The sequence below is a fragment of the Amphibalanus amphitrite genome, unplaced genomic scaffold, assembly GCF_019059575.1.
Source record: "Amphibalanus amphitrite isolate SeventyFive unplaced genomic scaffold, NRLGWU_Aamphi_draft 000068F_arrow, whole genome shotgun sequence".
Taxonomy (NCBI): Eukaryota; Metazoa; Arthropoda; class Thecostraca; order Balanomorpha; family Balanidae; genus Amphibalanus; species Amphibalanus amphitrite.
The window spans coordinates 13476-292427 of NW_024881564.1; the positions used below are offsets into that span (position 1 = coordinate 13476).

The 278952-nt window shown below is 48.4% G+C and overlaps 12 protein-coding genes across 22 annotated transcripts; 9 read left to right on the forward strand and 3 right to left on the reverse strand.

Annotated features, from left to right (window-relative positions):
- Positions 1-11427: 11427 nt before the first annotated feature.
- Positions 11428-15240, reverse strand: LOC122378950. The gene is made up of 2 exons (XM_043360669.1): positions 12461-15240; positions 11428-11822 (listed from the first exon to the last, which is right to left on the reverse strand). The coding sequence occupies exons 1-2, from the start codon at positions 14294-14296 to the stop codon at positions 11814-11816; spliced, it is 1845 nt and encodes a 614-aa protein (XP_043216604.1). The 5' UTR covers positions 14297-15240; the 3' UTR covers positions 11428-11813.
- A 4567-nt stretch (positions 15241-19807) lies between these two features.
- Positions 19808-22030, forward strand: LOC122378912 (C-type Lectin CRL-like). Its single transcript, XM_043360558.1, has 2 exons — positions 19808-20088; positions 21634-22030. The coding sequence occupies exons 1-2, from the start codon at positions 19808-19810 to the stop codon at positions 22028-22030; spliced, it is 678 nt and encodes a 225-aa protein (XP_043216493.1).
- A 3150-nt stretch (positions 22031-25180) lies between these two features.
- On the forward strand, positions 25181-43107 carry LOC122378951. Of its 2 annotated transcripts, XR_006256104.1 has the most exons (12): positions 25694-25834; positions 27558-27731; positions 29408-29556; positions 32772-32834; positions 37667-37720; positions 38168-38339; positions 39174-39464; positions 39840-39937; positions 40296-40445; positions 40723-41323; positions 41561-41830; positions 42737-43107. XR_006256104.1 is itself a non-coding variant. In XM_043360671.1 (11 exons), the coding sequence occupies exons 1-11, from the start codon at positions 25786-25788 to the stop codon at positions 41578-41580; spliced, it is 1821 nt and encodes a 606-aa protein (XP_043216606.1). In that variant the 5' UTR covers positions 25181-25785; the 3' UTR covers positions 41581-43107. The 2 variants fall into 2 exon arrangements, 1 of the variants encoding a protein (XP_043216606.1); XM_043360671.1 differs by having other exon boundaries at positions 25181-25834; positions 41561-43107.
- A 7640-nt stretch (positions 43108-50747) lies between these two features.
- Positions 50748-61265, reverse strand: LOC122378966. Of its 2 annotated transcripts, none has more exons than XM_043360694.1 (9): positions 61196-61265; positions 57091-59267; positions 56698-56835; positions 56182-56375; positions 55883-56028; positions 55595-55732; positions 55189-55285; positions 52377-52468; positions 50748-51800 (listed from the first exon to the last, which is right to left on the reverse strand). In XM_043360694.1, the coding sequence occupies exons 2-9, from the start codon at positions 59154-59156 to the stop codon at positions 51594-51596; spliced, it is 3078 nt and encodes a 1025-aa protein (XP_043216629.1). In that variant the 5' UTR covers positions 59157-59267; positions 61196-61265; the 3' UTR covers positions 50748-51593. The 2 variants fall into 2 exon arrangements, with proteins under 2 accessions (XP_043216629.1, XP_043216628.1); XM_043360693.1 differs by having other exon boundaries at positions 57091-58953; positions 61196-61225.
- Positions 61266-61541: 276 nt separating this feature from the next.
- On the forward strand, positions 61542-64636 carry LOC122378923 (post-GPI attachment to proteins factor 3-like). Of its 3 annotated transcripts, none has more exons than XM_043360589.1 (7): positions 61542-61775; positions 62211-62320; positions 62539-62691; positions 62926-63050; positions 63248-63384; positions 63779-63983; positions 64123-64636. In XM_043360589.1, exons 1-7 carry the CDS (start codon positions 61646-61648, stop codon positions 64181-64183), a joined length of 921 nt encoding a protein of 306 aa, XP_043216524.1. In that variant the 5' UTR covers positions 61542-61645; the 3' UTR covers positions 64184-64636. The 3 variants fall into 3 exon arrangements, with proteins under 3 accessions (XP_043216524.1, XP_043216527.1, XP_043216525.1); XM_043360592.1 differs by having other exon boundaries at positions 61616-61642; XM_043360590.1 differs by lacking the exon at positions 61542-61775 and having other exon boundaries at positions 62211-62315.
- A 3562-nt stretch (positions 64637-68198) lies between these two features.
- Positions 68199-100969, forward strand: LOC122378924 (signaling mucin HKR1-like). 6 transcript variants are annotated; one of them, XM_043360594.1, is made up of 12 exons: positions 68199-68330; positions 69388-69429; positions 69792-69904; positions 70047-70223; positions 71185-71328; positions 71618-71711; positions 73479-73643; positions 74074-74505; positions 74812-74877; positions 95189-95328; positions 96520-99424; positions 99761-100969. In XM_043360594.1, the coding sequence occupies exons 2-12, from the start codon at positions 69408-69410 to the stop codon at positions 100117-100119; spliced, it is 4617 nt and encodes a 1538-aa protein (XP_043216529.1). In that variant the 5' UTR covers positions 68199-68330; positions 69388-69407; the 3' UTR covers positions 100120-100969. The 6 variants fall into 6 exon arrangements, with proteins under 6 accessions (XP_043216529.1, XP_043216531.1, XP_043216530.1 ...); XM_043360595.1 differs by having other exon boundaries at positions 68320-68369; XM_043360593.1 differs by having other exon boundaries at positions 68327-68463.
- A 2853-nt stretch (positions 100970-103822) lies between these two features.
- On the forward strand, positions 103823-107272 carry LOC122378925 (tubulin alpha-1 chain-like). Its single transcript, XM_043360599.1, has 6 exons — positions 103823-103940; positions 104429-104648; positions 105021-105125; positions 105350-105546; positions 105705-106232; positions 106446-107272. Exons 1-6 carry the CDS (start codon positions 103938-103940, stop codon positions 106737-106739), a joined length of 1347 nt encoding a protein of 448 aa, XP_043216534.1. The 5' UTR covers positions 103823-103937; the 3' UTR covers positions 106740-107272.
- A 5126-nt stretch (positions 107273-112398) lies between these two features.
- On the forward strand, positions 112399-131425 carry LOC122378911 (caveolin-3-like). 2 transcript variants are annotated; one of them, XM_043360556.1, is made up of 4 exons: positions 112399-112480; positions 127893-127999; positions 129350-129529; positions 130112-131425. In XM_043360556.1, exons 2-4 carry the CDS (start codon positions 127925-127927, stop codon positions 130307-130309), a joined length of 453 nt encoding a protein of 150 aa, XP_043216491.1. In that variant the 5' UTR covers positions 112399-112480; positions 127893-127924; the 3' UTR covers positions 130310-131425. The 2 variants fall into 2 exon arrangements, with proteins under 2 accessions (XP_043216491.1, XP_043216490.1); XM_043360555.1 differs by lacking the exon at positions 112399-112480 and adding an exon at positions 116993-117494.
- A 31203-nt stretch (positions 131426-162628) lies between these two features.
- On the forward strand, positions 162629-166727 carry LOC122378967 (cytochrome P450 307a1-like). The gene is made up of 4 exons (XM_043360695.1): positions 162629-163122; positions 164168-164658; positions 164873-164986; positions 165199-166727. Exons 1-4 carry the CDS (start codon positions 162675-162677, stop codon positions 165739-165741), a joined length of 1596 nt encoding a protein of 531 aa, XP_043216630.1. The 5' UTR covers positions 162629-162674; the 3' UTR covers positions 165742-166727.
- A 28519-nt stretch (positions 166728-195246) lies between these two features.
- Positions 195247-198891, forward strand: LOC122378910. The gene has a single exon (XM_043360554.1). The coding sequence runs from the start codon at positions 196160-196162 to the stop codon at positions 198302-198304; it is 2145 nt and encodes a 714-aa protein (XP_043216489.1). The 5' UTR covers positions 195247-196159; the 3' UTR covers positions 198305-198891.
- Positions 198892-209556: 10665 nt separating this feature from the next.
- Positions 209557-213435, forward strand: LOC122378952 (scoloptoxin SSD976-like). Its single transcript, XM_043360672.1, has 5 exons — positions 209557-209933; positions 210210-210297; positions 210701-210842; positions 211261-211369; positions 213050-213435. Exons 1-5 carry the CDS (start codon positions 209646-209648, stop codon positions 213191-213193), a joined length of 771 nt encoding a protein of 256 aa, XP_043216607.1. The 5' UTR covers positions 209557-209645; the 3' UTR covers positions 213194-213435.
- Positions 213436-221131: 7696 nt separating this feature from the next.
- Positions 221132-261838, reverse strand: LOC122378959 (prolyl endopeptidase FAP-like). Its single transcript, XM_043360677.1, has 12 exons — positions 261705-261838; positions 261204-261286; positions 260832-260923; positions 260062-260136; positions 259592-259644; positions 258984-259207; positions 257157-257317; positions 256701-256804; positions 256374-256497; positions 255853-255981; positions 222540-222622; positions 221132-221935 (listed from the first exon to the last, which is right to left on the reverse strand). Exons 3-12 carry the CDS (start codon positions 260832-260834, stop codon positions 221176-221178), a joined length of 1716 nt encoding a protein of 571 aa, XP_043216612.1. The 5' UTR covers positions 260835-260923; positions 261204-261286; positions 261705-261838; the 3' UTR covers positions 221132-221175.
- Between the last annotated feature and the right edge of the window lie 17114 nt (positions 261839-278952).

Consider the following 278952-nt stretch of genomic DNA (forward strand, 5'->3'; position numbering starts at 1 on the left):
CGTCAGAGTGACGTCATGTTCTGCCGTTTTCGACCCAAAAAAGGGTTTCGCGGGAAGAGCTGTCAGGCCTATAGCTTTGCAAATACAGAAAAATGATAAAACATAAAAGCTGTAGAATCAACAGGGCTACAAAACTGCTATCTCGGATTTTTGAAATTTTTGGATTTGGACCCCCAAAAATCAAAAAATAATTTTTTTGATATAATAATCGAAAAATCCAAAAAGTTTTTTGAATTTCGCAAAAACCGGGATATATGTGATAGTCCTTACCGCCTTCCATCCACATACCAAATTTGATATTGATACCTCTTTTTTGGCGAAGTTATAGCGAAAAAACTGTTCAAAATTGATGACGTCAAATTTTCAAGCTCAATTTTTAGCAATTCTAGACCCCGTAGCGCAAAACAAAGACCACCATTAGACTCCCCGTGACGAGCTGCATCGAATCAATACCCATTTTATGCAAAACTATCAACTTTAAAATTTGACCTTTTTTGGCCTGACCTTGACCTGACCTTGACCTGAACTTCACCAGAAAGTGACCTAAGCCGTACCTGATAGTCTTATAACCAACACCATTGAGTTGGAAATGAAAAATTGGCCATAAAACATGCATCACACAACCTTAGTAAAGTTGGGCTCATGTGACCTGACCTGTGACCCTTGGTGACCTGACCTGGTATTGTCAGTGACCTCTAATAGCAACATATCTACTAGGCAACTGACGCCCTATCGCTGATTATCGACAAAATGCGTTTTCCTCGGTGTTATAGCGCATTCCCTAGCAGACCCGTGAACGGTGAAACATTTCATCTTTGACCTGACCTGTGACGTCATCGGTGACCCTGAGGTCAATGAAATTTGGTTTCCTTCGACAAATTTGACAGGCCTTTCGAACGCCGCTTGAATTTTGCGGATCCGTCCAGTAGTTTCGGAGATACGAGGGGGGGGGCAAAAAATAGCCCCCCCACCAGGTCGCGTTATAAACAGACCCCACCAGGGCGCGGGATAACGCACAACACAATGCTATATGTGGGTAGGATCGTATACCTACTTAGTGATCAGCATAAAAAGACTCCTAAAAGTAATTCCTGATATGAAAGCCTTTCATATGAAACCATTAGTTTGCGAAGAAGATGCTTTTGTGAATGTTTTATCAAAGACTATAAGCCAGCACCAAATATAGCTCCATTAATATGAAACAGCCGTGTTAATGCGAAAAAGTTCGCAGCGCATCTGCATTGGTCCAATCTAAGAAAACACGACCGAGACATTAATCCGCAGATGCAACAGCCTAAGCCAACCGGGTCTGCTTATATTTACAGATCAGCAGAGTGACGACTTTCGCCCCCGCAGTGTTTGACATTTGGAGTGTTTGAGTTATGCATTCCACGCCACGGCTTTAGAAACAACTCGGTTGAGAACTTGGCACCGTATAGGATGCCTTAGCCTTATTCTAATCTTCATGCATCTGCCGTCCCTGTGGCATTTTTGCCAATGCACAAAAACTGGGCATCGCTGAATTGGTTGTAACTGCCGTGGAATAAATCACATTTGTCTGTGCTTTTCCCGGCTGATCAGATGCACTGATTTTAAGGGCAACTCTAAGGTCCGTAGCTATTTCATGGCTTTTTCAACTTGCAAAAAAACTACGGATATAGTTTTACTAATTATACTTGCTGAATGCTCAGATCAATGACTTCCTTTTTTGCATTTTTCAACACTAATTCCACAAAATACGTTGCTTGATAGAGCACCATCAGAACGAAATGAAGGCTTCAGAGTCACAGGGTCTGCGCCAACAGTTTACGTTAGGACAACGGAAGTTTGTCGGGTTTCTTAATTTCCTCCCGCCAGCCGTTCTGGGAGAGAAAAATAAAGCTTTTCAGACTCAGAGATGGTGGTATTATGAGGAACTAACCGAAGAAGTGGCCGGTGTCTAAGCAGGGTTAAAGGAATGCAAGCTAGGACATAATAAAATGATAATGGATCGAAGCATTAGTTATGTATATCGGTAGAAGCTATGTAGATAACTATGCCTAATTTAATTTATGTGTATCTTTCTAGTAGAGGTTTAATTGCCATTGGGTATACAGTGCAGGGATATAGAGGATTCTTCATGGCTCCGAGTGGAAGATATCCTTTTCATACACACCGAATCGAAAGATCCATTGGCCAAAGACACGAGGATAAATCGTAATGAGCCATTCGTGGCAAGAACAGTTGATCTTTCCCCGCCCGAGAAAAGATCACTTGACCTTTTCTCGGCCGGGACAAGATCATCCGTTTTTGAGTTTATAGAATTAAAGAATTAAAAAATATATATACTTAGCAACTAATAGTGCGTAAGAAATACAATTATGCATAGGTCTGCCGGGAAGATGAAAAATTATCAGCACTCGAGCCATCTTTTCACGAGGGACGGAAGGTCCCGAGTGAAAAGATTACCACGCTATAGGTACTCTGTTCTATAGACACTGTTCCATATCAAGCTTGCGGTCGGATTTCCATCAGCATTTTACACTGGCACACGGCATTGGTACACGGTTAGGGATCAGTTAGTTAGGGTGCCGTGCACGAGTCAGTTGGGACCCATTTTACACGTGCGCACGTGCAGGGTGCCGCTCCCAGATCTCGAGAACGGCTGGGCCGATTGTGCTCGAATTTGGCACATCGCTAAAGACCGGTTAGTAGGATGCCGTGCACAAGTCAGTTTGAGGTCCCCCCTCGAAATTTTGCACGTGCAAGGCCCACCCTCTCGCTCGCTCCGTTAGTCGCCCCAAAAGGCGTTTTACTGGTTATATAATATATATCTTCCACTCGGAGCATTGCAGAGTCCTCTATATCATTAGGTAGGTACTAGTGAGTGGTGGTCGGTGAAAATATGTTCAGCTTCCAAAATTGTAACTGTCGCCGGCATGGCTTACATAAGCGCCCCAACCAAACCTGCAGCATGTCTCCCCTCAGTAGCGATGTCAATCGGATACCAACTTTTTGGTATACCGATACCAAACCGATACCAACTTGGTATTTGGTATTTCAATCGTAATGTGTTTGGTATTTTGTTGGTATCATAAACCCTCACTAATGGCGTGCTAATGGTTAAGAGGCTAAGAAATCGGTAAAAAGTTGGTATTTCCCTCATTTTCCCAAGTTGGTTTGGTTTCGGTATTTTCCCGTGGTTTTGGTTGGTATTTGGTTTGGTATTGGTATTCCGATTTTCCGTAATTGACATCACTACCCCTCAGTCATTGATTCTGGTCGCAACCGGAAGGGAGGCTTGTCTGAGAGGCGTCAGAGCTCTCCACGCAGCCATTTAGCGGCTGTGTTGGACCAGACATATGAGCTAGTACACGCCAGCATTATGCTAGCTTTCATCGGTTACATCAATAACGCGGGGAAACAATCAACACTGCTAGTGTTGGAGGGTTTCGCTGCCAACAGCGATATAAAGTAAAGTAATCTTGAACAGCGACAGGAATTATAAAGTAAAGTAATCTTGACAGGAATGATCTTCAGCACAATGGGTGTGGGAAACCTATTGCAGCTTTTAGCTGTTTAAGTACTTAGGTGAGTAAACACTGAACAGTTTTCCAAGTGGGCGTCTTATTTTCTGCCGGTAGGCATAACAAATATCAACAAAACTATTGCTTCCGGTTTTCTAATAATTTAATTTTCGCTACATAAACGGATAAGACGCATCTGCAAAAGACCGTGGGTTCATCGAGTTCAGCGTAATGATTTGATAACGACATCGACGACAATCCATCTCATCCAGTCGACAATCGACGCGACTGGTCTGGACTTCTGCAATGTACTGCTTTGTTGAGAAATGGACGAGATTTTCGGCTTTCGCAATGCCTATCAATTGGTTTAGCAATGAAGAATGAACAAAACGCTTCGTAAAAGCCAACAGCATGATCGTTGAGCTTTCTTTAGACGGCTCAGAGCATTCGCTGGGAGACAGGACCCACCTGTTCCGGTACAGTGGCCTGTCCCATGGTGCGAGGACTGGCCATTCCTCCCTGCGACCTGTTGGCGTCCGCCACCTGGGTTCTGCCTGCCGCCGTCTTCTCCTCCGCGCCCGACGTCACCACATACACCAACGAGCCGACCAGCACCACACTGGACAACAGCAGCGCCAGTGTCAGTCCGATCAGAAAGCGCTCCATGCCGGTCCGGTGGCCGCGCGGTCGGCCGGTCGTCGCCGGCGTCTCCTGTAGGTCCATGGCGGTCAGCTCGGTCGCCACCTTCACGGACTAGGGTACCCTCACCTCAACAAACTATCAAAACCGTCGACACCTCCATGGGGAAACCACCGCCCTGCCACCGCTCCGTCGCCCGCCATGCACCGACGGCGACTGACGCATGTGCCCGCCCCGCTCCGCCAATAGCCGCCGCCTCCGCCGTCCAGAGTCGACGGACCGACGCGGCCACCGTCGGTCTCGACGCAGGCGGCCGTCGGTCTCGACGCAGGCGGCAATGGTGCAGGATCCTTCTGCTGCAGCGAATGACGCCCGTGTCAGTGGCAGAATCGTCCAGTTTACAGCTCACCGCACAAAGTCCATTTGTCATTGGACAAAACATTCGTCCTCCGTAGGCTGTAGCTACCACACTGATTGGATTCGGTGTACTGTCGTGGGATATGCTTTCATCTAAGAGCAGGCAAATTTTCGTGTTAGTGTCGCCTTTCTGCACTTGTCTTTTACGCCGCTGCCTATTGTGTTGTTTTCAGCCAGTATCTGCAGACATCCTGCTGCCAAGCGAGGGAAGTCCAGGCATAGGTACTACCGAAAAGTTCGCCCCCTGATGGGGTCTGCCGAGCAACGCGGTCTGATGGGCGGGGGGCATTTTGCCCCCTTAAGATCTCGAGAACCACGCAACTTAGCGACAAGCGGCAAACAGCGTTAGATAGCCCCAACGGAAAACTACCTTGTGACCCAATTTCATTGACCTCGGTCTAACCGATGACATCACAGGTCAGGTCAAATGTCGAATTTTCACCATTTACAGGCATTTTAAGAAATGCATTGTAAAATCGAGTAAAATGCATGTCATTGAAAATCATCGACGGGGAATTGTCCATAAAACACATATTGTGCTACTTGAGGTCACTGATACCAGGTCAGGTCACAGAGGTCAGGTCACTGAGGGTCAAAATATGAAAATATCATGTGATGCATGTTTTATGGTCCATTTTACAAGACAAATGCGATTATGTGGGTCAGGCAGCCTTTAAGGCCAGTTTAGGTTATGGTCTAGTGAAGGTCAGGTCAAGGTCAGGTCAAAAAAGGTCAAATTTCCAAATTGATATCTTTGCATAAAATGGATATCTGTTCGATGCAGCTCGTCACGGGGAGTCAAATCATGGTCTTTCTTTTGCGATACGTGGTCTAGAGTTGCTAAAAATTGAGTTTAAAAAAAATTGTCGTCATCAATTTTGATTTTTTTTTTCACTATAACTTGGCCAAAAAAGGAGTTATTGATCTAAAATTTGGTATGTAGATAGAAGAGCGCAGGGACTATCATATGTATCTTCCGTTGTTTTCGAGCTTCGAAAAAAAAATTGGGAATTTTTTGAGTTTTTCTACAATTTTTTTTAAATTTTTGGGAGTCAACATCCCCAAATTTTGAGATTTCGAGATTGCAGTTTTGTAGCGCCATTTTTTTCTACATGACCACCAGGGGCGCCGCCACCACTACGTACAGTACGTACACTGTACGTAGTGCAATTTTTGACTTGGAAATCCACTACGTACAGTACGTACTGCTCAAAATGTGGAAAATAGTTAATTTATTTAAAAAAAAGTTTTCAATTACGTTTTTTTCTAAGTTTTTTAATTGGAAAAAAATCCCCAAACTTTAGTTTGTTTTGACCAGTTTTGACATACCAAAATTACATTTCATTTTGTTCTGCTAAAAAAATAAGGTATGCTCTTGTTGCCGTAACAACTAGGAAGCTTGGCGGCTTGGCTCAACCATGGGAATGCACCGCGCCGAGCAAGCGCCGAGCGTGGTGTACCCGGGCCCCGGGAGAACGGGGCCCGGGTCCAATCCAACCGGGGGCCCGGGCCCCGTCCACCCGGGGGCCCGGGCCCCGTCCACCCGGGGGCCCGGGCCCCGGGGCTCCATCCACCCGGGGCCCGGGCTCGTTCTCCCGGGCCCGGGCCCATCCACCGGGGGTCCGGGCTCCGTCCACCCGGGGCCCGGGCCCCGTTCTCCCGGGGGCCCGGGCCCTGTTCTTCCGGGGGCCCGGGTCCAATCCACCCGGGGGCCCGGGCCCCGGGGCTTCATCCACCCGGGGCCCGGGCTCCGTCCACCCGGGGCCCGGGCTCAATCCATCCGGGGCCCGGGCTCCGTCCACCCGGGGCCCGGGCTCAATCCACCCGGGGCCCGGGCTCCGTCCACCCCGGATGGATTGAGCCCGGGCCCCGTTCTCCCGGGGGCCGGGCTCCATCTACCCGGGGCCCGGGCCCATCCACCGGGGCCCGGGCTCCATCCACCCGTGGGCCCAGGCCCCATCTACCCGGGGCTCGGGCTCCATCTACCTGGGGCCCATGGACCCTCACCCGTGGTGTCCCAGTAGGCATTTCTCGAAGCGGGCTCGTCCGATTAGATTAGGACCTCTCTCCTCCCTCCCTCTCCCTCTCTCTCTCTCTCTCTCTCCCACTCTCACTCTCACTCTCTCTCACTCTCTCTCTCTCTCTCTCTCTCTCTCTCTCTCTCTCTCTCTCTCTCTCTCTCTCTCTCTCTCTCTCTCTCTCTCTCTTCGCTATCCCAGAGCGGGCCCCTGACAGAAATTTCGGGGGGGGGGGGTCAGCTGACCCTCTGACCCCCCTGGCTGCGCCACTGGTGTAAGTGCAACTGTAACTACATACATCATTCTGCAGACTGCAATCGGTTCGAAGCCAAGGGAGGGACGGCAGGGACAGCCGTCTTTCCCTTGATCAGCTGGGTGTTTATTAGATCATTCGTTTTACTCATTGGCCGTTTTCACGACGGAATAGCAGGCATCTATTTGATACCAATATAATCCTTTGGTTCCTCAGGAATTTTAGTAGTTCTTTTTAGTAGGTTTACCAGCTTTCGAATGAATGGCGCGTTAGTTTGCTATTTTTCTATTAAATATCACATCGATTTACTTATCTAAGGATTTATCACTAACATCAACATAAAGCGTAAGCACAATTATAAAATTATGAAATTATTAAATACTAGTACAATAGTTAAAAAAAGATACTGAGTTGCCACACTACAAAAGATATATTCATTTATGGCGCACGACAGACATTTAGAAAGCAGCGCCCTGTTTTATTGCACGCTGCTAGCCGCTTCCATTGGGTTTTGCAGGCCGACGTCATTGGTTGTTACACGTATGATGTCACGCGACTTGTGGCCTATCACGGCTCTTTAATGATCTCCACTAAATGAATGCAACAATGGCCTTTTAAGTTGATATCTGTGGCCATCTGTCTATGGAGCGACCAATATGAAAGTTAGATGAATTTACCGGGGTTACATGACTATGAGCAAGCAAATGTGTATCAGGAATGGATTCAGGTGGAGAATTGCGCTGGACCATGAGTGCTCGAGCGCTCCCAATTCCACGCCGGTTTGGCTTTGGAGCCGAGACAGACGATGCGGGTCAAGGTCACCGCTGGGGTAACGCTGGATTGGCTGCGCCCGAGCACCCGTAACGCGGCACAATTCTCCATCTATAGATTTTCCTATTCGCTCAGCATTGTGATACCTAGGTGTTCGTAATAGCAATTACTCTGCTTATGTACTTATCCCCGGTTATTTAAAAGAAGTTTTTGTGAGGGGATATCACGGCTATAGGTAGGTTCTCAGTTGCCCTATTCACGACTTTCAAAGAATGCTCCGATATCTAAATACCGCACAGACCTACTGCATTGGTGAATCTGACAAAAGGTCTGTGGAATTACATTCCCCCTCACCACACCCCTAAAAACTCATCCAGTGTCCAAAACCACTTTTATCGACTCGCCAAAAAAAAAAAAAAAACACACACACACACTCACACAAAGCATGGGGCATGTCAGCTCTCAGTTCATTTATCATTGTCTTTACCATGGTTCAATTGCATTGCGCGATTCAAAGCACGTGAGTGCCTATATAGTATATATGTAGAAAATAATACCTACAGCAAAACATCAAAAATTACAAAGGCTACAATGCTTAAAAAGTAGGTTCATCAAGGAAGCCCATTTTAGCTTGCGTGGTGTTGCCAACCATGCGATTCCAACGCGGGCTATTCACAACGTCTGCAAAGGCACGTTAACAACTGACAAGCCGCCACCGCTGCCACTTATTCATACATAGATGGTTGATATCGCAGCTTGAGCGTCAGCAGCGCGGCCCACAACGCGTCGGCGCCAGCGCACGCAGCTGTTGGCACTCGGCAGCCGGTGTTGCGACCAGTGTTCGCCACGGGCCGGGCCAGCCCAACGGGCCACGGGCCGGGCTGGGCTACGGGCTGGGCCGGGCCCCCAAATATCATTAGTTAACGGGCTATGGATGGGCCGGGCCAAGAACTTTGTGCACTATGGGTTTTGCGACTAATGTCAATTTAAGAAAATTTGGAAACTGATGCAAACAAAACCCACTGGGAAAATACAAAAACTAAACCAAATTTAAGCAATGTGAAAGAAAACCTACTTGATATTGAATTTTGGGAATCTTGAGAATTATCCAATATCACATCATGTCACACATAGGAGGGTTTTCATAAAAATTCCGCAACCAAAAAGATCAGAGAATCTCTAGCATCATTAGTTTGTTAATAAAAGTTAAAATGTAGTCATCAGAACAACTTACTTAGCACTACAACTCCAAAAACTAAGAAGCCACTCAACAATGATGGGCTACAGGGCTACATTAAGTTAACACTTATATATGGCGATAGTGAGACAATTCCAACACAGTCTTTTTTCCTTCACCGACGGCTTTTTAACGAACAGAACCTTAAAAGGATACTCACAAAACACACTGTAAGTAACGAGGAACTCTACAGAGTATTTCGCGATGAAAGCTTCTTTAAATGTCCATAAATTTGTCAAAATAAATCACAACAAACCAGCCCCTTCTCAACAAAATGTGCAATCATGGCGGCGGCGCTATGTTTATGTGGCGGCATCTAGGTAGTATACACAACAGTATATCAAATAAATACGTTTTTTAAGTGAGTATCAAGGTGAAAACAAAATTAAACCAATGAAAAATAAAACCAAAATCACGAAGTCTGAAAACTCGAACGAAAAACAAAACAAAAACTTGATCATATATGTTTTATTATACAATTCGTCAGAATCGCTACCTGCCGCAGCTGCGACAATCAAGAAGTGTTCGCTCATTTTCGATTGATGATGATGATGCGTACAAGTCGCAAAAGTACCCAATGACATTTCAAGCTTACCATGTTTTCTGCTTACGCTGCTAGCGATATCCATATCTTGAAAAGAGCCTAACATAAAATAGCAAGGAAAGTAGCAGATAGTTGTCCACAGAGATTCGGTTGACACGTGGGCATGAATTGAAAATAGATTAAATCAGTTTTGCTGATAAATGGATGGATTTTCTCTTTTTTTGGAAGACAGTGCTAAAGTTAGTGTCACCTATTTTGTATGCTTTCTCAGGCTTTTGATATTGCAGCATCTATGGAGTGAATTTAACAGCAAGGTCAATCCCAGACAGATTCATCAATTCCCATAAGTCAAGCTTTTTTTCTGCTGGTAAGTGCTGGGAAGTATAGAGTATGTTGCAAATACTTCCTTCAAGTATGCATTAGAGTCACCAATTATTAATGATAATGTTCACACACATCAGCTTGCAAGATAACTTTACTCATAGAATGTAGTTAATATAATCATGTAAACTTTTTATAGGTGTGTAATCATGACCTAATTGACTGAGGTGCTTGCTGTTACTGTTAAAATTTGTGCCATAGGTGCTTGAAATGATTATATTCATTGAAAAGAAGGGAGTCATGATTGCCATGTTAATATTCATGCAATTTGAATTGTTCTCAAAATAGTGTAATCAATCATGCTTATTATAGCCATAGACTAAGACAATAACTAGATTGCTATTTTTGACGGGCCGGGCCGGGCTGGGCTTGGAATATTTGCCAAGAGCGGGCTACGGGCTGGGCCGGGCTCTGAACCCATGGGCCCGGGCCGGGCTGGGCTGGGGATTTTGGGGCCCGTGGCGAACACTGGTTGCGACTTAACGGCCGGCCGGCCCCATGAAGGAGAAGCTCTTGCTGAAGTTTTGTGATCGCCTCATAGCCGCCTTGGATGTCATCTTTCTTGGCAGATCCATCCGTTCAGATGGTACGGTGCAGTCTGGATAAAGGACGAAGTCCAACGCCGCTAACCCCGCGACGGCCACCCCAGAACGTGGCCGCAGATCGAACGGGCGTGAGGGCCGTAAGGGCCACCCCGCCATCCGGTAGGTGGCTGAGCAGCCGGGCGCAGCGGCGCCTGGGCGGCGGCCGCGCTGAGATGAAGTCCCAAACCGCCATGTCGCCATCACCGCCATCACCATTGCTGCAGCTGTTCCCAACCGCCTCCATTGCCGCCGTTGTCAGGTATTGCCAGCAGCCGCGCCGCGGGATGTCAGAAGCCGCGCCTCCAGCGCCCCTCTCCGCACGTGTGCAGGTGCTCTGCGGCCGCCGGGTCCGACGTCCAGGCAGAACATGATATTTCCATGCTGCTCCGACGGTGGGCTGGTCTTGTTTGGGTGTTCCTCCACTGTGACGTCGGTCACGCCTACCCCGGCCAGGGCGCAGAGGCCGACGTCTCACCATCCGGTTGCGGTCCTCAGTCGGGTCGCAACGTGTGCCTCTACCGCAGCGTGGAGCGCGCTCCCGCTGGGCAGCGATACAGCCAAACGTAACATGCGGGCGGCCAGCGCTGCGCCGGACAGCGGACCCATGCAGGGGGTATGCCGGTCTCGGCCATTAGCGGGGTCGTCGGGGCCGAGGCTGTACATACAGCTGGTGACCGCGTGAGCCGCCAATCGAAGCTCACGGCTTATAAGCTCGACGCGGGCATCACACGTTGTCCCGATGGGAGCTCCACGACGCCGCCGCGAACTCCAGCAGCGCGGCTCGCAGCGCGAAGACCGGTACGGACGGCCGGGGCGCAAACGGCGTGCGGGAGTCGCAGGCGACGGAAGACGTTCTGCGGACAGAAAGGGTTGGGCATAAGCTGGTCGGCAGGACACTCTTGAGCCGAGCCTTTGATGTAATTACAGATGATCCAGAGGCATGCACAAAAATTCATGACACACTATTCCCATTTATGTATTTGCTACATATGATATGATATACCAGCTCATGATCAGTGACGCATTCTGGGCAATATGTTCTAAAATGAAATAACTGAAGTTACAATTGACAGCTTAAAAAAACACACACACGCACACTAGGGTGGCACTTAAAAATTGATTTTTGATTTTTTTTTGCGTGCGGGCGGTTTTCTAGTTCCATACCCGGAAAAAATAAAGTATGCAAATTTTTTTTTGAAAAATATGTATATTTAGAGGTCGCGAATCGATGGCAAAGTTGAGATTTTGGTGGCAATTTCCATAGTTCTGAAATTCCTTTCAAACGCTATTGCTACACTACTTTTGGATTATTTAAATGCATTTCATAGTCATTTTTATTGTTTATTGACACTTCAGTCAGCTTTGGTCACACCGCAACACTGATGCTCACGAGCCCCGTCTTCTCAGAGCATTAGCTCCTCACCAGGGGGTTGGAGGTATCATGGGCACACCCATCTCATACTTTATGTGGCCTGCCCAAGGCCCTATATACCAGGTAGGGTCGTCCGGCGATTCTACCTTTTCGTGACGTCAGCTCGTGACGTCATTTGGAGTCAAGTCTCGAAGCCCCGTTCAATCCCCATGTAAATGAGCGATTTTCGAAGCACTGTAGAATGAAGTCTGCACAAGATATATCAAACCTAAGTATCTTATCTGAAAGAGCAGACAATTTTCTGCAAGTTATCTATTACGTGTTTTTCGCTAAATCTTTTGCTTTTTTCACAAAAGCGTAAAATGTCCCCCCATGTCTCCGCAGCCTCCCTGCCGCCGGCCGCCGCGCGGTCGCGGTAGTGTAGTGGTTAGCGTGCCCGCGCAGTATTCCAAAGGTCCCGAGTTCGAATCTATGCGGTGCGGAACTTTAATTGCAATTCCAAGCTGAATATACGCACATCCATAATAAATTATTATTCGTATAGCTAAACTGTCACCAAGCTATCCATATAAATTGACTTCACCCAAAATATCGGCAAGATTCTATTAAAATATAAATTCAAATATGGCGGCTTGGACTGCCGCGTGCGTTAGGCTCCGCCCATAGCTCCGCCCACATGCGTGACGTCATTCGTGTTAGTGGACACGCAGAGAGATAGGGGACGACATGGGCCTGGGCCTGCCTGGCAGTCGCAGTCGACTTGCAGGCGTCGGGGTAGCGTTTTCTGTGGTCCTCAACGACCTGCAGGAGGAACTGACGCTGATCCTCGTCTTTCGTGAGGGCCAGGTTATAGGCCTGCATCAACGCCACTCCGCGCTCGGCGAAGTCATTCACGACTTGCAGCTCTCGGACCACACGAGCTGCGGCTTGGTAGCTGCTGTCCTCCTCCCAGTGGGCAGGATCCTGCTTGAAGAACCCTGTTTCCAGGTCGAGGATCTTGAAGAGCTGCTTGGATGACGGGGTGACGAAGCTCGCTACCGTCTTGGTCGCGAGAGTGGCGCTGTTGATGTCCACTGTGGATTTGCGGGGCGGGTCCTCGTCCTCCTCCTCCTCCTCCTGTAAGTCCATGGCCCGCACCATGTCTCGCTTGACCCCGAGAGGAAGGTCGGGGTCGAAGAGTGCCAGAGCTACCAGCCGTTCGCTCAAGTACCACAGGTGGCGGCCGAAGACAGGGACTGTTGCCTTCGACAGCTCCTTGTCGGGGTTGGCGTGGAGAGCGTTCATGAAGGCCAGGTCCAGCGCCGGCGCAGCAGCGGCGAATGGAGTCCGAAAACAAGCGGCGGCGTACGTGCGGACGACGAACAGCGCACAGCGCCTGATGCCCCGGGCCTCGGCAGCGGTCAACCGAAACTGCTCCCTAAAGAGGAAGGTCTTCACAGCGTAGATGCCTTTTGCCATCCACCTGGCCCGGTGGAGCGCTCCGGGGCGAGAAAAACGGACGCCGCGCTTCGGAACTCCGCCGAGAGCAATTACGCAGAGCTCCAGAAGCTCCCGGTAGTCGTCCCGGGGCTGGGCGTGGTCTAGGAAGCGACGAAAGCTGACCAACAGCTCGTCCCGCTCCGGAACGTCATCGGCGGTGAATGGCTCCGGCGTAGTCCTGTCGATGAGCCTCCATCGGCCTTGGAACCTCTTGAACAGCTGGATGTCAGGGCCGCTCGAGATGCTAAGGCAAGTGGAGAAGGCCTTCTCCAGGATCAGTTCGTACACGTGGTGCCGGCAGGCTAGGTGGAGGACGGGCCGATCCAGCTTTTGCTCGATGAGGGTACAAGCCCCGTTCACTAGCCCGCTGTTCACCGCCGTGGTGTCGAAGCAGAGGCCGCGGACCCGCTTCTCAAGTCCCCAGTCCTCCAGCGCAGTGAACACGGCCTGGGCGCAGTCCTGTGCTCGGCCGGATGGGAGTTTGGGGACGGCGAGGAGCTTGGCCACTCCACCCCCCGACACCAGGACCGGGAGCCGGTCGACGCTCCCTCCTCCTCCATCGCTCTCGGGGACGATCTTTCCGTCCCAGTGGACGATGAGAACGACGTCGGGGTTGAACGCGGCCTTGATCTCTTTTGAAGCCTCCTCGCGGAACCTCATCCGAGCGCGCCTGAAAGATTCGCGGTTCAGTACCAGCTCGGCGGGGTCATGTCCAAAGTTCCGTGCTGCAGCTGACAACAGGTGAACCGCATTGCGGTTGGACAGCTTGGTCCGGTCGAGCGCGGCGCCCAGTTCACTGCTGAGGACGGTATTTCGCCTGCTCGCCCGCATGCGCTTCGGAGTATGTGCCGACGTTGAGGGCCTCTCATTGTTGCCATCGTCGGAGACGTTTCCTTCGAGTGTGCGCCGCAACGGTCGGGTAGGACTATTGCCAGCACTAGCAATGGAGTCGCCAGAACTGCCCGCGGAAGAACTGTCCGAAAGCACAACAGATCGGTCCAGCTCAAGGCGCACTTTCGCCTCCGCTTCCGTCCTTCGGCGATTCGTAGACTCTAACTTCTCATTGGCTTTCTTCTCTTTGACAGCAAGGGACATGTCTCTAGAACCGAGAGAACCGCGGGGCTCATCCTCTCTTTGGGCCAGCAGGAAGGACCGGTCTTCTTCCTCTGTGAGGAGTGTAAGCGCGTCTTGATGCGCGATGTCAAAGAGGCGACGCAGGGATACGACGAATGCATCCTCCCTCGCCACCTGAGTCGGCCCGCGCTTTGACTTGCTCTTCTTCAAGGAGACCCACTCATCGTAGAGTCGGATGAGTTTGTCGCACGCCCGGTGGGCTGCCTGGACCGGAATACGTGCTCGGGTCCAGAATGCGAGTACCTCATCGATCACCCTGGCTGCCGCGGGCTTCTTCTCGTGCTTTAGTTCCAAATGAAGGTGCAAGAAGAGACGGAGAACTTGTCCTCGCGTTGGGAGTCGGCTTCCCGTAAGTTCGTTCAGTGTACTACGAACAAGGTACACAGCTGTGTTTGACCTTGTCGTCGCAATCGTATCTCAACCCACGGTTGACGGTGGTTAGACGAAAAAAGGTCGACACTCGACAGCCACCAAGTGTAGCGTGCACACTGCAGTCACGTAGTTCACTGGTCGGGCACTGTCGGGGCCGCGGCACAGCCGCCCGGTCCACCGAGCCGGGTCATGTTCTGGGGGCGAAGGGCAGCTGCCGGCGGCCAGTCTCTGGATGCGCGCAGGGGCGGTCACGCGCGTGCATTGAGGTGAGGCCCGGGTGTGACCGTCACAATACGCTGAAAATGCAATTTAAGGATGGAAAATGTTGCTCGGAATATGTTTCAAGTAAATTTGCAGAAGTTCATTTTAAAAAAAATGTCAACTTTGACCTCAATTCGCGACCTCTAAACCTTAATATTTTTCAAAATCCTTCCGCACATATTATTTTCTACGGGAATGGAACCAGAAAACCACCCGCACGCCTAAAAATCTGATAATTTTTTTTTCCACCCTATTGTTAAGTGCCACCCTAACGCACACACATTCGATAGCTTATGAGAATAACATGCCTTGTCTGTTTAATGCAGGAAAATATTTTTCACTTTTTTAGAAACAGCAAAACCGTTGTCAACATGCCATGTCAACTATCTAAACAATTTTTATGGAAACTGCTCTAGCTAGCTTAAAGTTCCACAACGTTTCCGGAGCACTGCACCCAAACTCAGTTCATGTTGCAAGAAAAAACAGTAATAATGCCTCCTAATTTTGAATGAAATATAGGCATGGATGATATAACACTGGATTGGTGTCTCGTGGAAATTAACATTGGGATCCGCGACATTGGGATCAGGCCTGCCATCTAGCGAGAGAATTATCGTAAGTTAGGAGCAAGCCGAGTGAACGCTATCTCTCAGCATTATGACACACGTGGGTGTGGTGTGTTGGTTGGCTCGAAGTGCATATTCCCACGAGTTGGAGGTAATCTAACTGGACCTGAGACGACAAAAAATGTCTTAAATGCTTGAAAGCCAAAAACGTCAAGCAGCCTTTAGGTAATAACGAAAATAAAATGCGTAAGACGGTGTGCATTGAAACGCCCAGTCCCATTGGCTTGTACGAGCTTTTATATGGCCATTTACTCACAATGGTACAGCAGTTTGACAATATGTCATACATATTTGGTAGGCTTATTCCTTCTTCTCCGAATTTCGCCCGATTTTCTTCATCTTAGTTAATGTTACGGCACGTGCCACGTGCCAACTTAGGGGTGTCGAAATTGTTCCACATGAAGTATAACTCCGCAATGGCTGGGCCGATTACAGTAAAATTTCGTCAATAGTTAGACACCCAGGGCCAGTGGCCAATGCATTTCCATGTGTCACTATGGGGGTGCTACTGCACGTGCGCACGTGCGGGCTGCCGCTTCCATATCTCAAGAAGGGCTGGGCGGATAACACTCAAACTTGGTACACAAATGTCACATCGATGCTCGCACTGCATTGATCAGTGCTTACATTGGAGTCGTTAGGAAAACGATGAAATGAGATGCGTGGTGTTTATGCCTTTCTGTTCCAGCAGCTGATTGATCCGCAACAGGAGATCCTTGTTTGTGAAGGTTTCGTCTCCCTTTTCCACTCCTTGTTTAAAATAACATTAACAATGTACGAAGAAGATCACACATCAAAGTTGTTTTAGGCGGCTATCTTGGGCCAGGACTGCGGAGTTGTAGTCAGAGCCAGCGGTTCTGTTCCGACTCGGAATCGGTTGACTTTTAAAAGCTGTAGTCGGAGTATGAGTCGAACGTCACCGAAAAGTCATCGACTCCACAGACTTACCAGGGCTGCAGAGTCGGAGTCTGTGCGAATCGACAGTTCTGCCCGAAGGAGTCGGAGTCGATATTTGGATACCGGAATCGGAGTTTGAGCCAAAGTCACTGAAATTTCATCGACTACGCAGCACTGGTTGGGTCCTTTTCATAGAGCGTCTTGAATGGCATATTGAGCGGCAATGACGTTAGCAATTCCGTTTAACTTTTTCATTAGACTTATAGATAGTACTTACGTTCGTTTTGTTCTTTGATCGGACAATTTGTTTGATTTAGGCCAAGTAAAGACTCATGTGAAAAATAGCGAAAACGACACGTGCTGGCGAAGTCTCCAATAGCTCCCTGTTTCACGATTTAATGAGGAAATAACATGGAACTGCTTATCTTATTACTGACCCTGCACATAAATCTATTAATTTCTTCGCTTTTTCTGACAAATAAAGGCATAACCTTTTGAAAAATTGCACAACAAGCCTGCTACTACACCACACTCCCGTGTGTCACAATGCTAATCAGCGGCGTTCACTCGGCTTGCTCCTAACTTACGACAATTCTCCCGCTAGATGGCAGGCCTGAGCTCAATGTCGCCAAAAACAGCGAAGACACCAATCCATTATTATCTCATCCATGATATAGGTATGAGTAATTTGATTTGGAAATTGGAAAGCAACAAATTTCCGCACATCATTTTAGCAAAATTACTATTTTCTTCAGCCACCAGGTTTTGCACAAAACTATAGTAAACTTTATGATCTAGTTTACACCAAACCAAAGCCCCTTTTAACAAATGTTGAATAAATTTTAATAATTTTAAAAAATGTATCGTGGAAAAAATGAAAAGTGTAGATTTGTAAAGCCGGGATATTTCACGGATTAGGCACTTAAAGAAATATCTTCACCTTTCTTTGAGCCACCAGCCTTCACCAAGTTTTACACGAATGTAGTGAACCAGACAATGTGGCAACTCAAAATTGTGATGGTTTCAGATAATTATAACGGTAAAAGAAAAAGCAACACAAGGTTCCTTACCCTCGCTTTTTTCACTAGTCCAGATGAGGCTTCAACTGTTGCCGACCTGAGGAGCTATAGGGACTTGAGCTTTCCAAAACTCAATTTCTAAGGGCACTGAGCAGTGTTTGGGTTTCACACGTATGCGATCGTAAGTTATATTAAGTTGACAAAGCAAGCAAAGCAAAGCATGATGCCCCGCGCGTCCACCCGCGACCACGTCCCGCGTCCGACTCCCGACCGCCGCGTGACCCGAGGCTCCCGGCGGTCACGTGACCTACCGGCCGGGACTGCAAACGGCCTTCAACACCATTCTTGTATGACGTCATATCCTACTGAGGTGCTGATTGGTTATTTCCACCGTAGTTATTTTTGTTTCATTGTTTTGCGTGTTTTTCTTATGTGAAATGTAATTAAAAAATTTGCCATATTTTAATCACCATTAAAACATAACTCAATAGGCATAAAAGAAAGCTCGATATATACTTTCCTTGTTTTTAAGAATTCCGGAATTAGATACCCGAGGGAGTAAAGTTGCCACGCTGATTTGATACCTCATAGTCGAAAGGTGGGCTACTAGAACCAAAAATTGCTGTGTTTGTAAATAAATAAGTGATTTGAGGGCAAAAAATGCCCGGATTTAAACTTCTAAAATTATTTTGAACATAAAATATTTCAGTTTGAGGGATGTTAAGGCCTCAAAGGGTAGGTACTTTTTAGGTATTAAATAAGTTCCTCTGCGAAAGTTCCGTCGTGAAAACGGCCATTTTGTATTATTTTTTATGAAAATGTTGACTTCTCGACAATCAGTGGGACGAATCCGGAGAGTTTTCAGGTTTCGGTGATGTTATAAATAGGCACCTTGGAACTTGGGAAAATTTTCATCCCACCCTGAGCATGTCGTGCCTGAGCCTACCAGCATGCGGGTGTACGTAGTGCTCATAAAAGCGTGGCGGCGCCGCTGATGACCACATACCTAAAGAACTTTGAAATTGCTTGTTAACTGTAGATTTTGTGAGCGTTTCAAGATGTCATGTTTTTTGCTAATTTTTGCTCAAACATGACCTCGGTTTTTAGCTCAATAACTCCTGACCTAAGGTGGCCTGTGACTTGAAATTTTGTGTGAAGGTGTCAAATTGATGCCCGGGAAGGTACTGAAAATTTGGCGGCGCTGCGCGTTGCCATTTTCTCGCTATTCAAGAAAAACCACAGGGAGGGGGCAAAAGGGCCCCACCAGGGCGCGGGTTATTATCAATAATATCGATATTATTACGAGCGAGCGAGCGCAGCGAGCGAAGCGAAGTCTTTTCAATATAACGGAAAAATCTCAGTATGAGCGGCCCGGCCCGGCCCAGCCCAGCCCGGCCTGTAACGCTTTTGAGAGGCTTATATCTCAGCAACCGCTGGACCGATTAGCCTGCGGTCTTTTTTGCTGGGTAGCCCCATCCCTTCTACCCCGTAATTGACTACTTTTGATACATCTCAGTGACCGACGTGGCACGTGCCACGTGAAAAGTCAAGGGTGTTCAAGCTGTTTTGCAAAACTAGTGATTTTGAGAGGCTCATATCTTAGCAGTCGCTTGGGCGATTGTCTTGCGGTAATTTTTGTAGGGTAGCTGCATCCCTTCTACCAAAGGTCGGATACTCTTGATCTGTGTGAGTGACCCCCACTGCACGTGCAAAATAGATGCTCTCTGATAATATTACAAAGCAGACATATATATAAGCAATTAGCACAACCCTAGCTGATAGCTACTAAGAGACACACTGGACCTAATTTGACCAAATCTGCACCTAATCTGCACCAGATGTGAACCAAATGTGTACCAGATGGCCGTCGTGAAAGCGGCTATTTCCACCTAGTCTTCATTTCAACAAATATCTTTTATCATTGATTTATTACGTCCCGGCTGATATTGCTGTCATCTCGTAAAGTTTTCGAGAAACTCGACTTGCCTGGACTATCCCATGCCGTCCGAAACATGCCCACTTTACCCTTACGCATGCGACCCCTTACTACCCTTACATGCTTGAATCTGCAATTCATACTTATAATGTGTATCGCACCCAGCTCATGCCTGTCGTTAGTTAGCATGAATGCAAACAAAACGAGCACACCTTGACATTTCGAATGGGCGCTTGAAAGGCCATGCACATATCAACAATCGTCACTTTGAGCTGGACCATATGGCCAGCAGAGGTGGCCTTAAACCTTGCAAAAGTCCATTCCCTGGCAGAGGCATTGACGCCACCATTGTGGTCTGACCATGCAGCTCACGCCGCTACTATGCCTGTGCGCCGCGGGTGTGACCCTGCTGGAGAGGACGGCGTCCGCTGCTCCGGACTCAGCCGCCAGTCAGCCCGCAGCTGCCCACATCGTCAGGGACGTCTCGGAGGCGTGTGCCGAGGCTGCGCGCGGTGAGATTGAGCGGCAGCTGATCGCAGCGCGAAACCAGAGCCTGGCAGACACGAGCTCAGCGCAGCAGCAGACCGTGCAGGAGACCCTCGCTGCTCTCCAGAGAATCCTGCAGGAGATCTGGAGCAGCCGGTGCTGCGCGCAGGAGTCGCCTGCCGCCGCCAGGACTAGAGGTGGAAATGAATATTAGTCATTAGTCAAAAATTAGTCGACTAACGTTAGTCAAGCGCTTTTTTAGTCAGTCAAAAGTCAGTCAACCAAAATGTTTGTTAGTCATTAGTCAGTCATTAGTCAATGATTTTGGTGCATATTAGTCGACTAATTTGTCGTGTTTCGTGAGGTGACCTAACCCTCGCATGTGTAGGGGGGGGTCGGATGGACCCCCCCCATGGTTTTTCGCGAATAACTCGAGCAAAAAGCGGCCGATCGGGACAAAACTTTCAGTACCCTCGAGTTGATCAATTTTACACCTACTCTTAAACTTTCACGACCCCGACCCAAATGACCTTTGATCTGTGAACAGATTCTCGAGACCATGTTCGGCCGGAATCGCGATTTGGCGTATGTCAGCTCACATTATCCGCGCGTTTCCAGTCTTTTTGTGATTATAAACGTCCAAACATCTGAAATGATGTTCGTCCCACGCATTACGGTGGGTGTCAAGGTCACCTGAAGGTCAGGTCAGGTCATTGACCTTGGATGACCTCGGTTCACTTTTTCGAATTTTACATGTTTCTAGGGTAGTTTTCGGGCTGATTTCGAATTTGGCATCCATTTCAACATTTACGAAGTAGTTTTAGTGGCTTTGTAACATGTTACGACGCCGTCAGTGGTAGTTGACACCTACTATGGATAGCCGGCAGGACGCCTACTGGTCGACCTGACCTGACCTGACCCGACCTGGCCTAAATGCATGCAGACATCATCTGTGATCAAAACTAACATGAAGTTCGTGATCAGCACCCCGAAAAACCCCATAACAGCTTCACTTTACGACGAAACTCTAGCAGGTCCCGATTTTCCCGACGTTTGGGTCATTGACCTGACCTGGAAGGTCAACCAATGATCTAGGACCTTAAAATTGGGTATCATCGGCTTCCTCTCGTCACGGGCAGCACGCTCGTTTTTTTCCCGCGAAGCTCTAGCTTGATCAGGGGCCGAACAGCAGAGGGGGGGGGGGGGTTCAGTCGACCCCCCCCCCCTACACATTAGACGCTGGCAAACGCCGCACACATGCGAGTGTTAACCCGCGCCCCACTGGGGTCGCCGGCCGAACGCGCTCGGCTGGAGGGGGTAAATTTTACCCCCTCCCCCTGTTATCTCCCGAACCAGGCGTCGTAGTGGCCGACAAGATATCTTGCGCTCGCTTCGCATCGCGGTGGCCATGAAATAATAAGGGATAAAACTTGGGATCGATTGGTGTTCTTCCAGTGTCGATCAGACGTCTAGAAGTTTAGATATTCGCGAAAAAAAAATTTGCTTTGCTTGTAAATTCCGAAATTTAGTCAAATATTAGTCAAAATCGAGAAAAATGGCGTTAGTCATTCATTAGTCAGTCAAGCTTTTTGAGACGACAGATTAGTCAGTCAAAAGTCAGTCAACCAAAATCGTCATTAGTCATTAGTCAGTCATTAGTCAAGATTTTGGAAAACGTTAGTCATTTCCACCTTTAGCCAGGACGCCGGAAGACGGCGAGTGTCCGTTCGGCTGGAGTCGTCATCAGAACAGGTGCTACTTCGTCACCCTGCAGAAGACCACCTGGTACCTGGCGCACCGCTCTTGCGCCAGTCTGCAGCGGCGGGCCCGGCTGGCGTCGGTGCACCTCGAGTCCAGTGAGTTCATCGACGCTCTGCTTCAGGACGCGCCTGACGTGTGGGTGGGCCTGGTTCGTCTGAACGATGACGGGGAGTTCGTGTGGAGCGACAACTCAGCCCTGGACTACACCAACTGGTTAGAGGATCAGCCCAACAACTACGACGGAGAACAGGACTGTGTCCTTCTGGAAGGGAGCGGGCATAAGTGGAATGATAGGAAGTGTGATTTGCAGCAGTATGCCTTGTGCCAGCTTGATTAATTTTAAATTTTAAGTACTTATTTGCAGTAAATCTATGCATCGCAAAAAATTACGAAATGTGCACTGTGCACATTGATAGGTCAGTTGAACGGTTTTTGGCATTAGTCAGTACCTACTTCATTGCTGCGGTGACTTTGCAGCGCCTTTGCCCTTTGTCCTCGAAGCAAAGCGATGATCGCCTATCTTCGTCTTATAACCTACGGACAGAGTAGGTCACTCATATACACACAAGACAGGCTCGTGAGCGTGCCCCCATTGTCGAGCTCGAGACTCCAGAAAACGAGTCCCACCGGTTCAGAGCTAACGTGCTCCGATTGAGGTACCGAGAGACTTGCTCAACCGACCCGGAAATTAGCGGGCAAACCCGCGACAAAGAATTAAAACCGGTAATGTCACTGGACAAGAGATAGACGTGCGTGATAATGAGTACAAGACACGTGTGTTTACAGTTGGTTCCGGCAATGTGTTTTAGATCTGAAGTGGGCTGCCAAAATGGGCTGCCGAACTGGGCTCGGGCAACACGTGCGATCCGAAAGTCTATCGGGCCTCCTTGGTGGTCATGTAAGTACGGCAAGATATAGGTAGGATCGTGCAAGAGTTTAGTAATTACAAGAATTTACTACGGTAGTTAATTCTTGGTGGGCGCGGTAGGTACTCGGTCTGATGCAGTGTTTTGAGTCAACGACATTGGGCTCTCAAATTAAATACGCTTTTATCTCTAAATAAACTTGTTATGCTTATAGAATAAATAGGGTGTGCATTAGTTTGTTTTGCATTTCTTTTCCTTCTTCACGTCATTTTTAAGTGTGGAAGAATTATTGCATTATGCAAGGAACATAACTCAGCACATTTGTGGTTCAACACCACGATCATGTCAGTCGGTAACGCAATAACAAGCTTGGGTCGTAGCAGCATTGTATCAAAACTTGCTTACCTACATTGTATAGGTACCTAACACCACAGAACATATTCAATTATCCTTAGCCAAGTCAAAAATATTTGGACCAAGTAATATATCATAGGTAGGTTATAGATAGGTATAAGTATTTAATACCAATTCAGGGGAAGCCACTGGAACTATCTAGTGATTCAAGATGAATGTTTTTCCGGAGAGCGGGCGAAAGTCGACGGAAGTGCGCCACATCCGTCACCGCTCCGGTTAGGCCAGTCTGTTCAGCGTTAGGCTTGCGGCAGTGATCCGACCTATCCAAGTGAAAACAAGCCGCTGCGCTCGTATGCATGATGTGCAGCTAGCCGATAATTGAAAGCCTCTCGAACATTCAGCAGTTACATAAGCGGTGCCATAAAATCGCCGCAAATTGAGTTAAAGAAGTTAACTTCGGCAGTCTTTAGTATCATTTCTTTACTTATGATAGACTAATGCTTTGTGGGATAATGTGTGTTAAAAACGCAGCCCTCTCGAGTCACTTTTCTACATTTCATCGAGTTAAATAACGGAGTGCTTATGCTTTTAGTTTTTTGAGACATTAGGTAGGTACCTAAGATATTGAAATCCTTCAGCCGCGGTTTAATAAAACTCCTTATGTGAAGCATACAAGCGTGCCGCATCTTTTAAAATTGTAACCCGCTAATATTTTCATTTCACTGTTAAAGGGACTATCCCACCTTTAACATGGGGTTTGAGTTGAGATAGCCAAGTTTGCGGCGAGGTTCAGAAACCACTATCTATCTAGGTTGCAACCCCCGCGGCCTCTTGGTGTTGAAGAAACCCGTTCCCTTCATTTGAAAATAGGCCTTGCGCAAGGCCCTATCTTCAACATGGAGCGACCGTTAGTGTGACGTCACCTCGTTTAGTCATTATTATTTAAATGGGTTTGTTTGTTGAAAAATCGCTTAAAACTTGGTCTGAACTTTGTTGTGGTGCCTACAGAGTAAAAAGAATCAGTTTTATGACAGTAATGTGGCCTGGGGAAGGAGGTAATTTTGGGCTGTGACGTCACATGTTTGAAAGTTTGTGTTTGGAATATGGGAAGCCTAAGATGTTTAATGAAAAATAAATGCCAGAACCGTGTTCCTGGTCATCCAATCTGTAAAGTCGGGCACAATTTATCTGGTTTTAACAACATTTTAGAAGGTGGGATAGTTCCTTTAACAACTCAATTCTCAATATGCAATAAAACGGTAGGGCTCGCGATAATGCTGTGGTCATCGAAGTGCGCTATATGCAAGCTCTTGTGTCATCTCAAACAAGATATTCGCACAAGTGCCACGATTGACGTTTTTTCAGCCATTTATTCATTAAACATCATTCATCGATCCACCGACAGATCACCATCATTAATGTTTTGTTTGGCTATGAGATACCATGCATGGTCACATTTGTACAGCCTTTCTATCCAATAAATTTTCATGGTTTTTATAAACCCAAATAGGAATGTCATATTCAGCCCGTCAAACTCTTGCGATTGGCGTTGTGCGACATCCAAGGTCGCAACAGCAAAAATGCTTACTTGCTTGCTTAAACAGTAGGCAGGTACCCGTGCGCGGTCGCCTAGGGGAACTTATTCGGCAGCATCTGACTCACGTTCCTCTCGCCCAAAGTCGCTGTTAATCCACTGTTGATTCTCCAGTTCTTTCCGAAAATCTCCGCACACCTCAGCCGCAGCGCGATGACCAATCGGCCGCAGAACTGGAATGGTCACGTGACAGGCAGGTTCCGGTCACGTGACCGTCAGCGGGTGACCTGACCGGCCGGTGTCGTCGACCTCTGTCACCGATGAGCGCCGCGCCGGCTCTGGCCGGTGATTCAGCCGCCCGGCACCGCCACTCGTGTATCGAGTCCGGCCGTCCAGCAACTGTCCGCTCAGAGTCGGGACCGAGCTGACTGGGAAGACCGGAACACGAGTGCCCCCGGCGCTCAGGACTTGCTCTGCTGGTTCGGTGGCAGTCGCGTAGCCCAGGATGTGTCAGGGATTGAGCGTTGACATGACACTCCCGTGAAGTGTGATCGCATTATGTCAGGATATCTATCGCATCAGATATATTTAGAATGAAGCTAACTGCTAACACATGTTTTAGACCAGATGGCCGGGTCACTGGCCAAAAATATGACAGTCATGGTGACAGGGCCTGGATCCGACTGGTCATTTTTAGTAAATTGACCAACTGTCTTATGATAATGGCTGTCAGCAAGACATCATGACACCATAAACACACCCCATACAACTCAGGACAAGCGTGTTTCATATGGACTTCATGGGTTACTCCCTGGAAGTTCGGAATTGCTCTACTTCATGGAGACGATCCAAACCAGAGCACTACGGTAAATCAACAATCAATGGGACGGTGGGATCCAGAACGTACAAACGAGAGCTTTGATGTCTATCAATATAGGTAACGCTCTTTCATTCGTCAATCGTCACTCAAAAACTTCAGTTCTCATCCACACTGTACCGTTTCAGTACATCATTTCGACTTAACTTTCCACCCTCTTCACATTCCAGCCTAAATTCTTAGGGCCAATATCCATCATAACATGATGCGCACTTCTAGCAGTTTCTTCAGCCCACGAACACATCCAGGAATCCGCGCCATTTTCACTCCTCCGAAAAACACCCGACCCCTCTCTCCCCGCGCCCTCCCCGCCCACCGTCTCGATGATTCGGTGACGCCCTCCCGTCCCATCCCGTCCCGTGCCGTGGCGGTCGGGTAGGTCTCACCTGTCCGTACCCGGTGGTGAGGAGGTCGCTCCGTGCGCCAGCCGCCGCCAGTCATCCACCAGACGCCGAGCCGACATGAGGTGCCTACTGCCGCTGATCGTTCTTCTGGGCGCCGTCCAGGCAGGTTAGTGCTCACTTGCGGTGATTTTAAATACAATTAGGATTTAGATGCACTGTATTTGTAATTTGATATTTACTATAGGTACTCACAAATTAATTATAAATGCCATGCTAAAGCAACTTTAACATACACCATCTTTTTGATAACGCTTTCGAGAGCTCTGATTTTTTTTTACAAATAAAGTTTTGTAGTGAAAAAGTTCTATTTTTTATTCTTTAGCCAATGATTACCTACCTATCCATTATCTTTACAAATTTGTGAAAATTAAAAGCTTGCGAAACTTTTAAAATACGCTGGCGACGGTACCTGCGTAACGCTTATCTTTTGCATTGAGCATCATAAAACGTAGCGCTCAATAGAACATGGAGCAAAGCAGTTTGTTCGACGACTTAGTTTCTTTCTTATCCTTTTTATATCGTCATTTGCATACGTAGTCGAACTTTGGTGAAGCAAGCCGTATTTTCCTACACATTTCAAACACGTAACATCCCGGAAATGTAGTATTATGATATATGCCTGGCATATACGTCATCAAGATATGGTTACCATCGGCACCTTTATGTTGGTATGTGTTGGTATGTTGGTATAGGATAGGCTGACGTCAGTTCACCTCACAGTACTAGTCATGGATGGTACAGTGGAAAAACTCGCCGGCTGCCGGCTTCTTCATTCGCCCGGTCCGTGAGTGAAAACATTGGTGAAAGCGGCTCCTGGATGAAGCCCTGGTCACCGCGGCGGCCAGTCTGCCTGGCAGCCGCACATATTGGGGGCAGCTGGATCAAGTTCTTATGCATAGAGCGCAGTCGAGTCGAACATGGCGGCTATCCAAAAGACGAAAGCAAAAAACCGCCGCTGGCCATCGTGATGTATGCTGATGAGGGTTCCCAGTAAAACCTATCCACTTCAGGCTCGGACGAAAGCTCTAAAAGCCGTTTAAAAGAGTTCGAAGCTTATTTCTTTCTAAACTTTTTTTTCGTGCAATGAAAAAACTGTTTATAACAAGTATTGATTTTGTATTCATAGGTTTTCCCATACTTTAAAAAATAAATCGCATTCAAAGTAATGCGTAGGGAGGCTTATAGCCTTCAATCCTCATCATGTCCTTCCAAGCTATGATGGATGCCTTCGGTGAGCTGCATACTTAGCGATCGAACGACAGATATCAGCAATAACCTTCGACGCTGCTTGATAGCGGATAGATAACGAGTATGGAACACTGGAGCCATGGAAAAAACGGGTGCCTATTTCATCGCTGAATTATTCATCGCTGGTCTTTGAAACCGCTCGTCAGCGTACTGGTATATCCAGATGAATTTGGCCTGGCCTGCTTTCTAAACCAGTTCCACGCAGGCGAAACAGAAGAGGTGACTGACTTTTGTACCTAACATACTGTAGCAGTTCCGGTTGCATTTGCTAATCTGCTGCAGAAAAGATGGAACTGAAGTAAGAGTATGGACTGTTCATTTGGATTGTCTGAGTGTAGACACAATAGCAAGATGTCTAAAATTCAAAGTTAAAGTTTTGAACAGAAGTTAATTACGGCACAGTTCTGCTAGCGTAAAAGAGTCAATCATGCAAGGCAGACACTTCAGGACGGTTAGATATCTGCAGATATAGCAGCTTCCGCATACAAAAACGCATTCAAACGGAAAAATCACAGCACTCACACAATATTCACATGTGCGCTCCCTGGGCTATCTAACCGCTGCAACCCTCTGCATTTCAGTGCCGTTCTTCAAGTTCCGTTTCGGTCCGGAACACCGCAGTGATGAGCTGGGTCCCAAGCTGCCGCCGGAGCCGTTCCCGCAGCGCGTGCCGGACGAGTCGGCGGCCGTGTTCGCCCTCCAGCTGCCAAAGCTCGACCTCTCCGACCTCTTCAGGCCGCTGCGGGTGTTCGCAGGTGAGTGACCGAGACGGTGCTGGATTAGTTGTCAGGAGTCGAGGTGGCCGATGCAGCGCAGAAAAGAGTTATCTGGTGACTATCATGCAGCTCTCATCGGGGTTGGACGGCAAATAGAGAACAGCATGGTGGTGGAAAGAGCCAGAGCGAGTGTAATCAAATACAGCGAGGGGCAGTCTAATTACGGATTCGTATTAGCTGTTGAACAGCTTCGAGAGCGGGCATCACAATCACTCGCCTCACTAAACCTCCATTGGCGCGGTGGATACAAACGAAGTTGTCATCTCGTTAGTCGTACAACATCGTTCAGTCATCTAGAGAGTTTCTTCACCAGGAGTATACCTACGCCTGCTGGTACTCAGCAACTAACAAAAACATAGAAGTCGGCATTCATTATCTCCATAAACTCTGAGAACAGGCCCGGTGTTTTCTCTCTGAAGCCGAATTTCTGTCAAGCAGACTACCATTTCTTGTAGACGATGACTGTGAATGTGTACCGTATCGCGGGTGCGTGACTAAGCTCCAATTACCTGCCGTCTGGCCGAGTTGAACGACCCAGCTCTGGGGCCGGTCTCTATTTGAGCTGGATGGGCCGCGGACCGTCGCGGGGAGCGCCAGTCAGCTGACCTGGAAGGAGGACGAGGTGCCGGTGTGTGCCGCGACCGGCAGTTCGCCGAACCGCCGCTGTGTGCCCAGCCGGTCACGATTGGAGCTATCGGTGTTTGAAGAAAGGACTGGGAATTAAGGTCAGCTACCGGGTGTAGCGTGGAAAAATTTAGTGGCTCGACTGATGCAAGAGCTGAGCATTTTTGTCAATTAATCGATGCAAGACTTCAGAAGGGATATACAGCTGATAACTATGTCGTCACCCGCTGTTGATGCAGTGCACTGGTAACAGCAGCATCCAACTAACACAAGCCATCCTCTAGATGTTTATAAATGAAATACCAGCCCCTCAATTTGGCCAACCCAGTGGAGTGCCTATCCGTGCATCTCCCCATTTCAGCACCTCTCCGTGACCCAGTTCCTGAAATCAGTCCATTGCACGCCACACCACGCTCGCTCATGTCAGATCCACACCACTTTACCACGCCATACCACGCTCCCTTCAGCTCGGTGCCTCAGCGGCTGCCCTTTACCTCTCATGACTATTACATAAGCCGCCCAAACCGGCACCCGTGTTTGGACGATCCAGAGACCTGGTGCTACAGATGCTCTGCCGATAAACACGCAGTAGCTTTTGGTAATCCTCTCCTTCCCTGAAAACAACCTTCAGAGGAGATTAAAAACATCGGCTAAGAGGATTGGGAGGCCATCACTGAGCTGTAATGATTGGTCAGAGGTGCGTTTTAGACGAAAAATTTGCAATCTGTGGGTAATGGAGGAGCGGCGTGTGAGGTACCCGAAGAGCAAGGAGCTTAGAAATCTGTTCAGTTTTGCGTTGCTTCGTGTCAGCGGTGGAAAAGAAATAATTTGACCATGACTATTCAAGACAGAAGACGCAAAGGTACAAATATCCCCATATTGAGGGTTTCAGCTAAGAATAAATTCAAGTTTTTTTTTTCAACACAGGATTTGCTAGAGCTGTGTGCAATGTCAGTAAAAGATTAATAATAAAAAAAATCGAAGTAGCAAGTCCGTTCACCATCGTTCTCTTCCCCCTCTTCTTTGGACAGGTGTGAACGTGGACCATCCGTCTGGTATCGCCGTGCGGGAGGAGGAGCCCAACTGCGACCTGGGCAAGTTCGACCTCGCCGACGACGAGTTCGACATCGTCATGGACTGTCAGAAGGCCTCCGGCGGCGACGACGTGGAGCTCAAAGAGGTGAGTGATCGCCAGAGGACTGAGAGGGTTCCTGGTCGAACACGTCTGTCGTTGGCCATTTGGAATGCCACTTGGAAAGCTGACAGGCGCAGGGAGCTTCGCGGCTGGGCCTGTGTAGATTACGGAGACCACGGCATACAAGTTAATTGTAAATTATTTACAAAAAGATCAAGGAACAGCGAGAGACAAGTGGCGTAAAAGACCTGCGAACCATTTCTATCGCGTGTCTCGCATGCAGGAAGTAAGGCACCATAGCGCTTCCCATAGCCCATGTTTGGTAACATATCCGATTCCGAGCAGTCACGTCCTAACGCGGAGCCCACTAAACACTAAACAGTAACAGGTGTGGCCGGTTATTTGGCCATTGTGACAGATGCGGTAACAACTGTAGCAATTGTTGTTACTTGTTTACCTGTTATCAATGACTTTCAAAGAATGGTTCATTGTTTATACCGATGTTACCTGAATGCTGGTATCGGAGCAGGCGGCATCGGCCCTCTTGAACTCTCAAACCATGTCAAACATGTGAAAACTGCTGGTCTTTCCAGACTTGTATTTACCCAAAATATGCCGACTACTTTATGACATGCCATGACATCCGAAATAAGAATAAGCTGTCATGCAGCGTACAGCAATGAGCAATGTAAGGTTTCCTCGCGATTAAGGAATAGGCAAAGCCTCACAAGACAGTCATGGAATCCTGCGAAAAAATATGGGGTCCTGTTCAAATGCTGTTCAAATATTCAGTTCCGTCTCTAAGCCCTCCGTATCAAAACGCACAGAGCCAATGAACATTTTGACTGTCGGTCCTTCGCAGTCGGACTAACCGAAAAAGCTACTCCGACATGTTATTTTGCCATTTATGGCGGACGCCGAGTAGAGAATGAGATGCTCCAAAACACCTAGTCCTCTCCTTATTAGGACCATCAATCATCAGCCAACCAGGCAAAACTGCAGTATCATCCTGATGACTCAATGACCTCTGATGACCTCTGCTGCGAGTCCTGTGACGCTCTCCCGCAGGTCCCGCGAGGTAGCAGAGGAGGGAGTTACCCAAGGTCTCCCTCGATTCGGTAATCGGTGCTTACATAAGGAGTAGGCTCATCTTGGAGGCGGTGCAGCACGCCCGCTCATCTATAATGTATGAAATCTGACCTTGGAGAGCGTAATAGGACACCGCAGGGGAGCTAGCACCCGGGTTTGCATGGACAGGTGGCTTACAAAGACGACGGATCCCGCTCAACCGCTGGATACTGCGGCGATTAATTTTTCCTCAGCCTGCTTGGCATAACATGCTTGTCAGCAAAGCATTTCTCAAGCCAGCATAAATATTATGAGCACTTCAGTTTACATCTGAGCTCAAAAACCGATTCCCTAGTTTACCTTCTATGATTTCATCTGAGTCGTATGTAGGTATAAGCCTGTGGATTTCTGTTCAGTCAACACGGATGACAAGGCGTCTATGCCATATAACTCCACCGGTGTGTACAGAGGGAGAGCGGCACAGCCTGGTACCGGCTCTGGAAACAGTCTGCTGACCTTAGTCTGACATTGACTCTCCGGCGGCGGTCACCTGGGTGACGTCACTATAAGTGGTGGTGAGTCATCCGTGACGTCTCACACTCTCAGCTGATTTAGGACCGGTTGTGCTCATCACCAGGTGGTTAAGGTAGCTGTGACTGGAGCCTTGGAGTCCAGAGCCCGGGCCCAGGAGAGTCAGTGAAGGCCGGAGATTTGAGGAAACTTGGAAGTGTGATGAATATCAAGCATGAAAAAGCAGCCGACCTTTGTTTAAAAGTGCATGCTTGTCAAACAGTCCATTTTAGTACAGCTGAAACAATGAAAGCTATTACAGAGACCAGTGTACTCAGGTAACATTGCAAGTGTATGATTTCGCTGCTTCGTCAAACAACAACCACAATGTGCTTTATAACAAAGACAAATCGTAGCCGACATGTAGGAAACGTTTATCATTTCCAGCGAAATGAAGACAATGCTGAACATCCTGGACCGTTCAGCCAGGATCATACGTAGCGCCGTTAGTTATGGATCGTCCTGTCACCAAATGTCGACATGCACTCGTCTTCTGAAAAATATGATGCCGCATGTATCATATAATCATGACAGAACTTCTGTCATTGTTGAGTGCAATCACATTTGCCGATACTAGCCAGGGTTTCCTGCACAGAAGGAGTCTTTTACAGAAGCTACGAGCCCTTTAAATTCTGCCGTGTTCCACCATGATAAAACACCGCACCGCGTTGGCCCGTCCGGCAGTGCACCAGTCACGCGACCAAAAACCAGGCGCCGCCGTACTCTCACCAATCTATGGGAGCCGGCTGGCACGGCGAAAAAGCAGATGGTTCAGTTTTTCTATGCAAGTCATTCTTAGGAGCGCGCTGCTGTCTCCTGTCAGTGAAAGGAGACCGTCTCTTGTCTGCCGCCCGCTGTCCAGTGTCCACTGCCAAACCCTTCGTCGCGGCAGCCGCCGTCTATCCGCGGCGAAGCCTCCAGGCTCCACCTACCCGGCCGGCGAAGGGTTGACGAGAATGCCAGTGTCCATGAGTTGGCCTGCCGCCGTCTCGGAGCCATGGAAGGGTTCGGCGTCCGATCGCACCGGGCCGACCGACCTAACAGATCCCGTTACCTTATGACGTCACAGTGACGTCATCGATGGCCCGAGGCAGGCGTGTCCGATGAACCGGGTACTCTTACCGATATGGTGGGCACTGGGCACCCGTTCGTGTTTGGACTCCGTGCTGTAGAATGGAGGTCTCGAGTTCAGTTGCAGGGCACGATCTTTTACCGCATGACCCTCATCAGCTCGCTGATGAGGGTCAATGGGGCTTGTGTGATGGTTTTGGAACATTCCGGCTCCTTTGCGAGATGGATGGCAGTTTTTTCATGGCTCAGCCGTTAAGTTCGTGACCGGGGTTTGGACAATGGGTATCATAAACAGGCATGCTATGTTACTTTGCATTAGTTTGCAGTGTTTGTTTGTCTCTGCCGTTTTAGCAACAACGCTTGCCGCTTACCAATCCACGCAAAACATGTTGAGTGACATGCATTGCATTACTATCAGCACATTAACAAGCATAATTTTCCCATAGTGACACGAAAGCTGTCAAATGAACTGCAAAGCAGGCCCATATAAGACGGACAAGCAGCCAGCGACCTTGTTCATGCCACTAACCGATCACGTTTCTTTGTTTCAGTGCATCCTGACCAAGCTGCCCAAGACCGCTGTTGAGCTGAGGGACTTCCTTGACAGGGAAGAGGTAAGAACACTGCAGATGCTGCTGCTCGACTTACTTAGTTTCATCACACAGCTCAGGATTGGAGTCTATTTACAGAAATGCTTGCACTTTGCAGTAGAAAATCAAAAGAGTGCATTTGGATGGCGAGGCTAAAGATGTATCGCTGGTTCTCCCACACATTTAGTACGTTTTTTACTGAGCAGAACTAACGCCAGGTCAGTGACAGAGAGCGGACCCGGGAACCCGACTCGGTCACGGTCACGGAACTGACTCGGACCGCGCGGTCGATAGTCCCGTCACGGACCGTTCGGCACCGTCACCTCACGGTCACACGTGTGTGTTTTACCACAGTTCACGGTCACATCGGTCAGTTACCATGGAAGACTGTGGTCAGTGACCAGCCAGTCTTCCCACGAACGGAGGCGCCGATTTCAAAGATCCACCAGAGGTCTTTCTATGTTCCTGAAATATTTTTCTTCGAATCTTTCTTACCTTACTCGTAGTTGGTTCCAAGTGCCACGAGAAGGACATCGACGAAGTCCCAATAATAGGTATTTTATTTCTTACATCATCAACTGAGACAAGCACAATACTGAAACACAGAAAATGAAAGGCAGCGGTTTCAAAGTGACGGCTTCGATTCATATTTCCATTCGAAGCTCACAAGTTTCTGAACTTTGGCATCGCTGAGCGGCTTCGGTACCTATCCAAGATTACGTGGCAACACTTCCGCACGGATATGACGTGTTGACATAAGGCCAACACGCGAGGCAGTGGCGGATCCAAGGGGGGGTCACATGGGTCATGACCCCCTCCTTGGGGCTCGGGGGCACCACAGGCCCGCCAGGGGCACCACAGGCCTAGCAGGGGCACCACGGACCTGTCAGGGGCACCACAGACCTGTCAGGAGCACCATCGGCCTAGCAAAAGCACCACAGGTCTGCCAGGGCCACCACAGACCTGCCAGGGGCACCAGAGGCCTGCCAGGGGCACCGCCGGCCTCGCAGGGGCACCTTGGGCCTGTGGGGGCACTTCAGGCTTGTCAGGGGCACCACAGTCCTGTCAGGGCCCAGGGGCAGCAGTGGCTTAGCAGGGGCACCACAGGCCCGCCAGGGGCACCACAGGCCTGTCAGGGGCACCAAAGGCCTAGCAAGGGCACCACGGGCCTGTCGGGGGCACCAAAGGCCTGGCAGGGACACGTCAGGCTTGTCAGGACCCAGGGGCACCACAGTCTTTCCAGGGGCACCACAGGCCTGTCAGGGACACCAGAGGCCTTGCAGGGGCACCACAGGCCTGGCAGGGGCACCACAGGCCTGCCAGGGGCACCACCGGCCTCGCAGGGGCACCTTGAGCCTGTCAGGGGCACCACAGGTCTGCCAGGGGCACCACAGGCCTAGCAAGGGCATCACGAGCCTGTCAGGGGCACCTCAGGCTTATCAGGGCCCAGGGGCACCACAGTCCTTCCAGAGGCACCACAAGCCTGTCAGGGGCACCAAAGACCTAACAGGGGCACCACAGGCCTGTCAGGGGCACCACCGGCCTCGCAGGGGCACCTTTGGCCCGTCAGGGGCACCACGTGCCTGTCGGGGACATTTCAGGCTTATCAGTGGCACCACAGTCCTGTCAGAGCCCAGGGGCACCGGCGGCCTATCACGGTAGGGTGACCGGTTTTGCAAGAAGTTTCGAAAAGTTTTGCTCCCCAGGTCTAATCTAACGTATTTGGGGGTGCTGATCACGAATCCGGCGGAAAAAATATAAAATTCGAATTTTTTTTTGACCGCCCCGGCTCTTTGAATATTTCCGGTTTTCTCAATTTTTGCATGTTTTTGAATAATATGATGAATGTAATGAAAAAATATGAACAATGTATCGCTAAATGCATGTACCAGTCGATTCGGCATACAGCGACGTCGAAATCGGCACGCCGCCTGCTTCACCGGCCTCGCAGGAAAGCATAAGGCTCGGAAGGTTTGCGTTAGTTACCCGATTCTCTCCATAGATGGCGCTGGCGTAGCCGCCCGCCGGCCGGTCGTTGCCGTGCCGTTTACAGCCCCGGCGGTCACTTGCGACCGTCGTGGTCGTTATGCTACGTCTATCAAAGCACGACAGAAATGTTCACTTCATTTTTATGTTACTTCAGACATATTTTAGACCTAATGTTGAATTGGATAAATGACTATCGTGAATTGGCGAAATAATGGAGTGCGCTCGGGAGCCATTTACAATAGCGAGGAACGTAGGTGGATTGATCTGAGTAACATATGACACTGCGTTCACTGTTGATATGAAGTTTATTCACACTATGTAGTCGGGTGACATGAGAACAAAGTGACATAACATACCTTGTGTACGACACATGGATGAAGCTAATGCTACTTTTTCATTTTGTTTCGGTAGGCCCGTTTGTTCAGAGCGTAGCCGTCCTGTCGGTCTGCGCCTGTTACAGCTGTGACTGATTCGGTGGTCAGCTTTACAGCCCTTTCGGTGGATTGGGTATGGCAGGGGACCCCCGTTTTAAGGAGAGTCTGTAGAAAGTCGCGCAACTCATCCTCGCTCATGTGTCGTACACAAGGGGGCTCAATGTCTCGGCCCTCGTCAACCGCTCGCTGCACGTTAACCAGTTCCATAGGTATAGTTGTTCGCTTGAACGTTAATTTCCGGCAGCCGGAAGTGCCGAATGGGCTGCTGCTGTGGCGGTGGGGGTGGCAGCTTTGGCGGCGGTCGTGGCGGCGGTGCCGGCGGCGGCGGTGGTGGTGGTGGTGGTGGTGGTGATGGCCGCCGCCGTTTCAGACGCCGCTGCTTCTGCTGTGGCGGCGGCGGCGGCGGCGGTGGTGGTGGTGGCGATGGCCGCCGCCTCTGTCGCCCCTGCTTCTGCTGTGGCGCGGGCATGGCATTAGGGCAGATGCAGTCCGCATAATCCAGAGCATTCGTCAAAAAAGGCAGCGACAGGAGCAGCCGCCGTTCCCGCCCCCGCCACAGCAGAAGCAGCGGCGACAGAGGCGGCGGCCATCGCCACCACCACCACCGCCACCGCCGCCGCCGCCGACGCCACAACAGCAGCAGCGGCGTCTGAAACGGCGGCGGCCATCACCACCACCACCACCACCACCGCCGCCGGCACCGCCGCCACGACCGCCGCCAAAGCTGCCACCCCCACCGCCACAGCAGCAGCCCATTCGGCACTTCCGGCTGCCGGAAATTAACGTTCAAGCGAACAACTATACCTACGGAACTGGTTAACGTGCAGCGAGCGGTTGACGAAGGCCGAGACATTGAGCCCCCTTGTGTACGACACATGAGCGAGGATGAGTTGCGCGACTTTCTACAGACTCCCCTTAAAACGGGGGCCCCCTGCCATACCCAATCCACCGAAAGGGCTGTAAAGCTGACCACCGAATCAGTCACAGCTGTAACAGGCGCAGACCGACAGGACGGCTACGCTCTGAACAAACGGGCCTACCGAAACAAAATGAAAAAGTAGCATTACTTAGCTTCATCCATGTGTCGTACACAAGGTATGTTAGTCACTTTGTTCTCATGTCACCCGACTACATAGTGTGAATAAACTTCATATCAACAGTGAACGAAGTGTCATATGTTACTCAGATCAATCCACCTACGTTCCTCGCTATTGTAAATGGCTCCCGAGCGCACTCCATTATTTCGCCAATTCACGATAGTCATTTATCCAATTCAACATTAGGTCTAAAATATGTCTGAAGTAACATAAAAATGAAGTGAACATTTCTGTCGTGCTTTGATAGACGTAGCATAACGACCACGACGGTCGCAAGTGACCGCCGGGGCTGTAAACGGCACGGCAACGACCGGCCGGCGGGCGGCTACGCCAGCGCCATCTATGGAGAGAATCGGGTAACTAACGCAAACCTTCCGAGCCTTATGCTTTCCTGCGAGGCCGGTGAAGCAGGCGGCGTGCCGATTTCGACGTCGCTGTATGCCGAATCGACTGGTACATGCATTTAGCGATACATTGTTCATATTTTTTCATTACATTCATCATATTATGCAAAAACATGCAAAAATTGAGAAAACCGGAAATATTCAAAGAGCCGGGGCGGTCAAAAAAAATTCGAATTTTATATTTTTTTCCGCCGGATTCGTGATCAGCACCCCCAAATACGTTAGATTAGACCTGGGGAGCAAAACTTTTCGAAACTTCTTGCAAAACCGGTCACCCTACTATCACGGGTACCGGCCTGCCAGGGGCACCACCGGCCTCGCAGGGGCACCATGGGCCTGTCAGATGCACCACTGGCCTGTCGTTGGCACTTGAGGCTTGTCAGTGGGCACCACAGTCCTTCCAGGGGCGCCACAAACCTGTCAGGGGCACCTGCGGCCTAGCAGGGGCACCACAGGCCCGCCACGAGCAACACACACAAAATAAAATTTATAAAAAAACGAAAATAGGGCACCACCAAAATGAAGTGGACGAAATCCGATGAGTTTTTTAATTTTGGGCATAGGTAGGGGCACCACTTCGATTCATGACCCTCCCCTTGGAGTTTTCCTGGATCCACCCCTGACGCGAGGGGACTTTGCGTTTGAAACAACGCTCTACGCTCGCATGCGATATCACGCCACGTTTGTGCAGGTCCTTACTCACAAGTGCTCGTTTATTTAGGTATATCCGGCAAACAGTGCTTGGCGTGTTAACGCAGACGTTAAAACGTATTCGTCATCTTTTTGATACCGTCACTTACACAGCACTAGGGGGCAGCGTATGATAATGGCTCGTGGACTGAGATCGATGAAAGAAGGGGTGTGTGTAAGTATACCTGTGATTGTCATTGAACGTTTCCATCGAGCAAGCTAACACATTTTATTTGTTTCAGTTCGGTGTTGCTGGTCTCAGCTCTTCTTTCCATCTGTCTCTGCTGAACGGAGAGGTAAGAACTGAGAACATGAAACAAATCACCAGTGGACAGTGGTTCGTACTTCGTTATGAACACCTTTCCACCCGACACCTAACTGTATACCGTAAACCAGTTCCACACTTGAAATGCTAGCATATACTCATTAGGAACAATGGAATAGTTAGCGGGAACTATTTCTTATATGCGTTATTTTGGTTTTCCCTTGCCACTGGCCTCCAGTCAAGGATTTAGTGGTCAGCTGTGTTGTACAGTCCACGCTTGCTAAATGACACTGTTTATTGGACCGCATCTTGGACTGCGTCTCAACTAACCACACCCTGAAATCTTATCATGGCCACTGCTATTTCAAATCGCGTAAGTCTGATTGAGAAACGAAGTGAGTTCTAATCTGTTACGCTTCATTACATCTATGACATGCACCAACTGATGTTTTATCCGCACTTTCCGCCGCTGTTTCAGTTCACCCAGAAGAGGAGCGTCCAGTTCCGACTGTGTCCGCGGGACGAGGTGAACAGTATCGACGGACCCGTGGTGCCCGTCGTGGAACAGGTGGTGCCCGTTGTGGAAGAAGTGGTGCCCATGGTGGAGGAGATGGTGCCCATTGAGGCTCTCAGCCCGGACCGCATCGATGGTAAGGAACGACCGCTGCCATGTTTTGCTTCATGTTTGGATGGAATGGAGAGAGGGTTTCAAATGACCATTTGTGTCTATTGTCACTTTGCGTCGAGGCATCATTAAAGCACAGCGTATTTATCGGACCACAAACCACGCATCACATAAGGCTTTAAATGACATCATTGGACTGATAATAAATAGAAGTTTGAGCCTATAACCGAAAAGCGGACATGAGCAGCAAACCGTCACCAACATTCCCATCCACCTACCCACTCCTCTATCAGCGCCTTTCCCACTGGTTTCCAATCTCTTTGACCGAGCGTCAGGCCACTTCCACTACACTAGCCCGGACAAGCTGTCGCCGTTCGTCCTTTCACCACGGATCCAGCTGACAAGAGGTGAACGGACTGAGCCGGTTCGCTCGGCTGGCCACCCGTGACCGAAGCACGCCCGCCGCGCTTCTCACACGGCTAATGAACACTCACGAACCACCAGTGCGCGGTCACGAACTGCGTCGGATCGTGAGGCTTCACGGCCATGGGCTGGAGACATTCAGGATGTGTGTTAGACGGTGTGTGTTCCGAATTATCGGTTTCTTACAGAAATCGCCATGTCATGCAGGATAGTGAGCAAGCCCTTCTATTAGTTGGCTCAAGCACTGAGATGATCGATTTGAGTGGCAAAAATCGGCACGTAACCATGGTATAAGCTTAAGTAAGCTGTCTGTTATTTTTGTCCATCTGACCATTCCCAATGTGACCAGGTAGTAGGTAGCAGAGCGACCAACTAGCACAGATCAGGTGGCAGCACAGCACAGGCCCGGCACTAACTCCCCCGTCTCGTCCCACAGAATCAGCGCCGTCCGCGCCGGGAGCCGTTCTTCCTCCACAGCGGCCGCTCTTCCAGTTCCCTGAGCTGAAGCTGCCCAACTTCGGCCAGATCTTCACCGAGGCGTTCGCGCCGGTGTTCGGTCCGCGTCCCGGCACTGAGGAGGAGGACGCCGGCCTGGGTCTGTTCGGCTCGCACCTAAACCCATTCGCGGTGCGCCACCCGCCGGCCGTCACCGGTCCGCAGCACGGGTTCTTTGCCTCGCTGTTCCCGGCGCTGGCCGCCACGCCGCCGCCGCAGGGACCGCCCGACGGTGAGCAGGGGAAGGGAGAGAGAGAGAGAGAGAGAGAGAGAGGGAGAGAGGGAGAGAGGGAGAGGGGGGGAGGGAGAGAGGGAGAGGGAGAGAGGGGGGAGGGAGAGAGGGGGGGAGGGAGAGAGGGAGAGGGAGAGAGGGAGAGGGAGAGGGAGAGGGAGAGGGAGAGGGAGAGGGAGAGGGAGAGGGAGAGAGAGGGAAACCTGCCACCGCGACCGTTTCCGTTGGCAAGACGGCACGATCGTATTGAGCACGACTGTTGAGAAGTTAACCAGATCGTCTTTCCTTTTATAAAGCTAAATCGTTGACAGAAGTGTGTCATATTAGACGATGCGATGAACTCGACATTACCATGACCCAACTGCTGCTTCACAGGCATTGACATGGACAACTGCGACAGCCAGAAGTTTGACGTGTCCCGCTTTGTCTTCAACGTCGCCAACCGTTGTCAGTACGCTAACGACTACAGGAAGGTGAGACTTCCAATTAGCTTTATTAGCAGCAATCTTTTAAGATGTGTTGCCCGCTGGTAATTGGCAAGGGATATGATCATTTGTGACACATCACCATTAAACTAAGTCGTAACAAAGACACGTCACCTGCTGATACCTACATAGCTTAAGCTGGCACATTATAACCTGGCCAGGACGCGCCTATACAGGGTCTTGATCAGGACGTAACGATATGACCGTTTCACATATGCAAGGCGGCCCAAAGTGCTGGTTTTCAGTTCTCACATTTCTGGCTACGTTTGGGGTTCCCCATGCTTGACCGTCGACCTCTCTCAGAATGCATTCCCACGACGGCTGACGACCGGCCGATCCCTTGCAGTGCCTCCGCCTGGATTTGGCCGGCGACAAGAGCGCCCAGGAGCTGCTGGACTTCGCCACCGACACCGACTACAGCGTGGTCGCCTCCAGCTTCTCTTCGTTCCAGACCACCTTCGACCTGGAGTCGCTCCACGACGGAAAGGGTCTGCTGGTGAGTGGCACTTCTGCTCTTCTCCAAGGGTCACTGGTGGGCAATGCAATGCCACGGAAACTACTTTGCTTTTTTGTACCAATTTCTGCAGGTATAACGATGTTACCTGGGTATCATGGTTTCATTCGGTCCTAGCACTAAACTTTTGGTCGAAATGCTACTTTTTTGATGCTTTGTACATAAGCAAGAATATTGCAAACGTCATCCGTGATGGGTTACATATCAAACGTATATGGGACCTGTAAGTTTTCTAATGGCCCTTGTCTCGTTTCGTCAGGACCTGAAGCGGAAGAACCAGATCGACCTGCGCCGCTGCGCTAACATCGTGAAGGAGGTGACCACCGAGGTTCCCATCGAGGAGGCCACCACTGAGGCTGAACCCGTCGCCGAGGAGGTCACTCCTGAGGTTGTCACTGAGGTCATCGAAGAGCTCGTCCCTGACGTCGCGGAGGTCATCCCGGAGGGCACCCTTGACATTGTATCCGAGGAGATCCCCGTTGTCATCGAGGAGTATCCTTCGGAGCTGGCTCCCGGTGTCGAGGTTACCCCTGAGGTAGCTCCGGAAGAGCCTCAGGCGACCACCGAGGTCTTCGAGACGGTCCCGGAGGTTGTCGAGGCCGTGGACGCTGAGAAGGAGGCTGTAGAGGCCAAGAAGGCTGCCGAACCTGAAGAGCCGGTGGTTGTGGCTGAGAAGCCAGTAGAGTCTGAGAAGCCTGTGGAGACTGAGAAGCCTCAGGAAGCTGAGCCTGTGACTGAGGTGGCTGTGGAGACCGAGAAGGTGGCTGTGGAGACCGAGAAGGCCCCTGACAGCGTGGAGACGCCAGTCGAGGTGTCCCAGCCGGTGGAGTTCGAGGGAAACGTCGAGGCCGGCCCTAAATGTGAGTACAAGTCATAGTACATGACTATTTACTTTGCATTGAGTGTGAGATAGTTGAGTAAAGCCGTCGTCACTAAAGCTCTAGCAATAAAAAATTCTTTTCGCCAACAATGCCGCCTCCTACAATTCTTTGACGACGAACACTCGAGTGGTTTGACATTAGGACGTTTATAACTTTATGGTCCTGCACGGCACTTGCATTTTGTGTTGACTGCAATAACATTGATGCCATTTTCAGATGATCTTGCCGAGCCATAAACACTTCGACGTTCGTGCTTGGATGGTCTGAAGATTGACGTCAGGAAACCACTGAGTCGGCTTTATACAAGTTCCGTCCATTCTTGTCTGTATATTTTCGTGGCATCTAAACTCTAAAGGATAAAGTTTTGATGCATTCTTTTTACCCACTTGAGGCTTTTACAGTTGGCTATATGTGATGCATTTTGATGTTTGGATCACATCATGTTCAAATGCATTTCAGATCGTAGATATGTAGTAAATGTACTATTTATCCCTCGCCCGCACATGGGGGGGGTGGTTGCCACCCCCCCCCCCCAGGTAGTCTTTCTGCTCTGCACTCAACATTTTTAGAGCTAGAAAGCTGATTTTTCGTATAGCTGCTCCTCTATCCTTTCTTGATGTCCACTGAAAATTTCAAGTTTCTGTGATTTTCGGTTTCGGAGATATGACCTTGTTTTTCAGGTCATGTCATGACCCAAATGGCCAATTCTCAACATCTTGCGCTGGCTATGGGCCTTGTGAGCTTTTGACACCTTGATTTCGGCCTTTTTTGCCAGTCTTACCTCCCAACTATCATGGAACATGTTGTTCGACGATGTACAGATGTCAAGGTCAAGGTCAAGGTCAACCTAGGTCATCTAAGATAATTGCGTTTTAGGTAAGCGGAAATTACTTTTTGTCAAGTTTTTTGACTACATTTTTTGTAAAAGCTTCTCAGATCATGATTTCATGCAATATGGACACAAAAACAATCGGTGCACACATAAGTATACACACAGACACACACAGACATACAAACACGTATTATTGACCTTGACCTAACTTGACCTGACATGACCTCAGCAGCAAAAAATCTGGTCGGGTAGTGTGACAAGGAGGTTCTAGCTGGCTTGGCACCAGAAAACAGCATCGTCATCGGTATATGGTAAGCAGCGCACTTGATATCCAAAGTTGACCCAAAATAGCAACATTTTTTAGTTTGACCTGACCTGGAAGGTCAATGACTGACCTGAGAAGGTAAAACTGGGTATCATTGGATTCGTCTCTTCCCAAAGAATCTTTTTGGTCTTTACCGCTAAGCTCTATCTCCAACAGGAACGAAATGGCGCGGGGGGGGTGGCAACCCCCCCCCATGTGCGTTCTAGGATGGGAAAATGGCATGTGCGGGCGAGGGTTATCGGAGTGGAAGAGGCCTTGTTATTCGTTATTGGCTGGTTTTGAGCGCTGTTAGTAGGCTGCAAGGAAGGAACGCCTTAGCGTCACATAGGTACAGGTGACTTTAATCGAGCATTTGGCGCTAATTGCTTGCGATGAGCTGTCACTACGTATTGCAGATTGAACTTTCATTTCATTGGCGATCACGTTCCGACTGAAATCGCATCCTACAATGTGTAATGTTTTATGTTACGCTGGTGTTCATAGTACGCTATTTATCTTCATTGTATCTCAGTATGGTTAGATGTGAGACGTTTTTTTAGAAATGTGCATTGGAGTACACGTATTTTGCAGCTGTGAAATACTTTTGAATACAATCCGATGTTTAGTATTTGGTGTTTGGATCGACTTTCAATTGTTAAATATAAATTGCACTAAACCAATATAAGTGAACAAGTCGCCCCCCCTAGAAAACACCAGTCCCGTTGCGTAGTGATTCGGGCAGAGGGGAAAATCTTGCGTAAAACAGGAGTTTGTAACATGAAGAATGCCTTCGAATGTCTATAGGCCTGCATTGTAAATACATTCAGCAACACAAACACATCACCGAATATTTCAGTGCACAGCATGCGGGATCGAACATGTCGACAAGAAAGACGATCGATTTGCCAAGCGACGGGAAATTTAATAACATACCCCTGCTATTTATTTTCACTGTATAGTGTATAGTAAAAGAAAAGTTGGCTTCTGGTGTCTGTTCTGGCAAGCAAAGTGTCTCAGTTTAACTTCAACTCTCAAACTTAGTTAACCTAATAGAAATGAGTAATGACTTTGTCTAATTATGCACCACTAAAGGTCAGGCTTTGCGAAATTACCGAGTTCAGCCTATTTTTACAGTCCTTTGACTCCTTTGCACTTCCGGCAGCCATGCGAGGTGCGGAGAGAGTGGGAGTTTGACACATTTCTACATTATTCTATACGGCGGATGAGAGGGGGAGGGGTGTCACACAGGAAGGTCATTTCAGACAATGTTTATTGTACTTGGGATATTCTAAATAGCCCAAATCCACATGTACATACAATACCATTTACACAATCATTTGACTCCTCTCACACAGGGGAAGTGCTTCTCTTTTCACGCTACAAATTTCTCGTACATCACTTACACATCACACACAAGCGCACCTGCCTTCGAGAGAGAATCTGAGGCCTGAATTTGAGTACCGCCATCGTTTACCGTTCTTCTTACACCACTAGTGCTTACAGTCCATACATTCAACTTACATCGCCGTACGCCATCGTACACAGTTTGAAGTAAATATAGGTGAATCATATACCTACATTGATTCATAGTTGTATAAAAATGCACATATTACGACACTGAAGAGGCTTAGCTAAATCAACCTTATTTCTATCGTTAATAACATGGAAAACATCTAAAGCCTTAACTACCCGGCGAATAAATAAGTATGCCAATTGCCAAGTGACTCTGTCAAGACGAAACATGGCTTGCTTTTGGAGAGCATTGCTAGCTTTCATTTGTTTCATCCTGAGCATACAATAAAATCCTCACCCCCTTCTTGCCCAAGCAATCACTACTGCCTGGTACCCTGGTCCTCTAACACCCTGTGGCTGCGCCGGTGACCTCCGCTGGCCTCTCTGACCTCCCTTCTGCCGCTCAGTTCCTCCCGTCGAACGGCCGAGCTGACTGCGCGCCAGCGGTCGGCCTTGTGAGACACTCCAGCTTCCAGCCTCACACCACCCGATGTCGCTGCCGAGCGACGGTGAACACTGTGACCGTCACCGTGCCCGCCTAGGCCGAGGCCTTTGCCGAGGGGCACGACGAGAACGTAGTCGCCGCCGCTGCCATGTCCACCATATCCACCGCCTCCTCCGTGCCCTCCAGAGTGTCCACCGCCTCCGCCGTATCCCATACCGTATCCTCCGCCATACCCATACCCTCCTCCGCCATGGCCATACCCACCGCCTTTGCCATGGCCGCCGCCGTACAAGAACGGACCGTAGCCCCCTGGCCAGACATAGTGGTAGTGGTGCTTCACCTTGCTCTTGCTGTTGTATCTCTTGCCAGAACTCTTCCCTTTGTCGTAATAACTGTAGCCATGCCCGTAGCCGCCGTAGCCGCCGTAGCCGCCGTAGCCGCCGTAGCCACCGTAGCCATGACCGTAACCGCTGTAGGGGACGATATGGTGGTAGTGGTGGTAGTCCTTGCCCTTGCTTCGGCCCCAGCCGCTGGAGGTGGCCGCGGCAACGGAGATGATGGCCAGCAGGAGACAGCCCGTGATCGCCTGGGAAACAACGCCGCGCAGTAAGACAGGAACAGTGTGAGACCGGGGGTGTAAAAGGTAATGTAGGGGAATGCATCTTAGCTAGATGGTGCGAGGTACATAGTTGACAAACAACGATAAATGGGGCTGTGTGTAATTCGAGTATGGATCTACGCGAATGGAACAGGACTCTTCACTTTAACGGGAGTTTATATCAACGGGACGCAGCGGGAAGCTTGTGAATATGAAAACAATGTTACCATGCGATATTGATTATTGAATATCCAAAGATGACTATCGCGAAAGGCGAAAACTTCCAAAAACCCAATCCACTTAACTCATTGGTTCCTGATACCTACCACTAATGCATACATGCATTGGAATGCCAGTTACACATACGAAACAAACTAAATATAAGGTTCCTGACGATTGACGAAATACGATCGATAAAAAGGGCACCTACTATTGGTGACCCGCGACGCACTGTTGTCAGTGTTGCAACTGGTTTGTGCAACGGTACGTCATACCTATACCCTGCGCCATACCAGCATGTAGACATGTTATGCAGTGATGATAGCGACATAGATAACTTGAACTACCAGTGTGTTCACTATCGGTAGTTCATGTTATCGACAGCGAGATGACGGCGAGTATCAAATGAGGATAAGCAATTACATGCACATACATAGATTAGGTAATGGTACGCCTTGCTCAATCCGTGTTGTATCGAGCGTATGAAAAGAAACTAAAAGTTTCAAGGCACAGTTTCGAATTTATGATATGTAGGTAAGTAATTAAAGCTAATTGATTAGTTATCAAGTCAGTAAGCTTTCTGACTGGATAACAATTTATCAAAATAGGCGTGTATTTCCTCCCCCCCCAAAAAAAAACACAAACAAAACACATTTACCTGAGTAACTACAGTAACCAATAGCCATGTTCGGTTAAGCCTCAATTCGCTTTTGAAATAACCAAAATAACCCGATGCTGTTAATTTAAACCTCGCCGGACCTATTTATCTTCTACATACGAGTATGCCCTGGCCGAGGGCCGAGGGGGATGACCCCCTCGCTGTTTCGCCCCTAATTGAGTTAGGACCTCGCGAAAAAAGGAGCATGTGCGCCGTTACGAGACACAGCGATTGGTAGCCGATTTTAAAATCCCAGATCTCGAAGGTCAGGTCAAGTGCCCCATAGTACAGCTTCCGTTTCGGTAAATAACTTCGCCAAAAATAGTCACAGAGCCGCGATTTTGACACCACAGGCGCACAGGTGCGTCGAATGGTAAGTACCTATACGTTTTGCTCGGGTGAGGTCAACCTAAGGTATTGGTCTCGGGTCAAGGTGAGGTCAGAACGCCTCAGGTCACGAGGCTGGTTGAAGGAGGTCCTACCGCATATCATTCGATTTGGCTGGTTTTTCCGAGTCCATTAGTTGCTTTCGCGACCCACTAGCTCAATTTGATCGGGAGTTATTGACGAAAAACTCTTATTACCTTCAAGTGCCCCGACGTCTTTTGGATGTTTCACTTTTGCATTTTGACAAAAGGTCAAAAATGCAAAAGTGAAACATCCCACCTTTTAAGGTGAGGATTAAATCACAATTCCGTGCACTTGAGATAATTTTAGATCATTCCCCCCAGCGCCAAAATAACAGCTTCTTTCTTTCCCCATTGACTTATAGGTAATGGTGATGTCACGTGATCGACCTGACCTAAGGTGACCCTTAGGAAAAATAGGGTTGACTTTCCAGGTCAGGTCAATGACCCAAAAGTCGGAAAGATCGGAAACTGCCGGAATATCGTACAGCGAGCTTGTTGTGGGGTGTCTCTGGGTCCTGATAACGAATTCAATGTTAGTTTTGATAAAATATTAAATAAGTACCTAGCTAAAATTCGGCGGATTGCGTCAATCGTTATGGTGTCAACCACCACTGACAGATTCGTAACATGTTGCGTAGGCACCAAAACTACTTCCTAAATTTTCAAATGGTGTTAAAATCGAAATCAACTCCAAAAAACTACCCAAGAAACGTGTACCTAAAACTAGTAAAATTGATCCTAAGCAGGGTTACTTTTAAAGGGGGGGGAAGAGGGGAATTTCCCCCCTTCGAAAATTCCGCTCCCCCTTTCAAATTGTGTCTGAACGGCTAGGGAGGGAAGGGGGAATTTCCCCCTTTCAAATTTATTTTGGAGCCCATTTTCAATCAATTCGCTATTCAGATTCTATAGTCATCGTTAATCAGATTCTCGTCATCAATCAACGTTGCTGGCGTTAAGATAATTATTAATTTTCAATTTTCGGTTCCATCCAACCATTTTACGTTCAGTGCAGCAGGAACTCCAGATTTGACCCGATACCGATCGGATAGTCGGTGGGACCGTCTCTTGTCTTGTCTCTTCCGTCTTTTCGCAATCACTGATATATCGGTACAGGCGTCGGCGTAGAAACCGGCGGGGGACGGGATTACCTCTCCGAACCAAGGGTGGATACAGGGGGAGGGGGGCAATGGGCCATGGCCCCTCCTTTGACGCAAAAAGAAGGTGACCCCCTTTTGGACCCCCTTTTATATTCTGTGTTCTTTCTCAGAAACGACCCATTTATTCACGATTATTTTCACTTTTTCATCGACGCCAAGGCCAGACATCTAAAATTTTTGTCCCAATATGACAATGGCCGTGTTTAACCATCCTCCAAACCGGAATCATTGAAGGAAAAACAACGTTATTTTTGTCCCATAGGCATCAAAGCTTTGAGTAATAAATGACTTTTCTCTTTATGCAGCATTCACGTTCATCTGCTTTGCATGCAGAGCAGGGCGCAAAAAAAATGTACCTCATCACAGCCGGCTTTCCCAATGGAACTTTCACTGCTCACTAATACTAATAGTAATAATTCAAGTTTTGTGCTTCATTAGTTTTTGTTCGGATATCACTGCCCACCTTGTAGTTGTAGAGGTTGCAGTTTTGTAGCGCCGTCGTTTCTCTACATACACGACCACACAAAGAACTTTGGAATTGCTCGTTAACTGTAGCTTTTGAGTTTTGTGAGCGTTTAAGAATTTCATGTTTTTTGCTCATTTTTGCTCGAACAGTTTGACATCAATTACTCCTGACCTAAGGTGACCTAAGACTTGAAATTTTGTGCGAAGGTTTCAAATTGATGCCCGGTAAGGTACTAAAAATTTGGCGGCGCTGCGCGCCGCCGTTTTTCGCTTTTCAAGAAAACCCACATGGGGGCCAAAATGACCTCCAATCAGGGCGCGGATTAACCTCTCTCTTTAGAAAGGCGTTACTTAATGTTTGGCCGGGGTATACCTACTAGTTATTGATACCACTGATAGGTTGATACTACTGATTGGCATTTGCAAGGGCGCAGTCAAGTTGGACCTCCCCCGCCCCTTACAGCCAAGGTAGGTGTGTATATTTTTAAGCAAAATTATTTTTTGGCAACCTTCCAAAATAAAGTGGCTGAAACCCGAGGAAAGAATAGGATTTGGGGGTAGGTAAGGTTCTGCGGGCTCCATCCTAACGAAAAACCTAATGGTATTGCCGCCCACCCCCCTTTCAGATGCCCCTGGATCCGCCTTTGCCCCGAACTTTATTCCCCCTCTCAACTTTTCCTGTAAAAGTAACCCTGATCCTAAGTCATCTAGGTCAATGACTTCGACGTGACCTTGACACCCAACATAATGCATGGGACAAACATTTCACACGTTGGAATGTTTACAACCACAAGAAGACTGGAAACGACGCGCGGAAAATGTGTGCTGACATAGGTACATACGCCGAATCGTGATTCCGGCCTGACATGGTCTCGGAAAATAGGTCACAGGTCAAAGTTCATTTGGGTCATGGTCATGAAATTTTCAGGATAAGTGTACAATTAATCAGTTTAAAGGTACTGACTGTTTCGTCGCCATCAGCCGCTTTTTGCCTTAGTTATTCTCCCCAAAACGAGGGTGGTGTCCGTTCGCCCCCCCCCCTTTGAGTGCGAGGGTTAGCCCGGGTTTGATCAAACCTTCGGTCGAACACCACTGACTGGGGGAGGTCATTTAATGCCCCCCCCCGTATTATCTTCGAAACCGTTCAAAAACTCAGTGGATCGCTTCTAAAACCTGTCTGAAATTCGAGTTTTGAGGTCAAGCGGCAGGTCAAGGTCAGATCAAGGGTCAAAATTAAACGTATTCACGTTTGGGACAAATTGAGCAAGCGAGGCAGAAAAGCTGTCAATGGACTCCGAAAGACCTGTCGAATCGAATGATATGCAACATTATTTCATCCGATCAATTTTGTGACCTGAGTAGCTTTGAGCTGACTTTAACCTGAGCTCAACACCCTGAGTGGAATAAATCCAAACAAAAAGTGTCCTTCGAGGCGCTAGACTATGCAATGGCGAGCACGATGGTGCCAAAATCGCGGGTCTGCCACCAATTGTGGCGAAGCAATTCACCAAAAACAAAGCCCCTACCTTGGGACACTTTACCTAACCTCAAAGGTCACCGGTTGTCAAGTGACATTAAAATCAGATACTATACCTACCAGCCGCTGTATTAGGTCGGGCGCACACACTCGTATTTTCCGCGAGGATCTAGCTCAATTTAGGAGCGAAACGGCTTGTGCGAGTCTAATCACTTTTATCCGCCCTCCCCCGTTTGTGCCATGCTCGCGAACAGTTCATGCACGCTCGCGAACTTTTCGCTGTTTGTTCATTAAAATTCGGCAAATGACGTAAATTGTTGATCATCGACATCGGTACATTTTGTCAGCTCATGAACGGCGCTTTGCATGGTTTTCTTCAATTATTGATCGAATAGCTAATGCCAAAACTGACATCATCTTAGTGTTCGTAACGTCCCCGTACCACCAGATCCAAGCGAAATCATGAACGGGGATTCAAACAAACCTTCGATCTTAACGCCCCTTATCCATGAGACCACATCACAGGCACAGATAAGCACGCACCACACAACATGATAAAAGTCTCTCAAAACTCAATGACAACTCACCGGGCCGGCTCGATCCATGATGGGTTCCTGGCTCGCCCCGACACCACTCGCGCTCACTGCCACTGGAAACCCGTTCGCCAGCACATAGTACTTATAACCTCGGCTGGGCTCGGCCCGGGCGGTCGAAAAACCCGCCCCCTCTGCGGCCACCGCCGTTGCACCGCAGCAGACCCCCCGCAGAAAAAGCGGTGGGCATTACCGTAAGAGACGACTTTTTGTCACCATCAGGAGAGGTGCCCGATAGAAAGTGACATTTCCGCCGGTGTTGAAAGGAAAAGCGAGACATATTGCAAAAATCAATGCAATATTTACTAGACCGGCTCGGTCGGTTTGACACAAAACACTGATAATTTGATCAGATTATTAGGCATAATCGCGTGCCCCGCAAACCTAAACGGAATTCCAGAGCAACATGCGTAATCAATAATGTCAGCGGACCACATTTATGATCATTAATTGCGCCTGGTCCATTAGAACACAACCGATTCTAGTTCACATCCCTGATCACACCAACAAAAAGTCTGTCAATATGCAGAGCCTACCCAATGCGAGCGTTTGTCAACAAGCGATTAGCAGCACCCACCAACGTCACCACTCAAAATAATAACACAAAAAACTCATGATATTGCGTGGTAGAAGATCACCTTTTGGAGGGATCAGTTTGATAGAAGGAATGCTTATGCATCAGCAGGATACAATCAAAAATTGATGATCGAATAAAAAAAGCAAACGAATGAGAGAGTTCTGGCCGGTATGTATTCAAATACCATAATCATACGCAACAACAAGAACGGTCATATAACAACGACGGTCGTGAATAACAGCGCAACATAATGACAATGTCTGACTGGATGAGGGACGAAATTGGATTGAATGATGACATGATTGACATGTGAATAAATAAAAATACATTTCTAGCACTCGAAAACCTCATTCGACTTTACAGACAGACATTTATAGCTTCTGATGACTTTTGAAAGACGAACATGTTTAGAGATACAGGCAACTATGAACTATGGAATGAGAGACCAAATGAAACGGCAACAGAAACATCACTAATCGGTACAAATAATGCACCGACAGCGTCCAGAAACATTGCACCGATATATGATGTTGCACGAACCTCTGAGAATATAAAATGATAGAGATCAGAATAAACTTAAGTTGACGATGAAACATGATCATGGATTACTGGCAACAGCTATGATTACAAGAGGAAGCGAATTAAATGAAAACGCCGGCACAAATATGTTGTATGCCGGTGATTCTTAACAAGCATAGATCCCTCACAAACTTCAGTTTTACCTTTCCAATGAGCGCGACTTCTCTGAACACAATTCGTTGACAGTATATGACAGATCGACACAGTTATCAAACATTTCATCTGATCGGTAGTAAGACAGCAGCTCACACGTCCTAACAATCGACGTAGAACCAAAGCCATGCTTAGTGCTCAACTAGCCTCGAATTCACACTCCTGCGTCTTGCCTGGTCTTCTTTGGCACTGCAGAATTCAACCCACATCACGAACAACGTCACAGCCTAGTCTGAGACAGTGAGCGTGGCCTTCGACAAGCCTCTCTGGTTACTCGACAGCGGCCAGAGCCTGAACTGACTCACACGGCTCAGTGAGGTTCTGGGGAACGGCATCCTGTCCATTCGAGTCCCCCAAACCGCCCGCCAGACACTCCTGGATCTTGCTCGGCAGGTAGAGATCCGTCAGGAAGGTGGGGTGGATCGCGCTCAGACACTGGATCTCTGCCTTCCGACCCGAAGCCAGGATCTCGCGGATCTGGGGAGCGAGACGGTGCCCAGGGGCCGCCGATAATCCGCTGCTCTCGGGTGTGTAATTTAAAACCGACTGAATAAAGTTATACCGATTATACTAGATACATATGACGGGTGACGACATTTGACTGTCTGACGGCTTCTGACTAAGTCAGTCGCGCGTATGGGTAGATGTAACTAGCATACGCTTTATTTTTATTGTATTTTAAAGCAAAGGGACGAAAAAAAAAAGAATTACCCCCTCTCCCAAAAAAAACTGCAGTCCAGCTCTTAAATCGAGCAATAAAAATGTGATTTACCGTGGAAATGGGAGATATATGAGTTATATACTGTCATCCTTTCAATCGGGGCAAAATGAGCAATTGTGTTCCAATCCGTTCCAGAACATCAGCGACCTTGTATGCCAGCCCGCTCCACAACAGTGACCTTTGAGGGTCGTATGCCCCAAGGGGTCAGCGACCTTTTCGTGCCACCGCAAACCTAGGCAGCGACCTACTCGTGTCACCCAAAACCTGGCGAGCCAGCGACTCCTGACTCGCTATAGCCAATACCCCGGCGCCGAGCGCGGCCGCGGACTGACCTGTCGCTGCCAGAAGCGGTTGTGTTTCACGTACGGCCGGGAGAGGAGACACCGGGCCTTGCTGCTGTCGGCGGCAGTCAGAGGCAGAAGAGCTGGGGAAAAGGACGGAACGGTCACATAGGAGACACGCGATAGCACAATAGAAGGGAGCAATGGCGGTATGGACTAAAGCACCATAAGCATCTGTTAACAGAAGCGTTGTCGCAAAGCGGTCTTTCAAGAGAGAAAGCTTTTACTGGATGTCGCTTCTCCGCAGGAAATAAGAGAAAGGGAATTTAGACGTTTCATATTGCACGTCAATACGGGACATTGCATGTCGTACATCTGAACATCTGACGTAAATTTAGTGAATGCATATTGCATATTGCATAAATGCCCATGCGACCTCGTATACTACTCAGATTATTAACACATGATTACCAACAGCTCCATCAAAACTGTCCGCTTTGTAAAAAGTCTCATATCATTTTTAGTTCTGCCATAACTCAGACTCACAATTATCATATAAAGTGAGCCCACCCTACCCTAACTTTATGCAAATGACCCATGCTTAGCCAATCCGATCGAATACCCAGTCCAGCCGGCTACAAAAGAGGGCACCCACCGCGACGCAGTCGTACGCCCAGGTATGACCGACATGATCTCGGCCACTTTTTACGCCGGCGTCGTAGACATTGCGAGCATTCTCCCTGTCGGAGATCAAGCCGATGCGGGGCTGGGGTTCGATCGGTGCAATAGATAGGCTGGACTTTGTTGGTATTTCGCCGATACTATCACATGATTTTCAATTGGCATCCAAATCCAATCTCGGATAATTGATGAAAAAAAAAACATTATTTTGGGTGAAGTTCTACACTTTTGCCAGTAAAAGATGCCGACGAAACTGATCCAGTGTCCTAGGATTGATTTTGGGCCAGAGTGCGGAGTGGAAAAATAAAAGTGAAATTCACTGAAAGAGTGGGAAATACAACTTGTATGAACGAGTGAGGAGGAAATTCACTGAAAATGTCTCACAATTGTTGGCAAAATTTAACCCTAGAACGCCTAGGGGGGGGGGTTGTATCACCCCCCCCCCCTGAGGTTTTTTCGAAGTGCACGCTAAACGGCTTGTCGTAGCGGGCTGAAATTTTCAATACCCTCTGGGGCAGCCTTTGCGCATCTTTTGCCGAAAAAAATTGATCGGGTCAGGTCAGGTCACGGAGTTATGACGTCATAAGAGGTACAGCCTCCGGCCGACAGTTACCAAACGTGTGCGCCGAATCCCTAGGTTTTCTGCCGGTGATACCCACATTGTTTGATGGATCATGATGAAACTTCCCATGCATGTTGGGGCAAGCATTGGCTATCGTGTGGTGCAAGAAAATTGACCGGGTCAGGTCAGGTCACGGAGCTATGACGTCACAAGAGGAACAGCGTCCGGTACTATTTTTGAAAAGCGCCCGAACCACTATTTTGCTAATTCTTGTCACCTCAATGGGAATATGCAGCAATATTAGCTTCTATAGGGAGCAAATGGACCTCCCAAATCCAAAAATACAATCAGATATCAAAAATTTAAATTTTGATTTTTCGAATTTCTGCCGCCGACTGTGACCTTGCCGACTTCCGGCGCTCCCAACGCGCCATTTTTAAAGCTAGGGAAACGAGATACATACCAAACGATAGAGAATTGATCAAGGAACACGATAGTGAAGGTTTCAAGTCGATATCTCCCACCGTTTTGCCGCAATCGCCGCGGAAAGTTGAAAAAGTTTGATTTTTTTCGGAAAATTTGACCTTTGACCGGTCATAAGTAGGTCAAATGTTGACCTAGGACCAAAAAATACCACCAATCGCGAGATCTCGTTGAGAGCAATCCGTTGGTTTTTTCCGCTAAGCTCTACGACCTTCCGTTTCGAAACGCCAGGGGGGGTCGTAACAACCCCCCCCCCCCCTGGTCGTTCGTGTTATGAGAAATGGCCTGGTCGTGCGAGGGTTAACAATCTGTCACTTTATTAGAACGTTACTGGTTTCGCTGAACACGAAAGAGTGAAAAATATCTGTATTTTTCCTCAAAAGGAGTGGAAAATTATTATGGTTAGGGTGTCAAGTTTCACCCAAACTTTCAGATCCTAGGACACTGAACTGATCTGAGTTCAGGCTTTAATTTATGGCAATTTGACTTAAGCCGATTAACAACAAGATAGTTTGATCTTTCGTGATGCGTGATTAGGCAGGCAAACTATTCAATATCTCAGACAGAACTCAGTGCGGGCTCGATCGGGCCGCTGTGATAAAAAACCCGCCACCAGGTATCGCTGAGCATCTGATGTAATAACCTGTTCCCAGTCACCTAATGCATGACTAAAGAACCGCCGTGACACCACACTGTGAACGTGAACACCTCGTAAATCACGCACGCACAGCGGTACCGAGCGAGCGTCAAAAGCAAGCTATCGGTTACCATTTAGTAGAGAAATTACCGCCCCCCCCCCCCCCCCGTGTCGAAGTGGAGCCTTAGTATAGCTTGAATTCAACGCATGGAGTTTATTAAACCTTTTGCAGGGGGCAGGAAACATACAAGGACACAATGAGGCCGTCAGTTCTAAGAATACAAGAAAACAGACAGCGCCTGGAACGAGCGTGAACGTGACGGAGGGGAATGTGAGGCGGCACCCACTTCCTTCTAATCTCTGTCCGCTGTCGACACCAAAATTTCAGCTATGGCGCCATTCAACAACCTTCCGGAGTTGCATAGCACAGACACACCAATCACAGCCCTGTCCGGCTCACCACCCAGCGCAGTGTCCCTCCCTGGCACTCCTCGCCTCACCTGAACGGGGTATATCTAGGTGCAGTACCTCTGTGGGCCGGACTCCGAGCCAGATCAGGCCCGGTGTGGTGAGTCGGTCCGACTCCCGCGCCCGAGCCTGCCCACACACGGAAAGACAATGAGCGACTGAGGTTGGGGCAGCTATGAACAGAATGCTGCATCGGAAAGGTATAAAAACGTATGGGGAACAGTATAGAAGAAATAGCACGATTTGTAGCAACATAAAGTAAATGATCAAGAACACGACTGACATACCTGAAAAATTAACCAGTACTTATTTAAAGCGACCGAATCATAATGAAATATCGAACATCGAGACCCAATCGTGATAAAAATATAGAGCACGGCTGGACGAAACAAACGCATAACGCGAACTTACAAAAGGTATACCGGTTAAGCGCCTTACCAGTGAGCCGTACTTGTAGACGAAGAAGATCTCGAGGCCGTGAGGGTCAGCGTCCAGGAGCGCCATGGCCGGCACGGCCAGCCGGGAGGTCAGCATGCGCAGCAGCAAGCGCGTGTTCAGGTCCGGGAAACCCTTGCCCTGCAGAACGGAGACACCGTGATGAATAGAGACGGTACACAATCAACTTTGGGTAGCGACAGATGGCCGTACCAATAATTTTCATTTATATTGATACTTGATAGCTACATTTCAACTTTGAAAGCTTTGAAACTCTCCGCCGTAACTGACCGTGATGACGATCCCAGGCGGCAGGTGGTCCATCACACCGCTGTCCAGGATCTTCTGGAACGTGGCGTCCTTCTCCACCACCAGGATGAAGCGCGCCGAGGAGCTCACCAGCTGCACGTGTGGCACGCTCTCCGGCACCAGCAGCCCTGGAGAGAAATAAACATGGGCATTACACCAAACCAATTATCAATATCCAATGTATGGTCAAGCTCGCACATATCAACACTCGTCTCCCACGCAAACCTACAACACATGGCCCAGCTCGCGCCTCTAAACACGCCTTTCCCAGGCAAACCCACCGTGTTTGGCCGCCGAGCAGTCCATGAGCACGTCTCCACAGCGCAGCACCAGCTGGCCGGCTACCAGGCCCTTGGAAGTGGCGCGCACGTGCGAGCTCTCGCGCGGAATGGCCAACAGGTCGGTGACGTCATCCAGGAGGGCGTCCACGGCGCGTTGGCTGCCGAACAGCGACACCTCCTGGTAGTAGATGTCCCTGTCGAATGAGGAACGGCGATTAGTTATTGGGTCATAACCAGTGTTAAGCTGTTTTGTATGACATATAACCGAGAATCTTGAGAGACACGATGAAACGAGGTGCTGATGATTGTGATAACTATCGTTTTTAGGAGCAAAACACAGTGGTTGGGTCTCTTTAATTGTGCCCATTGTATAGTAAACAAAACGTTTTTACATTGCATAATGGGAAATAGCATTTTGAATCGTAATTTAGAAAAATACCACGGCATTCCCTATCGCCTGGCGTTACGCACGTTCTTTTAGCGGAGAATCAGCGCATCCATTACACCGATACCGACCTCTTGGTTGAGTGAGTGTTGGTGGAGACGAGGTGTCTGATCTTCTGCAGCAGGAGCACCATCATGTTGAGCCGGCTCTCGCTGCGGACCCGCACCTCGGCGCGGGGCGTCTCATCGGTCACCACGAGGTGACCGGCACTGGCGGAAAGAGGGCAAGGGTAGCTCAGGGAAGTGTTTGGGTAGACGGTGTGATGGAACTACGCCCAAGTAGGAAAAGATGTTACTCGATAAGACGAACTTCAGATATATGCATAGATAAGACAGAAGCCGTAAAACCCAATTCGACGGATGCCGGCTGCAACATCTAAATGCCTCAAATTAGAAGCACCGACAGTATCGCATATCACAAATTGGGCACATGAGCGATTCTCACAATTTACGCAAAGCACTTACTCGGTGCAGAGTTGAAGGTCCCGCCATCTGGTCTTAGCAGGCAGCAGCAGCTCGGGAGTTTCGCCGCGTTCCCGACAGGTGGCGACTGCGGCGAGCAGCGCGTCAATCCGCGCCAGAACCGTCTCCATCTGGACGGGTCGGCGCGGGTCACGGCTCCTGGCGGCAAGACGAGCAGCCCGGGTCTTACGCGGTGGTTTGGCGGCTGATGTGCTGGCCGCAGAGGCTGCAGGTGGGCTGTTTTCAGAGACGCCTTTTGAGACGTGTGCTTGAGTGTTGTCCTCGGTAGGCGGCGTAGATGTTTCTGAGCCGGTACACTTGTGCTGACTACAGCTCACTGGCATTCCAGCTGATGTTTGAGAACTGGTTTCCAGGGGTTGAACTGGTGCAGCAGCATCAACTTGCATAGGTAGAAGATACGAAGATTCGGTAGTTACGGCCCGCAACAACGGCGGAGACGTAGGTAGCTGGGACGGTCCCTTCTCCTTGGACCGTTGCAGTGGGAGAGACGTCCACCTGACAGGAGACTGGGGGGTGTCTAACAGAAGTGGTGACTGCTGAGATGTAGGTCGTGACGTATCTTTGGGATACGATGTATCGTGTTTGCCAGATGCTGGAGTGTCCTGACTCACGGCTTCAGTGCCAACGTTCGCTTCGCATGAGATCGATCTGGCAGTTAATTCATCGATACAGCGAGGGTTTGCGGTTGGAGTGTTCACTTCCGACTCGTTGCCTGAAACATCAGCTATCGGGAGACCAGCATGCTCTTCAACTCCTCTAATGGATACTGCGGCAGTCTTTGGCGCAGCATCAGCATGACGTAGGCCTTCGGCAGCTGATACTGCTGGCATAGACGATTGACTGGCGACAGTAGGAGACGAAGTCCGTGTAACTTTGCCTTGCACAGTTTCAACAGAGCGTTTTCCTGTTTCTAGACGGCCTACAGTTGGTTGGCATTCCCGTCGATGCCTCTTTGCGGTGTTCTGCGTTTCAGCGTCATGTGTCCCTTGCATTCGGTGTTCGCTTTCTTCGAAACACAAGCGCTTGGCGACATCTCCTTGGGAGGTAGAGGGAGTTTTACTGCCTTGCGCTGCATGGAGTGAAGGTTGGGTACCTTGACGAACTAAGGAGTGACGGCTAATGTCATCAGTGAAAGAAGCTGTAGACTCTCGACTAAAACGGCATGTTGTTTCTGCGCCTTCGTGTACGGAACCATGACTTTGCAGCATGAGGTCGCTAACTTCTGATATGAGTTCATCGACCAGCACCTCATCCAGGTCATCATAAAGATGGTCGAGTTTGCTACCGGTGCCCCTCTGATGTGACGCATGATCATCGACATCGGGATCCGCTAAGTCGTCGCGTAGCTCTACGCGAGAGCTTCTCTCATTTTGGCGAGCACGGCAAGGTGATGCAGCGGGCTCCTCCAGGTCATCAAAAAGGGCATTATTGTGCTCCACTGTTTCCGGTAGAGGGCGAGGAGCTGGTTCATCCAGATCATCTCGCAAGTCATGCACAGATGCCACAGGCGCAGGGAGCGGCAGATCTGCAGGCTCATGGAGATCGTCGCGACATTCCGTTGCAAACGCCCGTGCGTATTCCTCAGGTTCATCAAGATCATCCACCATTTGGAGCCGAGTCCTTTGCCAAGATGACTGAACCACCGGCTCGTCGAGGTCATCTCGTACCCGAAAACCATGGCGCCTCTCGGTATACGGCTCGACCAGATCATCAAGATCATCTTCTAAAGTTTCATGAGCATGGCCATCTTCCAATTTTATTGGTACCGTGACAGGCAATCCATACAGTAAGGATATGCTCTCAGGTGAAGGCTGCTGTGGTTGTGGCTTTCCCACGCTTTGTTCTCTACACCGGTCTCCACTTATGTTAAAACTCGTCGCAAACGTGGTTAATCTCGGTTGGAAGAACGAGCCGGTGCTGACAGTAGGCGCAGCGTGTATGGGAGAACCTCGGGCATAACCAGTCCTTTCATGTCCGTTGAAGCATCCCACATGGAACGTTTTAGATTCAAACTCATCCGCCGGCTCGTCAAGGTCGTCATACTCCATTCGCAGGCATCAAGTAAAAAATGAGCAAGAAGTCACTTCTATTCAGTCTCACGAACACGAGATTCAGAAGTCAGAAGCTGCGCTGAAGCTGAAGATGTTGAGCGCTCTGCACTATAGGAGCTTATCAATTATTAACCCGCGCATGACTGGGGGGGAGGCTCTCGTTTTCCTGCGATCTCCAAAACGCTTTCTGTATCGAGCATCGAGTTCGACACGAAACTTTCAGTACCTTTGGCTGGTCTGGTCTGGATAAGTTAAAAGTTTAACACCTTTTATAAAAAAAATTCTGAAGACAGTTATTTGTATTCGGGGTCATTGAACGCTTTTCAAATTGAAAATCGGGTCCGACGTAAGACGGCCGTTATTTAGAGGTATCTTGAGACGGCCCTCGCCCTCCCGCCGCCACTCACGTCAACGGACAACGTCGCGTTATGGAACAATATACCCTAGTCCCTAGTTCAGGTTATGCTATGCGCAGGCCAATAACTTTTGGACGGCTCAGGCTGTTACCACGCCCAAAAATCGCAAACAGGCGCGTAACCACGAGTCTGAAGTTACTGGGGACCACATGGAGGGCCGCGAAGACCAAATATGATATTTCAGGATCAGCCTTCGCCGGAGTGTGTGTGTGTGTGGGGGGGAGAGTGTGTGTGGTGTTTTTGGCCACACCTGCCAGCTTATTTTACGCGTGTAAAGAAAACCGAGGCGCGCACCGCCGTGAAACTTGGTATAGCTTATGATACCTCAATTTCGCATCGTGTGTCAAAATTTTGACCCCAGGTCACCTAAGGTCAGGTCACCAGGACAAGTAAAGTAACCATGCCTCTAAAAACTTTGTGACTGTCATTCCTATAGCCTACATCCCAGAAGTTTGAAACTCGAGCTTTTACTTGAGGAAATCAGCATGAAAATTTCGTATACCTATCCCAAAGTTTTTACATCGGTGACCTAATGTCAAGTCATAGATAACATGAATGATTCATGTTATCTATGGTCAAGTCAATTTTATGACCTCTCCATTACCTATAGGTTATTTAGAGAAAATTGAAATGCTCTTCTTCTGGCCGAAAACACATTCAAACACCGTGACACGGGTAAACATGACACACTGAACCGGAAAATTGCACCTTTGACCCCTTTATGCCCCTCAGCTCATCTCAGGTCATGAAACATCTCCAACAGTTTTTTCCCCACAACTTTATGTAGTAACATGCTAGAGCGCTGAAACAGTATGAATGTGTTCAGCTCAACAATGCCAATCAAATGACATGCAACATGACCTTTTCCTTGATCTGGAACAGGGGTTAAATTTTGAAGTTGACCTTTTCAGGTCAACTTATAGTTCATTCACGCGTCTCGGTGAGACAAACGCGATGCCGGTAAAATCAGCGTCTTACAAGCTTTAAGTCCAAAGCTATGATGCAAAAACCTTTTCCGCAAAAACGTCAGCCTGGAAGCTAAAACGTTGATCTTAGGTCAAATCTGAGAGCATTTCTCAGAAAGGCCTTTGAAGGCGCTATCGAATGGGCTTTCCCGCAGCATTGCAGCTCATATTGGTTCCTGACTTATGCGCGTATTTGTGAAAAGTTGTCAAAATTGGGAATAAAATTTCGTGAAAATTTTACAATTGGTGACCTGTAGTGACCTCAGCGGACCTGATAAAAAATGATGTAGGTAATTCTGAAAGATACTGTAGCGAGTTATCTGTTGCTTTTTAACTCGTCTTTCTAGCTTGCTTACTTTCCGAGATAACCTGGTGTGGCCAAAAAGCCCACACCATGGCGAAGCTGGCTGAGAGGCCCACCCGGGCGCTGGGTAAACAAAACATCCATAGTTTTGTCTTACGTTGACTACATATTACTCCTCACGTCGATTTAGAGACAATATTTCGCTATTGTAGCAAATTGAAGTCGTCAGTTTTACTGGGGACGGTCCCCAGTAACCCAAAAGTTACTGGGGACCGGTCCCCAGTGTCCCCAGTGGTGGTTACGCGCCTGATCGCAAAATGTTATAAAATAAATAGCAATCCCAACGAATACCCTGGAATACGCTGAGCGGAAATCGCGGAATGTCACACTTGAACAATATCAACAACATGCAACAAATCCAAGCACAAGTCCAAGGTCATCTAAAGACGTCTGCTGTTGAAGCGTAGAATATGCGTAGAATGCATTTTGTTTAATTTCTTTATTGCCTTAGATTATCAAACTGAAATATAACTTGCGTTAGTTATAGTCAGCTTCTTTGAAAAATTTAGAACCTTTTCATGTACAAAATGACAATCATTTCGATTTCGAAATAATAAAAATCCTGGATATATCAGCTGAAAACCTTTGGACTTTTGTATACACTTATAACGCATTTCAGACAAAATATCGCGCATTGAAATTTTGCTTGGCTTCGGACCACATTATTTTGAATTTCATTTTCATCGCTATGCTTGTGCCAATATTGCTGGATATAGGCCGAGACCAAAGATTAAAAAGGAAATGAACAATCATATATTGCTTGTTATATTCACCTGCACTTCTGTTGCATGGTGTTCTTCTGGTGATAGGTCTGAGTTTTATCAAACTTGTGTGGCAAAGTGCTACAAAGAGAAATGTCGAGCACAGCAAGGTTTGTCAGTTTGATTTTTAGCCTAGGCATTGATTGAGGAAGGTCCTTTGAAATCTGATGGAATTAAATTATAATATCAGGTCTGGTAGTTGTGATCTGGCCAACAGTTGCAAATAATGATAGATATGTATGGCCAATATTTAGTGTTGTCAGCTTTCTTATCATAAATATTGCACATTACTCTCATTTAATAAAAGAGAAGACCAGCAACTTGACCTAAAGTCAGGATGAAATTCAAGAAGAGGTTTTTGTGATCAGGCTGTTCAGTTCTTAAATCCTCGGAGCCTGAAGAACTCGGATTGCAAATTATTGACAATTTAGTTAGCGTGTGTTGACTGAAAATAAATAAAGCTTTCTTTTAAGAAAGGTTTTCTTTATTGCTTATTTCTTTTGATTCTTGTATTTCATAAAATCTTTTCGCATTTCAATTTCCAGGTGATGGCTTCATTTGGAAATGTCCGGATGAATGCAAGTATGACTGCATGTGGAATACAGTTGATGAATTTGTGCAAAATGGGAGAACCACACCTCAGTTCCATGGCAAGGTGAATCATTTTGTGCCTGTTATGTATTCCTATATCAATGTCTCTTTGTCATATTTATCTTACCAGAACATTTGGACAAGTTATTGGATGACTAGGTATTTTTTATTTACTTAACAGTTTTTTAGAATGTAGGTATTGAATTTAAATATTGTTTCATTCTGCCATTGTTTATTAGTTCAACAGTCTCCTGCCTTTCATCTTCATCTGTTTATTTTCAGTGGCCATTTGTGCGCTGTTTGGGAATGCAAGAGCCAGCCAGTGCCATCTTTTCACTCATGAACCTGATGTGTCATGTGGTAATGCTGAGGCATTTCAGGACACTTGTGCCTCAGCATGCACCACTTTATTGGCTGTGGATCACATATGCACTGGTAAGTCACTTTTTCCCAAAAATAGTTGTGCTAACTGCTGATTCACCCACTCAGTCTAATGTCTGACAAAAATGCCTGATGGTTGTAGTTGGTCTGTCAGGCATCCCTCTGAGAAGTTTGTACCTTCTTAGCAAACTGGGGTCACTTGTGTGTGCTGTCACAACAGCACAATAGCCTACCCTCTCAAGATGCCGCCGTCGGTGCCGTTTTGACCATGTTTTCACTGCTCCTCAGGTGTGTATGAATGGCTGGTTCTGGTCCTTTGTGTTCCACACCAAAGACACTGACTCCACAGAGAAGCTGGACTATTTCTCTGCCTTCTCCATGGTTCTCTTCTCCTTTTATTCGGCCTGCATCAGGTAACTTCTGCAGCGGCATCGGGCATCAGTTCACGATAGAAACGACACTCACGGAACACATAAATTGGGAGTGCAGTTAAGTCACGTTTTACTCACAATGAAGTTCTTTTTTCCTTGACTATATCAGGCGACTGAGCAGTGAGCAAACTGGGCATACAAGAATCCGTTTTTTTACAACGAGCGTGTTTTTATTACAGGCTACTAGGCTCCCAAATGAGCCTTCCTTCGATTGCGGTCTCTCTTCTCTGCATGGGCTTCTTGATATACCACCTGTCGTACTTGTCTCTGGTCAAGTTTGACTATGGCTACAACATGAAAGCCAACATCTTTGTAGGTGAGTGATTATTCTTCCGTTGCCTAAATTATTTCCCAACACAAGCTACCTACGTCAAGTAAAAGTCAACAAAAAGGCAAAATATTTTGTAAAAATGTCATTGGTACCAGGCAGAGTCAGAGAACATTTTACAAGCCACAATGCTATCATTTTTGCATTAATCGTAAAGCAGTTCTTACGATAAATTTCATTTAGCTCTTAGCTACAGCGAATGCTTACAGAGTCGGTTTCATTGGTAAAATCATTGAATTTGTCACTGGATAATTAGTTTTACAGTCCGGATCGGTTTTTTCACCGCTTATCTCCTCGCTATCGTGAGCTCAGCTCGCTAATAAAACACAATCGCGGTTAGCCCGAACACACCAGTTAATATGACCCGTCCGCACACCGACAGGCGCCCTGAACGTGATCACTTGGCTGGTATGGTGCGGTCTGAAGCGGAGGACGCTGCCCTACGTGTGGAAATGCGCCCTTACCGTGACGCTTGTGTCCGTCTCCATCCTACTAGAGACCGCCGACTTTCCGCCCATAGCGTGGACACTAGACGCGCATGCGCTCTGGCATCTGAGCACGTCACCACTGCCTTTGCTCTGGTACAGGTGAGCTTTCTATGAACATTGAAATTAGCGCGAGGAAGTCATGTTATGACTTCGGAATCGAGGAGCAGTTGTTTGATGTGTTTAGTGGTCATTCTAGCGCAGGTGAAACACTGACCTAACTGTTCGCCATTGTTTCCAGTTTCCTCATCGATGACTGCCGACACCAGTTAGGAGTGAAGAAGCTGGAAAAGTCGGTGTGATGTGATATCGGAGATAGCTCGTGCCTTGATCGTACACCGCAACTGCTAAGGGTTTGGCGCTGTGTGAACAAATTGCAAGCCATCATTTCTGGATTCCTGAAGAGGACGGGACAAATTTCAACATCCGCTAGTCTCTGCATCGTATTTATAGCTGTTACAGTTATAGCTGCTCCGCTGGCCGTTGCGATGCTTGCATGCCATGTCGTGCCGGTGGTGCCCACTTGTGTTCAGTAGGGAAATGTATCAATGATGAGTGATCAGGGACTTCAAAATAAGGTCATGTATAGAGAGCGTCGGATGATTGACTCGCCAATGTTACCCTACGATGTTGATTGTTACATGACTGTTGTTGCTCAGCTGACGTAGGTATAGGTGCTAGGTAGTAATTGTATCGTGATTCCATACCCATTATTGTTCGGTGATCAGCACGACTATAAAGGACTGCTGGTTTTCCGTGTGAGGCTTTATTATGAATCATTCATATCGAGATATGGCGCTATCATTTGCTATCATTTTGGAGAAAGCCGTAGTCGTACGCATGTGCTTTCTGCTGTGATAATTTTATTGGTTTCATCGTCGATTGATTTTGTTGTTTGGTCCGACGAGGATGGGACAAATGACCGATGAACTTGTCAGCGAAATCTGATGAGTTCTCAGACTGAATATCATACATACTTGTAGGAGTACGTACAGTATGTCTAAAAAGTATGTCCCCTGGTTTGGCTCTCCCACAGGAGGCGAATCGGTAACTTGGCTGAATCCCAGTTGCGGCACCCGGCCGCCAGGGTCGCTGCCGCGCGAGCGGCCTTGACCGCTCGCATGTCATTGGCAGTTCGGTCCCTCCCCATCTATACCGAGGTGGGGAGGGGAGAAGAGGGGAAGAGAGGGGAGGGAGCGGCATCCGCTCGGCACTGGGCGATACCTGGCTGACCCCGCGCTCCCTCGCTGACCTCCGTCCTGCCCTCAGGCGAAGACCGACTTCCTCGGCCCGTAGCGGCCGAGCGGAAAACCGAGCTCGCAGGGCGCGACTCCATTGGCCCAATCTTATAAATGGAATGCTGTCGTATTCACGGCATTAGATAATATTAATAGTGATAGCACTAGCAGCAGTGGATGTGGTAAAATAGTCCAAAACAAACGAAAGCACACGATTGACGCATAATGCGCCCTCCTATTCAAATAAGCCCGCCCACTTCAATAGATGGTGTAGTTTCTTAGGGCGTAAAAGATGCAAAACACTACCAAACTTTTTTAGCTCGGCCACTGGGACCGTCAATATACAATTGACTGAAATGCATGAAAACCATTTTGCATTTAATAGCCGTTTTCTGCACCCAAACTTTGGTCAGTGACGCCCTGTCCATTCTAAAGCGTTTATAAGATTGGTCCCAGCACCCGATTTTGTATGAGGAAGTCGTTTAAGAAGCATCTTATCTCTAACCAATTTATTTATTATGGCCACTTTTACAGGACGTCTATAGAGCTTTGACATTTCTTCCTCGTTCAGGAGCAACGTTTTAACCCTCACCGGACCTTCAGGTTTTCTGAATACCGAGTGGGCGTTGGGGGGTTGGAAGATAGGGAACAACCCCCTTCGCCGATTCGCCCCTTATTGAGCTAGACTAGAGCCTCACGAAAGACACGATCGTGTGCGTCGTTACGAAATGCAGCGATTGGTCTCCGATTTTAAGGACTAGGATCAGCCGATGACTTCTGAGGTTAGGTCAAGTGGCCCAAGGCACATGTTCGGTTTTTGGTAAATAACTTCGCTAAAAATGATAGCAGATCCGCGATTTTAGCAGCATTGTGTTTGTCTAGCTCAGGCGTGTCGAATGGTATACATTTTCTTCGGGTGAGATCAAGTTAAGGTGTTAACCTCGGGGCAAGGTCAGGTCACAGCCCGTCAGGTCATGAAGCTGGTCAAAGCATATAGATCTTATATACAATTTAATTTAGAATAGTTTAATTCAAGTCGGTATGAATCCGACTTGACAATTTACTAGGTGGGTTTTGCAGCGCCATTACTGCATGTAATTATAAATCATTGCTAATTCCGATCCGGATATCGTTATTCAATGCTGGCCTTTGCGTCCTCAGAAAAGTTGTTTATAGTTATGAAGGCTTGCATTGACCCACACTTTCCATTTTTCAGCACCATTATTCGCCGTAGTTGACCAGGTATTTTCTTCAGCTCTCCCATGAATCATTTGGCTCGGACCCATGGCGTATCACCCGTGCATCGCAATACGCACCTACCACACACAAGTTCACGATCCCCACGAACCCACATCAGCGTCCGTTCGCTTGGTGTGTGACCCCTTGACCTTTGTCCGCGACAACTGCCAGCTTGCCGGAGCACCCCTCCCTACACGCGCTGCCCCGCCCGCTCCCTCTCTCCCTCCCCCCCCCCCCCCCGGGGTCATGTCACGAAGGTTCGGGCTTACGCTACTACCGGCCGCTGCGCAGCTGTCACCTGGCGCTTGGGAATGTGTGGTCTGGTGCGGATTCAGCCAACTACCGGCTCGCGACACCAGCGCCACGTAGTGGCGACGGTACATTCTTTTTAGACATACTGTACCTATGCTTCTACAGTCTGCAGCGTCAAACACCGGCTTTCTGAATCCGCCAAAGCTTACGACCACGGGACCAAATTACAAATGAGCATGAGACGATTTCACGTACTTAAAGGGACCCTCCCACCTTAACATTAGATTTGAGCTGAGATAGCCAAAATGGGGTCTCTGGCTCACAATTACCGGTTTCGGCACTCACAACATCGAGAAATGCCTTAAATCGGAAATATTGAATTTCAAAATTGCAGCATTTTGATTCAGAGGGGCTAATGCATAGGAATACCCCTCTGAATGTGTGACGTCAGCGCAGATATCTAACGATTTTTAAATGTTTGACTAAAACGTTTTGTAGCACGCGGTGGTATATGCTGCTTTGCGCGCAACAAATGCCGCACTTTCAAATAAAGTCGCTGGGAACAGCGGAGATCCCAAAAAGTAAACAAAATCAAAAGTCTAATATCTTGAAAACCGGTGAATATTTTTCGATGAAATTTGGTAGATATTCGTTTTTGCTCTTTCTGAACCGAGCCACATCACTTTCATGCCAATGCATTAACTTTTTTGAAGGTGGGAGGGTCCCTTTAATGCTTTTTTTTTTCAAGCTCTTAGTGGTTTACAAGATTGGTGATTGTTTTAACGTTCGTGGTTTGGTGTTTCCCTAAATGTAAGCATGCATCCTGTTTCATTCCTCAATCCTTTCTCGTCGCTGATAGCGAGTGGTTTTGTTACAAGCAATAAATAAAATAACCAAACTATTTTAATGTTTTGCACGGCGGCAGGTGAAGCTGGCTGAAGCATTGATTCAATTATCACAGAAAACCGCTCATGGAAAGCCTGAGAACGCATTCATTGTTTCCATTTTACTGTTATCGGATCCAGGTGAGGGAACTAGCGCTGAATTGCATTTGACTTTTTTATAATTTTTCCTGCCTTCTTTGCATACTCCCTGAGCGCCCTGAGCAATGTATTGACGTGTTTGAGTGGCGAATAAAAACGAGGCGTTTTTCTCTTGTCTCTTTCTACGAGTTTTTGGAACTCGAAGAACCTTGTGGGATTCGCAGCAATCCTTATCACATTTCTGGATGCCTTTGTGTCTTCAGACTGCATGCCACCACACCACAATGGCCAATGATAACATTTTGCAGAAAATAAGGTAGCGCAATATCAATGCAAAATTGAGCATAATCTTCTTCGTGTGTAAATCGTTTATCATGTGTTTGCTTGATAGCAGTTACAGACACTTCCTGGCTTTTTCGGCAGCACCAAATTCTATAAGCACTGCAAAGAAACTGCAAGTAGGTAAAAGCGGTAAAAGGTATAAACGGTAATCTTGGTCGAAGTAGATGAGTAATGGGAATAGTTATAATTTAATGGTTGCTTCTCTTTAAGTCCTGACGTAATAAACTTCGCTTACGTTCGCTGCTGTGATATTCCAAGAACATGATTTTCAATTCGGAACACAAGTTTGTGGCGGCGATGACGGATAGGGGCGGGTCTCCCTATCTTATCTATTGCAAAGTGACTCTTATCGTATTTCCTTCGTTATCGACTTCGTCGCCACGCTTGAGCAAGGGGTGAGTGGACGGTGGCGTTATCTTTTATTTAAATTAGTTGTGAGTTTACATCTTGGATTTGTTCGATTAGTCATTACTGTGCTTTTTATACACGTAGTTGGAAGTTTTGAATCATTTTGAGTTCGGCTGAAAGGTTTGTTTTTATTTTCTCCCGGTGAATAAGTTTTGCCATGGATTGGTAATCCATGGCTCCTAGCATCCAAGCTCCTACTACCAAACGCTGGGGCTGCGAGCATGCTGCTACTTCTTGGCTCCTCGCTGATCATATTCAAGTGCTCTATTCGTTAGACCAATGAGAGGCCAAGAAGCACCAGCAATAACTTCCTTATAATATGGGGAAAACCCACAGCACGCTGATATAAAAATAGTGACTGAACACAGTGCCCTGGATTCAACCAATTTGACATTGGCTGGGCAATGGGCATGGTGCTATGATAGGGTCTACTACACTGCTCTGCTCCATGCTAAATCAGCACATTTATTTGTCTGCACCACATGGTTTGCTGGCCAAGTGTCTGAGCTGGCAGCACCCAGCCCCCCACTCAGACTGCAGCATGTGGCAACAAGGTCAATAGATCACACCATCCAGGGTGACAAATCTGCATCAGCTCAAGTCAATCAGTCTGAAAATTGGTTTGGCACCATTCAGGTAACTTACAGAACCAACTTGGGTAACTTTGGTGGGCAAATGTGCGAACCACATATTGTCTCTCATAATTTTCTTGGACAGTGATGCACCAGCAATCAGCATAGCAGCACAGTACAATACCATACCACAGGCCCACACCCCACACTCCACTACTCAAAATCTGCACCACACCATGGTAAATTGGCATCACACCGCAAACTGGCTGAGTGCCTCTGCAAGCACAAGACCTTGTCACAGTTGCCATGTCTTTGCAGTTTGGGCTTGGTCTCCAACCAAATATAGTTACAATTATAAGGATTTGCAATCTAGGATTATTAATGTCATCATGTCATCGTCAGTCTTGTTTGTAAATATCATCATGGCTGAGTCTGACATGGCATGACCCTCAGGGCCTGTTCTCTGTTTCAGGTTAACTTCAGATTTCAGTGATGGAGCCAGAAGAGAACATTGGTAAGATTTTTATATGTTATTATTTGCAGTAAGCAGTGGAAAAGTGAAACCATTCTAAGCCATTCAGGATTATATATCAAATAGAAGACATGTTTGCCATGATGTTTTCATCATTCACTCTATGTTTTTTGTTGAAATTCTGCATGAGTGATTCATGTCAGTTTCATTTATTGTTATTTAGATACAAGCTAAGCTGACATTTAGATTGAATGAATATAGCCTGTGCCAAGTAGAGCTTCTTGCATAATGAGTGGGCCCAACCTCTGGCAGTTGCCGCGGGGGGCAGTTGCCGGGTGGAAATTTTTTACCAACTGAGCTCAGGGACAGATTATTATATCAGTGCTCTCTACCCTTATTTTCAGCAATGGCCACTCCGGTGCTGGCCATCAGCAACAAGGCGGTGAAGAACAAGAGAAGGAAGATGGAGGACCGAACGGTGCTGGTCCACGACCTCAGAGGGGTAACGGACAAAAAGGTAAGGCTGCTCGCTTAAAATTCCGACATTAATAGTTTGAATTTGTAGGAAATCATGCATGGCTATACCTAGCGGCATAGCCTCTTATTAACACAGTTGATTCAAAATATTCATTCAACTGTTTTCTGCGACTTTATTTCAGCTTCCGGACCATTACGGCTTTTACGGCGTCTTCGACGGCCATATCGGCTACGACGCAGCTGCGTACTGCACCCAGCACATGGCTCGCAATCTGGCCGAATCGCCGCAGTTCCCCGACAAGCCGCACCTGGCCTTTATCGACGCGTTCTCCACCACCGACAAGGGCTTCAACGCGACGGTACGTGGGCGACGCGCGAGCGTGAGCTGAATTGGGAAATGCTTCAGCGGTATGATTTATAGAGTGCCTATTTGCTCATCTGATTTTAATGCTGATACATGGCATTTGATATTTGAAATCAGCTTTTGGTGATATCACTGGTCATGGATTTTGCGCTTCGAACGGTTATGGGTCGAGGTCATTTAGCATATCCAGTGCCGAGTTTGCAGGCTAGTTTGTAAGACGATACGTAAAGTCACGGTGGCACGGGTCCCGGGGTCATGGCCTGCGTGGGCCGGTGTCGGTCCCTGACCATGAGTCATCAGTGGGTGCGGGCCAGGGCCGCGCCACACCGGCTCTTCTGGCCAGCGGCGGTCAGAGATGCAAATCGCTCCGCCTTCGGGGAGCGGCCGGCACCCCTGCTGTCTGGCCAGGAGTGGCTCACGGAGTCATGGCGCCTACCTGTCATTTGGCCCCTCCCGGCGGTGACTAAGAGGGGTGTAGCGAGGGGAGGGGCAGGTCAGCCATGCGAGGTGTTACATGACCGGAAAGTGTTATGGGAAGGTATTACATGACATCATGTTTGTTACTGGGGGCAGAATATCTGGGTCATGTAGAGTAGGTAGCGTGATTGTTTCGTTATGTGATCACAAAGGAGTTTTGAAACTTAGTTTTTATAATGCTAACGGATATTAAAGCTTGACCGGTGTTTTTCGCGCATCTTGCCTCAAATGCGCCACTGTTGTTTCTTAGTCGCCTCACACGCCGTTTCCGAGTTCATTTCCCATCAGCTCCAACTACCCTCTGCCTCTTATTGCACCTCATGTCCGTTGAACCCAGCACCTGCAGCATTCCCACCGCTGGTGACTGACCGCTACGACCGTCCACCCCGCGCGGCCGCTCCCGTGACCTCGTGGGACCCCTCCCGTGTCCCGGTGTGACCCCATGTGACCCCCATGTGACGCTGTGTGCCGGCCTGCAGGGCAGTAACGCGGGAGCGGCGGTTGTGGCCGCGCTCATCTCCAGTACACACCTGCACGTGGCATGGATCGGTGACTGCCAGGCGGTACTGAGCAGGGCCGGTCTGCCCGTGCGCGTCGTCAACCCGCACAAACCCGAGCGGCCGGTGAGTGGGATGGGCCGGGAGTAGGGCTGGAGCTGGGGGATGCCGGCAGACGTGTGTTCACTAAGAAGTCTCGTAGGTATCACTGATTGGCTTCATTCTCATGCTAGGCCGTTCTTTTTGCGTCTTTTTTAATTGTGAAAGCAGTTTTTTCTTTGCTAGGATTTTTTATTGCATGTATTTGAATTTTTGACTTTGTTCTTGTTTGCACTTTGATCAGTTACAGGTAATTTTCCACCCATGCATTCCCCGTTTTTGACAGTGTATCTATCTATAACTTTTCCGTTTTCAGGACGAAAAGGCGCGCATTGAGCAGCTGGGCGGCTTTGTCAATTTTTACGGTTCCTATCGGGTCAACGGCGTTCTGTCGGTGTCACGAGCGCTCGGTGAGTTTAACTTCTGTAATTCATGTCGGTAGTCGACGCCTTGCTACTAAAGAGGTATAGCCGTATGTATCTGACATAATATAACATATCGTAATTGATACGCAACATTTCGGCTTTATGTGTTGGTTGCTTCCTTCATTTTTCTCATATGTGTATTATTATTCTAGCCCAATGTTGTATCCGGTAATGATTCGTTTAGGTATAGCTAATATTGGCTTACTTGGGCGAATTATTATATAAATTGGTTCGTTATATTACATTTCCCGATTGTAACGGTTTTATATTGCGATGTGGCGCTTAACTCTTACGGTTGCTATGTATTGTGACACATGCTCAGACTAAGTCTTGTGTGACGGTGAAGAATATGCGCTGCACCATTGGGGACAGCCTGCAGTAACGAGTTACATGCATTTTTTACGTCCCTTTATGTTGATTTTTCCTCTGCTTCCGTTTCCATTTTACTGTAATAGCGAACACCACAGCATGGTTACCGCATAACTTACGAATGCAATTTGGAGCATACGTCCCATATCAGAACGAATGCCTCGTTTGAGTGTTGCCGACACAAAGGGTGGTGACCGGCGTCGGTGGAAGCGGCGCCGAAGGCTGCACGGCTCCCGTGGCCACGCTGGCAGTCCTCCGTGAAGTGGGCGAGTGAATCACGCCGGAAAATCAACTGAGCGTGGCATTACGTAATTTACGGCTTGGGACACGTCTGTGAGGTAGTAGAAATGAACTGTTTGCTGATGTAAACCAGTGCTGAAATTTTAGTAAGCGGTGGTTTTGGCCATGACTCCGCGGCTGCTGTCCACCAAACAGCCATGTCGGGAGGTTTCGCTTTGTAGTTTTCTGGATTAGGTCGGATGTCACATATTTGACGGTTCATTGATAGAGGGATGACCGATCTGCTACCCAATTCTTAACCAAGGGTGGGAGGGGGAGTAAACATTCCTTCTCCTCATGCACACCGCGGATAGTACAGCCCCTAACGATTATATTCATCAATCTTCTTCCAAGGTCCTTTCAACAGCCACACGGCCTCACCACCATGCCACATCATCCATTGACTCCAGCCTCAGCTCATGACTGGCACGGTATTCGCCGCCTTTGCGGCCGGCCGAGTTGCAATCATCCCCGTCAGCACACATGAGTTCAGTGGCGAATAGCTGCGGCGGCCGCGCCGGCATTAGTAGGCGTTTTGTTTGTTTATATGTGGCCACCGGGCGGCTGCTACCGCCTCTGTCTGTCGCCGGAGACCCGGCTCACGGGTGCCAGACGTGACGGATAGGAATGCGATGTGGCGGCGTGTTGGGGGGTGTCAAAAACATGCCATTATCGATTGACGTTTGGTGATTAAAAAGTGATTTGAGCGGCATGTACTTTACGTGCGGACCTTTTTGTTGGGCGGTTAATCCTTCCTCCTGCCTTGCGACCAACCTAATGTTATAAATACGTTCCGTTCATTGTTTTTTCATCAGTGGAAATAATTTCGTCTCTTCCAACTTGTTTTGTCTCTTTTTCTCACTTCATCTCCCGCTCCTTCTGCCTCTCCATTTTTCTCTCCCCCTTCCGTTTTTTCTCCCTCCCTTTCCTTTCTTTTCCGGCTATCTTGTTCCTTTTCCTTTTCTCTTTCTCAGCTGCCTCCATTATATCGCCGCTCCATCCCGTCCCTGCTATTCGTTTCTCACATGTCGTTTCTCACCTGCCGTTCGACATCGGATTCAGGGCTCGACATCTTCGTAACGCGTCTCTTCTATCCATCGCCAGGTGACGAAAACTTTCGTCCGTTCGTGAGCGACCGGCCGGACGTGACCACTGTGGAGCTGGATGGCACCGAGGACTTCCTATTGCTGGCCTGCGACGGCTTCTTTGACGTGATCAATGCTGAACAGACGGTGCGGATGGTCATGAACGACATGGAAGAGAACCCAAGTACGAAGGGGAGAGGAGGGGAGAAAGAGAGGGATGGATGGATGGGGGAGGGAGGGTGAGGGTGACGTTGAGGTTGAGATTGAGGTTGAGGTTGAGGTTGAGGGTGAGGAAGAGGGAGAATGAGAGGGATTGGGGGAAGGAAGGAAAGGGCGCGGACGTAGTGGGGTGAGGTGTAAGGTTAGGGTTGGAGAAGAATTGAGTGCATGTGATGAGAACATAACGAGAAGAACATTATTACGTTTCACCACTTTCTCGGATGGCTAATGGCGCAATCAGCTGAGTAACAGAAGTTTAACTTAGGAGTCATCTTCACACCACACCACACTCATCACCTTACACTTATTGTGGCACCAAATAAAGCACCCACCAAATCGCCTGCTCAGTTAGATGCACCGTAATTCTCTGACCGCCTTGCTCTCTCCCCCGGTAGACGATTTCGCCGGTCTGGCCGAGCGTCTGGTGCGCGCGGCCGTCGACCTGCGCTCCTCCGACAACATCTCTGTGGTAGTGCTGCGTCTGGGAGGTCCTGTCGACACCACAGACGCGGCGGCGGCCACCCCCAGCGGCCGCGCGCCGGGCTCCATCCGCAGCACGGACCCGTCCATCGCGGCCGGCGGCGGCTGCGCCAGTGCCAGCGCCTCGCTGCTCGTGGACGAGAGCCTGGGAGGAGACGTGCCGCGGGTGGACTTTGACAGTCCGAGTCAGGGTCAGATCACGCCGGATATGTTCAACGTCTCGGCGGCGTCTGGAGGCGCCGTCGAGCCGTCGGACTCCGGGTTCGACATTGAGCGAGAGGTGAACCGGATGCTGACGGGAGGAGGACGCGTGGAGAGAGACACGCCGTCGCCGACGACGCAGACATGTGAGTACAGACGCTGCATGTGGAGAGGGGCGTGGGCTGGTGGTGGAGGTGATGGGTGGGGCCGACGGGGACCCACATTAGGGGAGTGAGGTCCAGTGTCTGTGCTTCTACTGTGTGGGTTACATGAACAGACCATGCATACTGTTATCGGGACTTCATAAAGTCCTTTTTGGGAAGGATACTTACTATTCATTTAGAAAAAGTCCTAAGTATGAATAACGGCTGTGGTGATAACATTTCATCAAATATGGAAAGTACACTCTGAGTGTAACTAACAAGCGCCGTGGTCTATGGCGTGCTCTTCAGCGAACACTGAGTCGCCCCACGTGGCGCCTGGAGGCTCAGGCGAGCCCGCGGAAGCTCCTCAAAATGGTGAGCGACTTCTCGGTCTTGTACTAGCAATGCTTCCCATAGTTGTCGCCTCAGATGGTACTGAGAAGCTGCTTTCCCTGACTGGGCTACGGTAGAAGACTTATTGCATGTGGTTGGTGACTCAAGTCATTGGCAGTCGATGGGAACCATTGATCGGTTAATAGATAAAACTCTTGGTTACGTTTATAACCACTCCTTTCATTTTGGAAGAGCTAGCAAATTAGTTGTCCGGCTGTCCTACCTAGTTGTCAGCGTATGTTGATCTACTACTATCTGCTACAAGCAAAGTGCCCGTCATAGACATTTTGACGGCGCTTTGGTCGCTGCGTCGCTTGCTCAAGAGTATTTCTATTCCACAATCCCACTCGTCAGGGAAGATGACAGGTGTATCGTTGTTTGGTTTGTTGCATTATTTTTCGCCGGGTCGCTGTCACAGCTAAATGCGCCTTGGCCTAGCAAATTTCAGGCCAGCTTGCACTCGGCGCAACTGTCTGAACCACCGAGTAAAGGTCTTAGATTGTATAGCTTTCTTTGTAGTGGCATATTTCAGAACAGCTTATGTGCTTTTTTGTAGCCATTAGATGATAACGAACTGCGGATGGCTGGTTTTTACAGCTGGGAGCCTGCCAGTCCAACTAATTTTACATCCAACATCCAACTAATTTTTACTTCTCCTAATTGATTTATGGGACAAATCGACATTTGGGAACAGTTTCGTTCTAATTGTAATTCGGATGGCACTGTCTCACTCATTTGGACGTAACGCTAAATAGCTTTGCCTGTATACTGCCGGGATTTCCTCATAATATCGTTGCTGTTGGCACAGTTGCTCTTATATTCTCCATTTATGCCTCGCAGACAATGAATGTTAGACAGTTATTGCGCTGTTTGCCAGGGTCTCCTCTCCTCCAGTCTCCTCCATGTCCAGGCCACGCCAACACCAGAGCCTGTGTTGTCCGGTGCTGTCCGGGTGCTGCATGATGATGTAGCGACCCTCCAACACAGCGCGTTTGTTTTGGCCCGTGATAGTTTCAATCTAGATATAAACACTCAGCACTGCCAGATATCCCGCCCACGTGTTCTGATGACGTGATTAGAGAACATGTCCTTAGTGATGTGTGGGATGCTGTTGCCCCGTACTTTTAACCAGGGGTTTATATCGTTTCTTCCCGAGAGTATTCAGTTTGTTTTGTTTTGTTGGGTTAGGCCCTTTCGGTCGACAAGACCATTGCAGAGCCGGAAGGATGATAGGAATTAGGGGGAGACATTGGTCTGGGCAGGCACCCTAGTGAGTCGCCGGGGCTGAGCCCGTCCAGAGGACAGGCCACCCAGCCCCAAGGCACTCACTGCACCCGGCTACGGGGTGCGCTCCCTCAGGAGCAGCGGTGCCGCTCCAAGGGAGCAGCCCGCATGAGATAAAGTTGCCTGTCCAGCCCGGAGGGGGGTTGCGGCGTGGAGGAGAAGGATTTCAGTATCCTGAGGATAGAAGCACGGATAGGTGAGTATTCAGTTTAGAGGCTTTCACCCGTACTAACAATGGTCGGTCTATGATGTCATGCTTGGCCAGCGACTGCGCCGGCCGCCCTCTGGTGGCCTAAGCTGGTGACCTGGCATCCCCGCGGGCGTCTGGCCTCCGGTCAGCCGGGCCCGTCGGGTCAGATGCCTGTCAGCTGCTGATTCACCAGATCGATACGGTGTCTCGGCTCTGTATTGAACCGTTGGTGACCATAGCCTATTTCAGCTCGGTATTGAGCGGTCAGAGGCAATAAAGCGTATCTCAGCTCGGTAGGTATTGAGCGGTCGGTGGCCATACCAACGGGAGATGCGTCTCCGAACTTGCCGATAAAAGTTTGACAAGGCTCTGCCGGCGCCGGCCAGGCGTCTGAGACTATGCTGGTGTTAGATACGCTTCGGTAGGGTGGTGTCGCGGGGCCAGTGAGAGTGAGAAATTAAACATACCGGATAAATCCTCTCCCTGTCGTTGATTTACATGAACCTTTTACATTGGGTGTTCTGTTATTCGCAGTTTTTGGCGTTACATAGCCATTATTTCTGTACGCCGTTGACATATCTTACTTGGAATGTTCCACTTGTCACCTTCCCTAGACGTGACATACCTATTCCCCTGTCGTGGCGCCGAATAGACCATCAGCCTCCTAACAATACAAACGATTGGGGTTCAAGGCCAGAGCCATTCCAGCTACAAGTTATGTGCGGCGCCATGCTGAAGTATTGTGTTTGTTCGTGTTAAAAGCTCACAGAGGCTCGCCCCTTGCACCCTCCGTTGTGTGGTGCAGCCGAGTCACCACCCCCTTGGTTACTGCCGGACACAGCACTGCGTCATCTTGTTGCTATGGTAACCCAGACGGGGGCGCACTCAGGCGCACTACCTTAGCCTGGAGGACTGCGGCAGTGGTGACGAAGCGAGCCGGTGTTCTGTTGTTACTTGGTTTACCATACCATTTGTCATATCCCAACCGGTAAGCGATTACAATGTTTGGATTTGGGCTTCAAAAACAGCGCATAATGGGTGTCTCGCATGTTTGACAAAACTTGAGCGAACTGCGTCGAAAGTCCCGTTCCATTCATGCGACCTCTTCACCACTCATATTTTGAAAGTCATCATTATCTTTTCAAACAACCTATTCCTCGCCATTCTTGACGGTCTCTATAGGACTTACCACGACGCTGTGCTGGCTCCCTCCCTTCCCCTTACTGTCTAAACTAGCGCCGTCTGGCCATTACCTTCTCAACTAGCCCTGTCTGTCCAGCAGCCCTGCTCATTTAAGTGATACTCAGGCTGGACAGCCCCGGTCGTGTGGTGTGACTTGCAGACGCTGTCCTTCTCAATCATTGACGAGGCCAGCTGCGGAGGCGACTGCATTTCAGCCTGCTGTTATGGCGGCGGCTGTCGGCATGCCGGAGTAGAAGCTGGGCCTCGAGGCTTTGGTCAGGCTAACTGTGGTTGACATGGCTGTCCAGCCGCATTGGTCTCCTAGAGCTTATGTGCTGAATTCCAGACAGTGGGCGTTGCAGGACACAGGTGGACACTGCTTGCTGACATTTCGCTTGGCTTTCTTCTGTTGACGGCTCAGTGTATATTTAGATTTGCTTGTTATGTGCTGTTCGCACAGACGTTCAAATATTAAATGCCAATATTTGCCTTAATCACATGACAGAGCCGCCATAGGTCATTTGATACATCGTTGATGTCTCCCGACAGCTGATTGATTTCCTGTCGATCAATAAAGGCTCGTTTGTGATAACGGAGACTGATAGCTGGTGACCGCCCACTGATACCGTCCAGTGATGGGTGTGAGATGTCTGAGGTGCTAAATCACCCGCCCACACCCCCGTTTTTGGCAACACTGACCCACATGTCGGTCGAGTCACCCTATCCTCTCCGCCTCTCTCTCTCTCTCTCTCTCCCTCTCCCTCTCCCTCTCCCTCTCCCTCTCCCTCTCCCTCTCCCTCTCCCTCTCCCTCTCCCTCTCCCTCTCCCTCTCCCTCTCCCTCTCCCTCTCCCTCTCCCTCTCCCTCTCCCTCTCCCTCTCCCTCTCCCTCTCCCTCTCCCTCTCCCTCTCCCTCTCCCTCTCCCTCTCCCTCTCCCTCTCTCTCTCTCTCTCTCTCTCTCTCTCTCTCTCTCCCTCTTCCTCATCACTCCCTCTCTCTCCTCCCTCTCTCTCCTCCCTCTCTCTCCTCCCTCTCTCTCCTCCCTCTCTCTCCTCCCTCTCTCTCCTCCCTCTCTCTCTCTTTCTCTCTCACTCTCTCTCTCTCACTCTCTCTCTCTCACACTCTCTCTCACTCTCTCACTCTCTCTCTCACTCTCTCTCCTCTCTCTCCTCTCCCTCTCCCTCTCCCTCTCCCTCTTGTCATGCTGCTCCCGCCCACACCTCATCCCGCGGCTGGTCGGAGTTTACGGTGTCTCTGTCTCTTCTCCGGTCTCTTCCTTAGTCTCTCAGTCACCCGCCCACGCTCCTCCGCATGTCTACACGGCGCTAAACACCCACGCCACACACCACCCGGTGTTGGGCTACATGGCTATGGGCAGGGTTTGCTGATATGGGTTTCACAAAGCGGCCGCACCGTCGCTTGACCATGCGGCTGTGTCTGCTTGGTGTTGCTAGGGAAGTCGGTAGTGGTCGGGAGGAGGTAGGCTTGTCTGTGTGAATGATCTCTCCGCTTGAGTGCTTGCGACGTGTGGTTGTTGTGATTAATGGTTATACGGTGGGTGCTTGCTTGCAGGCTCGTGTCCATTTCGAGACGCCGCTTTTTTATTAGATGCTTTTGGACACTATGGTAGTTACTATGACTGATTTGAAAAATCGTCTTGAGGTTCCTCGCACAGCGTCACACTACCTAAAATAGCATAAATTTGTATCATATATGTAGGTATTTAAAGCTTGCCACATTATGCGGGCCATAACGTATTTAGACACTTGGACAGGCGCCTAGCCCATCGGCCGCATGCCACGTCTTCGTGTGGAGGTCTGTGCGCTGTGGTCACTGAATATTTCAGGGTACACGCCCCGTCGGCTCATGCAGCTAATGCATGCAACCCGGTCCCAGCTCGCATAGATTATCCCACGGCCGTGAGAAAGGCGGTCTTTATTGACTAACCACACCCTAATCAGCCCTGTAATAGCAGTGTATCTGTTGTCTGCCTGCAGACGGGTGGCGGGACGTCTTCATAGACGCGGTATTTTTCATACCCGAGGTGACGGCTTAGGGTGAGGCCGATTTGATAGTCATGGCTGATTGGCCTCTGGCGCTAGGGAGCTTGCTTTGCCTTCTGCAACCTGTATTGTCCAGCTTTATGCTTGCACTCATGTTCTAAGCAAAACAACACTTGACCAAAGCGGCGGACCAGGTGACGCCCGCACGTGTCACGCTTTCTGACCGTAACGCGTTCGTGACTGTCCACGTCACCGCTTCTCCTCCGTGACGGTTCGTGACTCTGTCGTCACGCGCCGGGATCGTGACGGCCGTGACCTTCAGCTTCACTCGCCGTGTTTTTGAATGATGCAAGGGAGTGAGGAGTTCCAACTCTTCACCGGAAATGGCTGCCTTATTCCTAGTGGACGGCGTCACCGTCTGGAACGGGCAGTCTTTTGATGGGTCTCGGTCGTGCTGGTGTGGTTAGCTGGCAGTAGGGACATCTCTTTCGCCCACTTTTGTTGAATGCATCGCATGGCTCGCAGGCATACCTATAGACAGCTATGCAGACTGATGGCACTGTGCAGTGTGCTCATTGACAGCTTGGGCTCGTTAGGCATAAAGGAAGCGGCGGGCATTGCTGTTCTTGTAAGGTCTGCAAAGGACTTGTTTCCGCATGCGATAAGGCAAATTGACAACTGACGAGCAAACATTGTCCTTCACCCACGCATAGTTGTGGCTTGATCTCGTCCATGTTGATACGTATTGGTGTGTTTCTAGCTCTAGAACCACGTCCTTCATATTGATTGTATGAATAAGATAATTGTAGATAGTACAGGGTGTCTCACAAAAAGTGTACACATTTAAAATGAAGAAATTTCAGCATATAAGCACGCGCTCACGTCAAATTCAGGCTTAAATTGAAGCTTAGCTCGTGCAAATTTATTTGACATACAATTTGTTAGTGAGAGTCATGAGACAGTTAAGTGAAGAGGAAAGGAAAATAATCGTGAAATTTTACCTTCAAACCGGTTCCCTGGTATTGACTCAGAGGAAATTTAGGGCTCATTTCCCTACAATAAGAGAGAAACCGTCGGCAAACACAATAAAACGGCTTACTGAACATTTCTTGGCTCACGGAACAGTCGGAAATCAAAACACTGGAAACAGCGGCCGCAAGATAACTGCCCGAACACCTTTGAAAATCGGACAAGTCATTCGGCGAGTTGAGGAAAAGCCTGGAGTGTCCGTGCGGCACCTTGCGCAACAAGTTGGACTCAGCCGCTGTTCCACGCATCGGATTCTTAGGAAGGACCTGAAGCTTAAGGCATACAGGTTATCAACATCTCAAGAGCTTTCCAAGTCTGATTGCCTACAACGGTTGGAGTTTTGCCGTTGCGTTTTTAGGAAAGTGCTCGTCTTGCCCCAGTTTCATCGGCAACATTTGGTGGTCCGACGAGGCACACTTTTACCTTCACGGCTTACCTAATCGTCAAAACCACAGACACTGGGGCAAACACCGGCCAGAGAAGACTTTGGAAGTCCCATTACATTCTCCAAAAGTGACGGTCTGGTGCGCGCTTAGCGCCCAGGGCATAATCGGACCGATCTTCTTTGAAGACGGTGACGGAGAACCAGTGACGGTGACTTCAGACCGTTATCTGGCAGTGTTGAAGCGCTTTTGGCGGTCTCTCAACAGCAAGTGCGCGGACACCATTTGCCTGCAATGGTTCCAGCAGGACGGCGCTCCAGCGCACACGTCAAGAGCCACGCTGGCCTGGCTGACCGAGCGCCTGGGAAGCCGGCTGATCTCCAGGCGGGCCCCCCACAGCTGGCCACCCCACTCACCCGACCTCACCCCCATGGATTTCTATCTATGGGGGTATCTGAAGGATGTCGTGTACGTGAAGGCGCCGCACACGCTAGACGAGCTCAAAAAGGCCATCAGAGGAGCCATACGCGGGATAACCATGGAGACATGCGCCCGTGTAGCTCAGGAGACCATGAGGCGCGCCACCACGTGCGCTGAGCGCAAAGGCTGTCATTTTGAGCATCTAAAAAAATGAGCGCATAGCTAGAGTATGGGAAACTGATTCGGTATGTGAATATAAAGACGTGCAAATGATATGCGAATAAATTTGCAAGCTTTGTGCTTTCCAACGATATTTGTGTTTTTTACGTATGTTTTTAACTTACGGAGCTATTTACAAAACAAATATGTACACTTTTTGTGAGACACCCTGTATTCACTCATTCTATTATAAGCTCCCTGTTGTTGTCCTCTCTGCAGACGATGACGCGAAGTTGAACTTGGCTCCCCTCCAACAGTCCTACGCTCTGCGACGGAGGGTGTCCTGGCGACACTGAGTCGTCGATAGGGCGACTGCCACGGGCGGTTATCAGGTTAGGAACGCCGATCGAGCTGCTATAAACGTCAGCTTTATCGTGTCAGAAGCTCCAGTCCTATTATCTTGGATCTGATGGATGGGAGGACTATCTGTTTCCAAGGATGTTGCCAATTCTGATTGCTGATTGGTCGCCATAGGTCACCGCCTCCGTTTTTAAAGCCTACTGTGTTTTCACTGGCCCGGCCATGGATGATTCCTTTAAAGACTCATTAGTGAGAAAGTTTTGGTTTAATTATTCGGTTGATTTGGTTTAAGTGCTCCTATCCGACCCTAAGGAGTATCTGTTCCATCTCCAGAAACATCATAACTATTTATGTGTCCACCACGGACGCTGCTCACCTACCGTTTACCTCGTTCCCATCGACCCATATTCCGTTTCCATGGACGCAAATCCTGGTTCCAGGATCACCCATTCCGTTTCCAGGGACACTGATCCCGCCTCCGGGGCTCACCGGAAGCGGCGGCCGGCCTGTCAGCGGTCGTGCCCGAGGCCGGTAATCGGACGTCAGGTGCAGATCGTACCCGGGGGAGCGGAGGGAGGGGGAGGGGCGCTGAGGAGCGGAAATCGGCGCCCGTGCGCTCGGGCGGCTGCTCACTGCAGCGAAACGTAAACACAACACCACCGGCGACGGCCGAGACGCGTGCACGGCCGGCCTGGGGCGATGGGGACCGCCGGACGCGAATCGGGCGGAGGAGATGTGATTTGAGACGAAAGTGGTGCTTTATTGAGATGCACCGACATTGGGGAAATAGTCTGAAACAGGAACTCGGGTTGCCTTGTGCATGGTGAAAACAGTCTCAAACATCAGCTCTGGTTACCTTGTGCATGGTGAATTCGAATCAGTCTTGGTTGCCATATGTCCTTGTCAGGAAAGTGAGCTCCAGCCTCCAGGTGTGGTGTTTACTATCAGTGTTTATTCGCGTTTCACAATAAGCAAGGCTTATGGCTGGTCCTGGACAGAATGATCGAAGCCAGGACTAGAAAGTGAGCGGACGGCAGAGGCTGGATAAAAACTCTCGGAAGCGCTGGGAACCCAGGATGCTATCAATATCAAGCTCCTCCACCTCCCGTCGAAGAATTATCGCCCATTCAACCGTCAGCCTATCGGCCCCACAAAACACGATACAGAAACGTGTGTGCATTCTCCGCAAAACATGTGATCCACACGCCCTTCAGCCAGCGGTACCGAGACATGATTGACGGCCCGCCTTCATAGCTGAGTTGGTAACCGGCTGGTTAACGATAGTGGTAACTGGTGAGCTACCACTATGGTAAGCTACCAGGCTGAGTCCCAAATTGAGCTCTTGTGACGGAAGTAGCTCTTATCTGAGAAATATCTCGGAGAAGCTAACTTTACGCACTAACTGCTTGCGAGTGCTAAATGCTAGCGCAAGCGCACTGTCAATCAGAGAGAACCCGACGAAGTTAGTGATGAATGGTTTCGAGTAGTGTTTGCTCTTGCTGCTCGGCGATTTTTTTTAAAAGGAAATTTGCACTCTGCTACCTAACTAATTGACATCTGTGCTGTGCACGCTGGTGGTCATTCTATACGCGCTCGCGTTCATGGAGTCACATTTCCATTCCACAAGAGCGGCATGCTTAGATCGAGATATCAGTGGGGCGCATTGAGGTCGCGCATGCCGCCCCGATTTCGCCCGATCGAGGGCCATTCAACTTGTTTTGAATCGATTTGTCTCTGTCATCGATCCCCCGGAAGTCCAGCTGTGCCATCTCTGCCCAGGCAATCATCGAAACGTAAACGGAGAACAATGACGCAAGAGTTACCCATCCCACTTCGCATGGCGTCCTTGTAAACGCCGAGTCCTCACGCTCCTATCTGTTCTCAGGATGTCGGAAAGCCCGCCGAGGACCATTCCCTCGCCCCAGGTTTCCTGATCTCTCCGGTTCAGTCTGCCCAGCCGAGGTCCTCCCGTGCCGCTCTGCCGGGCGCGGCTCGTGCTGCCCCTGGCGGCCACCAGGGCGGCGCTGGCGTCGGCCGCGCCCAGTCAGCTGTCCGTGCGCCAGCTGACGGCACCGGCCGGTCGCTCGCTGCCGGTGCGTCGCGACTGGCGAGCGCCGCCCATCGCGCCACGCCGCGGCGGCGCGCGCCAGTGTTGCGAGGGATCGGCGCGCGACGGTGTGTGTTCGACCGCGCTGGTGCCGGAGGTCTCCAGACCCGGGGGTCGGACAGGGACGGCCGGCCGGAGGACGCGGTGCGCTGAGCCCTGAGGTCGGCGAGAGGAGACTCGAGCGGAGTGACTGCCGTAAGGAGACTAAGGTAGGCTCAGAGGGCGGTGGATGCGAAGCAGGGGTAGGAGGGGGTCCTACAGAAAGGATAGGTCACGGCGGTTGAGGGAAAGTTGACGGGTGTGCGATTTCTGCCTAGCAACACGGTGATTATGAAAATATTATGGGTAACGACGAGTAAGGGATGCCTGGACAGAGGGATGTTTGGAGCGGCAGGGAGGAGAGAGGGCTGTCTGTGGGTGGATCAGGGAGGATAAAGGTATCTGGAGGCGCCTGGAAGGACAGAGTGGTATCTGGGGCGGTTGGGAGGACAGAGTGGTGTCTATGGGCGGCTTGAGGAGAGAGGGAAGTTTTAGAGGTGGCGGAGGACAGAGGGGTGCCGTGGGAGTGGGCGGGAGGACAGATAGGGGTGCGGCCGGCGAGGGAGAGCGCCCCGGCCGGTGAGGGAGAGCGTCGGGAAGCTCTGATAGGAGGCTGTACCGGTCTCCCGACTGGTCTGGGGCTGCGGTATGCTAATGAGAAGCACCGGACAGTATCGCTCAGTGTTGGTCACTGAAATGTGACTGAACCATTCGCGCGAGTGTGAAGAACTTGCGTCTAGTTGTGGAGGGATTTATAAACCGCACACACCTGAGCGGAGGACTGGACTCGTGCATGTCTCAATGCTGGTGATTTCTTATTCGTCGATCCTGGACCCTGTCTTTGAAACTGCGCGTCTTTGAAACGAGTGGAACGAGTCTTATGCTGGCAGCATATTCCTTCTCTGTTTCTTAGCTCTTCGTACCCTTCGGGGTCATGGCTAAGGTCGTTTTCAGCCACGGTTGGTGCCCCGCAGTTCCGGCACCAACCGGCACTGTACCGCTGCCCGTGACCGGGGCATTGTTCAGTGACAAACAGTCGGCGACTTTGCGGTACCCGCTCACCCCGCCGGCTGCCCATTTGCATCGTTGCATTAATTCAGCCCGTTCGCTGGCGCTGCAGCGAACCGTTGTTGACAAACGGGCTTTGTTGGTGACTCTTGGAAGGGCGCTTTGCGCAGGCGAGATAATACTCCGTGACGTGACGTACGGGGCCCCGCTTCTCGTCTGTCGGAACTAGCACTATAGTGCCACACATGCCCCAACCGGTTCAGTTGCAGTTATGAACAGCTCAGGAGTTTGGCGGTGGGGATTCATGCAAAATCCCCATGGATGTAAAGCTTCAAGCTCCGATTAACTGATGAAGGCACGCCCAGGGAAGCGTCTGGGGCAATGGAGCACCAAGATGAGAGCAGAGCGGACTGTGGCCAGCGGTTGGCGGTGTTATTGTAGCTCTCCGCCCCGGGGCGTTGTTTCGGTCGGTTTCTAGGAGCGCCTACCGCGCGGTACGTGAGGCAGGCCGATCTGTCGATAGTAATGGGTTGTTTGTTACCCGTGGTCACTGGTATACGGGAGCTCTTAGCGACGCCCCGCTGCTGTCCGCCATCACCAGGTGTTCAGGGAAGTGTGGGGCTTCTGATGCGGCTGGGCCCCTAGTTTGAAGGTCACTCGGAAGCCCGTTTTCGTCGTATTAGAGCAATTAAGCCTGAAGGGGATTGCCGCCTTAGCTATTCCAGGTGTTAAAACATTGGAGCCTCTTCAACTAATAGTTTGATGACTTTTGATAATCATTTTATGGGCCATGAAACTCGCCCGTTATCACCGTGTCCCTAGACGGGCGGGTCCGGAACTCGGGTCATCAGTGGCGGGTCAGCCCGGCCACGCCCGGCGGCGGTTCGGCCGCCACGCCCGGCCGGTCGCCGTGCGCGGGCGTGGCGTCCCCGGCCGTATCGAGCGGCCGCTTTAGCCGGGCCGTGGGACGCGGCACTGGGCGGTTTTTGCGCCCGTTGGCCGGGCGACACTGCACGCCATTGTGTTGGGGCGGCGTCGGTCCGGCGGTGAAGGAATGTGCTCGTCGGCGGCGAATTACTTGGTATGTCGGTGGCGACGGCGTTGGTCTGTCAATTGTCGGTGGCGACGGTGTCAGGTCGGTGCCGTCGACGGTCCTGTGTCCCTCGGCTGACTGCTGCGCCGACTTAGTGTGACAGTGCCCGGTGATTTTTGGGTTGCGCTCGATTAAATTCCAGCTAGCAAGTTGAAATGAAATGTAGCGCAATTTGGTTTACTCTGACATTTCAGACGAATATCACTCCGGTCTAGTAGATTTGCTATATTGTTTCCGATATCTTTGGTAAAGTCACAATGTATTACCAGTAATAGTCCTACGATTATAGGCATTGCAGCCCAACTGCCCCCACCTTCGGTCCCCTCTTCCCTTCCCACTCCCCTCCTTCGCTCTCCGTTCACCTTTTCCTCCGCCATTAGGGAGAGGGGGCGGGGTCGCACATCACGCGCGCGAGCGTGTCCGGTTATCCGCCACCTGGCCCTCTGTCCTGACCTGGCCACCTGGTCCCTAGTCCGCCCCGCACTATGTCCTGAGTTGTCTGGGCTCTCTTGCTGTAATGGGACGCCCTAGGGGCTGGTCTACACGGCTTTCCGTCACGCTGAGTAGGGCGTGTACCGTGTGGTGTGGTCTGCCCTCCCCGTCCCGTCTCCAGATCGGACGCCTGATACGACCACCCCATGCGACAGGCCACACGACGTGTTATGCATGTCAGAGGAGTGGGTGTGAGCTAGATGGATTAGCTGCGACTCGTATGGGCCTGGCGGGGTTCGCGGTTGTGTGGTCCGAATTCAATGCAGTTGGTATTGATCGGGCTGTTTTGCGAGTGGTGTTGGATTAAAGTGTTGTTTTTGTATAACGCACCCTTTACTTTGGCGTTCCGGCTTTGAAGCTACCGAAAAATGCCGACGCATGCCCTTCAACTCCCCAACTTTTTGAAGCGGCTTCTGTTTTTACGGTGGATCAGATCTAACAAAAACGGGACTGGGGCGTTGTTAGTTGATTGAACGGGGCGGGGCGGGAGGAGCGTCTCGTTCCGTCTTTGAAAGGCCTCCTCTCCACCAGAGTGGAACACTTCCTCGGCTATCTGATCCGTCTCCACCCGAACTCGCATAATCCAGCGGAAGGCGCACGTGCCTCCAGACACGCTCCACAAAGCAGCATGGAAATTAATGCCGTTAAGCCGCTCCTTAACCGCCTTGATGTCTCGCATCGCTGCTACTCCCCTTCCGGGGAAGTTCTGCATTGATTTATGGTTACGACTCCCTCAGGGTATGGTGATTCAATCAGATCTTGCCTCAGGCGTCGATTCTCGCTAACGCCGAACGACTGGGCTGCTGAGTGTATCAGGAGCGGCTGCCTGTGGTGCCCGCCAGTCAGCGAATTATGACTGCCCGGCCGAGCTCCACACCCAATTTAAAATGGTCGTAAAGCACCGCGCCCCGCCGCTAGCGGTGACGTCATTTGTGCTGGCTGCCGGGCTGTCTGCCCTCCGCTGGAAATGTTTGAGAGCAGACAGGGAGGGGTAGGCGCACGTGCAGTTGGCTGTTGCTGTGGAGAGCTAGCGGCTGACACGCGCCGCATGGAGCTGTAATGTTTCACGTCACCCCTAGTGTACGTTTTACCAGCGCTGGCGTAGACTCGCTCTAGCACTGGCTGCAGCTGAGCTTAGGTCAGGAGACAGCTCACTTATCTTACTTGTTAGATTGAATGCCAGGTGACGTGATGTCCCGAGTCTCTGGCTTGACGTCAGGTCCGGATGACGGTGGAGTCGTAGACAGCCGCCTGACGTGACCTGGGGAGGGAGATGGAACTTGTGGAGAGGAGTGGACCCTTGTGATTATCTCCGTCTTTCAACGGACATCCGATCAACGTTTATAGTATTGGTGTTTGTAACAAAAATGCATGGTGCAAGTATTGGGTTCCTAGTTCCTACGGTTTGTGACGGTTTTAAAATGCAATGACTTTCTATGGCTGTGAGTCGAGAAACATTTCCTCTCATAGCACAAAACGTTTCTAGGTATTCTCAACCAAATAATCTTCTCCGTATCTGCACTGATTATCGAGCCCACACCAGGCTGCGTCTCGTACTGGGTTGAGGGATAATTCTGCCGTGCCGAGCTACCCCTGGTTACCAGAGGGTGTGGCGGCGAGAGAGGGAGCATTCGGACGGTCAGATCCATTGGCCGAACTGTAAGATGGGCGGCTGAAGTTGTCCGCGGAAGTGATTTATGGCCCCGCCGAGGCCGCGTTCGGTAGAACTGGATGGTGGTCAATCCGCTCTGGTGGGCTGAGAGGATCTGTCCGGTCTCGCTGTTATGTTTGCACGCTTGGTATGTGTGGAGAAGGGAGATAATTGACGTAAGTAGTAGGAATGCTGCTGCTGAAGTGGCTTAAACGGGTCTCAGTAAAACAGTTCCATGCCAGCCTTGTCCGCACGAGTCCGCTTGCAAATGGATTCGTCGTTTCCACATTCGCGTGGCTCTCAACCCGCTTGCATCATCAACAGCATTGCGCTGTGTTTTAATACGGACTGCATGCACGCTATCGATTGTAGTAGCTGAAGCTCGTGGATATGTCGGTTTTGCAGTAACCATGCTATAGCATGGTTCAGAAATTAGGCGCGTGGTCTGTTGGACGTATTTCGAAATGTGTTTTTACCACGGCGTGCGCTGTGACGTTATTGTTAAATTCTGTTGTTTCTGGTTGGCTCGCACTGGGGAGTAATGCTAAATCACCCATCTTGTTCGGTATGCTTTCCGTTTGCTCGAGTTTCGGATATTTGACGTAGCTCACTGTCGTGATTTCGTGCTGTTCCGTTTCGTGAGGATTCGTCCGCTCGTGCATGTCTTCTTTATCACGCTATCTGTCCACCTCGTTCTCACGCAACACAATCCAGAGCTGGTGTAGTCACGGCCGGTGAATCCATACCGGGATATCGTGCCCGTCCATCCATCTCAACACGGCGTCTTCACCTTTCCATCTCCTGTCCATCCATCTCAATACCGGCAACCTTCACCTTTTTGCCTATACCCAGCGGGAGGTATTGTGGATCTGCCGGACGACTGCACTGGATTGACTGATACCCGCCCGGGTGACTGATGACTGCCGAACCGGAACTGACAGCCGGCTTAATTAGATGGGTTGGGCTGTGATTTGTCCGACACGGGCTGGGGTCACACGGCTCTGTGGTGGGGGTCGGAATTAATTAACCGACCGGGATACGGCTTAATTATCTACCCTGTGTGGCCGATCATGCGGAACACGACATGTGTTCTTGTTCCCTTGAGTGAGTCTGATACCGGTTCTGGTAGGTATCTATGTTACGTCAAACACATCCTCACGGACCTACTGACCGCTTACTTTCTTCCCGTGCACCGTAGGACGCAATGGGGACCGTACATACTCGTACATGTACGATAGTAGTTTGACGTATTTGGATGTGTATTGACATGGGATGGACGTATGTGAACTCAATCCGGATGTTATTCCACACTAAAGGATTATGCAGCGTATTTGCCATGAGATTATGCCGCTCTGGATTCCGCTCAAACCTGTATATTGTGCCCGACAACTGGGGCGAAAAGGGAAAATTCAGTTTACCATGCGGACAATGGGGAGGGCCTTACAGGCAGTGTCGGCTCGGCTAATTTTAGTATGTCACGCGAGGGCGAAGGCTGGACTGTAAGCGGCGTCTGCGTGCGGTTCACTGCATCGAGCGACGTCGGGTGGTCCTCTGTTCACGACTGCCAAGTGTTCCCGCGGCCGCCCCCGCTATCGTTCTCCACCTGTGACCCCTGTTTGCAGGTGGTATTGTTTGGGCCGCTCAGGTGTAACGCCCACCCGGCCCCTGCTGCTCTCACAATGCGCACCGTCAGGGGGTCTGGCGATCGGACGAGGGTCGTTATATTTGGGAGCAGCTGTGACCAAAGATCATTGATCCTTTGGTTTGAAGGTCTACACTCCTTGGTGACTGATGAATGGAGAGCAGTTCTGGTGATATGTTTGGTTTGTTTTGTGGTTCCTCCTAGATCACGAGATAACTGATAAAGTCCGTGAGGATGAGCGTTCCTGACTTCTGCCTGTTTGGCTCTTGGTTAAAGACTTGCTAGTTGAGTATTGTTTCGAACATACCGTAGCATCGTCCAGCTGCCCTTCTGAATTTGAAATTCGAAGTTCTCTGACCTCCGCAGAGTCGCGTCCGAACGCTCGTCGCTCTCGCCTAAGCGCCCCCGCCCAAGTGAGCTCCGATGATGGATCGGAAGCCCGCGCTGATGTTCGCTCGGCTGGGGGCGGCGGCGGTGGCGGTCGGCGGTGGTGGCAGGGCCGGTGGAATGCAGGGAGCTCCCACCCTGACCGCTGCCGTACGCCGTTCGCACGTTTACCTAGACGAAGCTGTGTGAGCGGACTGTTTGCCTTCCACGGCTCGCTGAGGTCTGTTTGAGGTTTGCCAGGTTTGAGGAGGAGGGAGAGAGAGACGCGTGGAATTCAGTCACGCAGGAATAAGGCGCCTGTGCTGTGACCTTACGACACAACAGTTGATTTATCCCAAAGGAAATTCAGCCTCCCTATGCCTCCCAATACTTGCAATGTTTTGCATTGCCATTATGGCCTTATGATCTTCAGTGAAGCAAGCGTTTACGTCGGAGTGCTCCCAGCTTACGAGCATCGCGTATGTTGTGAATGAAAAGTGACTGCATCAACTTGACACATGGAAACTTATATAATAGGCTGTGTCGTCTGCCATGTTGCAGGAGGAATATGATATTTTAAGTTCTAACATTTGTGTGGCCGGTGCCTGTGCTGATCTGATCATGACGGGCTGTGCGGATCGGCAAAGCTGTGCATTGCATGGTGGATGTTGATGAAAGGGTTACTGGCTGTGTTTATGATAAGGTAGGAAAGGAAACTGTGCCTTGGGAAAGAAACAGATGTAATTTTATTGCGTAAATGGACGAAAGTTTCCTGATCTTGGGCGTTGAAGGGTGATCGTTGAAGTAAGTATTGATCGTTTGTCTATTGGTCGGACAGAGGTGACCACCACATTTTATGCGATATGGGCTTTGAAGTGACTGGAATTGACCGTGTGACTGGTCAGAGGGAAGAAGAGGCTGCCCTGTCCCGCCGTGCGTTTGGGGCTGACTATGGCTGACCAGACTACAGAAGAAGTCGCTCCGCCGTGTGGGTGGAAGGTCCGACTGGCCGAGAGTAGCCAAGCTCACCCCGGGCTGCGTTTGGACAGAGTAGGCGAGCCCACCCCGCCGCGTCGCGTGGGTGGAGCGGCCGGCCGGCCGGCTGGTCGGACCGGTCCTGCCCTGCCCAGGTGACCGGGGTGAGTGACCGGCGGTACGTACCGGGGCGCGGTCTGACTTCACAGCGCAGTGTGTGCCGTACTGGGACAGACCTGCGTCCGGGACATCATTTAGGGCCCTGCTTCAGTGCATGCCGCTGCCTATCGCTACCGGTATTGGTGCTCGATGGCGCCGTGCAGTAAAACAGGGCCCAGGATTGTGCGGCAATTACAGCTGGCATCATATGACTCTGGACTGTAGCACTGCCGGTTGGAATGTCTACTGTCCAGCATGGGTCCGTAATATGCGGCCTATAGCCTGGAACGTCGCTTTTGTGATCTTGCATACCATTCTTTGGACGATAATTGCATTCTTTCTGGAATATCGCGTTGGGGAAGCATCACAGGATGTCGGCAGGACACCCGATAGCCCGCATTCCACGTGTTAGTCGCGCAAACAGTCTGGGTTATTGCTGTAGGTTCTGGTGACCTGGTGATTCTGGTGTTGACTCTGGTGGTCGGTGGGACGCGCTGATGGCACCAGACCGGCCCCGAGCTCCACTGTCCCTGGGCACGGGTTCAGCCACGGTGTTAGTGGCGGACCGATCCATGTCGTACATTGTCCAACATGGAATGACGCGTCAGCAGACATTGTGGACACTCGACCGTGTTTCCAGTCCACACCGAGTGAAAAGATTAGTCGCTAATCTTCCTCTATCGGGGTCGCTCGGTTGTAGATTTTTATTCTATGAAGGAGCTGTCGGATCGAGTTATAGCGGATATTGTCGTGTTATCCTTTCCACGGTAGATTATTCGAGCCCTGCAGCGGACGATGGCGAAACCATCGGGAAAGTTTGTCGGTGAGGCTCATCGTATTCATATCGAGAGCGTTACTCAGTAAAGCACACTAAAAGGACGCTGTTATGACGATCTCACAAATCGCCCTCAGACTCGTCGCAGGCACCCTCTGGGGTCCACTGAACACAGCTTGCTGCAGAAGACATGTCTCTCTCGTTCTCAAGCTCTATCGGCCACCATGCGCCGTGATATCAGCGCCAGGAAATCCCAGCCCCCGGCGGGGACCGCCGTTAAAAAGGTGGCCGGTTCTGAGGAAGAGACGCTCGGCGTTCCTCCAATGGCCGAGGACAAACCTGCGCCGTACCGCTGCCCGACCGTGTCGCGGCGGTCCGCCATTCACGGGCTCCAAGGACACGCACCCAGACGGGCGACAGACAATGCACTCTTTTCTGCCGCGGCGGCGTGGCGGTGGAGCGCCCCATACCGTCCCCGCCGCGCCTGTGTCGGCCTAGCCCCTCATGAATACCATGACCGGCCTGCCGAGACGCTGACCTCTGGTGCCGTCGCGTTGCTGAGCGGACTTTTAAACGCGTGCAGATGCCCGCTACCATCACCATGACCGCTATGACGTGGTCCTCGGCGGGTATTCTGTGTCGGCCTGTGACCCGGACGGGTTATCGGTCCGGCCGTGCCTGTGGTGGGCTCGGTCGGGTCAGCTGGGCCGGGTCGACGGGGTCACGGAACGTCACATGACCCGGGTGACCCCAAGGCGGAGCGGACGTGGCGGGCGCGACGGTGGCGCCGCCACCCTGGCTTTGGCATTCCGTTTGTTGCTTCCCTAGCGGTATGCGGTTATGGCAAGACGGAATGCACTGTGTCTAAGTGCTTTCTGTTAATTAGTGTTTTACGGATGTAGGGAGTAGTTGTTGGGCTCCTTGTGTTTTACTGTCGCTGGTGAGATTTTATTCCTCGAGTCTTCTGCTCAAGCGGTGCTGGTACATTCGGATTCGGTACATTCGGCTTCCTTTGGCGTTCCACCGCTCCACCGCTCGGGTGTGGTGTCGGAACAGCTAGACAGCGAATGGCGTGGGCGGTCTGGCCTCTGTGACTCTCCGCCAAATGTGGCACGGGTCACGGATCTGGTCTGGAGGCGGGGTAGAGGTCACAGGTCAGTGTCTGTAGGGGCGAATGAACTGCGAACCGCCAACGGAATGCCGTCTAGACAGGCGCTCTGTTTTGTTTTGTACGCTCCTCGTCATGCTATGCACGTCAATGCCTGCGTGACAGCGAGCGACATAGTTCCTGTACTGTTTACTGTCTGTTGTCAAGGTAACTGTGTTCACCCGGTGTGTACCGCTAGTAAGTTTAGCTCAGCCGCGTGCTGAACCTACTCAGCATTGCTAAACCCCTCTCGGCGTCTTCCAATCCCCTTCGTTTTTCGGCATGCTCCCGTTATCCTCTCTCTCTCTCTCTCCCCTCCCTCCACTCTCTACACAGCCCAGTCGTGCGCCTTGCGCTGGTTTTGCCCACCGCACGTGTCGTTTTTGTCTCGCATTTTGCCGACTGGCGGCGAGGCACGTTAGCAGCACGATGGATGGTTGGATTGTGCTGGGGACAGCCGACGAGCGAACCCGGCGGCCCGGTGCCCTGTCGGCGTCTCGGCGAGGCTTCCGGCTCACTGGGTAGATGGGTACGAGGCAGGGGAGCAGAGCGGTTGGGGTTTGAATTATTGCTGCTCCTGCTGAACTAGAGGAGCGTGTGATCGAACTTGATGAGACGTGAACGGGACTGTACTGAGGGAGTAGGGTCTGCTCTGATCTGAGCTAGGGCAAAAGGAAGGCGAGTTTGTTCTAAGTAAGTAAAGTCCAAGTCATGTGTAAATGTGTAAATTGATCTTCGCTTCTCGCCTCTGTACTTATTTACATACGTCAACCCAACCACCATTCGACTTCCGTCTTATCTATGGTCATTATTTTGGCGTTTCTCGACCAAGCCTGATTCTATTTTATGCCTTCGCTTGCCGCCTGCGCGGCTGCCTTCTATACGTTATTGTGTGGCTGGTAGTGGTCGTGCAGCCCCATCTCTCCTCCGCTCCCCCTCTCTCCCCCTCCCCCCCACGCCCCAGTGCTGACCACAGGTGAGCCGAGTTGTGAAGGTCACCTCTCCGCCCCCCTCCCCTCCCCCTCCCCGGCGGATGTGGGGTGAATGTCGGTACGTTACCGGCCCGTCGGCCACCGTTTGATGTCGGAGCTCAGCTAGTGAGGCAGGGCGGAGGCTGACCTCAGAACGGAGATATTTTGACGTGGGAGTAGGGATGATGGTAGGACAATGCAGATATGTAGTGAAAGAAGGCTGGGCCGGACCTTTCTCGCTGCTTTTGGTTGATGTGGGGAGGCAAATTTTATCAAAAAGTTGGTGCGCTTGGAGAGATGAGGGATTCAGGATCCTTTGCGGTTTCGGTCAGGTTTGGGAATCGTGTGGTGAATACATTAATACATGCATGATGCAGTGCTGCGCGGAATATCATTTGAACTTTGCACAATGCGTCTGTGGAATTATGTATGTAGCAAGTTGGATCAGGTGGAATAACCAGGTGCTGCCATATCGAGCAACAGGCACCAGATCTCAGCGAGGAGTAGCGTCGCCTTATATCACAAGGCAGGACACTGTCCACTTTTGTCGTCGAGCGTTTATGCCCTGGAAAAGGATCGCCCTCTTCCCTGACGCCATCCGCGTTATTCTGTGAACGTTTTTGACGTCTGTATCACGCATGAGCGACCTGATGTGTGTGTCCGCCGCTGATCGTGAACCTTTTTACAAAAAGTCCCTCGGAACAAGGGGGACTAGAATTTGAATAATAACCCATATTCATCTTCATTAACATCTCACTTCTGTGTGTCATGAAGACCATACGCTGGTCGTGATCTGCTGAAAAAAAAATACATCCCTGTAGCACCGTTAGCTAAGCCATGTTTTTCGTTTCCATTTCAGTGGATAACGTGCTATCCGAGATCGACGGCCTGCAGGAGGTGGACAGTGACGTAGTGGAAGACGACGACGACGACTCGAGTAGCGAGGAGGACGCCCAGTGGAGCTACGTCGACGTCAGCCCCAGCGGAGCGGTGACCAAGGTCAGAGAGGAGGCTGTGGGGACAGGGAGGGTGTGGGATCAGTGAGGGAGGCCGTGGGGTCCAGGAGGGCGGGGGCAGCGTCAGAAATGTCGGCCGTGGGGTCAGGGAGGGTGTGTGGGCAAGAGGGGACAGTTGTGGGTCAGAGGTGTTCAGTATTTACAAGATAGGTCAGTCAGAGGAAGATGCCAAGTGTAAGTCGAATGCACATGTCCTACCTACTTAAATGTGCAATAGCTGGCCTACAGCAAAGCATTAAACCTGACCTTAGGGAAGCGCCACGCTTGCCCGCATCTAATTCTGCCAGTAACCTCTCTACCCCTGAGTCACTCCGTCTCGATAAATCTCCACCCGTTTTGGTGGCCGGTCTGTGGCTTCGCTCCGTTTACGTCTCCGTCCCTCACATCCCGGCATCACGCTCTCCGTATTCTATCGCGCCGCTCGTCCCGAGAGACGCGCCTTTTTTGGCGCTCGTGCGCCGCATTCGCCACCCCCCGCGGTGCGCCGCGGCACGGTCAGACATGTCGCTGCTTTGTCCGTGTCTAGCTAGAGCGCGCCCGCCCCCGCTCGGGCCCGGGTGGGGTCGACCCGCTTCTCTCTGCACCCTGACTGTGAACATAGGAGGGTGGTTTTTGCGGTGGACGGTGTCGCTTTTTTGTGACTGGCCACATATGTTCCGTTGTGTGTGTGAGAGGGGGAGGGGAGTGGGTGACGGGACTTTTTTTGTAGGGGCGGTGATATGAAGGGTGTGGTGATTTGTGTTTTAGGGTACTGTTGTGTGTGTTGTTATGTGAAGTGTGAAAATCGAATATCGGCTATTCAAAATAATTATCTTCGCTCGATATTAGTGGCCCAGTGGAACAAAGTTATTGTCAGCTAATCTGATCGTATCAGGTCATTTACAACTTCGATGTCAATGGCCTTGAGACCACCCAATTTAAATGGTAATCCCCTGTCGAACAGTATCGCCAATCGAGATAGATGTTCCGTTTATCGCTGAGTCTCAGCGGTGATATATGCTTCTGTGAAGTCCATGATATCGACTGTCATGAAGGCTGATGCGTGTGGCTGACAGAGAAGCATTTAACTATCCGTTCCCGGCTGACAGCGTGTTTCTCCCTTTCGGTAGACGCATGTGACGATGACCTTAGACCTCTGGAGTCGGTACTGATCCCTGCTTCTCTCTGTCCACAGACGCCCGTGTCGGTGACGCCTGTGGCCTCCGGAGCCTGCGCCATGGAGTCCGGAGGAGGTGCCGAGCCCGGCTCGCCTCTGAACCCCGCTGCCGCCGAGTTCACGCCCGCCGGTCACGACCTGAACCCCGGCGCGGCAGAGTTCGTGCCCGGTCAGCCGCCCGCTGCTGCCGTCCCGGCAGAGGAGTACGAGTACGGCCAGGAGGGCGTGGCCGAGGCTGGCGGGACGTCGTCGACGGACGAGATCCTGGCGCGTCTGAGCGGTGGGATCTCTGCGTTTGCCGAGCAGCTAGAGGAGAGTATCGCTGCTGTCGCCGAGAGGTCGGCGGAGAAGATGGCTGAACAGCAGGCTGAGCTTCAGACTGAGGAGTCGTCTCAACCAGCTGCGGGAGAGGCGACGGAGCAACCGGCGGAGGGCCAGGGTACTGACTTCTTCTCCCAGCTCGGCGAGGGCGTCTCGTCACTGACGCAGCAAATCCAAAGGGGCATTCAGGAGGGCATTCAGGAGGGTATGGACCACGCCGCCAATCCGGCTGCCGAACAGCCTTCCGGTGAGACGCAAGACGCGGCGCCGGTGACCAAGCAGACTTCCGAAACCGCCGAGGGGAAGCAGGACCAGGGCGTGGACCTGCTGTCTCAGTTCAGCGCCGGCGTCACGGACTTTGTTCACCAGGTTCAGGACACGGTCACTGCTGCCTACACGTCTGATGAGCCTGAGAAGGCTGGGGACGCTACAACAGACGCAGCGGCGGAGCCTACAAAGGAGCCATCTGCCGGAGAGGGCGGCGACTTTTTCTCACAGCTGTCTGGCGGTGTGTCTTCTCTGGCGCATCAGATCCAGGAGGGCATTCAGGAGGGCATCCAAGAGGGCATGGGGCGCGTCTCCGCGGCCGAGCCCTCGGCGGACGCTGGAGAGGAGAAGGCTGGAGACGCAGCGGCCCAGACGCCGTCCGATCAGCCCGGCTTCCTCTCTCAGCTGAGCGAGGGAGCGTCTGCGCTGGTCCACCAGATCGAGGACAGTCTGACATCTGCGCAGGAGGCGGCCGCCGCCAAAGCGGCCGAAGCCGACTCGGCAGTGCAGGAAGGCGCAGAGGAGGCGCAGGAGGCGACAAATGATGCGCTCAATGCGGCTGGCGATGCGGCCAACGCTGGACTGGCGAAGGTGGAGGGTGCGGCAGACTCCGCCGCGCGAGGACTGGAAGAGACGCTACAGTCAGCCGCTGATGAGGCGGAGCGTTTCACTTCGTCAGCCGCGAACTCTGCGGAGCACTCGGCAGGACAGGCGGAGGACTTCTTGCAGCAGGCGGCTGGTGAGGCAAACGATACGGTGGAGGAAGCAGCGGGGAAGGCGGAGACCTTCTTGGAACAGGCGGCGGGGCAGGCAAACGATATGGCGGAACAGGCAGCGGAGTCTGCGGAACAAACCGCAGGGAAGGCGGAGAACTTCTTGGAACAGGCGGCGGGGCAGGCAAACGACATGGTGGAGCAGGCAGCGGAATCTGCGGAACAGGGTGCAGGGAAGGCGGATAACTTCTTGGAACAGGCGGCGGGGCAGGCAAACGACATGGTGGAACAGGTAGTGGAGTCTACGGAGCAGGGTGTAGCGAAGGCGGAGGACTTCTTGGAACAGGCCGCAGGAAAGGCGGAGAACCTGCTGGAACAGTCGTCTGGCCAGGCGGAGGACGTAGCGGAACAGTCGGCGGAGAAGGCAGAAAAGGTGGCTGAGACGGCAGACACCTTGTCCGAACAAGCGGCGGAGAAGGTTGAAAACGCTGCTGAGGAGGCCGAGAACATGGCTGAGCTGGCGACTGGGAAGGCTGAGGATATGGCGGAACAGGCGGTCAAGAAGGCGGAGGAGGCGGCTCAGTCTGGTTCGGAGCAGCTGGAGAGTGCCGCAGAGACGGCAGCGGAGGAGACGGCCGGTCTGCGCGAGGCAGCGGCCGCCACTGTGGGCGCCGTCCTGGCCTCCGCGGCCGGCGCCGCTGCTGCTGTGGCTGCCACAGTCACCGGCTCGACAGCAGACGCTGCGGAGAAGAAACCCGCCGACAAGCCCAAATCTGCCGCCGCTGCCACCAAAACCAAACCCGGTGCCGCCGCCAGCAAGGCCAAGCCGACTGCGACCAAATCTACCCGGCCGACGACTGGCACGGCGGCGAAACCCGCGTCTCCTGCCACTGCTCGCACCGCCGCTAAGGTGGCAGTGGCCGCGCGGACCTCTCCTACGAAGACCACAGCGGCGAAGACACCGGCTGCCAAGGCGAGTCCCAAGCCGACGGCGACAACGGCGGCTCGCACCGCCGCTGCGAAACCTGCGCCCAAACCGGCTGCTTCGACCGCCGCTCCGCGACCGACCGCGGCCAAGACGACCGCCGCCCGGCCGGCTTTGTCGAAAACGGCCTCTGGCACGGGGACCAAAACGACCACCGGTGCTGCCGCTAAGCCGGCAGTGGGCGCTGCGAGGGCGACCACCTCTCCTACAAAGACGGCTGCCAGCCGGGTGGGCGCGGCTCCCTCCGCGGCGCGGACGACGGCCGCCCGTCCTGCCGCCAGCGGCGCTCCCAAGGCCCCCACTGCCCGGTCAGCCTCGGGCACCACCCGTCCCGCTACCACCGCCACCACTACACACAAATCCCCCACCAAACCGGCCGCAGCCAAACCCGCCGCGCCGAAACCCACCTCGGCGAGGACCGCTGCACCAAAGCCCGCTCGCCCAGCGCCGGGAGCGGCCACTAAGACCACCCCGGGACGAGTGGCGCCAACCCCGCGCGCAGCCACTACTAACGGAGCCGGCCCGAAGAAGCCGGCAGAGGTGAAGATGACTGCGGCGGCCAGCAAGGTGACGGGAACGATGGCGTCCCGCGCGGCGGCCCGGGCGGCTGCGTCTTCGACAGCGGCGCCGGCGAACGGTGAGTGATACGGCTGGTAGTTTTCGGGGTGAACAGTGTTAGGCTAATGTTTCGTCTTTCTTGTTTCGTTTTTCTTCCATGTCATATCCAAGCATGTATTTCCGTGTGTGTGTGTGTGTGTAGTGCGCTAATGCTTCATGTGCATGTCATAGTCACTAGTCAGATTATCAGACACGTATTCTCGAACCTTTTGACATTAATGCCTCTCTATGCTCTTGTCAATCGTGGGACATTTCATATGGTTAAAGATAAAAGTATAAGTCATTTTTGTGACGCATTGGTAATGGTATGCTGTATTGCTGTATATTTGACACTCTAACATCTATGTTTTCGCAGCCACCGGAGCCAAGAAGCCGACCACCACGGCGGCGAAACCGGCCGGCCACCGACTCTCGGTCGGCCGCACCAAGTCGGGCACCGCCGCCACCAAAACGGGCAAGGCCAAATCACCCACCAAGGAGCCTGCAAAGGCCGCGGAGGCAGAGCTGCCGCCCGTGGCTGACTGCGTGTCGGAGTCCGACAAACTGCCGTCCGATGGCGCTGGAGACGCACCGGCCAACGTGAACGGCTCACCGACCGAGAACGGGGCCCCGCACGAGAACGGCGACCACGTGGACGAGCCCGCGGCGCACGTGGAAACGGGAGACTTGCTGGGGACTGGCCTCGAGCCTGCGGCGGCCCCCGAGGCCATATGAGCTCCCGAGGAGAGAACACGAACCCTGTTTGGTGCTCGCTGACACCGAATTGGCGCTAGTGACGAACAATGGCCTGCAAGGCGCGTCAACACACAAACGCTTGTGATACGTGGTCGCATCGAAGCAGTGAATTGCTGCGAAGAACTGCTGGGCTCGGGCGCTGGCCCTGCACTGTGGTGCGCGTGCGCCCAAGGATGTGTGCGAATAGTGCGTGAGTGATTGTGCGATGAGTGCATGAATCGAAGCGTGATTGTGAAAGAATGAATGCGAGTTCCTATGAGTGTTGTGCCTGCGCTGCCGGCCGCTTCGCGGAGCGCGGAGGCGGCTGTCGGGCAGGTGCGCCGCCTTGGGGCGTTGCCGTTGGAAGCGCGCTATTTTCACATGTGTTGTAAAACGTATTTTACTGAAGTCTGCTGCATTGTTGGCGTCTGGATGTGTCGGCTTGCGCGCCAGCGGCGAGGCGAAGAAGCTCTAGTTCATGCTGTGCTCGCCAGGTGTGAAAAGCGTCGGCAGCGTCCGCTGGACCGCCGCACGCCCGTTTTATCGTCACCGGCGCGGTCTTTGCGCGCTCTGGCGCTGTGTGCACGCTACTGTTCGCCGTTTCCGTCCGGGCGACTCACGTGGGGCTTGTGCCTTCTGTGCCGCGTCCGCACCGTTTTCAACCGCCTCTGCTGGTCACACAGTCTGTCGTGTCGCGTCGGCTCGATTTTTCGCTTCGTTCGGTCTTCCATCGGCAAGGAACCGTCCGCAATGAAGGCTGCTCGCGGCCCAACGCCGCCCCACAAATCGTGTTATGTGTTTTACTACTATTATATTTCAGCAAAGCCCAATATACAGAACTAGTTTTTGAGCTGTTTTCTGCTGCATTCGAGGAGGGCATCTGTTGTCTGGTGATTCATATTGATATTGCATTTTTGACAGGCGTGGCTCCAAGCAAGGTTGCCGATATAGGATGTTCTAACAATGGCGAGTTTTGATATTTGGGCAACATTGATGACGCTTCGGGGAAAATAGAGGGAATAACTTTTTACCGGGATTAATGATGGATTAGGGACACAAAATAGATAAGACAACCATTTTCAGGATAATATGTTAGAATAAGCAATAGAGGTAGCGAAAATATGAGCTAAAACCGATTTACCCTGTATGGTTGGTAAGCTTCTGCCAACTCAAGGGGCGGCAAAATGATCAAAGTTTGTGAAGTTTTCTGCTTAATTAGAGCTAATGATGAATAATACTACTTCATAAAATACGTTGGTCAATGTCTGAGACGTCACCGTAGAGTTATGACTAAAAGAATGAGTTTGTTCTTATAAACCGCCCAGGCTCTGAAAGTCGTGACTCGTGGATAGTTCGGTGCTGAGTTGTCATCGTTAATTAATGGGACTCCTTCCGGCATCAGTCATGATTATTAATCAGATAATCAGACATCGATTAGTAAATGAGATCCGAGTGACGAAACAGTAAATCAAAATGCGCCAGCGCTGGGTGCAGGCAGACGATCCTACAGCGAAGTGGTACAGCTAGCGCCATCTATTGACCAGCAAATAACTATTACTGTCTTGCGGCACAGCATCGTTCAGGCGTTCGTTTGTAGTGACATCTAGCGAGAGAAATTTAGTTAGAGCTAATGTACGACCGCACCAGGGACACCTTCGGCAAATGCGCTGGCCATCACGTCAGTAAGAGTTATCAGTTAAGATGCAAATTTTTTGTCACCACCTGCAACTCTTAATGCACTGTCAATGGTGAAAAATGCAGTTATTACGGAGCGAGCGAAGCGAGCGTAACTCGACTTCGGTTAGTTTATTTTCATGTTCGCAATGCTCGCGATGAATTGTGCCGAGGTAAAATGTTGTATTCACTAATGTAGGTAATAAAGGTTTAATACATTAGAATGTAGGTAATTTATGTTATGATACGATCTAATGAACGATCACCTTAACCCTCGCCGGCCGAGGGGGGGGGGGGGGGGTGGCGGATGCCGCCAATCAAATATTTTTTTTTCGCGATAGTCCGGAACACGCCGGTGATGGAGTTGAAACTTGGCATACCTGACCGTTGCTTCAAGCTGGGCCGAATCCTGTGACACGGCAACTGCATTTTCCGGTCAGGTCAGGTCACTGACCTAAGGAGTCATAAGTGAACCTCTACACGGTCCTCAGATGCTGCAAAGTGCGGTCCTCAGATGCTGCAAAGTGCAACATCGCAACGCTGTCAGTGCCATGGCAGCTTTCACAGGAAGATGAAACTTACAGGATCTAGTATGCTCTAGAGGTCTAGTATGCCCGGATAGGATTTTCCTTAAAGGTCACATGAGGTCAGGTCGATCACGTGACCTCACCATTATAAGTGAATGGGGAAAACAAAAACTGTTATTTTAGCGCCGGGAACGATCTCAGACTCAGACTGTCTAAATCACACAAAATCGTGATTCCATGCACTCATTGAAAGGTCATTTGGTTCACTTTTGCATTGTTGACCTTGTGTCACGTCAGTTATGACGTCACTAGGGTCATGATAGCTTTTCGTCAATAACTCCCGATCAAATTAAGCTAGCGAGTCGGGGAAGTCACTAATGGACTCGGGAAAACCAGCCGAATCACATAATACGCAATATAACCTCCTTTGACCAATTTCGTGACCTGGGGAGCTCTGACCTGTCCTTGACCCGAGGTCAACATCTGTAGTTGACATCAACCGAAGAAAAAGTATATCATTCGACGCGCTTGAGCGAGGCGAACACGATGGTACCAAAATCGCGGCTCAGCGGCCATTTTCTGCGAATTTATTTATAAGTAGCCGAGCCCATGCCTAGGGCCACTGGACCTGACCTCAAAGGTTACCGGTAGACCCGAGACCTTAAAACTGGGTACCAGTCGCTGCATCACGTAACGGCACACACGCTCGTTCTTTCTGCGGGGCTTTAGCTTCATCAGGGGCGAAATGGTGAGGATGGTCGTACCAATCAACCCTCCCCCCTTCGACCGTCGCGTATATAGAAAACCAATAGATCTGGCGAGGGTTAACATCTTTAGATGACTCTAAACTCTTTAATGCCCTGGTTAACATGCGATGCAGACGGTGATATCCAAGCAATTGAATCCATTCAACCTTATCACATTCACGACTGCCTGCTCGATCGTCTCAGCTGCACGCTCAGTGCTCACTGAGCTGGTCACTGAAGTTCCGTCGTATTCGGATCAAGCACTTACATACTAAAAATCAAGGCTTCAACAAAGCACTATCAGAAGACGTGCAAGTCTAATAGGCCACTGTCTTTGATACTCGTTTGTCGCCTTTCTGAGAATGCATATCATGTCACAGCTGCCACATTTCAGACACATTTAATGCTACGATTATTAAATTCCTTAGTGTTGTTTCAGGGTCTGCTACAACGTCGAGCATTGAGTCATGAATGACCTCGTAGTGTCTCACACCCTCCGAGCACAGGCGACCACTATGAATCATGCATGGAGCTGCCGACGACCTGCCCCGTCGGCGAGCAATTTGGGGTGCCAGGAACCCCAGTGGCAGTCGATGACTCGATAGCAATCGGGTACCCTGGCAACGACATTCCAAAACACAGGCCCGGGGCGGATGTACACTCTCTGAAATCGATACCCGGACCGCCCGATTGAGGTTGATGGGTGGGAAGGCGTGTGCGATACATGTCGGAGGTGGGACCGAATTCCCCCGACTCAAGACACGCCCGTAGGAGGTTCATACAAGTCCATGTGTTTGGGCGGACCGCTTCATCAAGAGTGACGGCACGGCCGTGATTTAGCTTTGATCGTACTTTCGCCCTGCTTGAAAACATGGTAAGTTGCGTAATACGTATGCATAAGGTGCTGCTTTAAATTACTTTTAACTAAGCATTGATGTAAATTACATGCATGATGTAATTAGGCATTACAATAGCTTTTTTTACTGTGATAATTAATGCTCATCCACCTATCTAAAAAGTGCGGATTATTTAATTATTGCTTGCTGTTCCAAAATATTACCATAACAAGACACAACCGAATACCGATGCCTGATGAGGCTTACGTTTGGTGTTCTTTTGCTCTCCTCGCATTATCCTTTCTGAACGATGAATACGTTGCAAAGGCTTGAAAATGTTCCGTCTATCCTCATTTCTCTATCGTATGATGCAGCTGCAGCCAGCTGCAATCAGTATGTTGATACAATAAATAGGTCAATAGGCCAAAAAGCAAATCACCGATTTCTTCTTATGAGACTTCATTCCAGTAGATTCACCCTTATTCAACGGACCATCTGATCGATCACTTCAAACGTCTCTTTCCAGAGGGAGGTGATCAGTGTGCACGTGGGCCAGGCCGGCGTCCAGATGGGCAACGCCTGCTGGGAGCTCTACTGCCTCGAGCACGGCGTCCAGCCCGACGGACAGATGCCATCCGACACCAACGCTGCCAATGACGACAGCTTCAACACGTTCTTCTCCGAGACCGGCTCCGGGAAGCACGTGCCGCGAGCTATCTTTGTCGATCTGGAACCCACTGTTGTTGGTGAGGATACCGTCTGAATCATATGCTGATGAGCCGTGTGAGTTACAGGCAGCTGTTTGCGTAGTTTATGAGTATACCTATCGAATTAAATCCGTCTGTATGAGTCAGTAATAGTTACTCACAGCAAGTTCAGCTTTCTGTGGAGCGTCAGGGATTACCATCCGATAGCATGTTGGCTTTACGAGTAGGTATGTACATACACCAATCACAATATTTCTTTTTTTCGAAATGTTTCCCGAGCTACAATCGTTTCGTTGCGTTTCATAAATGCCGAGATGCTAGAGTGATATTGGTTTAACCGATATAGCCGTCTGCAGCTATAATGGGTTCCTTCGAGTGTATCCTCAATCAAAATTGTTATCTTCTTTTCAGACGAAGTCCGCACGGGAACTTACCGGCAGCTTTTCCATCCATCTCAACTGCTCTCGGGCAAAGAGGATGCTGCCAACAACTACGCGAGGGGGCATTACACTATTGGTGGGTACATACCTACATACAACTCTTGCAAGCCGTTATATCTAGTCGAACATGCAGAGGAGCTGGATTTTTGTTTTATAGAAACTAAGGCCGTATATAGGGATAGAAACAAAGTCGCTCATCTATCCGAACACATTGTCTCACTCTGGTTATGTTTACGCCTTGACGAATCTCATTTAAATTGACAATTTTGTAATGCCTAACTTGGCCTGATTTCCACACAGGTAAGGAGGTTATTGATCAGTCACTGGACCGCATCAGAAAGCTGGCCGACCAGTGTACCGGTCTGCAGGGATTCCTGATCTTCCACTCGTTCGGCGGCGGCACCGGCTCCGGCTTCACCTCGCTGCTGATGGAGAGACTTTCCATCGACTACGGCAAGAAGTCAAAACTGAGCTTCTCCATCTACCCTGCACCGGAGGTAACTATTTGGCCGACTTTTTCGAAGGAACATGACAGGTAATTCTGCCAAAGGACGTGCTGAATTAAATATGCTATCGTCCTATCATCGATCGATTCTTTCGCCATCACTGGCCCTTACCAAGCTTCAACGATACCTGAAACGTCTGTCTTTTTCAGGTTGCCACTGCCGTCGTGGAGCCTTACAACGCAGACCTGTTTACCCACACCACTCTGGAGCATACTGACGTCGAGTTCATGGTCGACAACCAGGCCATCTACCAGCTCTGCCAGAAGAACCTGGACATCGAGCGTCCGACCTACACCAACCTGAACCGTCTGATAGGCCAGATCGTCTCCTCCATCACGGCCTCGCTGCGCTTCGAGGGAGCGTTGAATGTTGACCTGACCGAGTTCCAGACCAACCTGGTGCCGTACCCTCGCATCCACTTCCCGCTGGTCACCTACGCTCCGGTCATCTCGGCCGAAAAGGCGCAGCACGAGAGCCTTTCCGTCTCGGAGATCACTCAGGCCTGTTTCGAGCCGTCCAACCAGATGGTCAAGTGTGATCCGCGCGAGGGCAAGTACATGGCCTGCTGCCTGCTCTACCGCGGTGACGTTGTCCCCAAGGACGTCAACGCCGCCATCGCAGCCATGAAGGCAAAGAGGAGCATCGAGTTCGTGGAATGGTGCCCGACGGGATTCAAGGTAAGTGCTTTGACGTTTGCTGCTGACCGTTCTTATTTTCTCGTTGCCATCCACCTTTTTCTGCTAATTAAGCATCGTAAAGGCTCTGTACGTAAAGGGCTTGCCATCGTTCACCTTCAATCATTCCTTACCTGAAACGCTGTCCAGTGCCAGCATATATATTAGCATAGCATCATATCAGCGGTGTGCTGACTTGACCAAACTTTTCTCCAGGTGGGCGTCAACTATCAGCCGCCGACCGTGGTGCCCGGCGGAGACCTGGCCAAGGTGCAGCGCGCCATCTGCATGCTGGCCAACACGACTGCCATTCGCGCCGCTTGGGCTCGGCTCAACCACAAGTTCGACTTGATGTTCGCCAAGCGCGCCTTCGTGCACTGGTACGTCGGCGAGGGCATGGAGGAGGGCGAGTTCGCTGAGGCCCGTGAGGACCTGGCCGCGCTGGAGAAGGATTACGAAGAGGTGGAGGCTGGGGGTGATGAGTATGAGGAGGGAGACGATGAATATTAGCTGGAGGAAATGACGTCAAAAGCGTCGGCATCATGATGACGGGAAACGGAATGAAATCAACGAACGACGGGTATTAGAAGAGAGGATATTTGAAGTCTTCGTCACACAAAGTGCACTCTTAACAAGCCGTATTTCTGAAAGTCTGAGGCATTGCAGCTCTATTTGTACTAGCTGTACAGAAACAGATGTCGCTTGTGTTTTCGTATGGTTCATAACGTTGTTTCATTCATTTCATTCGTAATATTCATGGCGTCATTATTTTTGTTGAATATACTATAATCAGTATTATACTAGCGATCTCACTTGCATAGCTAATTAGGACAATGCTCCACTTGCCATATCTCAGGTAGGATTTCGTAGATGAGTAGTTTTCTCGAAGGTTTGTGTGATGCTTTTCTCTGCGATGGCTGACGTATCATCTAATTCTACATGCACCATAATGCAAATGATCGCAAGTTCGACGATTACCTTACCAATCGTCACTACGTGTATGCTAAGTGTGGCAGTGACGAATACACATTATGTACCCTGCAGCTGGCCTTTTCTCAGCAATTAGTTAGGTGCTTAGAAACCTACCATCTTAGGAGCAAGTGATGACTACCTGCTTTCTAACCGTTGTAGAATGTAGATTGCATACTGCACAGACTTCGCTCGATAATGACGCAACTCGGCGGGATTCGGATTGAACAATGTGATCATCGGTCAAATCTCCATTCTAGAACGATGGTCCGATCACGACACATATGCTGCGTCTTCTCCCTTTTCTACACGGCTCATGGGCCATGAAGAGACAAGGGTAGGGGAGGTAGGATGGGTAGTCAAAAATGAAAAAGTCACAAGTGAATGTTTCGGTGTTTTTCGGTAATGCCATCAAAGTTCAGATGTCATCAAAGGTCGAAGCTCGACGATCTCAACGTTTTTCGACAAGTTTGTTCCTAATCAGTAAACTGCTACAAAGCTATAAATCAATGAAAACATTCGAATGTTATCTGCTTTTTTCGCTTATCGGCTGATATCTACTTATATTTGAACCATGTTGAATGCTGTGAAATCGAGATGACAGAAAATAAATTAATTTGTTTCGGGTAAATTTAAACTTTAATTCACCCAACGCTTGCTTCGACAACAACGCTTTTTTACTTATGCTGCGTTTCTCTCGCCGGACACATTAAATGTACTTTATTAAAATCTGATCTTAATTGGTCCACTTTGAAAGTTGACCTTAGGTCAGCCCATGACCTGACCAGAGATGATCACGTTGCATTTCAGTCGATTAATTAATAAATACTGTTGAGCTGAACATAAGAAGTCTCTTTTTTAAATCGTTTGAATATGTCCCTGTAGAAGTTGTCAAAACATGAGATTGTGGATACGACATTCAAATTTATTTTCAAAAGACCCATTCATTAAATATGCACTGTAGCTATTTTCCAAATCTATTTAGGAGTGTTTCTTACGGTTCCGTCAGAAGACGATGCAGTTTGGCTATTTCTAGGTGACTTAATAGTTAATATCTAGAGGTCACAAAATCGACCCCAATCACAATTTGAATACCTAAGGCATACTTCTGCTTCTTATAGGTATTCAAGTAGTCTCTCTTGATATCCCCTTCGTCCCTCCTCGATACCAACATCATCAGCCTTTATCTTTGTCGTTTCGCACCTGGGCCCTGACATTTGCGACGTTGGCCGCTAGGTGGCAGATACCTTCTACAGAGGACGCTCCGATCACTAATCACAGTTGTGCAATGTGCAATGAATGTGCAACTGCATAGTGCACACCGACCGACCACACCGATAGCCACACCGACCGACGGCATTATATCGACTATCGAGGAAATGGACGTTTCCTCCAGTTACGGAATGGCTAAAATAGGCAGTAATGGCATCGCACGGCAGAAACGTGTTAATTTCGGTTCTGGGAAATGTTCTGAACCGATAGAGAAGGTCTTATTCATCAAAAGGTTAAACTAATTGCTCGTGCAACGAAACATTTGTGTGATGTCAGTAGAAAATCATCATTTCTGCAGAACGGATCGGACCCACTTTACCCCCAGACCGAATTCAGACAGCCGTTTATAGGCGCTGGATAATAACTAGCAGTAAAAACATTGTGTGGATCGAGGAGCAGACAGGCGGTGCCTGCCTTCCCGTCGCTACCGTTGGACAAACAGCAGGTCAAAACATTCTTGGAATGTGCGTATTGAACGCCTGTTTTTGATCAGCCATAGTGACACGGGTTGGTAATTAGCCTTAAAGGAATCTGTAAAAGGCAACATCATTTGATGATATAAGCTGGTGAGCAAATATTGAACTTATAGGTGGGAATGAATATTTATTCATATTTATTCATACATGAATTCATATACAGATTTACAATGGCCATTCAACACTACGCTACTCAAGTTTTCTTTCCAATTCTTTAAATACCCCAGCATCGTACCAGTTTGTACCTGCCTACGTTCCCGACCCCTGAACGATAATGTGATTGACCCCGGCCTAACGTTCCTCTCCGACCATCTGCCCCTACAGCTGAGCTACACGGCTGGACAGGGTCCGGTCGAAGCCCGCGGGCTTCGATGGCGCGGGCTTCAGCATGGCACCGCGGTGCCATGCTGCTGGGGGCTGCTGCGGCCTGCGACGGATGGCGGCTGTTGCTTCCGCTCCCTGAGGAGGTGCCGTCCTTGTGGCGCACAGGGCGGCTACCCACGGTTGCAGCCCGATGGCTTCATTCTCGGGACGCGGCCCGTTGGATGTGCGACGACCGGCACCTTGCGACCGCTGCGGTGACCGGCAGCGGTGCCCCCTCTCCTGACTTGACAACGGACTACATCTTCGTGCTGCCATGGGGTGGCGCCACTGGTGGGACGAGCGCCACTGGTGGAGCAGGCGCCACCTCTGTGGCGCTACTGCCGACCTCGGACCGGCGGGATGGCGGCGTCGAACGCCCGATGACTGTGTGCTGGACGGCGATACTGAGTCGCCGCTCTCCGGGCACCATCCCCATCGACCAAGGCCCGGCTGGTGCTTGGCGCCGGGTGCCGGATGGCCGCTGCGCTCGGCGGCGGTGCTGGGTCGCCGCTCTCTGGAACGGCCGCTGACTCGTCTTTTTGATCTCGTCTTTGTGTTACCGTCTGGTTAGGCACTGTCAAACTCCCCAATATAACCTTTAACACTAACTGTCCGTATTCTAACAAAACTAACATGTGAATCCTTTCCGACCAATCCCGTTTGACAGTGCCATAAATTATGAATTGTTCAATGTGTGATCCCAAATTATAATCAATAAACGGAACGGAACGGAACGGAAATGACGTTGATGAAGAACCGCGGTTATGGTTATATGATTCTTGGCGGGGATGGTTTTCCAACGTGTCTTGAGTTTTCACTATTGTCTAAAATGACACGAGAACAATGTCCTGCTGCTTCCGTACATTTTGTTGCACATATGTCCAGGAATATGATATGCAAATGCGAGACCAGGCTCACATAATAACTTCGAGTTACATAAGACGGTCGTATGTCAAGACATAATCTAAGCCATCTAAGCATATCATATGGGATTAGGTACTCGTCCATAGCTTTACCGATCTCGATTGCTTTGAAACTTTCCGCGAATAGTAGGAGCATATAAAACTATACATATATTAGATATTTGCAGCGGCTAAGCCTACGTTTTAGTCACATTTGAAGGGTGAGTTTCCAGTTAGCAAAGGCAATGTTGAATTTATCCGATGCATCAGGGAGCTGGGACGGGCCGCGAACTCTTACTACGACAAGCACAAATAACAAAGACGTTTATGGTGTTCTGAACGTGTCGCCTGCATGTACCCACTTAATTAATTTAAATTTACTAACCTCTGCAGCAAGCACACATAACAACCCACAAAACCACCACACGCACGCGAGACTGACTCCATCAAAAAGCTCCAGGCCAGCGGCGTTGACACCCCCCCCCCCCCCTACAGAATGACGTGATTCTGTTGGGAGCGTGTCCATGGCCGCGGCCTGTTCCATGAGACTGACCTCCTCAGCGCCGCTAAAGATCATCGCACAGGGGCAGTGGCCACAGCGAACGCTCGCTTTGTTCGCTGCTTGTTATGCCGTGCGCTGGGCAACAAGCGGCCACCCGATCGACCCGCAGTGGCAGTGAGGGCTCAGTAACGCCGCCCCAAGCGGGTCACGACCTTTACCCCGCGGGCGCACGCAAGGTTAGATGGTATGCATGCTTTTATGTGAAATGGGTGATTGAGAAGGTAGCAAGCGGCGCCAGGCTTATAAACCAAGCCTCGTTATGCCAAAATAAAACGTATAAAGTAGGTATATACTTTGGGTGAGGAGAATGGGCACACATACGCCTGTATGGCTATGGCTGACATTTGGGCCCGCTGGGTTGATGGTTGAGACACTTTAATAAGTAGGGTCACTTCTGGACGCCAAAAGGCCCCTTTTAACCAGCTTGGTGTGGTTTCAAACAACGTCAATCACCCTACTTCTCAACAGGGTAAGTGAACCTTCAACAAATTGACAACTCAACCCCCATCTCATGTCATTTTGGTCACGAATTGGGCCTTTTGCTGAATAAAACGTTCCGTGCAACACCACACCAGCATCCGGGCCATTTGCTTACCATGGGTACCAGAACTGTGGTTGGGACTGAGCTCTCTCAGACTAATATTTACCTTCTTAGATCTCAGTTTAGCGCATAGGTGGAGAATTGTGACCAGCTGGGGGTGCTCGGGCGCAGCAAATCCGCCGCCGCCTAGCGGTGACCTTGACCCGCGCCGCCCGGCCGCGGCTCCAAAGCCAAGCCGGCGTGGCCGGCGTGGAATTGGGAGAGCTCGAGCACCCCCAGTCCAGCACAATTCTCCACCCATGGTTTAGCGTGGAGGCTTCACAGACTATAGCGAGTGGAGACTAGCTTTCGATCCACTTTACTCACGCGCTGGCAATCTACCGAACAGTGGCGAAAATGATAAGAGAAAGTTTCCAAGCACTGCTCATTTTACGGCGGCGTTTGGTACAAGATAATGTCTCGTTCCTAAAATTGTAGACTCGACAGAACGTGTTGCAAAATCCCCTTTTACCGGGTAGCCCTCTTTCTCTTTCTTTTTGGCTTTCGATCTTTCACGATTTTGAAGCATCATTTTGTCACCTTAAGTCAAATTGCTGAGGAAAAAATGCTAAAAGTTTGGTGATGATGTCTCCATTCAATCAAAAGCATTGAAAGAAAATTATGGGGATTGTGTTGCCGCTAATAATTAGCAGCCACCCCGGAAAAGGCACGGCACCAGCTGCCGTATCACCCACGCTCAAGCACCTTGCGAACACCGCGCATCCCACGCTAACACCAGTGGTGTCAGAGGCGCACTATTCATCACCAGACAATCGGTACCAGCAGACTCATGGCTCGACCATCGCCACCAGACCCTATCGAACTACCAACCCTGCCACCGACACCACCTCCCTCCCCCGCCCTTCGACAGTACCAGTCCCGCTCTGTCCATCGAGCTATCAGGGAGGCAGGGGGTCCCGGGGGGCAGACGGGGGGGGGGGGGGGCAGACGGGGGTACCTTCGAAAGGAGGCCGACGCGGCTACTTACCGACTTACCCCGGGCGGGTCGCTATGACGCTGAGTAACAACAGAATTCCAGGGCGGCGCTGGGCGGTCAGCGTGCTGGCTGGAGCCCTGAGGGTCGGCAGCTTCACACAGAGGTCCGGACAGTTACTGGAGGGGGACAGGTAAGACAAGTGGGATTCAAAGGACCATGGACGTATGTATGTAATTACCGAGGCATACAGAGGTCTGTGCATGGACATCTGTGTAGTGTGTTGTATTCTCTGCGTGAAAGTTGAGTTGAGGGTGCCTATGCTTCTTCTTCCGTTGTCATGGGTGGAGACTTCCACTTCGCGTCTAGCTGGACGCGTCAAAGTCTTAGACGCGTCTAGCTGGACGGCGGCTGAGTCTATCTGACGACTGATAATTTTAGACGTGTCTAGCTTGGAAGTCTCCGTCCAACAGTTAGACGCCAAGTTAAAAAACAATATTAAATCTTAAAATTACAAATGCTATTACAGTGTTAAATACAAATATTACAATAACAATTTAAAAATACAAATTGAAAAAAATACGAAGAGTTGTTACAGAAACTAAACACCTGTGAACCCCTGTTCTCTGAACCCCTGTTGTTAACTCTCGCCCCGTTGGGGGGGGGGCATTTTGCCCCCCCCCTGTGGTTTTTCCTGAATAGCAAGAAAACGGCGGCGCGCAGCGCCGCCAAATTTTCAGTACCTTCCCGGGCATCAATTTGACACCTTCACACCAAATTTCAAGTCTTAGGTCACCTTAGGTCAGGAGTTATTGAGGTCAAACTGAGGTCATGTTCGAGCAAAAATGAGCAAAAAACATGCAATCTTGAAACGCTCACCAAATCTACAGTTATCAAGCAATTTCAAAGTTCTTTATATGGTCTAGTAGACAAAAAGCGGCGCTACAAAACTGCTATCTCGGATTTTCAAAATTTTTGGTTTTTGACCCAAAAAATCAAATAATTGATTTTTTTAGAAAAACTTTGAAAAAATCCAAAATTTTTCCGAATTTCGGAAAAACCGGAATATATGTGATAGTCCCAGCGCTCTTCTATATACATACCAAATTTCAGATCGATATCTCGTTTTTTGGCCAAGTTATAGCGAAAAAAAACTGTTCAAAAATGATGACGTCAAATTTTTGAACTCAATTTTTAGCAATTCTAGACCACGTACGGCAAAACAATGACCACCATTGAACTCCCCGTGACGAGCTGCATCGATTCGATACCCATTTTATGCAAAAATATTAACTTTGAAATTTGACCTAATTTGACCTGACCTTGACCTGACCTTGACCTGACCTTGACCTGACCTTCACCAAAACGTGATCTAAGCTGGCCCCAAAGGCTGCCTGACCCATATAATCGCATTTGTCATGTAAAATGGATCATAAAACATGTATCACACGACACTTTCATATTGTGACCCCCACCTCTGTGACCTGACCTGGTATCAGTGACCTCAAATAGCAAAATATGTGTTTGAAGAACATTTCCCCATCGATGATTTTCAATGAAATGCATTTTACTCGATTTTACAACGCATTTCTTGAAGTGCCTGTAAACGGTGAAAAGTGGACCTTTGACCTGACCTGTGACGTCATCGATTTGACCTAGGTCAATAAAATTGGGTCACAAGGTAGTTCCCCGTTGGGGCTATCCAACGCCGTTTACCGCTTGTCGCTATGTTGCGTGGTTCTCGAGATCTTAGGGGGGGGGGGCCAAAATGGCCCCCCCCCCAACCGGGCGCGTTGCTCGGCAGAGCCCAACGGGGCGCGGGTTAATATTGGTGCTATTTTTTTTTACCTCAGGTCAATTTTCAAGGTCAGAGGTCCAGGTCAAAAGCAAAAAACAGCACGTGTGTAGTGATCTCAAACGAAGTGTTCCAAAGGACAGGAGGATACATGAAATGGGTTGAAATAGGTGGGAAACGACAGTGGAGAATTTAACCCGCGCCCCACTGGGGTCTGCGTATAACACGCCCTACTGGGGGGGGGGGGGGGCTATTCATAGCCCCCCCTCCTAACTCCGAAACTACTGGGCCGATCGTCAAAATTCAAACGGCGTCTGATAGTCCCGGAAAAACTGTCGAGCGAAACCTAATTTCATTGACCTCGAGGTCACCGATGACGTCACAGGTCAGGTCAAAGTAAAAATTATTAGCATTTTGGCTTGTTCACGTTTTGGGCTCTGGCCGCCGACTTACAAGTCAGATCAGGCTCATTTTTGGTTCACACACTCGTGAACAGATGCTCTAGATACTCTGAGGGTACCAAACTTGTACTTTGATTTTCAGGTCAAGGTCAGGTCATCACAGGTCACGAAAATATTATATCATCCATCGGTCACGTGACACATGTTTTATGGTCCATTTAGGTCAGAGATTTCGAATTTGATGTCGTCTGTGTCATTCGAGATCATTTTGAGTCAAATTTAGCTCAGGTCAGGTCACTTTCAGGTCAAAAAAGGTCAAATTTTGAAGTTAAAATTTTTCAACAAAAAAGGTGTCTATTGGATGCAGTTTGAGCTCAGGAACACGATGGTGCTATCTATATTGGCGTACGATGTCAAATTCATGCTGAAAAATTGATTTGAAAAATTAATAATTGTTAGTTTTTTGCAATAATGCGTATAACTTGGCCATTTTTGAAGATATTTAGCTAAAACTTGCTAGAGTTAGTCATAATAATGCGTTCTATCACATATATTCAGGTTTTTTCGAAAAGTCAAAAAATTTTCGAAAAAAATGTAAAAATATAAATTTTGAGTTTTATTATATAACATTTTCGAAATTTTTAAAATTTTGAAAATCCGAGATAGCAGTTTGATAGCGCAGTCTATTCTGAGTCCTCTCATGCAAAGAAATTGGATCTAGCTTAAAAACTGAGCTCTTGGGAACGATTGCCGCGGTTCAATGTTTTGCGTCGAAATCGGCCGAACATGACGTCACTCTGACGTCATTTACGGCCGACCTATGGTAGGTACGAAGTTCAAATTTTCACACAAGGTGTCAAATTGATGCAGCCGAAGGTACTGAAAGTTTGGCGTCGATACGTCAAGCGGTTTGGAAGTTATTGCAGAAAAACGAGAGGGGGGGGGGGCTATAAATAGCCCCCCCCAGTGGGGCGCGGGTTAAGGAATCTGATGATGTGCTTTAACTTCGAGGTCAAGGTCAAGGGCATGATCAAAACTGACTTAATACTTCTTCGTATATCCTGCACAATAATTTTCAAAATGTTTTGAAATATTTTGAAGGTTATCAGGCACCTATTTGTGGTTTATGTTACGATAAAAGGCTGCCCAGGGTCAAGGTCAGGCAAGAGTATCCTTGCTAGAGGCTATTTCACTTACGCAAGGCAGCCATTATAATTCAGCGATTTTTACTATCCTGTCGATCTAAATGGATGCCTAGCGCAAAATAGGTGCCAGCTTTTAATCAGCGGCTACGGATACATCATACAACACCTTTCATGTGCCAAGGTCAACCAAAGGTCATTCGAGGTCACAAGAGGTCAGCCTAAAAGTTGACCTCTTCTAAACAAAATATGTGTCATCTGACGCATCTTGACAAGACAAATACGTTGTACTTACCACTGTCTTAGCTCTAGGACCATTTTTGTTGAAGTTATTTGCAAAAAAAAAAAACTGAAATACCAGCTCGGAGTCATTGACCTGACCTTTGACCTCAGGTCGCCTAAGTCATTATGTTTGTATTCTTACCAAAAACATATGCTGCACAACCGTACTCGAAATTCGTCTTAATCTCTTTAGCTCTATTTTTGGCAGCTGTTTGAAGTTCACGTCTGTGATGTTGAAATTTGCGCGGTGCAGAGGTGTCAGAGGTCTAGGAAAATCGACCTTGAGACGTCATTAAGGGGCTGGGTCCATTTTTTTTTTTTTGCTCCAGAAGATGTGAATTTGATGGGGAAGAAGATACTGAAAGTTTAGAGCTTCTATCCCTAAGCGCTCGGGAGCTTATATTCGTGAGGGGGGGGGGGGCTAAATATTGTCCCCCGGGCCCGCGAGGCTTAACTAAAACTGCACTGCTCCTAAAATGTTACAAGCGTATTGTAAAATATTTTTGAATAGCTTTCTAGCGCAGTTAGCCACATAAAAAGTCACACAGGAGCAAAGTTGGAGACCAGAGCGTTTCATCGCTCATTAGAAGTGAATATCGGCTAATTACCGGACGGTTTGACTGTTCTGCTGGCTCATCGGATGCCGCTATCTGTGAAACTAAATTCCGCATGCTTTTTATCACGGCACATTTCCGTAAAGTGACAAAACTCAAGAGCTGCAGTCATTAAACATGAAAAACAATAGTGCCTACTGCCTTCAGCAATGCTACGATAGCATATAATCATCACGACGTGAAAATATGCCTCACGTTTCATAAATCCATAAATTACTGATCATTCTTCGTTAATCCCATTGTTTTTCTGACTGTATCGTAGCCCACACCCGCTACATTATTCAGCGAATCAAGGCGTTGTGCGTGGGTCGGTGGCCGTAGTGGCCACAATCTTACGGTGGGCAGGCGGCAAATCAGGCCGGTATTTGGCCAAACAGCCAGACTGACACGTGATGGCAACGGCGCTGAATCGATGCCCGCTGCCTGGTGACGGGCGTAACGGAGGCAGTCACCAGTCGCGCCCACCGTCACCTCCCGACACCAGCACCAGTGACGCAGCGGGGGCGAACTCGGCGCAGGCGGTTGCTGAATCAGAGCAAGCGCTGGAAGAAAGCTGGGCAAGCGGTGAACAGAGTTTGTCAAGGCATCGAAGTCTTTGAAACACTGGACGGAATCAGAAATCTGGACGTCAATTGTTCGCCCACTGAAAGACGGTGACGCCCGCTGTGCACCCGTTGACGCACGTTATAACGCACGGTGCGTGCTCGTCAATTGGAAACAAGAAGGGTCGAGAGTTTATCCTGATCGTGTTGTGTGTTCAGACGCAGTGGGTTGATGCCACCAAGCAGTGGTGTGAATTCAGCAAATCGAGCGCTGTTTGTAAACACCCAACCACGAGTGAACGTTTGGAGAAGAGCTGTTTTCGGACTGCTCAGAGGGATATCTGATTCTGGTCATCATTGCTTTTCGCTCATCCTCCTCTTAGTCTAATTGAGGAGACTTGCAGCGGCAGAAAGGAGGGACATGTCATCTGGTATGTGTTACTCGTGTGTCTCGGTATTACAGAGTACAGAATTACAGGTATTACAGAATTTGAAACAGCGATGTACAATTCACGCAATACATCCTAACGAACAAGGATGAAACAGCTAGCCTTGAATTATGATTGAATTATAACTAGGTGTGCTGGATACACGTTGGAATGACTTATAAAGCATCGTACAAAGCCCTCATCATGTTGACATCTGCAATTTCCCATACCTGCTACATTGCATGATTAAATCGAAACATCCAGGCATTTAAACGGCACGTGCACTGTACCACACTTTTCAAAGTTTAATGCAATGCTTTAACCCTCGCCCGTATAGGGGGGGTCGAACGGACCCCCCATGGTTTTTCGCGAATAACTCGCGTAAAAAGCGGCCGATCGCAACGAAACTTTCAGTACCCTCGCGTTAATCAATTTTACACCTACCCTAAAAATTTCATGACCCTGACCCCAATGACCTTTGACCTGTGACCTACTTTTCGAGACCATGTTTGGCCGGAATCGCGATTCGGCGTATGTCGGCTCGCATTAGCCGCGCGTTTGCAGTCTTTTCGTGGTTTCAAGCGTTCAAACATGTGATATGATGTTGCCCCGTGCATTAGGGTGGGTGTCAAGGTCACCTGAAGGTCAGGTCAGGTCATTGACCTTTGGTGACCTCGGTTCACTTTTTCGAGTTTTACATGTTTCTAGGCCAGTTTTTGGGGCTGAATTCGAATTTAGCAACCATATGAACATTTACGAAGTAGTTTTGGTGCCTTAGTAACATGTTACGAAGCTGTCAGAGGCGGTTGACACCTACTAGGAATACCCGGCAGGACCCCTACTGGTTGACCTGACCTGACCTGACCCGACCTGGACTAAATGCATAAAGACATCATCTGTGATCAAAACTAACATGATATTCGTGATCAGCGCCCCAAAAAACCCCATAGCAGCCACACTTTACGACGTTCTAACAGGTTCCGATTTTCCCGACTTTTGGGTCATTGACCTGACCTGCAAGGTCAACCAATGACCTATGACCTTAAAATTAGGTATCATCGGCTTCCTCTCGTCATGGGCAACACGCTCGTTTTTTCCGCGAAGCTCTAGCTCGATCAGGGGCGAAACGGCAAGGGGGGGTCCAACGGACCCCCCCCCCCCCTTATCGTTCGCGGCTGGAAAAACACCAATACGGGCGAGGGTTAACCCTCGCCCGTAAACGGCGATCTGCCACCTTCGCCCATGCAGGGGGGGGGGGGGGTTGGTGCGACCCCCCCTTGGCGTTTGAAAACGGAGCGTCGTAGAGCTTAGCGGAAAAGACCAACGGATTGCTCTCGCCGAGATCTCGCGATTGGTGGTATATTTTTTGGCCCTAGGTCAACATTTGACCTACTTTTGACCGGTCAAAGGTCAAATTTTCGGAAAAATAGACTTTTTCAAATTTTCCGCGGCGATTGCGGCAAAACGGTGGGATATATTGACTTTAAACCTTCACTATCGTGTTCCTTGATCAATTCTCTATCGTTTGGTATGTATTTCGTTTCCCTAGCTCTAAAAATGGCGCGTTGGGAGCGCCGGAAGTCGGCAAGGTCACAGTCGGCGGCAGAAATTCGAAAAATCAAAATTTAAATTTTTGAAATCTGATTGTATTTTTGGATTTGGGATGTCCATTTGCTCCCTATAGAAGCTAATATTGCTGCATATTCCCATTGAGGTGACAAGAATTAGCAAAATAGTGGTTCGGGCGCTTTTCAAAAATAGTACCGGACGCTGTTCCTCTTGTGACGTCATAGCTCCGTGACCTGACCTGACCCGGTCAAGTTTCTTATACCATATGATAGCCAATACTTGCCCCAACATGCATGGGAAGTTTCATCACGATCCATCAACCGATGTCCGTACCACCGGCAGGAAACCTCGGGCGTTGGCACTCAGTTTGTGAAAATCCGGCCGGAGGCTGTTCCCTTTGTGACGTCATAACTCCGTGACCTGACATGACCCGGTCAATTTTTTTTTTATAAAAAGATGCGCAAGGTTTGCCCCATAAGGTACCCAAAATTTGGCGGCGCTGCGCGCCGCCGTTTTTGCACTATTCCCGAAAAACCTCAGCGGGGGTTGCACCAACCCCCCCCCCCCTACATGGGCGAGGGTTAATATTACCAGCCGTGTGGTTCAAGGGTTGTGGTTAAACATGTTGAACCACACGGCTGCTGACGTCACTATCATATAGTTGTGAGCTTTTGGCAGGGGGAAACACTTTCCAGCCCTAAGGCCGGGAATTCAATAAATGTCACCTCGCTTTTTTTAGCAAAATCACCTCGGGCCTAACGGCCCTCGGAGTTTTTGCTAAAAAAACCTCGGTGACATTTATTGAATCATCCCGGCCCCGGGCAGGAATATATTATCCCACACCATTGTAGTTACAGAGTATGCAGCAATAATGCAGCTAAGCTTTACAAAACCGTGATAACTTATTCTATCCCCAGGCAAGAAATAAAACATTCATGTTCGCTAGTTTGTATGCATTACATATATATGTTAGGTACTTATACAGAGCATGCTTTAAAAGTTGAAATTAAGGGTGCAACGGACATCGTTTAAATACATACAAAAACATAATAACTTCTTTCGTTTTATTATCGTTTATAACGTGTTTTCTGTTGTATTTATAGCACTGTACTATGCTTGTAAAAAGGAAAGCAAAGGACGTCGAATGGCTCGGCATCAACATGGGATTCTTATGATGGTCCACGACAGTAAGGTTTTGATGCAGTTGCTCGATGTTCGTATAAAAACATACATAAAAAGCTATTTCATGCTTTTATATTATACGACAAGAGTGACCCAAAACATGGTCAGCTACTTAGTCATACGTTCCAACTTCCAATGGAGTCTGTACATTTGTTCAAGCATAGTTAATCTTAGCTCATGATTGACGAGGGTCCGTGCTAACGTCGCACGACGGCGTGACTTATCCCTCGCATGTGTGCGGCGTTTGCCAGCTTCTAATGTGTAGGGGGGGGGGGGTCGGTTGGACCCCCCCCCCTTGCCGTTTGGCCCCTGATCGAGCTAGAGCTTCGCGGAAAAACGAGCGTGTTGCCCGTGACGAGAGGAAGCCGATGATACCCAATTTTAAGGTCCTAGGTCATTGGTTGACCTTCCAGGTCAGGTCAATGACCCAAAGTCGGGAAAATCGGGACCTGTTAGAAAGTCGTAAAGTGTGGCTGCTAAGGGGTTTTTCGGGGTGCTGATCACGAATATCGTGTTAGTTTTGATCACAGATGATGTCTTGAAGCATTTAGACCAGGTCGGGTCAGGTCAGGTCAGGTCAACCAGTAGGCGTCGTGACGGGTATTCGTAGTACGTGTCAACCGCCTCTGACAGTTTCGTAACATGTTACGAAGTCACCAAAACTACTTCGTAAATGTTCAAATGGTTGCTAAATTCGAATTCAGCTCCAAAAAACTAGCCTAGAAACATGTAAAACTCGAAAAAGTGACCCGAGGTCACCCGAGGTCACCAAAGGTCAATGACCTGACCTGACCTTCAGGTGACCTTGACACACACGGGAGTAACATCAAATCACATGTTTTAACGTTTGAAACCACGAAAAGCTTGCAAACACGCGGCTAGTGTGAGCCGACATACGCGAAATCGCGATTCCGGCCAAACATGGTCTCGGAAAAGAGGTCACAGGTCAAAGGTCATTTGGGTCAGGGTCATGAAATTTTCAGGGTAGGTGTAAAATTGATCAATGCGAGGGTACTGAAAGTTTCGTCGCGATCGGCCGCTTTTTACGCGAGTTATTCGCGAAAAACCATGGGGGGGGGTCCATCCGACCCCCCCCCCTACACATGCGAGGGTTATTCTTGTAGTAATACTCAAGCTACGAGGTGTAAGCAGTTTTCGTATTCACGTTCATGGTGCTCCGATTCCTTATAATGATCCATATTCCTCACTACCTTGTGTGCGCATATATCAACCCATGGAATTCTTACTTGATTTGCATTCGAACCAATCACTAGATCGACAGCTCAAAGCTCAGAATTAGAATTGCAAAGCTGCTTGAAGCACCTTTGTACTGCGCGATTACCGTATGATATCTTCTACGAACCTACGACAGGTACATACAAAAGCTGGAGGTGCCGTGCGTTGAACATCGCTTCATGGGACTGAGAGTGGTTCATTTAGACAGCCTGCATCGTAATGCCTAATAACACGGTAGTAGATTAGAAGGTTTCTCCCATTTCACTGAAGTTAGTCGATCGAACTAGCCATTACAAGTCATTAGATGTCGTTCACCACTCAGACTGAAATAAACTCTCATAATACCGTAAAATGAGAGATAGCCGAATATTTCACCAGGAACAAGCTCATTATTCCTTGCTAGCAGAAATAGGCAATAGGAATACCAAGAGGGTTTAGGCAGTCAAAAACAGCTGAAAGAAATTTATTGCAAAAACACTTTTGAACGAACCACTCGCACTGGCGGATCCAGGGGGGGGGGCCACGGGGGCCATGGCCCCCCCCCAAAGGCCTAAAGTGGCCTGTTTGGCCCCCCCCAAAACGCCAGAAAAATTGCTAAGAAAATATACCTTGATGGAGGTTTTTAGCCACATGGTGAAGTAAAGCTTTCCACAGCATAATATGGAAGCAATATAGTAGCAGTGAGGGTCAGTCAAAAGTTGCGCGAGCGGAGTCGACCTTAAAAAAAAAGACTGTTGTTGGCACGTGTTTATGGCGCGGCAGCTGGTAGTTGGCGGTGTTTCGCGTGGTGTGGCATCACTGGCGGATCTGGGGGGGGGGGAGGGGGGGGGGGGGGCACGGGAGCCTGAGGTGCCCCTGACAGGCCCGTGGTGCCCTTGCTAGGCCTGTGGTGCCCCTGGACCCTGGCAGGCCTGTGGTACAGTCCACAGCAGAAGTAACGTGGGGTTTCAGTCATGGGTATGTTCTGCTTCTGAAGCTTAGGAACGATTAGCCAGACTACAATGAAACTTTGAATGTAGCTTATATCATATATGTATCGTCACCCTTGCAGCTGCAACTTTAGCTATTGACATCTTCTTTTCAATCACTTCGCATTAAACAATCGCCAGTCAAAGCCAACCGTTGAGTTTGGTAAAACCCTACATTACTTTAGCGGTGGGCTGTACCTCTGGCGGGCCTAGGGTGCCCCTGCTAGGCTGCTGATGCCCCTGGGACCTGACAGGACTGTGGTGCCCCTGACAAGCCTAAAGTGCCCCCAACAGGCCCGTGATGCCCCCGACAGGCCCAAGGTGCCCCTGCGTGATGCCGTGATGCCTGCGAGGCCGGTGGTGCCCCCTGCGAGGCCGGTGGGGCCCCTGACAGGCCCATGGTGCCCCTGCTAGACCGGTGGTGCCCCTGGCAGGCCTGTGGTGCCCCTGCTAGGCCGCTGGTGCCCCTGGGCCCTGACAGGACTGTGGTGCCCCTGACAGGCCCAAGGTGCCCCTGCAAGGCCGGTGGTGCCCCTGTAAGGCCTGTGGTACCCCTGCTAGGCCTCTGGTGTCCCTGACAGGCTTATGGTGCCCCTGCGAGGCCGGCGGCGCCCCTGGCAGGTCTCTGGTGTCCCTGACAGACCTGGGGTGCCCCTGACAAGCCTGTGGGGCCCCTCACAGGCCCGTGGTGCCCTTGCTAGGCCTGTGGTGCCCCTGGCGGGCTGGTGGTGCCCCTACTAGGCCGGTGGTGCCCCTGACAGGCCTGTGGTGCCCCGGGCACCAAGGGGGTCATGACCCATGTGGCCCCCCTTGGATCTGCCACTGATGCATAATATATTGATTTGTAAAGGCGTTATGGCTTATGCAATATGCAATTGCAGGCACTTGGTATCCCTCACTTATCCCTCATTGGGGCTCTGGCGGGCTCCTGAGGGCCCACGTCTATCTCCGGGAGCCCATATAGACAGGCTTCTTTGGGTCCTTTCAGTACACTATAGCATAAGAGGTCTCCATGCGAGTCCTATACATACATCTGAGGGCGTACCCTGATGTCTGAGGTACCCAACTGCAGCTCCAATGGTCTCTTCTTACACTGGCGGATCCAGGGAGGGGGCATTTAGGGCCATGCCCCCTTCCCAGAGGCCTAAAGTGGCCCGTTTTCCCCCTCCCCCAAACGATAATGAAACATAGTTCAATCAGGGCGTGGCCCAGGAGCCGAGTTAGACAGGGCTGTTTTACCACCTCCCGCCTCCCGGCCCGCAAAGGGACCCAAGCACTGACTCGAAGCGGGTTAAAGAGACCCTCCCACCTTCAAAAAAGTTAATGAATTGGCATGAAAGTGATGTCGCTAGGTTCAGAAAGGGCGAAAACGAATATCTACCAAATTTTATCGAAAAATATTCACCGGTTTTCAAGAGATTAGACTTTTATTTTTGTTTACTTTTTGGGATATCCGCTGCTGTTCCTAGCGACTTTATTTGAAAGTGCGGCATTTGTTGCGCGCAAAGCAGCCTATACCACCGCATGCTACCAAACGTTTTAGTAAAATACAAGCGGCTGCGCCACTTGCTTTGCTGCGTGGTAGGAAAAAATTGCGGCACCAGCCAATTTGCTTTCGAATGGTGTTTGATTCATGTCGATGTGTTGTCTAGAAGCATAGATATGGACGGAAATGTGAAGAGAATTTAAAAAGGAACTGTTCTGAGGACGTTGTTGGATGAAATTTGGGTGATACGGGGTCAACACGGGTCAAAGGGGTCAGCCCCCGTCACTTTGGGTCAGGCCAGGTCACATAGTGATAGGTCACCTCTCGTCCAGCTGGGATCAGCCCGGGCCACTGTTCTGCTTTTGCCTCCACCACTACCCCTACCCCTACCACTACCCCTACCCCTACCCCTACCACTACCCCTACCACTACCCCTACCACTACCCCTACCACTACCACTACCCCTACCCCTACCCCTACCCCTACCCCTACCACTACATCTACCCCTACCCCTACCACTACTACTACCCATACTCCTACCCCTACCACTACCCCTACTACTACCACTACCACTACCACTACCCCTACCACTACCACTACCCCTACCCCTACTCCTACCCCTACCCTACCCCTACCACTACCCCTACCCCTACCCCTACCAACACCGCCGGGTCATGTCAGGTCACAGAATAATTGGATCCAATCAGTACTAAAATATCAGACTTAAAGTGTGCCCAGCCCTGCCCCTATTCGTGCCATTCCATTACGCTTAATCGTATTTGTCGGAAATGGCGCTTTGTGGCATATGTGGCGCATTGCGACAAACGCGGCGCATTTTCACCCGGCGATTGAGCATGTATCTTGGCACCAAATTGCACCCATATCGGACTATATTTGACAAAACTGTGCGATTTGCGGCAAAAATGGCGCGTTGTGAGTTGTGACCAATGTGACGCCTTGCGGCACCTATCAAAAACTGCACCCATTTAGCAACAATCAACACATTTTTCGCCACTTTTCATTCAAATTAATAACTTGCCGATCCGCCAATGCGAGGCACTCGCCGCCGATCGGCATGCATTTAGCTCACAAAGTTTGTCGACCCCGGCTCTCAATGAAGATATACGAACGGATCAAAATTTCATTGGCGTTCTTCCAGCGCGCCCCACGCGCGAACCGTGCACCCCAGCGAGTCGAAACCTAGAAAAGGCGCTGACCCGCTCTGTCACCTAGAAGGTGTGCAAATTTCAACCCCCTACGATATAGCGTCTGCCCTGTAGGCCGGCTAAATTGAACCCACTACACGGCGTGGCGGACAGACAAACAGACAGACGGATCCTGTTCAAATAGTAAGATAGACAAGCGGCTGCGCCACTTGCTTTGCTGCGTGGTAGGAAAAAATTGCGGCACCAGCCGATTTGCTTTCGAATGGTGTTCGTTTCAAGTCGATGTGTCGTCTAAAAGCATAGATATGGACGGAAATGTGAACGGAATTAAAAAAAAGAACTGTTCTGAGGGCTTTGTTGGATGAAATTTGGCTGATATGGGGTCAAGACGGGTCAAAGGGGTCAGCCCCGGTCAATTTGGGTCAGGCAAGGTCACAAAGGTCACCTCTCGTCCGATGGAATCAGCCCGGGCCACTGTTCTACTTTTGCCTCCACCACTACCCCTATCCCTACCCCTATCCCTACCACTACCCCTACCACTACCCCTACCCCTACCCCTACCACTACATCTACCTCTACCCCTACCACTACTACTACCCATACTCCTACCCCTACCACTACCCCTACCCCTACCACTACCCCTACTACTACCCCTACTACTACCCCTACTACTACCCCTACCACTACTACTACTACCCCTACTACTACCCCTACCACTACCACTACCCCTACCACTACCACTACCCCTACCACTACCCCTACCCCTACCCCTACTACTACCCCTACCACTACCACTACCCCTACCCCTACCCCTACCACTACCACTACCCTACCTCTACCACTACCCCTACCACTACCCCTACCCCTACCCCTACCCCTACCCCTACCAACACCGCTGGGTCATGTCAGGTCACAGAATAATTGGATCCAATCAGTACTAAAATATTAGACTTAAAGTGTTCCCAGCCCTGTTCCTATTCGTGCAATTCCATTACCCTTAATCGAATTTGTCGGAAATGGCGCTTTGTGGCAAACGTGGCGCATTGCGGCAAACGCGGCGCATCTGAACCTGTTGGTTGAGCATGCATCCTGGCACCAAATTGTACCCACATCGGACCATATTTGACAAAACTGCGCGAGTTGCGGCAAAAATGACGCCCTCAGATAATTGTGACGCATTGCGGCAAACGCGGTGCATTTGTAAACTCGTATCACAAACTGTTTCCATCGAACGAAAATCAACACATTCTCTCGCCACTTTTCATTCAAATTAATAACTTGCCGATCCGCCAATGCGAGGCACCCGCCAACGATCGGCATGCATTTAGTCCACAAAGTTTGTCGACCCCGGCTCTCAATGAAGATCTACGAACCGATCAAAATTTCATTGGCGTTCTTCCGGCGCGCCCCACGCGCGAACCGTGTACCCCAGCGAGTCGGAACCTAGAAAAGGCGTTGACCCGCTCTGTCACCTAGAAGGTGTGCAAATTTCAACTTCCTACGACATACCGTCTGCCCTGTGGGCGAGGTCAATTGAACCCACTACACGATGTGCGGACACACAAACTCACAGACGGATTCTGTTGGAATAGTAAGTTAGATTAAAAAATCATTAGATCTCCGCTGACGTCACACATTCAGAGGGGTATCCAAAAGCATTAGCCCCTCTGAATCAAAATGCTGCAATTTTGAAATTCAATATTTCCGATTTAAGGCATTTCTCGATGTTGTGAGTGCGTGCCGAAACCGGTAATTGTGAGCCAGGGACCCCATTTTGGCTATCTCAGCTAAAATCTAATGTTAAGGTGGGAGGGTCCCTTTAACTGGTCGATAAAAACGATGGTAAGTGTTTACAAAGTAATATAAAGGCATGGGTCGGGTGGGCTACCATTTATATATTTTTCTTTTTAGTTAAAAAAAAATCATAGTGTCAGGGCTGTGACCAGGCGCGGATACAAGGGGGGGCCATGGGGGCCATGGCCCCCCCTTGGCCGATTTTTTTTCAAAAATAAAATAAAAAGTTAAAAAGTTAAAAAGCTGAAAAGGGGGCCTCCTGAAAATAAAGTGGCCGAAATCCGATGAGTTTTTTTTTAACCTACCCACTTAGTTATTTCTTAGAAGACTAGCTGAGAAGACTTCTTTGTTAGAAGATTGGTAAAGCTTTTCATAACTTGGAGGTCTCTTATACTCACAGAGATGACCACTTTTACAGGGCCTCCTAACCTGCACAGAGGGCCTCCAAGCCTGCACAGATGTTGAGATGTTGCCTGAACAGCTAGATAAGCTCAATAGACGCAGTTTTTTTTTGGGGGGGGGCCAACAAGTGGGAAGATGGGGCCTCCAACAGGTGGGATTATGGGGGGGGGGCCTCCTGGTTTCTAATGGCCCCTCCCTTGGAGATTTTCTGGATCCGCCCCTGGCTGTGACGAAAAATAAGTGGCCTAAATCCGATGAGAAAACAGGATTTGGGGGTACCCTAGGTTTGGCTCCTGCATGAGTTGGCCCCCCCCAAAACGCAAGCCTGGATCCGCCAGTGACCACTCGTACACTATAAATGAATGAATATACCACGATAAATTTTGTTCGAAGATAGCAGCCAAAATGACGGAAAGGCATACAACCAAAATACATACAACCTTCATTTCTGTCTGCCTTCATCACTAAATATGGATGACCTCTCGCTTTTGCTTCAATGTGAATCAAAAGCGAGAATGTCATTATATATTTGGTTCGAATATGCCACCCCGAAACCGGTGTCTATGTATGTATAACGCTGTGTATCGTGTTTTGGCAGATACTCGTGTCTTTGACCTGACCAATCGCCACATGGGAATGATGGACAACACTCCTGGATTCTCGATGGAGGAGCGGGACCCCAACAACATCAACCTGCATCTCCAGGTCAGTGGGCGTCGGCTCAAAATAATAATATTCAATTGTACCTTCATTGAAGTGGAAACCTGCAGACGATGACACATAATTTGCATTAATATAGTGCACCTGGATCTGAGTGCTATAAATCTATTGTCATAAGATATTGCTGAAATATATGAATATATTAATTTATCGCAAAACGGAGACAGCACAAACCGTCGCATATCGACAGGGGTCTGCGGTAGTTTCTTAGACATATAATTGTTAAAAGGCTTTATATTTAAGTGCTCCTGTATTTTCATTGCTGCCATGTCTATCTGTGAGCTTAGGCAGCTTGCATCTTTTCAGCCACTAATAGACATCCGGTTGTCGGTGACGCAGGCTTCTGAGTATCTCCATTATCCTCAGTTTACTGGAAACTTCTGCACCAGATTGTCCCGTTGCTAGACACACATTTAGGATCGCTAAGCAGCACAGACACGCTAAATGTCACTGCTTGAAATAGCAACTTGATCTAAGGCATAACTGAAACTAATTTCCCGACTGCCTTGTAATCTGACATTGCAAACATCCTGCATTCAAACTTCAGTCAGTTAAAGAAATTGAGCTTTGAATAACTTTGTAGTGCGTGGGCTTATTTGACCTTGGGTGAAGTACTTGAAATGATCTCAATAATGTTTGGCCTATCGCGCTGTATTCTGAGCGCTGGTATTGTTAGAGCCACTGCAAACCGAGCCAGCACGATTGTTGAGTTTTATTCGAGGAATTTGAATTACCACCGACAATGTAAGACTCTGACGTCAATACATATTGGTGAGGCTGTGCTACGAGGACCCTAGGGAAAGCAGTGAATCCCAAGCCGGAGATGACACACTGCTTAGAAATTGAGAGCCAATGACGCAAATTGATCCAAATTTGTATGACACTCTTTGTATCTTTTTTGCCTTTGCGGTCTTTGCTTAATCACAGCTATAGAAAGCTCCCAGTTTTCTGACACAAATTATACAATAGCAAAGCAATGGCCATTTATCTCACACTACTATAGTTCCTCTACCTATACCTTAGCTCATGCATTTATTCTGGCATGATATTCACGGGATAGAAAAGTCGACCAATAGGGAAATCAATCCAGCAGCTGTTTTTTTATTTTCTTGGTTGTTCAAACCAATCCATTGCTACTCAGTTTCACATTCACACACCTTCCCATATCTACTTTGTGGTTTAATTTTGGAGGCATTTCACGCTGTTGAATCAGCCACATGTTTCTGACACTTCGCCGAGACGGACCACGCGACGGGTCACAATTCAACACTACAACCTCAACCAAGAGTCGTTACATTACTTCATCACCTAACAACATGTATGACGTCACTGTAGGTGATGTGGGATGACGTCATCGCCGAGCCAGAGGGTATCGCCAGCAGAGACTGCACGTGGCGCACATCCTACAAGTGTTTCCGCGGCGCCAAGCACTGCTGCTACCGGTTCTTGGCGTGCCTGCTCGGACCGTGTCTGGCCTGCTGTCTCGGCTGCCAGTTCGCCTGCCTGGCGTTCCAGGTGAGAACTGGTGACGTCATTCGTGACGTCAGTGGTCCACTGACGCTGTCCTGATGACGCTGCTGTTGGTAGTGTGAAAAAGTGGTCGGTTGTTGTGTCGTTGGGAAGGTTTTTTTCTGTGGTTGATGGGTCGTGTGCCTGCACCGAACAGTCGGGGCGGGACACGTGGGAACAATGCATGTCTGGAAGGTGAATTATGGGTGTCTATGTACTCTCTAGGGTGTGATTTTGTTCGCGTGATTGTCAGGGGCAGTGATATATTCCAGTCTTGCATGACATGGTGTTTACGATGAGGCAGAAGTACAGGCTATACGGCCGACCTTCAATGGCATCCATTGTAAATCCCCTGCATGACGAACATGCAACGCCTATAATTCGATTATATTCTAGACTTTGTATGTTGAAATAGCAATTTGAAAACGACCGCATTTGCCTCGGATAGACAGCGCCTTAGCAGAAAAAGGGCTTAAAAGTACAGTATTTTATTATGTTAAATTTTCAATGCTTAATTAGGCAATATGATAAAATAATTTAGTGCAGTTCAACTACGATGTTGATGACTGACACTGCTCCATCTTGCAGCACATCTGGTGCAACACGCCGTGCCTGCGCCAGTGCAAGATCAACTGCAACTTCATCCGGGCTCTGAACCGCGTCTGCGCCGGCGCCATCCTGGCCCCCTGCTTCGACGTGTGCGGCACGATGTTCCAGAGGATCCGCGTACGTCACGGACCCATGTCCGAAGAAGACACCAAGGAACAGGACCTATTTACGGTCTAGTTCAGACGTGAACTGACGGAAAAACAGAGCATTCGACAGAGTTTGGTTAATTCCTGTGGTCTCTTTTGCTCTTGGATCACCACTCTGTTGCTTCTCTGCCGTATTTAGGAACAACAAAAGAGGCTCGCCTTGTGGCGTAGTATATAAGTCATCCGATGTGAGTTTATGTTCGGGTGCTTAAACTAGAAAAGCTAAAAAAAATTTAGGTGTCCGTTTTCCGTTGTGGTTGGGGAGCCATTGAAAAGAGGTAAGATGGGGTGTCATTTTGTGTTCAATGCAGCGTTCATAAATAGGACATGAACAGTAAGGTCTGGGCATAGTGCAATGAATAACGCGGTTAAATAGTTATTTACCACACTATGGTATGGGCATGAAACAGACTTTGAATGTAACATCACTAGATGGATATAAACAATGCCCGTGATTGCTGATTATGTGTGTAGTGTGCGTTCTCTTCTCATTATCAATGCAATACTTTATTCTTGTATTGCCTGCATGTAAGAACGAATTTAGCCAGGACAGGTCTTGGCGTTTAAAATCACTGCGATACAGTTTTTGCATTGTATATCCCAGTTTCATGGGTAACTAAAAAGCGTTCACTGTTTGTAATTGGCAACAATTTGATCTAGTTGCTAGCTGTTCTTACCGGTAGCACGGATTCGCCTTCAGCTCTACTTATCGTGTTGTGGATTTGCCTTGGCTAGCTTGGCAGCAATAATAACACATATCATTCCATGGCTTGTGCAGCATGCTATGCAGCTTGCTTGCTTAGATGCTATACGTAATTAAATGTGTTTGATGCACCCTGCATTTAGTGCTGTGGTTACATGTATACATGTTTTCCCTGTGATAATACTGTCTAGTCACTGCGCTCAGCGCTGTTATTAATTTCAACATTATACAATAAAGATCATCATTCGATGATGTTCATTATCAGTATTTTAACTCAATACTCAATAGCGTAATTTGTTTGGATAACGTACCATAAACATATCCTGCTAGTGTTGTTATGCATATAGTACGCTGTGTACGTCAATAAATATATGAAAATGCGTCACTGTTATGTTCACAGAGTTTGTCTGCCTAACCGGAACTTGATTAAATCCCTACCAAATGACTAAAGAGTTCTGTTCTTCCTGCTTATGCCTTTGATAGGAACAAGGATGCCAAGGATATCCACATTCTTCAATAAGTCTTCCTGCCTGGATTATGTAAAAACATGATTACAAATACAGGTGATCGTTGCTGACAATAAAAGTATGATTACAAATCAAAGTTACATTATAAGATTTACAAACAACGTTACAATGCCTGTTATGATGCCTGTTATGAAAGATAAAACATATTTCTTATATAACTTGAGGCACGTGTATTGGTCACCATGATTTACAACCAGGAACATACTTAAAAACTGCCTTGAAAAAATGTTGCAATGATTCATTACTATATGCCTACGTCAACTGTAAATTCAGAAAGAAAAACGTAACCTAACGTAACCTGTAACGTAACCTGTAAGGATTCACGATGGCAAGTCATCACTTAGGCCCGTCATACATCGCATACATGCTGAATAGTAAGACATAAAAATACTGCATCCAAACATCAGGTGTAGCACGGTGTTGAAAGTATCAGGCTTGTTATAATTCACGGCTCAGATTACCTATTTTATTCTGAGATAGTCTGGTTATGCTTCTGTAAATAAAACAAAAATATTTTACCCAATAATGATGACGCTTAAATACATTATTTTGAAAATAAATTTAGCTTGAATGATGAAATGTACGGATTGACAGAGCCGGGGCCCACGCTAAGCAGTGCTTGCTGCGCAGGCCCCGATCTCTACCGTCCGATCACGGGCTTCCAGCTAACTGGATACTTTAAATGTCAAAGGTTAACGGGCCAGCTCGATTTTTGCACAATATTTTTTTTTTCAAATTTGTAAAAAAAAAAGTAGCTGGAATGAGGAATTACAACAAGCCTTTGGACTGAAGAACACAGTATGAACTGTTTCATATTTTCGATTGTAAGCGGCAAGATGGTGAAGGTGACATGGAATTAACTTCACTAAACAATCACAATCACCGGCCTGACTGCCGACTGGCCTCGTGCGAGATACGACCTTACATGAATACTGAGACCAGTCTTTTGACAACAAATGGCCTTCCGGTCGAGGTTGAGTCCCAGATCGTCGTCACCCATCAAACGCTGTCACGCGACAGAAAATGGAACAAACTGGCGGTCAACCTTCGTCAGACACTGTACGACACAACCTAATTGCGCAAATGTAGCTAGGGAAGGTCATCAACGTCTAATAAATGTGTACTTTTTGCGTTTAGATTGATCAAATTTAAGTTTATTAGCACAACTTGACAAAATACAATATTTTTTAATGTAAGATGGATTTCAATTGTGTTTTCTGCTTAAAACTGCTCTGCAGATGTTTTCATAGCTCGTTCGGTCTTAGAGATGTTTTTGTATGTTAATTGTTTCCGAATTACGATATAACACAAGAAAGAAAATATAGCTATTTAGATACTCTAAATGATACATTTTGCGTCTGTCTGGTGCCAAACAAATGTGAAACAAAATTAATACAATTAAAAGTACTTTTCATGTCAAGTCACACCAATAAGTGGCATCCGCATGCCTTCCAAGTCATCTGTGGCCATATGTAGGTGATCTAAAATAATAAGGTATACAAACCAAAACAAGGACACAAGTGGGTGGAACAATTCAAGACTAAACATTCCATTACAAACCTGCTTTATTCCGGGGAGTATATTTTAATAAAAAAATGTGTACCCTCTTTCTATTCTTGTTTTGGTTCAAGTTCAAATATCTCATCATCACACTGATTTGACAACTAGGTGACTGAAATTTGGGTCATGGCTTTGATGGGTGTCATCTTTCGTGACCGTCGGGCTCATTAGCCACCTAGATATGTCTCCATTAGTGTTTGCCGCCGTCTACATGACCCTGTTAACATTACACACGTTACTTGGCTTGGCCACGCCTACGACTTTCCCACTTACGCCAGGATGCATTTCGGTGGCGGGCCGCGGCACTGGCCCATGGTGCACTTTCATTTTCATCCGCGGACATACTGGCCTGGTTTCGTTTTCGATGCTGGCCGGCTTCCTTCCGGCAACGAGAGGAGAAACCGACGTCTGTATCGCGGCGGCCATCGGAGATCGTCGACGGTCACCGAAAGCGTCGGCCCGTCTCTGCCGTGCCCGTGTGCGCTTATCCAGGCCATGCCAGATCACGCCATGTGTTGGTAATCTCAGTAGGTCGTCAGTGCAGATAGCGGACAGCCGGACAGAGCTTCAGCTTCCATTCACCAGGGCACAGCTCAGCCTTGCGTCAGAAAGCTCTCCGAGCCCAGCCGTCGGCGGCTGTCCAAGCCAGACATATGGTTGACCAACACCTTCGGTTATTCCTAAGAAGTGGCGGCTTGTCGCGACTGCTTACGGGGCGGGTTCACAGAGGGAGGTTGCACCGGGATGACGTCTCATGAGGACCACTCACGGCTGTGACCGGTCACTGTCCTATGACGCACGGTAGAAGGTCCGGCGGCACTCTCGGAACACGCTACTGCCGAAACGATGAATCGACGGTCGTAACGGGGTCGCCGCGATGGGAACAGACGACACACTGCAGCAGGCACCTCGGCGGTAGGGCGGAGGCTGCATTCCTTCTGAAAAAATGGTGATGCGATGCGGTAGAATCGCCTTTCTAGTCTGTAGAAATCGCAAGACACCGTGACTTGATGACTTGTCATGACCTGACAGTTTTGGTATAGGCATCATTTGAGATGAATAAGCCAAATGTATCGATTATCAGAACGTGGATGTACAAATCTCGTAAAACAGCCAAATATCTAAAGGAAAAGTTGTTTTTGTGTGTTGGGTTTTCAAGCCCTATCTGATGCCGGACCTGACCCAATCTCCAGCCGTGCGCAGTTCGCGGAATTTCCAGCGGCGTCGCTCTCGGCTCTCCAGTCAGCCTGTCTCGCCGAAACCGACGCAGTTGCGGACCGGTCGGCGCCGACAGGTGTGCCACATCGGTCGTCCGGGTACCGTCCTGGAGGGCGCCTATCGCGCTGACCATCGGACAGCCATGGCCGGCGGGCCGGCTCGACGGTATGACCCCGGAAGGCGCGGTCGGCCGCACGATTGGGGTCAGGCAGCGTACCGTTGGGCGCTGGACCCGGGAGAAGAAACTGCTCAAACGGCTCCCCCAGCCGAGCCGCTTCAGATGCGTGGCCAGATGCCCGTACAATGGGTGCGTTTTTATCGAAGTTTCATGGGAAACGGGGTCACAGTGTGGCCTGGAAGCCTTTCCACTGTCCGTCGGAGCTGGGCGCCGCGCTGTGTCGCAACATGAAGCTCTCGGCTTCTCTCTCTGGGCCCCGACGGTCAGCGGCTTTGGTTATGCCATGGGCTCACAGAGAAAGCTCAGCTCGGACGTATTTCTCATACACAATATGTTACGCAATGGGTGGCCCGTCTACGACTTTGAACTGATTCGATTGACGAGACTAACGGTCACTGATAGCTGCACGTACTGCACCTTATGCACCAGACAGGGGAAAGTAGCATGTTACCACACTAGGTAAAACAGAGAGGGCGCAAGGGACGAAAGAATAGTTAGAATGGGTGAACCAATGAAACACAACATTATTCATCTTCATTTGATTGGGCTCCTGTTAAATGATGATCAACACTTGAATAAAATACTTGGAAACGATGATACCATCGTTTTAATATTATATGCACTTAGCTGATGTACTTTTTTGTTCCAGGAAAACCTTCACGACGCCTTCGTAGGTCTTCATAATTGTATTGGTAGATTTGGCGTAGTTTCAAGGTCGACTCGTGACCTAACCGGAAAAGATGCTGCTGCATACCAGTCGATTCGTGTCGTTGAGCTGAGCACTCGAAATAAAAAAAAATAAATATATTTTCATCGCTCTAAAATATCTGTACCAAAAGTTGTTGTCGAAAAACTGCTCTGCTGATGATTTTTCATGGATGAAGATGACCTCAGATGTCTTAGGTGGGGTTATGAGTGTAATTTTGCGGTTAAATACGCAATATTTTCTTGTTACAATATGTTTTGGTGTGTTTAGAATGGCTTTCGTCCATAAACATTGTAGTTCAATTTTCATCCATTTGATTACCTATATGTAACAGTCAAGAGAGAGGCCGTACAAATGACTTGAATTTAGGTTGCCAATGTTGAAAATTTGAGATAAACGTTTTATAAATCCGGTCACCTACATACATCGCTGAAGTTTCAGAGCATTCCGTTATCACTGTAGCTGTGAAGAGCATGAACACTTTTTTAAGTGTTAACAAGTTGCTGGGGTATTTCGCCACCCACCTTTTGCTAGGGGGTGGGTGGGGTGAGGGGCTTCCCCGGGTCGTAAATGTTAACCCTCGCCGGGGGGTTGATGCAATTTCCCCGCCTAAGGTTTTCAGCAAATAACGTAAAAACAGCGCCGCGTAGAGCCGCCAGATTTGGCATACTCTCTGGGGCAACCTATTGGCACCTTCCCTGAAAATTTTAGGTCTCTGCCATTTCAGGTCAGGTCACCAGGTCACCAAAACCGGGACAATGTCGGGTAAAATTGGACTATAATAGCGGCAACGGAATCGCTGAGCTTATTGTTAATAGCGTAAGAACCGCAAGACTTATGTAGGGCCACCAAATTTCAGACACAACTTGGGGCATCCATTTGACACGTGACCTAGGAGTTTTGTGTTCCAGTGACCTAAGGTGAGGTCACAAGAAATACGCAGGTGTACTACTAGGGTGTTAACTGTTTAAACACCCCACCACGGTGCACGTTATTGCATCCATATACCCTAATTCCAGCAAAGGCAAACATTGAACTTCTTACGATACACTTGTGACATACCGGTATAATTAATTACAACTAATCCCTACTTTGGACGTCGTAATTATTTCACCAGGACCTGGTCAGACGTATTAGCTCCACCGGGCCACCTGTGTAGTTCTATAATTAGGAAACCAGTGGCGTCAGCCAGTGACAATGACATTCAGGCCAGAGTAGCGCCTCCACTTCCGCATAGCGAGCGAAAGGCGGCGTGGCGCGAGCTGCGTCCCGCCCAACGGGTCGACGGGCACGAGAGAAACGCGGTCACAGACTGACTTTGACCCGGCGCCGGCGCTGCCCGTGGCCCGCCCAGCAGACGGCGATGGAATGTACCGAGCCCGACGGCGTCGGCAGATGGGGGTCGGGTAGTCCAGGGTACTTACATACTGGGTAGTCGGTCTGGTGGCATAGGGGAGAGGGATAATCAGAGCGAGATGGAGAGAGAGAGAGAGAGAGAGAGAGAGAGAGAGAGAGAGAGAGAGAGAGAGAGAGAGAGAGAGAGAGAGAGAGAGAGAGAGAGAGAGATGAAGAGAAAGGATTGTGCTATAGAAAGAGAGAGAGAGAGAGAGAGAGAGAGAGGAGGAAGAGGGGGAGAGAGAAAAAGAGAGAGCTTTAGGGAGAATGGGAGCAAGAGAGAGAGAGAGAGAGAGAGAGAGAGAGAGAGAGAGAGAGAGAGAGAGAGAGAGAGAGAGAGAGAGAGAGAGAGAGAGAGAGAGAGAGAGAGAGAGAGAGAGAGAGAGAGAGAGAGAGAGAGAGAGAGAGAGAGAGAGAGAGAGAGAGAGAGAGAGAGAGAGAGAGAGAGAGAGAGAGAGAGAGAGAGAGAGAGAGAGAGAGAGAGAGAGAGAGAGAGAGAGAGAGAGAGAGAGAGAGAGAGAGAGAGAAGGCGTTTAGAGATAGAGAGGGAGAGAGAGAGAGAGAGAGGGAGAGAGAAGGGAGGAGCCCCGGGCCCGGCGTCCGTTTTCGGTTTCACCCGTAGTAAACGCCCGTTCTCAGTAACAGCCGTAGTAAATTTCACGAATTCCGGGAGCTCGGGTCCGTCCGGAGCTGAGGTGGCCTCTGATGACGTCAGATCTCGGCTGGCCTACTGCCGGAGAGTTGCGTGAGGTTAGGACGCCGGCGCCGCTCCCGCCACGGGCGGCGGACGGGCCGCCATATCCCATGAATCGGTGGGCCCACAATCGGTGAGCCCACAAAACCCGATGGCCTATTCTCGGGAGCGTGTGAAATGGTTCCTCCGAATACATGGGCCAACCAGTTTTTGCTGGAATGATGCGGTGTTTATGGATTTATCAGCGAGTGAAAGTGTACCATACCTATTGTGAAGTACCTACTTTTGAATATCAATATACATACATGCAATATTTTTGATTAAAGAGAATGGATGATCATGAAAAGTCAACACTTTTTTGTATAGATAGGTAATCAAGTCTTATTTTGATAATAATGAGCTTCTTCAAATACCTTCTGGAAATTTGGTTATCAAATCTTATTCGATCTGAAACGACTCATATGATAAAATCATCATCTCCTATTTTTTACAGTCATTATCATGGTCATCATCGCAATATAGGTATGTTTTTATATCGATCTTTGAATGAATAGACTTTTAGTACATATCCACGACACAAAATATGTGCAAGACATTTTGCATGAAATAGATACTACATGAAATAAATGTACAAAAATACTGTCTAAAAGGGTGACATGCTCAAAGTACGACTAACGTCTCCCTGCTTCTATCAAAGTGTCTGATAATCTATGCGCGTTCTGCGACTGACGCCACCAAGCCCATGTTTATCTATGATTATGCGATTTATTCGGCGGGAGCTTACCGCTCTGTTTTACACCCAGCCCTACTTGGTTGTGTCGCCGTCAGATGGAAAGGATGGTTTGAAGAATGAAGATAGCCATCACCTCTTCCTCCATGTGACAGGAGCCCAAAATGTTACCTTGAGTTTGAAAAACAACGGCCGGTTTTTTCGAGCAGTAACTCTTAACCCTCGCCCTGGCAGGGGGTTCGATGCGACCCCCTAAGGTTTTTCGAAGATCGCCAAATTTTGCACAGCCTATGGGGCAAACTTTTTACATATTACCTGAAAATTTCAGGTCCGGGCGACTTTGGGTCAGGTCACCAGGTCAGAAAAACCGGTACAAGGTCATGGTCAAATTTCAATTTTCTTTTTGCACCTGTCCAACGCACAGTTTTAGACTGATTTCCTTCAAACTTTCAGGATGTGCTAAGTTCACCGAGTTGTATAACATATAATTCGGGTTTTTTGAGGTCACTGACCTGAGGTCAGTTAGAGGTCATTACGCCGTAATGTTAAGCCTATGGGAAAATACTAAATTCGGAAAATACTGGAGATATCCGCCTCGTTCTATCACTTTTGTGCTTTGAAACCACAGTACTTAACAGCAGGTCACTTGGTGCTTCTTTGTTTGGTGTATTTATCCATGGGTCAGGTCAAATGAGGTCAACTGAGGTCAAATGACGTTTTTGCCAATAACTTGGCACATAATGACGCTAGAGCTTAAAAAATGGTGTCATTGTGTTCCTTATGATCAGCCAAATCGAATGATTTGCGATATGATGCAATTTGGTTAAGTTGAACTTAATTAATTAATTAAAGTTTACTTAAAAATCAAGAAAAACTTTAAGTACATTTAAGCAAGCTAAAAAGTATATCATTCGACGCGCCTTGACGTGCTGAGTTCACTGGTGCTTTTCTTTTTGCTCTATCTTAATTAGATCAGAAGTTATAAGCGAAAAACATTTGACCTGTTTTTAGCGAAATTTTTACATTTATACCCCCCAAAACCCCCCTAAATATTGACCTAGAACAACCAAATTTGCACAGGGGCGAGAACTCCATTGGGCCCACCTACCTACCAAATTTGGTGTTTCTAGGTGCCATAGGAGCCAATCGCGAGGGGGGGGGGTCGCATCGACCCCCCCCCCCTGCCAGGCCGTGTTATGAAAAATACCCTGCCAGGGCGAGGGTTAAAATAGACTGATAAAATAATAAACTTATATGATTGAGGGATATCATGCGCCCGAACCACTGGAGGAAAACTGGATTGTCCATGGGTTAAATATGGCATACATAGCATCCCGCGGAGTGGGAAATGCTGCGTGTGATGCATCATCTTATCTGATTAACCCGCGCCCCGTAGGGCTACCGGCGGACCCTACCACCCGTAGGGGGGGGGGGGGGGCCGTTTCGGCCCCCCCCCCTAAGATCTCGGAAAGTTACCGGCCGATTTTCAAAATTCAAACGGCGTTCGATAGCCCCACCCGACCCGAGAACTACCTTGTGACCAAATTTCATTGACCTAGGTCAAACCGATGACGTCACAGGTCAGGTCAAAGGTCAGATTTTCACCGTTCACAGGCAATTCAAGAAATGTGCTGTGAAAGCGAGTAAATTGGTAATTCATTGAAAACCATCGATGGTACATTGTTCGTCAAACACATACTTTGCTATCTGAGGTCACTGATACCAGGTCAGGTCACAGCGAGGTCAGGTCCCCGGGGGTCACAATATGAATGTGTCGTGTGATACATGTTTTATGGTCCATTTTACATGACAAATGCGATTATGTGGGTTAGGCAGCCTTTGGGGCCAGCCTAGGTCACGTTTTTGTGAAGGTCAGGTCAAGGTCAGGTCAAATTAGGTCAAATTTCAAAGTTGATATTTTTGCATAAAATGGGTATCGATTCGATGCAGCTCGTCACGGGGAGTCTAATGGTGGTCTTCGTTTTGCTCTACGAGTTCTAGAATTGCCAAAAATTGAGTTTGAAAATTTGACGTCATCATTTTTGAACAGTTTTTTCGCTATAACTTGGCCAAAAAACGAGGTATCGATCTGAAATTTGGTATGTAGATAGAAGACGGTAGGCACTATCACATATATTCCAGTTTTTTCGAAACTCAAAAAACTTTTTGGATTTTTTGGCGAATATATCCAAAAAAATGCTTTTTTGATTTTGGGGGTCAAAACTCAAAAATTTCAAAAATTCGAGATAGCAGTTTTGTAGCCCTGTCAATGCTACACCTTTTATGTCTTGATCATTTTTCTGTATCTTCAAAGCTGTAGTCCTGACAGGTCTTCTCGCGAAGGTCTTTTTTCGGTCGAAAATGACAGAACATGACGTCACTCTGACGTCATTTGTGGCCAACCTATCATAGCCTCTGGAAAAATTTTTGGTCACAATGTGTAAAATTGATGCCCGGAGGGGTCCTAAAAGTTTGGTGGCGATATCTCCAGCCGTTTAGGAGATATCGACCGAAAAGGACAGGGGGGGCCGTTTCGGCCCCCCTACGGGGCGTGGGTTAAGAAAAACATAGCGTTAAAGCGTTGAAAACTTAGCATCCACATTTGATTCGAGCCGCCCTGAGTCCAGTTGAGTCACGGTGGCTGACTGGAGCAGCATTTTGCATGTGCAGGAGAGGCGCGATCATATGCCGGGGTTATTGTGACACCCGGTCAGGGCCCGCGGTGCGGCTCCAGTTTTAACGCCGCTGCTGACCGGGCCAGTGGAGCAATGCGGAGCGCGCGGCTCCTGGGGCCGCCGCCGCGGCGCCGCCCGGCCCAGACAGCCGCCCGCGAAAGGTAGCCACCAGGCGAGCTTACGCCAATGAAAAGCTCTCCGTTGCAGCAGTGATTTCACAACAAATCTATATCGCGGCACTGATCGGCGGCTTTTACCCGTAGCCCGCGGTGTTCGCCGCTCTGACCCACTGAACGTCGACACGTCGCAGCCGACGAACCGGTGACGTCACTCCGACACACTATCACCCTGACGCAGATGACGTCACGGCGGCGCATGGTCAGCTCTCTACCGAGTAAGACACCTTTCATACTGCGAACTGAATGCCTGATGGCAGAGCCGGTTGGTATGCTGGTTGGGCAAAGGGTCAGTGTAGTGATAGGTCTGCGCTATGCAGCAGAGCCAGTCACATGGAACTTGGAAGGTACAGGCGGGCAATGCTACTGGCCGCGTGGAGATGGTTAAAGAAGGTTCTGGAACGTGCAGACTACAGAATAAAACCATAGAATAGTTAAAAGATGATCAACATCACAGGACAAATTATGCGAAGCACTTCTAAGAAATTGCGGACTATGGACTGTAGTCGCCTTCTCCAGCAACTGGATACTTACTGCTGATCATATGAACATTTCGAGTGCAGAATACTGTTCTCACGAGGGCAAACGTTATCTTACAATCTTGTAAGAGGAACAGTTAACCATATTTTTGGAACAAAAGTAACTGAGAAAATGCGAAGAGCGTGTATATAGAAATTTGTTTCAGAGCCTTCGCAGTGATGAAGGTATAGGTAGACTTTTAGGGCACTGGCGGATCCAAGGGCAGGGGGAGGCATTTAGGTCAAATGTCACCTCCGCAGTGCCCGAAAGCTACAAAAATTGCGCTTTTTGAAACGAAAACATAACAACTTTTGTCAATGAAAGTTTGTTTTCAGCTGCACAGTAGGGCGTAAGGAATCGACACCCGATGAGTTTTGGAAGTTGGAGATTTTTTTTGGGGGGGGGGATTGCACTTGGGATACACCCTCCGCAGCGTCCAAGCCCTCCTTTCTGGATCTGCTAGTGTATTACCTAGGGGTAGGTAGGTCTATTTTCTGGACATTCACATTGTCCTTCATATAAGGCTATCTGCGAAATGCTTACTGTCTAAACTGCTCTTTTTAATGCCAAGCTTTTAAGTGATCACTACGGCAACTTTGATGACATTGACATTTGTTAATAAAAAAAAACATACAACAGCAATCATTAATTAAGTACAAACGCATGATAAAAACACTGAAAGAAAGTACAGGATCTTCATGCGTCAGGACTTTATAAAAACGGCTTCAGCGGATGTCCTTCAGCCAGCTAGCACTCCTTCACGAACAAAACCAACAGACGCAAACAAGGGGACAAAAATATGGTGTCCTTTCAGTGTTCCGGGCATTTTTGGTTAGAACAGCTCGACACCACACTAAACAGCACGTGACTAGCGCAGATTTGGTGACGTCATAAGACCAAATGGGAGGAATCACATTTTCGCCATGTGACGATTTCTGAGCACGTGACAACAGGCATGGTGTGAGCCTGCGCACAGAATGGCTCGGCTCCGGTGCATAAGGAGTGTCTGTGACAGTCGTATCCGAATCTTCTGAAGTCATAAATAAACAATGGGAATAATCGCATCTGTTTTTATTGTTCATTGTTGTTTGTATCCGTAGCCATGCGCTTGGCTCAACAACAGCATAAAGTGACTGGTTAACATAACTATTATAGTTTCTTAGCATTTTGGTACGATGTCCAATGTTCATCCATACACATGGGTGTGAAATGAATATGTACACCACGCTCTACACAAATGGCTCTATATTCTCCAGACACCATCGGGGAATTTTGTTCACGGGTCCGACTGGTACGTACTGGTAGCACCGGCTACAAGACACTAAGCGACACCTCGATAGTCCCACGCCGGGTCCACGCCAGTGTGGCAGCGCCACTGTCCAGTGTTACCTACCGCCATCCTCCCACGCCCCACCGCAGTCAGTTTAACCCGCGCCCCACTGGGGGGGCTATTTATAGCCCCCCCTCCCGTTTTTCTGCAATAACTTCCAAACCGCTTGACGAATCGACGCCAAACTTTCAGTACCTTCGGCTGCATCAATTTGACACCTTGTGTCAAAATTTGAACTTCGTAGCTACCATAGGTCGACCGGAAATGACGTCAGAGTGACGTCATGTTCGTCCGATTTCGACGCAAAACATTGAACCACGGCAATCGCTCCCAAGAGCTCAGTTTTTAAGCTAGATCCAATTTCTTTGCATGAAAGGACTTAAAATTGACCGCGCTATCAAACTGCTATCTCGGATTTTCAAAATTTTGAAAATTTCGAAAATTTTATATAATAATATTCAAAATTTATATTTTTATATTTTTTTCAAAAAGTTTTTGACTTTTCGAAAAAACCGGAATATATGTGACAGAACGCATGATTATGACTAACTCTAGCAAGTTTTAGCTAAATATCTTCAAAAATGACCAAGTTATACGCATTATTGCAAAAAATTCACAATTATTAATTTTTCAAATCAATTTTTAAGTACGTATTTGGCATCGTACACCAATATAAATGTCACCATCGTGTTCCTGAGCTGAAACTGCATCCAATAGACACCTTTTTTTGTTGAAAAACTTCAACTTCAAAATTTGACCTTTTTTGACCTGAAAGTGACCTGACCTAAGCTAATTTCGACTCAAAATGACCTTGAATGACACAGAAGACATCAAATTCGAAATCTATGGCCTAAATGGACCATAAAACATGTGTCACGTGACCGACGCATGATATAATATTTTCGTGACCTGTGATGACCTGACCCTGACCTGAAAACCAAAGTACAAGTTTGGTACCCTCAAGGTATCTAGAGCATCTATTCACGAGTGTGGAAACCAAAAATGAGCCTGATCTGACTTGTAAGACGGCGGCCAGAGCCCAAAATGTGAACAAGCCAAAGTGCTAATAATTTTTACTTTGACCTGACCTGTGACGTCATCGGTGACCTCGAGGTCAATGAAATTAGGTTTCGCTCGACAGTTTTTCCGGGGCTATCAGACGCCGTTTGAATTTTGACGATCGGCCCAGTAGTTTTGGAGTTAGGAGGGGGGGCTATGAATAGCCCCCCCCCCCCCCAGTAGGGCGTGTTATACACAGACCCCAGTGGGGCGCGGGTTAAGCATGAGGATTAGCTATGTGGGACTTTTCAGCAGCTTACCATGAAAGGTTTCAATGTTCATACCACACACTGCTAGAATCCTCACCGAACCACCAAAAAGCAACCATTCGGTCTTGTTTCTCTTGATGTTTGTAGGAATGAACTGTAAGACGGCCTGATGATTCTGTTTGAATGCGTGGTGTCAGACAATCCATTGGTATTCAGCTATTGACCCTCGCCGGCACAGGGGGGGGGGGTGATGCAACCCCCCTAAGGTTTTTCGCGAATAACTCGCGTAAAAAGCGGCCGATTGCGACAAAACTTTCAGTACCCTCGCATTGATCAATTTTACACCTACCCTAAAAATTTCATGACCCTGACCCCAATGACCTATGACCTGTGACCTCTTTTCCGTGACCATGTTTGGCCGAAATCGCGATTCGGCGTATGTCGGCTCGCATTAGCCGCGCGTTTGCAAGCTTTTCGTGGTTTCAAACGTTCAAACATGTGATTTGATGTTGCTCCCATGCATTAGGGTGGGTGTCAAGGTCACCTGAAGATCAGGTCAGGTCATTGACCTTTGGTGACCTCGGTTCACTTTTTCGAATTTTACATGTTTCTACTTAGGCTAGTTTTTGGAGCTGAATTCGAATATAGCAACCATCTGAACATTTACGAAGTAGTTTTGGTGCCTTCGTAACATGTTATGAAGCTGTCAGAGGCGGATGACACGTATTACGAATACCCGTCACGACCCCTACCGGTTGACCTGACCTGACCTGACCCGACCTGGTCTAAACGCTTAACGACATCATCTGATCAAATCTTACACGATATACGTGATCAGCACGCCGGAAAACCCCTTTATAGCAGCCACGCTTTACGACTTTCTAACAGGTCCCGATATTCCCAATTTTTGGGTCATTGACCTGACCTGGAAGGTCAACCGATGACCTAGGACCTTAAAATTGGGTATCATTGGCTTCCTCTCGTGACGGGCAATAAACTCGTTTTTTTCCGCGAAGCTCTAGCTCCATCAGGGGCCAAACGCGAGGGGGGTCATACCCCCCCCCCGTTGTGCCGTCGATGGACTCAAAATGGCCTGTGCCGGCGAGGGTTAATGATTGAGGAAGTCAATACAAACAATTCGTTTATTTTCCGTTTGTTGCTCTGAAGTACTCAGTCTTTGGCGACTGCTCATATTTGCTGTGTGACGGATACTTTCCGCATCTGCAGTCTTGTCGTTTGTGAGAGTAATGGATTATGGAAATCTCTCGATTCTTTTTAAACTCAATCTGGCATTTACAACTGCGCAGCAGACACATGCAGATGATATCATTTGGAAAACCGGCTCCCTGCAATGTGTGCTAAATATTGAAAATGAAAAAAAACTTGTAACCAACCTGGAAGTGACCTTTGATCTCGCAAGGCTAATCCATACCAGGGGCGACCAGCAAAAGTGCATTGCACCGGGATTTATTCCTCGTCATTCATGAAAACCCAGCCTGATCCTCCCGGTTACCGGTGCACGTTATGTAATGACGACTTCTGGTGTAGTCCCAGGGCAACCACTCCACGCTTTTATTGAACTATTTTTTTCTGTAGGCCAGTCCGTTGATCCCGCATGGCATTGTTCCCTGCCGTCTTGCTGGGCCACTCTGAATCCCCCAAAATAGATCACTGTGCCAATGGCACCAGACTTCTCATCAACACAGTGACCCAGCAGCGACCTTCCCAGTGACCCAGCAGTGACCCGGTCGGTCACAGCTATTGCAACGGTGCCCCCCTCTCCGTGTGCGAGGGGAATTTACTGTAACATGGACGACAACATTTATTGACGATTTACGGACACCTTTGACGACCGTCTGACGGGTGGCCGGGTCTGCCGTGCCAATTTCGCCATATATTATCACGGCTCCCTCTGTCGTGACCTGATTGCTGGACTTTGGCCGGTCGCCACCGTGGCACGTGACCGACCACGTGATGGTCGGCACGCCGTGGCAGGTCACGTGGCCGCCGACACGGCACGACCCGCCACGTGCTCAGATTCACGTGCGGCGTCGGGCCGACAGAAGCAGAAGCGGCTCCGGGTTCGGCGGCGCCGCAGGCAGTCGGCTGCCATCGGTTTCGCTTTTGTTAGCCAGGATATGAGCGCTTGAGTCAGATATAGACTGATAAGTGTGCGGAACTTCCTTATTGCTCTGGGATCGGTTGAAAGCTCAGCGTTTTACTGTTTTATTAGGAAGTTCTTATCACTGATTTGTTTGAATACTTATTCCCTATCGCGAGCGGGGCCGCCATCGATCAAACAGTGCTCATACCCTGTGAATATGCACATTGTTTTTCGCAGAAAAGCTCACTTGTCATCCGACTAAAACACAGCATCATCTTTTATTGAGTCTGAGCCTGGAAAAACATTATTCGTATAACCATTACAAACAGTTGTCTTCTATTTAAGTGAAATAGTGGCATAACGAGCGCATTGTGTAACGGTTTCTGATCATCAAACATTTAATTGATTTTGTTATCTTACGGCATAGTCATAGTCAGTGTACTAACACTATTCCGGGCAGCCTCTGAAAGGCTCGGCTTCGCGCGGGGGCCTTTTCGGCCCCCCTCGAATATAAAAAATACGCATCGTGTAGACAAACAGTGAGCGGCATCTTATAGCTCGGTGAAAGACTTACAACAGGCAACAAACGCTTTTGGGACAGGTCAAAGGCCAGGTCACCACAAGGATAGTGCTCCTGGAAGGCGTAGTTTTAACTTTAAAATGGGCCCAAAAGCGCCTTTGTGTTAAAACGACTGATTTGGTTTCGAAATAGTATCGCACTTTAATAGCCTTTTCCTTCGTACTGTAATACGACATGATGAATGATACCTACCACTGATGCTGTCAAACCATTTTCCAGAAATCCTTCTTTCGACTCGTGTATTGAATACGTGCATTTAACTGCAGTGAGTATCTCCAAATGTCAAAACAAATGTGTCAGCATTTTCAGAAACACCCTGTATGATAAAGTGTGCCAATAACGGTTGGTCGTATTCGCAAAAAATGTTTAAACGTGAGACTTCAGCATGGACGTTTTGGTGTATTTTAATCCGCGCACTGCTGGAGGGGGGGGGGGGGGAGGGGGGATGTTGCAGCCGTGCGCGGGTTAGAATATATCACAACGTCCATGCTGACCTGAGCTGACCTGGGAGAATGTGATCACGGAGAATGCACCGGGTTGCAACTGTGCAATCCGAACTGACAAATAATACGAACTAAGAAGCACAATGAACCAAATTTGACCAAATCTGCACCAAATCTGCTCCAAATATGTACCAAATGTGTACCATAGCTACCAGATAGCTATCGTGAAAACGACTAATGATTACCTACCTAATTTGCCAATCACTCGGTTTGTCATTCCCTCACCCAAAAAGAAGCAAAAACAAAAACAAAAACAAAACAAAACAAAACAAAACAAAACAAAACAAAACAAAACAAAACAAAACATACCAAAACAAACAAAACAAAAGAACAAACAAAAACACTGGAATTCAAGGACATGAACGGTAAGAGGATATGTGTGCATTTTTTGCATATGTGCATCTAAGCCCTCTAGTATGTCATGGAACTTTATAGAAGGTTACAAGCCTTTCAAGTTTCCCAGAAGATCATTTCGAAATCCTCTTGTCTGCCGCCAAGCTATTTCCAGGAACTGGTGCCACCAGCGTTCAGCAGCCGGCTTTGGGACATCTTCCTTTTCCCGTTATCACCTGGCCATTTCCACAGTCCTCTCGGAAGCCCGGGCTGACTGACCGGTGGCGGGGGGGGGGGGGGGGGGTTCAAACACCTCTGACCGGTCTGCTTAGTCGCCTCCCGGCGCTGAATCATCCAGCTGCATGCGGCACGGGCCGGACGGAGAATGTTGCGGTTGCGCTGCGAACTTGCCCCAGCTTCTGCGGCAGAACGCGTCTGCATAGGGTGCCTATCGGCGTGCCTTTCACCCGACACTTGATGAGTGAGAATGTGATCACGGAGAATGCGCCGAACCGGTTCAGCGCGCACGGTCACGTGTAGGTGCACGTGCGTCGGCGGCCCTCAGCTCCACTAGCGACCATTCCGCGGCGCCTGGTGACGGGATAGTGTGATTTAGATCCGCACTGAGGTCATGGCCCGATGGCAGGACACTGACCGAATGCACCCCGACCAGAGCATCGTTCGAACCTGACGCCGCGAGCGACGACCTCCACCGCAGCTGATCGCCAGGGCGCACTCCTTTTTTGGCGCCAGGGGAGCTGCGATTGGTCGATGCAATATCCAGGCGTTAGCCTTTACGTCATGTGAGGATATGTAATAGTGGCGTGTTACGATGCAACTCTTTGTGGTGCCAAACGCGATCAGAAAGCTGACTATGAACGATGGGCATAGCCCGACGGAGCTTTATTAACGAGCTCATTTATGTTGCTCAGATCGCGTCTACCCCGTTCACTCGCCATAGCAACTATTATTTTTATTGCACGTATACACATATCAAATCGGGAATGCCAACTCATATGCATCATCACAGCGACGTTAGCAACCACTTTCATTCATCAAAACAACCGTTTCCAGTCGCCAAGAGCGTGCAAGGGTGCCGCGCCTAGTGGCAATGGCCTCCTCAGTTCTGTGAACTCCCGACCCGGTGCGGAATGGGGTGGGGAGCGAGAGCAGATGCGTCTGTCGATATATGCTCCTGTCAAGGCCGAGTGCAGGTCGTCCACCTTCCTCGGAAAACCGAGGGCAGTGCCCCGTGTCCTCCTGATGTAGGCTTGTATGTGGGCTATAACCAGTAAAACGCCTTTTGGGCGAAGAACGAGCGAGCGAGATAGTGAGCCCTGCACGTGCGGAAGGGCGAGAGGGTACTTCCAACGGGCTTGTGCAAAGCATCCTTCTAACCGGTTGCTAGCGGTGTACCAAATTTGAACGCAATCGGCCCAGCCGTTCCTGAGATCTGGAAGCGGCATTCTGCACGTGCGCACGTGCAAACGGGGTCCAAACTGACTTTTGCACGGCATCCTACTAACTGGTCCCCAACCGTGTACCAAATTTGAGCGCAATCGGCCCAGCCGTTCTCGAGATCTGGAAGCGCCCCCTGCACGTGCGCACGTGCAGTAGCACCTTAACCGCAACACATGGGAATGCATTGCCTGGTGGGTGCCTACCTGTATGCCAAGTTTCAGCGAAATCGCCCCAGTAATTACCGAGTTATTGAAATGGGAACAAATTGGACACCTCTTCTTTTTGTATTTTGCACGTGCAGTGGGGGTCACTCACATAGACCAAGAGTATCCGACCTTTGGTAGAAGGGATGCAGCTACCCTACAAAAATTACCGCAAGACAATCGCCCAAGCCGCTGCTGAGATATGAGCCTCTCAAAATCACTATTTTTGCAAAACTGCTTGAACCAGGGTTGCCAGACTTGGCGATATGTCGCCAATTTGGCGAATTTTGAAAGTCATTGGCGATAGAAGCACGGCGTTTGGCGATAGGCGATAAAACGTCAAATATTGGCGAATTTCCAGAGTTCACCTCCAAATCACCGAATATTATTTTAAAAAATAAACAAAACAAAGCAAAAAACATCGTTACAAAGTATTTTGTTATCTGATTAATTTAACTTGAATTTAACCTTCCAACGTTTTATATTAGGCACTCAAATATAAAATGTTCCTGATGAAAATATCTTCTGCTTACCTGTAAACAACTTTGTGGCGTGTTGCGGGAATGGCGGGAACAGAATTTGACTGTTTCACTATTCACTGCTTTTCGCTTTTCGAGTTCGCTGTTGATTTACATGAGCTGAATGGGGAAGTGGGATAAAAGAAAATTTCAACAGGAGTGGACGAAACAGTTCCCCTGGGTCAAAGAGTGTCCCAAAACGGGAGAAGCAATATGTAAGGCTTGTCATGCGAACTTGCAGCCCAAAAGAGACACGCTGCTGAAGCATGCCGCTACCAAGGGCCACAAGGATCGCGTCGAAGCATGCGGCCCATCTCAGAAAAAGCTTAATTTTGATCCGAAGTCCCATGAACGTGTGCGGGAGTTGAAAGAAGCCGAGATCAAGATAAGCGTGTGTATGGCATGTCATTCGTCAATAAGCACTGTGGATCACTGTGCTGAAATTATCAAAGCACATGGAAAGGGCAGCATTCTCGAGGACTTAAAGCTGCACCGAACAAAATGCTCGAAAATTTTGACGGAAGTCGTGGCGCCAGAACTGCAAGACGAGATATTCAAAGAACTTAGTCAGGAGGGCGTCAAATACAGTTTGATTGTTGACGAATCTACGGACGTGAGCTGTCAGAAACACCTCTGTTTGTGTGTCAGATATTTCTCCATCTCAGCAAATGACATGAAAACCGCGTTTCTGGGACTCATTCCAGTCACCAGCACCACAGGTGAGGACCTTTTTCAGGCGATTTCGAAGTTTATGGAGGGCCGCGACATCAAAATGGAGAACTGCATTGGTTTTGCCAGTGATGGTGCCAGCAATATGGTTGGCGCACACAATTCTGTTTGGTCACGCCTGAAGGCTGCTGCTCCCCAGTGCATGCTGTCCAAGTGTGTTTGTCACAGTTTGGCGCTTTGCGCTCAACACGCCTTTGGCAAGCTGCCGAGTAATTTAGAGTACATGCTACATGAGATCCCAAAGTGGTTCAAGCATAGCAACTTGCGGCGCGAAGAATATCAGGCTGTGTTTGATGTCATGAAAAGTGAGGAAGATGATGTGCAGCCGACGCCGTATGGCACCAAAATGTCGAAAACCAGGTGGCTGGTCAGGGGAAAAGTGATGTCAAACATACTGATGAACTGGGATACTTTGACGGCATATTTCAATAGCATTGCGGCCGATTCACGTGGCAACCAGCGGTTCACAGTGCGACTGATCAGGGAGATGCTGGCCGATAGGAAGAACTTCTTGTACTTCCATTTCGCCCTTCCCATCATCCGCGACTTCGAGCAGGCAAATGCTGCCTTTCAGGGCACAGATGTGGAACCAAGCAGTCTTCACGAAACGCTGAGAATGCTACACTGCGGTCTCCGGAATCGGGTTCTCCCTGCTTCACAGAGGGAAAATAAAGCACCCTTCCATGAGCGGAACATGCTTCCGCTCAGTGAGATTGATTTTGGTGCAAAATTCGAGTTAGAGGCCGTGAAGTGCACCAGTATCACATCACCGGAGCTGCAAGCCGTGAAGGAGAGGTGCGTAGGGTTCATAGTAGAGGCAATCAGGCAAGTAGAGTCAAGACTGCCTGCGAATACAGAGGCCTATCGGAAGCTGCACATGCTGAGTCCTCAGAACTGTCTGTCTCATGTCCGTGCGAAAGTCCAAGACCTTCCTAGGCAGGAGTTGATAGATGATATGTCATCCGTCGAGAATGAGTACCGGCATATCATCTGTGTCGATTGGTCATTGTATACGATCCCGACAGGAACTGTAGCTTTCTGGGCGTACATGTTAAACTTCAAAAACGCCGTCGGAGATAGGCCATTCAAAACTCTCGCTGCTTATGCATTGCAGGCTTTGTGTTTGCCTGTGAGCAACGCCTGCATTGAACGTGTTTTCTCGCATGTCACTTGCGTGAAAAACAAACTCCGAAATCGTATGGGACTACGGCTTCTGGAGGCTATTCTGGTTGTCAGAACAGGCCTTCCGGATGGGAAATGCTGCCGTGATCTGACGTCAACCGATGGCATGCTGGCCCGCTTCAATAGCAAAATGTACGCCTCTTTGGATGCCGATGATGAATATGCTGTCCAGGAAGTTGAACTTTTGTAATAAATGTCTGAACCACATCTCGCACGACCTTTGCTATTTAAATTTGGCGCTGGTTAAGGTACGCTGTTATGTAGATGAATAAGAGAAACGGGATAGGTAAATCGTGAACTTGGAAACGAATCGTGAACACGGTTACACGAACGCCAACTTGCGCTGCTACGTATGCTTATACAGTGCATCCTATTTGGCGAATTTTGGCGAAATTCGAGGGGCGAATTTGGCGATAAGGACTATTCTGGATCTGGCAACCCTGGCTTGAACACCCTTGACTTTTCACGTGGCACGTGCCACGACGGTCACTGAGATGCATCAAAAGTAGTCAATTACGGGGAAGAAGGGATGGGGCTACCCAGCAAAAAAGACCGCAGGCCAATCGGTCCAGCGCTTGCTGAGATATAAGCCTCTCAAAAGCGTTACAGGCCGGGCCGGGCCGGGCAGCTCATATTGAGATTTTTCCGTTATATTGAAAAGACTCGCTTCGCTCGCTGCGCTCGCTCGCTCGTAATAATTCACTGGGGAGGATAGGAAGCTTCAGAGAGCAATTGATTATGTACATAAAAAGGACAAAAAATAGAACGTAGATCTGTCAAAGAAGTCGCAAAATTGCATGAGACAGGTGTTGCAATTTAGTTTAACGCAAACAAGCTGTTTATACAAAAGTTGCTGTAATAGTGAACGCATTATTCAAAATCGGTGCGAGTGACTTTAGTGACCGTCATTTGAGCGAACGGCACACGAGCGAATTTTCAAAGACTGGCCATTTCAGTGATGAGCAATTTGAGTGATTGTTTATTATAGCGCTTATCAATGTGAGCGAAGGCTGTGTTTCAGTGGCATCTTTTTTGACCACTACTTAAGTGATTGTCATCATGCTGAGCGAAGCGCATCGCCGTCCTATCTCGGTGTACTTTCCAAGTCATTTGAGATCCATAAACACTTCACATGTTAATGGATTGCACCCACTTCACATGTGTGATTTGTGAAGTACTGCCAATGTCATAAGGAACCGAAACGGACTCATGGCGGTTTCACCTTTAAAGTGAATGCATTAAGCTCCCAATTTGATGTTACATCCTTCCAAAATTTGAGTGGTTCGATCCGTTCTGTTGTTGTTTTCGCCAAAAAGAGTGAAGAAACGTTTATTAAGATATTCTCATGCTGCTTGCTTTACATTTCGCGAATTTCCCTGCCTGTACTTGGATCAGTTCTCATGCCACAAGCCCTATTATTGCCCCAAATTTTACAAAATTTCAACGTTCAAATTTGCAAATATTGGATGAGGCCTCTGGATTATTACCTGAAAGTCTGTGTCACCCCTCAAACTCATTACTCTTGGCATTCACTCCCGTCCCATTCATGACCCTGACGTTTCAAATTTCAAGATCAAATTTTAGCCTGCCTCCTTCCCGTTCCACGCCTCATTGGTCGTTAGATGTCCTTGCCTTCATATGATGCAAGAACTTCAAAATTACTTTGCTCTCTAAGCCCATCAAGCTGCAAAGCTACAACCACCAGATGAGACGAAAGCAGTGTCATGTAGTCTACCTTGGCAGGGGGTCGCATCCACCCCCCCCCCCAGCCAGGGCGAGGGTTAACCCTCGCCGGCCGAGGGGGGGGGGGCGGGTGCCGCCCCCCCCCCATAGGGTTTTTTTTCGCGATAGCTCCGAACACGCTGGCGATAGAGAGCTGAAACTTGGCATACCTGACCTTTGATCCAAGCCGCATCTTTTGCCACCAACCGCATTTTTGGGTCAGGTCAGGTCACTGACCTATGACGTCATAAGTGAACCTCTGCACGGTCTTCAGATGTCGCAACTTCGCAACGCCCTCACTGCCAGAGGAGATGTCACAGGGAAATAAAACTTGCAGGATCTAGTATCCATTATGAGTCTAACAACTTGTTTATCTCGGATTTTTCCTAAAGGTCATATGAGGTCAGGTCATTTTCGTGACCTCACCATTATAAGTCAATGGGGAAAAATTCAAACTGCTATTCTGGCGCCGGGAACGATCTCCAACTATCTCAAGCACACAGAAACGTGATTTGATGCACTCCTTGCAAGGTTAGATGCGTCACTTTTGCAATGTTGACCTTCCGTGACGTCATTTATGACGTCATCAAGGTCATATTAGTTTTTCGTCAATAACTCCCGATCAAATTGAGGTAGCGAGTCGGGAAAGCCATCAATGGACTCAGGAAGACCTGCCGAATCGAATGATATACGACATGACCTCTTTCGACCAACTTCGTGACCTGGGGGTGCTGACCTGACCTTGACCTGAGGTCAACACCCTTAGTTGACCTGACCCGAACAAAAAGTATATCATTCGACGCGCCTGAGCAAGGCAAACACGATGCTGCCAAAATCGCGGCTCTGCGGCCATTTTTTGCGAAATTATTCACCAAAAACTGAACCGTACCCTGGGGCACTTGACCTGACCTCAGAGGTCACCGGTTGACCTAGGACCTTAAAATCGGGTACCAATCTCTGCGTCTCGTAACGGCGCACACGCTCGTTTTTCCGCGACGCGCTAGCTCCACCAGGGGCGAAACGGCGAGGGGGGGGGGTCGTACCCGCCCCCCCCCCCTCGACCGGCGCGTATGTAGAAAACCAATAGGTCCGGCGAGGGTTAAGGTAAGGTATAAAGCTAATATGTAAATTCAGGGTCATGCCTAAAGAGCTTTCATGCATCCTCCTGACAGAATTAACAATTAACAACGACCTAGAACAGTAAATATGCTTCTTGACTGTGTGTTTAACCCTATTCCTGGCGGGGAACTCAGGGGGGCCTCAGGAGCCCCCCCTGAGGTTTTTTGGTTATTTCTCCCAAACGCGTTGAGCTAGGAAGCTCAAATTTTCTGACTTTTCCTAAAAGGCTTCTACGCAACATGTCTGAAAATTTTGAGTTGATCTGACCTCAGGTCAGGTCACCAGAGGCGGTTTGGTGACCCTACCTCAGAAAAGTTTGCAATCACGCCAGAGCTAGAGTTTTTGACCGATCAATTTCTTCTCTTCAGGGTTTAGTTAGGGTACCAGTATGTGCAATTTGTATATCTCGGAATTTTGATATCGGTGACCTAAGGTCAGGTCAATTTCGCGACCTCCCCATTATAAGTCAATGGGGGAAAAATCAACTCCCTGTTTTTACCACTAAAACGGGTCGGAATGGCTCCATATACCATACATGACTTCATATGCGATCAACCTTCACTACCTGGAGGTCTGTTTTGCTGTTGGGCAGCTGTGAGGTCATGTGACGTCATCAAAGGTCACCAAAGGTTTTTGGCCAATAACTCCGTACAGGAACAAGATACAGACGCGTGGATGGTCTCATTGTGTTCAGCTCGTCAAGACGCATCGAATGATATACATGATGACCTCGAGGTCACGTGACCTGAGGTCAACCTTTGACCTTGACCTTTCGAGGTCAACATATATATCATTCGATGCGGATTGACGAGAGGATCACGATGATGCCCTTAGTTTGTTCCTATCTTGACTAATTCGAAAGTTATTCGAGAAAAACTCTCTCCATATCTAGCGCCGCCATTTTGACTTTTTCTACCCCTGTGACGTCATCTTTGACCTGACCTGAAAATGACCTTTGTAAAAATTGTAGATATTGGCCGTGCGTATCCCATGCCGTTTACCGCTTGTCGCTATCTTGCTTCGTTCTCGAGATCTCAGGGGGGGGGCCGAATCGGCCCCCCTCGCCAGTTTCTTGTCCCGGCGGAGCCCGCCAGGAATAGGGATTAAGCACTCGTCGTGTTAAAACGCCGCATAAAATTGCCTATATGTGCGATCTACTTGTCTAGATTACAAGGACGACAAATTATGGTAGCGCTTGCTTCATCTCTATAGAACATGTAACGAGAGGACCGACATTGTCTTTCTGATGAAATACGTGTATTAATGAGCTAAGAATCGATCGTACACATTAGAACACATCAGAGCCGTAAACATCAGTACACATCAGGAAATATCAGGACGCATCCGGTGCTGGGTATCTGAGAACAAGGAATGTCCGTGTTGTAGTCTACAGTACTGACCTTACAGAACTTCTGTGCCAAGGTCGAAATGACATGGCCGGGCTTCTCATTACGAGCGCTGAAACAGAGTTACTTTAAATGTGAGTACTGGCTTATGTCAGTCAAGCGAAAAATGTTGGATGTATAGCCGATGCAAAAATTAAACAAGCAAGCAACATAGCTGACTGGTAAAACGACATAAAAAGCTATTAAAATAACTTAAGGTGCACCAGCAATAATTGAACAGCATTATATGTACAGTGTATGTACATACCTACAGTTGAGTAAAGAATGATGTTCTCCTCCTCAAAAGCTGTCAATGGACTGGAACGCTAAGTTGTTCCGCTTTTCACGCAATGAAGCATGTCCTATTCTATGGTAAGCATTGGGTCACAGCACTGCACGCCACTCATCCCGTGTGATGCGGCACAGCCTACCAATCCAGGCAACTGTTTGCCTGTGAAATGTGGAGCATCGTTTTGAAATCAACTGTACAAGCACTATGTCGTTTGAATTTATGTCTCATTTTACAACTCAAAAAGAAAATTACAACACGTTTGAGCCATCCCCAGCCTTATGTAAACAAATCGCTTACAATTGTTAGCGACCATCCCACCTTAACATTAGTTTTGAGTTGAGATAGATAAATTGGGATTTCTGGCTTGCAATTTTCGGTTTGGGCACTCTTTTTACCGAGAAATACCTTAATTCGGAGATCTCTAATTTCAAATTCTGCAGTTTTTGAATTACAATGGGCTAATGCATTTAAATACCATTTAGACTTTGTGACGTCAGCGCAGATCTAGCGATTTTAAATCTTTTACTTAAATCTTTGTAAAAGACAATTGTTGCTGTGGCAGCATACTGCCTTGCGCGCAACATCTGTCACACTTTTAAGATACCAAAATATTGCTTTCAAATGACGCCATAGGAACAACGGAGGCCCCCCAAAATAATCAAAAATAAAGTCTAATATCACACAAAAAACGATGTATATCTCCCGATGAACTTTGGTAGGCATTTTGTTTGCTCTTTCGGAACCACGGATACATCACCTTTATGCAAATTCATTAACTCTTCTAGAGGTGGGATAGTCCCTTTAAATAGAAAAAAAAAACAATCCAGTATTTTCAGTATTTTGATTAGGTACCAAATTGATCATGAAATTCAAGAGCAAATGCTATTTGCGAGCATGTAGACTGAAATCGTTATTCATTGGTTGTGTGCTCTTATTAATCAGACAGGGCCTTAGATTCGCAGCTGTTGCCGGGCCAGTAATACACATCACATTCCACCAAGCACCTCGTTACCGAGTAGTCTCTATTTTCTGCCACTGGTGATACGAGCTCTGAGCGTTGTCAGAAGTGAAGCGGATATACGTCTGTTGCCCGGCACACGATCAGCCTGTGAACTTCATAGCCACTCGAGCGCTGCAGGCGACCTTCCAGGGACTGTTACCGGGTGAAAGCCTCCAGCAGACAGGCTGGAACACGCAGCTCGAATCTGGGCCTCCCCTGGGCTAGCTAAAAGTCAAAGCCGCGGAGAGAAGGATCGGAGCAGTGAGCACGGTTTGGAGTATGGATTGAGCGTGCCTATTTGCCGAAAACAGCTGGTGTAGGCATGGAGACAGCGAAATGGAACTTATAGATACTCGGGTTGAATCTGAGGCTGCAATCGTGATCAAAGTCAGCCAGTGTGTTTTATTACGTAATGCAGACATCAGAGCTTTTGGTGATTGTTTGATATTCTATTCGCATGATCGTACCATCAGCATTATCTACATTATCTACATTATCAGCATTATTACCTTCATTAGAAGCATTATCTTATGCATCCACTACCTGCACCTAAGTTAATCGTTTACGAGGGAGAGGTAATTCTCGTATAATAAGTCAAATAATCCCTAGTAGCTGTAAATACGACACAAAGGGATCCCCTACCCTTTCCCGGCGGTAGTTCCCCGTGATCCAGATTGCAGGACTGGCCATTTTTAGATTATCATCGAGTGCACAGTACCGGCTATTATTAGACCTGCAATGATTTACGGACATTATCTGCAAGTTCATTGCATATGCAATATGCATGTGCGTGCAGTGCGATGCGTGCTGAAGGAATGCGCAATTGGACAGAAGACGTTTTCACGACGGGCTATCCGGCGAGTGCACCTAATTTGACCAAATATGCACCTAATCTCTTAGACAGCAAATATCTTTATTTTATGAATTCATTTCAGTGTTTTGATCGATGATACTCTCTGATAATATGACAAAGCAGGCATATAGGCAATTAGTGCAACCCTAGCTGATAGCTACTAAGAGACACACTGAACCTAATTTGACCAAATCTGCACCTAGTTAATCTGCACCAGATGTGCACCAAATGTGTACCAGATGGCCGTCGTGAAAACGGCTAATATCGACCATGGCCCATGGCTGGAAATTGGTACTGAGTGCTGACTGTAATTGCAAGTACGGTCTATGTGTATATTCATTGTTCACTGAGCTGCATGTGTATCATGTTCGCATTGCAATGACTGTCAAGGTAAAAGAAAAAAACAAACAGGTGCATATATCTCACTTAGAACGGATGCAAACTACAAATACCTCAGTATTGTGAGCAGTTTTTGATTACACCTGATTTATCAGCTAGCACCATTGTGTGTCTCCCTATTTATTCCTGGCACAGAGAGAGAGAGAGAGAGAGAGAGAGAGAGAGAGAGAGAGAGAGAGAGAGAGAGAGAGAGAGAGAGAGAGAGAGAGAGAGAGAGAGAGAGAGAGAGAGAGAGAGAGAGAGAGAGAGAGAGAGAGAGAGAGAGAGAGAGAGAGAGAGAGAGAGAGAGAGAGAGAGAGAGAGAGAGAGAGAGAGAGAGAGAGAGAGAGAGAGAGAGAGAGAGAGAGAGAGAGAGAGAGAGGAGAGAGAGAGAGAGAGAGAGAGAGAGAGAGAGAGAGAGAGAGAGAGAGAGAGAGAGAGAGAGAGAGAGAGAGAGAGAGAGAGAGAGAGAGAGAGAGAGAGAGAGAGAGAGAGAGAGAGAGAGAGAGAGAGAGAGAGAGAGAGAGAGAGAGAGAGAGAGAGAGAGAGAGAGAGAGAGAGAGAGAGAGAGAGAGAGAGAGAGAGAGAGAGAGAGAGAGAGAGAGAGAGAGAGAGAGAGAGAGAGAGAGAGAGAGAGAGAGAGAGAGAGAGAGAGAGAGAGAGAGAGAGAGAGAGAGAGAGAGAGAGAGAGAGAGAGAGAGAGAGAGAGAGAGAGAGAGAGAGAGAGAGAGAGAGAGAGAGAGAGAGAGAGAGAGAGAGAGAGAGAGAGAGAGAGAGAGAGAGAGAGAGAGAGAGAGAGAGAGAGAGAGAGAGAGAGAGAGAGAGAGAGAGAGAGAGAGAGAGAGAGAGAGAGAGAGAGAGAGAGAGAGAGAGAGAGAGAGAGAGAGAGAGAGAGAGAGAGAGAGAGAGAGAGAGAGAGAGAGAGAGAGAGAGAGAGAGAGAGAGAGAGAGAGAGAGAGAGAGAGAGAGAGAGAGAGAGAGAGAGAGAGAGAGAGAGATAGATGACAGATGAGATATAGAAAGGGAGAGGAGCGAGATAAGAACAAACTGAGCAAAGTTAAGCCTTCTGACGCAAATAACTTTAATGAATCACTTGTCGCGAAAGTAGGTTTTCTTACGTCGCACTACCGATTAACTAATAGCACGGTCAGCTGATCGAACGGCAATAACTGGTTTGCCTGCACATTAACCACCAAGTGCGTCATTCGGCGTGGTATCTCACCCAAAAACTAACGGGCTAGAAAGTAGTCATGCAAGAATATACCTAACCCAAATTTCTTCAGGAGCCGACGTAGAAGTCTATTACACCAGACTGAGGAAACCCCACGATCAGACAGGGGTACATACTTACTATCGCCCCTTATCGACATAAATCGCCTCTGAATTGAGCATTTGCGGAACCTCTGCGCACCGTCGCGACTCCTAGTCGGGTTGGTGGTTCCTTTTGTAGATCCTGTCGCGGATCTACCCAACCAGGCCAGGCGACTGCGACGACGCAGTGAACCCACCGGAGGCAGACCGATTCTGACGAAACTCGGGCCCATCTCGCAGAATACAGCTGACCCGGGCCGGTGCTCCGACGCTCTATGACGCAGCTGGGCCAGCCACTGGGATCAATTGAGACGTAGCTAATACGTGATCCGCCTGTACTGGGTCAGACGTGGCGCAGCGGAGCCCTTCACGTCTAGACGGGATGTTGGTCGAGCATACCGGGGCGGATTCGATCTCACACCTAGAAGAGTCCGAACTTGACCTTGGCTGGTGGCCGTTTGGGACACCTATAACTGGTTGGTGGGTAGCGACCGTGGCGGAAATCTCGCCTGGTGACAGCATCCCTGGCCTTAGGGAAGGTCAGGAAGCCGCCAACACAATCTAACCGGCGATCGGCAGGACGGACACGTCGAAAGCGCAACGGTGGATTGTTCAGATTTGGTGCTAATGCCGAGCGTTAGGGGAGGGGGGGGGGGGGGGGGAGGACCGTATCAAGAGCCAGCATAACAGGCTGATAATACAAGATTAAGCCAAAAAGTTATCGGGTGAAGCTTAGTCAAGTCGATGGTGGGCCAAATGTAGAGTATGCGATTTTGAGGGAAGGGGCTCGAGTCACACTCTCAGAGCTTTTCGACTTCATGAATCAGTGGCTTATAAGACAAAAACCCGTAGGAGTTCCTTATCTGAACATTGGTGATGTGTGTGAAGCAATGGGTCTACATGCACACTTCCGTTTATTTGTTATCAATGAACAAGCCATCTTATCATCAGCCATGCATGAGACTTGACTAGAAACTTTAAACATTTTGTTTTCTCACTGAGAATGAAAACCCATTACCCAGTTAAAACATAAATAAAACTAGACGTTTCGGATAACATAGGTATGTGACTTCGTTAGTGGAAATATTACAAATAACTCCTTGTCAATGTTTCATCAACAAAAAAGCTATATTTATACCTATTTTTCCCACTAACGAAGGAACTTTGTAGTCCGAAATGTCTGTTTTTGTTTAAATTGTACTTGTATTGTCTGTGGGAAGGAAATGACACTTGACACTGGCGATGTTTGCATAATAGAACTCGTAAGTATGTGGCGGCTTCGTTTCCTTGAGATCTGACAGTTACCTAATTCCTGACCGTTATACACGTATAGCGATCCAAAATGCAGCACATCTGTTTCTATGAACTTAACGTAAACGCACGTAGTCTTTGCAAGTATATTTGATGCAAGCTCTGACGTAATGGCTAAATCCTCAATGGAAACTTTCAAATGATAAATTAATATCTAATAAATTCATCGGTACTCGAGTATCCGGGCAGGAACCAGTATTACATAATGACATTCACTAAAGATAACCAGCATAGTTAAATTCAAGGGCAGAAACTGCACTTGAGCTCTCTAAAGGTCGAGCTATGTTAACCCGCGCGGGGCTGGGGGGGGGGTAAATTTTACCCCCCCTCGCGAATTTTTGCGATATCTCAAAAACGGCGGCGCGCAGCGCCGCCAAACTTTCAGTACCTTTTCTTACATCAATTTGACACGTTCCCTGAAAATTTGAGCGAAATCCGTCGGAAAATTTTTGAGAAATCGACGTTTTAGTGACATCATGTTCGCCATTTTCGCCTCAAAAACGGCAAAAGTTCAAACGCCGCTAACATCTTCATTTTTAAAGGAATCAAGATGTAACAAAAAAGGTTATACGTAATTTTACTTTGTCTATCAAATGGCTATCTCGGTTTTTTGAAAATTTTGGATTTTTGCCTAAATTTTTTCAAAAAACTGACTTTTTTGGGAAAATCATTATAAAATCCAAAATTTTGAGTCTATCGAAAAAACCGGAATATATGTCAGAGAAGTGGTCTATGTGCACCTACATACCAAATTTTAGAAGAATCGGTTCAAAAATGTGGGAGTTATTCAAAATTTTATGACGTCACGACACACAATTTTTTTGAAAAATGACTTTTTTGGAAGTTCTAGACCTCGTACGGAAACAAAAATAGCACCATTCGATTCGCCGTGAAACACTGCATCAGATAGACACCTTTTTAGGCCTTAACAACCAACTTCAAAATTTGACCTCACTTGACCTGACCTTGACCTGACCTCGACCTGAAATTCATCCAGAGGTGGTCCATATCACTTATTGAGTGTGCCTATTGAATTTTATGAGTAAAATGACCCATAAAACATGTGTCGCACATGCCCTTTTCTATATTTTGTTTTTTGGTGACCTGACCTGACCTGACCTGACCTTGACCTTGACCTTTGAATGATATTGTATGCAACGAATATTGTCTTGGTAGCCTAAGAACACGTTTTGGGCGATCAGTCTCAGTCCATGACTCCATTCTTCGGTAACTACGGTGCAAGGCCGATACTGTAGAAACTTGCAATTTGTACCCTTGACCTGACCTTGACCTTGACCTCAAACTTTAAATTAAGTACATGTTTTTAGTAGTTCGTGATGAGAGCTTTCGATTGGCGTTTGAATTTTCCAAATCGGACCATTAGTTCGGGAGATAACAGGGGGGGTAAAATTTACCCCCCCCAGCCCCGCGCGTTCGGCTGGAGACCCCAGCCCCGCGCGGGTTAAGTTGTGCTTCTGCGTTTCAAGTTCAGAGTGTTTCCGAGTCTCCGAGTGATCTCGGATCAGTTGGCGTCCCGCTATTGTGTCTCAAGTGTCGCGTCGCCGTGTGGGCGTGCTCGTCTCGCGCGCGCGCGCGCCGCCGCCGCCGGAGCCGCCTCGCCATTGGCCCGCTCCCGGATGCCGTTCGAGAGTTACATAAATGTCGGCGTGCCTCGGCAGCCGCCAGTAGCCGTCCGGCGCCCGTCTAGCCAGTATCTCCACTCTCCGGCAGCCATGGACCCCGTCAGCCTGATCCTGTTCGCCGTTGTGGCCATCCTGCACGCCGTCGGCTTCCTGCTTCCTGAGAAGAGGCGCCACGAGCTCGGCCGCGTGCTCCGCGTCGCCATCGGCGGCGGCACGGTCGCCCGGCCGCCGCCGCCGCCGCCGACCGCTGCCCCGCCGGCGACGACGAGGCTCTGGCGCTCACCACCTAGACCGTGGAGTCTGCCCATCCTGGGCAACATGGTCCAGCTGGGCCTGAAGCCCAACCCGTACGAGTGCATGACCGACATGAGCAAGAAGCTGGGCGCCGTCTACGGCCTGAGACTGGGAGGCACCGAGGCGCTCGTCGTCAACGACATGGCCAGCATCCGCGAGGTGCTCATCACCAAGGGCGACCACTTCGACGGCAGGCCCAACTTCCTGCGCTACGACGCCCTGTTCGGAGGAGACAGGGATAACTGTGAGTAGCACGCGCACCAGCGGATAGTTGGCAGGATTCGTTCCGTTGTCCTTCCCAAGTAGAAATTAAGTAGCTGTATTTGGCTTATGGATAGCTAGGTAATTCTTAGGATAGAAACCTTAAATTCAGAACAAACAATAGGTATGCTTTGCAAAAAGGCAAGTACCTCTCTTCCAACATATCGAGCATGCATCAAGAGCAAAGTCCCGTATTAAATTATCTCGCACTCCCTGGTCATCTATTTGCATCGGAACGGAGCCACCCGTTCCCGTTACGTTCCTCTGCCATGCCTACCTCACCCTCCTCTCCTCTCCTCTCCTTCCCCCACGGACCGTTCGACGGCCCGCAGCCTCGGCCGACCGGCCGGCCGGCGCTGCAGCCCCAGCCCCAGCGCCGGTGAAGGTCACTTTTACGCAGCGCTACTACGCTCCACCCTTCCATTGAGCTGGCCCAGCGGCCGGCGGCGGCACGGGCGGTCCACCAGGGACACCCCAGCTCCAGGGGCGAGTGACCAGACGCCAGCCTTGAAGGCGGCCGACTACCGGCTGTTGCTAGCCGCCCTGCGCCATGGGCAGGCTGCTCGCGATGACGTTGCGCCCGCCGCGCAACCAGTGATACTGGGAAGCTGCTGTCGTAACAATGATACCGATCTTGCCGACCTATATGACGCAATGCCAGCTCAGAGGGCTTTAAAGTAACGGTGGATCATAACGCCGATCGATCTTCGGCACAGCCAGCGATTTGAGATTCAGTGCGCGCGAGTTTTATAGCTTGGTAGTGGATGAGGCTGCATCGGTGTCATGTTGGCTAGCCTGCCGTTATTTGCCTCAGGACAACGAGGCCAAAGTTGGGCTGACTTACAACTCCTGACTCTATCAGGCTAGTTAGGTTTCAATGTTCTGATGCACAACGATAAAATGCTAGTAATGTCCTCACCCAGCGAACCGCGCTGTGTAATGAGAAGCAATATCACGTATCAAGTAATATGCCCGGTAGTAGGTTTGATAACTTATATGTGACCACGAACATGCATCTTCTGTTGCAGCTCTGGCCCTGTGCGACTGGTCTAAGAAGCAGGCTTCCAGGCGCAACGTGGCGCGCCTTTTCATGCACGTCCGACCCGGCACGGACGTCTTCCAGATGCTGAACGACTCTGTCCAGACCGAGATGACCACCCTGGAACAAATGCTAAGGGATGCTCGCGGAACACCCGTGGCCTTCAAGCCGCTCATCCAGAACATCTCGTGCAACATTTTCTCCGATTATCTTTGCTCGAAGAAGTTCGACATCAACGAGCCGAAATTCCAGAAGCTCGTGCGTAACTTCGACGAGATCTTCTGGGACATTAACCAGGGATACGCCATGGACTTCATCGGGTGGCTGAAGGTGTTCCGCCTGGGCACCATCAGCACGCTCAAGAGGCTCTCTGTGGATATCCGCCAGTTTATCAACGATGAGATCATCAACGGCCACAAGGACAGCATCGACTACGAAAACCCCAGGGACTTCGTGGACATGCTCCTGAAACGCATGAAGGTAGGTTTCTGAAAATACGCATGGCGCACGCGAAATTAGATCTCGAACAGACATTGTGCGACTTGTAGATCGGAAATGTCATTCCATTTCTGAAGTCATTTTTCTAGTCTTGAAAGAGTCTTTCCAAGTTACTGTTTAATCAATGAAGTCTTGCTCAGTCGGAAAACTTCCGGAATGGTTCGATTTCTTACCGTTGTGTGACGTTCTTTGACAGACTGAGGAGGGAGGTCATGAGCAGATCTCCGAGGTCACCGCCCTTTACGAGCTGGAGGACTTCATCGGAGGTCACTCGGCGGTGGGCAACATCATCATGCAAACCATCACACAGGTAATGATCGCTTGGACATGCACATTACATTCTCCGACATTGTTCTGTCTCATTTCCTTGAAATCATTGAATAGGAGTTGCTACGCTGGTATTACATCGGCGTTCTTCACTTCTGAAAACTACGATCATTTTAAGCTCAATAATTTAGTTCACGGCTTCGCTCATGAAGATCTCGTTTGCCCGTATTAAGAATGTCTGCCCCTTGTTTGCAGATCGCTCGCAACCCCGAGGTCATGGCCAAGATCCAGGAGGAGCTGGATTCGCAGGTCGGTGACCGCCAGCTGAGCCTGGATGACCGCGCCAGCCTGCCGTACACCGAGAGCACCATGTACGAGGCGCTGCGCGTGTGCAGCAGCCCCATCGTGCCGCACGTGGCCTCCTGCGACTCCAACGTCGGCGGCTACGACGTCCGCAAGGGCACCATGGTCTTCATCAACAACTACGAGCTCAACATGAGCCCCCAGCTGTGGTCGGAGCCGGAGCGTTTTGACCCGGCCCGGTTCGTGCGCGGAGGTAAGGTGGTCAAGCCGCCGCACTTCCTGCCCTTCTCCACGGGGAAGCGCAGCTGCATGGGCTCCAAGATGCTGACCAACGTCACGTTTCTCACCGTGGCCACGGTGCTGTCAAAGTTCGACGTGCTCTTCCCCGAGGACGCTGCCAACTCGCGGATGGTGGCGGAACACATGCGTCCCGGCAGTCTGGCTCTGCCTGTTGACTCGTTCAAGCTGGTCTTCCGGGAGCGGACCGTTCAGTAGACATTTGAGCGTCTCACAACCTGGAACTTAGCCTAAAAATCGACAGTGGTGCCATAAGCTGAAGCGTTTGCTCTATAGAACTGCAACGACGTATCGTTGTGATGATAACTAACTCGTATCGCTGAATGTTCTCTGAAGAATGAAACGTCAGGAACTGCTTGCATCACTGCCTGGCCATCCGCGGATGGTGTTGCTGACTTTCTGGGCCGGGCTGCGGGCTCTTCCACTGCCTGGTCGTCCAGGGTTTGGTGTTGTTGACTGTGCTGGCTGAGCTGTGATCTCTGTTACCTGATCTCTGTGAGTGAGTCTTGTGAGGTGTTGTGGGACGCCATCTCGGCAAACGTTTGCAGGGCCTGCGGCCGAAGGGCCGATGTGTTGTGTAGTCAGGTGTACATATGTATTTATTACTTAAACTTGTTGTAGAAGTGATGAACTTTTGCTGTACCATACTGGCTGGAATATCGCGTGTTATGTACTTGCGTTTTATTTTATTCTTGCAAGAGTTTGGGATGGTGCTATATGATCACTAGCGAGTAGTTGTTATCGACATTTTACATTTTGATATTTATTTGATTGCTTCTAGTTTTCATGAAGAGAAGAACCGTTAAGGATGCCATGCAGTTAGTCTGATTGCTTGATTCTGCCTGAATGCCTGCAATCCTACCTGCTGCTTTTTATACATTTTTTTTTATAATTCTGTATTGTTTGTGAATATTTATTTCCCCATTTTCCATGACTGATGTGTAACCACTAACTGGTGTTATCGACACTTCCTCCTTCAGCAGGGCACGGTGATCTATATGTTCGTTGCCAAAGTACTTCGGTATTCTGACGTGAATGAGGTGTGGTGCTTACTCACCGTGCGCAAATGTGAGTTGTTGTTATGCGCTATCCGAATGTTTTGCCGTATAATATGCTAGGGAATAACTGGCTACTTTCCAGGACCTGGTATTGGCTCTACGCTAATAAATCATCAACGATAATTATCTCTGACTCTGGTTTGGGCCACAAGATGGCGGCTTGAAACGAAATGAATGGTATTAGCTTTCAGAGGACCATGCGCTAGGAGGTTAGTGTGAAAGAAGCGCCGTAGCGGAGATACCTACAACTTTTTTGAATTAGCATTTTAGATAAGAAAACATTGAAAAGCATGAAGATATCACTATGGATGCTGGTCATAAACGGCACCCTGCTGATTAGGTGAGTGGGGTGGGGGTGTTAGAACATCCCCATGCGGCTTTCCGCAAATGTTAAAAAAAAAACGGCGGCGCTGGCGCCATCGTTTTTTGCACACATTTTTATATTGTATTTTCCTCATATCGACACCTTTTTTTTTTAAAACCCCACATTTGTTCTCCGGTGAATTTCAGACAAGTTGGTTAGAGACCTTCAAAAAAGGTACAATCACTCGATTTTTCTCAAATTGTTCTGTCTTGGCAGATAAAGCAATACCAGAACAGGCCTACGAACACACATATTTGATCAGGATCGGACGATTGGACACTTTTAAAAGGAGATTTTCGTGCCTCCCGGAAATTCACGGGAGAGCAGATGTGGGGTTAAAAAAGGTGTCGATATGTTGTAGATTTCAGACCAAGGTCTTTCAAGGTCAGGTCACCAGGTCACGCCTGACATCTCAGAATAATGCTCGCCAAAGCTACACCGACTGAACGATCGCTTTGAAACTTTCAGCGGTTAATAGGAGTAATGGGTGAAAACTTAATTGTGCTTTATTTAGAAGAAAGCATTCTAGACACTTTCAATTATCGGTTTGTAGGCAGACATCACACATTGAATCGGAAAAAGCACCTGTGATTTTTCTTTATGCCCCTGAGGTCATCTCAAGACAAGGGAGGCCTCCAACAGCTTTTTTACAATAACATTTGATAGAGACATCATATAGGTCAATGAAAATAGGTGCATTGAATGCGGATATCTCAGCAATACAGATAGACCTATATGCAAAATAACCTTTGCGGTCATGTTATGACCTTGAGCCTAGGTCAACTTTTAATTTTTTTTTAAGTCAAATTATTATAGTTCATTCGACGCGTCTTGAAGACAGGAACACGTTGCTCGGAAAATAAGTATCATGTAAGTTTTTAGCTAAGAACTTTTGCAGAAAAATGATTTTCCGTGAAAACGTCAATTTAACCCTCGCATGTGTGCGGCGTTTGCCAGCTTCTAATGTGTAGGGGGGGGGGGGTCGGTTGGACCCCCCCCTTGCCGTTTGGCCCCTGATCGAGCTAGAGCTTCGCGGAAAAAAACGAGCGTGTTGCCCGTGACGAGAGGAAGCCGATGATACCCAATTTTAAGGTCCTAGGTCATTGGTTGACCTTCCAGGTCAGGTCAATGACCCAAAGTCGGGAAAATCGGGACCTGTTAGAAAGTCGTAAAGTGTGGCTGCTAAGGGGTTTTTCGGGGTGCTGATCACGAATATCGTGTTAGTTTTGATCACAGATGATGTCTTGAAGCATTTAGACCAGGTCGGGTCAGGTCAGGTCAGGTCAACCAGTAGGCGTCGTGACGGGTATTCGTAGTACGTGTCAACCGCCTCTGACAGCTTCGTAACATGTTACGAAGACACCAAAACTACTTCGTAAATGTTCAAATGGTTGCTAAATTCGAATTCAGCTCCAAAAACTAGCCTAGAAACATGTAAAACTCGAAAAAGTGACCCGAGGTCACCCGAGGTCACCAAAGGTCAATGACCTGACCTGACCTTCATGTGACCTTGACACACACGGGAGTAACATCAAATCACATGTTTGAACGTTTGAAACCACGAAAAGCTTGCAAACACGCGGCTAGTGCGAGCCGACATACGCGAAATCGCGATTCCGGCCAAACATGGTCTCGGAAAAGAGGTCACAGGTCAAAGGTCATTTGGGTCAGAGTCATGAAATTTTCAGGGTAGGTGTAAAATTGATCAATGCGAGGGTACTGAAAGTTTCGTCGCGATCGGCCGCTTTTTACGCGAGTTATTCCCGAAAAACCATGGGGGGGTCCATCCGACCCCCCCTACACATGCGAGGGTTAAATTCCACGCCCTGCTGGGGACAGAGGGGGTGTTTGAACGGGTTCCGGACAAAATATCAAACTGCAAAATATAGAGTCGCAACATATCGAAGGTAAAACATCAAAGTGACAAAATATCGAAAACAGAATATCGAAGTTGCAAAATATCGAAAGGTATAATTCAAAGTGGTAAGATATCTCATTGCAAAATATCGAAATCACGGAATATCGAATATTATAACATCGAAATTGCAAAATATTGAAAGATAAAATATTGAAAGACAAAATATTGATAGACAAAATATCGAAAATATAAAATATCGAAAGGCAAAAGATCGAAAGACAAATATCGAAAGCAGAATATCGAGAAGACGAAATGTTGAAAGTAGAATATGGTCAGACAAAATATTGAAAGCAGAATATTGAAAAAAAAATTGCTGATGCATTGACGTTTCCGACAGTTAATCGCGCGCAGGAGGGCGGATATCCATCCCCTTATTTATTTATTTTTGAAAAAGCGGAAAAACCGCGGAGCGTAGCAGCGAAAAAATATGTGATGACTAATCCTTCATCAATTTTACACATGGTGTGCATGTTTGAATCATTTGCCTCTAAAGGTCAGGTCACCAGGGCACTTCGAATGCCCCAGCCTCAAATCACTTTTTTGCAGCTTTGTCGCCGTTTCAGAGCCACAGTAAGTGACGGAGTCGTTTTGAAAGTTAACCCTCGCCCACACATGGGGGGGGGGGTTGCCACCCCCCCCAGGCAGTCTTTCTGCTCTGCACTCAACATTTTTAGAGCTAGAAGGCTGATTTTTCGTATAGCTGCTCCTCTATCCTTTCTTGATGTCCACTGAAAATTTCAAGTTTCTGTGATTTTTGGTTTTGGAGATATGACCTTGTTTTTCAGGTCATGTCATGACCCAAATGGCCAATTCTCAACATCTTGCGTTTGCCATGGGCCTTGTGAGCTTTTGACACCCTGATTTCGGCCTTTTTTGCCAGTCTTACCTCCCACCTATCATGGAACATGTTGTTCGACGATGTACAGGGGTCAAGGTCAACCTAGGTCATCTAAGATAATTGCGTTTTAGGCAAGCTGAATTTACTTTTTGTGAAGTTTTTTGACTGCATTTTTGGTAAAAGCTTCTCAGATCATATATTTCATGTGATATGGACCCAAAAACAATCGGTGCACACATCAGTATACACACAGACACACACAGACATACACACACATATAATTGACCTTGACCTAACTTGACCTGAAATGACCTCAGCAGCAAAATTCTGGTCGGATAGTGTGACAAAGAGGTTCTAGCTGGCTTGGCACCAGAAAACAGCATCGTCATCAGTATTTGATAAGCAGCGCACTTGATATCCAACGGTGACCCAAAACAGCAACATTTTTTAGTTTGACCTGACCTGGAAGGTCAATGACTGACCTGAGAAGGTAAACCTGGATATCATTGGATTCTTCTCTTCCCAAAGAATCTTTTTGGTCTTTACTGCTAAGCTCTATCTCCAACAGGAACGAAATGGCGCGGGGGGTGGCAACCCCCCCCCCCCATGTGCGTTCTAGGATGGGAAAATGGCATGTGCGGGCGAGGGTTAAAGGATGTACCTAATAAGGTTATTTGTAGGTATAATTTGTTTATCTCGGAATTTTGATATTGATGACCTAAGGTCAGATCAATTTTTTGGCCTCCCAATTATAAGCTTATGGGGAGAAAATCAACTGCCGGATTTTTTTCTTCACTAAAACGCGTCGGAATGGCCTAATATACCATGAATGACTTCATACGAGTATAAAACAACCTTAACTACCTTTGGACCTTTCTTGCTCTGGGCAGCTGTAAGGTCATGTGACGTCATCAAAGGTCACCAATGTTTTTTTTTTTGCTAATAACTCCTTACAGGAACGAGATACAGCCGCGCAGATGGTCTCATGAGTTCAGCTCGTCAAGGCGTATCGAATGATAACCTACACTAAGACCTTAACGTCACGTGACCTAAGGTCACTCTTTGACCTTGACCTTTCGAGGTCAACTTATAGATGTCTCGATGCGGATCGACGAGAGGATCACGATGGTGCTGTTAGTTTGCTTCTAGCTTCGCTACTTCTAAAGGTATTCGAGAAAAACTATCCTCATATCTAGCGCCGACTTTTTACCCATGTGATGTAATCTTTGACCTAGCCTGAAAATGACCTGTGTAACAATTGTAGACCTTGTCCGTCCGTACCCGATACCGTTTACCGCTTGTCACTATCTTGCTTTGTTCTTGAGATCCCGGGGGGGGGGCAGATATTGCCCCCCCCCCCGTCGGTTATAAGCTGGCGAGGACCCCGTCGGTGCGCGGGTATATGGCAATTTAGTCAATAACAATTAAATAAAGCTCGGCCTTATCGAACACTTTCGTGGTTTATTGTTGGCGAAAAACATTCTGACCTATCATGCCGACTTGTATTCAAGTACACAAGCAGTGAAAATCTTTTTATAAACCATTTGAAGACACGGACATTCGTTGTAAACGCCCTCTGACACGTACTACACGTTCCAACGTCGTTGACGTGCCGGTAGTACCTATGCATATGAAGTGTGAGCTTGTTGCAAGATGGTATTTAGGTAAATTAATTATCGCGCTTTGGTGACTTTGGAGGCCGACACAAGTGCGGTGATTATGACTATATAGTTTGTAAAAAAAGAGAATGTGAAGCTCTGTTCATCCTGTTCATCAGCCGCGCGTCATATCAGATGGGGGTTAAAATACGCACCAAGAATTGCTCTACTTCGCACGTCACAAAGTTTACAGGCGTACATTATTTTGATTTTTAAACAAGTTGGCTTAGCCCTTGCCGGCAGGGGAAAAGGCTGGAGGGTTGGTGCCACCCGCCACCCCTTGACGGCTTTTTGCGATTGCTAGGGCCGCTATTGAATTTTGAGATAGCTAATGAACTGGCCTTGTACTTACGTACCTACCCAATGCACACATCCGACCTTCTGTTCACCGTTATATCTTAGCTCAGCCAAATTTCAGGTCAAGTCAGGTCACTGACCTATGACGTTATAAATAAACATAAACATTTTTGTTTTTAATGTCGCAACCTCCAGCGTTCCCAGTGCCCAACCCATTTTGGGCTTACCCAAAATAAGTGAATCTTCCCGCTTCCGCAGTGAGATAAAACTTCCACACGGCTCTATCACGAAACGTGGGTGGGATCGCCGAACCCATCCCCACTCATTGTGTATTAACCCTCGCATGTGCAGGGGGGGGGGGGTCGGATGGACCCTCCCATGGTTTTTCGCGAATAACTCGCGTAAAAAGTGGCCGATCGCGACGAAACTTTCAGTACCCTCACATTGATCAATTTTACACCTACCCTGAAAATTTCATGACCCTGACCCAAATGACCTTTGACCTGTGACCTCTTTTCCGAGACCATGTTTGGCCGGAATCGCGATTCTGCGCATGTCGGCTCGCATTAGCCGCGCGTTTGCAAGCTTTTCGTGGTTTCAAACGTTCAAACATGTGATTTGATGTTGCTTCCAAGGTATATAAAAACACTGTTGCTTCCATGCATTAGGGTGGGTGTCAAGGTCACCTGAAGGTCAGGTCAGGTCATTGACCTTTGGTGACCTCGGGTGACCTCGGGTGACCTCGGTTCACTTTTTCGAGCTGTACATGTTTCTAGGCTAGTTTTTGGAGCTGAATTCGAATTTAGCAACCATTTGAACATTTACGAAGTAGTTTTGGTGCCTTCGTAACATATTACGAAGCTGTCAGAGGCGGTTGACACGTACTACGAATACCTGTCACGACGCCTACTGGTTGACCTGACCTGACCTGACCTGACCTGGTCTAAATGCTTAAAGACATCATCTGTGATCAAAACTAACACGATATTCGTGATCAGCACCCCGAAAAACCCCTCAGCAGCCACACTTTACGACTTTCTAACAGGTCCCGATTTTCCCGACTTTGGGTCATTGACCTGACCTGGAAGGTCAACCAATGACCTAGGACCTTAAAATTGGGTATCATCGGCTTCCTCTCGTCACGGGCAACACGCTCGTTTTTTCCGCAAAGCTCTAGCTCGATCAGGGGCCAAACGGCAAGGGGGGGTCCAACCGACCCCCCCCCCCCCCCTACACATTAGAAGCTGGCAAACGCCGCACACATGCGAGGGTTAACTATTATAATGCCGATGGTGCGGCGTATTCCATCATTTATAGTATTTAGTAATGCCTTTTTACTAATGATGGTGCTAAGTTCCACTTTATGATAAAACAGTCGCCTGTGTAACACCTATGGGTACGGTACTCGGCTCAGCGAAACTATAGGGCTTCACTAGTACAGTAGCGACACCTGTCCAAAGCGGTGGCGGCACCTAGCAGAGGAGCACCGATACACGGCCTGCCGCCTGATAATGATGGGAGGGTCGGAAATCAGCGAGTGGGGACAATATACTATAACACGAGAAATTTGGGTTTTATTCACTTCCTATGTTCTGAAAATATATCGCTAATTTCTTCCTGAAAAGACGCTGGTTATGTTGCTATCAAAATGCTTCTGACTGTGCTTTCCCGCCATCCTAGGACCAATTTCTCATTCAAAGAATCAACATTAGCCAATCAACAATCAACATTTGTCTTCACGACGGCTATCTGGTACACATTTGGTTCATATTTAGTGCAGATTTGGTGGATATTTGGTCAAATTAGGTTTATTGTGTTTCTAAGAAGTTATCAGTTTAGGTTGCACAGGTGCTTATGAACTATGAAGGTACCTGATTTTGTAAATCAAAAATCATTTTCGATTAAAACATTGAAATAAATTCATGATATGAAGATATTCGTTGTAAAAGAGAGTTGGTGAAGATTTTGTCAAGGTTGGTGCTTTCGCCAGATAGCCCGTCGTGAAAACGGCTATTGTATATTTTTGTTCGTCATCGTGATACTTAATTTAAATAAAGCAACCAAAACTACCTCGATTGATGCTTAAGTTAATTCTACGTAGAAATAATTCAACAGTGAGGCATTACCTATTTTTACCCCTATTACTGGCGATTCGGTTTCTAAAAAGCGTGAGCTGAGACTTTTACTTGCAATGGGATTAATCCAGTTATGCTTGTGCCTACTCAGATTGAAAACAAGCCACCCAACAACTCTCAGGGCTAAAAGTTTTCCCCTTACATTTCCCCAGCGGGGTGTATCTTGTTTGTTTGTTTTGTTGGGTTAGGCCCTTTCGGTCCAAATTCATTTCAGAGCCGGGAGGATGGTAGGATATAGGGGGAGACATAGGTCTAGCAGGCACCCTAGTGAGTCGCCGGGGCTGAGCCCGTCCAGAGGACAGGCCACCCAGCCCCAAGGCACTCACTGCACCCGGCTACGGGGTGCGCTCCCTCGGGAGCAGCGGTGCCGCTCCAAGGGAGCAGCCCGCATGAGATAAAGTTGCCTGTCCAGCCCGGAGGGAGGTTGCGGCGTGGAGGAGAAGGATTTCAGTATCCTGAGGATAGAAGCATGGAACGGTGGGGGTGTATCTAATCCAACCTGCCCAGCACTTAAGCCTAATAGCTCCACCAAGCTCCAATTGGAACCATAAACCCTACAGACGGACTGGGAAAGTCTCGGCGCCCCACCGACGCCGTCGGAGCACAATCTGCTTCGGAGTGTCAACTGGAGATGGCTGGTTTGGGCCAATCCTTCAGTGGCGCATCGATGTGGCACAGAGCGGAGCGTTAGCTTCAACGATCGCACTGCACAGCGCGATCGTTATGGGCAAATCCAAATATCCTTGCAAAGACTTTGATCTGAGGCTGGCCAACAAACGAGATTCATTTATATAAACAACAATAGAATTGTTGTCGTTGTAAAGCGAAGAAGAGGGAAATGAAAAAGCTATTATCACTCACATCGGAGCTTCATACCTACTACGTTTTGATTGTTTCCGAACTTTCCAGGGATGTTATTTCAAAGCCATCTTATTCTAAGTACGTATATCTTGATCTGCGATCCACATTTCACTCTCATTTTCCTGCATAGCTGGAAAGAGGGGGAGGGAGGGAGGGAGAGGGAGTGAGAGGGAGAGAGAGGGAGAGAGAGAGAGAGGGGGAGAGGAGAGAGGAACAGAGAGAGAAACTAATTATAAACTTTTGAGGGCACACTTCCTCCTTCCGTTTCCGTGCGTGTGCATATTTTGAACATTGGCGATTAGCTAGTCCCATTCAGCAGCGAAAAGCAATTCGTGGGTAACACAAGAGGATGCGAAGCAAATCGCCTGAGTTTCCGCGAAAACAAGCTTCGTTATGGGACAGCGATCCCAGCCCACTTCGGCTCGTCTGCTCCAGTAAGTTTTCCGGCGGGACTCGGATTACGCGAGCTGCTCTACTCGACTTACCTTGTTTTGCTTGGTCCCGGCGTCCCTCGTCGAATGAAATGGGATATCGTTGAACGCCATTGGGAGACTGCCTATTGGGACGCTTTAGGCAGATCACGTCCTTCAGCTTTGTATCATGTTGTATCTGTATGCATAGTGTTAACGATTCTTTTTTACACCATTAATCAACGCGAAGAAAAATAAGTGAGTTTATGTAAGATAAGCTTTTGAGCTTCGAATGTAATATTAGTTGGACATAGGTAATTAGGTATGTAATAAAATTCAAAATGTTATGCATGCAAACGAGTCCGTTTCCACATAAGTGCATCACGTACAGCGTGCGTTAGTTCTTTCATGCAGATTAAATCGTGTGTGGCGCTCTCAAGAACAACGTGCGTTTGATTCGAATAAATGAGCAGGAGGGTGCAGATTTTACAGGAAATTTAGGCAGCAGTGCGACACAAAGCAGGCATGCTGCGTCGACTTCATAGTGATAAATGGAGCGAAAAACACGCCAGGGCTGTCTCAGAATTCCAGGACCAAGTTTTATCGAGGTCACATTCGCTGGTGTAAAAATGGAGAAGCCTGAATCCGTATTTCATCAGCATTTGGTGATCATGTGGAATCGTCATAAGCTGTGTTTATTCAGTATTTTGGGCACAATTACACATAAGTCCAGTAAAATTTAGCTTGCCCCTTTTCTTCTTACCCTTCTTCAGTTATGTTATTTTCATCTTCCTCCCTTCCTCCCTCCAACTTTCTCCCTCCTTCCCTCTATCTCCCTTCCTCCCTCCCTCTTTCTCCCTCCTTCTCTCTATCTCCCTCCCTCCCTCCCTCCCTCTCTCTGTCTCCTCTCTCTCTCTCTCTCTCTCTCTCTCTCTCTCTCTCTCTCTCTCTCTCTCTCTCTCTCTCTCATCTCCCTTCCCCCGCTCACCCCGGGCATAATCCATCATCTGTGCCACGTCAGCTGCTATCGGGCGGAACACTGACACGCACCTCACTTCCCCCCATAAAACCCCCGCAGTGTGCCCAACCAACCTAGGCTACAACCCAACCACCAATCGATCTATAAAGGACTACGACCTATCGTGACCGCCGTATATAGCCCTCCCCCTGGAGACGTTCTGGGCCTGGAAAGACGACACGATAGGGTCACAGGATGACAGAGAGGTGCCTGATAGACCGACAGAAGCTGATACGGCCTCAGAATGTCAGCTAGGTGACTGATAGACTGACAGACTGAGATAGGGCGGGCTGGTCCAGCCCAAGACATGTCCGCGGGTCGTGTGGGGAGTGTCAGCAGCGGTGACCGGGATGCTAACAAGAGACGGGAGGTCACGAAAGGCGGATCAAACTGAGTATCGTTTGAAGTTTGAACAGTATATGCCAGTATGGCTCATGGCTCGTATGGCTCAACGTTGTGTTATTGGATGTTATTGTACTACACTGTGCAGAAGCTGTGCAGTAAAACTACTGCTGATAGTTAAAAGTAAATGATTTTGGATGGTATTGTGACCCTTGAGCAGATTATGATTTGCTATGTTTACGGAGCGAGCGAAGCGAGCGTAGTCTTTCCTTAGATTAACGGAAATTTCTGAGTATGAGCGGCCGGCCGGCCGGCCGGCCGGCCGTGGTCACGCTTTTGCGAGGCTTATATCTCAGCAACCACTTGACCGATTTACATGCGGTAATTTTTGTAGGGTAGCTTCATTCCTTCTACCAAGTATTGGACTATTCCCGATGCATGTGGGTGACCCCTTATGCACGTGCCACGTGCAAAACGAAGAAGTGTCACTTTTGTAATTGTTGCAATATCTCGGTAACTACTTGGCCGATTGCGCTGAAAGTTGGCATGTATGGTAGGCACCCACTTGGCACTGCATATCAATGTGCCAGAGTTGGGGTGCTGCTGCGCGTGCGCACGTGCAGGGGTCGTTTCCAGATCTCGAGAACGGCTCGACCGATTGCGCTCAAATTTGGTACACAGTTAGGGACCGGTTAGTAGGGTGCCGTGCACAAGTCAGTTGGGACCCATTTTGCACGTGCGCACGTGCAGGGTGCCGCTTCCTGATCTCGAGAACGGCTGGGCCGATTGTGCCCAAATTTGGCACGTCGCTAGAGACCGGTTAGTAGGGTGCCGTGTACAAGTCAGTTGGAGGTACCCCCTCGCAAGTTCGCACGTGCAAGGCCCACCCTCTCGCTCGCTCCGTTAGTCGCCCCAAAAGGCGTTATACTGGTAAGGTATTTTGATCATATCTATGTGACGAATTGTGAATACTCTGAATAAGTGCTAAAATTATTTACATATGACCGATTATCAGAAACATGGGTGGAGAACCTGCCCCGGCCACCCCGGCCGTGGCCGGGGTAACTTTCAGCCTACCCCGGCGCGGCCGGGGTAACTTTTCTACTCTTGTAAATCCTAAAAGCTGTCTCCATACGAGAAAAGAAAACTCACGCTCTTCGAATGTTGACTTCCATGGGCGTAATATTGCAAATCAGGTAGGTATTTACCATTTACTTAACTTGCCATAATCTCCAACCCTAAGACCCGCGTATGGTCGCCAATGCCAAGATTGCTCTCAAATCCTGTTCAGTTTCGAAATTTTTACGCGCCTTCGGCGCACTTTTTCAAAGCCACTGCTTGGCCTCATTGTCTTCGACTCGCCTGCCACCAACCGCAACCACACCCGTTTATGAGCGTACCCGTCAGGGTGCTCATAAACACCGAGCGGCCATCATGCTTCGAACTCGGACTGTTGTAACCGGGACGCGTGCTCTCGCCACGCGGAGTCCAACGCTCTAGCGACTGAGCTACGTGACCGGGACAGGTCGATATTCCTGGATCGACTCCCTTTTTGTCTTATAAGAGCCGCCCAACATTGAAAAAGGCTGCGTCCGTGGATGTCAGTGACCTATTTTAGTGCTTTGTTTGGTTCGATCTGTCAGTTTCTCTGTAAAGCTTCTACTAGATGAGTTGTCTTTTTGTAGCTATTTTGAGACACAATAAAAAGCTGAAAACGCAACATTTAGGTACTCAAAATGGCATATGGTTTGGTTTGGGTTTGGTGTGAAATTGCAAGTTTGAGTAAAAAGAAATAATAACTTAAAAGGAAATTGCCTTTTCGATCATTCCAAAAATGTTATGAATAATACGGTGTCGGTCGGATACAACGCTCATCCTTGAGCAAACACAGCATCCTATTCCATGCGTCAGAATAGGGGTTTGATGATGACCGTTGAGAACAACGTGCGTATATCGTCTTCCCGCGACTATCGGTCGCCGGCCGGGGTAACTTTTTCAAACATTCTCCACCCATGATCAGAAATTTAGTCAGATTCATCTTACGTTTCTGCAGCCCCTAAATATATTTTCAATGAAAACGCCGAACCTTTTTTAGGACTAAGCACACACACATTTGCTACCCTGACTATTGACTATGCAAATTGAAGCTAAAACGCTTTTCCTTGGTTAGTTAAAGGGAGATAATGAGCTTTCTTTTTTCTTAAATAAAAATTACTTGACATCTTTACTATTTCTACTGTAGTTTCTATAAGATATGAAAATTTCCTAGCACATTTTCGTATGTGAAAAAGGTTTTTATTTTTGCAAAAAAGAAGCAGTACTTGCAGTACTTGTAACACCCACCGAAATGCGTTGTCCTTCTCTATAAAAAAGTCGCAGTATATGGCGCTTTTGTTTCAAACAGCGACGCTTGGGTTTTTGTTTATGTTATCGCCTTGTCGTTGCTTGGTTGTAAGGATTCTAATTTGAATTAGAGTTAATTCGGTTTAGAATTAATTAGATTCTAATTCGGGGGTACATAGTGCCTACTCTTCTTTGTTTCCAAGTATTATTTTGCGCCACAAATGAACGGCATGCGCCAGAAACGCAGCCAAATCTTGCGATTGCGACTACGAAATTCATTATTTTGCCGTCAGAGCCTGAAGCGAAAAATACAAGCATATTTATTTCAAAAAGACTTCAGGCTTGTCGAACGGTGTTATGAGAATTTTGATAACAGTACTGCATAAGTTTTTCAGTGATGCCGCAAAAGTGTTGTATCTATCTTCTTTTATTGTGCAGTCGGCGGGACCGATTCAAAATTGAGTCGTTGCTACTAAAATAGCAGCATATGGCGTCAGATGATGAACAGGAAAAATAGTTGCGTAAATTTAGACATAAACCACCCCCAAACCATGAATATCTTTTGAAGGCACTAATAGACGACCATTAACTAACTAGATGTGATGAAGATCAAATGTAAGGAATACGCTCATTTTACAAAATTACATGCAAGTACCAAAAAGTGATGTAAGTACTTATTCAACGGTCATTTTCAGCGCTCCCCGCTAACGTGACTTCAAGTTGAGATATTTGCGGCAAGGTACCGAATTGAGCAAAATGGTTTTAATTTACATTATAACTTGTTGTGTTTTGTCAGAAAATGGTCCTAACTCAGATTTTGTGGAAAAAGGTTATTATCTCCCTTAGAACAGTGTATTTGCATAATGCATTATTCGCACAATTCTCAACTGCCCCCACTTCCGTTATTTAATCAATGTTCGAAAGTGCTACTTATGTAGGAACAAGGATAGTTATTCGTTGAAAACAAATGATATGCTCATTAACTGCTTTAGTAGAACAGCCTTTTTTTATTCTGCTTATCTTAAAATGAGGTAAGTGGCATCCGAACAGTTTCCAGGCACTGGTAGATAGTGGTGTTTGTTTCAACAATGTCACTGCTCTTTTTCTTCAATCTGACGTCATTGCCTGGCAGACACAATAGGAAAAAAAAACTTAACAGCCTTTTCGTGTCGGCTGCCGCCGGACTGTTGGCTCTCGGCCGCTAAAGGACAGCACGGCAGGAGCTCTGAATTGTTGCTGGGCGGGATGGCGTGAAACCTTTCCCGGAATCGATGACCAGAAACGGCCACGAGGGACGCGCCACGGATGGCTGGAATCGGAGCAGCTTTCGGTGAAACAATGACCGATGACGTCACAGGACTCTAGTGACGTCAGCAGATCGGCCGACGGAAGCGAGTGGCTCAGCAGCGTTGTACAATCGAGAGGAAGTGGAGGAAGAGGAGCGAAACAGAATGAGAGGAAATGAGGAAAGAAAATGGTGGTGGGAAGGGAAAGAGAGAGAGAGAGAGAGAGAAAAAAAAAGGAGAGAGAAGAAAGAGAGAGAGAGAGAGAGAGAGAGAGGGAGAGAGAGAGAGCAAGGAAAGAGTAGGTGACGATACGCAGCTGAGATGATGAGTTTGATTTATTGGGATTTCGCGGCCTGTGCGTCGCTGGCAAACCGATAAGCCTGTGCAATACACCACCGAATAAATCATGGCTGATTGTCATACGCCTCTGGAAAGGCGCGTGTGCGGGGAGGGTGTGTCGATTTACCAAAATGTAGGCATAAAAGAATCGTGACAAAAAAAAAATTGAGAACAGGAATCAATCATAAATGCTAAAAAGGTGTTTCGTAAAACCTGCATAAAATGATTATTTTGAGTTGTAGAGCATAAAGAGAGCTACAATCTACATCTCAACATACAAAAGTCATCGCAGCTTGTTATCAACATGTTTAAAAGCGCAGCTGTCTCATCAGCAAACACTGCACGCCGTGCCACCACTTCTCAGATTGGGCCACAGCTCAGGTATTGATCCTCGGGACCAACAGACCTGGGAAGGCTGACGGCAACGTGTTGCAGTTACGCACCATGTATGGGCCTCAGTCCCGCTCTAGTTTGCGATGTCCTTAAAAAATAACGAGCATGGGAACGTAGCATTCAACGCTGTGTCGTGTTGGGAACATTGTATAAATAGGGCTGTAGTGAACGACCAACACGCCTTTTGGCTAGGGGTGCCTGAATAGTACCTATCTACCAAGCACCATTCCAATTAGTCATTCAGTCGTCATCCCTTATCATCCAAGTCTCAGGTCTAGTCATTCGTTTTAATGACGCAGTGCTGTCACCTTGCTGCAATTATTTTGCAAATGAAAGGCAAGTGTAGTTGAAAATTCGTTTAATATGGCTAGACTTACTGCACCCTTATCAAATATATGTAAGTTATTAATGTTTGAACGTTTTGCGTTAGAAAAGGCTGTGGGATTTGAATTAGACAGATGTTCCATTCAGCGAAAACTTGTGAGTGATATATGCCTCACTCAAAACCAGATCAGAATCCGCCGGCGCAGACAAAATGCCTCAGACGCTGATAAATGGAGCTCTTTGTCAAGAAAAACGATCAAAATTCGTCAATCCTTTGTGATGTAACGGAAGTTAGCAGGGATTCAGCAGGGGTTCAGCAGGGATTCAGCAGGGATCGACGGCCCCTACGATTTCGCTGAATTTTGGTGGAGAGGTGCAGAATGGTGTCCTCTATCGAAAATCCTAGTGCCAAAATGCGGGGAATCCATCAGAAGGGCCACAAATCCCAAAAAACAGTATGCCCTCAGGGCACAATCGACGAACTTTGAAAACCCTACTTCTAGCCGTCAAAACAGCTAAAAATGCACGTCATTGGAAGGAGGACAAAATTTTACGTACAACGGTACCAAATTTAGGGTGCTAGCGCCCCCCTGAAACGAACAAAACAGCTTCAAATATATGGGCCCGGGAGTATGCCCTCGGGGCATAAATAAACGTTTTCAACAATTTCAGGCCTATAACATCGACAAAATCCAGCAATATGCACATCATTGGAAAGAGCGTAATTTCCCAAACAAAAAAACCAAGTAACATTTTTCGATGGGGCCCACCTGGGGCCCACGGGACCCAATTGAAATTTGGGGCCCAATGGGGCGGCCCCTATGATTTTCTTCAAAATTTGCACAGACACTCTCCTGGGCCCCCTCTTCAATCTGGCTGAAGAAACCTACCGGGGAATCCAAAGGAAGGGGCCCAAAGAGGGCCCCAAAGAGGCCCTTTCTAAGTATTGCCCCTAATTTCGCGACCAACCCCGGCAATATGCACATCATTGGAAAGAGCGTAATTTCCCAAACAAAAAACCCAAGTAACATTTTTCGATGGGGCCCACCTGGGGCCCACGGGACCCAATTGAAATTTGGGGCCCAAGCCCCTACGGTTTTCTTCAAAATTTGCACAGACACTCTCCTGGGCCCCCTCTTCAATCTGGCTGAAGAAACCTACCGGGGAATCCAAAGGAAGGGGCCCAAAGAGGGCCCCAAAGAGGCCCTTTCTAAGTATTGCCCCTAATTTCGCGACCAACCCCGGCAATATGCACATCATTGGAAAGAGCGTAATTTCCCAAACAAAAAACCCAAGTAACATTTTTCGATCGTAGGGGCCGCGCAATTGGGCCCCAAATTTCAATTGGGTCCCGTGGGCCCCAGGTGGGCCCCATCGAAAAATGTTACTTGGGTTTTTTGTTTGGGAAATTACGCTCTTTCCAATGATGTGTATGTTGCCGGGGTTGGTCGCGAAATTAGGGGCAATACTTAGAAAGGGCCTCTTTGGGGCCCTCTTTGGGCCCCTTCCTTTGGATTCCCCGGTAGGTTTCTTCAGCCAGATTGAAGAGGGGGCCCAGGAGAGTGTCTGTGCAAATTTTGAAGAAAATCGTAGGGGCCGCCCCATTGGGCCCCAAATTTCAATTGGGTCCCGTGGGCCCCAGGTGGGCCCCATCGAAAAATGTTACTTGTTTTTTTTTTGTTTGGGAAATTACGCTCTTTCCAATGATGTGCATATTGCCGGGGTTGGTCGCGAAATTAGGGGCAATACTTAGAAAGGACCTCTTTGGGCCCTCTTTGGGCCCCTTCCTTTGGATTCCCCGGTAGGTTTCTTCAGCCAGATTGAAAACGGGGCCCAGGAGAGTGTCTGTGCAAATTTTGAAGAAAATCGTAGGGGCCGCCTCATTGGGCCCCAATTTCAATTGGGTCCCGTGGGCCCCAGGTGGGCCCCATCGAAAAATGTTACTTGAGTTTTTTGTTTGGTAAATTACGCTCTTTCCAATGATGTGCATATTGCTGGATTTTGTCAATGTTATAGGCCTGAAATTGTTGAAAACGTTTATTTATGCCCCGAGGGCATACTCCCGGGCCCATATATTTGAAGCTGTTTTGTTCGTTTCAGGGGGGCGCTAGCACCCTAAATTTGGTACCGTTGTACGTAAAATTTTGTCCTCCTTCCAATGACGCGCATAGCTGTTTTGACGGCTAGAAGTAGGGTTTTCAAAGTTCGTCGATTGTGCCCTGAGGGCATACTGTTTTTTGGGATTTGTGGCCCCTCTGATGGATTCCCCGCATTTTGGCACTAGGATTTTCGATAGAGGACACCATTCTGCACCTCTCCACCAAAATTCAGCGAAATCGTAGGGGCCGTCGATCCCTGCTGAATCCCTGCTGAACCCCTGCTGAATCCCTGCTAACTTCCGTTACATTGCATTCCTTTGTGGCTCTATCATATCACCGTTTCAGCTTCAACAACAGTTTATTTTCATGTGAACCCCCCCCCCCCCAGGCAGTCTTTCTGCTCTGCACTCAACATTTTTAGAGCTAGAAGGCTGATTTTTCGTATAGCTGCTCGTCTATCTTTTCTTGATGTCCACTGAAAATTTCAAGTTTCTGTGATTTTTGGTTTCGGAGATATGACCTTGTTTTTCAGGTCATGTCATGACCCAAATGGCCAATTCTCAACATCTTGCGTTTGCCATGGGCCTTGTGAGCTTTTGACACCCTGATTTCGGCCTTTTTTGCCAGTCTTACCTCCCACCTATCATGGAACATGTTGTTCGACGATGTACAGGGGTCAAGGTCAGGGTCAAGGTCAACCTAGGTCATCTAAGATAATTGCGTTTTAGGCAAGCTGAATTTACTTTTTGTGAAGTTTTTTGACTGCATTTTTGGTAAAAGCTTCTCAGAACATGATTTCATGTGATATGGACCCAAAAACAATCGGTGCACACATCAGTATACACACAGACACACACAGACATACAAACACATATAATTGACCTTGACCTAACTTGACCTGAAATGACCTCAGCAGCAAAATTCTGGTCGGATAGTGTGACAAAGAGGTTCTAGCTGGCTTGGCACCAGAAAATAGCATCGTCATCGGTATTTGATAAGCAGCGCACTTGATATCCAACGGTGACCCAAAACAGCAACATTTTTTAGTTTGACCTGACCTGGAAGGTCAATGACTGACCTGAGAAGGTAAAACTGGGTATCATTGGATTCGTCTCTTCCCAAAGAATCTTTTTGGTCTTTACTGCTAAGCTCTATCTCCAACAGGAACGAAATGGCGCGGGGGGGTGGCAACCACCCCCCCCCCCATGTGCGTTCTAGGATGGGAAAATGGCATGTGCGGGCGAGGGATATACGAACAGACAGTCTATGTCCGGGCTCATCTGCTGAGAAGCTTGTCTGGGAACAATCTCCACCACCCCAATGTCCCGCTCGCCGTTGGACAATCTTGCCGCGCCGCTGACAAAGTGGCGGCACATTCCGCAGGGTCATAGCGGCCAGTCCGGCTCCGTCGGCAGTCTCGGCGGAATGGGACACAGTCGCCGCCGCGCCCTGTCTCCGGGCCGCCCGCCCCAGCAAACGAGACTGTCCGTCTCCGCCTCGGGCCGTCGAACCGCGGAGCGCCGGGCTGCCGCCGACGATACAGTCGGTCTCAAATCACCCACCCCGCGGCCTGTCGGTCCCTAACCGACGCGGGGACAGGGGCCGGCCACCCGGCGACCGGTCACCTCAGGTCAAATAGTCCCAGGCTGAAGACAAATGATGGCTGGCTACCGTCCGCTGAGCGGGCGACAAAAACTCAGGGAGCTGTGAAGATTTGGACAGACGCGGAAGACCTTTCAAGAGCTGAAGTTTGGCACATTGAAGTTTATGAACTATGAAGGCACATGAAGGAAATCTTTTCCATATTCATTTTTTTTAATACAGTCGTGTAGAAACAAAGTTATGACGTTCATGACAATAAGCTCATGACAATGCAATGTAGATTAAAATTGCCACGATTGTCAGCAAATCATTTTCACATTAAAGGTAGTGTGCCACCTTTGAAAGATTTCCCATTTTATTTTTCCTAGGATAAGAAGCTTCTGTTTTTACCTAATATCGCAAAAAAAAATCAAAAATGGGCCTGGGATAGTGCCTTTTTTGCCTAAAAGTTTATCGGTTTTTCGATATGTATGTATAACAACTGTAGTGGGCTGACCTGCAAACAGGCGTCGGCAACAATCGCGAATGCGGCGCACATGTGACAATAAGCAAAAGTCATTATAGAGTTACGACGTACGGGAATGAGTTATCAGCTGTCTAATCGTAGACAACACAATGTCGAGCCTTAAAGGGACCCTCCCACCTTAACCCTAGAACGCCTAGGGGGGGGGGGGTTGTATCACCCCCCCCCCTGAGGTTTTTTCGAAGTGCACGCTAAACGGCTTGTCGTAGCGGGCTGAAATTTTCAATACCCTCTGGGGCAACCTTTGCGCATCTTTTGCCGAAAAAAATTGATCGGGTCATGTCAGGTCACGGAGTTATGATGTCATAAGAGGTACAGCCTCCGGCCGGATTTTCACAAACTGAGTGCCAACGCCCGAGGTTTCCTGCCGGTGGTACGGACATCGGTTGATGGATCGTGATGAAACTTCCCATGCATGTTGGGGCAAGTATTGGCTATCATATGGTATAAGAAATTTGACCGGGTCAGGTCAGGTCACGGAGCTATGACGTCACAAGAGGAACAGCGTCCGGTACTATTTTTGAAAAGCGCCCGAACCACTATTTTGCTAATTCTTGTCACCTCAATGGGAATATGCAGCAATATTAGCTTCTATAGGGAGCAAATGGACCTCCCAAATCCAAAAATACAATCAGATTTCAAAAATTTAAATTTTGATTTTTCGAATTTCTGCCGCCGACTGTGACCTTGCCGACTTCCGGCGCTCCCAACGCGTCATTTTTAGAGCTAGGGAAACGAAATACATACCAAACGATAGAGAATTGATCAAGGAACACGATAGTGAAGGTTTCAAGTCGATATCTCCCACCGTTTTGCCGCAATCGCCGCGGAAAGTTGAAAAAAGTCTATTTTTCCGAAAATTTGACCTTTGACCGGTAAAAAGTAGGTCAAATGTTGACCTAGGACCAAAAAATATACCACCAATCGCGAGATCTCGTTGAGAGCAATCCGTTGGTTTTTTCCGCTAAGCTCTACGACCTTCCGTTTCGAAACGCCAGGGGGGGTCGTAACAACCCCCCCTGGTCGTTCGTGTTATGAGAAATGGTCTGGTCGTGCGAGGGTTAACATAAGATTTGAGTTGAGATAGCCAAAATGGGGTCCCTGGCTCACAATTACCGGTTTCGGCACTCACAACATCGAGAAATGCCTTAAATCGGAAATATTGAATTTCAAAATTGCAGCATTTTGATTCAATGCTTAGGAATACCCCTCTGAATGTGTGACGTCAGCGCAAATAGCTAACGATTTTTAAATGTTTGACTAAAACGTTTTGTAGCACGCGGTGGTATATGCTATTTGCGCGCAACATCTGCCGCAAACGCCGCACTTCTAAAATAAAGTCGCTAGAAACAGCGGAGATCCCAAAAAAGTAAACAAAAGTAAAAGTCTAATATCTTGAAAACCGGTGAATATTTTTTGGTGAAATTTGGTAGATATTCGTTTTCGCTCTTTCTGAACCGAGCGACATCACTTTCATGCCAATTTATAAACTTTTTTGAAGGTGGGAGGGTCCCTTTAAGCTGTAAGCCTGTATTGGTATTGTGTCTTTTAATTGGCTGTCGAACATTATTTATGGTTTGAAATATGATTTTATGTAAAATAATTGATATGAAAAAGCCGTCTCTTATGTTATCCCGCGCCCCGCTGGGGGGGGGGGGCAGAATCTGCCCCCCTCCCGTTTTTCGCCAATAACTTCTAAACGCGTTACGCCAGCGACGTCAAACTTTCAGTACCTTATTATACATCAATTTGACACGTTCCCTGAAAATTTGAGCGAAATCCGTCGGAAATTTTTTGAGAAATTGACGTTTTAGTGACGTCATGTTCGCCATTTTCGCCTCAAAAACGGCAAAATTTCAAACGCCACTAACATCTTCATTTTTAAAGGAATCAAGACGTAACAAAAAGGTTATACGTGATTCTACTTTGTCTATCAAATGGCTATCTCGGTTTTTTGAAAATTTTGGATTTTGGCCAAAATTTTTCCAAAAAACTGACTTTTTTGGGAAAATATTTATAAAATCCAAAATTTTGAGTATATCGAAAAAACCGGAATATATGTCAAAGAAGTGGTCTATGTGCACCTACATACCAATTTTTAGAAGAATCGGTTCAAAAATGTGGGAGTTATCCAAAATTTTATGACGTCACGACACACAAAAATTTTGAAAAATGATTTTTTTTGGAAGTTCTAGACCTCGTACGGAAACAAAAATAGCACCATTCGATTTGCCGTGAAAAACTGCATCGGATAGACACCTTTTTAGGCCTTAACAACCAACTTCAAAATTTGACCTCACTTGACCTGACCTTGACCTGACCTCGACCTGAAATTCATCCAGAGGTGGTCCATATCACTTATTGAGTGTGCCTATTGAATTCCATGAGTAAAATGACCCATAAAACATGTGTCGCACATGCCCTTTTCTATATTTTGTTTTTGGTGACCTGACCTGACCTGACCTGACCTTGACCTTGACCTTTGAATGACATTGTGTGCAACGAATATTGTCTTGGTAGTCTAAGAACACGTTTTGGGCAATCAGTGTCAGTCCATTCTTCGGCAACTACGGTGCAAGGCCGATACTGTAGAAACTTGCATTTTGTACCCTTGACCTGACCTTGACCTGACCTCTGACCTACTTAAGCAAAAAAATTTGGGCTCTTAAGATCCGCCTTGTTGAGAGATTTCGATTGCCGTTTTCCCCGTCTTTCTACGACCATCGGTTCGGAAGTTAGACAGGGGGGGGGGGGCAGAATCTGCCCCCCCCCCCCCAGCAGGGCGCGTATGGCTGAATAGCCCAGCGGGGCGCGGGTTAAGACCCCATTTCACCACACGCAAGTGGCAGAAATGACAACGATCAGCTGACGCATTTTTCTTGGCCGAAGTCAGAGCGCGCGGCCCGACGCACCACCACCGCACCACAAAGTATGAGCAGAAGCCGCGCCCAAAGCCAGGGCCCCGGTAACGTGAGGTAGCCGAGTCGGGGCAGCGTGCGCTGACCCAAGCCGGGGCCGCAGCTTTGGGCGCGGTCTACCGCATCCCCGCGGGCAGCCCCGGGCTATCACATGACACCGGGAGGACGCGCGGCCCCGGCTTGGGTCAGCGCACGCTGCCCCGACTCGGCTACCTCACGTTACCGGGGCCCTGGCTTTGGGCGCGGTCTACCGCACCACCTAACAGGCGTGTTCGAAACCGCAGGAGATGATGATGAACGGGTTTATCGAAACTTGATTGGATGAGCATATCGGTAATAGCGATTTCAGTGTGTGCATTTATTGTTCATAGTGGTGTGAAATGTGGTTGGGGTACGACCGACAACCCGTCGGGGCGAATTTCGCACTGGGGTACTCAAAATTTGAAGAATTTAAGACGTTTCCATGAGTTTTGAAGGTATGGATAAGTTCTAAAAATCCGGTTCTCCTTATCTGGGCCATTAACTCCATACGGTCCAGGAAAGCTGGCACACTACCTTTAAACGTGAGCACTTCGATAAAGGTGATGAAAACCAGCAGAAAACAGCACTGACATTTACCGTGCATCTCCAAACTCACAGCATTACCTCTCATAATCGTAATATGTATGCAATTACGACGGTGCATTGCATTTGAAAATACACCTTTACCGATGCATATCATCCAATGCACCCTGTATTCTGAATAGTTTCAGCCAGCCACACTCCACTCTCGGCACTGAGCGTAAATCAAAAACTCATCTGAAGGAGTTATTAGCTCATATTACGCACCACGCGTCTGGCAAGTTTGCTGTGACGTACTTCATACGTCCGTCGTGCATACACCTACCTGATGACGCATTTCCGAAGGTTAACTTCTCAATGTTTCTCGAATTTCCTCCACTTGGCTAGCGCCCACCACCCTGCCCATGGGCAGGGTGGTGGGCGTGGGACAATTAAGTGACTGCAGTCACTTAATTGTGTCCACACTTTGGTACACCTGAGAGTTTTACTCCCTCCACTGAACTTTGAGCAGACTCTGCACAAAACTTTTCGAACAAGTTTTCTACAAACCTAGCGCAGCCCTTGGCTTCGAGAATAGCAGCAAATTGAAGAACTGCCTAACTAGTTCCTAGCTGGCTCTACAGAATTAAGTTATTGATTCCGCCATTTGTAAATGCCACATCTACCAAAATATCTCACTTGTAGCTCGGCACAATTCGCAGACCACATCAGAAACATCTAGTGACTAGTGAGAAATTGTATAAAGAGCTTCCCTGTAATTCAATCGGCAGCTCTAATGGCCCTGTTGGCTTTCGTTGCACTCGGGCGGCCTTGCACTCGGGCGGCCTTGCACTCGGGCTAAGGGATATGGCTGAAAGCTGGAACGCTGAGAGAGGGCAAAACATATTTGAACAATATTACTACGCTCGACTAAAGTCCGATAAATTCTTCACAGGAGGTGCGGAAAGCAAAGTGCGACACTTGTAAGGTGCGACGACGCTTATGACTTGAAATGGCAGCCCAATTACTTTATCTCAAAGCGCTTTGAAGTTGGAAATTATTAGAGCCTGTTTCTCCAACGAGATGAAAGCTTTCAGCCAAAACAATTTTAAAATTTATTTAGCCATTTCACAAGAACACTTCCGCAAGGGTGGAGTCGGATAAATATAACTTGCAATTGATTGGTCAATTTGCAGCAATTGATAGGCATAAAATACTGTGGCATCTCCAACAAAAGGCATCATTCAAGCTATCTTGTCAGCGTATTTACTGGTCACTACCATTGTGGTTCATAGCTGCAGTTGTTTTACTGCCACTGCATTCTTTCCCTCTGCTTCTGAAGTTCCGGTCTCGGATGTAAGCTTCAATCTCATATTGCTCAATGCTTGATAATTGTTTGGATTTGTTCGTCGCGTTTCATATCTTTAGGCATTAATCAATTCTAAGCACTACACAACAGCGCATAAATTTTAGGACGTAGCCTTGCTTGTAAACGTATAGGTTTATATATCATGGGAAATGCTACTTATCCTGGAGTTCACCAGCCCTCTCTGTGGGCACTGGTGACAGACAGAACCCTTTCCCCGCTCCCACCGGCGACGCCGACCGTCCGATGACCGGACCGGCACGGTGCCGACGGAACAATCGATCCCGACGCCCGCCAGTAAACAGCAAACAACCACTAATTTTTGTAGGGTAGCTTCATTCCTTCTACCAAGTATTGGACTATTCCCGATGCATCGTGGAAATAAAAATGAAAATGAACAGGTCAGATCCTATAGTCCTATAGCGCACGCAATCCTCCAAGGGGCACTGCCACACCTATTTGAGAACTCGAAGATCTCGCCAAAGCCCTTTAAAATAAGCTTCGCATCGTAGTGACGTAACAATATGACGCCTCCGCCGATATTCTTAACTTTCAATTTTGCGATTGATGTGATGTGAGTAGGCCATAGGGACTCTCAAAACAGAAGCCCAATTTATTTCACCCTCCGGACCGGTGATTACGGAGCGAGCGAAGCGAGCGTAAGTCTTTCCTTGGAAATTTCTGAGTATGAGCGGCCGGCCGGCCTGCCGGCCGGCCAGCCGTGGTCACGCTTTTGCGAGGCTTATATCTCAGCAACCACTTGACCGATTTACACGCGGTAATTTTTGTAGGGTAGCTTCATTCCTTCTACCAAGTATTGGACTATTCCCGATGCATGTGGGTGACCCCTTATGCACGTGCCACGTGCAAAACGAAGAGGTGTCACTTTTGTAGTTGTTGCAATATCTCCGTAACTACTTGGCCGATTGCGCTGAAAGTTGGCATGTAGGTAGGCACCCACTAGGCAATGCATATCCATGTGCCAGAGTTGGGGTGCTGCTGCACGTGCGCACGTGCAGGGGTCGATTACAGATCTCGAGAACGGCTGGACCAATGGCGCTCAAATTTGGTACATGACTAGGGACCGGTTAGTAGGGTGCCGTGCAAAAGTCAGTTGGGACCCATTTTGCACGTGCGCACGTGCAGGGTGCCGCTTCCAGATCTCGAGAACGGCTGGGCCGATTGTGCTCAAATTCGGCACATCGCTAGAGACCGGTTAGTAGGGTGCCATGCACACGTCAACTGGAGGTACCCCCTTGAAATTTCGCACGTGCAAGGCTCACCCTCTCGCTCCTCTCGCTCGCTCCGTTAGTCGCCCCAAAAGGCGTTATACAGAGAGCTGTTCGGGCAGCGCATGCTATTGCAAAATTTTGCACCACGCATGCGCAGTTGGGGTCTCTCGGGTGCCAAGCTCCGCCCTTCGGCGTATGACGTCACACGTGTGACGTAGGCTCCCGCAAAATCTTTCAGTTTTGCGCAAGAAGAAAATAGTAGCTGCAGGAGGCGAAAGTGGCGCGGATTAAAGTTTACCCTCATATATTTCTTATTGTAAGTGGTTAGTATGGTGTTATTTTGGTATCATTATCTTTCTTTTCAGTGGCACATTGCTATTAACCACATTTGAACGCATTTTACTCAGTAATTGAACGAAACACACCAGTCCATCCGCGCCACGGTTCGCCGCGTGTCGCGTGGCCCTCGGCTTTGCGGGCCGGCGGAGAGTGGGCGGAGCATGGGCGGAACCAGGCGGCTGACATCATCGCATGTGTGACTTCACACTCAGCAAAATTTTTTGCGCGGACCCGAACAGGGCTCTGGTCTATATACTCTGCTCCGGACATCACTAGAATCCTAAAAAATCAAAATGTTTGTAACCAAAACAGTAATATTACAAAATAGTCAACACTGCATAGTTACGTCAGCACATACCCTCACAACCGCTCTGAAAACAAACGTTACAAATAGCTAAAGTGGCAGCGCACAGGGTCTAGTCGGTGCCAGGCCAGTGCTCCTGACATTGACCGCGGAGCCGTGGAAACCGTTAATGTGTCATGCTGTGTCCCCTGTACCCTTTGTCCCGCCACAACTCGCCCCGCCAGCCTTGGCCGCGAGACGCGTCCGGATCTATTGTTTATGGGTTGAGATGCAGATTCGAAACAAAGTGCTCGCAGAGATATTAAATATGTTATTTGTTTGTTGTTGCAGATAAAGGGAGGCTTTGTGTGAGTTGGAAGAATGTCGAATCATTATAGTCGTACAATGAATTGGTCAAGTCTTTCTCTTGGTTCGCTGATCGATATGAACCTAACTTTTTTGTATGAAAGGAACCTTTTTATGCGTTCCATTTTCAGATCCTCTTCCACCACATTTTCTCTTATATGCAGTAAACCAAACTAAAACAAACAATATTCCCAACTGTGTTTCCTCAGTTGCCTTACAAAGAACAACACCAAGGTCGCTGGGACAGATGTAGGGACAAGTCGCATCTCCAGTCAGTGGCCCGTCTAGCCGGCGGGCGTTGGCACGTGACATAGCCCAGACGGAGAGGGAGACGGGTAGGGGAGGAGCCGGAAGAGATCTTCGCCGACGGGCCGATCAATGTTGGCCCACGTCGGCAGTTTCGTCGCCAGAGTGCGTCATGCCCCTCATTGGACTAAACGTTCGCCTCTCTGCAGCGACTAAGCATGCAGTGTATCGTGTCCCTATGTGGACTAAGCAGTAAGCATTATACAGTGTATGTATACGTGTCCCCTAAATGTAAGCACTGCAATAGGCAAGCTTTAATAGGATGGCTACACCCAAGTACATATGTAAGTTTACGTATACCTATATTTTTCTGAATACCTATTTTTTTTATATCGTCTAGCTACTTGCTCCGAAGCAAATGGCAGGTGGGTATGAAGATTATGCGGAGGCGTCATAATCCCAAACGCCAAATACTGCTAGCCACAAATTCAATTGAACACGTAACAATGTGAAGGACAACAATGGCATCGATGGTCACAAGAATGTCATTGTTTTCATATATAGGCTCATTCCTTATGGTCATTTAGCACTTGCGCTGTTAGCGCCGCACTGGCTGCCTCTTACCATACAGCAAAGGGCCATATGACGGTTGTCGCCGCACCAAGAACAATTTATCTTTCTTATCCATGGACAGCATAATGGGAGGCGGAATGCTAGCTGGTATCCACCGTAGCAGCCGTAATTTGTCATGCCTTTGCGTCACCGGCAGAATGATAATGGTCATAACAAAATGAGTATGTAGCCCACCTTTAACCACGAATAAAGCTTGGCCCATCACCTCAATAGTGTCTTGCCGAACACAAAGAGTTAACCTAAACCACTAATGTCGAATACTCAACATACCTTTTGTCGTTATCGACAAAACTTAGATCCTACTACCGTTTCAAAAGAACTGTGTACATGATAAATAATTCCGTGTTTGATTTGCCGCATTCATTGCAGCGAGAACCAATATGGCAAAGCATCGTATACTGAAATATTTGTTTTAAACAAAGCTTGTATGAAATAAATACCTATACTTGATTTTACCGAGGAAAAGAGCTTTTTGCTATGTCCATTTGTAGAGACAGCGCTCGCGTTTATTCGTTAAATCTTGGACAGATCAAAAAGTTTTATCATCGACTTCAAACAGCTGAATCAAATTCAGCGCGCCTGGCAGCAGCCAAAAGAGCAGCGGATAGCGATGCTTGAAATATGCTGTTTCTGACAGGAGGCCAGTACATTAATTAGCGAACTCCACCCTCCGGTCAGATCAAAGTTAATAGCCAAAACTCCGCCCCAAAGTGGATAGAATTTAGATCCAGGCTGCCTGGAACCTGGCATAACACGAAGTTGGCGAAACTTAGATGACTTTTATGTTGTGTTGTGTGTCTACTAAGGGCTGCAACAGTTACAGTTAAGAGAATAGCAGAGCAGCTCACAGTGGCATTGCGTTTGTACACCATGCTTGCTGTCGTATCACTGTCCGATCTAGGCTGCCGTTATTGCTGCTGTTTGCCAAATGGTCACACAAATAGTATTGCCTTCCAATCTCCACTTCTTGCACAATGTATCTACTCTACTCGTACAGTGTATGCTTGGCACGGACATTGAAGCATGGCTAAAAGCACTTTTAGTTGAAGAACCAGCTGATTTTCACTTTAGTTAACGAGGAGCCGCTCACGACAAAAGCGGTCGGGCGGTGCCGCGATACGTCAGTCATTGCGCACATCGCTCATCCGGCACGCATGTCTCTGACGTGTGACAAAGGTAGGCCGCATGGGCTCACCGCTCGGCGAGGGTTCATTAGCTGTAATAACTATACCAGAAAACAGGCCGCAGAATGTCATGGCGGCACCCGGAATTCGGCGCGGCAGCTGTCACAGAAAGAGATGCCACGAATGTGGTGTGTTGTGTGATGATGGGGGATAGCACTACTATATGATGACCGGATAGAACATTTGCGGCGAGAACCGTCGTAACAATGCTGTAATAATGATCGTTTTTTGAAACATATGACCATAATAAACCTGAAGTATTCTTTTAGTTTAAATCGTCCATCGTGTATAGCGCAAGAAATCACTTTCCGGCTGAATTGTTCACTGCAGCGATTTAATTGCTTATCAGACGGCTACCTGATTGCTGAATAACGTGCATATGTTCCTGATTGATGCAGCCTCTCAATTTCGTCGGAATCTGGAGGCCGGCGTTTCAATCAGGCCAGATGAACTTGTAATTTAATCAGCCTCTCATCATTTCCATATCGCCTTGATCGAACCAGCACGAGCCCCGCGAGATTCAGGCATTTTCCGAGCCCGTTCTCGGCTGCTGGCGCCGATCAGGGGTTGTGGGTGGGGGGAGGGGGTGACGGACATGCGTCACTCGTCACGGCGGCGTCACACGTCACCAGACGGTGTCACACGGCGATGACGGCTGGTGGCGGCGGCGGACAGCGCCTCACCCATCTGCAGTCGCACAAATACACAGCGCCGCCGACGGAGCCGCGCCGCCGCCTCCGCGGCCCGGCTGGCGGCGGCGGAGAGCGCGCCCGTCCACCGCCCCGGCAGCACGCCACCGGCCGTGCTCCGCTACGGCCGTACTCCAGTAGAGACGTGCTCCGCCCCAGTCGTGCTAGGGGAGTGCTGAAATACTGAAATAACGCCGCTATAGTGACTTGTGAGTGCGCTGTGAAGTGACAGTGAAAAAGTGTTCGTAACTCCACCCTTGCCAGTCGCGCTCATCAAGTGGTCTTGGTATCTGCGGTCTCCATCCCGACAAGGCAATTTGTCGTGTCTGTGAACCGCGCGACGGCCGCCGCTCTTCTTGAGACACCCTACCGGAAACTCCGTCTGGCGTGATGTGATTGATGAGCGTCCCCGGCCGTCTCGTCTGCGGCGCCCCGCGGCGCCCCTCCTCCGGCGAGGCCCGATCGGTGAGATTGGCACCAAAGCTGCCGACGTGAGCGGCTTACGTCGAGTGTTTGCAGACCGTGTCGCCGCGGGCCGGTGTGTTTTGGTTCGGTTCGGACGATCGGTTCTCGTCCAGGGTGACAGAGGACGTGAGGACAGGCGATCGGTGCAGCGCGGAGAGGAGCGCAGAGACTAGCCAGAGCGGCGTGGTGGAGAGGTGTTTCGGGGAGCGGGGACGTTCGACCGGCAATTGTTGAAATGTGACTGTTCAGTGAGTGGAGCCCCTTCAGACGAATATCGGCCGGTAATCGGTGATCGATAGCGGGACGTCAACCGCGCCGGATGATCGCTCCGAATGACAGCCGCTGGTGATTGGCTACGTTTATTGCCCATTACTAGTGATATATCGGAGAGAAGTAGATGTTCCGGGCTAACTTGCGTTCGCTGTGAACCGTAAAATGTTCAGAGCTTCATAAGTCTTTAAATGTCACAGTGAGCGGTCAATTATCAAAACGGGAGCGATGGCGATTCACTTCATGAGCTGGTGAACAAAGGACACAGAGAGCGCCTATGGCACCAATGGCCCTGTTGGAAGACTCGTTAGAGATGCTGCTGGACGCCTTCCGCCAGTGCGCCGGTCTGATGCTCGTGCTGGGCACGTTCACGCACCTCTGTCTGTGGCTGGTGGGCCGGCGAGTGGTGCGGCCGCGCCTCTACTTCAAGCCGTCATCGCTGTCCCGGCACCTCCAGCGACACATGTCTGCCCTGGAGCGGCCCTTCACCGTGCCCCGTCTGCTGATCCCGCGTCACCTTCAGACCCTGCTCGGTCCGCTGGCGGTCGCTGCCGGGACTCCTTCCCCACCGCTGCTCTATCGTCGTCAGTACCTGCAGCTGCGAGACCGGTGCAGCGTCCCACTCGACTGGGCCGAACCGCTGGGTGGCGGCACGGCTGACCCCGCCGCTCGGGTGCTGCTCGTGCTTCCCGATCTGCTCCTGGACGACTCGCGACTGTACGCGCCCGTGTGTCGGCGTGCCTTGGCCGCTGGCTGCCTGCCTGTCGTGGTTAACTTCAGACAGCTGGTGAGGAACAACCTACCGGCCAGCCGGGTGGCAGCTCTGTACGACGTTACCGACCTGCGCTGGGTGGTGCGTTATATGCTCGCCGTCTGTCCTGGCCGAAGACTAGCCGCTGTTGGGTTCGGCAACGGCGGCAGCCTGCTGCTGGCCTACCTGGGAGAGCACGGCATCTCCTGTCAGCTCGCCGCCGCCGCTGTCGTGTCACCTGCCTGGAGTTACGCGGCGCACCTCTTGGGGGACGCGTGCGCGCCGTACGCCGCGCTCACCACGCTCCGAGAGAAGTACCGGGTGTACCGACGAGCCACGGACTCTTCCACGGTCGTCGGAGGAGCTCCCGACTGCGATGGAAGTTTCGCAGACTTCCACCGGCGCGTGCACGGAGATGACGAGGAGCGACACAACCCCGTCATCGACATCGACGAGGTGTCGGTGCCGCTGCTTGCCGTTCACGCCGACGACGATCCGGTGTACGGCGCTGCAGGCCTTCCTCTGCAGCTCTTCACCGCTTTCCCGCATCTCTTCCTCCTGCGTGCGCCCCTCGGAGGACACTGCGGCTTCTACACGGGCAGCGGTGTCGGCGAGGCGGGTGGCAAGAACGGCAGGAGTGAGACTGCAGGGAGTGTATCCTGGGCGGCAGACACAGCGGTGCAGTTCATCGACTCCGTGTGCGGTTTCCTGGACGCAGAGGACGCGGGTGGAGCCGGAGGAATCGTCCGCGCGGCGCGGAGAGTCGCCGCAAGAGTAGCGCGACGCTCGGCCGCTGCGGCTGCCCCGCGGGCGAAGAACCCCGGCCATACGTCGGACGGCGGTGGTCAGATCGTGGAGAGCACCAGACTCTCTGTGGAGGATGCGAACCGTTCTCTAGAGAGCGAAAATCGTTCTCAGGAACGCCCGACCTGTCCTCAGGTGGATGCAAATCGGTCTAAGGAACCCGCGAAACGTCCTGTAAAGTCAACAGGTGTAAGCGGTGCTTCTAATGGCGTTGAGCTCATTCCAATAGGGGCATCTACTTCAGCTAGCGGTACAGCTCAATCCGTAGAAGAGACATGTGTGGCGTTAGAAGGTGGTGAAATGGAGCAAAGCAACAAGTCAGAAGGTTGCAAGACAGCAGAACCTACCGAAACATCGGGTGACACTCATGAAGATGGTGTAAGTTGCGCTGCAGATGGTTCCAAGCCTCTGATGGAAGGCAATGAAGTGGTTCTTATGAACTCCAAACGTACATGTGTGTCGTGCGGGATTGCGCTTAGGCCGTCCTCAGCAAACGCTAATGCTGACGAAAGAACTGATCGTGGAGCTGACCAAGCAGTTGATCAAAGTGACAGCACAACTACTGAAGGTGCATCAGGTGTAATGAGCTCAAAGGGGGATCAATGCGTTGATAATGTTGGACAGAAGAGTGACGCAACAGTGGAAGGAAATGTTTTATCCCACGATATTATTTTACGGGACATTAACTGCGATCGCTCTATATCAGATAGTAACATCCGTAGTGCAAGCGATGTCCAATGTGGAGCTATGTCAAACGGTGACTTGCTGGAGCCGTCCGGCACGGCGGATTGTGCCAGCGCTAATGGTGTTCCACCGCTGCAATGTACAGAAATACTCGATCAAAAACTCAACTACAACGTGTCCTAGCATTGAGAATCATCTGTGTGGGTCTCAAAGAGCTCTCTCGAAAGCTCTCAAAAGCTATCAAGAGTTTGTGTGTGTCCTAGGGATTAGGTATGATTAGAATCGTTAGCTGCAGCTGAAAAGGACGATTGCTTCCTTTGTGGTGATGTTGATGTTCCTGCATATCACATGTTGAGTGAGAATGTATATGTATAGGCTTGCAAATGTTCTAAATGTTCTGTCTACTCAAAAGCTTGGCCAAGCGATCCCGTGCGCAAATGACCTGATTGTTGAGAGCCGTAAAGTTACGGCTTCTAAATGTTCTGTTAAATGTTGACCATAAGCTGAGCGTCACTGCACCCAAATCAAATGCTCATAAACTTTTCAAATAGATCCTCTCTGATCTTGCTTTATTACATTTCTGCAACAAATTGCAACAATTGTCATTGTAGTGATCCGTGATATACGAAATTATATACCTATAGAGCTTTTCCATGGAGCTGTAACAACACTTTACATAGTATCTGAAAGCATACCGACACGGACTTCATTTTTTTTTCGGTAAATCAATGATAAAAATGAAAAGCGGTTGGGGACAGTGGCCAGTGACATAGCCGCCTTGTTTCTCATTTTGATAATGAGATCGATTGTTTTACAACGCTCCCCACAAAGATACTGAACAGACTAAACATGTGCGACGAGACCTTTGATTGATCTTCACAAAACGTTTATTTTTCTGTGTTATTGGTAATCCCATTCAGCAATATAAACGATCAGCAATCATAGCAGAAAAATTTGTTACCGCCAAGCGTCACTTCATTTGATTGCGGGAGTCTCTCGTGGCTTTATCCATGTCTGCCTTAGGTGTTTTCCGTTACAGTCAGTTGACAGTTGGCGCAATCAACTGCCAGTCGCAGAAGTGGCAGTCGCAGAAGTGACAGGGACCTGGCAGTCACCACGCCGCTTTGCCATTGACCGCGAAGTTATGTTTGGAATTTGACCGCAATTCTAGCGGCATTCTGCACGTAAGTAGGTATGGTGTGATATTTCGTTGGAGGAAATCTGGTTGACAGTAGGTAATTAACATCGCCTAATTTCATTAGCTGTTTTTTATGAGGATTTCCGCTTTGAATTTGTAAAGAGAGGCGTGTAGGGGAGAGTGGGGCACATTCGTGCAAAAAGTGGATAAATCCATGTATCTGTTCGTCGGTTAGTGCAATAGCAAAATTGTTGATTGTAGTATGGAAAGGAACTATTGCAGATATTTTTCCTCTTTAACCCTATGTACTCGTATTAGTGGCAGGCTCCTGGCTACCCCTATTAGTGGCAGGGGGGGCTGTTTGCGACCCCCCCTGATATCTCGAGATCTAACGGGCCGATTTTCAAAATTCAAACGGCATTCGATTTCGCTCAACGTGATCTACATTTCTAAAAAAAAAAATGTCAATGGGGGGGGGGGGGTAGAGGGGGGTAAAACGGGCAAGTTGCAGATACATTTTAGACTGTTTATCACGGCCAGGTTTCTGAACCAATCTTAACGCAACTTTTGCCGATCGATAGAGAATGAACCAGGAATTCACATGGATCCTAAAAATATGCATTTTCAAAAATCATAGGCGGATACAGATCATTGAGATTGGGGGTTCACAAAAAGTATAGTAAATAAGGTTTTTGTTGGTACTGTTTTGTTGGTACTAAAAAGGGTGGTAATGGTCTTGTTATGTTACAATTTTCATATGAGAGAACGACTACAATTGTACCAATTGGTCATGCATAGGCGGTGTCAGGGCACCTATGCTGGGAGGTAAAACATAACCCCCCTTTTTGGACGACTGGATCCGCCTATTATAGCAAAAACGTGTCAAAAGAGGATGCACAATAACTTTGTATATGTTATCACATGATACCTTTCATTCACTGTTCGTAAAACTGGTGCATACAGTTAAAATACATCAGCATCGTGATCTTCGCCCAAATGACTCGCTTCACGAATAGGACCCCCCAATTCCCAGTGCTCTGGAGCCACCCCTGGTAAAGTTATGAACTTGAAATTTTCAGGGAATGTGCCCAATTTAGTTTTAGGAAAAGTCAGAAAATTTCAGCAACGTAGCTTCAGCGGTTTCGGAGATATTCCCGAAAAACCTGAGGGGTGGATGAAAACAACCCCCCCCCCCTGCCACTAATAGGGTTAAAAGCTATCCTCTAAAGTTACCGCTTCTATTAGAAAAAAAAATACTTTTAATAACTCTGAACGTTTGCACGAAACTGCCCCAGGTATGGGGCACATTCGTGCATGGGGTGGGGCACTTCCGTGCACCCTGCAATATTGGAGAAATTACCGGGCATTGCCAGAAATTTACCAAAAGAAATTGGCAGGGGGTCATTTTACTTGATTCCTTTCCTCAAGAATGCATTGCACAACATATGTAGAAAGAATGGGCCGGCCAACAAGAATCTGCCGACCGCCGGCCATCGACCCGCCTCCGCGTGACCTCTAATTACTTGTCACGACGTCGCAAGCAGCCGAGACTGAGTCAGGCGAGCGTCACTACTACAGATAAAGTCACAAATCGCAAAAATGAAAAAAAAATGTGCAGAAATGTGCCCCTAGGCAGTGCGTGCACGAACTTGCCCCACAACCTTACCTATTTGTAATATAATTCAAAACTTCTTATTTAAAAAATGATAGTTTTTCAACAAACAAGTTTGCAGCAGTTCCGTGAATAAAGTGAGCTTCTTCGGACCCAATTTTGAAAAGTTAAACCACATTTCCGAGTCAGGATCACGAAAATGGATGATATGAGAAAAGTTTGGAAAGCCCACGAATATGACAAATTTGCGTGTTGTCTTCTACAGTGAACGAAGGGCGGCAATGATAGACATATTTTCATAATTTACCTTTAGCTCGTGCAGTCACTCGTCTTCCCATAAACTGCTGAAAACGAATGTGCCCCATGCACGAATGTGCCCCACTCTCCCCTACATATGCAGTCTCCAGGGAATACGTCAAATTCCACACATAATTCATGACCACTTTAATGTTGGCACACGTCAAGACTCATTATTTTATCAACGTCCTATGCATAGTTGATCTCGTCGGAGGACTGACAGGTACGGTAGATATGTTATCATTTCAGTTTCCTAGCATTGTGCACTTTTATTTCCTTTCAAGGGGAAAACGGACTGGTCATTGCACAAACACAGGACACCACTATATTGCATTCTGCTTATCATGTGAGTAGGGTGTATGAAAGCCGTTTTGGGCCCGTCTAAGAGAAATATTAGCTCGCACCAAACGTGCAAACATGGAATCCACATACGTGAAATGTACATGCATAATGTAGCGAGTCCGAACCAGTAGTATCTTATCGAGCGGTCCTGATTTTATTTGTCTATCAGCTAAAAACTGTTCGCCTTGTTTGTTAAACATAGATAAAATGTCTTGCTAAGCACGAAGAAGAAAAGCGGATAGACGAAAGTGGCTACAGGCCTACATATGTATGAAAGCGTGCTGATCATGATTCATGTGCCCTTCTGCAAGCTAACCTGACCTGTAAAGAAAGATCTTTCACCTACTGTTGCTTGGTGGTAGCCCTGCGACAAACTACAGACCGAGCTGAAAGTAAATCCTGTGAAGGCAATGGCATGCTCCCCGACTCTAAGCCAACAAACTTCCGCGTGATTCGGCGTAGCATAACATCGTAAAACCGTACACCCAGCCGTAATTACGGACTACGACGCTCGATCTATTACTGCCACGCTCGTAACATTTCCCTTATTGACACGAAGCACAGCGTGTATAATGCGTTCCGGCACTGACTTCCCTATGAACATACGTGAGCTTAGAGCAAATGGTGGACCGAAAAATACAATAAAGTATAGTGCAGAGCTGATTTGTCTGGCGTCTATTAGACGTGTTACTAAAAAAAAAAAAAAACGCAATATAGTTGCCGGCTATCCTTCATTGAACAAATTGCTCGAATTTTCGAAGACGGACATCGAGTACAATAATATTTTATCCAATGCCCGCTGTTCGCAATCAACTGTTTAGTGGCTATGTCTCCCTTATCGAGATTCCTCAGTGCGATTGGACGAGTCATCTCGTGTAGCCGCTGTGCCTTACGACCACTGCATTGTTGCTACGTTGGTTTCTCAACCTGCAGGCAGCAGCGGTTGGCGAGATATCTAATGTTCATGCGGGTCACACATGTCTACTGTCACATGCCCTCGGGCTTCAGAAACTAATATGTGGTGTAGGTATATCCCCATAACGAACAGATACAGCGGCTTGCGCTGCTTTGTAAAAACAATATCGCTTCGGCATGGTAGGATAATGAGAATGTGATATGCTTGCTGTGGCTAATCTAGCGCTATCCCTCAGGTAACTTGATCAGGTAATTCAGGGCTCGCTCCGTCCGCTACCGCCTTTCGACTAAGGGGAGCAGAAAAGGATATAACAGTCACAGTCGACTTCAGAGTGGTATGTACCCTTAAGTACTCCAACCACTAGTTACGTGCAAAATCATGACACTTGACTCATTGGTTCATGGACGAAGACATTGACCCAAGAGTTGGCATTATATCTAATCTATGAATCAAGCCCACTCTTCTGACATCAATGGCATTTTCATTTTAGGTCGGATCTTTGACCTATATGGCATCATAAGTGTACGTAGTTATTATCTGCCATAAGAGCGAACAAAATAGTAAAAGTGTCATCTCTCATCGCATGCGACGCGCTGCGTTCGGCAGACGACCACCCTTCGGTATGGCGGCCGTGCTCCCGCGGGGCGCAACCTTATCTCGACTGCAGAGCTGCCGCAGCTGCCTACAGCTGCCACGCCTCTGATAGCGTCACGGCGCCTATCGGCTTTGTCACAGGCAGCTGGGTGCGGGGACAGTCCCCTGATCAGCGCTGGAGCCGACGGGACTGCGTGGGCTGGGTTGGGTGAGGGTGGAAAGGGTGGATGCATGCCGCGGGACCAATTAGGTATGCCTGGATGTAGGGAGATTTTCGGAAGGATGCTAGTCATGGACTGAGTGATGGACGTGGAAGAGTCTGGCAGGAATCCGAGATTAGGCAGTCCCGGAATGATGGAATGAAGACGGAATAACGGAAAGTGGTGCTAAATTGTGTTTGTCTTTGCCAAATAAGCGGCGGCAAACAAATCTTGTTTGCTCAGGGAAGCACAAATGTTGGCTTTGGATGCTGGATTAGCCAGGCAGGCGTCAGCCAAACAGGTAAACAATAGCCGGGTGGTATATCCGAGGGCTGACAATAGGCCGGACACCGGATAATGCCCTCGGGTTTTACCTTGTCGTGATCCAACTACTAACCAGACCGGCACCACTCTTCTGTGAGCCATTTCAATCACTGACGAGGACACCGAGCGTCTCTGAAACAGGGCTAGCCACAGCTACTGGATCTGCCTCCTTACTTAACTGATTAAGGTCGTAACTCTAACAAAGCTCAGTGGATCAGCGATCTCGTCTGGAGCGATCGCCCGTAATCCGGCGGTGCGTTCCATCGATTGCCGAGAGTCCCGACTCGCGATATAGCGCCACCTACACAGCGAGCTCGAATCTGCTAGCACCACCTAGCCCGCGCCCCGCTGGGGGGGGGGGAGCAGAATCTGCCCCCCTCCCGTTTTTCGCCAATAACTTCTAAACGCGTTACGCCAGCGACGTCAAACTTTCAGTACCTTATCATACATCAATTTGACACGTTCCCTGAAAATTTGAGCGAAATCCGTCGGAAAATTTTTGAGAAATTGAGGTTTTAGTGACGTCATGTTCACCATTTTCGCCTCAAAAACGGCAAAATTTCAAACGCCGCTAACATCTTCATTTTTAAAGGAATCAAGACGTAACAAAAAGGTTATACGTGATTCTACTTTGTCTATCAAATGGCTATCTCGGTTTTTTTAAAATTTTGGATTTTGGCCAAAAATTTTCCAAAAAACTGACTTTTTTGGGAAAATATTTATAAAATCCAAAATTTTGAGTTTATCGAAAAAACCGGAATATATGTCAAAGACGAGGTCTATGTGCACCTACATACCAATTTTTAGAAGAATCGGTTCAAAAATGTGGGAGTTATTCAAAATTTTATGACGTCACGACACACAAAATTTTTGAAAAATGTTTTTTTTTGGAAGTTCTAGACCTCGTACGGAAACGAAAATAGCACCATTCGATTCGCCGTGAAAAACTGCATCGGATAGACACCTTTTTAGGCCTTAACAACCAACTTCAAAATTTGACCTCACTTGACCTGACCTTGACCTGACCTCGACCTGAAATTCATCCAGAGGTGGTCCATATCACTTATTGAGTGTGCCTATTGAATTCCATGAGTAAAATGACCCATAAAACATGTGTCGCCCATGCCCTTTTCTATATTTTGTTTTTGGTGACCTGACCTGACCTGACCTGACCTTGACCTTGACCTTTGAATGACATTGTGTGCAACGTATATTGTCTTGGTAGTCTAAGAACACGTTTTGGGCAATCAGTCTCAGTCCATTCTTCGGCAACTACGGCGCAAGGCCGATACTGTAGAAACTTGCATTTTGTACCCTTGACCTGACCTTGACCTGACCTCTGACCTACTTAAGCAAAAAAAATTGGGCTCTTAAGATCCGCCTTGTTGAGAGCTTTCGATTGCCGTTTTCCCCGTCTTTCTACGACCATCGGTTCGGAAGTTAGACAGGGGGGGCAGAATCTGCCCCCCCCCCCCCCAGCAGGGCGCGTATGGCTGAATAGCCCAGCGGGGCGCGGGCTAGAGCTAGGGACGGTGGAGATGAACATTGGGGAAATGACATTGTAGCATCCACGCCCCACGGGTAGCATCCTACCTGTCAATGACGGGGTCCGTAATGCTCAAAATGCGAAAACATATTGTTTTAATTTTTGGGAAATGTTATTCAGACGCGAGCCTCAGAAATGCCTCGCAAAATGAAATGTCGCATACCGAAAGCGACTAAAGAATTTATCTATGGGTAGCCTTCACTCATATAGCTAAGAATATGCCTACCTAAAAATGTTTACTAATTTTCTTCTTATCTGGCCACTTTTTACTGACAAAATGCGAAATGCGAAAAGTCTACTCGCATTTGGTTAGTAAAAATTGAAGTCTATTCTTATTTTGTTAGTGAAAAGTGGCCGGATAACTAGGAAATTAGTTAACATTTTTTACAGTATATACTATAAGCCCTGGTTATTTGTAAGGAAGCTCATCACATCGTGCTTCACTTTGTATGCCGGCTGAGTGTCGCCCCCACAAGCATACCTGAGTTTGCTGAGTACAAACAATTTTCAAGACACTTCTGAAACTGCGGATGCAGCTTCCTATGATTGCGTTCATAAATCACTTACATTGTTCTATATGCTCGTAAAAATATGACAGACCCATACAGGTAGGTACCACCATCATAACTTTTTCATTCGACAGTACTCAAGCAGTCGTCAGAGCCGTAGAGCATTTCCTGTTACCACATACCTAATGCATTCCGTTCTTTAACAGTCCCATGCAAAGGTTCCAGGTGAGTTATGACTGAACATAATGCATCCAGATCATATTCTTACGATCTCCTTTTACCATCAATGACAGCAATAAACTAGCAAGTGACAGGTCCCCTCATCCCTGACACTAAAGCAGTTAGTTGCCGAATCAAAGAGCTCAAGTCCCCCATTGGCCTCAGTTCAGAAATCGTCTGGCAGCTTTGGCAGGCAGACCTAAACTTGTAGATTGCCTCCAGCGCCCCAAGGTGACAGATTCCAATCCAAGAGAGACACGAAGATCTGAGTCATGATGGCTCATGTGCCTCGGCATCCCTATCTACAGATGTTGATGCTGTTAGCGTTGGCGGAAGTCACCATCGGGCTGGAGTCTGCTGCCGTTGGGGCACTGTTTGGTGGCCGGTACAGGCAGCAGCGACGAGCCGTCGGCCTGGAGCCTCTGCGGACGGTGACGATGCCGTCACTGATCGGCTGTGCCGCCGCCTGCACTGCCCATCCCGGCTGCAAGGCCGTCAACCACGGCCCGGCAGAGTGTGAGCTTCTGCCACAGCGGGTCTGCGAGACCGCCAACGCCACGCTCGAGTCTGATGGGGCAGTCAGATACCTGGAGATGATTACCGCCGGCTCGTCGGATGGTGATTACAATCAACAGTTCTGTGTCGAGAACGGCTACTGCCACCAGACGTGCCAGACCAGCTCGATAAAGGAGCACTGCAAGGTGGACTCGCAGTGCCAGGGTCTGCAGCCGACGCTGGCGGGATGGATGTGTCGGAACACCCACTGTCACCCGCCGGAGGGCTACTGGCCCGTCCTGGACACGTTGGTCATCCCTCCGTACATCACATGGGTCACAACTGGAATGCCGGACTACCTGAAAAAGCTCACCGCTCCCGGCGTATGCGCTCTGACCTTCCGTGTACTCGTTGAAGCCCTTCCTACCAATGCATTTGTCACCGTGACGCTGTCCATTGGCACTGCCACATTCAAAATATCTCCGGACATGCTTGAGTTCAGGGAAACGACACCGAAGAATCCACCTTACACCAAGGAACTGTCTGGTGCACTCTCAACTACGGGCTACGTTTCATACCGTATCAGTTGGTGCTCCTGGCAATTAAACATCACCCGTCTTTCAGAAGCGGATAGTTTCAGCTTTGACGATCTCAACTATAACATGTCTGGTGATGTCACTGAAGTCTTATTGAGAAGTCTCGGCGAATCTGTAGTGTTCTGGCAGTTCCAGGGCGGTATCGCTGATCCGTGGATGTTCAACAAAACCTTCTACAACGACTCGCGGCCCGCGCCGTTTCTCCCCCTCTCTGACGTCATGATCACGAGAAGACTGCCGTCGATCTCCGGCTCGGCGTCGGTGACGCTGGCCGTCCGTGGCAGCAGCCAGCTCGTCGTTCGGTTCACCGATCGCCTGCGCCACACGCGCCAAGTCACCGTGTTCGTGGCCCACTCCGGCATGCCCTCCTACCGCACCCATGAGGTCCGTGTCGGACAGAACGCGCGCGAGCACTCACGAGTCGCCGCGGCGTATAGGATTGAGCCGACCGTGTTCAAGATTTTCGTTATCAAAGTCAGCAATGGAGTAGTTTCGGTCGAGGACGGTGAAGGTTTCCAGGTGTACAAGCAGCAGCTCTATACGGCGTTTGATATGGGTTACTGGACCATCAGTTCGAATGCTCCTCACGATCTAGAAGTCATTCTGTCAACGTTTGACGAGCAATTTCGAATGAGTGACTGGTTTACTGGAAGTGGATTTTCAAACGGTGCTGACCTACCATAGATCGAATTCGTACACATGATGTACGACAGTCTTAGTTCTATACAATTTGCAATTTTACTGATGTTAGACTTCAGATGCAAATAATACTACAGTATACGTATGCTTCATTAAAGACGTTTAATAATTCGTTCCGAAGGCGAATGGGCCTTACCTACCGTCTCGCTAAACATGCAAAGTGAGGACATGAAAAGCATCCGCTTATAGTAATGTGAAGTGGGTAGGCGATGATGAAATATACAGCTGATGATGAAATATCTATGAAATATATGTAGAAGCACGAAATAAAACCAATCCCCAATATGATTAGCCTTTTTTCGACAAGTGAATATATATGCACCTCCCCCCTCCCAAAAAATTATCCAATCCTTGTCAAACACTGCAGCACAAACAGACAAACAAACATGGAGCGCCGCCACACAGCTGGACCGACAACGCGCCACAAACATTAACAAACAGTGCAAGCCAAAGCTCATATTGACATGTGGATATTTCAACTCAAGTATGTATATAGTTTGATTAGTGTTCATAATCATACGACCTAATATGACCTATATGACCGAATTACTTTTGATGTGATTTTTGACAGCCTTCGCAAGAGAGGCTCAAGGAGCATTTAAGGTGACCAAAATGTCACGCAAAAGATTCGTTAACCCTCGCCCGCACATGCCATTTTCCCATTCTAGACTAGAACGCACATGGGGGGGTGCCACCCCCCCCCCCGCGCGCCATTGCGTTCCTGTTGGAGATAGAGCTTCGCGGTAAAGATGAAAAAGATTCTTTGGGAAGAGACAAATCCAATGATACCCAGTTTTACCTTCTCAGGTCAGTCATTGACCTTCCAGATCAGGTCAAACTAAAAAATGTTGCTGTTTTGGGTCACCGTTGGATATCAAGTGCGCTGCTTGTCCTATACCGATGATGATGCCGTTTTCTGGTACCAAGCCAGCTAGAACCTCTTTGTCACACTACCCGGCCATATTTTTGCTGCTGAGATCACTTCAGGTCAAGTTAGGTCAAGGACTCAAGGTCAATGATATGTGTTTGTAATTTGTATGTCTGTGTGTGTCTGTGTGTATACTGATGTGTGCACCGGTTGTTTATGTGTCCATATTACATGAAATCATGATGTGAGAAGCTTTTACCAAAAATGCAGTAAATGCAATTATTTTAGATGACCTAGGTTGACCTTGACCCTGACCTTGACATCTGTACATCGTCGAACAACATGTTCCATGATAGGTGGGAGGTAAGACTGGCAAAAAAGGCCGAAATCAATGTGTCAAAAGCTCACAAGGCCCCATAGCTAACGCAAGATGTTGAGAATTGGTCAGTCTCAGTTGGGTCATGACATGACCTAAAAACAAGGTCATATCTCCGAAACCAAAAACCAGAGGAACTTGAAATTTTTAGTTGACATCAAGAAAGGATAGAGGAGCAGCTATACGAAAAATCAGGCTTCTAGCAGTTCTAGCTCTAAAAATGTTGAGTGTAGAGCAGAAAACTCCCGGGGGGTGGCAACCACCCTCCCTATTTGCGGGCGAGGGTTAAGTAATTAATGAAAGGAATGATCAAATCAGCAATAGTTAAGAAATTAATCAAAATATAGGTGGCATCTTTGCATGCATTTGCATTTATTGCATCTATGCCACAAATTGATTACCGATTTTCATATCTCTCAGTACTGGAGCTGCCGGCGTCGGCCGGTCCCCGATATTGTGGTCTCAGCTAGAAATGGACTGCATTGAAATGCTACTGCTACGGCTCCCCCTCTCACAAACACCGCCCCCACCCCGCTGACGGACAAAGCGACAGCAGATCTGTGCCCTAGTTTTAGCCGCCGTTTTCGGCACCGAGAGGGACAGAGATGTGATCGCGATCCGCGGAAAGGAAAAGTTCAAAAACAACCCTTTCTCCCCTCCTCCACCATTCTTTCCCCATCGCGCGCCTTCACTTTCCCTTTCTGATTTAGGGTGGCACTCCGTGCGTCCCCTCTTGTCACTCTGCCTTCAGCAGCCGCCCCGTGAACAGCTCACCCCTCTCTCCCCTGTCGTGATGGGCCGTATCACCCATCTCCTCTCCGTGCTCCTGCTCTGCGTGCTCCCCGCCCTCTGCCAGCACGTGCGCCATCCACAGCACTACTGCCGCCTGAGCCAAGAACACCAGCTCTGCAACCGGAAGCCGCCGTCCTCCAGCTGTGGCCGCCTGCTGTGGCGCGGTACGACTCTTCAGCAGCGGAAGCATGTGCTCGAGATGCACAACGTGATCCGTAGTCAGGTGGCCAGGGGTAACGTCCAGGGCTTCGACGGATTTCTGCCCCCTGCAGCCGATATGATAGAGCTAGTAAGTATTAGTCGTCTCATCGATCGATCTGTGAAAGTAAACCCATTGCGGGGTATACGCTCATCTGTTTCTAACAGGCTAAAATGTTCCTACAATGTTACCCTTTTGACAGACAGCTGATGTTAATCGGCTAAAGATAATCAATCGGCTTTGAATATGTCTCTCCGTACAATATTGATTCTGTGTAGTTATGCACAGTAATAAGACTGAAGCTTCACAAGAGATTACTAAAACATGTGAAATGTGCATTTTTTGAAACTGGCGCACCTTTCGCAGGAATGGGACGACGAGCTTGCCGAAATCGCCCAAGCTCACGTTGAAAAATGCAAGTTCTTACATGACTGCGGTGACTGCAAGAAGACCGGTAAGAGTGTGAATTGACAACAGCGTACGGCCCTCCAGCAAAGGAGTGGTCGGTTAGCCTATGTGCTTTTGGTGCAATAACTTTGAATGACAGAGACACTCCTGTAAAATGACTCAATAGAAATAAGAAGAGAGTTCGTGCACACAACTCGGCAATGGTTTTCAACAGCCATTAGACGTATTCATCAATGCAGATCGCTTATTGTGATGTTGGCAACCAACCACTAAATACCTGGAGGTCCGTACAACCCACTAATGTCAGCTGCATAACGCATTGAACAAACTAGAGATGGATAGATCATTTGTTGCGAACAAATAACGAATTAGAAATAATACCAATGCTTACCGCTTTGCAAAGAGCTGTTCGCCCACATATTGTTAAGTTTATGTTTTTCTTTCACCAGAACGGTTCCATGGTGTTGGCCAAAATCTCGGATCTGCCTACCACTTCGACATTTCTGAGATTGACAAAAAATTGAAATTCGTGATCGGCGAATGGTACCGAGAAGTGCGCATCTATTCCCGGAGGGCAGTCGATATGTGGCGGTGAGTTATACCTTGTTATAAGCATTCTGGAAAACGTTTGCTCCTTAGGCACTGAACGCTAAGTGTGTGCAAATAATAGTTAGCATACCAAAGATTTACATAAAATCCGAGAAATTCATGAGTTATTTCATAATTTTTAATGCTTAATGTTTATTTACGACAACTTACAAGGTCGATTCTTTTATCGTATTGCACAGTATATACATAGTAATTATAGATGTTACATGTGTGATAGGCAGCTGTTCGTGGCATTTAAACAAAAATCGGCTATTTTTCCAACATTCTTTTTCTGGAATAGAGCGTCCGCTGGTGCCGTTGCATGGTGCATGGCTGGTGCCGTTGCAACATAGCAAGGCTTAAAAAGATCGATCGGATGAATAATTTTGTGTGACGTATGTGTGTGCGTGTATGTTCACAGGAGCACCAATGCAGGACACTTCACACAGATGGTGTGGGGAAAGACGAGGGCCATTGGCTGCGGCGTGCTGGCACGGACTATGATCATGAACAACGACCCAGTTATACGAGTAAGCTACATTTTTTCACTCTTTAATCACTTCGAACCCTAGATTTTAACATGGTCGTTTGTGTTCCTGACTAAACCAAATATAATTATTGCGAAGTGATAGCCCGCTTTCATTGCTCCATGAGCTTTAACCCGCGCCCCGTTGGGCTCTGCCGAGCAACGCGCCCCGTTGGGGGGGGCCATTTTGGCCCCCCCTAAGATCTCGAGAACCACGCAACGTAGCGACAAGCGGCAAACGGTGTTGGATAGCCCTATCAGGGAACTACCTTGTGACCCAATTTTATTGACCTAGGTCAAACCGATGACGTCACAGGTCAGGTCAAAGGTCCAATTTTCACCGTTTACAGGCATTTCAAGAAATGCGTTGTAAAATCGAGTAAAATGCATTTCATTGAAAATCATCGATGGGGAAATGTTCTTCAAACACATATTTTGCTAGTTGAGGTCACTGATACCAGGTCAGGTCACTGAGGTCAGGTCACTGGGGGGTCACAATATGAAAGTGTCGTGTGATACATGTTTTATGGTCCATTTTACATGACAAATGCGATTATGTGGGTCAGGCAGCCTTTGGGGCCAGCTTAGGTCACGTTTTGGTCAAGGTCAGGTCAAGGTCAGGTCAAGGTCAGGTCAAATTAGGTCAAATTTCAAAGTTGATATTTTTGCATAAAATGGGTATCGAATCGATGCAGCTCGTCACGGGGAGTTCAATGGTGGTCTTTGTTTTGCCGTACGAGTTCTAGAATCGCTAAAAATTGAGTTCAAAAATTTGACGTCATCATTTTTAAACAGTTTTTTCGCTATAACTTGGCCAAAAAACGAGATATCGATCTGAAATTTGGTATGTATATAGAAGAGCGCAGGGACTATCACATATATTCCGGTTTTTTTCGAAATTCGGAAAAATTTTGGATTTGTTTTTAGTTTTTCTAAAAAAATCAATTTTTTGAAATTTTTTGGGTCAAAAACCCAAAATTTTGAAAATCCGAGATAGCAGTTTTGTAGCGCCGCTTTTTGTCTATTAGACCATATAAAGAACTTTGAAATTGCTTGATAACTGTAGATTTGGTGAGCGTTTCAAGATTGCATGTTTTTTGCTCATTTTTGCTCGAACATGACCTCAGTTTGACCTCAATAGCTCCTGACCTAAGGTGACCTAAGACTTGAAATTTGGTGTGAAGGTGTCAAATTGATGCCCGAAAAGGTACTGAAAATTTGGCGGCGCTGCGCGCCGCCGTTTTCTTGCTATTCAGGAAAAACCACAGGGGGGGGGCCAAAATGGCCCCCCCCCCAACGGGGCGAGGGTTAAATATGATCTTAGACATGAAATGAACAGGTGATAATAAAGCCTCGTCACAGATTATAATAATAAAGTGTATGATTAGGCTGAATCAGTAAAAGTGCTGACAACGAATTTATTTTGAAAGTTTTATGTACGTCTGGGCAATTCAAATACATAAGCCAGAGAGGTGTGGAAGCAAACTGTCTTCAACAAATTGACCACGGTCAAAAATACACTAGTTTAAACACAGCCAATATTTATTTGCCGGACCTATTGAAAAAAACAGCATTTGAGTCTCTGTCTAGAAAATCTGGTCTCACCGATCCTTCCCAATTACCGTTAACTATTCGAATCACCCGCCAATTCCAGTTGAAACTGACGAAGGTGTTGTTTTTACAGACGGACATTTTCTGCAACTACGGCGGCGTGGGTAACGTGGTGGACCATCCCGTCTATCAGCGGGGACCGCCGTGCTCCAGGTGCCCTCCCGGCACCCACTGCTCCCCGGTGTTCCCCGGACTCTGCGCCCCAAACAGGGCTTGAAACGCCGCTCTTCAGTGTTCCCCGGACTGTGCGTCCCGAACCGGGCTTAAAAGTCACACTCGCTGCGCCCGCTACTGCTAAAACAGATTTTTTACTTTATAAAACAGACGATAAAGTTACGTAATGCGCATAATTAGTATGAATATTTGCTGACAGCGGTCTTCACTTATGTAAACTATGAAATGTTTTTGTGTGTGTATCCTGATATTCTATGAGGTCGGAAATAAACGGCTTGTAAGCTTTGAGTCGCGTGTTGGCCTAGTGCTGCTAGAACAAAAGCTGCAAAGGCACTGTTCACTGGTTCCAGTTTGCACCGTTTTTTTTTTCAAGGCGTTATTTTGTTTGGATACTAGTTATTGGTCTAATTATGCAGTTTGACCATTTTATGGGTGATTGTGAGCGTAAGCCAAGGATCAGGGTCTTCTCGACCAAGCCACATGATAAAAAATTATTTCAACCATGCATTCAGTGTCATTTGACCGATTCTACCGGCGGTGAGAGCGCTGTAGCATTGAGCCTGTCCCACATCATATGCCGCGGTGGGACCAGCAGGACCCCAGCTGCTCAAATGACGGCATTGCGGAGGTCCTGCTGCAGAGGTTCTTCCGCACCGGCTGCCTGAGTAGGGCGACCGCTAGGTAAAGGATAACCATGTTTGCACCGATCATTTATCAAATAGTTTAATAACGACACTGATTTATGATTAAGAGGCAAGTTTTTTGTATATTTTCCGCGAAATGGTGCAGGAAATATATTTCAGAGCCGACAGCGAGAGTTCCATTTAAAACAAGCGTTCGACGCACATTACCATTAATTAACACTGTCCCATATACCTAAAGAGAGCGACATTACGATTCCTCTCTACCCTTAGGGTTGGGCACATCAAAGCGACCTAGCACAGCAAAACAATAAAATTATGCACCACTACCTAACATATGTAGTTACACAATTGGTGGCGGTATTGCTATTTACGACTGAGTAGTTTAGTGCTGTCGCGTTGTGGCATCAGACACTGAGCGAAGCGTAGTGTTCCAATTTTTCACCGTAGTGGGTGAAAGGCGACAGCAATTACGGCGGCCGCAAGTCCGATTGTCTGCATCGAGTATCGGCCTAACGGCTCTAAACAGCGAGGGTCCGAACTCCGAACAATCAAACTTCCACATCTATGCGCCTTATCGGGCACAGCTCGACTATGCAATATGCATTCCTCCGATCCACACTTCAACTTGAGGTAAAGCCATCTTACCAATCAACTACAGAGCGCTGATCGTGGGATCGCGCAGTGCGTTCTGTAAAATGCATGTGTATGAAGGATCACGAAGACAATGATCAAACAGAGCTGTTTAAATAGCACAGTGAATGAATTCAGCAGCGGGTCTCTCGTATGTAAGTACCTACCCATCGCTACGCTTCCGAAATTCTAATCTGTGCGCTTCTTAACCCGCGCACCGACGGGGGTCTGCGCCAACTTCGCACCGACGGGGGGGGGGGCGGATGACCGCCCCCCCCTGAGATCTCGAGAACGAAGCAAGATAGCGACAAGCGGTAAACGGCATCGGATACGCACGGCCAAGATCTACAATTTTTACTAAGGTCATTTTCAGGTCAGGTCAAAGATGACGTCACAGGGGTCGAAAAAGTCAAAATGGCGGCGCTAGATATGGAGAGAGTTTTTCTCGAATAACTTTCGAATTAGTCAAGATAGGAACAAACTAAGGGCATCATCGTGATCCTCTCGTCAATCCGCATCGAATGATATATATGTTGACCTCGAAAGGTCAAGGTCAAAGGTTGACCTCAGGTCACGTGACCTCGAGGTCATCATGTATATCATTCGATGCGTCTTGACGAGCTGAACACAATGAGACCATCCACGCGTCTGTATCTTGTTCCTGTACGGAGTTATTGGCCAAAAACCTTTGGTACCTTTGATGACGTCACATGACCTCAAAGCTGCCCAACAGCAAAACAGACCTCAAGGTAGTGAAGGTTGATCGTATATGAAGTCATGTATGGTATATGGGGCCATTCCGACCCGTTTTAGTGGTAAAAACAGGGAGTTGATTTTTCCCCCATTGACTTATAATGGGGAGGTCGCGAAATTGACCTGACCTTAGGTCACCGATATCAAAATTCCGAGATATACAAATTGTAGCTACTAATGACCTAATAATATCCTGCGACTTTCAAAGGCCTCCGACATCTACTGTAGCTCTGGCACGGTGACAAAGTTGCAAAAAAGTGACTTGAGGTTGGGTCATTCAAAGTGACCTGGTGACCTGACCTTAAAAGGTAGGAGGTTCAAACTTGCATACCATGTGTAAAATTGATGAGGTTATAGTCATACTAAATTTCGCGGCGCTACGCGCCGCGGTTTTCCCGCTATTCGCGAAAAACCTCAGGGGGGGCGGATATCCGCCCCCCCGTCGGTGCGAGGGTTAAATACGTTCGATATCATTGACTTTTTCTTCACATTTCATAAAAATGAGTTATTGAGATAACGAGACATGGACAGCTGGAGATATTGCCGTCCCTAAATCAGATTTCCCTTCGTTCCAATAGCCTATAAAAGTTAAAACTGTTTTGATTCAGTGAGATTCCTCGTCCATTTCTCTCTGGTCGTCGTGCTGTGACTCTGGCGCAGGCTGCTGGTCTTCAGTCTCATCTGGGACCACCCGGTTCTGGCGGAATCCGAAGAACGACTTCATGGCGTTGCGAATAGTCAAATGACTGAGCCCATAGGTCCAGCACTCGATGATGAGAAACAGGATACGCAGGTAGTGTACGATTGTGAACACAGGAGACTGAACGAACCAGCGTGAGGCGACTCGGAAGCCAGTTCCAACGAGGTCGATGATCACAATGGTTAGCAAGACCTTGACGATGCGCTTGAAGGACTTGTACCGCACCATGAACAAAAGTGAGGTATTGCCGCCATTTTCTTGGGAAATTCTTTTCTGATGCTTCATTCCCTGGACTGCCGTATGAATTAGGAGAGCGCATGTTCCAAGGCAGCAGGCAAGCATGCAGTTTTCACTGTAGAACATGAAAATGTTGGCTGATCTTTCCCACTTGCATTGCTCGTGATGGTTGTGAATACTGAACATACGCTGATCGAATTCCTCAATGGTTTCCAGCCCGAGCAGGTAGCAGATGATGCCGAACAGTGTGCTTACCACCCAAAATATCACAGTCAAGCAGATCATTCGCTTCACCCATCGACTCATGATGGCAAAGTGCCGGAGCGAGAAGTTCACCGCGACAAACTGTTCCACGGCCAGGAAAAGGGCGGACAGCTTGAAGGCGCCGAGGGAGCTGGTTCCTACTGCCACGAACAGACAGCACAGCAGTGGCGGTATGTCGTTGCTGGTGAGCATGTCGCCTACGGAGACGACCACAAAGGTGGAGCTAAAGAGTAGCGCCGATGCCGTCATGTTCAACACCAGGATGACCATCGGCTCTTCGCGGAGCTCGCGATTCTTGGCTATGATAGCTAGCGGCACCGCGAACACCAAACAGAGCAGAGCCGAAATGCCGACTCGAAGTGATTCGAACATTTTGAAAGACGGTGATGACGGGCTGGTTGCCTAGTCTTGAAATTGTGTTTTACCACAGTCGACAAAGTCTTAACCGTGGAGCACTTGTCCTCAGCACACCAATGCCTTGTTCCTTCGCGGCGAAAATTATCCACTTGATTTCTGAATACGTTCCTAATATTTGCTTCAGATGGCACCCGCGAACCGTTCGATTGAATGCTCCTCAGACGCAGGTCGAGGTCTCAAGCAAACTCGCTCCTTACCCTTTATTTGAGACCGCCTCGCGCTCGAGCGAACGTTCCTGAGGTGAGTTTCCAGGCAGACTGAGAGAGCTCAGCTCCTAATTATGTCCATATATAGCGTTAGCCAGCGCATCCACCCCGCATCTCCCATTTGCTTTCCTGTCAATCATTACTAGGTATCCGCCAAACTGCTTGCCTCGTTGACTGCCATGTGAATAGAAGGCGTCATCATATTACCGACGTCAGCCCAAGCGAAATGGAGTATCCTGCATCGTGGATGACATTTGAATAGAAACGGCGGATAAAAGGTTGCGGACGACACGTGCAGCGAAGACGAGTTATTGATTTCAGGCTCAGGCGTAGGTATAAGCTTCAATATCCAACAGTAAGCAAATGTATGTCAACGTATAAGCTAGTAATTGCTTCAGAAATTGTTGCAACAAGCAAGAACGCTTGATATGACTTTGCCCTGAGTGTGCCAACAGGCAACACTTATCCACCCCTTTCCCCTCATACTCTCACTCCTTCAATACTCAAAACCTCATCATCCAGCGTCGGTGGTACGTTTATTGTGAGTCAGTCTGTGCTCGCAAAATGGCGTTCGCGTGAAACATCCTTCAATCATAGTTCATGCTCGGGGTTGCAGATTTGGGTGGGCTAGTTTTCTGCTCGTTTAAACTGGCTTTGAGCGCGTCGAGGAACGTCTGCAGCGGATCCACGGTCGGCCGCGGTGTAGTGGGGGTCAGTCGCGTCTGACGCTCGTCGCGCACCTCCTGGCCGAGCTGAGTAAGCTGCTCGCCGGTCTCCTGAAGGCGGCTGTCCACGCGCTGTAGGCCATCATCCAGTGTCTCCTCTGTGCGCTGTACCAGCTCGGTGGTCTGACCGACGGCAGCCCGCAGCTCGGTCAGCGGCTCCGTCAGCGCCGCGCCGCCGCTGTCACCGCACGCGCTGCGTGTCTCGTTGTGCTCGGCAGCCTGGGAGCTCGCCAGGCCGGACACGGACTCGGCCACGGCGACCACACTCTGCGTCAGGTTATCACGAAGAGTGACCAGCGCGTCAGCCGTGCTCTCTTGCGCCGTCATCACGCCACCCAGCTCGGAGAGCGCCTCAGAGGAGGTCTCGGAGAGAGCCTCCATTCGCTGCAGCGCGTCGGCAGCCTGGTTCGAAACGGCCTCCTGGCCGGCACTGAGGTCATCCAGGCGCGACTCCAGGCCTCCCACGGCCTCGTCCCAGTCGTCCAGCCGTTTCACGTGACGCTGTATGCTACCCAGCATGTTGTTGACGGCAAACAGCTGTTCCGTGAGCACATCTTCCACTTCCTGTCGTTTCTTTTGACCACTAACGAAGGCCTCTGTCGGAGCGCAGAACACACCAAGCAGCAGCAGCAGTAACGAAAACGATGCTGCCAGCCTCAGAGATCGTGAAGCGCCGCGCCCCATGGTGGCAGCGCTCCCGGGTCTCACACAGGTCACCAGCGGGTCTGACTGGGACCACACTGCGTAGAAGCGCCGACGGAGCGCAGCGGCTGGCCGGGTAGTTTGTTTATAAAGCTGACGAGCTGGTTTGGCCCGCTCTGGAATGTCAGATATCGGTGTGCAGAGATGTCACAGGGCGATGGGATTTCCCTGATGAAAGTCAGATACTGCGCAGGTAAACATATCTGCACATTTGAATTTTACTACGCAAAGTAGAAGGCGGAGCTGAAATAATAATTTCGGACGCCAAAAAGCAAAACGTGACATCGAGGTCCCAAGATGTGTATATTATAAAGGAGCAAGCATTGATGAGCAAGTGTCCGTGACGAATGACCAGTGTCCCCAGGTTAACCGACACAATACAAAACATAGATCAAATATATTTCACTGATTACAGAAAAGCATCGACATTGTGTACGGACATGGCCCAATCTCATGATCAGTTCGAGCTCTGACTGTGGAATGTTGGAATATCCTCCAAGATAGCAAGTTGGACGTGTTTCCTATGAGGAATCATTGCAAGGCTATCAATGTTCAGCGTTGCAACAAATTTACAGCACTACATAAATACTAGTGTCAGTGGCGGATCCAGGGGGGCAAAATGGGCATTTGCCTCCCCCCAAACGGCATAATTTTAGCATTACGCCTATAAACGATGCATGGAAAGAATCGATAAACTGTTATGGTTTGCCCCCCCCCCCCCCAAAAAAAAAAACTCTGAGCTGGATCCGCCTCTGACTAGTGTAACGCCAAGTATGCATTTCCTTCATTTATGTTACCCGTGCACCCGATCTAAATGATGTTAAAACTTTATGTGACACACAAAAGCGATACAATTATCAACACATATACTTATGTCCGGATTCAATGCATCACTTTCCTCTATTTTCGATATACATTTGGCAATGTTCGAATTACGATTTTAAAATGAATATTCATATAAAAAGCTTGATAACGATTAAAGGCTGACTAGGGAACTTATCCGAAATATACTGTCGATATTAGCCGTTTTCACGACGGGCTATTCGGTGAATGCATCTGATTTGACCAAATCTGCACCTAATTTCTTTTACATCAAATATCTTCATTTTTTGAATTTATTTCAGTGTTTAATCAATGATGCTCACTGATAATATGACAAAGCAGGCATATCAGCAATTAGTGCAGTGCAACCCTAGCTGATAGCTGCTAAGAAACACACTGAACCTGATTTGACCAAATCTGCACCTAATCTGTACCAGATGTGCACCAAATGTGTACCAGATGGCCGTCGTGAAAACGGCTATTATAATCCGTATTGTCCTGTCGATAACACAATTGATCGCGAATACTTACGCATGTCGCACAGCTAACTAAGCTCTCAGGCATTCAGAGTACGTACTTATGTACGTAATACGTATACACGCATGCTCCCATACAATGGTCAGGAAGTCTGTTTGCAACGGTGACCGGCAACTTATTATTTGGGTATATAGGGCTATATAGTGGATTCGTCGGTTCGCGGGTGCTTGAATCTCCTCCCGGGCTCCTATCGTATACGCTTGGCTTTGTGTCGGTTCATTTGGCAGCACAAAAAGACAAAAATTGTTGCACTACAATGGCTGTCTGAACGGTTATAATATATGACTTTTCACATTCCACCAAACATTAGAAGTCTTATTTTTTCATTTAGAATGGGTCACAAAAACCATACCGCTGGACCGCTCACTCCTTCAGCCGGTTCACCAAGTCCCTGGCAAGTCTATGCAGGCACTCGCTAGCTGGTATCAGTCAGCTCTGTCACTCTGTCAGAGTCGTGACAGTCGTGGATCCACTGATCCAGAGAGCGGTACAGGTGCTCTGTGACACCGTCCATCGAGTGACCTTCATCCGGGTAAACCTATAGGAGAAAAGAGAAGCGCGCTAAATGTTATTTACATTGACGACCTTACGATTTACAAACACAGTTTAGTTGTAACTATGGCAACCAAATGAAATTACGATCCTGTGTGTTGTTTTTTTAGTCACCTGTAACAAGTTGGATGCCAAGCTCTGCATGGAAAAAAATATACAATCAACATTGTAAAGCTGAGTTGTAAAAACAATGCCTGGCTTCATGTGACGGTAGTTGTGGCCAAGATTCTTATACTCTTAGATAGCTGTGGCTACATTTCCTTATGATAATGCTTACCAGCTGCGTGAATAGAATCCCAGCAGTTTGCAGCCAGCGGGACAGTCTGAAGGTCTGTTCGACGCCAACCAGTGTGTCAGCAGACCCGTGGACCAATAGGAATCGTTTGCCGGCTAAGTGTCCAGCCCATTGGTCAAAGTTTTCAGCCGAGTAGCGAAGCTGGCTTTCGGCGAAAAGCCCCAGGCGTCGTTCGCTAAATGCTGATGCTAGTGAGGAGAGAGAGAGAGAGAGAGAGAGAGAGAGAGAGAGAGAGAGAGAGAGAGAGAGAGAGAGAGAGAGAGAGAGAGAGAGAGAGAGAGAGAGAGAGAGAGGGTGACAGAATTGGTGTAACACATAAACAAGTCATTGTATGGCCTCTCTTTACTTGAATTTTCTGTATGAGATTATGCTGGCCGTAAAGCTACTAGTTTCTATTTATCTTATTTTTCCAAGAAATATGAAACGATAACAGCAAGCGAATTTAAAAATGAATAATTGATTCCAATCACTAGAAATTTGAGTTACGCGGAGTAATTTGCTAAGGAACGCGCATCATGCAGCAGATGCCGGTACGGGTCACTCAGTCCTTACCATAGCTGTGCCACGAGGTGATGGGCGCAAAGGCCACTGCACAGGAGACGACAGACGCCGGCTGCGCCAGAAGTCGCAGCGCCAGCAGCGCTCCAAGTCCTCGACCTTCGACCGCCACTCGCTGTGCATCAACAAATTTCAGCTGAGAGAGAAGACCCTCAACCACCTCGCGCAGAGAGGAGGTATCCGACGCCGGGCTCCACTCTCCGGTAGACCGCACCGGAAGGGTCACATCGGCGACAACGGTCTGCCGCTGCGACGCCAGGTAGGCGGGCCAGTCGACTGACCAGGCGACCCCGTCGGCTCCCGGCGGCTCGCTGGGGTCAAACGCCACGCGCACCAGCAGGGAGTATGACACAAGATCTGTCTCGCGGTATTGGGGAGGGACGGTGAGACGCACACTCGCCCGGCCTCCCGCAGACAGCGGCACAAACAATGGTCGCACGGGTGCCAGGCTGGCAGCAGCGACGTCCGCGCGTAACGCAGAGTTGTTGCGCAGCAGCGCCACCTGTGATCGACCGACAGAAGTTGCAGTGACGTGCGGCACCGCGGGGCCTTCGCAAAGAATCGCGTAGTGCTGAGCGTTTTCAGTGAATAGGGCATCGAGATGGAGGCAGTCGTGGGAAAGAGGTGGGTGGGCGTCACGGGGCAGGTCACAGGTCATGCAGTGGGGAGCGGCAGAAAGGTTTGCTGGGATACGAAACAGGTGCCGCTGTCCCGGCCGGTCGGTCCGAGACGACAGGTAGTACCTGAAAAGAACAGAGTGCCTGGAAATAAATATACTCAATACAGATATTATATATATATATATATATATATATATATATATATATATATATATATATATATATATATATATATATATATATATATATATATATATATATATATATATATATATATATATATATATATATATATATATATATATATATATATATATATATATAGTCACAATGTTGTAAAAGCATACGCAAACAGTTGACGACTTCTATGAGTTCACTGCGAGTTGTGAATAATGAAGGCTGGTCCAGAGTGTAGCAAACATTTTGTCTCCGAACTCATTTAAGAAATAAAGATATTTTCCTTATTCCAATAAATAAAATGAAGGAAGTAAATATCCGAACTCAAGTTTTATGTTGAAAGCATAACTATCAGTAGTGCCATTATTTTGATTCAGTTTGCCTGCTTTTGCTGACATCGTAAGTCAAAATATTCCTAGCCACTTTTCTGTGCTAATGAAGCTCCGCATATTATGACCCTTATATCAGCATAGACGGTAAGTACACTCTACATACTCGTTTCAGCACTACAATAATTATCCTCACCAACTCAGAAATCGGAATAGCTCACATGTATTTAGCGCCACAGGCGAGCACTTTTTCAACATCATCTTCTATAGAGACGACTTCCGTCCTGCCTGCAGTTATGTTTACCTGGGAAAAAGAAAAAGAAAACATTATACAGCCAATGTCGACAAAACATCAAGGTTTGATTTTTCATGACTCAATATTGACAACTACGTAGATTAGGATTGTACTGTCCCTCAATAAACCAGAGCTCGGCACCATTTAACTCTAAATGCTTTTTGTTTATAAAATAGTTAAGTAGAGGATGATCAATAAAGAATGACATAAAGCTAGCCCCCAGGAGAAGCACATAATAGCCGTTTTCACGACGGCCATCTGGTACACATTTGGTGCACATCTGGTACAGATTAGGTGCAGATTTGGTCAAATCAGGTTCAGTGTGTCTCTTAGCAGCTATCAGCTAGGGTTGCACTAATTGCTTATATGCCTGCTTTGTCATATTATCAGAGAGCATCATCGATTAAAACACTGAAATAAATCCATAAGGCCGTTTTCACGACGGAACTTTCGCAGAGGAACTTATTTGATACCTAAAAAGTACCTACCCTTAGAGGCCTTAACATCCCTCAAACTGAAATATTTTATGTTCAAAATAATTTTAGAAGTTTAAATCCGGGCATTTTTTGCCCTCAAATCACTTATTTATTTACAAACACAGCAATTTTTGGTTCTAGTAGCCCACCTTTCGACTATGAGGTATTAAATCAGCGTGGCAACTTGCTCCCTCTTTGCTCCCTCGGGTATCTAATTCCGGAATTCTTAAAAACAAGGAAAGTATATATCGAGTTCTCTTTTATACCTATTCAGTTATGTTTTAATGGTGATTAAAATATGACAATTTTTTTAATTACATTTCATATAAGAAAACACGCAAAACAATGAAACAAAAATAACTACGGCAGATAATTACCTTCAGGTATCTAATTCCGACCAATCAGCACCTCAGTAGGATATGACGTCATACAAGAATGGTGGTGAAGGCCGTTTGCAGTCCCGGCCGGTAGGTCACGTGACCGCCGGGCGCCTCGGGTCACGCGGCGGTCGGGAGTCGGACGCGGGGCGTGGTCGCGGGCGGACGCGCGGGGCATCATGCTTTGCTTTGCTTGCTTTGTCAACTTCATATAACTTACTATCGCATTCGTGTGAAAGCCAAACACTGCTCAGTGCCCTTAGAAATTGAGTTTTGGAAAGCTCAAGTCCCTATAGCTCCTCAGGTCGGCAACAGTTGAAGCCTCATCTGAACCCATGTGAAAAAACGAGGGTAAGGAACCTTGTGTTGCTTTTTCTTTTACCGTCATAATTATCTCAAACCATCACAATTTTGAGTTGCCACATTGTCTGCTTCACTACATTCGTGTAAAACTTGGGTGAAGGCTGGTGGCTCAAAGAAAGGTGAAGATATTTCTTTAAGTGCCTAATCCGTGAAATTGAAATATCCCGGCTTTACAAATCTACACTTTTCATTTTCTCCACGATACATTTTTTAAAATTGTTTAAATTTTATCTACATTTGTTAAAATCGGGGCTTTGGTTTTGTGTAAACTAGATCATAAAGTTTACTATAGTTTTGTGTAACCTGATGGCTGAAGAAAATAGTAATTTTTTTTTTAAATGATGTGCGGAAATTTGTTGCTTTCCAAATCAAATTACTCATACCTATATTTCATTCAAAATTAGGAGGCATTATTATTGTTTTTTCTTGTAACATGAACTGAGTTTGGGTACGGTGCTCCGGAAACGTTGTGGAACTTTAAGCTAGCTAGAGCAGTTTCCATAAAAATTGTTTAGATAGTTGACATGGCTTGTTGACAACTCTTTTGCTGTTTCTAAAAAAGTGGAAAAAAAATATTTTCCTGCATTAAGCACACAAGGCATGTTATTCTCATAAGCTATCGAATGTGTGTGTGTTTTTTTTAAGCTGTTTTTCTAAGCTTTTAAGCTGTAACTTCAGTTACTTCACTTTAGAACATATTGCCCAGAATGCGTCACTGATCATGAGCTGGTATATCATATCATATGTAGCAAATACATAAATGAGAATAGTGTGTCATGAATTTTTGTGCATGCTTCTGGATCATCTGTAATTACATCAAAGGCTCGGCTCAAGAGTGTCCTGCCGACCAGCTTATGCCCAACCCTTTCTGTCCGCAGAACGTCGCCTGCGACTCCCGCACGCCGTTTGCCCCGGCCGTCCGTACTGGTCTTCGCGCTGCGAGCCGCGCTGGAGTTCGCGGCGGCGTCGTGGAGCTCCAATCGGGACGGCGTGTGATGCCCGCGTCGAGCTTATAAGCCGTGAGCTTCGATTGGCGGCTCACGCGGTCACCAGCTGTATGTACAGCCTCGGCCCCGACGACCCCGCTAATGGCCGAGACCGGCATACCCCCGGCATGGGTCCGCTGTCCGGCGCAGCGCTGGCCGCCCGCATGCTATGCTACTTTTGGCTGTATCGCTGCCCAGCGGGAGCGCGCTCCACGCTGCGGAAGAGGTACACGTTGCGACCCGACTGAGGACTGCAACCGGATGGTGACACGTCGGCCTCTGCGCCCTGGCCGGGGCAGGCGTGACCGACGTCACAGTGGAGGAACGCCCAAACAAGACCAGCCCACCGTCGGAGCAGCATGGAAATATCATGTTCTGCCTGGACGTCGGACCCGGCGGCGGCGCAGTGCACCTGCACACGTGCGGAGAGGGGCGCTGGAGGCTACTCTGGAGCTTCTGCCATTCCGCGGCGCGACTGCTGGCAAAACGGCGGCGATTGAGGCGGTTGGGAACAGCTGCAGCAATGGTGATGGCGGTGATGGCGACATGGCGGTTTGGGACTTCATCTCAGCGCGGCCGCCGCCCAGGCGCCGCTGCGCCCGGCTGCTCAGCCACCTACCGGATGGCGGGGTGGCCCTTACGGCCCTCACGCCCGTTCGGTCTGCGGCCACGTTGTGGGGTGGCGGTCGCGGGGTTAGCGGCGTTGGACTTCGTCCTTTATCCAGACTGCACCGCACCATCTGAACGGATGGATCTGCCAAGAAAGATGACATCCAAGGCGGCTATGAGGCGATCACAAAGCTTCACCAAGAGCTTCTCCTTCATGGGGCCGGCCGGCCGTTAAGTCGCAACACCGGCTGCCGAGTGCCAACAGCTGCGTGCGCTGGCGCCGACGCGTTGTGGGCCGCGCTGCTGACGCCCAAGCTGCGATATCAACCATCTATGAATAAGTGGCAGCGGTGGCGGCTTGTCAGTTGTTAACGTGCCTTAACAGACGTTGCGAATAGCCCGCGTTGGAATCGCATGGTTGGGAATACAACGCAAGTAAAAATGGGCTTCCTTGATGAACCTACTTTTTAAGCATTGTAGCCTTTGTAATTTTGGATGTTTTGCTGTAGATATTATTTTCTACATATATACTATATAGGCACTCACGTGCTTTAAATCGCGCAATGCAATTGAACCATGGTAAAGACAATGATAAATGAACTGAGAGCTGACATGCCCCATGCTTTGTGTGTGTATGTGTGTGTGTGTGTGTTTTTTTTTTTGCGAGTCGATAAAAGTGGTTTTGGACACTGGATGAGTTTTTAGGGGTGTGGTGAGGGGGGATGTAATTCCACAGACCTTCTGTCAGATTCACTAATGCAGTAGGTCTGTGCGGTGTTTAGTTATCGGAGCATTCTTTGAAAGTCGTGAATAGGGCCACCGAGTACCTAAAGCCGTGATATTCCCCCACAAAAACTTCTTTTAAATAACCGGGGATAGGTACATGAGCAGAGTAAATGCTATTACGAACGCCTATCACAATGCTGAGCGAATAGGAAAATCCATAGATGGAGAATTGTGCCGCGTTACGGGTGCTCGGGCGCAGCCAATCCACCGTTACCCCAGCGGTGACCTTGACCCGCATCGTCTGTCTCGGCTCCAAAGCCAAACCGGCGTGGAATTGGGAGCGTTCGAGCACTCATGGTACAGCGCAATTCTCCACCTAAATCCATTCCTGATACACATTTGCTTGCTCATAGTCATGTAACCCCGGTAAATTCACCCAACTTTCATATTGGTCGCTCCATAGACAGATGGCCACAGAGATCAACTTAAAAGGCCATTGTTGCATTCATTTAGTGGAGATCATTAAAGAGCCGTGACAGGCCACAAGTCGCGTGACATCATACGTGTAACGACCAATGACGTCGGCCTGCAAAACCCAATGGAAGCGGCTAGCAGCGTGCAATAAAACAGGGCGCTGCTTTCTAAATGTCTGTCGTGCGCCATAAATGAATATATTCTTTGTAGCCTGGCAACTCAGTATCTTTTTTTTAACTATTGTACTAGTATTTAATAATTTCATAATTTTATAATTGTGCTTACGCTTAATGTTGATATTAGTGATATATCCTTAGATAAAGTAAATCGATGTGATATTTAATAGAAAAATAGCAAACTAACGCACCATTCATTCGAAAGCTGGGGAACCTACTAAAAAGAACTACTAAAATTCCTGAGGAACTAAAGGATTAAATCGGGATTAAATAGATGCCTGCTATTCCGTCGTGAAAACGGCCAAAATGAAGATATTTGCTGTAAAAGAAATTAGGTGCAGATTTGGTCAAATCAGGTGCATTCGCCGAATAGCCCGTCGTAAAAACGGCTATTATACGTTTAGCGAGAGGTTACCTACTGAAAGTTTCGTCGCGATCAGCCGCTTTTTACGCGAGTTATTCGCGAAAAACCAAGAGGGGGTCCGTTTGACCAACCTCCCCCTACACGGGCGAGGGTTAACCTTGGATAAAAACACATTTTCCCTGAATACATATGTCTGTCCACTTGTAGGTCCCATGGTATTGACATGGATGAAGGAGAAGCTGGATTGGAAACTTACAGCTGATTGCGCTCCTTTTGGTAAGTGCTCGAGGGCACGCGCATCTTTCATCCATGGTAGGTATTGACATGCGAGTGGAACGTTTATTGCTGGCGATTTACTCTGAGGTATGCATGATTAGCCCGTTCTAAAACTCAGTTGAATACAGGCGCCTGCGTAAACGTGTCCATTGTAGCTATTCAGGCATTCATCCACATCGTGATAAATAGGCAATTACTTGCTCAAAAGATGACAAATGAACAGACATTAAAGGTGCGCTATCGACTGTTACGACTAGCTGCTGCCGATGCCTCTAGTCGACGATCCAGTTGTGCTAGAGTGGTCATGCCGTGCCGCACCGATGGGGGAGCGCCGTGGTGATCTGACTGTGCTGAGACCGGGCTGGTCCGCCGAACCGGGACGTCAATGGTCCACCGGATCGAAGACCGAATGGTCCTTCGTAACACCGGACAGGCCCCTGCGCGTCGTCGCCATCAACAGCTCGCCGTATATTTCCGCGGAGCAGCAGCCGGACGGCTCGGCAGTCTACAGCGGCTACCTCTTCGAGTTGTGGCGGACAGTCGCAGCAGAACTTGGCCTCAGCTACCGGATGGTGACTCCGCTCACCGACGGCTACGGCAGCCTGAGCTCAAACGGCACCTGGACCGGCATGGTGGGCGAGCTGGTCTACGGGCGCGCCGACCTGGCGATCACCGCGATGATTAATAACCCAGATCGGGCAGCCGTGGTCGACTTCCTGGACGGGGTTCCGTGCTTGTCCGCAATCAACACGCTACTGGTGCGGCGCGATACAGCGGTGACGCCGTCCCTGTCTCCGGCCGTGTTCTCCAGCCTGCTGCGGCCGCTGGGCGCCGACGTCTGGTGGACGCTGGCCGCCGCGCTGCTGGCGCTCTCGCTGGTGCTGCGCCTCTCGCTGCGGTTCAACAGCGCCGGAGCCGAGGACGGCCGGCTGGTACGTGACATGGGCTGGGGCTCGTGTCTGCTGGCCGGCGCTATGACCGTGGTGGGCCAGGGCTGGGACAGGACGCCGCGGTCGCTGGCTGGACGCACTGTCACCATCTTCGGCTGGATGCTGGGAATCTTGATTTACATCAACTATGCGGCCACTTTGGTATCCTTCCTGACCACTGATATCGTAGGGAAACCTATCAACAGTGTCCGTGAGTTCGTAGAACAACCCGACTGGACGTTTGCTACGCATCCAGGTGCAACAATTATCAACAAGTTCAGATCAAGCACCAACGTCCACGAACAAGAGCTTTACCGACGTTCAATTGCTGGTGACAGGCTCATCACATTACACTCAACGACAGAGAGCATGCTGCAAATTTTACGGCCGAAAGTTATGGCGTATACTGATCTGAACATACTGCACTACTTTCTTGGTGATGAGTCATGCACATTTGTGCCTTTACAAAGTACCGCGGTCAGGCCTGGAACAGCCTTTATGGCGATCCCAAAAGGGAGGAGCGGCTTCAAGCGAGCCATCACGAAAGTGTTGCTGAAGATGCACGAAACAGGTTCAATGTCGCGACTGAAAAACTCTGTCCGAAAACCTGGCCAGGGTATTTGTAGCCCAATCAGACATTATCGCGAGATGTCGATCTATGAGGTCATGCCCGTCATCTGTCTGCTTCCTCTCGGAATAGTCGCTAGTCTGGTCATTTTGATAATAGAGCTGCTCTGCCACAAAACCTCGCCTGCGAGACGTCGTCACACAGGAGGCACGACCGTGCCGGAAGAGACTATTGCGGAAGAGTCTCGAACGTCTGATAACCGGCACCACAAGCAGTTTCTCGCGACCCAGGGCAGTGAGGAGCTATGTTGACCCGCTCTGACGCAGTCACACAGACGGAGACTGGCCCCAGCCGACATCCGGCACAGCACTGACCGGCGGGGTCATCTCGTCTGAGTACCGCACCGTGCGCCCCAACTGATCAGTGGCAATGGTATTGACGAGTGAAGTACGGTACAGAGAGTGAAGTACGGTGTAGCGATGGTGAATGTATGATAAAAGTAGTAATATAGGTTGTAAAAGAAGAGTAGCGACAAACATAGGCGTAGGAACAGGGGGGGCCAGGTGGGCAAGTGCCCATCCACTTTCCGAGGTGGGGGGGCCAACTATGTGTTTTGGCCCACCCACTTTTTACTCGAGGCCCCTCGTCTCGATTTGAGAGGACGTCGTCACCTTCCAGAATAAACAAACTCGGTAAAAATAAGTTCCAGGAATCCCCATGCACGGACTCCAAGGGGAATGTCATCCAATGGATCCAAGGAGGCCCTCTGTTCATACTTGTCAGTCGAAGCCCCTGAGACTGATGGCCTGAGAGGCCCTAATGGATCTGAGGAGGCCCCAATATCCACACTGGTCTGGGGAGGCCCCTGTATCCACACTAGTCAGAGGTCTGAGACTGGTGGCCTGGGAGGCCCCTCCATCCACACTAGTCAGAATAGGCCCCTGACACTGGCGGTCTAGCCGAGGCCCCCTACCCTCACTAGTCAGAGGAGGCCCCTCTACCCTCAATAGTCAGAAGAGGCCCCTGTGACTGATGGCCTGGGAAGCCCTTATATTCACATTAGGCAGAGAAGGCCCCTGAGACTGATGGTATGAGAGGCCCTCATATTCACACCAGTCAGAAGAGGCCCCCGAGGCTGATGGCTGTGAGGCCCTTCTGTTCATATAACTGGCCACTGGAGGCCCCTGAAACCGGTGGTCTGGGAGGGCCCTCTATCCACACCAGTCAGAAGAGGCCCCTGAGACCGATGGTCTGAGAGGCTCTTATATTCATACTGGCCACAAGAGGCCCCTGAGACTGATAGTCAGAGAGGTCCACTCCTAATGAATCTGAGGGGGCCCTCTATCCACATTTACACTTTTCTAGGGAGGCCCCCGAGACTGATGGTCTGAGAGGCCCTTTTATTTATACTGTCCACAGGAGCCCCCTGAGATTAATGGTCTGAGAGACTCTTCTATTTATACTAACCAGAGGAGGCCCCTAGGATTGATGGTCTAACAGGCCCTTTTATTTATACTAGCCAGAGGAGGCCCATGAGACTGATGGTCTGAGAGGCCCTTCTATTCAAACTAGGCAGATGAAGCCCCTGAGAATGATAGTCCGAAGAGCCATGCGGCGGCAACTGGCCGACGGCCGTGGCCATATTTCGGCTCGGTAGGGCCCCACAGAGCTCATGAGAGGACCTCAAGGGCTCCTAAGTAGACACGCTTATCCCCATAAGGGTGCCACGCCGGCTTCTGAAGGCTCCTTGTAGGCATCTAAGGGCCCTTTCCGGCCTCTTACGGCTCCACCCGCCTGTGATGGCTCCACACCAGTGTTAACCGTCCTTTAAATCTACAGTGACCGCCAGCTCACCACCTCTCATAACCTCTGGCAGGACAGAAACACCTTCTGACGAAAAATGTGGCACATCACAGTGAGAATTCACATATCTCAAGTCACAAATGAGGCGATATTTGGAATTTTTCTTTGGAACAACCTTCAAAGGGGAGACACAATGCGGCACGTCAGCTACTTTTTCTATAACACCTCTCTTTTCTAGCGCCATCAGCTCAGTTTCCAAAAACTTTTTCTCTGGTTCATTAAAACAGGGATTTTCAAAGACACGGGGCTCTGGAATGTCACGCACAGGCACCGGCACACCATTCATAATCCAGTCCAGAACTGCATCAGGCGCCCCAATGCGCACCCACTCGTCCTTATGCAGCGGCATAATTCCCCTCACAACTCACGTGATGGTTTACTCAGCTGAGAATGTCCCTGTGACGTCATCCGGCTGCTGCGCTCGGGCGGCCAGGTCACGAGGCCCGGGTGCGTACCCGAACCGCCCGCGGCGGAACCTCCAGTCAGCTGATCCGGAGCCCGAGCCCGCCGCGCCGCCGCCGGGTCGCTGACCCGCCGCGTCCAGGCGGTAGCCTCTGCCCGGACCGCCAGAAGCGAACGGGAAGAATGAGCCCCGCCCGCGGAACCTTCCAGAGCCACTGACCTGCCGGTTGTGTCGCGCTCCGGCGATGGACACGGCTCGCTGCAGATTTTCCAGCGCCCCCGGCGTGAAAGCTGCCGGGTTCTGCTGCAGCGTCTGGAACAGCCTGGTCGTCCCGTCATCAAACTGGTTCGCCACCAGCAGGTTGGTATACTCTTCTTGCAGGTACCGGAGTTGTGCGATAGCTATAGTCGATAGTTCAGAGAGGACGGGTTCTCTGCTTGTACACTGAGAGAGCAGTTTCAATACGGTCTCCTGATACCGCGCACACTTCTGAATGACCTGGAACTTCGGCCAGTCAGCCTTGCTGACGCCTGCTCTTCAATCACCGACCACCAAGTCCGGTGGTAGTCTGACCTTCGCCAGACTTTCGCGAATGCTCTTAAAGTCTGTCTGCAGATCACTGCTCGCGCCCACTTCAGACTCACCGAGCGGCTGCGGCTGAGTGTCTGCGCATTCTTGAGTGTCGACCAGCCGACGACCGGCGGTGTCGGTCTTCAAATGCTCACTGATTGCACTCCACTGAGCTTTCCAACTTGTCAAACCTCTCAAGAAGGTTGTTGAACCGTTCCTCCATGAGGAAACAAGCCGCCTCGAAATACCGGCGGCTCGCGCAACACGGAGCGTCGCGGCTCGTGCGGAGCACCAACGCAGACTGACCCCGCCCGCGACCTCGGTCACGGGCCGGGGTCAGCCCCTGGCGGCGAATGTCGTAACTACGGCCACACAGCGCCGCCTTTGAGGGTCATACTAGTGTCTCTTAGGGCCATATATCGGTGGCTCTGGGGGACCCACAACGGCGCCTCTGTGGGCCACCACACCTGTGCATCTCAAGGCTCTATAGGTACACGTCTCGCGGGTTTTAGCGGTAGGTTTTGCACCTAGAAAATTTGGTGTACTTCAGGCTATATCTTCGTCGTCTTAAACTTTTTAGTGTTGATGATGCGATCGACTTGTTGGGTAACAAGCCGGCCATGATCGTGTAAAATGACTTCATCGTAGATCGATTAGTTTCTGAGATATAACCGGAATTGTAAAAGTGCAAAACCTACCGCTTAATCTCGCGAGACCTGTACATCTGAAGGACCCACACCGACACCTCTGAGGGCCCCACACCAGTATCTCCGAGCTCTGAAGGCCCCACACCGGTGACTCTGAGGACTCACCGGCTCCTGAGAGCACCATGTTGATCCTTCTTATCCTTATCCTTCTTGCCAGGCTGCAGATGTGCGCAGCGCCAACTGGGCAGCAGCTGCACTCGCAGTCCTGCACAATCCTATCACAACGTCCCGTATCCTATCCGTATCCTTGCCAATTGCCATAGCTTTTGTGAAACGGGTTTAGGCTAACTTTTCGTTAGCCTAAACCCGATTTTCAATTTATTTTAATTTACCCTAACTTTTTGGATAGCATAAATTAAAACTAGTGTATTTTGATAGGAACAGCCCAGATCCGAGTTTATACTAACTTTGGAGCACGTTAGCCTAAACCAGATTTACCCTAACCCGGCCAATTAAACGATTCTGTTAGTTCATATTTTATCCACCAGAGTTTGCTTCATACTCAAAGGCCTTCCTCGTCCAGTAAAAGATCTGGCAGCGATGTGCCACGTCGATTTGGAAGCACGACTGAGCTACAATTTCGGCGCAGATGTTTGCACGCCGGAATATCTTTGAGCGTTATTGTTGTTGCACGTGCAGTTTCAAGGATGGTGGTCGTTGTGTGTCTACAACAGGTAAGCTAAATATTGTTCTCCCTAATATATGATAGATCAGGTTAAGTAAACAGCCAGATGAACTCCACCGAACCATATTGTTGTCACTTGTCTCCTTGTTTTGTTTTGTTTTTCCACCTACCTTCTTGCAAAAACTGCCTGTAGCTAGCTTGTGCCTGCCATGACATGACTAGAGTCCATACCGGTATCCCTTTTTGCTTTATCTTGACGGCTATATAGTTGTGTGAAGATGGCGGATACTATAGGCTCATGTGTTGTTAATGGTTACATCACTTTTCATTTTGAAATGAAGGAGCAGGGCATTCTTACAATTGTAAAACTAACCATACTTTGTTGGAACTTGGAAGCTGTTCTGTTAGGTTGTGCATCAGTTGGGTAAAGGACGAGACTCAAATCCAAATATTGATCGACCAATGAAAGGTTGAAGTGGGCAGGGCCATGACCATGTAACGAAAAAAATGGATGTGATTTTGTGCATCCTAGCTTTCAAATGAAAAAATAAGACATTAGCAAGTTGTAATTCACACAAGGCCTGTACTCACTCAGCGCACAATTAGCTGGCGGTCCTAATGAAGTAGGTTGTGACTCAAGGCCAACCGACGTTTGACGGCAATTGCTGATCGACAGAAACGTGCCAGAAAGTGAGTAATTAAGAGATGGTAAATAGTTATTATTTGTATTGATTTGTTTACAATATTGTTAATTATAGCAAAATTAATTATTATTCAATAGTTACTATTTTGTATTTATTGTTTTAGAAATAAATTTCTAAACTTTTTTCATAGTGCCGATCCATTTATGGAATGGCCAGCTGATTGTCTGCCAAAGCGGACGCCCAGAACCTGCAAAAAACATCGTCATTTTCGGGTGAATGTGCGTACTTTCGTCAAATATTACTCGTTAACTATCATTCCTTTGGTAATGGAAGCTTTTTCTCTTCAGTGGGTGTACTCAATACCGCAAGTATTGTCCCGTTACACTGAATGCACCCCGTCATAGCGGGGACTGCATTTATGCCCATATATGGTTATAGGTACAAGATCCATTTATTGATCGATCAATGTTTTTATTTCTGCCTCATAGTTTCCCCAATTGGCATGCTTCTTGTAAAACACTGATTGGCAGTGCTGCTAGCAGGTGGCAAAGAAAAATGATGAAGCTAACCACACACAAAAAATACAGCCAAAATAATGACTGTTTTTTATGCAAAGCATGCTAAAAGACAATCAGGAAATTGATTTTTATTATGGAGGCAATCTGGTGTCAGAATCAAACTATTGATTCCACAAACATTAGTTTGTGTTTTATTTTTGATAGTATGGCTATTAACAAAATTGCATAGGCGTAGGAAAAGGAGGGGCCAGGTGGGCAAGTGCCCACCTACTTTTTGAGGTGGGGGGCCGGGGGCTTCAGGGCCTCCTGTAAGGGATTTTCGCTGGAGGGGGGGGGGGCAGAGGCTCAAGGAGCCAAACCTAGGGTTCCCTCAAATCCTGTTTTCTCATCGGATTTAGGCCACTTATTTTTAGTCATAGCCCTGACACGATTATCTTTTCTTAACTAAGAAAAATAAAAATAGTAGCCTATCTTATCCATGCTTTGATATTTATTTGTAACCCTTTCACATTGCCCGATCAGGTGGTTACAAAAATGAAATACAAAGGAAATACGAACCTCCCAATTTTAATGCTATCTTGCTCAAAATTTTGCGCTGAACCTGAATCCCCTGTCAGCATTTGAGGCCTGGGGGTAGGTCTGGTCAGGTAAGCTCAGGTCAACCAGTGTCCAGTAGCTAGCCTAGGTGTCATGCCAGGTAGCCAAAGTAGGTGTCAATCACCACTGAAAGGGAGCTTCGTAACATGGGAAGCTTCGTAACATATTTTTTGGCACCAAAACCTCTCTTGAAAATGGATCCTAAATTCGACATCTGCAAAAAGGACACTAATACATGTTGAAACTTGAAAAGGTGAAGCAAGGTCATCTAAGCTCAGTAACCTTGACCACCTGACCCTAATGCGACCCTGACACCTACCATAAGGCATGGTATTACAATCATTCCACAAGTTTGCGCGTTTTTTTAAGACACAAATAGTCTGAAAACGCGTCGATAATGTGCGCTAACACGCAGAATCGCGATTCTGCCATGCCATGGTCTCTAGAAACACGCCATAGGTCAAGGGTCATGGGGTTCGGGGTCATATAATTGTCATGATGTGTGTAATTTTGATTAGCTCGTGAATGCGAAAAGTTTCGCCGCGATCGGCCACCTTTTACGAGTTTTTTTTTTTTAACTGAGGGTCATGGGTGGGTCTATCCGACCTCCCAATAAGCGCGACGTTCAATTTCTCTCAAACACTCAGGGTATATTTTAACAAACTGACTGCGTCCCATTTGGGGACGCAGCCCCCTGCCTTTGGGACGTAGCCCTCGCGAAATTTGAACCACTGCGTCCCACACTGAAATGACAGGGTGTCAGCGGAAAAGTGCTAGCAAAAATAAGTAACATGCCTCGGTCTTTTACTGTGTAACAGATGTTGCTTTTCGATTGCTTTGTGCCCTGATTTACTATGTACCTAAGCACAAACATACCCTCTCCATTCCTTGTGCCTTGCTCTATCCTGAAGTCGTACACCTTGTTATATCCTCCCCTACTATACCCCTAGGGTATGTGCCCTGCCCAGTGTCCTGTCCTTACGTCTTGTACCTTGCCCTGCCCTTCCTTCAGGCCCTGTGCCCCGCCCTGTCCTGCCCTCAAATCCGATACCTTATGTACTCTGCCTTGAAGTTGTATGCGCTGTCTTCCCATCTTTACGCCCGTGCCCTGTCCTACCCTAGTTTGAGGCCCTGTGCCCTTCTCTGCCCTCAAGCCTCGTACACTTGTCCTGCCATCAGACCCCGTGTCCTGCCTTGCCCTCAGGTGCTGTGCCCTGTCCTGCCATCAGGTCTTGTGCCTTCCCATGCCCTCATGCCCCGGCCCAGCGTCCTTCCTCAAGCCTGATGCCTTGCCCTGCCTCAGGCCCCATGTGCATGCCCTGCCCTCAGACCCTGTCGTATTCTGCCATTAAAGGGACTATCCCACCTTCTAAAATGTTGTTAAAACCAGTTAAATTGTGCCCGACTTTATAGATTGGATGACCAGGAACACGGTTCTGGCATTTATTTTTCATTAAACATCTTAGGCTTCCCATATTCCAAACACAAACTTTCAAATATGTGACGTCACAGCCCAAAATTACCTCCTTCCCCAGGCCACATTACTGTCATAAAGCTGATTCTTTTTACTCTGTAGGCACCACAACAAAGTTCAGACCAAGTTTTAAGCGATTTTTCAACGAACAAACCCATTTAAATCAGAATGACTAAACGAGGTGACGTCACACTAACGGTCGCTCCATGTTGAAGATAGGGCCTTGTACAAGGCCCATTTTCAAATGAAGGGAACGAATTTCTTCAACACCAAGAGGCCGCGGGGGTTGCAACCTAGATAGCTAGTGGTTTCTGAACCTCGCCGCAAACTTGGCTATCTCAACTCAAATCCCATGTTTAAGGTGGGATAGTCCCTTTAAGCCTTGTGCATTGTCTTGCCCTCAGACCCCGCCCTCGCACTAAGCTGCTGTGCTCTACCCTGTCATCAGGCCTTGTGCTGTCCCATGCCATCAGCCCTGTGTCCTACTCTGCCCTCAAGCCTTGCACACTGCATTTCCCTAAGGTCTCGTGTCCCACTGCTCTCAGGCGCTGTGCCCTGCCCTGCTATCAGGCCTTGTGGTGTCCCCCGTCCTCAGGTCCCGTGCCGTTTCCCGTCCTCATGCCCTTACCTGTCCTCACAACCTGTGCTTTGTTCTGCCCTCATGCCCTGAGCCTTGTCTTGCCCTCAGGCCCTATACCCTGTCTTGTCATACATTCAGGCCTTGTGCCCTACCTGTGTCCTTATATCTTGCTCTGCCCTTAGGTACTGTTTCTTGCCCTGCTCTAAGATCCTGTGTGTGTGTGTGTTGCCCTGCCATCAGGTGTGGTGTTCATCAGGTGTTCTAAGGCCCTGAATCTTGCACTACTTTCCAGCCCTGTGTAATGACAGCCTCAGACCCGCGCCTTGCCTTGCCCTCGGACCCTGCAACCTACCCAGTCCTCACGTGCCTAATGTGTCTTATCTTAGCCTCATGGCCAGTGCCTGCCCTGTCCTTAAGGCTCAGACTCTGTGTCCTGCCCTTCCCCGAGGTCCTGTTTAGAGATGTCAAGGTCGAGCCCGCAGGCCCGGCGCGGCCACCGGGCCTAATACCATTACCAAAACGGATTTGCAATGGTCTTTTGATGTTACAAAATATGTGATAGAATGACTAATAGTAGATTGGCAATTCATAGGCGGCGTCAGAGCACCGAAGTTGGGAGGTGAAATCGACTTCCCTTTCTGCTTTCCTGGAACCGCCTATGATCCATCTCTTGTGATCACTTGTGAACCTCTAATACCCGAAAATAATGTTGATCCACCCACAGAATGAATACCTACAGTTATAGTGCACCAGCATAGTGATCTTCACCCAAATGACTCACTTCGTGAATAGGACCTCCCAATGGACCTTCCGATGCCCTGGAACCGCCCCTGATCAGGGTATCAACTTGAAAATTTCAAATGATGTGCCTAGTTTAGTTCTAAGAAAAGTCACAAAATTTCAGCATCCTATCTTTAGCCGTTTCGAAGATATTCTCGAAAAACCTGAGGGATGGATGAAAACAACAACTCCCCTGCCACTAAAAGTGCTAACTGCCTGCCCCCCCCCCCGCCCCAGTGACGCGATTTTAGCTCCACTGGGGGCCAGCGGCATCACTTGCAGGGGCCACGGCCCCCAAGTTAACATGCTAGAGGGGGCCCTGGGGGCCAACCATATGTTTTGCCGCCCCCCCATACACTTTTTACTTGGGACCCTCTCGTCTCGAGTTGAGAGGACGTTGTAACCTTCCAGAATAAACAAACTCAGTAAAAATAAGTTCCACGTATCTCCACGCACGGACTCCAAGGGACCCTTGTTGATCCAAGGAGGCCCTCTATCCATACTCGTCAGCGGAGGCCCCTGAGACTGATGGCCTGAGAGGCGCTAGTGAATCTGAGGAGGCCGGAGGCCCCAGTATCCAAACTGGTCTGGGAAGGCCCCTGACACTGGCGGTCTGAGAGGCCCGTCTATCCACACTAGTCAGAGGATGTCCCTGAGACTGGTGGTCTGGGAGGCCTCTCAATTTACATTAGTTAGAATAGGCCCCTGACACTGGCGGTCTGGGAGGCCCTTTACCCTCACTAGTCAGAGAAGGTCCCTCTATCCTCAATAGTCAGAAGAGGCCTCTGAGACTGATGGTCAGAGAGGTCCTAGTGAATCTGGGGAGGCCCCTCTCCACATTGTTCTAGGCAGGCCCCCGAGACTGATGGTCTGAGGGGCCCTTTTATTTATACTGACCACAGGAGCCCCCTAAGATTTTTGGTCTCAGAGGCTCTCCTGTTTATACTCACCAGAGGAGGCCCCTGGGATTGATAGTCTAACAGGCCCTTCTATTTATACTAGCCAGAGGAGGCACCTGAGACTGGTGGTTGGAGAGGTCCTTCTATTCGTAATAGGTAGAGGAGGTCCCTGAAATTCAGGGTATCAGAGCCCTTCCTATGCATACTAGCCAAGAGAAGACCCTGAAATTAATTATCTGAGAGGCTGATCTATTCATACTAGCCAGAGAAAGCCCCTGGGATTAACCCTCGCCCGCACATGCCATTTTCCCATCCTAGAACACACATGGGGGGGGGGGGTTGCCACCCCCCCGCGCCATTTCGTTCCTGTTGGAGATAGAGCTTTGCGGTAAAGACTAAGGTGGTCGACTGGTTGTTTTCCCGTCAATTTCATTGTCTTTTTCAGTTTGAAGGGCAGCAAAACCAAGCTAAAGGGCGGGTAATGGTGAATCATGATGTGGGACCTCTTATTATCTGCCTTGGTAAGAATTCGAGTCTGTTTGCGTTTCCCTGTCGCTATCTTGACAACTCTTCTCACCACTTGGCAAAGGGCGCCTTTTGCGATCGAGGCCGGACTGAGTCTGCCACCAAGTCCCAGTCTGTTACGCCTCAGGCAGATGTGCTACTGGCTGCTGCTGATGTCCAGCTGCTGACAGACCAGCTCCTGGCTCATGCCACCATGCCACCAACACTTAGCCTTACTACGAAACGAGAGACTGTACTCCCTTCTCTCCACTTCCTTGAACGAGAACTATCAAATGAAACCGTTGGCGACTCGACTCTTACTCAGAGCAAGAGTCATTTCGCAAGGTCAGGTCACTGCTGAGTTGAGAGCAGATACCAGAGATATGTCTCATGGAGCTGAGCTGGCGGCCGCCGCGCCGGTGCACGCGTACTTGCGCTCGTGACATCCGTGCTGGGGGCACTCGTATGTGAACCGTGGTGGCGTTGCCTCTGTGACCCGGGGGCTACCTGGCCGGCTCGAATACGCGGCGATGGCGGGCAGGGCGCCCGAGTTCGATGCGGTCGTTGAGTGCTTCGGTGCTTATACGCGGCGGTCAAATCAGTACTTTGTGGCACAAGATATCGGGAGTGATCAAGAAGCAAAGAAGCGGGCCGTGCTGCTTTGTGCGATCGGCGCAAAAACGTTCGGTCTGCTGGAAGATCTTATTGCTCCAGTCACTGTAAGTGAGAAAACATACGATCAGCTGGTCAGCGTTTTGCAAAGTCACTTCGAGCCGGATAAATCTGAAATAGTGGCCAGATTCCGGTTTCATTCGTGCTTCAGGAATGACGGTGAGACAGTTGCTAATTTTCTATCGCGGCTTCGAAAGCTGGCTAAAGACTGTTCGTTCGCACCTAATGTCCTTAATGAAATGCTGCGTGACCGTTTGGTCTGTGGCATACGGAACGAGTTGCTGCAACCTTACTTCTCAGTGAGCCGGGGCTGACGCTCCAGTCGGCGGAGCAGCTGGCCCAGGCACACGAGTCGGCGGCAGCGAGTGCGGCTGAGCTCAGCGGCGGTGCTGAGCAGCGAGCAGATGGAGCCTTCGTTCATCGGCTGACTGGTGCCCGGGGTCCGCTGCGGCTGCGTAGCAGTTCTAGGGGTGCCGGTGCTGCCCGCGCTCCTGCCGGCTACAGGGACGGCGGTGGCGGCGCAGTGGACTCCAGAGCTGGTGGTCGGCTGCGCTCTCAGCATGACAGGACGACGCCCGGGCCAGCACGGCGGCGAGCTGTTTCAGGTGCCTGAGGTATCATCAGCCGGACACGTGCCCGTTCATCGATAAGGTGTGCTACAGCTGTGGCCTCAGGGGTCACGTCCGAGCTGCCTGCAGGAAGAACCAGCAGCACCTCCGCCATGTCTCGGCTGATGGCGACGCGTTACAAGGGTCGGACGCGCAGGAGGGTAGCAGAGAGGACGGCACTACGCAACCGAGGAGTTCTGGTCCCGGGACCGGTGAGGAGGTGTACAGCATTTTCACCTTCCGGACCGGCCTCGGTGTCAGGCGACCGCCGCTGATGGTGCCGGTAGCGCTCGACGGTCAGAAGGTCGAGATGGAGCTGGACACCGGGGCGACTCTGTCGGTCTGCTCTGACGCCGGGTTTCGGCAGCTCTGGCCCTGTGGAGGGCCGAAGCTGGAACCGTGTTCGGTGAAGCTGAAGACCTACAGCGGTGAGCAGCTGTCAGTCATGGGGCAGGCTGCAGTGAACGTTCAGTACGGCGGACAGGCTCAGCGACTACCTCTCATCGTAGTCGAAGGTGGCGGGCCCTGGCTGTTCGGCAGGAACTGGCTGGGACACATCAGGCTCGACTGGCCCTCCATCTGTTGAGTGACTGCGGAGACCCGTGTGCAGCCCATCCTGGACGAGTTCGCTGACGTCTTCAAGGAGGAGCTGGGCTGCTATCGAGGCGGGGAAGTCGGCATCGATGTAGACCCGGACGTCCAGCCTCGTTTCTTCAAGCCTCGCACCGTACCGCTGGCCTTCAGGGAAGCTGCGGACGCCGAGCTGGAGGACCAGATCCGTGGCGGGCTCTGGGAACAGGTACGGCACAGCAAATGGGTGGCTCCCTTGGTGGTTGTCCCCAAGGCTGGGGGTCAGTCAATACGGGTGTGTGGACTACCGCTTGACCGTCAACAGGGCTGCTAAGGCAGAGCAGTATCCCTTGCCGCGTGTGGAGGAACTGTACTCAAAACTGTCGGGATGTACCATATTTTCAAAGATCGACTTGAAAAACGCGTATAATTAGCTTCCGCTAGATGAAAAGGCCCGCGAGTATCTCACGGTAGACACCCCGAGGGGTCTTCTTCGACCCCTTCGGTTGACCTTCGCCTATTCGAGTGCAGTGTCGCTGTTCCAACTTCCAGCGGACGCTGGAAACTGTCCTGGCTGGTATCTCTGGTGTTCGGGTCTTCTTGGACGACATTGTAGTCGCGGGTGTCGATGCCGCTGCGCATGACGAGGCCCTCCGGCAGGTTCTTAGACGGCTGGAGGAAGCGGGTTTTAGGGTCAACAAGGCCAAGTGTAGCTTCGGCGTCAGCAGCGTGACCTATCTGGGGCTTAAGATAAGCAGCCGTGGTGTGGAGACCACCGACGAAAAAACGGCCACGATTGTCCGTGCCCCGGAACCGCGGGATGCTAAGGAACTGCGTAAGTGGCTAGTAATCAACTACTATGGGAAATTCCTTGAGAACCTGGCGAGTGTCTTGGCTCCGCTCTATCGTCTTCTAAAGGCAGATCAGCCCTGGCAGTGGGCTGAGGCAGAGAAGTCTGCTTTTCGGAAAGCCAAAGAGATGCTAGTTAGCCCTCCTGTACTAGCCCATTTTGATCCCGCCCTTCCGGTGGTTCTCGCCTGTGACGCGGGACCGGTCGGCATTGGCTGTGTGTTGAGTCAGCGGACGTCACAGGGCGAGCGACCTGTGGCCTACTATTCGCGCACGTTGAATGACACCGAAACTAGATACTCACAGACTGATAAAGAGGCATTAGCTGTAGTGACCGGCGTTAAGAAATTTCACTATTACCTAGCGGGGCGAACTTTCACTATACAGTCAGATCATAAGCCTCTCATAGGCCTCATAGGAGAGCAGAAACCTTTGCCCGTGATGGCGTCACCTAGGATGGTCCGCTGGGCTCTGATGCTTGGGGCCTACTGAGTACCGGCAAGGATCTAAGCAAGGCCACTGTGACGCGCTTAGCAGGCTGCCTTCGTGCGAGGAGGCTTGTTCGAGCGTTCCAATTCCGGCTGAGACTGTCCATTTACTTGAGTTCATCGACTCATCCCCATTCCCCAGTGAATGTGTCCCAGATACAGCGGTAGACCGCTCTGGATCCCGTGTTGTCAGCGGTACATCGATATGTCAGAGATGGCTGGCCGGATGTCAATAGTGTTTCCCTCAGCCCTGATTTTCAGCCGTACAGGTCCCGTATAGGTAAACTGAGTGTGCAGGATGGCTGTGTTTTGTGGGGGTCACGAGTCCCGCCGCAGGGACGGGGTGCCATGTTAAAGTTATTACATGAAGGTCATGCTGGCGAGTGTAGAACCAAAATGTTGGCTAAAATGTATGTTTGGTGGCCAAAAATCGATGACGACATTCGTGATATCGTGAAGTGTTGTGTGAAGTGTCAGGAACTGAAGGGCAGGGCCCCTGACGCTCCACTGCATCCTTGGCAGTGGCCGACTCGACCTGGCAGCGAGTCCATGTAGACTATTGCTCGGCTAACGGATAGATGTTTCTGGTGATAGTCGACGCCCACTCCAAATGGATGGACGTCTACCCAACTCGTTCCTCCGACTCACTGATCACGATTGAAAAATTACGAGCGTCGTTTGCGTGCTGGGGAGTGCCAACAGTGCTAGTGACCTACGCCCAGTGTTTTGTATCACAGCAATTCAAAACGTTTTGCAGTGTAAATGGGATCAGGCACTTAACGACACCCAGCCTATCACCCAAATCAAACGGCTTAGCCGAAAGAAGCGTGCAAAGCTTCAAAAACGGGCTGTACAAACAGATCTCGGGGTCCATTGAGACCAAGGTCTCTCGATTTCTGTTTAGGTACCGCACAACACCGCATACTACGACCTCATGTACGCCCGCCGAATTATTTCTGGGTCGTGTGCCACGCACTCATTTAGATGGTGTGCTACCAGATAGGCAGGAGCGTATACGGAGACAGCAGGAGGCTCAAAAGACGTACCGTGATCGAAATGCCCGTGAACGATGTCTGAACCCGGGTGACCCTGTGTATGTGCCTGCTGTCGATAGATTGCAGGGATTGGAGCGTTGTCGGTGGGCGCCCGGTCGTGTAGTGTTCGTAGAGGGAGTTAAGGTCACTGTGGAGCTAAATGACGGAAGGGTGATTGTGCGGCACGCCGACCAGGTTCGTGAGCGATATTCAGCTGTTCCGCATGTCGCTAACGATCCTCTCCGTTCCAGAGTGACACCGATACCTGCTCCTGATCCGGTCACGGAGAGCGCCGCTGCATCTGCACGGCATGCTCCCGTTCCCGGACAACTGGCCTCCACTCCCGACCGGCTGCCGGCTCCTGATCGAGCGCCTGCTCCTGGCCGGCCGCCTGTTCCGGCGCCGCCAGGGCTGACCGGAGCGGTGCCCGCGCCGGGTGTGACCACCGTCCCGCCGTCCGCACCCTCTCCCAGCGCGCCGCGGTACCGGCTGAGAGACCGGTCCACCCTGCGGCCCCCAGACCGATACGTGGCGAGCTATGAGTAGGCGTTTTGTTTCAGTTGTTATTTGTTCTGTGAGGTGCGTATTTATTTGCTTGTCCATGCTGTGCAAGTATTCGGGGTGGAGGAGTGTCATGGAGCTGAGCTGGCGGCCGCCGCGCCTGTGCACGCGTACTTGCGCTCGTGACATGCGCTCATGACACTCGTATGTGAACCGTGGTGGCGTCTCTGTGACCCGGGGGCTACCTGGCCGGCTCGAATACAGTTTGGACCGAGACACCGTCTGTGATAATATGCATTCATCCAATTTTCCAGCTTCCACATTAAACAAGAAACTGTGCGAGCAGATCTGGCGAAAAAAAAATAGATGTCCGGATAGTTAATTTCGTTACACCCTGTATGTTCTAGTGCAAACTAATGCTATGATGCTAGGGGAGCGGCTGCAGGCTGGCGTAGCGCGTGCGGCCTTACGGTGGTTGGGTGAACGTGCCACCTTCTGCTGTGGGGTGGGTGGGGTGGGGGAGGTCCTCCTTGACCCCGTGCCGGCCCCGCCACCTGTGCTGCGCCATCTTTGGGCTGGCGACGGTGTGGAAGCGCGTACCTTCCGTCAGTTTTCCAATTTCCAGGCATCTGAAGTCTGAACTCGGCGCTGGCCCTGTCGTCGATGTCTGCGCGTGAGCCGTGACGGGTGCCACAGCCTGCTGGCACCGGCGGGTACGTGCCGTGTACATGTGGTGCGGACTGCGGGACCGACTTGAACCACTCGAAGCCAACGGAGACCAGCCACCCTCATTCGCTCAGATTTATGTGAACGACCCACGAGCCGAAATACTGATGCCGAGGACCACGCACGCATTGTGGCATCACATAGAGAACACCTATTACATCCGGGAACGACTCCGATCGGCAATTTTCAGGAAATTTACCGTCCGCGGTGAATATTCCTGGGAATATGCTCTGAACGTATCAACCGAATTTGATGTTAGTGCCGGACCCGTGGACTCGGAACTGCGTCACTAATGCCTGTTCATAAATGTAGCGCGGCGTGAGCCATCCATGGACTGCGTGTTTCTTTTTTCCAACCAAAGGTAGGCACTATACCTGAAGATGCTTCTTTGTAACCAAACCAAGCAAAAACTAACAACCTAACCTAACCTAACTTGACTTAACCTACAGCCTACAAACCCACAACGCGCCAAAAATTTCAGCCGCCGGCGGGATTCGAACCTTCGGTCCTCTGAACACGGGGCGAGTGCGCTAACCAACCACTTCACCTCGCAGACAGCTGGCCGGATAAAGGTGTTGTAAGTCACTTGACAATGACGCACTGGGATATACTCCGTATAGCGCCTTCCTTTGATTGGAAAAAAGAATTACTTACGCCCGTGGACTAGCCTCTTCAACTCCGTAGCAGTGTCTCCCAACCTGCGGAAAGTTCAGCTGGTCGCATGATAACCGTGGCGAAGTTTTCTGGCTCTGTTTCAACGGCTCCTTCATATTCCCTTCATATCAGCATAAGCCAGATTTAGGCTAACTTGCAATTAAACGATCAAAAATGTTAGCTTAAGTTTCGTTAGGGTAAATTAAACGGTGTTTTATTTGGTTAGGCTAAGCCCGAAAAACGCGTATGCATGTATTTTACTCATCACCTCATTATCACCTCAACTGAAAAGCCACGATGCTTGTGGATGTTGTTGTATGTATAAATAAATAAATAAATAAATAGATGTCTAACGGCTCCCCACAAGGCCACTGAAGGCACCACACAAGCTCTCACTTAGCTCTAATGTCCATGTACCGGCCTCTGATGGATTTAAGCCAGCGCATTCATAGCTCCACACCAGCAATTGTAAGGGCTTCACACTGAAGTATCTGAGGGTTCCACACCGGTGTCTCTGAGGGCCACATACCGGCATCTCTGAGGGCCCCATACCCAGGGGCGCGGGAACTACTTTCCGAGTGGGGGGGGGGGGGCACACCATAATAGAGATTAACCTAGGGTACCTCCAAATCTAGTTTTCTCACCGGTTTTAGGCCACTTATTTTTAACCCCTCGGCTTTTTCAACAAAAAAGAAAACATTTGCAAAAAAAGTGTGGTATTCCGTCTCAAAGCTGTGGGGGCACCGCCCCCACGGCCCCAGAGTTGGGGGGGGGGGGCAAGCTGCCCCCACTGCCCCCCCGGCTCCCGCGCCTATGCCCATACCGGCGTCTCCGAGGGTCCACATCTGGCAGGCACCCATCAACGACTGAAGGTCCCACACTGTCGACTCCGAGAGCCCCATCTGCGTCTGGGAGCACCATGCCGTCTCTAAGAACCACAGCGGCTCCTCCGTACGAAAGATGGGCGTCTGCATGTCAAATGGGAGCGGTTCTGAGACAGTAGGGCACCTACGTGCAATAGAGGGGCGCCTATGATGCCCATAGCGGCGCCTCAATGCGAAAGAGGGGCGCCTGTGAGGCCTACATATATGGGCGTCCACATGCAATAGGGGTCTGCAATGCAATTGATCAATGCCATGGGAGTGCATTCATAACAAACAGGGGCGCCGGCATGGCAAACAGAGGCGCCTTCAGGCTTCAAGTGTCCATAAAAGAGAGACGCCTATGATAAGCGCACATTGTATGCGACTGTGGGACATATAGGGATGTCTCTGATGACCATACATAGGGCGCTTATATGCCAAAGAGGGCGCCTATGAAGCTAATGGGGGCACCTGGGAAACGAGGAAGACATTTGTGTAAGGGTTTTCAGGGGTCATGCGCCATTTGCGGCAAAAAGATACTAAAAAAAAAATCGGAGGGGGAATGAGTTTTAAAAATGGTGCGGACTTTCCGCTCTGTTCGCTTAAGCGGTTACGCCCCTGGCTGGGTACATCTGCCCGATCTCAGAAGCTAGATTTGGAGGTCATACCTATTTGAAAGCAGCCAGCAGGACGAGGCAAAAGTTGGAGGCCCCTGAAAATAGGAGGCCCCCTGGAAAAGGAGGCCCCTTGACAGGGTGGCCCACCCACTTTCCATGACGTTCCTACGCCCGTTGCGACAAATACTGGCAAATGTGGTGGCAAATGTGGCAAATCCGCGGTGCGGCCTTTGGGGTCTATGCCGAGCAGCTACCGAATATCATGCGGCCTAGAAAATAAAAATTGCCGTTCCCTTTGCATGTAGAAAATAATAATCATTATCAAAACAAATTTGTTATGTGTTGAACAACAAAGCATAAGAAATTGATGTCTTCGACGTTTTCAAGTTTGCTGAAACCTTTCGGTACGCAATGCTTCATCCTACCGCCTTTCCTGGAGCTGCCCTGCCACCCGCCAAGAACGCCAAGAACACTGACAACACATTGCTTCTATACAAAAGCACCAATTAAACACATCTGTTTTAAAAGGAATGCAGGTCACGCTTCTTTGAATGTTCTCATGATTTCAGTTGCATTGTAACGAAATTCGTTCCTACCCCGTCCTCCACCTCCCTCTGTACCTACTTACTGCCCAGCCCCCTCGCCCACTTACAATACCCTTATATGGTCCTCACTCCTCACCTGCGACGCCTGTCCTTGCCCGCTTCTGATTGGTGCTATGATATGACGTACATCTATATGTATGACGTGTGTGTATGACGTTTGAATATAGCGGCCGACGCCGAACGCCGAGCAGGAGCTGTGAAAGATTCATTCGAAAGCCAACCGCCGTAGCGGCCTGACGTATCGTTATTCAAAGTCCCGGCCGACTGTTTATTACTTTTGGATTCTGTCGTCAAATTTGCAATACATACTTGAAGAAAAGAAAACCGTGTTGGTTATACGGCTGAAACAAGAGGTCCCCAAACAGACTATCACAGAAGAAGAAATTGCTTATTTACTTTTTACATTTGTTACAAATGGTGCCGTGACCCGGATCAAATAAAAAAACTCAAGAATTGAAATTGGTTCCGCAAGAAATTGCTCTACAAGTCTACGAACAGTAAGCTGTCACTCTTTCCTATCTTTTCCCTGAACGTCTTCGCCCACATTTTCGCTTTCGATTGCTCAACTGTTATTGTGCCTGTGTACATTTGTGTAATTTTTGCATTGTGTGACTGTTATCTCCGCAGATGTTTTCGTGTGTCAACTGAACTGTTTATTTGTCAACGCTCCATAAACACCACTTGTTTGTATTCGCTGATTGATTTATACTTACTAGAGTTTTCAAAATGTCCGAGGCAGTCATCACCAAAGCGCTCCAAAATATTTGTCAGGAACTCCGTATTCAGGGTCTAACTCAGCACATCCGAACATTCTCCGGGGAGGGTTCCGCCAAATTCGCCCAATGGTTAAACGACATGGATCAGATATCTATTACGTGCGATTCAGAGCGTATGTGTGTTTTGGCGACCATCACTTTAAACGGATCCGCTGGTGCGTACGCTTCACGCATGCTAAAAGAAAACCCCCAAATAACGTGGTCGGAACTCCGACGCAAACTAAAAGAAAGGTATAGCGAAATGACTGATCCGTACCTGGCTTCGGAAAAATGCAGACGTCTAAAACAGAACCGTGGTGAGTCGGTACAAAATTTTGCTGAAAAGCTGCGGACAATGGCATCGGAGGCATTCGAAAATCTCTCTGCCCCTGAGGCGCAACGCTTCCTAGTAGAAGTGTTCCAAAAAGGCGTGAGCGACGACAGCTTGGCGCGAAACTTGATCAGGAAAAGATTCACTAACCTCGACGACGCCCTCGCTTTCGCTGAAAGTGAGCAGCAGGCCGACAGGACTTTCCAAGTCTGCCGCCATCACTCCCCTCCTCAGTCCGACGTCGAACCCATGGACTGCAGCGGTATTCAGTCCGCTACAGACTCTGAACTTCGGACCACTATTCAGAATCTAACCTCCCAAGTGCAGCGAATGTCTCGCGACATCCAAAAACTGAAACCGCAAAAACGTGCTCAGACCGCCCCACCGCAGGTGCGCTTCAACGTACCTCCGACTACTCCCCCACCGACTTACTTCAACGTTCCCCCGACAGCTCCCCCGCAAGTCCGCTTTGATGTTCCACCCCCGCTGATGTCGTACTATGGCAACGTACAAACTCCCCCTCAAGCCCCTCAGACTCCCAGACCGAACTACCAGTGGACTGAAGATGGATCCCCCATCTGTATCGCTTGTGGCACACCTGGACATGTACGCCGTACGTGCCGACGCAACCCAACCCGTCCTCCTCCCCAAAGTACCCAGGGAAACGCGAACGCGCGTCTCGAAAAATAGCGACCAGAAACGCGCCAAAGAAAGACGGTCCGAAACGGAAAGTTTCTACAAAGAAACCTGGACCGCAAGCAGCACAAATTAAAATTAAACCTGACACGCCGATGTGCTATGTATCTCTGAGCGACCAAAAAGCCTATTCGTTAGTAGATTCAGGAGCGGACATATCCCTTATTTCACGTGAAGCTTTTGATAAAATTCAGTGCAGGAAAATCAAGGGTTTTTCTACGAGGAACTGCGTTCCTATTCGTTCTATCTCTGGTCATAGACTCACAAACTTCGGAACGGCCGTACTACAAGTCAAAATTGCAGGATTTAATCAACCGTTCAAATTCCAAATCGTAGAAGGTCTGAAAAACGACTGTATCCTAGGCAACGACTTTCTCTCCGCATTCGGTGTTCAATTGGATTTTGGACAAAAGACGATGAACCTCAACGGTAACGTCATCCCTCTGCGACCGCAACGTCTGACTTGCCAAACGACGACATCTTTGGTTCGAGTGCCTCACAAAGTTACAATTCCTGCTCAGTCGTATATAGAGATTCCTGCGTTAGTCAACCGTGTTCAATTGCTAGATCAAGATTGTATAGTTCAACCTTTGAGCAATGCACCCGTTCTAGGAGAAGAACCTGGTTTGTGTTTGGTTGAAAGTGTAGGTCACGTAGACAAAAACAAGCGTATTACAGTCGTGATAGTGAACGCCACTGGTAGGGATTACGTTTTGCCTTCTCGATCAGTCATTGGCATTGCGGAAGTTTTAGAAGACCCGGAAGGATGCATATTTACAGCTAGTGAGGAAGGTGACCAGTGTAGTGAACCGTCAGATGACGTCCCCGAAAGTCAAAAAGCGCTATTGTCACATGTGTCCGAAGATCAACGTAAAAAGATACAAGACTTCTTGGCCCAAAATGAGGATTTGTTTGCAAAAAGTGATTTGGATTTAGGTTGTACTGATTTAGTGAAAGCAACAATTGAAACTGGTGATCATCCACCAATTAAACAGCGACCTTACCGGTTGCCTTTCAGTCAGAGAAAACTTGTAGAAGAGCATATCCAGAAAATGTTGCAGGCTGGCATCATTTCCCCTAGTCGTAGTCCCTGGTCTAGTCCGATTGTGATTGTAGATAAAAAGGATGGACAAAAACGGTTTTGTGTTGATTTGCGTGCTTTGAACAAGATCGTTGTCAAAAATAGTTACCCTCTTCCGCGCATAGACGACATTTTGGCTTCGCTTGAAGGTGCGAAATATTTCACTTCTTTAGATCTCCGCAGTGGGTACTGGCAGATAGCCATGGATCCCGAGTCAAAGGCCAAAACGGCATTCACTTGTTTCATGGGCCAATACGAGTTTGAAAAGTTATGTTTTGGGTATGTCAATGCACCCAGTCTATTTTCAGAGCTTATGAATAAAGTACTGTGGGGCATTCAACACAAATTTACTATTGCGTATTTGGATGATATTTTGATTTATTCAAAAACCTTTGAGGAACATTTAGAACATATAGATGCAGTCTTTTCACGTTTGAGAGACGCTGGCTTGAAATTGAAGATGTCAAAATGTGAGTTTTTGAAACAAGAAGTAAAATACCTAGGCCATGTAGTTACTCCATCTGGTATCAAACCGGATCCCGAGAAAATAAGTGCAATACAAAATCTCCGTCCTCCGACAAATGTCAAAGGCGTCAGATCATTCCTTGGTATGTGTGGATTCTACAGGCGATTCGTTCCAAATTTTGCAAGGATAGCCAAACCATTGACCGAGCTAACAAAGAAAAATCGTCGTTTTTATTGGGATGATGCATGTCAGTCTTCGTTTGAAACTCTTCGTTCAGCTTTAACAGTTGCACCAATTTTGGCATATCCGAACGTAGATAAGCCGTACAAGTTATATACTGACGCGTCACAAAACGCCATAGGTGCTGCGCTAGTCCAAGAGACTGAATTGGGTGAAAGAGTCATCCAATATTTGTCGCATCAGCTCAACGAAACCCAGCAACGCTGGCCTACTATCGAGCGAGAAGCTTATGCGATTGTATATAGTGTACAAAAGTTCCGTCCCTATTTACTCGGTTGTAAAGTTACGATTATGACGGACCACCAGCCCCTCAAGCACCTGTTCACCAGTGAAATGAAGAATGCTAGGATTCAACGTTGGGCGATTATATTAGATGAGTATGGATGTGATATACAGTATATTAGTGGACGTCAGAATGTAGTTGCAGACGCATTGTCGCGACTGGACACCTCAGGAGAGGATTGTCACACGGATATCCCAGGAAATGGATTAATGACTAGTGAGTCATTACCGTGCCATGTCGACGAATGCGTAGACACATTCGGTGTAAATAATGAATCTTCGTGTCGTGTGAATGTGATTGATTCCGATAGAGCGCCTGACGTTCAAGTAGAGACTGAAGTGAAAAGAAGTGAGTTACCTGAGGCTCCTCCCAAGGAAAAATTCAAAGAGTTTTTACAAGGACACCCCGACCTTGGTTTACTTCAGAGAGAGGATCCCGAGATCCAACAATTGATCAAAGTATTACAGGACCCAAATCATTCGAACCATGCTGTAGTGTCTCGTTATTATATTTTGGAAGACGGTCTACTATATCGAGTTTCTGATCCGTCCAAATACCCCTCATTTCCAGGTTTGCAGTTAGTTATTCCCAAGCCCCTACAGAAACTGATCATCGAAGAAATTCATTCAGGCTATTTCGGCGGGCACTTAGGTATAGATAAAACGTACGACAAGATCCGTTCACGTTATTTTTGGTCCGGTCTATATCGAGACGTTGTTCAGTACTTAAAAACATGTGTCGCCTGCAATATGCGGAAGCTCAGACGCGAGCGACCCCCTCTGCAAGATATGCCAATCCCCAAGTTTCCTTTCGAGCAGATCGCAGTAGATACGTCCGGTCCGTACCCTGAAAGTTTCCAAGGAAACCGGTACATTATTACTGTCATCGATTTATTTTCTGGATGGCCAGAGTCGTTCGCTACCTCATCAAAAAGTGCAGAAACGGTTGCCCAAATTTTATTAGAACATATCATCCCTCGCCATGCTTGTCCTAGGATTATGATTTCCGACAATGGTACAGAGTTTTGTAACGCCGTCATAGACCAAATTACAACTTTTAGCAACATTAAACATATCCGAACTTCCGTTTACCACCCGCAATCGAACGGCAAATGCGAAAGATATAATAGAGTTCAGAACGACATGTTAGCAAAGTTAGTGAGTAAATCTCAACGTGACTGGGACACAAAGCTTCCTTCAATCTTGTCTGCTTATCGCACCGCGAAAAACGAGACTACCAAGTATTCCCCTTTCTTCCTTCTTTACGGTCGTGACCCTGTTCTACCACTCGATAGCATTTTATCTCCAAAATATCGTTACCAAGGTGAAGATTACGTACCTACCATGCTCGAAAACATGCATTCTGCCTACAGTCATGTGCGTCACAACTTAGTACAAAGTCATGAGAGAAACAAATTTTATTACGATCGTACCGCCAAGCCAACGAAAATCAAAGTCGGTGATATGGTTTACTTCAGAAACCCTACAGAGGCGACTCAAAATGCTTCCAAACTGTCGTGCCATTGGAAACCTTTTTACCGCGTTATCAAAGCCATCAACGACGTAACCTTTGTCATTAAGAACCAGCTGTCTGGCGATGTCAAAGTAGTGAACGTTCATAATTTGAGATTCGCTGATCCAGATACCCTTTGGGAAAACGTGACAGAAGAACCACATCATATCAACAGCAAGTACGAAAGTAAACAGAAGTCGTTTATCCCAGTTCCACTTCGTGTGCAGCCTCCACGTCAATCAAAGTTCTCATTCGCTGATACAGAAATGCATAATACTGAAACAGTCACAGATCGGTCTATTCGTGATTCAACCCCCAGTTCGATATCAAACCCTGTTGAAACTTACGCTCCAGCGAAACCGTCGCCGAGTGAACAAAATTACCCACCTTTACCTGAAGATTCTGATTCCGATGCAGATCTTGACGTGCCGTTATCCGAAATGCGAAAACGATGGAGAGAAGAAAAATTGAAAGACAATAGTTCTGACGACGAGAATATTCCTTTGTCCCAATTAGCAAAGCGCCTGAGAACGGAAAAGTTATCTGATCCATTCGAAATTGAACCTACCCCTATGAAAAGACCACTCACCCGTACAGAATCAGAGTCGAACGACATGGATGCAGAAGCGCGTAGCCCTCCTTCAAAATTACAATGTGCCGACCAGGACCACGAATCGGATTCAGACGAATTGGACGCCGATGGTGTACATATTGAAAAGGAGCAAATGTGTACTAACCCACGTGTGAAAGAAGCCCTGTTAGTTAAGATGCTGAAAACGCATGAGAAGTTGATGACCGACATGTTCAAACAATTAGAAAAAATGTAAAAAGGTTCCCCGGCCCACTGAGTTATTACAGGTCGGACGACAGCCGAATGCCTACAGTGTTTTATGGAACCCAGCTAGTACGATGAAGGCTGAACGGCTGTATGGTGTTATAGTGTTTATATAGAATATGGATCCCGGTTTGTATGCCGAAGACAACGTAATCGCGGTACCACGTTGTATTGTGTTTAATGATATACCGACTCTGGCTAGTATGCCACAGCCATTTATGTGTTGTTCATTTTAGGTTCGGTCAGTGAACCGTTCAATTGTTCGTGTACTAACCTCATGTTTGCGAAATGTTGATAGTTGTTTGTGTGTGTTCCAGAGATGTGGGAAAGACCGTTCTTCCTGACATTCCTGTTCTATCTGACATCTCCGACAACGGCCAACGTTCTCTTCCTGCCCCGAGGCCATCTCTACGCTTCATACGACCACTGGACTCTTCACATCCCCATCGAAACCAGGACATCATGGACGTTTGTATTGAAGCTAGAGCATCATGTGAAGCTCTTTAAAAGTAAAGTCAGTAGTATATTTGCAGAGCACCGCCAACAATTGCGAAGTGACCAGGCAATTCAGCTTTTTGCTAAGTTTAACCAGAGCGTAAAAGTTATTAACATTGTAATAGATACTTGGTCAAATGCGGTACTTGTTGATCTTTCGGAAACTAATGTTTCACTCCCCGAAGCAGTAAACTTCATTCCCCCACTTCAGGACAAAAGTGTCCATCTGTCTAACTTGAGGAAACATATTCAGCAGATTCGAGTACGCAATGCTCAGCATAATAAAACTGTCGTTATCCCCGCCATCTCGGTCACAACGTGTATTGTGGTTGCGTTAGTGCTATTAACTGTTCTATACGTCCGATGTCATGTGTTTAAACCCATTATGATCCGACCCCAGAAAGTATCCGCTCAAAATCCTGCCCCTGACAGCGTTATTGTTGAAGAAACGTCAAGTGTAGCTCCAAATATCAAGCCCCGGGAAAAACTCACGGACCCAAGTCCCTCGTGCTTACAATGGTTAAAATCGTCTCCGACCCTCGCTTCTCAGAAATCCGCAGATGTCTGATTCAAATATTTTCCAGAGGAGTTCTTTCTCCGCAGCAGAGGTACCAGTAGCGGCGCTCCCACACTCGGTCGAGCCGCCGCCGGTGCTAGTCAGCGCCACTGAGATCGGGCCGCCCCGCATCGGACACCCCACGTCCGGGCGCCCCGATAAAACTACGCTGACGCGTGGTCTGGTCAGCCCGACACCGAACGGACGACCCACAACAAGACGCGAGACGTGAGAACGTCAATGTGTCAATATCTGACACATCATCTGGCGACAGCGTGTCGACACCTGACACACGATCTGGTGTCAATGGACAATGGACTGACAAACACGTGTCAGACAGCAGCGTCAAAGGTGACCTAAACCCTCTGAACTCTCTGAACTCCCTGAACTGATGTGCCCGGAGCGGAATCTTACCAGTGATTGCGAAGCGAGAACCGAATCGATGAGCACGAGTGGGACAGTAGACTATGTTTCGTAAGCGGACAATGAAGAAGACTCTATAGACTTATAGCTACGAGGACTACAACGAAAAGAACGGGAAATTGTGTGTTGAGGTGCTGTGTATATTGTTGTGTTAGGCGTTGTTTGTGTTGTGTCGTGTGTTGTGTACGTTATATCATGCATCATATTAGGAGTATCCCAAGCCGAAAATTTTGGTCAAAATTTCAGCTTTAAGGACCTCGCGTTGTGTTGTAACGAAATTCGTTCCTACCCCGTCCTCCACCTCCCTCTGTACCTACTTACTGCCCAGCCCCCTCGCCCACTTACAATACCCTTATATGGTCCTCACTCCTCACCTGCGACGCCTGTCCTTGCCCGCTTCTGATTGGTGCTATGATATGACGTACATCTATATGTATGACGTGTGTGTATGACGTTTGAATATAGCGGCCGACGCCGAACGCCGAGCAGGAGCTGTGAAAGATTCATTCGAAAGCCAACCGCCGTAGCGGCCTGACGTATCGTTATTCAAAGTCCCGGCCGACTGTTTATTACTTTTGGATTCTGTCGTCAAATTTGCAATACATACTTGAAGAAAAGAAAACCGTGTTGGTTATACGGCTGAAACAAGAGGTCCCCAAACAGACTATCACAGAAGAAGAAATTGCTTATTTACTTTTTACATTTGTTACAGCATTCTTTATGTATATGTCGTAGCTTCGGCCTTTGCCTGCTCTTGGCTATGATATGATACTTGTACAAGTACAATGTTCCCAAAATGCACGGCTATTAGAAGCCACACTGGCCCACACGGTGTCTCCTCTGCTGGTGTGCCTAATTACAATGTGAAACACGTTTACGATGTATTCTTACCCGTACAATCCGTCGCCGGCCACCGTCCGCCTCAGCTCTCACAAGCAGCAGGGCGGCTGGATCATCGGCGCAGAACACTGGGGCGGGCCCGACCTCCACCCAGCCCATCTCCACCACCGTCTGGTATAGCTGCCGGTTAGGAGACCGACAGGGTCATGTCAGTGGTCAGCTAGTTGTAGTGCTGTATCGACCGACTTGTGTTGAATCGATATTGGTTGAAGCGGGCCACATTCAATATCGTCAATAATGAGGTTAGGTAGGGCTGTGTCGTGCACAATTTGAGGAAACAATGAATAATAAAAGGGGTTCAGCCAGCCCCATGCAGAACCAATGCAGCTGGCAATTACTAGACAGCTTGTCGATGCGCAAGTAGAAATGTTCTTCTCTGTATGACTGAAAAGGCATGCGCTTACTTTTTAAGTTCATCAACATCAAACACTGCAATGCCGTGTCGTGTTCCGCCCCTTCCTCGTCTCGCATTTGCTCCATCAAACCTCACAGCGGTAGTGCTGGTAGCTCACCAATGTGCACCGCCACTCCGGTGATGTGCACAGACTGACGTAGCTGGCGTTCTGACGACGGTTGTACCACGTGATCGACACGTGCGCGTCATCCATCCATCTCACACCTGCTGCGTAAGCAGCTCTGGAAACAGAACAAAACAAAGAATGAAATCTAACAGTTACACCCTATATTCCCACACCCTACACCCTATTCTATAGAGCCTTGGTTACACCTACCCAAGTTAGATTCGTATCATCTTCAATGTTGACTGTTGAGTTCCATGTTTCATATCCATCACCAATGTAACGCGGAGGGCTGATCACGTAATTCACAGACTCACTCACCCACTGCCCAGTTGACGTGGAGGACTGATCACGTGGTTTATCATCTGTTGCGGTCGGGAGACCTCGACCACGGTGACACGCAGGGTCGGATTAACGTCTCCAGCCTGGCGATAGTCAGAGTCAGGCTCACGCTGACCTTGTACAGTGACTCCAGAGATATGTGAGCACCCTCTATATCGTCAAAATTTGTTTTATAGCCGATGGTTTTTAATTGCTAGCGTACAGTACTGTGTTTGTGCAAACATTATGGTTTTTACAGCAGTCCAGAGGGCAGAGGCCTATTATAGGTAGGCCTTATAATGTATGCCTCCCATAGTCAGTGTCTATTGAACAACAAAGATAGCGTCCCTTTAGATTGGTCTCATGCATCGACATGCACCATGAACTCAATAACAAGCGGCGTAAGTACACTTTCTCAGCCTGCGGTAGCCGGAATCGTCTAATGCATGAACTCACCCTGGGGCAGGATACCGTGTACACGGAGGGTGGTGTACCGGCGGTGGTACCGTACACCGCGTACGGCCAGCCGCGTACCGCCCCGGCGTCCACACTGAGGTACAAAATGTGACTCCCGCCCGGCGAGGGCCACGACGCCACCGTCGAGCCCAGTATGTGGTCTGAAATGAAAAAAAAACTACGAAAACTGTCGGGAAATCGCAGCAAAACTAAAGGCCGGAGGACAGCAATAAGAGCAAAGGCTGATGTGTTCTTTCAGGTAATATTCATTACCTCAGGAGGAAAAGAAGATGAACGACCCATTAGCGTAGAACGTGAATCCTTTTCATAACAACCCGGCCAGTGTATACTGCCTGACTAACTTAGCACATTAATGATTCTTCCATCCTGTTCAGTGCAGTTGCATTAACATTCTGGCCTCCCTTCCCAGAAAGGTGAACGACCCATTTGCGTAGCTTGTGAATTCCTTAACCCGCGCACCGACGGGTCTGCGCCAACTTCGCACCGACGGGAGGGGAGGGGGGGGGGCGGATGACCGCCCCCCCCCCCTGAGATCTCGAGAACGAAGCAAGATAGCGACAAGTGGTAAACGGCATCGGATACGCACGGTCAAGATCTACAATTTTACAAAGGTCATTTTCAGGTCAGGACAAAGATGACGTCACAGGGGTCGAAAAAGTCAAAATGGCGGCGCTAGATATGGATAGAGTTTTTCTCGAATAACTTTCGAATTAGTCAAGATAGGAACAAACTAAGGGCATCATCGTGATCTTCTCGTCAATCCGCATCGAATGATATATACGTTGACCTCGAAAGGTCAAGGTCAAAGGTTGACCTCAGGTCACGTGACCGCGAGGTCATCATGTATATCATTCGATGCGTCTTGACGAGCTGAACACAATGAGACCATCCACGCGGCTGTATCTTGTTCCTGTACGGAGTTATTGGCCAAAAACCTTTGGTGACCTTTGATGACGTCACATGACCTCACAGCTGCCCAACAGCAAAACAGACCTCAAGGTAGTGAAGATTGATCGTATATGAAGTCATGTATGGTATATGGGGCCATTCCGACCCGTTTTAGTGGTAAAAACAGGGAGTTGATTTTTCCCCCATTGACATAATGGGGAGGTCGCGAAATTGACCTGACCTTAGGTCACCGATATCAAAATTCCGAGATATACAAATTGTAGCTACTAATGACCTAATAACATCCTGCGACTTTCAAAGGCCTCCGACATCTACTGTAGCTCTGGCACGGTGACAAAGTTGCAAAAAAGTGACTTGAGGTTGGGTCACTCAAAGTGACCTGGTGACCTGACCTTAAAAGGTAGGAGGTTCAAACTTGCACACCATGTGTAAAATTGATGAGGGAATAGTCATACCAAATTTCCGCGGTTTTCCCGCTATTCGCCAAAAACCTCAGGGGGGCGGATATCCGCCCCCCCCCCGCCGTCGGTGCGCGGGTTAATACCAGCCAAAACCAAAAGATCTTGAGTGAAAGACACAGATCCACATAGGTATAGGTATATTTCCCTAGAACCCCGCTGTCGCAGAGTGTAGGATAGTCAGTGGCGTGCGCCCGTTTCCAATTCTCTCTCTCTCTCTCTCTCTCTCTCTCTCTCTCTCTCTCTCTCTCTCTCTCTCTCTCTCTCTCTCTCTCTCTCTCTCTCTCTCTCTCTCTCTCTCTCTCCTCTCTCTCTCTCTCTCTCTCTCTCTCTCTCTCTCTCTCTCTCTCTCTCTCTCTCTCTCTCTCCTCTCTCTCTCTCTCTCTCTCTCTCTCTCTCTCTCTCTCTCTCTCTCTCCTTTCCATGGTAACCCGCCCACCTGTGTGGAGCGGGTCGCTGACGCCGTGGAACAGGTCCGGCCGACCGTCGGTGGTGATGGGGTACGTCTCCGAGCCGTCAGCTCGCGGTAGGTAGTAGAGGTTGTTCTCTTTGGCTACCAGGAGAGCCGAGCGCAGCTGGTCGCCGGCGCCAGCCGGCATCCACAGAGCGAACTGAACAGTAGGGTGACCACCGTCGGAACCGATGCGCAGAGGAGCACTGTAGCTGAGGGAAAACAACAAACGATAGCTAGGGAGGGGGCTGTATGTGAACCTTCCCGACGTCACTCAATCGGTAACATCAGAACTAATAACGGACAAATGTCTGTTACCAAAATCAACGAAAGCGATCTAAGCGTTTAGTTTGCATGATACCGTGAAATCAATTAGATCGTTTTCTTACTTAAAAAAACAACAACAACAGAAACTGCTGACTTTTCCGTCTTCAATTCATTACAGGTTAGACAAATAAACATTCATAGTCATACGATACGACTGTCGTAAAAATTACGTATAGTCTGTTTGATAGATACCAATATACCAATGGTTGCTTTTGTATGTAGCTTCCAAGGCAACCAAAGGGGTAATTTAGACTTAATAATATACTTACCCTGTTTCCACTCCCCATATCCAATATTTGGTGCCATGATCGGTACCAGAGCCCTGACAGCAATGTAAAATGTCGTCAGTGCCATTGCCATCGACAAGACATAAAAATCGGTCATTGGTCATGAAAAGATAAAGTTGAGTTAGTTTTCATACGCCAGTAACATGATCAGTAAACATTCATACTAATCATAGTATTTGCTTAAAAAAAAACGCTTTGATTGATAAGCAATGCGGTTAAATCCACGCCATGTTATTGCGAGAAAAATACATCGAATGACAAGCACGGTAACACATAGTCATGCAAAAACGCCGTCCAAGGGACGTTTTTCTCCATCGATCAAAACAGCAAAAGGTTTTTATCACACTTGTTGCAATCATCTCACAGCGATATGAATCAGTCTATTCTTATGTGTAGCCTGGTATACCTATCATATAATAACTTTATTTTTTTCATTTGATTCAAACCATTACCTTGGCACGGCTTTTGGAGAGAAGAACGAATCTCAGATCTGGAGAAACTTGAAATTCGTCTGCATTTGTCTGTATCTGAAATATTAACAACAAATTGACCAACGAAGGCAGCTATCATCGACTGAAATCGCCTGGTGATAATCACATTGGCATTAGATACTCGTTGGAAGGGCACTGGGGATGCCGGACAACTGATAAAACTTCAAGAGACAATAATGTGGTTAAAGGGACTGTCCCACCTTTAACATGGGGTTTGAGTTGAGATAGCCAAGTTTGCGGCGAGGTTCAGAAACCACTATCTATCTAGGTTGCAACCCCCGCGGCCTCTTGGTGTTTAAGAAATTCGTTCCCTTCATTTGAAAATGGGCCTTGTGCAAGGCCCTATCTTCAACATGGAGCGACCGTTAGTGTGACGTCACCTCGTTTAGTCATTCTTATTTAAATGGGTTTGTTCGTTGAAAAATCGCTTAAAACTTGGTCTGCACTTTGTTGTGGTGCCTACAGAGTAAAAAGAATCAGCTTTATGACAGTAATGTGGCCTGGGGAAGGAGGTAATTTTGGGCTGTGACGTCACATATTTGAAAGTTTGTGTTTGGAATATGGGAAGCCTAAGATGTTTAATGAAAAATAAATGCCCGAACCGTGTTCCTAGTCATCCAATCTATGAAGTCGGGCACAATTTAACTGGTTTTAACAACATTTTAGAAGGTGGGATAGCCCCTTTAAGGACAAATAACAAGTAGCGTAGGTAATCGTTCACGTATACGAACCATTGTGCTGTTACTGACGAGCGTGCGAGTGTGATGCGTTCGCGCATTGAAGACAGAGACTCCACCGTGGTCGTCCCTGAATATCAACTGATCTGAAAAAAGAAATAAAAAGAAGACTTTATCTGTTTACATTTTTAACTGTTGTTAAAAAAAAAAATATCTTTTTCAGACTAAGACAGATCACAAGAACTTATCGCTTCCTTCCTTATCCGGCCATTTCTGCTCGTTAGAAATACATTATCATCCTTTCACGAAATAAATCAAACGCGCGTAGCTATTGTGAGTGAACAACAAGCACATCGTGCATCGTACATCGTGCACATCGTTATGAACACAGAGAGTACATCCATTTGTCCACAGCCATTTGCATACCTGCAATCCATTTGCCGGCAAATGGTGGCACGATGTAAGTCCCTTTAGTGATATCGTCCAGTGTCACTAAATGACCACTTATTCTAAAAAGGAGGAAATGTGTCATTAGCTGTTCCCAACTTGCTGACAAAATGCAATGCAAGATAACTTTAAGTTTAATAAACGAATAGTCTAGTATGTAATTTTACCATTTTCTGACTGTAAACGTTATGTAACGTAAAACATTCCATATATTTCCTCATTATTATAACATGTCTTCGTCTTCATTCGTACATCTTCGAAGCCTGTGCATTGCGCACTGTGCAGCCGAGAGAGAGAGAGAGAGAGAGAGAGAGAGAGAGAGAGAGAGAGAGAGAGAGAGAGAGAGAGAGAGAGAGAGAGAGAGAGAGAGAGAGAGAGAGAGAGAGAGAGAGAGAGAGAGAGAGAGAGAGAGAGGGAGGGAGGGAGGGAGTGAGGGAGAGTGGGAGGGCTAGTTCAGTGCGCTCAAGGTCAAACGCTGACCTGGGGTCGAGATCGTCCGGCGTCAGCAGGATGATGCAGGTGACAATGAGGGAGCTGATGGCACCTATCACCAGCAGCGAGATCAGGATACCCGGCCAGTTTCTGCTGCTCGGTGCGGTCGCTACCAGGTCCTGAAAAATGACAACGGATGAGCATTGGTGCCCACACTGCGGAAATGATGTGTTGTAAATGCCTTTGTAGCTTGGCATACAATGTTGTCACAAATGGCCACAATCGGCACTAGACAAGTTTCCAATAAATTTTCATTGGATCTCATAATAAGCCATGGTGTCAAAAAGTGCGGGCGTTTTATGCGAATTTAAGATCAATCCCAAACATATAACCAACTGTTATCTTCTTTTTTATTAAGCTTAAATTCGCATAAAACGTCCAGGAAACCCCTGATTTACTTAGACGGCCCGAATACTAATTTTACATGGCGTCATTCCGCTTTATCCTTGATGAAGACACAGATATAAGGCCCTCATGATGAGGACGTTAATATCGGACGGTGATTCAGCTGACATATTGAGTGAAGACACAAGTATGTATGTACAGGTGGCGGCGCCATGATAGTGATGGGATCAGCCAAGTTCACGGCATCCGTTGATGTCGTCAGGTATCATGTGAGCCTCACTGTGAGGCTGGTACCTGAGGTCAATGGTTTAGCCCGTGACTCACGAGTCATTGGTTTAGCTCGTGACTCATGAGGTCATTAGAAGCCATGATTTTAGAAAAGGTCACAGGGTAAGCTGGTTAAGTCAGCAAAGGTCACAGAGTCAGCTGGCGAGGCCAGCAAAAGTCACGGGTTTAGCTATTGAGGTCACTTGCAGGTCACAAGGTCAGCTGGTGAGGCCATCACAGGTGACTGGGTTAGCTGGTTAGGTCAGCAAAGGTCACAAGGTCAGCTGGTGAGGTCCGAAAAGTTCACAGGGTCAGCTCTGTACAGCGGCCAGCGTCACGCGACTGCTGTCTGGACTGTAACGAATCGATCCGGGCGCCGCTAATGTGGCATGCAATACGAGACAGGAACTGCTAGCATGAAAAGGGTTTCCAATCGATGCTAGACCTGCCTGCTCATAATAGGATTACTTATGCCAGCTTAACTGTACGTCACATTAGATTGTCACTACATTTAATATGCATAGCATCAGGAAAATGTCGTTCAGGCGTGAGTATAGATCGTGATTCGTGATCGTTCTAATAGTGATCGCTAATGTATGTTGAAAGCCGTGTGCGTAAGTGCACGAGCCGCGCATGACAAATTAACCTTCGCCCCAGTGGGGGGGGGGGGGGAATATGTTACCACCCTGTCGCGTTTTTTTTTTTGCGTGTGAATAATAAAAAAACGCGGCGCGTATAGCGCCGCGCCGCTTGGAGTAGCTTTCTGTATATCAATTTTAGACAATGTGTGAAATTTTTGACCCCAGGTCATGTCAGGTCAGGTCACCAGGTCAAGTTAACTGACCAAGCCTAAAAAAGTTTGCAATCATGTCCAGCCTACAGTGTTTGTCAGAAAGGTTTTAAGCTTGCTGGATTGCATGATGTTATGGGCGCCTATAATTTGTACATCTCGGATTTTTTATATCCGTGACCTAAGGTCAGGCCAGTGGCGTGACCTTACCATTATAAGCCAATGGAGAAAAATGAAAATGCCAATAGATCCGTGTGTACGCATAGGAAGAGTCCAAATATTTCAGAATCACAATGATTTGGACCATCCGTGACGACCAAGGTGTCTTTTTTGCTGATAGCCTCTAGAAAGGTCATCCAAGATCATTTGAGGCTACAAATAGATTTTTGCCAATAACACTTCATTGGAAAGAGATAGGACGCTGGGGATGGCCTCATTGTGTTTGTCTAGTTGAGACGCATCGACTGATATGCAACATGACCTTTTCCGGTCAGGGCATGACCTTGACCTGAGGTCAAATTTTTAACACGCGCAGTGGAAGGGTTGCGAGTACTACGCCCAGTGGAAGGGGGGCGGATGTCGCCCCCCCTAAGATCTCAGCTCCCACTGGACCTAGAAAAACGAAATTTGGAGGGTAGGTGGGGGCCATGGGGAACTCTGTTGTGTGTGAATTTCATGACCTTAGGTCAATATCTTCAAGGTCAAATGAGGTCAAATGTGGTCAAATCTGCCATATTAGCGACTTTTTTTGCGTTTACACGCCGATAACTCAAAAAGTTACCGGCCGATTTTTTTAAAATCTTTCACTATACGAAAGAACAAACATTTGTGAGTATTTATGGAGAATTTCTAGATAATCCAACAATAAATATGGCAGTTAGAAGCCTGCTAAGGGTAAGATGTCGCCGGCTGAAGCGGCATCGGCCGACGCGGGAAACGCGGCAATCACAATTTTGTGTTTACACACTCATAACTCAAGTTGTTACCGGCCGATTTTCAAAATTCTTTGATCATATGATTGCCTGTACATTTCTCAGTCTTCTCACCGAATTTGACGCGAATCTAATATAATCAGCGGTAAGGAGCGCGATGTAAAGACGGAACCGTCCCGCCCCGGCACAGTCTACAATTCAGGCGGCGCGTAACGGCTAGCGCCGGCCGCCGCGCCGCGGCGCCGCCGCGGCAGCAGGATGTTTGACTTTACACCGCTATTATTAGAAAAGTTGTGAACCGATTTTCTTACTTATTGCACGAGAAGATCTGCAATTCAATTTTGGACAGGTAGCCGAAATTTCACATTGATATTATGCTTGCGGCGCGAGTTATTGGCGAAAAACAGGAGGGGTGGGCGAAATCCGCCCCCCTTCCACTGCGCGTGTTAAGTTGACCTTTCAAGATAAAATTATGTTTCATTCAACCGCTTTGAATAGAGGCCTCCCATTAGCTGTTAGCTGCTCAGTGTTCATGCTCTGTCACCGTCAATGGTCGGATGGTCGCAATGTGCATTCCTCGATACCCTCTAGTGAAATAAAACTATATTTATGTTGCCCATTACCAGGCCAACGCACAGCAAAGCCCTGCAAAGCTATAGTCACGCTTGACGTCAACTGCATGTAACTCAAGCCGACGGTACGAGCTGATGCCTAATCGAATGTGTTTACCTAATTACATTGGAAATGAGGTATGAGACAATCATGTGTATGAGACTGAGTATTGTGCAGGTTTTACACAGTTCATTAGTATGGCATCAGCTACGATATAGTATGCACGCTGCAAATAGGTTGCAGATAACTAGTTGGATGTTTCGTGTCCCAGATCAGCCCAGAGTACTCACATCGTCATCGTAGCAACGTTTGTTCCTTCGTCCATGAGCTCCACCATTGGAGGTCTGCATTGAGTTCATAGCCAGGTGTGTCTTGAAATTGAAAGTCAGATTGAGATAAATATCTGCATGTTTAATTCTTTTATTTTTTCCTATGAGCCCGTGTTCATACGACGCCAAGTCGTCATGCCCAATGAATCAAATGGATGAAAAATGGTTCCAAAAGACTTGAGCTATTACCGACGGTTCGATTCGACGTAATGCTAAAAAGACTCTGTATGGATATCCCTCTATTTGCTGATATTAAGTCCTTCACACATTTTCGTTTAAGCCCATATCAAATCCGCTCACGAAAATCACGTGGCACACGACCCCTCTTTATCGACTCTCGTCACCCTACGACAAACACTTGTCACTGCATTGCTCCCACTGTACCACACCCCACACTGCAGCACTCCCCTCGGACCAGTCGGAGGACCACCGACTGACCCTGCAGTCGGGAGGTGAGGGGCGGCGCCGCGAAATCAGACAGCTGACCCGCCCACCTTCACTCGGCCCACCAGTATCCAGAAATCAACCTTCTGTCAGCGACGGCACCGATCGAAACGTTCCCCGCAGGTCTGTTCACTGAGACGTCGAAAAAATGGTAACGTCCCCTTTCCGTATGGCTAGGGACATAAATGCCACTTTAAGATAGGTATATCATTTGTAAAGTTTATGTTATTTCAGCCGTGCACTGATCCCCACCCTCACCCCCTCCATGTCCACAACACTGGAGTAAATGCTCCATTTCCATAGCCATGGCGCAAGGGACTTCGCAGTTGATGTTAACGCACCCTGAGCCCTACAGATGGCTGAGGTACGCGCCTAATGGCTGTTCGATCGGGTTCTGCGTTCCCAGAAGGAACAGGCAGGTAAATGGACTGACATCCAGCTAACGTGTGACAGCCGTGAGCCGGACGACTCAGCCCTCAACGAACTGACGGTGCGTCTCGAAGTGCTTTGATGCACTTGTATAGGCGATGTTTTGTCGCAGCCTTCTACTATTGCGGCATGCGGGGAACTGTATAACGAGTGTACACTCGTGATGTCGGAGCTATCTTCTATAGCGAGCGAATGTATAGCGTCGTGCACTCGCTGTTTTGTCGGAGCCATCTTCTATAATGACGGGGAAGCTGCAACGTCTCTGAAATCTCTGTCTTGCTGGGCTTAGGATGTCTTCCTGTACGTGAAAAGGTCGCAAATGGTCGGCACTGGAGACCTGTAACCAGAGACGCGAATCGATTCCGTCCTAGCTGCCATCCAAGAATGCTGGTCTCTAGTGTATCGAGCCAGCCAATATGCTGCGTTTTTTCTTCTTCTCGGTCTTGAGTTGTTGAAAGGCACGTACTGCTACAAACGTCAAACATCCTCGTTATTTGTAAATGGCTTTACATGGTATGGTATACAGTTAACAGCGTCCTGCGCAGATTGAAGCTACAGAGCGCTAATCTGTCAGAAACCAGATAGGCCTCCGAAGTAGAGCGCGACTCGATGTACGTACCTATATTGGCTAGACAGTTGAAACGCACGTCTATCGGAATTGGGTGTGTGAATTGCACGGCATACAATGTTCTTGCTCAACCAACGGCAGTATAACCACTAGCCCTTGACTTCCATATATTTCACATGAAGTTCAAAGTAAGGGGATCACATGACGGATTCCTGACCTTGATATCCTTGGACTTCGAACCGGGGCATGAGATCAGACATAGCCCTGTCGGTTTGTTTTGTTATGTAGGCCGTTTCGGTCTTGTGAGACCTTTTCAGAACCGGAGGGATGGATGATATGAATTACGGATGACATTAGTCTGGGCGGGTACCCTAGTGCGCCACCGGGGCTGAGGCTGATGCCGAACTTAATGTACTCCAGTAGCGGTGGAACACCTTAAATTAACCCGCGCCCCACTGGGGGGGGGGGCTATTTATAGCCCCCCCCCCCCTCCCATTTTTCTGCAATAACTTCCAAACCGCTTGACGTATCAACGCCAAACTTTCAGTACCTTCGGCTGCATCAATTTGACACCTTGTGTCAAAATTTGAACTTCGTACCTACCATAGGTCGGCCGGAAATGACGTCAGAGTGACGTCATGTTCGGCCGATTTCGACGCAAAACATTGAACCACGGCAATCGCTCCCAAGAGCTCAGTTTTTAAGCTAGATCCAATTTCTTTGCATGAGAGGACTCAGAATAGACTGCGCTATCAAACTGCTATCTCGGATTTTCGAAATTGTGAAAATTTCGAAAATTTTAAATAATAAAATTCAAAATTTATATTTTTACATTTTTTTCAAAAAGTTTTTGACTTTTCGAAAAAACCGGAATATATGTGATAGAACGCATTATTATGACTACCTCTAGCAAGTTTTAGCTAAATATCTTCAAAAATGGCCAAGTTATACGCATTATTGCAAAAAATTAATAATTATTAATTTTTCAAATCAATTTTTCAGCACAAATTTGACATCGTACGCCAATATAAATAACACCATCGTGTTCCTGAGCTCAAACTGCATCGAATAGACACCTTTTTTGTTGAAAAATTTTAACTTCAAAATTTGACCTTTTTTTTTACCTGAAAGTGACCTGACCTAAGCAAAATTTGACTCAAAATGACCTCGCATGACACAGACGACATCAAATTCGAAATGTTTGGCCTAAATGGACCATAAAACATGTGTCACGTGACCGACGGATGATATAATATTTTCGTGACCTGTGATGACCTGACCTTGACCTGAAAATCAAAGTACAAGTTTGGTACCCTCAGAGTATCTAGAGCATCTGTTCACGAGTGTGTGAACCAAAAATGAGCCTGATCTGACTTGTAAGACGGCGGCCAGAGCCCAAAACGTGAAGAAGCCAAAATGCTAATAATTTTTACTTTGACCTGACCTGTGACGTCATCAGTGACCTTGAGGTCAATAAAATTAGGTTTCGCTCGACAGTTTTTCCGGGGCTATCAGACGCCGTTTGAATTTTGACGATCGGCCCAGTAGTTTCGGAGTTAGGAGGGGGGGCTATGAATAGCCCCCCCCCCCCCCAGTAGGGCGTGTTATACGCAGACCCCAGTGGGGCGCGGGTTAAAGGGGGCACTGCCGACTTTTGGTCCCATTTTTGCCATGCAACGCCCATAGGGCTAATGTTAGAATGCCAAAATCAAGAGGGGGGCACGGCGCCCCGGTGCCCTCCCCGTTCCGCCGCCTAGATAGTTTAGACACTCGTATAGTTTCGACTAGCTGAGTGCTGACTGGTTCAATTTGTGTGTTGTTAGCAGGGATGCGGAGCCGTGGAAATTTCAGACGGCTCCGGCTCCGGCTCCGGCTCCGGGTGAAATGTCATGGCGGCTCCGGCTCCGGCTCCGGCTCCGAGTAAAATGATCCGGCTCCGGCGGCTCCGGCTCCGGCGGCTACGGCTCCGGCTTCTATTCAGTACATCCCCTATGCGATCAATTAAATACGGGTGGAAGAAAAAAGGCGATGGGATTGGTACACGTTGCTTCTGTATTTGCATAACAAGGCTATTTTGAATACCACATTGTTTTACGCCTTGTACTGTCAAACCGAACTAGGTAAATAATTGTTTCCTCTTAAGAAAAGGAGCCGGAGTCGTCCCCTTTTTTGACGGCTCCGGCTCCGGCTCCGGCTCCGGGCTATATTGTATCACGGCTCCGGCTCCGGCTCCGGCTCCGGGCAAAATATGCCGGCTCCGGCGGCTCCGGCTCCGGCTCCGGCTCCGGCTCCGCATCCCTGGTTGTTAGTTATCACGGGTGGATGACGTTGCTGTCTTACTCGTCGTACCTGCGCACAAACATTATGGTCCGTTGGTGGGTGTTCTCTATTCACTGGGTTATTTGCCAGGACGATTACGTGACAAAAGATCGTAAGACAAAAGATCGTATGGAAAAAGATCGTACGAAAATGATCGTAAGATAAAGATCGTATGTTGTAAAAGATCGTACGGTAAAAAGATCGTAAGCAAAAGATCGTAAAGCAATTGATCGTATGCAAAAGATCGTACGAAAATGATCGTAAGATAAAGATCGTATGTTGTAAAAGATCGTACGACAAAAAATCGTAAGCAAAAGATCGTAAAGCAATTAATCGTATGAAAAAGATCGTAGGAAAATGATCGTAAGATAAATATCGTATGTCGCAAAAGATCGTACGACCAAGGATCGTAAGCAAAAGATCGAAAAGCAATGGATCGTACAAAAAAGATCGTAGGAAAATGATCGTAAGATAAAGATCGTATGTTGTAAAAGATCGTTCGACAAAACATCGTAACGTTACATTCGTAAAGTAAATAATCGTATAGAATAGTGTTGTTACGAGCGAGCGAGCGCAGCGAGCGAAGCGAAGTCTTTCGAATATAACGGCCAACGGGAAAATCTCAGTATGAGCGGCCCGGCCCGGCCCGGCCTGTAACGCTTTTGAGAGGCTTATATCTCAGCAACCGCTGAACCGATTGGCCTGCGGTCTTTTTTTGCTGGGTAGCCCCATCCCTTCTTCCCCGTAATTGACTACTTTTAATAGTGGCCGTCGTGGCACGTGCCACGTGAGAAGTCAAGGGTGTTCAAGCAGTTTTGCAAAAGTAATGATTTTGAGAGGCCCATATCTCAGCAGCGGCTTGAGCGATTGCCTTGCGGTAATTTTTATAGGGTAGCTGCATCCCTTCTACCAAAGGTCGGATACCCTTGATCTATGTGAGTGACCCCCAATGCACATGCAAAATACAAAAAGAAGAGGTGCCAAATTTGTTCCCATTTCAGTAACTCGGTAATTACTGGGGCGACTTCGAACCAATGATGGACAATTGACGTCTTTAACCGGCCTTCGATAACAATGACTCCTATAACTAGGATTGGATTGAAACTAGGATCCTATAACTAGGAGAATTGCGACTTCGATAGTGATAACGCGATAAACATCTGTCGATGACTCGTAAAGCGATGACGATTCAATATGAAAATGTAACAGTGCGAAGGAAAAAGTATTTTAACGCCGTTTACTTCAGCCGCATTCAGCAACATTTTAACCTTCCAGGCGGTGGGGGGGGGGGGTGGGGGTTGGAACATGGGTTTAGTTGTATTCACTTCAAATAGGTACATGAAAACGGCAGCACATACATTCATTTATTCGGCACATATACAACGCGTTGCTTTTAGGTGTCATTGAGCCATCTAAGCTCTGAAATAACATCAATGTATGGTCGAGCTTACGACGGCCACTTACTACGCGAACACAGAAATTGATAAGCTTTGTATGCGCTGGAGTTGGGCTGCACCATGTGAATACCATATTTTGACTGTACGAGCTTTATCTCATACGATCATTTGACGTACGATCATTTTCCTTGACGATCTTTAGCGAATACGATCTTTTGTCCATACAAGCATTATGTCGTACGATCTTTATCCATTACGACTTTTTGGCATACGATCATTTTCCTTGACGATCTTTAGCGAATACGATCTTTTGTCCATACGATCATTATGTCATACGATCTTTATCCATTACGACTTTTTGGCATACGATCATTTTCCTTGACGATCTTTAGCGAATACGATCTTTTGTCCATACGAGCATTATGTCGTACGATCTTTATCCATTACGATATTTTGCATACGATCAACTGCCTACGATCTTCTGCCATACGATCTTCTGCTTTACGATCTTTTGTCCGGTTACCGCCAGGACAGAGCTCCGAGTTCAGTTCAGCCTGCTGACCTAGCCTGGAACTAAAGCTTTCATTTTCGACCATAGACGGTACCATGGCGCTACTGTCGCTTATTGCCGCCTCGCTACAGGCTCAGGAAAATGTTTTGTAGAAGAGACTTTCAGAGCATCCTTCAAGATGGCCGTCCGTTTCCATATATGGTTTGTCTGTCTCACCTTGATCGAACAAAAAGACGCTAATGAAATGCACCAGAGCCAGAAGTCAGCTCGGTCTCCACCTCTACCTACCTTATATCACGGCCCCGATATGGTCTGAACAAATTATGTTGAGTCAAGTGATGTAGGTAGGTACTGAACCTTGTGGTTATAACAATACCTAATTGTTTTTAATAAGTGGTCTTTGCTCATGTTATAAATTCTAGAAATGTCAAAATTAAACACTAAAAAAACTTGAACTGAATCCCTCTGGATGGAACAAACCGAGGGGACCAGTCCAACATGACGTGCGTGAAGTTAGCGTCGTATTCCGCGACGGATTCAGCGTCGAGTCCGAATTACAACTAAACCCAACCTATCCGATGCAGTTTGGGACGCTGATTCCGAATATCGTATTCATTTTAAGTTTCAAGGTCATCTTCAAGGTCAAATCACGGATTGAAATTGAGTCCCCGATATTTCCTACACCGATCGTCGGATCCGATTTCTAAAGGTCGCATTCGAAAGCTAGGGTCAGAATCTCGAATTCCCTAATATATACCTTATTAAAAATATTTGACCTTAAAGGTCAAATCACGGATTGAAATTTTGAGTCCCCCTATTTTTTCTACAACGATCGTCCGATCCAATTTCTGATGGTCGCATTCGATAGCTAGGGTCAAAATCTCGAGTTCCCTAATATATACTTTATTAAAAATATTTGACCTTAAAGGTCAAATCACGGATTGAAATTTTGAGTCCCCCTATTTTTTCTACACCGATCGTCCGATCCAATTTCTGATGGTCGCATTCGATAGCTAGGGTCAGAATCTCGAGTTCCCTAATATATACCTTATTAAAAATATTTGACCTTAAAGGTCAAATCACGGATTGAAATTTTGAGTCCCCCTATTTTTTTCTACACCGATCGTTTGATCCAATTTCTGATGGTAGCATTCGATAGCTAGGGTCAAAATCTCGAGTTCCCTAATATATACCTTATTAAAAATATTTGACCTTAAGGGTCAAATCACGGATTGAAATTTTGAGTCCCCCTATTTTTTCTACACCGATCGTCGGATCCAATTTCTGATGGTGGCATTCGATAGATAGGGTCAGAATCTCGAGTTCCTTAATATATACCTTATTAAAAACATTTGACCTTAAAGGTCAAATCACGGATTGAAATTTTGAGTCCCCCAATTTTTTCTACACCGATCGTCCGATCCGATTTCTGATGGTCGCATTCGATAGCTAGGGTCAGAATCTCGAGTTCCCTAATATATACCTTATTAAAAATATTTGACCTTAAAGGTCAAATCACGGATATTCGACCTTAAAGGTCACATCACGGATTGAAATTTTGAGTCCCCCTATTTTTTCTACACCGATCGTTCGATCCGATTTCTGAAGGTCGCATTCGATAGCTAGGGTCCGAATCTCGAATTCCCTAATATATACCTTATTAAAAATATTTGACCTTAAAGGTCAAATCACGGATTGAAATTTTGAGTCCCCCTATTTTTTCTACACCGATCGTCCGATCCAATTTCTGATGGTCGCATTGGATAGCTAGGGTCAGAATCTCGAGTTCCCTAATATATACCTTTTTAAAAATATTTGACCTTAAAGGTCAAATCACGGATTGAAATTTTGAGTCCCCCTATTTTTTCTACACCGATCGTCCGATCCAATTTCTGATGGTCGCATTCGATAGCTAGGGTCAGAATCTCGAGTTCCCTAATATATACCTTATTAAAAATATTTGACCTTAAAGGTCAAATCACGGATTGAAATTTTGAGTCCCCCTATTTTTTCTACACCGATCGTTTGATCCAATTTCTGATGGTAGCATTCGATAGCTAGGGTCAAAATCTCGAGTTCCCTAATATATACCTTATTAAAAATATTTGACCTTAAGGGTCAAATCACGGATTGAAATTTTGAGTCCCCCTATTTTTTCTACACCGATCGTCGGATCCAATTTCTGATGGTGGCATTCGATAGATAGGGTCAGAATCTCGAGTTCCTTAATATATACCTTATTAAAAACATTTGACCTTAAAGGTCAAATCACGGATTGAAATTTTGAGTCCCCCAATTTTTTCTACACCGATCGTCCGATCCGATTTCTGATGGTCGCATTCGATAGCTAGGGTCAGAATCTCGAGTTCCCTAATATATACCTTATTAAAAATATTTGACCTTAAAGGTCAAATCACGGATATTCGACCTTAAAGGTCACATCACGGATTGAAATTTTGAGTCCCCCTATTTTTTCTACACCGATCGTCCGATCCGATTTCTGAAGGTCGCATTCGATAGCTAGGGTCCAAATCTCGAATTCCCTAATATATACCTTATTAAAAATATTTGACCTTAAAGGTCAAATCACGGATTGAAATTTTGAGTCTCCTATTTTTTCTACACCGATCGTCCGATCCAATTTCTGATGGTCGCATTGGATAGCTAGGGTCAGAATCTCGAGTTCCCTAATATATACCTTTTTAAAAATATTTGACCTTAAAGGTCAAATCACGGATTGAAATTTTGAGTCCCCCTATTTTTTCTACACCGATCGTCCGATCCAATTTCTGATGGTCGCATTCGATAGCTAGGGTCAGAATCTCGAGTTCCCTAATATATACCTTATTAAAAATATTTGACCTTAAAGGTCAAATCACGGATTGAAATTTTGAGTCCCCCTATTTTTTCTACACCGATCGTTTGATTCAATTTCTGATGGTCGCATTCGATAGCTAGGGTCAAAATCTCGAGTTCCCTAATTTATACCTTATTAAAAATATTTGACCTTAAGGGTCAAATCACGGATTGAAATTTTGAGTCCCCCTATTTTTTCTACACCGATCGTCGGATCCAATTTCTGATGGTGGCATTCGATAGATAGGGTCAGAATCTCGAGTTCCTTAATATATACCTTATTAAAAACATTTGACCTTAAAGGTCAAATCATGGATTGAAATTTTGAGTCCCCCAATTTTTTCTACACCGATCGTCCGATCCGATTTCTGATGGTCGCATTCGATAGCTAGGGTCAGAATCTCGAGTTCCCTAATATATACCTTATTAAAAATATTTGACCTTAAAGGTCAAATCACGGATTGAAATTTTGAGTCCCCCTATTTTTTCCTTTAAGACCTTTAAGGTCAAATATTTTTAATAAGGTATATATTAGGGAACTCGAGATTCTGACCCTAGCTATCGAATGCGACCATCAGAAATTGGATCGGAGGATCGGTGTAGAAAAAATAGGGGTACTCAAAATTTCAATCCGTGATTTGACCTTTAATGTCAAATATTTTTAATAAGGTATATATTAGGGAATTCGAGATTCTGACCCTAGCTATCGAATGCGACCTTCAGAAATCGGATCGGACGATCGGTGTAGAAAAAATCGGGGGGACTCAAAATTTCAATCCGTGATGTGACCTTTAAGGTCGAATATCCGTGATTTGACCTTAAAGGTCAAATATTTTTAAAAAGGTATATATTAGGGAACTCGAGATTCTGACCCTAGCTATCGAATGCGACCATCAGAAATTGGATCGGACGATCGGTGTAGAAAAAATAGGGGGACTCAAAATTTCAATCCGTGATTTGACCTTTAAGGTCAAATATTTTTAATAAGGTATATATTAGGGAACTCGAGATTCTGACCCTAGCTATCGAATGCGACCATCAGAAATTGGATCGGACGATCGTTGTAGAAAAAATAGGGGGACTCAAAATTTCAATCCGTGATTTGACCTTTAAGGTCAAATATTTTTAATAAGGTATATATTAAGGAACTCGAGATTCTGACCCTAGCTATCGCATGCAAGCATCAGAAATCGGATCAGACGATCGGTGTAGAAAAAATAGGGGACTCAAAATTTCAATCCGTGATTTGACCTTTAAGGTCAAATATTTTTAATAAGGTATATATTAGGGAATTCGAGATTCTGACCCAAGCTATCGAATGCGACCTTCAGAAATCGGATCGGACGATCGGTGTAGAAAAAATCGGGGGACTCAAAATTTCAATCCGTGATGTGACATTTAAGGTCGAATATCCGTGATTTGACCTTTAAGGTCAAATATTTTTAATAAGGTATATATTAGGGAACTCGAGATTCTGACCCTAGCTATCGAATGCGACCATCAGAAATCGGATCGGACGATCGGTGTAGAAAAAATTGGGGACTCAAAATTTCAATTCGTAATTTGACCTTTAAGGTCAAATATTTTTAATAAGGTATATATTAGGGAACTCGAGATTCTGACCCTAGCTATTGAATGCGACCATCAGAAATTTGATCGGACGATCGGTGTAGAAAAAATAGGGGGACTCAAAATTTCAATCCGTGATTTGACCTTTAAGGTCAAATATTTTTAATAAGGTATATATGAGGGAACTCGAGATTCTGACCCTAGCTATCGAATGCGACCATCAGAAATTGGATCGGACGATCGGTGTAGAAAAAATAGGGGGACTCAAAATTTCAATCCGTGATTTGACCTTTAACCCTATTCCTGGCGGGCTCCGCCGGGACAAGAAACTGGCGGGGGGGGGGGGCGATTCGGCCCCCCCTGAGATCTCGAGAACGAAGCAAGATAGCGACAAGCGGTAAACGGCATCGGATACGCACGGCCAAGATCTACAATTTTTACTAAGGTCATTTTCAGGTCAGGTCAAAGATGACGTCACAGGGGTCGAAAAAGTCAAAATGGCGGCACTAGATATGGAGAGAGTTTTTCTCGAATAACTTTCGAATTAGTCAAGATAGGAACAAACTAAGGGCATCATCGTGATGCTCTCGTCAATCCGCATCGAATGATATATATGTTGACCTCGAAAGGTCAAGGTCAAAGGTTGACCTCAGGTCACGTGACCTCGAGGTCATCATGTATATTATTCGATGCGTCTTGACGAGCTGAACACAATGAGACCATCCACGCGTCTGTATCTTGTTCCTGTACGGAGTTATTGGCCAAAAACCTTTGGTGACCTTTGATGACGTCACATGACCTCACAGCTGCCCAACAGCAAAACAGACCTCAAGGTAGTGAAGGTTGATCGTATATGAAGTCATGTATGGTATATGGGGCCATTCCGACCCGTTTTAGTGGTAAAAACAGGGAGTTGATTTTTCCCCCATTGACTTATAATGGGGAGGTCGCGAAATTGACCTGACCTTAGGTCACCGATATCAAAATTCCGAGATATACAAATTGCACATACTGGTACCCTAACTAAACCCTGAAGAGAAGAAATCGATCGGTCAAAAACTCTAGCTCTGGCGTGATTGCAAACTTTTCTGAGGTAGCGTCACCAAACCGCCTCTGGTGACCTGACCTGAGGTCAGATCAACTGAAAATTTTCAGACATGTTGCGTAGAAGCCTTTTAGGAAAAGTCAGAAAATTTGAGCTTCCTAGCTCAACGCGTTTGGGAGATATAACCAAAAAACCTCAGGGGGGGGGGCTCCTGAGGCCCCCCCCCCGCCAGGAATAGGGTTAAGGTCAAATATTTTTAATAAGGTATATATTAGGGAACTCGAGATTCTGACCCTAGCTATCGAATGCGACCATCAGAAATCGGATTGGACGATCGGTGTAGAGAAAATAGGGGGACTCAAAATTTCAATCCGTGATTTGACCTTTAAGGTCAAATATTTTTAATAAGGTATATTTTAGGGAATTCGAGATTCTGACCCTAGCTATCGAATGCAACCTTCAGAAATCTGATCGGACGATCGGTGTAGAAAAAATCGGGGGACTCAAAATTTCAATCCGTGATGTGACCTTTAAGGTCGAATATCCGTGATTTGACCTTTAAGGTCAAATATTTTTAATAAGGTATATATTAGGGAACTCGAGATTCTGACCCTAGCTATCGATTGCGACCATCAGAAATCGGATCGGACGATCGGTGTAGAAAAAATTGGGGGACTCAAAATTTAAATCCGTGATTTGACCTTTAAGGTCAAATATTTTTAATAAGGTATATATAAAGGAACTCGAGATTCTGACCCTAGCTATCGAATGCGACCATCAGAAATTGGATCGGACGATCGGTCTAGAAAAAATAGGGGAACCAAAATTTCAATCCGTGATTTGACCTTTAAGGTCAAATATTTTTAATAAGGTATATAGTTGGGAACTCGAGATTTTGACCCTAGCTATCGAATGCGACCATCAGAAATTGGATCGGACGATCGGTGTAGAAAAAATAGGGGGACTCAAAATTTCAATCCGTGATTTGACCTTTAAGGTCAAATATTTTTAATAAGGTATATATTAAGGAACTCGAGATTCTGACCCTAGATATCGAATGCGACCATCAGAAATTGGATCGGACGATCGGTAGAGAAAAAATAGGGGGACTCAAAATTTCAATCCGTGATTTGACCTTTAAGGTCAAATATTTTTAATAAGGTATGTATTAGGGAACTCGAGATTCTGACCCTAGCTATCGAATGCGACCATCAGAAAGTGGATCGGACGATCGGTGTAGAAAAAATAGGGGACTCAAAATTTCAATCCGTGATTTGACCTTTAAGGTCAAATATTCTTAATAAGGTATATATTAGGGAACTCGAGATTCTGACCCTAGCTATCGAATGCGACCATCAGAAATTGGATCGGACGATCGGTGTAGAAAAAATAGGGGGACTCAAAATTTCAATCCGTGATTTGACCTTTAACCCTCGCCGGACCTATTGGTTTTCTACATACGCGCCAGCCGAGGGGGGGGGGCGGGTACGACCCCCCCCCCTCGCCGTTTCGCCCCTGGTGGAGCTAGCGCGTCGCGGAAAAAACGAGCGTGTGCGCCGTTACGAGACGCAGAGATTGGTACCCGATTTTAAGGTCCTAGGTCAACCGGTGACCTCTGAGGTCAGGTCAAGTGCCCCAGGGTACGGTTCAGTTTTTGGTGAATAACTTCGCAAAAAACGGCCGCAGAGCCGCGATTTTGGCAGCATCGTGTTCGCCTTGATCAGGCGCGTCGAATGATATACTTTTTGTCCGGGTCAGGTCAACTTGGGGTGTTGACCTCAGGTCAAGGTCAGGTCAGCACCCCCAGGTCACGAAGTTGGTCGAAAGAGGTCATGTCGCATATCATTCGATTCGGCAGGTCTTCCTGAGTCCATTGGTGGCTTTCCCGACTCGCTAGCTCAATTTGATCGGGAGTTATTGACGAAAAACTAATATGACCTTGATGACGTCATAAATGACGTCACGGAAGGTCAACATTGCAAAAGTGACGCATCTAACCTTGCAAGGAATGCATCAAACCACGATTCTGCGTGCTTGAGATAGTTGGAGATCGTTTCCGGCGCCAGAATAGCAGTTTGAATTTTTCCCCATTGACTTATAATGGTGAGGTCACGAAAATGACCTGACCTCATATGACCTCTAGGAAAAATCCGAGATATACAAGTTGTGAGACTCATAATGGATACTAGATCCTGCAAGTTTCATTTCCCTGTGACATCTCCTCTGGCAGTGAGGGCGTTGCGAAGTTGCGACATCTGAAGACCGTGCAGAGGTTCACTTATGACGTCATAGGTCAGTGACCTGACCTGAACCAAAAATGCGGTTGGTGTCAAAAGATGCGGCTTGGATCAAAGGTCAGGTATGCCAAGTTTCAGCTCTATCGCCAGCGTGTTCGGAGCTATCGCGAAAAAACCCTATGGGGGGGCGGCACCCGCCCTCCCCCCTCGGCCGGCGAGGGTTAAGGTCAAATATTTTTAATAAGGTATATATTAGGGAACTCGAGATTCTGACCCTAGCTATCGAATGCGACCATCAGAAATCGGATCAGACGATCGGTGTAGAAAAAATAGGGGGACTCAAAATTTCAATCCGTGATTTGACCTTTAAGGTCAAATATTTTTAATAAGGTATATATTAGGGAATTCGAGATTCTGACCCTAGCTATCGAATGCGACCTTCAGAAATCGGATCAGACGATCGGTGTAGAAAAAATCGGGGGACTCAAAATTTCAATCCGTGATGTGACCTTTAAGGTCGAATATCCGTGATTTGACCTTTAAGGTCAAATATTTTTAATAAGGTATATATTAGGGAACTCGAGAT

Bases quoted from the DNA above. Each gene is read 5' to 3' on its own strand.
- LOC122378950 (XM_043360669.1), bottom strand. From the start codon at position 14,296: ATGTCCCTTGCTGTCAAAGAGAAGAAAGCCAATGAGAAGTTAGAGTCT.
- LOC122378912 (XM_043360558.1), top strand. From the start codon at position 19,808: ATGCAGCTCACGCCGCTACTATGCCTGTGCGCCGCGGGTGTGACCCTG. The intron at 20,089-21,633 runs GTGCTGCGCGCA...ACCTTTAGCCAG, and splicing joins CAGGAGATCTGGAGCAGCCG to GACGCCGGAAGACGGCGAGT.
- LOC122378951 (XM_043360671.1), top strand. From the start codon at position 25,786: ATGAGGTGCCTACTGCCGCTGATCGTTCTTCTGGGCGCCGTCCAGGCA. The intron at 32,835-37,666 runs GTAAGAACACTG...TATTTGTTTCAG, and splicing joins ACTTCCTTGACAGGGAAGAG to TTCGGTGTTGCTGGTCTCAG. The intron at 39,938-40,295 runs GTGAGACTTCCA...GATCCCTTGCAG, and splicing joins ACGCTAACGACTACAGGAAG to TGCCTCCGCCTGGATTTGGC.
- LOC122378966 (XM_043360694.1), bottom strand. From the start codon at position 59,156: ATGGAGTATGACGACCTTGACGAGCCGGCGGATGAGTTTGAATCTAAA. The intron at 56,029-56,181 runs GTGGGTTTGCCT...ATTTCTCTCCAG, and splicing joins CTGCTCGGCGGCCAAACACG to GGCTGCTGGTGCCGGAGAGC. The intron at 52,469-55,188 runs GTGAGGCGAGGA...CCTTTTCCCCAG, and splicing joins CCTAGATATACCCCGTTCAG to CTCTTCTGCCTCTGACTGCC.
- LOC122378923 (XM_043360589.1), top strand. From the start codon at position 61,646: ATGAACAATCATATATTGCTTGTTATATTCACCTGCACTTCTGTTGCA. The intron at 63,051-63,247 runs GTAACTTCTGCA...TTTTTATTACAG, and splicing joins TTTTATTCGGCCTGCATCAG to GCTACTAGGCTCCCAAATGA. The intron at 63,385-63,778 runs GTGAGTGATTAT...GCACACCGACAG, and splicing joins GAAAGCCAACATCTTTGTAG to GCGCCCTGAACGTGATCACT.
- LOC122378924 (XM_043360594.1), top strand. From the start codon at position 69,408: ATGGAGCCAGAAGAGAACATTG. The intron at 74,878-95,188 runs GTGAGCGACTTC...TTTCCATTTCAG, and splicing joins CGCGGAAGCTCCTCAAAATG to TGGATAACGTGCTATCCGAG. The intron at 99,425-99,760 runs GTGAGTGATACG...ATGTTTTCGCAG, and splicing joins GACAGCGGCGCCGGCGAACG to CCACCGGAGCCAAGAAGCCG.
- LOC122378925 (XM_043360599.1), top strand. The intron at 105,126-105,349 runs GTGGGTACATAC...ATTTCCACACAG, and splicing joins GAGGGGGCATTACACTATTG to GTAAGGAGGTTATTGATCAG. The intron at 105,547-105,704 runs GTAACTATTTGG...TGTCTTTTTCAG, and splicing joins CCATCTACCCTGCACCGGAG to GTTGCCACTGCCGTCGTGGA.
- LOC122378911 (XM_043360555.1), top strand. The intron at 128,000-129,349 runs GTCAGTGGGCGT...ACGTCACTGTAG, and splicing joins ACATCAACCTGCATCTCCAG to GTGATGTGGGATGACGTCAT. The intron at 129,530-130,111 runs GTGAGAACTGGT...TCCATCTTGCAG, and splicing joins TCGCCTGCCTGGCGTTCCAG to CACATCTGGTGCAACACGCC.
- LOC122378967 (XM_043360695.1), top strand. From the start codon at position 162,675: ATGGACCCCGTCAGCCTGATCCTGTTCGCCGTTGTGGCCATCCTGCAC. The intron at 163,123-164,167 runs GTGAGTAGCACG...CTTCTGTTGCAG, and splicing joins CGGAGGAGACAGGGATAACT to CTCTGGCCCTGTGCGACTGG. The intron at 164,659-164,872 runs GTAGGTTTCTGA...GTTCTTTGACAG, and splicing joins TGCTCCTGAAACGCATGAAG to ACTGAGGAGGGAGGTCATGA.
- LOC122378910 (XM_043360554.1), top strand. From the start codon at position 196,160: ATGGCACCAATGGCCCTGTTGGAAGACTCGTTAGAGATGCTGCTGGAC.
- LOC122378952 (XM_043360672.1), top strand. From the start codon at position 209,646: ATGGGCCGTATCACCCATCTCCTCTCCGTGCTCCTGCTCTGCGTGCTC. The intron at 209,934-210,209 runs GTAAGTATTAGT...CACCTTTCGCAG, and splicing joins CAGCCGATATGATAGAGCTA to GAATGGGACGACGAGCTTGC. The intron at 211,370-213,049 runs GTAAGCTACATT...TTGTTTTTACAG, and splicing joins ACAACGACCCAGTTATACGA to ACGGACATTTTCTGCAACTA.
- LOC122378959 (XM_043360677.1), bottom strand. The intron at 259,645-260,061 runs GTAATGGTTTGA...CATTGCTGTCAG, and splicing joins TCTCCAAAAGCCGTGCCAAG to GGCTCTGGTACCGATCATGG. The intron at 256,805-257,156 runs GTGAGTTCATGC...GACTATCGCCAG, and splicing joins ACACGGTATCCTGCCCCAGG to GCTGGAGACGTTAATCCGAC.